General features: G+C 40.9%; 2 protein-coding genes, 1 long non-coding RNA gene and 68 other non-coding genes across 71 annotated transcripts; 68 read left to right on the forward strand and 3 right to left on the reverse strand.

Moving 5' to 3' along the window:
- Positions 1-15625: 15625 nt before the first annotated feature.
- Positions 15626-18057, reverse strand: LOC132092767 (uncharacterized). The gene is made up of 6 exons (XR_009422254.1): positions 17969-18057; positions 17757-17828; positions 17175-17263; positions 16690-16792; positions 15979-16031; positions 15626-15700 (listed from the first exon to the last, which is right to left on the reverse strand). It is a non-coding gene; the product is annotated as an uncharacterized LOC132092767 (long non-coding RNA).
- Positions 18058-25687: 7630 nt separating this feature from the next.
- LOC132092883 (small nucleolar RNA U3) lies at positions 25688-25898 on the forward strand. The gene has a single exon (XR_009422267.1). It is a non-coding gene; the product is annotated as a small nucleolar RNA U3 (small nucleolar RNA).
- Positions 25899-27829: 1931 nt separating this feature from the next.
- LOC132092982 (small nucleolar RNA U3) lies at positions 27830-28040 on the forward strand. Its single transcript, XR_009422353.1, has one exon. It is a non-coding gene; the product is annotated as a small nucleolar RNA U3 (small nucleolar RNA).
- An 11346-nt stretch (positions 28041-39386) lies between these two features.
- LOC132092971 (small nucleolar RNA U3) lies at positions 39387-39597 on the forward strand. The gene has a single exon (XR_009422344.1). It is a non-coding gene; the product is annotated as a small nucleolar RNA U3 (small nucleolar RNA).
- A 1934-nt stretch (positions 39598-41531) lies between these two features.
- Positions 41532-41742, forward strand: LOC132092937 (small nucleolar RNA U3). The gene has a single exon (XR_009422316.1). It is a non-coding gene; the product is annotated as a small nucleolar RNA U3 (small nucleolar RNA).
- A 1930-nt stretch (positions 41743-43672) lies between these two features.
- Positions 43673-43883, forward strand: LOC132092922 (small nucleolar RNA U3). The gene has a single exon (XR_009422302.1). It is a non-coding gene; the product is annotated as a small nucleolar RNA U3 (small nucleolar RNA).
- Positions 43884-45817: 1934 nt separating this feature from the next.
- LOC132092916 (small nucleolar RNA U3) lies at positions 45818-46028 on the forward strand. The gene has a single exon (XR_009422297.1). It is a non-coding gene; the product is annotated as a small nucleolar RNA U3 (small nucleolar RNA).
- Positions 46029-47961: 1933 nt separating this feature from the next.
- Positions 47962-48172, forward strand: LOC132092887 (small nucleolar RNA U3). Its single transcript, XR_009422270.1, has one exon. It is a non-coding gene; the product is annotated as a small nucleolar RNA U3 (small nucleolar RNA).
- Positions 48173-50103: 1931 nt separating this feature from the next.
- LOC132092933 (small nucleolar RNA U3) lies at positions 50104-50314 on the forward strand. The gene has a single exon (XR_009422312.1). It is a non-coding gene; the product is annotated as a small nucleolar RNA U3 (small nucleolar RNA).
- A 1934-nt stretch (positions 50315-52248) lies between these two features.
- Positions 52249-52459, forward strand: LOC132092983 (small nucleolar RNA U3). The gene has a single exon (XR_009422354.1). It is a non-coding gene; the product is annotated as a small nucleolar RNA U3 (small nucleolar RNA).
- A 1935-nt stretch (positions 52460-54394) lies between these two features.
- LOC132092898 (small nucleolar RNA U3) lies at positions 54395-54606 on the forward strand. Its single transcript, XR_009422280.1, has one exon. It is a non-coding gene; the product is annotated as a small nucleolar RNA U3 (small nucleolar RNA).
- Positions 54607-56539: 1933 nt separating this feature from the next.
- LOC132092984 (small nucleolar RNA U3) lies at positions 56540-56750 on the forward strand. The gene has a single exon (XR_009422355.1). It is a non-coding gene; the product is annotated as a small nucleolar RNA U3 (small nucleolar RNA).
- A 1935-nt stretch (positions 56751-58685) lies between these two features.
- LOC132092899 (small nucleolar RNA U3) lies at positions 58686-58897 on the forward strand. Its single transcript, XR_009422281.1, has one exon. It is a non-coding gene; the product is annotated as a small nucleolar RNA U3 (small nucleolar RNA).
- A 1935-nt stretch (positions 58898-60832) lies between these two features.
- LOC132092900 (small nucleolar RNA U3) lies at positions 60833-61044 on the forward strand. Its single transcript, XR_009422282.1, has one exon. It is a non-coding gene; the product is annotated as a small nucleolar RNA U3 (small nucleolar RNA).
- A 1933-nt stretch (positions 61045-62977) lies between these two features.
- LOC132092978 (small nucleolar RNA U3) lies at positions 62978-63188 on the forward strand. Its single transcript, XR_009422349.1, has one exon. It is a non-coding gene; the product is annotated as a small nucleolar RNA U3 (small nucleolar RNA).
- A 2290-nt stretch (positions 63189-65478) lies between these two features.
- LOC132092901 (small nucleolar RNA U3) lies at positions 65479-65690 on the forward strand. The gene has a single exon (XR_009422283.1). It is a non-coding gene; the product is annotated as a small nucleolar RNA U3 (small nucleolar RNA).
- A 1933-nt stretch (positions 65691-67623) lies between these two features.
- On the forward strand, positions 67624-67834 carry LOC132092979 (small nucleolar RNA U3). The gene has a single exon (XR_009422350.1). It is a non-coding gene; the product is annotated as a small nucleolar RNA U3 (small nucleolar RNA).
- Positions 67835-69768: 1934 nt separating this feature from the next.
- Positions 69769-69979, forward strand: LOC132092877 (small nucleolar RNA U3). Its single transcript, XR_009422261.1, has one exon. It is a non-coding gene; the product is annotated as a small nucleolar RNA U3 (small nucleolar RNA).
- A 2291-nt stretch (positions 69980-72270) lies between these two features.
- LOC132092902 (small nucleolar RNA U3) lies at positions 72271-72482 on the forward strand. Its single transcript, XR_009422284.1, has one exon. It is a non-coding gene; the product is annotated as a small nucleolar RNA U3 (small nucleolar RNA).
- Positions 72483-74415: 1933 nt separating this feature from the next.
- Positions 74416-74627, forward strand: LOC132092903 (small nucleolar RNA U3). Its single transcript, XR_009422285.1, has one exon. It is a non-coding gene; the product is annotated as a small nucleolar RNA U3 (small nucleolar RNA).
- A 1933-nt stretch (positions 74628-76560) lies between these two features.
- On the forward strand, positions 76561-76771 carry LOC132092885 (small nucleolar RNA U3). Its single transcript, XR_009422269.1, has one exon. It is a non-coding gene; the product is annotated as a small nucleolar RNA U3 (small nucleolar RNA).
- Positions 76772-78706: 1935 nt separating this feature from the next.
- LOC132092985 (small nucleolar RNA U3) lies at positions 78707-78917 on the forward strand. The gene has a single exon (XR_009422356.1). It is a non-coding gene; the product is annotated as a small nucleolar RNA U3 (small nucleolar RNA).
- Positions 78918-80852: 1935 nt separating this feature from the next.
- LOC132092987 (small nucleolar RNA U3) lies at positions 80853-81063 on the forward strand. Its single transcript, XR_009422357.1, has one exon. It is a non-coding gene; the product is annotated as a small nucleolar RNA U3 (small nucleolar RNA).
- Positions 81064-82998: 1935 nt separating this feature from the next.
- LOC132092904 (small nucleolar RNA U3) lies at positions 82999-83210 on the forward strand. The gene has a single exon (XR_009422286.1). It is a non-coding gene; the product is annotated as a small nucleolar RNA U3 (small nucleolar RNA).
- Positions 83211-85143: 1933 nt separating this feature from the next.
- LOC132092980 (small nucleolar RNA U3) lies at positions 85144-85354 on the forward strand. The gene has a single exon (XR_009422351.1). It is a non-coding gene; the product is annotated as a small nucleolar RNA U3 (small nucleolar RNA).
- A 1934-nt stretch (positions 85355-87288) lies between these two features.
- On the forward strand, positions 87289-87499 carry LOC132092876 (small nucleolar RNA U3). The gene has a single exon (XR_009422260.1). It is a non-coding gene; the product is annotated as a small nucleolar RNA U3 (small nucleolar RNA).
- Positions 87500-89790: 2291 nt separating this feature from the next.
- LOC132092911 (small nucleolar RNA U3) lies at positions 89791-90002 on the forward strand. The gene has a single exon (XR_009422292.1). It is a non-coding gene; the product is annotated as a small nucleolar RNA U3 (small nucleolar RNA).
- Positions 90003-91935: 1933 nt separating this feature from the next.
- Positions 91936-92147, forward strand: LOC132092892 (small nucleolar RNA U3). The gene has a single exon (XR_009422275.1). It is a non-coding gene; the product is annotated as a small nucleolar RNA U3 (small nucleolar RNA).
- Positions 92148-94080: 1933 nt separating this feature from the next.
- On the forward strand, positions 94081-94292 carry LOC132092924 (small nucleolar RNA U3). The gene has a single exon (XR_009422304.1). It is a non-coding gene; the product is annotated as a small nucleolar RNA U3 (small nucleolar RNA).
- Positions 94293-96164: 1872 nt separating this feature from the next.
- LOC132092945 (small nucleolar RNA U3) lies at positions 96165-96380 on the forward strand. The gene has a single exon (XR_009422323.1). It is a non-coding gene; the product is annotated as a small nucleolar RNA U3 (small nucleolar RNA).
- A 1936-nt stretch (positions 96381-98316) lies between these two features.
- Positions 98317-98527, forward strand: LOC132092878 (small nucleolar RNA U3). Its single transcript, XR_009422262.1, has one exon. It is a non-coding gene; the product is annotated as a small nucleolar RNA U3 (small nucleolar RNA).
- A 1869-nt stretch (positions 98528-100396) lies between these two features.
- On the forward strand, positions 100397-100612 carry LOC132092944 (small nucleolar RNA U3). The gene has a single exon (XR_009422322.1). It is a non-coding gene; the product is annotated as a small nucleolar RNA U3 (small nucleolar RNA).
- Positions 100613-102548: 1936 nt separating this feature from the next.
- LOC132092879 (small nucleolar RNA U3) lies at positions 102549-102759 on the forward strand. Its single transcript, XR_009422263.1, has one exon. It is a non-coding gene; the product is annotated as a small nucleolar RNA U3 (small nucleolar RNA).
- Positions 102760-104691: 1932 nt separating this feature from the next.
- On the forward strand, positions 104692-104902 carry LOC132092973 (small nucleolar RNA U3). The gene has a single exon (XR_009422346.1). It is a non-coding gene; the product is annotated as a small nucleolar RNA U3 (small nucleolar RNA).
- A 1930-nt stretch (positions 104903-106832) lies between these two features.
- On the forward strand, positions 106833-107043 carry LOC132092976 (small nucleolar RNA U3). Its single transcript, XR_009422347.1, has one exon. It is a non-coding gene; the product is annotated as a small nucleolar RNA U3 (small nucleolar RNA).
- A 1926-nt stretch (positions 107044-108969) lies between these two features.
- On the forward strand, positions 108970-109180 carry LOC132092990 (small nucleolar RNA U3). Its single transcript, XR_009422360.1, has one exon. It is a non-coding gene; the product is annotated as a small nucleolar RNA U3 (small nucleolar RNA).
- A 1926-nt stretch (positions 109181-111106) lies between these two features.
- Positions 111107-111317, forward strand: LOC132092894 (small nucleolar RNA U3). Its single transcript, XR_009422277.1, has one exon. It is a non-coding gene; the product is annotated as a small nucleolar RNA U3 (small nucleolar RNA).
- A 1927-nt stretch (positions 111318-113244) lies between these two features.
- On the forward strand, positions 113245-113455 carry LOC132092895 (small nucleolar RNA U3). The gene has a single exon (XR_009422278.1). It is a non-coding gene; the product is annotated as a small nucleolar RNA U3 (small nucleolar RNA).
- Positions 113456-115389: 1934 nt separating this feature from the next.
- Positions 115390-115600, forward strand: LOC132092988 (small nucleolar RNA U3). The gene has a single exon (XR_009422358.1). It is a non-coding gene; the product is annotated as a small nucleolar RNA U3 (small nucleolar RNA).
- Positions 115601-117534: 1934 nt separating this feature from the next.
- LOC132092920 (small nucleolar RNA U3) lies at positions 117535-117745 on the forward strand. The gene has a single exon (XR_009422300.1). It is a non-coding gene; the product is annotated as a small nucleolar RNA U3 (small nucleolar RNA).
- A 2164-nt stretch (positions 117746-119909) lies between these two features.
- Positions 119910-120120, forward strand: LOC132092940 (small nucleolar RNA U3). The gene has a single exon (XR_009422319.1). It is a non-coding gene; the product is annotated as a small nucleolar RNA U3 (small nucleolar RNA).
- A 1931-nt stretch (positions 120121-122051) lies between these two features.
- On the forward strand, positions 122052-122262 carry LOC132092890 (small nucleolar RNA U3). The gene has a single exon (XR_009422273.1). It is a non-coding gene; the product is annotated as a small nucleolar RNA U3 (small nucleolar RNA).
- Positions 122263-124191: 1929 nt separating this feature from the next.
- On the forward strand, positions 124192-124402 carry LOC132092928 (small nucleolar RNA U3). The gene has a single exon (XR_009422308.1). It is a non-coding gene; the product is annotated as a small nucleolar RNA U3 (small nucleolar RNA).
- Positions 124403-126330: 1928 nt separating this feature from the next.
- Positions 126331-126542, forward strand: LOC132092906 (small nucleolar RNA U3). The gene has a single exon (XR_009422288.1). It is a non-coding gene; the product is annotated as a small nucleolar RNA U3 (small nucleolar RNA).
- A 3321-nt stretch (positions 126543-129863) lies between these two features.
- On the forward strand, positions 129864-130074 carry LOC132092927 (small nucleolar RNA U3). The gene has a single exon (XR_009422307.1). It is a non-coding gene; the product is annotated as a small nucleolar RNA U3 (small nucleolar RNA).
- Positions 130075-132003: 1929 nt separating this feature from the next.
- Positions 132004-132215, forward strand: LOC132092905 (small nucleolar RNA U3). The gene has a single exon (XR_009422287.1). It is a non-coding gene; the product is annotated as a small nucleolar RNA U3 (small nucleolar RNA).
- Positions 132216-134148: 1933 nt separating this feature from the next.
- LOC132092981 (small nucleolar RNA U3) lies at positions 134149-134359 on the forward strand. The gene has a single exon (XR_009422352.1). It is a non-coding gene; the product is annotated as a small nucleolar RNA U3 (small nucleolar RNA).
- A 1934-nt stretch (positions 134360-136293) lies between these two features.
- On the forward strand, positions 136294-136505 carry LOC132092925 (small nucleolar RNA U3). Its single transcript, XR_009422305.1, has one exon. It is a non-coding gene; the product is annotated as a small nucleolar RNA U3 (small nucleolar RNA).
- Positions 136506-138441: 1936 nt separating this feature from the next.
- On the forward strand, positions 138442-138652 carry LOC132092929 (small nucleolar RNA U3). Its single transcript, XR_009422309.1, has one exon. It is a non-coding gene; the product is annotated as a small nucleolar RNA U3 (small nucleolar RNA).
- Positions 138653-140578: 1926 nt separating this feature from the next.
- Positions 140579-140789, forward strand: LOC132092880 (small nucleolar RNA U3). Its single transcript, XR_009422264.1, has one exon. It is a non-coding gene; the product is annotated as a small nucleolar RNA U3 (small nucleolar RNA).
- A 1935-nt stretch (positions 140790-142724) lies between these two features.
- Positions 142725-142935, forward strand: LOC132092977 (small nucleolar RNA U3). Its single transcript, XR_009422348.1, has one exon. It is a non-coding gene; the product is annotated as a small nucleolar RNA U3 (small nucleolar RNA).
- Positions 142936-144862: 1927 nt separating this feature from the next.
- On the forward strand, positions 144863-145073 carry LOC132092881 (small nucleolar RNA U3). The gene has a single exon (XR_009422265.1). It is a non-coding gene; the product is annotated as a small nucleolar RNA U3 (small nucleolar RNA).
- Positions 145074-147006: 1933 nt separating this feature from the next.
- On the forward strand, positions 147007-147217 carry LOC132092972 (small nucleolar RNA U3). The gene has a single exon (XR_009422345.1). It is a non-coding gene; the product is annotated as a small nucleolar RNA U3 (small nucleolar RNA).
- Positions 147218-149143: 1926 nt separating this feature from the next.
- Positions 149144-149354, forward strand: LOC132092882 (small nucleolar RNA U3). The gene has a single exon (XR_009422266.1). It is a non-coding gene; the product is annotated as a small nucleolar RNA U3 (small nucleolar RNA).
- A 1933-nt stretch (positions 149355-151287) lies between these two features.
- LOC132092921 (small nucleolar RNA U3) lies at positions 151288-151498 on the forward strand. Its single transcript, XR_009422301.1, has one exon. It is a non-coding gene; the product is annotated as a small nucleolar RNA U3 (small nucleolar RNA).
- A 2164-nt stretch (positions 151499-153662) lies between these two features.
- LOC132092942 (small nucleolar RNA U3) lies at positions 153663-153874 on the forward strand. Its single transcript, XR_009422320.1, has one exon. It is a non-coding gene; the product is annotated as a small nucleolar RNA U3 (small nucleolar RNA).
- A 1930-nt stretch (positions 153875-155804) lies between these two features.
- Positions 155805-156015, forward strand: LOC132092891 (small nucleolar RNA U3). Its single transcript, XR_009422274.1, has one exon. It is a non-coding gene; the product is annotated as a small nucleolar RNA U3 (small nucleolar RNA).
- Positions 156016-157944: 1929 nt separating this feature from the next.
- Positions 157945-158156, forward strand: LOC132092907 (small nucleolar RNA U3). Its single transcript, XR_009422289.1, has one exon. It is a non-coding gene; the product is annotated as a small nucleolar RNA U3 (small nucleolar RNA).
- Positions 158157-160085: 1929 nt separating this feature from the next.
- LOC132092934 (small nucleolar RNA U3) lies at positions 160086-160296 on the forward strand. Its single transcript, XR_009422313.1, has one exon. It is a non-coding gene; the product is annotated as a small nucleolar RNA U3 (small nucleolar RNA).
- A 1926-nt stretch (positions 160297-162222) lies between these two features.
- LOC132092915 (small nucleolar RNA U3) lies at positions 162223-162435 on the forward strand. The gene has a single exon (XR_009422296.1). It is a non-coding gene; the product is annotated as a small nucleolar RNA U3 (small nucleolar RNA).
- Positions 162436-170673: 8238 nt separating this feature from the next.
- On the forward strand, positions 170674-170884 carry LOC132092893 (small nucleolar RNA U3). Its single transcript, XR_009422276.1, has one exon. It is a non-coding gene; the product is annotated as a small nucleolar RNA U3 (small nucleolar RNA).
- Positions 170885-181755: 10871 nt separating this feature from the next.
- On the forward strand, positions 181756-181966 carry LOC132092909 (small nucleolar RNA U3). The gene has a single exon (XR_009422290.1). It is a non-coding gene; the product is annotated as a small nucleolar RNA U3 (small nucleolar RNA).
- A 1933-nt stretch (positions 181967-183899) lies between these two features.
- LOC132092896 (small nucleolar RNA U3) lies at positions 183900-184110 on the forward strand. Its single transcript, XR_009422279.1, has one exon. It is a non-coding gene; the product is annotated as a small nucleolar RNA U3 (small nucleolar RNA).
- Positions 184111-186041: 1931 nt separating this feature from the next.
- On the forward strand, positions 186042-186253 carry LOC132092936 (small nucleolar RNA U3). The gene has a single exon (XR_009422315.1). It is a non-coding gene; the product is annotated as a small nucleolar RNA U3 (small nucleolar RNA).
- A 1899-nt stretch (positions 186254-188152) lies between these two features.
- Positions 188153-188363, forward strand: LOC132092912 (small nucleolar RNA U3). The gene has a single exon (XR_009422293.1). It is a non-coding gene; the product is annotated as a small nucleolar RNA U3 (small nucleolar RNA).
- An 8495-nt stretch (positions 188364-196858) lies between these two features.
- LOC132092889 (small nucleolar RNA U3) lies at positions 196859-197069 on the forward strand. Its single transcript, XR_009422272.1, has one exon. It is a non-coding gene; the product is annotated as a small nucleolar RNA U3 (small nucleolar RNA).
- An 8207-nt stretch (positions 197070-205276) lies between these two features.
- On the forward strand, positions 205277-205487 carry LOC132092888 (small nucleolar RNA U3). The gene has a single exon (XR_009422271.1). It is a non-coding gene; the product is annotated as a small nucleolar RNA U3 (small nucleolar RNA).
- Positions 205488-215592: 10105 nt separating this feature from the next.
- Positions 215593-215810, forward strand: LOC132092943 (small nucleolar RNA U3). Its single transcript, XR_009422321.1, has one exon. It is a non-coding gene; the product is annotated as a small nucleolar RNA U3 (small nucleolar RNA).
- Positions 215811-217713: 1903 nt separating this feature from the next.
- On the forward strand, positions 217714-217927 carry LOC132092946 (small nucleolar RNA U3). Its single transcript, XR_009422324.1, has one exon. It is a non-coding gene; the product is annotated as a small nucleolar RNA U3 (small nucleolar RNA).
- A 20606-nt stretch (positions 217928-238533) lies between these two features.
- LOC132092769 (uncharacterized) lies at positions 238534-239809 on the reverse strand. Its single transcript, XM_059499154.1, has 2 exons — positions 238842-239809; positions 238534-238664 (listed from the first exon to the last, which is right to left on the reverse strand). Exons 1-2 carry the CDS (start codon positions 239380-239382, stop codon positions 238549-238551), a joined length of 657 nt encoding a protein of 218 aa, XP_059355137.1. The 5' UTR covers positions 239383-239809; the 3' UTR covers positions 238534-238548.
- Positions 239810-270421: 30612 nt separating this feature from the next.
- On the reverse strand, positions 270422-273570 carry LOC132091989 (uncharacterized). Its single transcript, XM_059498037.1, has 3 exons — positions 273355-273570; positions 272696-273177; positions 270422-270436 (listed from the first exon to the last, which is right to left on the reverse strand). The coding sequence occupies exons 1-3, from the start codon at positions 273560-273562 to the stop codon at positions 270422-270424; spliced, it is 705 nt and encodes a 234-aa protein (XP_059354020.1). The 5' UTR covers positions 273563-273570.
- Between the last annotated feature and the right edge of the window lie 3705 nt (positions 273571-277275).

Consider the following 277275-nt stretch of genomic DNA (forward strand, 5'->3'; position numbering starts at 1 on the left):
TACAATAGGGTGCAGCAGCGAAGAACACAGGTGTGGCGAGTAGGACTTTATTTTACCGGCAACGCCGCACGTCCTGATTTTGCCAAGTGGGAGTTGACCTGAGACCAATACCTTTATGATGACCCTGGGGCAACAACTGCCTCAGCCAATCAACGTTTATGATGTCATCACCGTGTGCCCCCCCGTCGAGTCCGCTGCTGGTGCGACAGTTTGTTAGCGCTCGCACTGGAGCCCCAGAATAGTAACGTTACGTTAACTTATCATTTGCGCGTCGCACTGACCATTCAGTGCGCGATTACCTGCGAGATCCAGGGAGAAACGTTTGAATTAGCTTATTTATTCTGTTAGATTATGTTACATATATGTTGTCCTCAGACCATCATATTAATATGTTGACCTCAAGTCATCACTAATTTATTCTGTTACATGATGTCGTCCTCAGACCATCATATTAATCTGTTGACCTCAAGTCGTCACTGATTTATTCTGTTACATGATGTCGTCCTCAGACCATCATATTAATATGTTGACCTCAAGTCATCACTGATTTATTCTGTTACATGATGTGGTCCTCAGACCATCATATTAATATGTTGACCTCAAGTCGTCACTGATTTATTCTGTTACATGATGTCGTCCTCAGACCATCATATTAATATGTTGACCTCAAGTCATCACTGATTTATTCTGTTACATGATGTCGTCCTCAGACCATCATATTAATATGTTGACCTCAAGTCATCACTGATTTATTCTGTTACATGATGTTGTCCTCAGACCATCATATTAATATGTTGACCCAGACCCTGTTCTACGGGGGTGCTTGAGGGTGCTAAGCACCCTCAAATAAAAGTGAAAGCACCCTCAGATGAAAAATTATTAATAGCACACATAAACGAGATTTTGCCAAAAATAAAACACAGACGGATTTCACACTCTTGCCTATAATAGGATAGCCTACACAAAATAAATAAATTAATAAAATTAAACAAATATATATATATTCAATAAATTATTTCGTTTAGCCCGAACCTCGCGTCATTTTAATGACGTTTCTCTGACATAATGTTCTCCAACATAAATGCTTTCAAGTCTGGATTCGCAAGCCGTTTGAAGGAAGGTTACAGTACTGAATATATTTGGATTAGCTTCTTCCTCCTCCTCCGAATCACAACCTGTAAGTATTATTATTAATAATTGTAGCATGCTCAATAAGTATTTTGTGTAACGTTATGTGTGTTGTGTAACGTTAAGCTAGCGCAGCTTCTTGGTCTTTTGCTGTCAATTGTTTTGAACTGCTTATCGTTGTTATTGGAGTTGTCATAAAGAATATAGCAGCAATAACTTGGTGTAATAACGTTACTGCAGCAGTGCTTTATCAATATGTTTATGCATAACGCTAACAATGAATGACTGATTGGGTGTTGATGTGTTGTCATGGTTGTCATATTGTACAGACCCGGCAGTCAGCGCTAGTGCATTATGGGTAATTGTTTGTTGGGAGTTGATTTATGCGTTATTACAGCAATATGGTTGGGGTTTGTGTTAGTAAAGTTACGTGTGTTTATGTTCAAGTTAGGTTGGATGTTCTTGGTACATTTTCTGCCTTGTTATGTAAAAATGTGTCTCTCACCGTCATGGAGAGAGACGTGTGTAAGGCAGTGACTTTTGGCCATTCTAGGAGTATTCAATCGAAGTTGAAGCCGGTTACAACAAGGGTATCACCACAGGTAGGTAGGCTATGTGTGGCATGTTTTAATGTTTTGCAAAGTGAAGATTGCTGCTTGTTTACATGCTATTCTATATGCATATAGCAATAGCAATAAATGCAATGGTACTAATAATTGGCATAATTTTTTTCAGTGTTTCGGTTTCGGTTTTAGCCTTGGTTTTCTCTTTTTCGGTTTTCGGTTTCGGCCAAGAATTTTCATTTCGGTGCATCCCTACCTCAAGTCGTCACTGATTTATTATGTTACATGATGTCGTCCTCAGACCATCATATTAATATGTTGACCTCAAGTCATCACTGATTTATTCTGTTACATGATGTTGTCCTCAGACCATCATATTAATATGTTGACCTCAAGTCGTCACTGATTTATTCTGTTACATGATGTTGTCCTCAGACCATCATATTAATATGTTGACCTCAAGTCATCACTGATTTATTCTGTTACATGATGTCGTCCTCAGACCATCATATTAATATGTTGACCTCAAGTCATCACTGATTTATTCTGTTACATGATGTTGTCCTCAGACCATCATATTAATATGTTGACCTCAAGTCGTCACTGATTTATTATATTACATGATGTTGTCCTCAGATAATATAGTAAAATGTGTTCCAAAAATGGCTTTCCTGATATTATAAAAAAGTAGCTTACAGTATGCATTGAATTGCTTTCATGAGATTATCGTGGATTTTTAGGTCTTTACATTGATGTTTTTAGCCTAATTTTTGTCTTTTCTTTTTAGGGTTTGTTTATCAAATATGGAGGAATTTATAAAGACATCTGTATACAAAGAGGAGAAATTTAAAGGAAACAAAAAAGAGACAGATATAACAGTCCATGTTTTAGAAAAAGATTTGGATGCTTGTGAATTTATTCAAGAAAGGCTCACTACCATAAACACATCCAAAGATGGCAAATTCAGGAGTGTGAATTCTGCAAGTCTGCAAAATCAGAAAAATGGATATTTCTTGTTCACATGCAAACGTTCTGGAACATGCACACCCCAAAGTCGAAGGGCCAAAGGATGTAAGGCCTGTTTCCTTTAAAAAGAGGACAGACTGGCTCAACAAACTTGTTATAGTTGAAAGGATTTACAGCATTCATTCAGGACATGACCCAACAAGTTCTTCTGAGGGACACTCAGAAAAAATTAATCAAGAGTTAGTCAAGAATATTCAAGATTTAATATCTCTAGGTGTTAAGCCAGATACAATTCTTTTAAAATCACATGAATGGTCAAAGGAACAAGCGCATACTGAACTCAACAACCGAGCATATATTGTTACCCCAAAAGACATTGAAAATATTCGGACATGTATGATGCGAAAAAATCAGCAACACAAAGATGATGCCAATAGTACAACACAACTTCTTGAGGGCGCTTTCAGAGACTCTGTTATTTTTTATTAGCCTTACAGTCCACAAACAGATCTTGTCATAGTTTTACAAACACCATCAATGAGAGACAGTCTTCAGGAATATGGAAGAGATATTGTTTTTATGGATGCAACACATGGCGTCAACCAGTATGGCTTTCCTTTATTTACATTAGTTGTCAGGGACAGTCATGGTCATGGCATACCCATTGCCTATATCATCTTGGGAAATGAAAAGCAGGCCATGCTTCAGCTGGCACTGGAAAAGCTGAAACCAACATTTTCTGTACCTCCAAGGTAATGCAAACATATATAAACAAATTCAGTTGCAATTATTACATAATGTTTTGTTACACAGTTCCTTAAAATTTAACTTTTTATGCATGACTTTATTTCAGGTTCATTATTCAATTTATGAATTCTTTTTTTTCCCCTATGAACCAGAACCAGCTTGCATTTATTTCTAAACAGCATTCATTGACTAGCCTACAGTAGGTGTTATCTCTATGTTAACTAATGAACCTTATTGTAAAGTGTTACCTTATTTTCATTAGGTGCTTTATGGTTGATAAAGACCAGGCTGAAATCAATGCTATCCGTAAGGTGTTCAACGAGTCAGATGATCTCCTTTGTTGGTACCATGTAACCCAAGTAAGTACTAAGTTAAGATTGAATGGAGACTGCTTTGATTTTTGCTCATTTTGCAATATAAATCTATTATTGTTGTGCTGAAATTTCAATCAAAAACAACAGTTAAAATGTTTGGTAACTGGATGACACATAAGGTTTAGTGAGAATATACAGTATGAATGGCCTAAAAATGAAGTTAATTTTGTTGTAAATCTTAAACAGTCATTTGTAACTTAGAATAGAAGAATAGAATAGAATGAGACATTTATATAGCACTTTCATATGTACTACTGTACACCCAAAGCGCTTTACAATCATATCAGGGGATCTCTCCTCAACCACCACCAGTGTGCAGCATCCACTTGGATGATGCGACGGCAGCCACAGTACAATGGTGCCAGTGCGCTCACCACACACCAGCTATAGGTGGAGAGAGGAGAGAGAGTGATAGAGCCAATTCAATGTAAGTGGATTATTAGGAGGCCATGATTGGTAAGGGCCAATGGGTGGAATGGTGCAAGACTTCTTGTTGTTCGCTTCCAGTTATTTGTTGGCCAATTTGCCATCAATTGATCACAATAATACTAGCCAAATGCATTGATTAGATTAATTGAAGGTCTCACCAGTTTAAATAAATAATTTTATATTTCCCCACCATTTATCACACACAGGCAGTAACACGTTGGCTGTCAAGATCTGAATCTGGTGTAAGTGCAACTTGCAGTGCGTTGATCCAAGAAAACAAAAAAATAGGATAAAAGATTTGCCACACTTTATTTGTGACCCCTGGACCATGAAATCCTGTAAGCTTTTTGGCTAGTTTTCGTGCAAGGTGCGCACAACGTTTTCAGATTCAACCCTTCATCAGTGCCTTGTATCCATGCCTATACCTGCAGTCATTTATAAGCTTATTATGTAATCAATGTAATATACTGGAATCTGACTCTAACAACATAAATACACACGTCACATGATTGGACATTGAAGTATAAAGGTTACATGATTCTCATTATGTATCTCGCTGTATAAATTAACAGATAAACATAGATAAAACATCACAATCAGTCAAAATTTATAGAACACAATTAAATAGTTAATTCCTCATTCATGCCCAGAGGATATAGATATTTCCATTTGCACTACCTCTGTAAAAGTTTCCATTCCATATTACCAGCCCTGCGTGACCCTGTTATGTGCACTATAACTACGAAATTTAATTCAGAGATTTAATGGGATATCTTATATAACAAAATAAGATTCTTTATGAATAATAAAAAAATATTTTTTTTATTTTAGTTCTGTCCTGAATAAGATATTTCACATAACAGATATTTGCATATAGTCCTCAACTCAAAATAATAGCTAAATTTATAATCATTTATAATAATAACCCTGTTCAAAAGTTTACATAAGTACCCTTGCATTTTTTATGTTATAATATACAAACATTAATTATTACCTTTCATATAGGCCTAAATGACTTTAGTATAATCAACCACTAACATGACATTCCCAGCACACTAAGTGCACACACTAGGGTTGAGGTCTATGTCGAGGATTACCTTTATGACCTATAAATTCAGTTCTCATAGTGATAACACAAAACAACATGATTTTGCTTGTCCATTTTTACAGGAACATGAATTCAAGAAAAAAGCTGAGATGTTTCATTGCCAGTTTAAGAACTTAAAAGATGTCTGCAAGTACTTTAGGAACCACTGGGAGCCAATTGGTCCTCTGTGGTCTAACTTTGGAAGATGTTATAAGCATTGAGACTCTGAAACAAACAATCTAATAGAACGGTATACATTTTTATGCATGTTCACTTAATGATAATCAACATAACTGAAAGTTAGCATGGTGTTTTGAGTATCTTTTAGTTTGTTAAAGAGTACATTGTAATTGTTCCAACCTGTTGCTGCTCCTCATTCAACAAACTGATCTCTCTGCTTTTATTTCCTTGTAGCTTCTTCCACCGTTTAAAATACCAATTCCTCTGTGGCATCCGGAATCGTAGATTGGATCATTTGATTGATGTGCTATTGAACAAGACTGACAAGTACTTCAACATAATACAGGATTTGCAGTCTGCTGGGAGAGTCTTTAACCCTCTGGAATGTAAAATGGAAGAAATAAAGAAGTCTGCTCAGAGGATGCTAGACAACGGTTGGGCCACAGCAGTTACTGCAGCTTCAACAGAAACATACATATACAATGTGCCATCTGAAAATAATCCACATGTAGTTTACTGTGTATGCCCTGCAGAGCAGTTCTGCAGTTGTCTTGCTGGTACAAGGGGACGTACATGTAAGCATCTCATTTTATTAAGTCTTCTCACTTGTGGTGATGGTGAAACCTTTCCAGATATGGACACACAACTGCAAGCCCATGCCAAGAACTTGATTCAAAATAATAAGTATAGCATTTCTACAGAGCCTAAAAGAACACTAGAGGTTGAAAGCTTATTTGGAAGAGCAGTATCAAAACCATGTATAGTGGCGAATGTATGTGACTGCTGTACTTTCTCATATCATACAAAATGTGCTTGTCTACTACTTGCAAAGGGACTTTTAAATGAGATGAGTGAGACAACATCAAAAAATGCAATTAACATTTCAGTGGAGCCTATACAGGATAAAATTGCAGATGAAGATAGGCGTAGTATAACTATCAGGAAACTGGAAAGCATACTGAAGACTCTACGGACATGGGAGAAAATTCCTGAGGACATTGCCCATAAAGTCAATGAACTAGAAGTGCAAACAAAGGAAGAAAATATAAACTTTAAAAGATTTGTGCGACTTTGTGATGAAGACAAGTCACGGAAAATACTGCCACTATTTGCAAACAGAAAAAGAAAGACTGACAGAAACACTGCCTCAGAGATGAGGACAGATGTCACATCAAGTTTTCCTATTAAATCAAGAAGAAAACGCAGAGCAATCAGTGGTCCAAAAAGATAATATAAATAAGGTTTGAAAAGTTTTTTAATCAAATGCAGTTTTGCCATTTTAACAAACATTGTACTTGTTCTCCACTATAGTCCTTTATACGAGTCCTCCAGTAAAAGTTACTTTAAAACAATTGACTATGAAAATAAAAGCCTTGTCAAATATCAGATAAAGAAATTGAACTTTCCTTTTTTGTTTAGAAATAATCTGATAGCAGCCACGTATGCAGGAACATGGGTACTGTTCATTTCAAGGAGTCCTCTAAAAAGGAAAAGAAAACCTCAGCCGCTGTATGGCCCAAAGCGGTGGGTGGCCAAATCCAGCTCAGATTCAGGACCAAGGTTTTCCACATTACTTTTCATTTGTTCAATGGTCCTCCTGCAAATCAATTAAAATGTTCATGTTACTACCTGGGATTGTTACTTTGTTGCACCATAGCCAAAGATCCACATTGTTAAAATCCCTATATAAATGAAGGAAGGTGACCTAGACTTGATCATATGGAATTGCAATACGCATGACATCATTCTCTTGTTGATTAATTGGCCTCTTGATACAGGGACTAAACAGCACGCTGAAAAAGTTTGTACAATGGTAATATTAGAAATAAAATGCACATTAGGCCAATTAAGTTTAACAAAGGGCAAAAACATTGAATTTTCTGTCAACAGAACAAACAGTTCTAGAACGTCAATGTACCCTACATTTGTACTTTAAGATGAAAATAATATAAAATAAATCTGTCCTGATCCACGCTGCTAACCTATTTTCCTAATATGACCTCAGAGGCAATCCTAGACACTACACTGTGATATAGAGTCAGTGTAGCATAAAATTGCATACAGTCAGAGCAGCAAGTAGTGATTCGGGGGTATAAATAAAAAGGTGTAGACATTAAGATATTCTAAGACAAGACACCACATACAGAGAGGGGGCTTATACAGACACACAGTGTTGCTGGGATGTCCTCTTCAGGTATACCAGCAAGTAGTTTCTCTTTCGGCACATGTTTGGCCAGTGCCATCCCAAACCCGTTTGCTAGGTCTTCCGCCTCTCCCTCGGTTAAAGTGCTGAATATTGTCAGCTTTGACTTTGCCTTTCTAGGCTGCTGCAGCACATTGGGTGAAACATCTTTTTTGCCAACCTATGAACAAGTACAGTGTCACAGATGCAAAGCATGAGAGCAGGGCTTTCTAAATATCAGTCATGTACAGTACCATGCCTATCAATACCCATGAGGGGGAGAGTGGTAAACTCCATATTACTTTCCATCTTCTTTTATACTTAAATGTATGCATACAATAAAAATACAAACCCTTATCAACATTCGGAACATGTTTGTGGACATGTTTTCTCCTTTGACCCTCCTCCTCAACTCATCTTCATCTACCTGGTAGCTCTTTCCTTGCGCTGTTAGCCTTCCTAAAACTTTGTACACTTTCCTTTCTGTTTCCTCTACTCCCTCATCTTCCCTATGTCTTTCTTCATTGTGTTGCTCATGCATCTCTTCCTCCTCGTCCTCCTCGTCCTCCTCCTCCATTTCTTCCTCACTGCAAATGGCCATAGGTTTTCCTATGGCCTCCAACATGGACATAACGGTCTTTTCTGTTCAAAAATATGTCAGAACTCATGTCAACATCACAGGTTTACAATGTGGGACAATCAACAAAAATGTAATTACTAGCTAAACCTTTCTATCAATTAAAGTGGAAGGTCACTCGTTTATAAGAATTGACATGTTTGTTCTTTCTTTGTCCCAGGGCAGAGAAAGTAAACTATACTTGTTTCTAACATATACGTTTGGCTTTGCTTTGACCTGCTTTCTCTTGGCTTTAGAGTGCACTGACCAGTATCATTTATGAATGGAATACTTGGGGGGGGGAATTGTCTGTCCCAGGTGAAGTGACTAGTAGTGTAAATGAGATACAGCCAAAGTTCAGTTAAGTCAGAAAGCATGCAAACATTTGAATTTGTTACCCTGTTGTAGTACAACGCCTTCTGCAGATCTAGAGGGTTGGGCTAACAGGTCTGGGTCAGCTGCGTAAAAAAAAAACAAGATATAAAAGATTAGAGATTATCTAAAAGATATATTTGTATGGCTTGTGCAAGAAATCCAGCCAGTCAATAACAAAACAGTTACCCGAGTGTGGTGCAGTGCCTGGTGCAGGTAAAGAGATTTGGGGCAATGGGTTGCTGTCATCTGTAAAAAAAAATAAAAATAAAAAAATAAAATCACACAATACACAATTCAAAATCTACAAAAAACTGTGAGTTAATGTGTGTGTGTGTGTGTATATAGAGTGATTGATTGAGTGAAAGTGTGAGTATGTGTGTGAGAATGATTGAAAAGTGTGTGTGTGAGTCTAATCATTTATTTATATACCGCTTTTTACAATACAGATTGTAACAGTTATTTACAGTTATTTACTGTACTGTACAGTTACTGTACTGTACAGTACAGTTATTTATATAGTCGCTCTGGAGTAAACGACGAGTGAGCGAGTGAAAGTGTGTGTGTGTGAGAGAGTGAGAGAGCAAGTGTGTGAGAGAGTGAGTGAGTGAGAGTTTGAGCGAGTGAATGAGCGAGTGTTTGAGTGAGTGAGTGAGTGAATGAGTGAGTGTTTGAGTGAGTGAGTTTGAGTGAATGAATGAGTGAGTGTTTTTGTTTGAGTGAGTGGGTGTTTGAGTGAATGAGTGAGTGTTTCAGTAAGTGTTTGAGCGAGTGTTTGAGTGAGTGAGTGTTTGAGCGAGTGTTTGAATGTGAATGTTTGAGTGAGTGAGTGATTGAACGAGTGAGTGTTTGAGCGAGTGAATGAGCGAGTGAATGAGCGAGTGTTTGAGTGAGTGTTTGAGTGAGTGAGTGTTTGAGCGAGTGAATGAGCAAGAGTTTGAGTGAGTGAATGAATGAGTGTTTTTGAGTGAGTGTTTTTGTTTGTTTGAGTGAGTGGGTGAGTGAATAAGTGGGTGTTTGAGTGAATGAGTGAGTGTTTGAGTGAGTGAGTGTTTGAGCGAGTGAGTGAGTGAATGAATGAGTGAGTGTGTTTGTTTGAATGAGTGAGTGAGCGAGTGTTTGAGTGAGTGTTTGAGTGAGTGAATGAATGAGTGAGTGTGTTTGTTTGAATGAGTGAGTGAGCGAGCGTTTGAGTGAGCGAGTGTTTGAGTGAGTGAGTGTTTGAGCGAGTGAATGAGCAAGTGTTTGAGTGAGTGAGTGTTTGAGCGAGTGAGTGTTTGAGTGAGTGAGTGTTTGAGTGAGTGAGGGAATGAGCGAGTGTTTAAGCGAGTGAGTGTTTGAGCGAGTGAGTGTTTGAGCGAGTGAGTGTTTGAGTGAGTGAATGTTTGGGTGAGTGAATGAGCCAGTGTTTGAGTGAGTGTTTGAGTGAGTGAGTGATTGTTTGAGTGAGTGAATGAGCAAGTGTTTGAGTGAGTGAATGAGCGAGTGTTTGAGCGAGTGAGTGTTTAAGCGAGTGTTTGAGTGAGTGAGTGTTTGACCGAGTGAGTGACCAAATGATTCAGTGAGTGAGTGTTTGAGTGAGAGTGTTTGAGCGAGTGATTGAGGGAGTGTTTGAGCGAGTGAGTGTTTGATCGAGTGAGTGTTTGAGCGAGTGAATGATCAAGTGTTCGAGTGAGTGAGTGTTTGAGTGAGTGAGTGTTTGAGTAAGTGAATGAGCAAGTGTTTGAGTGAGTGAGTGTTTGAGCGAGTGAGTGTTTGAGCGAGTGAATGAGCAAGTGTTTGAGTGAGTGAGTGATTGTTTGAGTGAGTGTTTAAGTGAGTGAATGAGCGGGTGTTTGAACGAGCGAGTGTTTGAGTGAGTGAGTGTTTGAGCGAGTGAGTGACCAAATGATTCAGTGAGTGAGTGTTTGAGCGAGTGAGTGACCAAATGATTCAGTGAGTGAGTGTTTGAGTGAGAGTGTTTGAGCGAGTGAATGAGGGAGCGTTTGAGCGAGTGAGTGTTTGAGTGAGTGAGTGAGTGTTTGAGCGAGTGAATGATCAAGTGTTCGAGTGAGTGAGTGTTTAAGCGAGTGAATGAGCAAGTGTTTGAGTGAGTGAGTGTTTGAGCGAGTGAGTGTTTGAGTGAGTGAGTGTTTGAGTGAGTGAATGAGCCAGTGTTTGAGTGAGTGTTTGAGTGAGTGAGTGATTGTTTGAGTGAGTGAATGAGCAAGTGTTTGAGTGAGTGAGTGTTTGAGCGAGTGAGTGTTTGAGTGAGTGAATGTTTGAGTGAGTGAATGAGCCAGTGTTTGAGTGAGTGTTTGAGTGAGTGAGTGATTGTTTGAGTGAGTGAATGAGCAAGTGTTTAAGTGAGTGAATGAGCGAGTGTTTGAGCGAGTGAGTGTTTAAGCGAGTGTTTGAGTGAGTGAGTGTTTGAACGAGTGAGTGACCAAATGATTCAGTGAGTGAGTGTTTGAGTGAGAGTGTTTGAGCGAGTGATTGAGGGAGTGTTTGAGCGAGTGAGTGTTTGATCGAGTGAGTGTTTGAGCGAGTGAATGATCAAGTGTTCGAGTGAGTGAGTGTTTGAGTGAGTGAGTGTTTGAGTAAGTGAATGAGCAAGTGTTTGAGTGAGTGAGTGTTTGAGCGAGTGAGTGTTTGAGCGAGTGAATGAGCAAGTGTTTGAGTGAGTGAGTGATTGTTTGAGTGAGTGTTTAAGTGAGTGAATGAGCGGGTGTTTGAACGAGCGAGTGTTTGAGTGAGTGAGTGTTTGAGCGAGTGAGTGACCAAATGATTCAGTGAGTGAGTGTTTGAGCGAGTGAGTGACCAAATGATTCAGTGAGTGAGTGTTTGAGTGAGAGTGTTTGAGCGAGTGAATGAGGGAGCGTTTGAGCGAGTGAGTGAGTGAGTGAGTGTTTGAGCGAGTGAATGATCAAGTGTTCGAGTGAGTGAGTGTTTAAGCGAGTGAGTGAGTGAGTGTTTGAGCGAGTGAATGAGCAAGTGTTTGAGTGAGTGAGTGTTTGAGTGAGTGAGTGTTTGAGTGAGTGAGGGAATGAGCGAGTGTTTAAGCGAGTGAGTGTTTGAGCGAGTGAGTGTTTGAGCGAGTGAGTGTTTGAGTGAGTGAATGTTTGGGTGAGTGAATGAGCCAGTGTTTGAGTGAGTGTTTGAGTGAGTGAGTGATTGTTTGAGTGAGTGAATGAGCAAGTGTTTGAGTGAGTGAATGAGCGAGTGTTTGAGCGAGTGAGTGTTTAAGCGAGTGTTTGAGTGAGTGAGTGTTTGACCGAGTGAGTGACCAAATGATTCAGTGAGTGAGTGTTTGAGTGAGAGTGTTTGAGCGAGTGATTAAGGGAGTGTTTGAGCGAGTGAGTGTTTGAGCGAGTGAGTGTTTGATCGAGTGAGTGTTTGAGCGAGTGAATGATCAAGTGTTCGAGTGAGTGAGTGTTTGAGTGAGTGAGTGTTTGAGTAAGTGAATGAGCAAGTGTTTGAGTGAGTGTTTGAGCGAGTGAGTGTTTGAGCGAGTGAATGAGCAAGTGTTTGAGTGAGTGAGTGATTGTTTGAGTGAGTGTTTAAGTGAGTGAATGAGCGGGTGTTTGAACGAGCGAGTGTTTGAGTGAGTGAGTGTTTGAGCGAGTGAGTGACCAAATGATTCAGTGAGTGAGTGTTTGAGCGAGTGAGTGACCAAATGATTCAGTGAGTGAGTGTTTGAGTGAGAGTGTTTGAGCGAGTGAATGAGGGAGCGTTTGAGCGAGTGAGTGTTTGAGTGAGTGAGTGAGTGTTTGAGCGAGTGAATGATCAAGTGTTCGAGTGAGTGAGTGTTTAAGCGAGTGAATGAGCAAGTGTTTGAGTGAGTGAGTGTTTGAGCGAGTGAGTGTTTGAGTGAGTGAGTGTTTGAGTGAGTGAATGAGCCAGTGTTTGAGTGAGTGTTTGAGTGAGTGAGTGATTGTTTGAGTGAGTGAATGAGCAAGTGTTTGAGTGAGTGAGTGTTTGAGCGAGTGAGTGTTTGAGTGAGTGAATGTTTGAGTGAGTGAATGAGCCAGTGTTTGAGTGAGTGTTTGAGTGAGTGAGTGATTGTTTGAGTGAGTGAATGAGCAAGTGTTTAAGTGAGTGAATGAGCGAGTGTTTGAGCGAGTGAGTGTTTAAGCGAGTGTTTGAGTGAGTGAGTGTTTGAACGAGTGAGTGACCAAATGATTCAGTGAGTGAGTGTTTGAGTGAGAGTGTTTGAGCGAGTGATTGAGGGAGTGTTTGAGCGAGTGAGTGTTTGATCGAGTGAGTGTTTGAGCGAGTGAATGATCAAGTGTTCGAGTGAGTGAGTGTTTGAGTGAGTGAGTGTTTGAGTAAGTGAATGAGCAAGTGTTTGAGTGAGTGAGTGTTTGAGCGAGTGAGTGTTTGAGCGAGTGAATGAGCAAGTGTTTGAGTGAGTGAGTGATTGTTTGAGTGAGTGTTTAAGTGAGTGAATGAGCGGGTGTTTGAACGAGCGAGTGTTTGAGTGAGTGAGTGTTTGAGCGAGTGAGTGACCAAATGATTCAGTGAGTGAGTGTTTGAGCGAGTGAGTGACCAAATGATTCAGTGAGTGAGTGTTTGAGTGAGAGTGTTTGAGCGAGTGAATGAGGGAGCGTTTGAGCGAGTGAGTGTTTGAGTGAGTGAGTGAGTGTTTGAGCGAGTGAATGATCAAGTGTTCGAGTGAGTGAGTGTTTAAGCGAGTGAATGAGCAAGTGTTTGAGTGAGTGAGTGTTTGAGCGAGTGAGTGTTTGAGTGAGTGAGTGTTTGAGTGAGTGAATGAGCCAGTGTTTGAGTGAGTGTTTGAGTGAGTGAGTGATTGTTTGAGTGAGTGAATGAGCAAGTGTTTGAGTGAGTGAGTGTTTGGGCGAGTGAGTGTTTGAGTGAGTGAATGTTTGAGTGAGTGAATGAGCCAGTGTTTGAGTGAGTGTTTGAGTGAGTGAGTGATTGTTTGAGTGAGTGAATGAGCAAGTGTTTAAGTGAGTGAATGAGCGAGTGTTTGAGCGAGTGAGTGTTTAAGCGAGTGTTTGAGTGAGTGAGTGTTTGAACGAGTGAGTGACCAAATGATTCAGTGAGTGAGTGTTTGAGTGAGAGTGTTTGAGCGAGTGATTGAGGGAGTGTTTGAGCGAGTGAGTGTTTGATCGAGTGAGTGTTTGAGCGAGTGAATGATCAAGTGTTCGAGTGAGTGAGTGTTTGAGTGAGTGAGTGTTTGAGTAAGTGAATGAGCAAGTGTTTGAGTGAGTGAGTGTTTGAGCGAGTGAGTGTTTGAGCGAGTGAATGAGCAAGTGTTTGAGTGAGTGAGTGATTGTTTGAGTGAGTGTTTAAGTGAGTGAATGAGCGGGTGTTTGAACGAGCGAGTGTTTGAGTGAGTGAGTGTTTGAGCGAGTGAGTGACCAAATGATTCAGTGAGTGAGTGTTTGAGCGAGTGAGTGACCAAATGATTCAGTGAGTGAGTGTTTGAGTGAGAGTGTTTGAGCGAGTGAATGAGGGAGCGTTTGAGCGAGTGAGTGTTTGAGTGAGTGAGTGAGTGAGTGTTTGAGCGAGTGAATGATCAAGTGTTCGAGTGAGTGAGTGTTTAAGCGAGTGAGTGAGTGAGTGTTTGAGCGAGTGAGTGTTTGAGCGAGTGAGTGTTTGAGTGAGTGAGTGTTTGAGCGAGTGAGTGACCAAATGATTCAGTGAGTGAGTGTTTGAGCGAGTGAGTGACCAAATGATTCAGTGAGTGAGTGTTTGAGTGAGAGTGTTTGAGCGAGTGAATGAGGGAGCGTTTGAGCGAGTGAGTGTTTGAGTGAGTGAGTGAGTGTTTGAGCGAGTGAATGATCAAGTGTTCGAGTGAGTGAGTGTTTAAGCGAGTGAATGAGCAAGTGTTTGAGTGAGTGAGTGTTTGAGCGAGTGAGTGTTTGAGTGAGTGTTTGAGCGAGTGAGTGTTTGAGCGAGTGAATGTTTGAGTGAGTGAATGAGCGAGTGTTTGAGCGAGTGAGTGTTTGAGCGAGTGAGTGTTTGAGTGAGTGAGTGTTTGAGCGAGTGAGTGTTTGAGCGAGTGAGTGTTTGAGTGAGTGAGTGTTTGAGCGAGTGAGTGTTTGAGGGAGTGTTTGAGCGAGTGTTTGAGCAAGTGAGTGAGTGAGTGAGTGTTTGAGCTAGTGAATGAGCAAGTGAATGAGCAAGTGTTTGAGTGAGTGTTTGAGTGAGTGAGTCTTTGAGCGAGTGAGTCTTTGAGTGAGTGAGTGTTGAGTGAGTGTGTTTGTTTGTTTGTTTGAGTGGAGTGAGTGTTTGACTGGAGTGAGTGAGTGAATGAGTGAGTCTATGTACATTTATGTATACAAGCACTGTATGCATCTATACACACACTCACCAGACAAGGGGACTGGATAGATGAAAAAGCATATATTTTTTTATCTGCTTAAATAATAAATAGCCCTTTTTTCTGTCACATATGGTGCTTTTCCATTGCCAGTACCAGCTCAACTCGACTCGCCTCGGCTCGCTTTTTGCTCCCAGTTTTCCATTGCAGATAGTACCTCCACAATAGTACCCGGTTGTCATAGCGACGCCGCAGGAAACTGCCGTGACTTAATCTTCTACGCGAAACCTTTATTTTACTGTCTATGCGCGAGACATACCCGCTACCCAAACACAAAGGACAATGGAGGAATTCGAGTGTATACTGTTTTTGGATGTTTTTGTTTTTGCTGTTTTTTATTCAGGATACTCCGTCTGGCAAGTGCAATGATGACGCAGTGAATAGTGACGATTCTCTCTGACCAATCAGCAATCTGCTGTGTTTTCACTGCTGTGTTTTAGTATCGCCTCAGCCCGCTTAGAACCTCGCCGGAGGTGGTATGAAAAAAAAGTACCTGAAAGCAGGTACAGGTACAACTTTTACACAGTGGAAAACCAAACAAAGCAGAGTCGAGTCGAGCTGGTACTGTGTAGTGGAAAAGCGCCAATAGACATTTGTACAAAGTCATGCAGTAGAGTCCAATTTGTTATTATATGACTTCTGCGATTTTCTCCTTTACCTTGACAAATGTAGCACATGAGTGTGCCTGCACACTCTAGATGCATCACTGCCCCACAGGTACATGCCTTCTGTTAAAAAAAATCACATACACAATAGGGGTGGGATTGTGAACCATATATACATGACAGGTCGGTAAAGTATTATATGCATGTCAGGTACAGAGATTATGTATACTATATATGAAAAGTTTCCATTCCTAATATGAGTTCACATAGACATGCATGTGAGTGTATGGTCTGTATATGCATTTTATGTGTGTATTGACATTTTATAATGACAAATTATAATGATTATGCTTGAATAAGACATGCAGAATATCACTTTCATATGTGAAAACCGCACTTACTGTCTTTTTGCCTGAAATGTTTTTGGCACAAATTCCACATTTTTTTGTTCGATCTGTAAATACAGGATATATATATTATATTTATAAATATATTCTTGTCTCTTTTTTGTTGTTGCTTATAATATTAGAATTTTTCAATGTCTGCTTTCATGGACTGATGAAAATAAAAAAAATGGTAAAGATTTTTTTCTATGAACAATTAATGCTGTTCTACATCCACATTTCTGACTAACATGATTTGACTTTTCAAGCCTGTACAAAAAGCTAACAAAGGAGACACTGATTATCTCCAGCATCATTCAACAACATTGTTGATGATTAAGAAATATGGCATGGGCCCAAAATATTTAAATTTAAATTTATATTTATACCTATTGATAACATTTCAATCAATAAGCCACATACCTAAAGACTGAAACAAAAGTGAGGCCAGGCGCATTCTCTCTTTTTGTATTGCAGGGCACTGGAAAGAGGTAATGCAGCCACCAGACTTCATAAATTCAGTGGCAAACTTGAAGGAAGGCAAAAGTTTTTTGACAAGAGAGAAAAAATACAGAAAAATAATTACATATGTCACTAAAATAATCAGACAAGTATTGGCGCTTTAATATATCAATGTACAAGGGTAGATTATATATAATAATAGGTTTAAATTAAAATGGTTGACACATGCCTGCAGTGATTTACGCTGGATAACAGAAATTAACTTACTGCAAGTGTGTGGATACCACATGACACGGAATCGGATTGTAAAGTGTGTTTTGTGGTTTTAATGTCCCACTCTCCTTTCACCCCCCTTGAAGCTGCAAATGTACTGTAATCAACAAAATCATAATCATGGCTAACATCCAACTTCAACAGTTAATTTTAAAATAAATATTTTGTCATATCCATGTCCATATCCATGTCAGTCAAAACTGTTGCGTCCTCGTAGCAAATCTAATCTACAGAGAGGGGTACTTATGCTAGTCATGTGAGCATGACTGTGCAAGAGTGGGTCTGTATAATGTAAATAGTGGGAGTTGTGAGGAAGTTGTTAGGAAGTTGGTTAGAAATTGATCAGCTCTAAAATGACTTAGAGGCAACAGTGTTAATGAAGGGCAGGTACTGCCATTTACACAATTTAGCCCTTATAGTAGATTTTAGCCCATTAGATGACGAATATCATTATAGTAAACAAAAAAATAAATACCTACCACCAGTGTTGAGCAACTGCTTGGCACTGCCACTCTGTCTCTCCAAGGGAGTTGAAGTAGGTGATGCACCTTCTGTCAAAATTGCAATGCTAAAACAGAAATATTTGAAGTTATAATAATACCATTAGACACTTATTGCAATATTCACTCTGCCTTCTGGCCCTGACATGTTCCAAGTTCCATGGTCCAACACAGGAAATTGCACCAGAATAAATGATACTGACTCTTTGAAGTTTGGAGTACTTACTAGGCGTTCCAGGAACATGAAACAAACTAATGTGAGATGCAGCTCATCACAGTGTCAATCTTTTTAATTCATAATTTGAGCATGTCATAAAAATATGTTTTTTGTATTTTGCCTTGAAAGTTGTAATATGTTAATCTTAACATACTTAAAATGCTAGCATAACATTTTAGTCAGATTTGTTAACTTTCATGGGTTTTGTGGTGTTTAAGACACATTGTTACATAAAATAGAATCATTTGGAAGAGGTGATTTGGCAGATAACTAAGATTTTTGTATAAAGACAGAAATAGAATCCACATGTGAAAATGATTTATCCTTAAAAAGGCTTGACTCACAAAAAAGCTCCAGTGATTGCCACCCTCGAGATAAGCACCAAACATCTCTGTTGCCTCTTTCAAAATGTTATTCTGTAATTCAGAGAAATAGAATAGAAATCAAAGGAATAAAATATAATCTGAATGCTGTTTAATTAAGTTTCCTGAAACCTAGCAGCAGCTATTCATTAACATAATACCTAACAAAAAAATGCAGGTCAGTGACAAAATACCTTGAGAAAATAGTGGCTCTTTGCCCTTTTTGATCCTTCCAGAATTTTTGTGAGTGCCTGAGAATTTACATGCACAACACCTGGGGGATCCTGATTTAAGGTAGAGGGATACAATATTTTCCTTTTTAATAGAGTTGAAGAAATAAACATGTATCAAATCAATTATATATACTGTATAATAGAATTCAAATTATTGCTGGTAAAATTACACTTACCCTGCTAAGGACAATACATATGGAATCCATGACCTGAAAATATCAAGGAAAATGTGAGGTAAAAGAATTGAACTGCTCTATATTTTAAGTAAAATAGAAATATACAAGTCATTTATCATCAGTCCTGTTCTAGACTGGACCTTTAAGGTACAAAATGCCCAGATGTTGGAGGCATGTTTTGCTGCTAGACAAGAGCCAACACACAAAGCATGTTATTTATTTTTATGCATTCTGGGCTTAATTTCCCAGTTTGTTTGTATTTCAGTGTTTTTCAGCATCTGACTAGCAAAGAAATCTTCGTGAACACCTTGCAGAACTTCAAAATAAATTTGAAGGCTAAATGCTAGTCAGAGGCCATTGTTGTTTGCTTTGGTGGTAGTGTAAGAATTTACATAGCTTACTATAAGGACATTAAGTTACCTCGTCAGAAACCTCGCTGTCCTCCATTAAAGTTTTGAAACTTTTGACTTGTATATTATATGGCCCCACACTTCCTATTGTGAACTTTGGCCTTTTACTTTGGAGACACCTTAATGCCTTAACATCTACAAAGATGAAGAATAATTAATAGATTACAAATTTTGCAAGTACATTGGGTTTTAAAATGGTCAATAAATAAATAAACAAATGTTTTATTTGTTAAATCAATAAAATTTAAAATGCCCATCTGATAACATTGCAAATGTATGTTTATAAAGATATGCTGTGAGTAGTTGCTTCTCTTGTAGCTTACAAATAATCAGCCTCTCCCCCAACCGCCAGTAAGGTGAAGGTATACATTGTGTTAGATTTTAAAACATGTTAAAAATGAAACATGGTTAAATTACATTAAATAAAGTTAAAAAAAAATCATACCTTCCATTGTGTGCTCTTATTGCCACTTGGTGTCCTTTAACCTAAATACAGAAGCAATGATAAATACTTAATATAAATATGATTATTTTACAGATAGGTCTACTGTGAAGTTATACCATCAGGAAAGCCATTTTTGGAACACATTTTACTATATTGTCTGAGGACAACATCATGTAACAGAATAAATCAGTGATGACTTGAGGTCAACATATTAATATGATGGTCTGAGGACGACATCATGTAACAGAATAAATTAGTGATGACTTGAGGTCAACATATTAATATGATGGTCTGAGGACAACATCATGTAACAGAATAAATCAGTGATGACTTGAGGTCAACATATTAATATGATGGTCTGAGGACGACATCATGTAACAGAATAAATCAGTGACGACTTGAGGTCAACATATTAATATGATGGTCTGAGGACGACATCATGTAACAGAATAAATTAGTTATGACTTGAGGTCAACATATTAATATGATGGTCTGAGGACGACATCATGTAACAGAATAAATTAGTTATGACTTGAGGTCAACATATTAATATGATGGTCTGAGGACAACATCATGTAACAGAATAAATTAGTGATGACTTGAGGTCAACATATTAATATGATGGTCTGATAACAACATCATGTAACAGAATAAATCAGTGACGACTTGAGGTCAACATTTTAATATGATGGTCTGAGGACAACATCATGTAACAGAATAAATTAGTGATGACTTGAGGTCAACATATTAATATGATGGTCTGAGGACGACATCATGTAACATAATAAATCAGTGACGACTTGAGGTCAACATTTTAATATGATGGTCTGAGGACAACATCATGTAACAGAATAAATTAGTGATGACTTGAGGTCAACATATTCATATGATGGTCTGAGGACGACATCATGTAACAGAATAAATCAGTGACGACTTGAGGTCAACATATTAATATGATGGTCTGAGGACAACATCATGTAACAGAATAAATCAGTGACGACTTGAGGTCAACATATTAATATGATGGTCTGATAACAACACCATGTAACAGAATAAATCAGTGACGACTTGAGGTCAACATTTTAATATGATGGTCTGAGGACAACATCATGTAACAGAATAAATCAGTGATGACTTGAGGTCAACATATTAATATGATGGTCTGAGGACGACATCATGTAACAGAATAAATCAGTGATGACTTGAGGTCAACATATTAATATGATGGTCTGAGGATGACATCATGTAACAGAATAAATCAGTGACGACTTGAGGTCAACATATTAATATGATGGTCTGAGGACAACATCATGTAACAGAATAAATCAGTGATGACTTGAGGTCAACATATTAATATGATGGTCTGAGGACGACATCATGTAACAGAATAAATCAGTGATGACTTGAGGTCAACATATTAATATGATGGTCTGAGGACGACATCATGTAACAGAATAAATTAGTGATGACTTGAGGTCAACATATTAATATGATGGTCTGAGGACGACATCATGTAACAGAATAAATCAGTGATGACTTGAGGTCAACATATTAATATGATGGTCTGAGGACAACATATATGTAACATAATGTAACAGAATAAATAAGCTAATTCAAACGTTTCTCCCTGGATCTCGCAGGTAATCGCGCACTGAATGGTCAGTGCGACGCGCAAATGATAAGTTAACGTAACGTTACTATTCTGGGGCTCCAGTGGGAGCGCTAACAAACTGTCGCACCAGCAGAAAATGAGCTCTCATACGGTGTAGCTATGCATACTATGTCTATAATAAATATATACATCTAAACAGTATTTTCATCTTTTTCTTTTTTGAGTCAAGCGATGCTGATCAATTTTGGTTGGCAACTGCCAATTAACTTAACTCGCCGATCCAAGCTAATAATTATTCTTCGATGGTGGACAAATCATAATCTAAAAACAAATATGAATTTTAACATCATCAGCCGTAGTAGAAGGCACATGTTAATTAATAGAATGTAAAAAGCTGTTGGCCTTACCTTGAGGTGTGTGATGGCACGGAGGTGTTTTTTTTTTTTTTTTTTTTTTTATTTGGCGGACTTGACGGGGGGGGCACACGGTGATGACATCATAAACGTTGATTGGCTGAGGCAGTTGTTGCCCAATAAAGGTATTGGTCTCAGGTCAACTCCAACTTGGCAAAATCAGGACGTGCAGGCCTAAGCGTCATCTGACCTTAATGCAGTGTTGCGGGCTTTCAGCAGAAGTCGCACCTCCTTGTTCATCCATGGCTTCGGATTAGGGTATGTTGTTATCTGTTTTTCTGTTGTAACACTGTCAATGGTGGTGTTGATGTGATCCAGTACAGAGGAGGAATAGATGTGAATGTCCGTGTGAGAGCCACAGGCAGCCTGAGAAGCAAACATACTCCAGTCAGTGTGTTGAAACCTGTCTTGAAGTAAAGAGTCTGCTCCAGTTGGCCACACTTTGATGGTCCTCACTGATGGTTTCACACGGTTGATGAGGGGTGAATACTTAGTGGTGAGAAACAAAGAAAGGTGATCAGACTGTCGGAGGTGGGGGAGGGGGGTCGCGTTGTAAGCTCCATCAATGTTTGTGTAAACATGATCCAAAGTTTTGTCTCCTCTGGTGTGGCAGGAAACATGCTGGTGGAATTTGGGGAGTACTGTCTTTAATTTGCAGTGATTAAAATCACCCGCGGCAATAAAAGCAGCCTCCGGGTGAGCAGTCTGTTGTTTACTAATGGCTGCATGAAGTTCGTTCAAAGCAAGCTTGGCATTAGCATCCGGTGGAATATAGACTGCGGTTATTATGGTGGAAGTGAACTCCCGCGGCAGATAAAAAGGTCTACATTTAACCATGAGAAACTCTAGGTTAGCTGAGCAGTGTCTCCCAACAATGACAGTGTTCGTACACCAAGCTTTGTTGACATAAATGCACAATCCACCACCTCTTGTCTTACCGGAGTCATCTGCAACTCTATCTGCCCGGAGCGTGTAGCGCCCGGCTAGCTCAATAGCATTATTGAGGAACGTCGCTGTGTAACCATGTTTCTGTGAAAATTTTGGGTCGAGAGTGACAGTAATAATTGATTGTTTTGAAATTTTTATAGAGAGACCTTCAAGTTTGACAGCACGCAGTCTCACTTGGTCTTCATATAAACACCATAACACTATCAAATACCATATAGGCATCACACCTCAGGGATCCATTTCTTTCCTCTCTAAGGCATGGAAAACTCAGGCTTAATCGAGCTACTTAACCCCAGTGATTTCATCTTGGCAGACAGAGGTTTTAATATACAAGAGAGTGTAGGGTTAAAACGTGCAAAAGTTGTAACACCCAGTTATAAACGTTTTTGATTTAACAAAACCCAAAACCAGTAATACAATTTTCTTTATAAAAGGAAACATAATGCAGTAACATAGTCCATTTAACAAAGCATAAACACAAACCAAAGACTTTCATTGAATGCTAAATCTTAGAAGTTTAAACTTAGTAGCAAAAACACACATTCAGGCCAATCAATTCAGTTCAACCTTCCATCACAATTATTCACCCCAAACCACAACACCAAACAATGTATATAAAGTTCAAGGCCAATCAATGTCCATGGATGAAGCAAGTAAGGATAATAAAGAGAATAAAGTCTTATCTGAATTCCTCAAAGTCCCATAATGTCCAGTATATCCTCCAGAAAACGATCACAACATTCTATATTTTATTAACTATTGGACATTTAGCCATTTTATTTTTAAAAGATGTTTTCAAAGTATCCACAGTGTATTTTTTTTATGTATATTTGTTTTTTATTTTTTGTGACTTGGATGAGGGATCATAAAATAAATTATGAATGGAAGTGGATGTTTATATTACTTTTGTGTTTTGTCTCAAAATAAAAAAAAAAACTCTTACAGTGACCCCAAGTAGGCTCTTCTACCTTCTTTACATAGCTGGTAGCCCACGTTGTGATATGTTGTCCCATTTAGAGCACAGGTAATCCGGATTTGGTAATCTTAAAAACTGTGTATCCGGATCAGGGTGATCCAGTCCAATGTTGCTTTGAAAAACCGTCATAAAAGTTAAACGGATTACCTGATCCTGAATAGGAAAAATGGGATTTCCAAATCCGGATCATTTTTAACCAGATTAAACTTTTTGAACAATTGGCACATAAAGATTTTATGTTCTTGATTTTAGGACAAACACAGTGTCTGGAAATTAAATTGAAATAACATGAGTCTAAATTTAACGCATCTTTAGAGTTTTGATTTGGTCCAGAAACAGTATAAATTATATTATAATATATTAACCATTAACGATGTTGAAAATATTTCCACTGACTACTTTTGAACTAGTTTTTAACCTTGTAAGGAGGTTCTGTGAACGTCTAAATCGGACGTAAAGAACACGTAAAAAAAAAGACGTCATAAAAACTTTCATTCTGGCTCCTCAGTGGACGTCTTTTCAACGTCTGCAAAGACATAAAAAACGTCCACTGGACATAACTTTGCCCAGTGGAGAGGGACATCTTCTATCATCGTTGCACTCGCATCTCGCACAACAGAGCCGCATGTTTAGAAAGCCATGTAAAATTAAGGTGACTTCAACTTTTTAAAAACATAGCTCGAGACTTTATGTTGGGTTTATCCCCATCCCACTGCATCTCATGTTTAATTGAAAAAAAAATTACTCTTTGTGATTGGCTTTCCACCCTTTGTATTAAACTTTGCATGCCTACATGATACTGTTTTGTTTATAGTTCTTTAAGCAACTTAATGTTACGAATGCACACACAAAACGAGAGATCCAGTTGCAGTGTTTATTGGAGAATCCAAAAATCAAATCCAAAACAGGCAAAAGGTCAATAACAGAAAAACATTCCAAAACAAAAACCACCAAAAACACTAGGGAACACGAGAAAGCAGGGTGACAGAAAACAAGGACTCCATGAAACAGATAGAAGCAAACCAGTTTATATGGACAGGTGAAAACGATGATAGTGGGGACAGCTGAGTGCAATTAACAGTTGTGCAATTAACAGTGATGAATGGGACAAAGGCTTGTGGGTAATGTAGTGCCTGCAGTGGGGTCACTATGGGGAAGTGAGACCACTAGTGGACACCCAGGGAAACACAGACCAGACACCGTGACGCTTAATTATAATTGGTTTATAAACATTATTTTAAATATTATTTTCACAGTCATATTTTCTTATGCTTTGAATAAACGTGCATTAGTAATATTTTTGCGCCCTCTTGTGAGAAGCCAAGTTTTTCTTCACCCTTACCAAAATTATGCATTTTAAATTTAAATATAATTTGAATTTTAATAATATTTAATTTCACAATTCGAATTTAGTTTATCAGCCTCATTGACAGCCCTGCTTCTACACAATGTTAATCAGCTATCATTTCACACTGATTTTAGGAATACATTTTGAGTAGGGTTAGGGTTTGGGGTAAAGATTGGGTCAAATCTATATTTTTGGAAAGTAATGTTAATCCAGGATCAACAAAAGATGTTGATCCAGGAACATGTCTTGGCAAAATCATGGTGACCTAGTGGTGAAAGGGGAAGAAACTATTTTCAAAACTTTGAATTGACTGACTATGCTCTCAATGTCAAATGCAGAAATGTTAATTCATGCATTCATGACCTCAAAGTTAGATTTTTATTATGCTTTATTGGATGGTTGTTCTACATACTTAATAAACAAAATCCAGCTGGTCCAAAATGCAGCAGCAAAAGTTCTCACTAGAACCAGGATTTATGACCATATCAGCCCGGTTCTGTCAGCACACCACTGGCTCCCTGTTAAACATTGTATAAATTTTAAAATCCTACTAATTACTTATAAAGCTATGAATGGTTTAGCACCTCAGTACATGAGCAAACTCTTATTGTATTATAGTCCTCCACGTCCGCTGCACTCTCCAAACTGTGGCTATTTGATAATATCTAGAATATCAAAATCAACTGCGGGAGGCAGATCCTTTTCCTATTTAGCGCCCAAACTCTGGAAAAATCTATCTAACACTGTTCAGGAGGCAGACACACTCTGTCATTTTAAATCTAGATCAAAGAACCATCTCTTTAAGATGGCTTACACATAACATACTTACTCATTTCTGTCAGTCAAATCCGTGCAGTAAATAGGTAGACCAGAACTGGGAACACTTCCAATAACACACAATGTACTTGTTACATCATAAGAAGAATGGCATCTACGCTAATATTAATATTGATGTGTGCTGGTCAGAGTGGTTTAATTGCAACTAAAAATCAACTCAAACTTGTCTAAAAACACCTTTTGCAAACCAGTGGCGAATGTTTTGTTGGAAGTGTAATCTATTGAATGCAATTAACAAATCGTACAATACCATTAAATATTAAAATGTCTGTATAATATATATTTCTAACCTATACAGAGCTTGATTCATGAGGCCAATAAGAGACTAATAATTACAACTCCTTTTTGATACTTTTGATGTCACTAAAACGCGGACAAAATTAGTCAATTTATCCGAGATCAGGTAAAGCCCATATGGACACTAGTTCATGCGTTTATAGAAATCAACTACGCAAACCATCTGAGTGGAGGCGGTGCTTCAGAATGGAATTCCATTTGAGTTGAGATATGAAGTTAAGACTATATTTTCAGGGATCATTTCTATAGTTTTTTACTTGGAAATGTGTTTTGAAAGTGTTTGTCTCCTAACCCACGATGATGAGCTGTAATACTCTTTTCTGAGAGCGAATTGAGGATAGAACTATGACTTTGATCACAAGTTCTGTCGTTGATGAGCATTCATATTGTTTCTGGCAATGTTGAAGAAAGGAGTATGATCTGAGTGGTGTTGAAGTGATATGATATTGGAGGATTTTTTGAAAGCTGTGTATTTTCTACAGAGTGCATGTTAAATAAATCAGATTTAGCTTTTTTGAGAAAATGTATTAGAGTGTTCTGTTTGAAATATCAAATTTAAAAAAACAGGTCACAAACTGTGTTTTTCCACAATTTGAGGTCGGCCAACACACGTTATGAAAGTGGTGACGAGAGAATGAACTTTTTGTAACTTTGAATTGACTGACTATGTTCTCAATGTCAAATGCAGAAATGTTAATTCATCAGTTCATGACCTAAAGTTAGATTATTGTTATGCTTTATTGGGTGGTTGTTCTACATGCTTAATGACGATGTCCAGCTGCTCCAAAATGCAGCAGCAAGAGTTCTCACTAGAACCAGGATTTATGACCATATCAGCCCGGTTCTGTCAACACAGCACTCGCTCCCTATTAAACAGTGTATAGATTTTAAAATCCTACTAATTACTTATAAAGCTCCGAATGGTTTAGCACCTCAGTAGATGAGCAAACTCTTATTGTACTATAGTCCTCCATGTCCGCTGCACTCTCAAAACTCTGGCTATTTGATCATATCTAGACTATCAAATTCGACTGCGGGAGGCAGATCCTTTTCCTATTTAGCACCCAAACTCTGGAATAATCTACCTAACACTGTTCAGGAGGCAGACACACTCTGTCATTTTAAATCTAGATCAAACAACCATCTCTTTAAGATGGCTTACTCATAACATACTTACACTTTTCTGTCAGTCAAATCCGTGCAGTAAATAGGTAGACCGGAACTGGGAACACTTCCAATAACACACAATGTACTTGTTACATCATAAGAAGAATGGCATCTACGCTAATATTAGTCTGTTTCTTTCTTATTCCCATGTTACCGTAGCCACCAGATCAAGTCCGTATCCAGCTCAGATTGTGGATCATCACCTAGAGATGACCTCTATCACCCTAAATTTTTCAGGGGTGACCAGGACAACTAGATGAGCCCCAGAGACAGATCCCCATTGAAGACCTTGCCTCCTGGATGGCAATTGGGACAAGACCACGGAACCAGATGACAATCTAACTTTGCTGCAGCATGGATCAACCTCCTGGGTCGTCTGGCTGGAGAAGAACTGGCCCCCGAATGAACCTGGTTTCTCCAACAGTTTGGGCTCCATTCTGTCACCGATGGAGTTTTGGTTCCTCGCCGCTGCCGCCTCTCGCTCGCTTAGTTGGGGACACTTCATTTCCAGCGATATCATCGACTTGATTTCTCAGATACTATTTAAACTGAACTGAGCTGAACGATGACATCGCATAATTCAATGATGAACTGCCTTTTAACTGAAAACTGAATGTTTACTATTGTCCTTTTTCATTGACACACTATTTTCCTATTTTGTTACTGAGAAGCTGCTTTGACAAAATCTGTACTGTTAAAAGCGCTATATACAAAGAGGTGACTTGACTGAACCAATTGCCTGGTAAAAGGGTTCGCTGTTTCGCACAGCTCCAAAGGGCCACACTCTGTTGATGTGTGCTGGTCAGAGTGGTTTAATTGCAACTAAAAATCAGCTCAAAGTTGTCTAAAAACACCTTTTGCAAACCAGTGGCGAATGTTTTGTTGGAAGTGTAATCTATTGAATGCAATTAACAAATCGTACAATACCATTAAATATTAAATGTCTGTATAATATATATTTCTAACCTATACAGAGCTTGATTCATTAGGCCTATAAGAGACTAATAATTACAACTCCTTTTTGATAGTTCAAATATGTCACTGAAACGCGGACAAAATTAGTCAATTAATCCGAGATCAGGTAAAGCCCATATGGACACTAGTTCATGCGTTTATAGAAATCAACTACACAAACCATCTGATTGGAGGCGGTGCTTCAGAATGGAATTCCATTTGAGTTGAGATATGAAGTTAAGACTATATTTTCAGGGATCATTTCTACAGTTTTTTACTTGGAAATGTGTTTTGAAAGTGTTTGTCTCCCAACCCACGATGATGAGCTGTAATACTCTTTTCTGAGAGCGAATTGAGGATAGAACTATGACTTTGATCACAAGTTCTGTCGTTGATGAGCGTTCATATTGCTTTTGGCAATGTTGAAGAAAGGAGTATGATCTGAGTGGTGTTGAAGTGATATGATATTGGAGGATTTTTTGAAAGCAGTGTATTTTCTACAGAGTGCATGTTGCATAAATCAGATTTAGCTTTTTTGAGAAAATGTAGTAGAGTGTTCTGTTTGAAAAATCAATGAAAAAAAAACAGGTCACCAACTGTGTTGTTCCACAATTTGAGGTCGTCCAACACATGTTATGAAAGTGGTGACGAGAGAATTAACTTTTTGTAACTTTGAATTGACTGACTATGTTCTCAATGTCAAATGCAGAAATGTTAATTCATCAGCTCATGACCTCAGAGTTAGGTTATTGTTATTGTGGCAGGTGGAATATATATAGCTGGGCTTAGACCCAGACAAATAGCAGACTACGCCACGATGTGACTTACACCCAAAGACTTAATGGTTTTTCGCTAACAAGGCACTCAGGTTCGTGAAGGGATCAGCCAGAGACAGTGGTCAAATACAAAAATATAGTTTTATTATAATTAATTTCTCTTCTTTTACTTTTTATAAAAATGTACAACCAATGGAGCCATACACACCAGAGTCACTCCAAAAATTCAAGATTTCACAACAAACCTATAATACGAATTTCACAGCAAATAGAATGTAATTGACACCAAATCAAATAACACACAATATACTCTAATCACAATGTACACACACACACACACACACACACACACACACACACGAAGTGAAGTTAGGGCTGAAACTTACCAGTGGGAGGTTAGTGGCCCGAGCAATGAACATCCATAACACAACACCCCAATCACACGTGATAAATTTCACACACACGCAACACAAGGGAAATGATCACATTTGGTGAACGCACCGCCACTGCACACACCAAGGGTCCCACCACCACAAGGGGCACTGCTCCCACTGGCGGTCTTCAGCACCTAGACAAAAGACGTGAAAATCAACCAAAACTACACACAACAATTGCAAAACACTGTTAAACCCAAGAGTTAAAGATATGGGTAGCAATTAAATCACAAATCAAAATACAAATTAAACAAACAAAATATCATAGCCCATCCAGCACAATGGGGCAAAAATGCCCTCTGGCTTAACGATCTTTAGTCGGGGTAGACAAAGCAAAACAAATAAATAATCAACCCAAATAAATCAGAATAATGCTCTTGTATATCAGCAGCAGAAAAAAGCCTCCATAAAAGAGTTTAAATAAACAAACAAAACAACACTGAGCCTATAAAATATAGACCAAAATAATTACAGTTAGTGGTGTCAGTCCATCTAACACTCCACACTTAAACCATGAAACTGGCCATATGATGCTGAATGAAACCAATTCACGGTATAACGGGGGGAACAAGATCACCAGGAAGCTGCCGATTAACGTGAGCAAACCACGGTTCCACTTATTCTAGGTCCCGGGTGAAAAGGCAGCCGCAGTTGTTGACATGAGCATATTATATCCGCAAACAAATCGTGACAATAAAAATGTAAGCAAAGCAGCAGGCGTTCGGCGCTGATGTCGCCCACTGGCCGCTACACCCCGGCTATAAAGCCTTCCCTGAAATACAAAAAATTTCTACTTATAAACGCATCTCACCGTAACATTTATCTATTAATTATCGTAGTGACATACCCTTGCTAAACAGCATCCAGTCACGGCCCCATACTCTGATCACCAATAACCGGGCACAACTTTAGCTGCTAACAGGGCTACTACAGCAACGGGGATTCTAAAATTAAAACATTCCCTATAAGCCCCAGTCATAAAGTTAAAAGAGTGGAAACAAAGAACCAGAGCTTTTCCTACCTGTAACGCTAGGATAAAATAGATAACCAAGGCAGACCAAGACAGACATCAGACAGATAGGCCGGCAGGTAGACAGGACAACAGTCGCATGTCAATGACGTAGCTTGTCAAACGAAAGGTCCCGATTTATATAGGGACTCGACCATCGCGGTTGGCTCACTGTTCACTGCCCAGCGCCACTCACAGCACTGCAAATGAATTGCCATTTGGCCAGACAGCTGTAGCCTGCTACAATCTGCCCCCCTTTTCTAAATCGTTGACCCAACGATTAAAAGAAAACCCCATTACAACACTAAACGACGCTAGGTGGTGGATTCAGCATTTAGAGCCGAAAATACACACCGATTCACAGGCCTGGAAGACCTCTGTAGCCGGAACTCGTACATGTTATGGCAAATGATGGATATTAGAGTGTTTTCCAGCCGTGGACCGGTATGTTTTCCGTCTGGTCATCTCACCAGTATCCAAGCACCCCGAAGGAAGAACTGCCAAAGAGGTGGTTAAATCATCCGTCAATTCAGGATGAGGTGGCTGTGCTAAAGAACTAAGTTCTGGCAGGGATATACCTGGAGGTGAATACTGAAGTTCAATTCTGGACTAGCTATGACGACTGGCCTGCTGATGTCTGGCAAGCCAAGCACGGCAGGTTCTTCATATCTCCAAGCCATCAGGTCAGAGTCGCAATAAGAATCATCATCAGTACCCATATAGCAACATTGTGTCGGCCCAGATCCGGCCCACATCTGGCACCCATGGAAAGATGATCTGGCCAGCTTCATTTATTACTAACCAGACTGACTTTATTTCTGTTGGACATCTACAAAAGTTTTATTGAGAATTAAGAAAGGTTTAACTCTAATGTGTGTCACCATAACAGTGATTAGCAATTCCATTAGTTGGACTCCTAACTCTTATTTTATCTTTAGTCTTTTTTGGCTGCTGTGACAGTGTGTTTGTTAAACGCATTTGCGGCATCAAAGAAAGCTAAAGAGAATTGAGGTCAGGTGATGCGGGTTATCTGTTGATGATTTTATAATCCTCATGAAACATGCTGATTTGCAATTTTGTTTTTTAAATATAATAATTGTATCATTAATATATTTACATCACAAACCATGTGTTTCTCCAGCATGAGGTCAAGCAATATTACAACGATCAGTTAGAAGTTTTTAACGATTTTAAAGAATTCAATCTATGATGCCACACACAGACATCAACAATCAGCACATGAATCTCAACAATGGTGACAATCAAATGTATCTTGCTGCAATGCATGCTGGGTATTAGCATAGTACAAAACTCCCAGCATGCATTGCAACATGAATAAATTATGCAGCTGAATTGTCCTATTATTATGTTTAATTCTAAATATTTGCTTATATTTTGCTTTTGTTTTTGTTGTGACAGTAGCTTTTCAGTGAAGTTCTGAATTGATCAGTTTATCTAAATATTTTTGATTGTCACCATTATTGAGATTCATGTGCTGATTGTTTATATCTGTGTGTGTCAGCATAAGTTAAGTTTTTTTAAACTCATGTTTGTTAAAACATTTTAACTGATTGTTATAATACTGCTGGATCTCATGCGGCAGAAACACAGGGTTTGTAATATGAATGTATTACTGGAACAACATAATTGTTCGATTAAAAAAAAAACATCAATGAACCATTATACTTCATGATGATTAAAAAACCATCAACAGATAACAGCCGACACTTGATATCATGTCACTCTAGCTTTCTTTGAAGCTGCAAATGTGTTTAACAAACACACTGTCACAGTGGCCAAAAAAGACAAACTATATAATAAGAGTTAAGAGCCCAACTAATGGAAACACTAATCACTGTTATGGTGAAACACATTAGAGTTAAACCTCTGTTAATTCTCAATAAAAAACTTTTGTAGATGTCTAACATAAATAAAGTCAATCTGGTTAGTAATAAGAGAAGCTGGTAGAGCTGTTTGTGGAGTTGTTTATTCCTCCTCTGCTGAGATCTTGAGAAATTTAATGTCTTCTTTTATCTTCAGTTGATTTCATCTAAGGTTGTGGCTGAAGTCAGTTGTAGTTCTTGTGTTTCTGCTCTTCTGTTTTTCTGTTCTCTTCTTTCCTTCAGTGATTCTGCTTGTTAACAGGCTTATTAAGGCTGAAATTACTTCATATTTAATACACACAGATTTTGTGGCTCAGATAAGGTCCAGTTCTGGTTAATTTCTTTACTCTTGGCTGACATATGGCATTGCTATGGCCTGCTTGTGGCTCAGTTCTGGCAAACAGGAGCGGTCCGCCCAAGTGCCATCATTCCACGCTGCATGTGGGCCAGATCATCTTTCCATGGGTGCCAGATGTGGGCCGGATCTGGGCCGACACAATGTTGCTATCTGGGTAGGCCGGGGCGAAAAAGAGGGATTAGCGGAAATAGGTTCACCTAGGGTGACTGAGGCAGAGGAAGGGTTCTGTACCACAGCCTTCAGGAGAGAGCGGTGCACATGACGAGCCCTATTAAGGTCGACTACGGGTGCCACCGTATAAACCGACCCACCACCCTTAGGTGCCCTCAAGATTTGATGCACCACTGGGCTCCACAGGTCGCAAATCTTATGGCGTCCACGGATGTTAAAGTCACGCAAAAACACCTGCTGACCCTCCACCAGTGGAGCATCTCGAACGTGTGGATCATAGTTCCTTTTCCGGCGTAGGGCCGCTATGTCCAACCGCTCTCTGGCCCCCTGAAATGCAACCTGTAGTCGGGCCTGGTGTTCCTGCACCCACTCATGAACCGTACCACCAACCGGATCCTGAACCCTACCCAAAAGAAAATCAACTGGTAATCTAGGCTCCTGCCCGAACAAGAGGAAGAATGGAGACTCTCCAGTGGACTGGTGGGGGGTAGTGTTATAGCAATAGAGTACCTGTGGTAAACAGAATGGCCAGTCCCTCTTCCTCGAATCAGGCAGGGTCCGTAACAAGTTGTGAAGGGTCCTATTAAATCTCTCGCATTGACCATTACCAGACGGATGATATGGGGTTGTTCGAGTCTTTTTAATGCCGTAAAAACCACATAGCTGGTGTATCAGGGCACTTTCAAAGCTGCGGCCCTGATCAGAATGAATCCGAGAAGGAACCCCGAACTTAGAAAACCATTCGGTCACCAATACATGAGCCACAGTGGGAGCACGCTGGTCATGGGTGGGAACTGCCAAAGTGTACTTACTGAAAACATCAGTCATCACTAAGACGTTTTCCACACCTGTCCTACCAGGCTCCAGGGTGGTGTAATCAATGGCCAGAATCTCATTCGGCTGCGAGGCCAACAAATGCCCCATGAAGCTTTGGGCCACAGGTTGAGAGTTCTTGGCAAGCTGGCATCGCTCACATGCCTGACACCACTGTGCCACTTCCGTGGACATACCCGGCCAAAAACACCGTTGGCGCAGCAACTCCAGTGTTCTCTCCACCCCCTGATGGCCGTGCTCCTGGTGAACTTGAGTCAGCACATCCTGTTTTAATGAGGCGGGCAGCAATAATTGAAGCACTGCCTCTTTTCCATCAGGGCGCAGTACTTGGCGATATAAGACCTCACCAGTTTCCAGTAGCCGATCCCACTGGCGAAGCCAAGCCAACACAGTTGGACACACCTGCTTCCGTTCCTCGGAGTTAGGCCGCTGTTTACGTCGCCAAAACCCCCAGAGTTCTCTAATAGCAGGGTCATCTTGTTGGAGGAGTGAAACCTCAGCTGGCCAACGGCAGGGCAAGGCAGTGATGGTCGCCTGCGCTGCCTCCACATCTCCCAGGGACAATACCTGCTGGAGTGGTTTAGGCAAAGGTGTGCCAGAGAGCATCGCTTGCATTTCCAAAGGGCCTGTGGGATGTTGGCGAGACAAAGCGTCTGCATTCCTATTATTCCTACCAGAACGGTATTTTAACTCGAAGTCAAAAGCAGCAAGCTGGGCTGCCCGACGCTGTTCGGTGGCACCCAGCTTTGCCGATGTTAGATGACTAAGTGGGTTATTGTCAGTGAAGACAATACATTTGTGACCCAACAAATATTCATGAAATTTCTCTGTCATGGCCCACTTAAGGGCCAGAAACTCCAGTTTCATGGAGCTGTAATTTTGCATATTACGCTCTGTAGGCTTCAACCCCCGACTGGCATATGCTATTGGCCGCACCTTGCCTTGTTGCTCTTGGGAGAGCACCGCTCCCAGACCACCATAACTTGCGTCAATCTCAAAATATAAATGGAAGGGAAAAGTCAGCGTACGCCAGCACTGGTGTTGTGGTCAGTTTACGTTTTAGAGCTTCAAAGCTATCCCTACACTCGTCACTCCACCTACCAATATTTTCCCGCTCAGACTTCCGTTTTGACTTGATGTTCCCTTGGGCAGCCACCAAACGATGTAACGGGGCGGCCAACTTTGCGAACCCTTGCACAAAACGGCGATAATAGCTAGCAAACCCCAAAAAAGAACGGAGCTCTGAGATGGTAGTGGGGGCCTGCCAACCAGCGACCACCTCAATCTTTCCTGGGTCAGTGGCTACACCCTGGTCAGAGATCACATGGCCCAAATATTGAACCCGTTGCTGGAAAAAGGCGCATTTGGAGAGCTTCGCCTTCAGCCCCTCTCGCTGCACCCGCCCCAGCACCACTTCCAGCCTCTCCAGATGCTGTTTTACTGTAGAGGAGAAGATCACAATATCGTCAAGATATAGAAGCAACGACTGACATTGTTGATCTCCAAATAAACGCTGCATTAACCTCTGAAAGGTGCTGGGGGCATTGCAGAGCCCGAAGGGCATCCGGTTCCACTCAAACAGCCCAAAGGGCGTACAAAAAGCCGTCTTAGGCTTATCCACTTCTGCCACTGGGACCTGGTTGTACCCACTGGCCAGGTCCAAAGTGGAGAACCAACGAGCACCGGTCAATGCATCGAGCGATTCCTCAATACGAGGAAGAGGGAATGCGTCCTTCCTAGTGTTGTTATTTAGCTGGCGGTAGTCTACGCACATGCGCAGGCTACCATCCTTCTTTTTAACTAGGACAATCGGGGACGCATAAGGCCTACAACTCTCTCGTATGATGTTTGCCTCAAGCAGTTGATTAATGTGTTCTTTCACTACCTCATACTCTGAAGGAGGTATCCGACGATAGCGTTGATGGATCGGAGTATCCTCCACAAGAGGGATATCATGAGCAAGCAAATTGGTGCAGCCCAAATCCATGTCATAGGCCGAAAAGACATCCTTATATCTGTACAACAACTCCCTCACTGGTCCTTGATCATCAGTGGGCAGTGAGGACAAATCTAAGACCTCTATCTGGTCCGGCACAGAGGGGCTAACAAGCTGGGATGACACCGTAGCAGTAACGGGGGGTATTTCAGTGACCCCTGCTGGCAGGATAACAATGCGAGCATGATCAATCGTGCCTACAATAGTACGTGGAAAAAGCAAGACGTCAGTAGAATTTACATTGACTATGGGTATGTAGGCTGTACCCCGATTAACCTGGACTAGAGCAGGAGAGGCCAACAAGCCAACAGGTAGGCCAGAGGCCAAAGGCTCAAAGAGCACCATGGACCCTGAAAACTGTTCGGAACAGGTGGCTGCCACCAACTTTATTACTCCACCTGGAATACGACAAGCCTTCCTACCTCTGACCCTAACCATGCCAGGGGCAGAACTAGGTACCTGGATGCTGCAACTATAACATTGTTGTAGCGCCTGCAACAAGGGTGATGGAGCCTCCAGCACTAAGGGTAAGTCAAGGAAAGCTGTGCCATGCGCCCCAAACAGCTCTTGATAACATTTGCGGATCACATTCATCCCTAACACACCAGGGACCGGATGGGGCTGGCTGTTTGGAGGATCACGAACTACCAATACTCCAAAATTGGGCATTGATTTCCCACAAAGTTCGACATCTAGGTCCAAATAGCCAAGATAAGGGATGGCCAGTCCATTGGCAGCCCTAAGCTGCAACCAATGACAAGAGTGGAGCCGCTCTTGACCCGATGGTTCAAGTCCAATTGACCCGATGGACAGTCCAATTGGCAGAATAAAACAAAACGCCCTCCCCGCCTTACCTGCCTCTTTAGTGATTGACCAAAGAACAGCTGCTGCTTTGCTTATAATGAGAAAGAAGAAAACAAAAAAACAATGCAAACAACAAAAAAACTGGAACACGTCTCTGGCTTTACCAAGCGACCCTGCCGACTATACACCAAATGTGGCAGGTGGAATATAAATAGCTGGGCTTAGACCCAGACAAATAGCAGACTACGCCACGATGGGACTTACACCCAAAGACTTAATGGTTTTTCGCTAACAAGGCACTCAGGTTCGTGAAGGGATCAGCCAGAGACAGTGGTCAAATACAAAAATATAATTTTATTATTATTAATTTCTCTTCTTTTACTTTTTATAAAAATGTACAACCAATGGAGCCATACACACCAGAGTCACTCCAAAAATTCAAGATTTCACAACAAACCTATAATACGAATTTCACAGCAAATAGAATGTAATTGACACCAAATCAAATAACACACAATATACTCTAATCACAATGTACACACACACACACACACACGAAGTGAAGCTAGGGCTGAAACTTACCATTGGGAGGTTAGTGGCCCGAGCAATGAACATCCATAACACAACACCCCACTCACACGTGATAAATTTCACACACACGCACCACAAGGGAAATGATCACATTTGGTGAACGCACTGCCACTGCACACACCAAGGGACCCACCACCACAAGGGGCACTGCTCCCACTGGCGGTCTTCAGCACCTAGACAAAAGACAAACACGTGAAAATCAACCAAAACTACACACAACAATTGCAAAACACTGTTAAACCCAAGATGGTACTAGAGTTAAAGATATGGGTAGCAATTAAATCACAAATCAAAATACAAATGAAACAAACAAAATAGCATAGCCCATCCAGCACAATGGGGCAAAAATGCCCTCTGGCTTAACGATCTTTAGTCGGGGTAGACAAAGCAAAACAAATAAATAATCAACCCAAATAAATCAGAATAATGCTCTTGTATATCAGCAGCAGAAAAAAAGCCTCCATACAAGAGTTTAAATAAACAAACAAAACAACACTGAGCCTATAAAATATAGACCAAAATAATTACAGTTAGTGGTGTCAGTCCATCCAACACTCCACACTTAAACATGAAACTGGCCATATGATGCTGAATGAAACCAATTCACGGTATAACAGGGGGAACAAGATTACCAGGAAGCTGCCGATTAACGTGAGCAAACCACGGTTCCACTTATTCTAGGTCCCGAGTGAAAAGGCAGCCGCAGTTGTTGACATGAGCATATTATATCCGCAAACAAATCATGACAATAAAAACGTAAGCAAAGCAGCAGGCGTTCGGCGCTGATGTCGCCCACTGGCTGCTACACCCCGGCTATAAAGCCTTCCCTGAAATACAAAAAATGTCTACTTATAAACGCATCTCACCGTAACATTTATCTATTAATTATCGTAGTCACATACCCTTGCTAAACAGCATCCAGTCACGGCCCCAGGCTCTGATCACCAATAACCGGGCACAACTTTAGCTGCTAACAGGGCTACTACAGCAACGGGGATTCTAAAATTAAAACATTCCCTATAAGCCCCAGTCATAAAGTTAAAAGAGTGGAAACAAAGAACCAGAGCTTTTCCTACCTGTAACGCTAGGATAAAATAGATAACCAAGGCAGACCAAGACAGACATCAGACGGATAGGCCGGCAGGTAGACAGGACAACAGTCGCATGTCAATGACGTAGCTTGTCAAACGAAAGGTCCCGATTTATATAGGGACTCGACCATCGCGGTTGGCTCACTGTTCACTGCCCAGCGCCACTCACAGCACTGCAAATGAATTGCCATTTGGCCAGACAGCTGTAGCCTGCTACATTATGCTTTATTGGGTGGTTGTTCTACATGCTTAATGACGATGTCCAGCTGCTCCAAAATGCAGCAGCAAGAGTTCTCACTAGAACCAGGATTTATGACCATATCAGCCCGGTTCTGTCAACACAGCACGCGCTCCCTATTAAACAGCGTATAGATTTTAAAATCCTAATAATTACTTATAAAGCTTCGAATGGTTTAGCACCTCAGTAGATGAGCAAACTCTTATTGTACTATAGTCCTCCACGTCCGCTGCACTCTCAAAACTCTGGCTATTTGATAATATCTAGAATATCAAATTCGACTGCGGGAGGCATATCCTTTTCCTATTTAGCACCCAAACTCTGGAATAATCTACCTAACACTGTTCAGGAGGCAGACACACTCTGTCATTTTAAATCTAGATCAAACAACCATCTCTTTAAGATGGCTTACTCATAACATACTTAAACATCTCTGTTAGTCAAATCCGTGCAGTAAAAAGGTAGACCGGAACTGGGAACACTTCCAATAACACACAATGTACTTTTTAAATCATAAGAAGAATGTCATCTACGCTAATATTAGTCTGTTTCTTTCTTATTCCCAGGTTACCGTAGCCACCAGATCAAGTCCGTATCCAGCTCAGATTGTGGATCATCACCTAGAGATGACCTCTATCACCCTAAATTTTTCAGGGGGGACCAGGACAACTAGATGAGCCCCAGAGACAGATCCCCATTGAAGACCTTGCCTCCTGGATGGCAATTGGGACAAGACCACGGAACCAGATGACAATCTAACTTTGCTGCAGCATGGATCAACCTCCTGGGTCGTCTGGCTGGAGAAGAACTGGCCCCCCGAATGAACCTGGTTTCTCCAACAGTTTGGGCTCCATTCTGTCACCGATGGAGTTTTGGTTCCTCGCCGCTGCCGCCTCTCACTCGCTTAGTTGGGGACACTTCATTTCCAGCGATATCATCGACTTGATTTCTCAGATACTATTTAAACTGAACTGAGCTGAACGATGACATCGCATAATTCAATGATGAACTGCCTTTTAACTGAAAACTGAATGTTTACTATTGTCCTTTTTCATTGACACACTATTTTCCTATTTTGTTACTGAGAAGCTGCTTTGACCAAATCTGTACTGTTAAAAGCGCTATATACAAAGAGGTGACTTGACTGAACCAATTGCCTGGTAAAAGGGTTCGCTGTTTCGCACAGCTCCAAAGGGCCACACTCTGTTGATGTGTGCTGGTCAGAGTGGTTTAATTGCAACTAAAAATCAGCTCAAACTTGTCTAAAAACACCTTTTGCAAACCAGTGGCGAATGTTTTGTTGGAAGTGTAATCTATTGAATGCAATTAACAAATCGTACAATACCATTAAATATTAAATGTCTGTATAATATATATTTCTAACCTATACAGAGCTTGATTCATGAGGCCAATAAGAGACTAATAATTACAACTCCTTTTTGATAGTTCAAATATGTCACTGAAATGCGGACAAAATTAGTCAATTTATCCGAGATCAGGTAAAGCCCATATGGACACTAGTTCATGCGTTTATAGAAATCAACTACGCAAACCATCTGAGTGGAGGCGGTGCTTCAGAATGGAATTCCATTTGAGTTGAGATATGAAGTTAAGACTATATTTTCAGGGATCATTTCTACAGTTTTTTACTTGGAAATGTGTTTTGAAAGTGTTTGTCTCCCAACCCACGATGATGAGCTGTAATACTCTTTTCTGAGAGCGAATTGAGGATAGAACTATGACTTTGATCACAAGTTCTGTCATTGATGAGCGTTCATATTGCTTTTGGCAATGTTGAAGAAAGGAGTATGATCTGAGTGGTGTTGAAGTGATATGATATTGGAAGATTTTTTGAAAGAAGTGCATTTTCTACAGAGTGCATGTTAAATAAATCAGATTTAACTTTTTTTGAGAAAATGTAGTAGAGTGTTCTGTTTGAAACATCAAATTTAAAAAAACAGGTCACAAACTGTGTTGTTCCACAATTTGAGGTTGGCCAACACACGTTATGAAAGTGGTGACGAGAGAATGAACTTTTTGTAACTTTGAATTGACTGACTATGTTCTCAATGTCAAATGCAGAAATGTTAATTCATCAGTTCATGACCTCAGAGTTAGATTATTTTTATGCTTTATTGGGTGGTTGTTCTACATGCTTAATGACGATGTCCAGCTGCTCCAAAATGCAGCAGCAAGAGTTCTCACTAGAACCAGGATTTATGACCATATCAGCCCGGTTCTGTAAACACAGCACTCGCTCCCTATTAAACAGTGTATAGATTTTAAAATCCTAATAATTACTTATAAAGCTCCGAATGGTTTAGCACCTCAGTAGATGAGCAAACTCTTATTGTACTATAGCCCTCCACGTCCGCTGCACTCTCAAAACTCTGGCTATTTGATAATATCTAGAATATCAAATTCGACTGCGGGAGGCAGATCCTTTTCCTATTTAGCACCCAAACTCTGGAATAATCTACCTAACACTGTTCAGGAGGCAGACACACTCTGTCATTTTAAATCTAGATCAAACAACCATCTCTTTAAGATGGCTTACTCATAACATACTTAAACATCTCTGTCAGTCAAATCCGTGCAGTAAATAGGTAGACCGGAACTGGGAACACTTCCAATAACACACAATGTACTTGTTACATCATAAGAAGAATGGCATCTATGCTAATATTAGTCTGTTTCTTTCTTATTCCCAGGTTACCGTAGCCACCAGATCAAGTCCGTATCCAGCTCAGATTGTGGATCATCACCTAGAGATGACCTCTATCACGCTAAATTTTTCAGGGGGGACCAGGACAACTAGATGAGCCCCAGAGACAGATCCCCATTGAAGACCTTGCCTCCTGGATGGCAATTGGGACAAGACCATGGAACCAGATGACAATCTAACTTTGCTGCAGCATGGATCAACCTCCTGGGTCATCTGGCTGGAGAAGAACTGGCCCCCCGAATGAACCTGGTTTCTCCAACAGTTTGGGCTCCATTCTGTCACCGATGGAGTTTTGGTTCCTCGCCGCTGACGCCTCTCGCTCGCTTAGTTGGGGACACTTCATTTCCAGCGATATCATCGACTTGATTTCTCAGATACTATTTAAACTGAACTGAGCTGAACGATGACATCGCATAATTCAATGATGAACTGCCTTTTAACTGAAAACTGAATGTTTACTATTGTCCTTTTTCATTGACACACTATTTTCCTATTTTGTTACTGAGAAGCTGCTTTGACCAAATCTGTACTGTTAAAAGCGCTATATACAAAGAGGTCACTTGACTGAACCAATTGCCTGGTAAAAGGGTTCGCTGTTTCGCACAGCTCCAAAGGGCCACACTCTGTTGATGTGTGCTGGTCAGAGTGGTTTAATTGCAACTAAAAATCAGCTCAAACTTGTCTAAAAACACCTTTTGCAAACCAGTGGCGAATGTTTCGTTGGAAGTGTAATCTATTGAATGCAATTAACAAATCGTACAATACCATTAAATATTTAATGTCTGTATAATATATATTTCTAACCTATACAGAGCTTGATTCATGAGGCCAATAAGAGACTAATAATTACAACTCCTTTTTGATAGTTCAAATATGTCACTGAAACGCAGACAAAATTAGTCAATTTATCCGAGATCAGGTAAAGCCCATATGGACACTAGTTCATGCGTTTATAGAAATCAACTACGCAAACCATCTGAGTGGAGGCGGTGCTTCAGAATGGAATTCCCTTTGAGTTGAGATATGAAGTTAAGACTATATTTTCAGGAATCATTTGTACAGTTTTTTACTTGGAAATGTGTTTTGAAAGTGTTTGTCTCCCAACCCACGATGATGAGCTGTAATACTCTTTTCTGAGAGCAAATTGAGGATAGAACTATGACTTTGATCACAAGTTCTGTCGTTGATGAGCGTTCATATTGCTTTTGGCAATGTTGAAGAAAGGAGTATGATCTGAGTGGTGTTGAAGTGATATGATATGGGAAGATTTTTTGGAAGCAGTGCATTTTCTACAGAGTGCATGTTAAATAAATCAGATTTAGCTTTTTTTGAGAAAATGTAGTAGAGTGTTCTGTTTGAAACATCTAATTTAAAAAAACAGGTCACAAACTGTGTTGTTCCACAATTTGAGGTTGGCCAACACACGTTATGAAAGTGGTGACGAGAGAATGAACTTTTTGTAACTTTGAATTGACTATGTTTTCAATGTCAAATGCAGAAATGTTAATTCATAGGTTCATGCCCTCAGAGTAAGATTATTTTTATGCTTTATTGGGTGGTTGTTCTACATGCTTAATGACGATGTCCAGCTGCTCCAAAATGCAGCAGCAAGAGTTCTCACTAGAACCAGGATTTATGACCATATCAGCCCGGTTCTGTCAACACAGCACTCGCTCCCTATTAAACAGTGTATAGATTTTAAAATCCTAATAATTACTTATAAAGCTCCGAATGGTTTAGCACCTCAGTAGATGAGCAAACTCTTATTGTACTATAGTCCTCCACGTCCGCTGCACTCTCAAAACTCTGGCTATTTGATAATATCTAGAATATCAAATTCGACTGCGGGAGGCAGATCCTTTTCCTATTTAGCACCCAAACTCTGGAATAATCTACCTAACAATGTTCAGGAGGCAGACACACTCTGTCATTTTAAATCTAGATCAAACAACCATCTCTTTAAGATGGCTTACTCATAACATACTTAAACATCTCTGTCAGTCAAATCCGTGCAGTAAATAGGTAGACCGGAACTGGGAACACTTCCAATAACACACAATGTACTTGTTACATCATAAGAAGAATGGCATCTACGCTAATATTAGTCTGTTTCTTTCTTATTCCCAGGTTACCGTAGCCACCAGATCAAGTCCGTATCCAGCTCAGATTGTGGATCATCACCTAGAGATGACCTCTATCACCCTAAATTTTTCAGGGGGAACCAGGACAACTAGATGAGCCCCAGAGACAGATCCCCATTGAAGACCTTGCCTCCTGGATGGCAATTGGGACAAGACCACGGAACCAGATGACAATCTAAATTTGCTGCAGCATGGATCAACCTCCTGGGTCATCTGGCTGGAGAAGAACTGGCCCCCCGAATGAACCTGGTTTCTCCAACAGTTTGGGCTCCATTCTGTCACCGATGGAGTTTTGGTTCCTCGCCGCTGCCGCCTCTCGCTCGCTTAGTTGGGGACACTTCATTTCCAGCGATACCATCGACTTGATTTCTCAGATACTATTTAAACTGAACTGAGCTGAACGATGACATCGCATAATTCAATGATGAACTGCCTTTTAACTGAAAACTGAATGTTTACTATTGTCCTTTTTCATTGACACACTATTTTCTTATTTTGTTACTGAGAAGCTGCTTTGACCAAATCTGTACTGTTAAAAGCGCTATATACAAAGAGGTCACTTGACTGAACCAATTGCCTGGTAAAAGGGTTCGCTGTTTCGCACAGCTCCAAAGGGCCACACTCTGTTGATGTGTGCTGGTCAGAGTGGTTTAATTGCAACTAAAAATCAGCTCAAACTTGTCTAAAAACACCTTTTGCAAACCAGTGGCGAATGTTTTGTTGAAAGTGTAATCTATTGAATGCAATTAACAAATCGTACAATACCATTAAATATTAAATGTCTGTATAATATATATTTCTAACCTATACAGAGCTTGATTCATGAGGCCAATAAGAGACTAATAATTACAACTCCTTTTTGATAGTTCAAATATGTCACTGAAACGCGGACAAAATTAGTCAATTTATCCGAGATCAGGTAAAGCCCATATGGACACTAGTTCATGCGTTTATAGAAATCAACTACGCAAACCATCTGAGTGGAGGCGGTGCTTCAGAATGGAATTCCATTTGAGTTGAGATATGAAGTTAAGACTATATTTTCAGGGATCATTTCTACAGTTTTTTACTTGGAAATGTGTTTTGAAAGTGTTTGTCTCCCAATCCACGATGATGAGCTGTAATACTCTTTTCTGAGAGCGAATTGAGGATAGAACTATGACTTTGATCACAAGTTCTGTCGTTGATAAGCGTTCATATTGCTTTTGGCAATGTTGAAGAAAGGAGTATGATCTGAGTGGTGTTGAAGTGATATGATATTGGAAGATTTTTTGAAAGCAGTGCATTTTCTACAGAGTGCATGTTAAATAAATCAGATTTAGCTTTTTTTGAGTAAATGTAATAGAGAGTTCTGTTTGAAACATCAAATTTAAAAAAACAGGTCACAAACTGTGTTGTTCCACAATTTGAGGTCGGCCAACACACGTTATGAAAGTGGTGACGAGAGAATGAACTTTTTGTAACTTTGAATTGACTGACTATGTTCTCAATGTCAAATGCAGAAATGTTAATTCATCAGTTCATGACCTCAGAGTTAGATTATTTTTATGCTTTATTGGGTGGTTGTTCTACATGCTTAATGTCGATGTCCAGCTGCTCCAAAATGCAGCAGCAAGAGTTCTCACTAGAACCAGGATTTATGACCATATCAGCCCGGTTCTGTCAACACAGCACTCGCTCCCTATTAAACAGTGTATAGATTTTAAAATCCTAATAATTACTTATAAAGCTCTGAATGGTTTAGCACCTCAGTAGATGAGCAAAATCTTATTGTACTATAGTCCTCCACGTCCGCTGCACTCTCAAAACTCCGGCTATTTGATAATATCTAGAATATCAAATTCGACTGCGGGAGGCAGATCCTTTTCCTATTTAGCACCCAAACTCTGGAATAATCTACCTAACACTGTTCAGGAGGCAGTCACACTCTGTCATTTTAAATCTAGATCAAACAACCATCTCTTTAAGATGGCTTACTCATAACATACTTAAACATCTCTGTCAGGCAAATCCGTGCAGTAAATAGGTAGACCGGAACTGGGAACACTTCCAATAACACACAATGTACTTGTTACATCATAAGAAGAATGGCATCTACGCTAATATTAGTCTGTTTCTTTCTTATTCCCAGGTTACCGTAGCCACCAGATCAAGTCCGTATCCAGCTCAGATTGTGGATCATCACCTAGAGATGACGTCTATCACCCTACATTTTTCAGGGGGGACCAGGACAACTAGATGAGCCCCAGAGACAGATCCCCATTGAAGACCTTGCCTCCTGGATGGCAATTGGGACAAGACCACGGAACCAGATGACAATCTAACTTTGCTGCAGCATGGATCAACCTCCTGGGTCGTCTGGCTGGAGAAGAACTGGCCCCCCGAATGAACCTGGTTTCTCCAACAGTTTGGGCTCCATTCTGTCACCGATGGAGTTTTGGTTCCTCGCCGCTGCCGCTTCTCGCTCGCTTAGTTGGGGACACTTCATTTCCAGCGATATCATCGACTTGATTTCTCAGATACTATTTAAACTGAACTGAGCTGAACGATGACATCGCATAATTCAATGATGAACTGCCTTTTAACTGAAAACTGAATGTTTACTATTGTCCTTTTTCATTGACACACTATTTTCCTATTTTGTTACTGAGAAGGTGCTTTGACCAAATCTGTACTGTTAAAAGCGCTATATACAAAGAGGTGACTTGACTGAACCAATTGCCTGGTAAAAGGGTTCGCTGTTTCGCACAGCTCCAAAGGGCCACACTCTGTTGATGTGTGCTGTTCAGAGTGGTTTAATTGCAACTAAAAATCAGCTCAAACTTGTCTAAAAACACCTTTTGCAAACCAGTGGCGAATGTTTTGTTGGAAGTGTAATCTATTGAATGCAATTAACAAATCGTACAATACCATTAAATATTAAATGTCTGTATAATATATATTTCTAACCTATACAGAGCTTGATTCATGAGGCCAATAAGAGACTAATAATTACAACTCCTTTTTGATAGTTCAAATTTGTCACTGAAACGCGGACAAAATTAGTCAATTTATCCGAGATCAGGTAAAGCCCATATGGACACTAGTTCATGCGTTTATAGAAATCAACTACGCAAACCATCTGAGTGGAGGCGGTGCTTCAGAATGGAATTCCATTTGAGTTGAGATATGAAGTTAAGACTATATTTTCAGGGATCATTTCTACAGGTTTTTACTTGGAAATGTGTTTTGAAAGTGTTTGTCTCCCAACCCACGATGATGAGCTGTAATACTCTTTTCTGAGAGCGAATTGAGGATAGAACTATGACTTTGATCACAAGTTCTGTCGTTGATGAGCGTTCATATTGCTTTTGGCAATGTTGAAGAAAGGAGTATGATCTGAGTGGTGTTGAAGTGATATAATATTGGAAGATTTTTTTGAAAACAGTGCATTTTCTACAGAGTGCGTGTTAAATAAATCAGATTTAGCTATTTTTGAGAAAATGTAGTAGAGTGTTCTGTTTGAAACATCAAATAAAAAAAAACAGGTCACAAACTGTGTTGTTCCACAATTTGAGGTCGGCCAACACACGTTATGAAAGTGGTGACGAGAGAATGAACTTTTTGTAACTTTGAATTGACTGACTATGTTCTCAATGTCAAATGCAGAAATGTTAATTCATCAGTTCATGACCTCAGAGTTAGATTATTTTTATGCTTTATTGGGTGGTTGTTCTACATGCTTAATGACGATGTCCAGCTGCTCCAAAATGCAGCAGCAAGAGTTCTCACTAGAACCAGGATTTATGACCATATCAGCCCGGTTCTGTCAACACAGCACTCGCTCCCTATTAAACAGTGTATAGATTTTAAAATCCTAATAATTACTTATAAAGCTCCGAATGGTTTAGCACCTCAGTAGATGAGCAAACTCTTATTGTACTATAGTCCTCCACGTCCGCTGCACTCTCAAAACTCTGGCTATTTGATAATATCTAGAATATCAAATTCGACTGCGGGAGGCAGATCCTTTTCCTATTTAGCACCCAAACTCTGGAATAATCTACCTAACACTGTTCAGGAGGCAGACACACTCTGTCATTTTAAATCTAGATCAAACAACCATCTCTTTAAGATGGCTTACTCATAACATACTTAAACATCTCTGTCAGTCAAATCCGTGCAGTAAATAGGTAGACCGGAACTGGGAACACTTCCAATAACACACAATGTACTTGTTACATCATAAGAAGAATGGCATCTACGCTAATATTAGTCTGTTTCTTTCTTATTCCCAGGTTACCGTAGCCACCAGATCAAGTCCGTATCCAGCTCAGATTGTGGATCATCACCTAGAGATGACCTCTATCACCCTAAATTTTTCAGGGGGGACCAGGACAACTAGATGAGCCCCAGAGACAGATCCCCATTGAAGACCTTGCCTCCTGGATGACAATTGGGACAAGACCACGGAACCAGATGACAATCTAACTTTGCTGCAGCATGGATCAACCTCCTGGGTCATCTGGCTGGAGAAGAACTGGCCCCCCGAATGAACCTGGTTTCTCCAACAGTTTGGGCTCCATTCTGTCACCGATGGAGTTTTGGTTCCTCGCCGCTGCCGATTCTCGCTCGCTTAGTTGGGGACACTTCATTTCCAGTGATATCATCGACTTGATTTCTCAGATACTATTTAAACTGAACTGAGCTGAACGATGACATCGCATAATTCAATGATGAACTGCCTTTTAACTGAAAACTGAATGTTTACTATTGTCCTTTTTCATTGACACACTATTTTCCTATTTTGTTACTGAGAAGCTGCTTTGACCAAATCTGTACTGTTAAAAGCGCTATATACAAAGAGGTGACTTGACTGAACCAATTGCCTGGTAAGAGGCTTCGCTGTTTCGCACAGCTCCAAAGGGCCACACTCTGTTGATGTGTGCTGGTCAGAGTGGTTTAATTGCAACTAAAAATCAGCTCAAACTTGTCTAAAAACACCTTTTGCAAACCAGTGGCGAATGTTTTGTTGGAAGTGTAATCTATTGAATGCAATTAACAAATCGTACAATACCATTAAATATTAAATGTCTGTATAATATATATTTCTAACCTATACAGAGCTTGATTCATGAGGCCAATAAGAGACTAATAATTACAACTCCTTTTTGATAGTTCAAATGTCACTGAAACGCGGACAAAATTAGTCAATTTATCCGAGATCAGGTAAAGCCCATATGGACCCTAGTTCATGCGTTTATAGAAATCAACTACACAAACCATCTGAGTGGAGGCGGTGCTTCAGAATGGAATTCCATTTGAGTTGAGATATGAAGTTAAGACTATATTTTCAGGGATCATTTCTATAGTTTTTTACTTGGAAATGTGTTTTAAAAGTGTTTGTCTCCCAACCCACGATGATGAGCTGTAATACTCTTTTCTGAGAGCAAATTGAGGATAGAACTATGACTTTGATCACAAGTTGTGTCATTGATGAGCGTTCATATTGCTTCTGGCAATGTTGAAGAAAGGAGTATGATCTGAGTGGTGTTGAAGTGATATGATATTGGAGGATTTTTGAAAGCAGTGTATTTTCTACAGAGTGCATGTTGAATAAATCAGATTTAGCTTTTTTGAAAAAAATGTAGTAGAGTGTTCTGTTTGAAACATCAAATTTAAAAAAAAACAGGTCACAAACTGTGTTGTTCCTCAATTTGAGGTCGGCCAACACACGTTATGAAAGTGGTGACGAGAGAATGAACTTTTTGTAACTTTGAATTGACTATGTTTTCAATGTCAAATGCAGAAATGTTAATTCATCAGTTCATGACCTCAGAGTTAGATTATTTTTATGCTTTATTGGGTGGTTGTTCTACATGCTTAATGACGATGTCCAGCTGCTCCAAAATGCAGCAGCAAGAGTTCTCACTAGAACCAGGATTTATGACCATATCAGCCCGGTTCTGTCAAAACAGCACTCGCTCCCTATTAAACAGTGTATAGATTTTAAAATCCTAATAATTACTTATAAAGCTCTGAATGGTTTAGCACCTCAGTAGATGAGCAAACTCTTATTGTACTATAGTCCTCCACGTCCGCTGCACTCTCAAAACTCTGGCTATTTGATAATATCTAGAATATCAAATTCGACCGCGAGAGGCAGATCCTTTTCCTATTTAGCACCCAAACTCTGGAATAATCTACCTAACACTGTTCAGGAGGCAGACACACTCTGTCATTTTAAATCTAGATCAAACAACCATCTCTTTAAGATGGCTTACTCATAACATACTTAAACATCTCTGTCAGTCAAATCCGTGCAGTAAATAGGTAGACCGGAACTGGGAACACTTCCAATAACACACAATGTACTTGTTACATCATAAGAAGAATGGCATCTACGCTAATATTAGTCTGTTTCTTTCTTATTCCCAGGTTACCGTAGCAACCAGATCAAGTCCGTATCTAGCTCAGATTGTGGATCATCACCTAGAGATGACCTCTATCACCCTAAATTTTTCAGGGGGAACCAGGACAACTAGATGAGCCCCAGAGACAGATCCCCATTGAAGACCTTGCCTCCTGGATGGCAATTGGGACAAGACCACGGAACCAGATGACAATCTAAATTTGCTGCAGCATGGATCAACCTCCTGGGTCATCTGGCTGGAGAAGAACTGGCCCCCCGAATGAACCTGGTTTCTCCAACAGTTTGGGCTCCATTCTGTCACCGATGGAGTTTTGGTTCCTCGCCGCTGCCGCCTCTCGCTCGCTTAGTTGGGGACACTTCATTTCCAGCGATATCATCGACTTGATTTCTCAGATACTATTTAAACTGAACTGAGCTGAACGATGACATCGCATAATTCAATGATGAACTGCCTTTTAACTGAAAACTGAATGTTTACTATTGTCCTTTTTCATTGACACACTATTTTCTTATTTTGTTACTGAGAAGCTGCTTTGACCAAATCTGTACTGTTAAAAGCGCTATATACAAAGAGGTCACTTGACTGAACCAATTGCCTGGTAAAAGGGTTCGCTGTTTCGCACAGCTCCAAAGGGCCACACTCTGTTGATGTGTGCTGGTCAGAGTGGTTTAATTGCAACTAAAAATCAGCTCAAACTTGTCTAAAAACACCTTTTGCAAACCAGTGGCGAATGTTTTGTTGGAAGTGTAATCTATTGAATGCAATTAACAAATCGTACAATACCATTAAATATTTAATGTCTGTATAATATATATTTCTAACCTATACAGAGCTTGATTCATGAGGCCAATAAGAGACTAATAATTACAACTCCTTTTTGATAGTTCAAATATGTCACTGAAACGCGGACAAAATTAGTCAATTTATCCGAGATCAGGTAAAGCCCATATGGACACTAGTTCATGCGTTTATAGAAATCAACTACGCAAACCATCTGAGTGGAGGCGGTGCTTCAGAATGGAATTCCATTTGAGTTGAGATATGAAGTTAAGACTATATTTTCAGGGATCATTTCTACAGTTTTTTACTTGGAAATGTGTTTTGAAAGTGTTTGTCTCCCAATCCACGATAATGAGCTGTAATACTCTTTTCTGAGAGCGAATTGAGGATAGAACTATGACTTTGATCACAAGTTCTGTCGTTGATAAGCGTTCATATTGCTTTTGGCAATGTTGAAGAAAGGAGTATGATCTGAGTGGTGTTGAAGTGATATGATATTGGAAGATTTTTTGAAAGCAGTGCATTTTCTACAGAGTGCATGTTAAATAAATCAGATTTAGCTTTTTTTGAGTAAATGTAGTAGAGAGTTCTGTTTGAAACATCAAATTTAAAAAAACAGGTCACAAACTGTGTTGTTCCACAATTTGAGGTCGGCCAACACACGTTCTGAAAGTGGTGACGAGAGAATGAACTTTTTGTAACTTTGAATTGACTGACTATGTTCTCAATGTCAAATGCAGAAATGTTAATTCATCAGTTCATGACCTCAGAGTTAGATTATTTTTATGCTTTATTGGGTGGTTGTTCTACATGCTTAATGTCGATGTCCAGCTGCTCCAAAATGCAGCAGCAAGAGTTCTCACTAGAACCAGGATTTATGACCATATCAGCCCGGTTCTGTCAACACAGCACTCGCTCCCTATTAAACAGTGTATAGATTTTAAAATCCTAATAATTACTTATAAAGCTCTGAATGGTTTAGCACCTCAGTAGATGAGCAAAATCTTATTGTACTATAGTCCTCCACGTCCGCTGCACTCTCAAAACTCCGGCTATTTGATAATATCTAGAATATCAAATTCGACTGCGGGAGGCAGATCCTTTTCCTATTTAGCACCCAAACTCTGGAATAATCTACCTAACACTGTTCAGGAGGCAGTCACACTCTGTCATTTTAAATCTAGATCAAACAACCATCTCTTTAAGATGGCTTACTCATAACATACTTAAACATCTCTGTCAGGCAAATCCGTGCAGTAAATAGGTAGACCGGAACTGGGAACACTTCCAATAACACACAATGTACTTGTTACATCATAAGAAGAATGGCATCTACGCTAATATTAGTCTGTTTCTTTCTTATTCCCAGGTTACCGTAGCCACCAGATCAAGTCCGTATCCAGCTCAGATTGTGGATCATCACCTAGAGATGACGTCTATCACCCTACATTTTTCAGGGGGGACCAGGACAACTAGATGAGCCCCAGAGACAGATCCCCATTGAAGACCTTGCCTCCTGGATGGCAATTGGGACAAGACCACGGAACCAGATGACAATCTAACTTTGCTGCAGCATGGATCAACCTCCTGGGTCGTCTGGCTGGAGAAGAACTGGCCCCCCGAATGAACCTGGTTTCTCCAACAGTTTGGGCTCCATTCTGTCACCGATGGAGTTTTGGTTCCTCGCCGCTGCCGCTTCTCGCTCGCTTAGTTGGGGACACTTCATTTCCAGCGATATCATCGACTTGATTTCTCAGATACTATTTAAACTGAACTGAGCTGAACGATGACATCGCATAATTCAATGATGAACTGCCTTTTAACTGAAAACTGAATGTTTACTATTGTCCTTTTTCATTGACACACTATTTTCCTATTTTGTTACTGAGAAGGTGCTTTGACCAAATCTGTACTGTTAAAAGCGCTATATACAAAGAGGTGACTTGACTGAACCAATTGCCTGGTAAAAGGGTTCGCTGTTTCGCACAGCTCCAAAGGGCCACACTCTGTTGATGTGTGCTGTTCAGAGTGGTTTAATTGCAACTAAAAATCAGCTCAAACTTGTCTAAAAACACCTTTTGCAAACCAGTGGCGAATGTTTTGTTGGAAGTGTAATCTATTGAATGCAATTAACAAATCGTACAATACCATTAAATATTAAATGTCTGTATAATATATATTTCTAACCTATACAGAGCTTGATTCATGAGGCCAATAAGAGACTAATAATTACAACTCCTTTTTGATAGTTCAAATATGTCACTGAAACGCGGACAAAATTAGTCAATTTATCCGAGATCAGGTAAAGCCCATATGGACACTAGTTCATGCGTTTATAGAAATCAACTACGCAAACCATCTGAGTGGAGGCGGTGCTTCAGAATGGAATTCCATTTGAGTTGAGATATGAAGTTAAGACTATATTTTCAGGGATCATTTCTACAGTTTTTTACTTGGAAATGTGTTTTGAAAGTGTTTGTCTCCCAACCCACGATGATGAGCTGTAATACTCTTTTCTGAGAGCGAATTGAGGATAGAACTATGACTTTGATCACAAGTTCTGTCGTTGATGAGCGTTCATATTGCTTTTGGCAATGTTGAAGAAAGGAGTATGATCTGAGTGGTGTTGAAGTGATATAATATTGGAAGATTTTTTTGAAAACAGTGCATTTTCTACAGAGTGCGTGTTAAATAAATCAGATTTAGCTATTTTTGAGAAAATGTAGTAGAGTGTTCTGTTTGAAACATCAAATAAAAAAAAACAGGTCACAAACTGTGTTGTTCCACAATTTGAGGTCGGCCAACACACGTTATGAAAGTGGTGACGAGAGAATGAACTTTTTGTAACTTTGAATTGACTGACTATGTTCTCAATGTCAAATGCAGAAATGTTAATTCATCAGTTCATGACCTCAGAGTTAGATTATTTTTATGCTTTATTGGGTGGTTGTTCTACATGCTTAATGACGATGTCCAGCTGCTCCAAAATGCAGCAGCAAGAGTTCTCACTAGAACCAGGATTTATGACCATATCAGCCCGGTTCTGTCAACACAGCACTCGCTCCCTATTAAACAGTTTATAGATTTTAAAATCCTATTAATTACTTATAAAGCTCTGAATGGTTTAGCACCTCAGTAGATGAGCAAACTCTTATTGTACTATAGTCCTCCACGTCCGCTGCACTCTCAAAACTCTGGCTATTTGATAATATCTAGAATATCAAATACGACTGCGGGAGGCAGATCCTTTTCCTATTTAGCACCCAAACTCTGGAATAATCTACCTAACACTGTTCAGGAGGCAGACACACTCTGTCATTTTAAATCTAGATCAAACAACCATCTCTTTAAGATGGCTTACTCATAACATACTTAAATATCTCTGTCAGTCAAATCCGTGCAGTAAATAGGTAGACCGGAACTGGGAACACTTCCAATAACACACAATGTACTTGTTACATCATAAGAAGAATGGCATCTACGCTAATATTAGTCTGTTTCTTTCTTATTCCCAGGTTACCGTAGCCACCAGATCAAGTCCGTATCCAGCTCAGATTGTGGATCATCACCTAGAGATGACGTCTATCACCCTACATTTTTCAGGGGGGACCAGGACAACTAGATGAGCCCCAGAGACAGATCCCCATTGAAGACCTTGCCTCCTGGATGGCAATTGGGACAAGACCACGGAACCAGATGACAATCTAACTTTGCTGCAGCATGGATCAACCTCCTGGGTCGTCTGGCTGGAGAAGAACTGGCCCCCCGAATGAACCTGGTTTCTCCAACAGTTTGGGCTCCATTCTGTCACCGATGGAGTTTTGGTTCCTCGCCGCTGCCGCCTCTCGCTCGCTTAGTTGGGGACACTTCATTTCCAGCGATATCATCGACTTGATTTCTCAGATACTATTTAAACTGAACTGAGCTGAACGATGACATCGCATAATTCAATGATGAACTGCCTTTTAACTGAAAACTGAATGTTTACTATTGTCCTTTTTCATTGACACACTATTTTCCTATTTTGTTACTGAGAAGCTGCTTTGACCAAATCTGTACTGTTAAAATCGCTATATACAAAGAGGTGACTTGACTGAACCAATTGCCTGGTAAAAGGGTTCGCTGTTTCGCACAGCTCCAAAGGGCCACACTCTGTTGATGTGTGCTGGTCAGAGTGGTTTAATTGCAACTAAAAATCAGCTCAAACTTGTCTAAAAACACCTTTTGCAAACCAGTGGCGAATGTTTTGTTGGAAGTGTAATCTATTGAATGCAATTAACAAATCGTACAATACCATTAAATATTAAATGTCTGTATAATATATATTTCTAACCTATACAGAGCTTGATTCATGAGGCCAATAAGAGACTAATAATTACAACTCCTTTTTGATAGTTCAAATATGTCACTGAAATGCGGACAAAATTAGTCAATTTATCCGAGATCAGGTAAAGCCCATATGGACACTAGTTCATGCGTTTATAGAAATCAACTACGCAAACCATCTGAGTGGAGGCGGTGCTTCAGAATGGAATTCCATTTGAGTTGAGATATGAAGTTAAGACTATATTTTCAGGGATCATTTCTACAGTTTTTTTACTTGGAAATGTGTTTTGAAAGTGTTTGTCTCCCAACCCACGATGATGAGCTGTAATACTCTTTTCTGAGAGCGAATTGAGGATAGAACTATGACTTTGATCACAAGTTCTGTCGTTGATGAGCGTTCATATTGCTTTTGGCAATGTTGAAGAAAGGAGTATGATCTGAGTGGTGTTGAAGTGATATGATATTGGAAGATTTTTTGGAAGCAGCGCATTTTCTACAGAGTGCATGTTAAATAAATCAGATTTAGCTTTTTTGAGAAAATATAGTAGAGTGTTCTGTTTGAAACATCAAATTTAAAAAAACAGGTCACAAACTGTGTTGTTCCACAATTTGAGGTCGGCCAACACACGTTATGAAAGTGGTGACGAGAGAATGAACTTTTTGTAACTTTGAATTGACTGACTATGTTCTCAATATCAAATGCAGAAATGTTAATTCATCAGTTCATGACCTCAGAGTTAGATTATTTTTATGCTTTATTGGGTGGTTGTTCTACATGCTTAATGTCGATGTCCAGCTGCTCCAAAATGCAGCAGCAAGAGTTCTCACTAGAACCAGGATTTATGACCATATCAGCCCGGTTCTGTCAACACAGCACTCGCTCCCTATTAAACAGTGTATAGATTTTAAAATCCTAATAATTACTTATAAAGCTCTGAATGGTTTAGCACCTCAGTAGATGAGCAAAATCTTATTGTACTATAGTCCTCCACGTCCGCTGCACTCTCAAAACTCTGGCTATTTGATAATATCTAGAATATCAAATTCGACTGCGGGAGGCAGATCCTTTTCCTATTTAGCACCCAAACTCTGGAATAATCTACCTAACACTGTTCAGGAGGCAGTCACACTCTGTCATTTTAAATCTAGATCAAACAACCATCTCTTTAAGATGGCTTACTCATAACATACTTAAACATCTCTGTCAGTCAAATCCGTGCAGTAAATAGGTAGACCGGAACTGAGAACACTTCCAATAACACACAATGTACTTGTTACATCATAAGAAGAATGGCATCTACGCTAATATTAGTCTGTTTCTTTCTTATTCCCAGGTTACCGTAGCCACCAGATCAAGTCCGTATCCAGCTCAGATTGTGGATCATCACCTAGAGATGACCTCTATCACCCTACATTTTTCAGGGGGGACCAGGACAACTAGATTAGCCCCAGAGACAGATCCCCATTGAAGACCTTGCCTCCTGGATGACAATTGGGACAAGACCACGGAACCAGATGACAATCTAACTTTGCTGCAGCATGGAGCAACCTCCTGGGTCGTCTGGCTGGAGAAGAACTGGCCCCCCGAATGAACCTGGTTTCTCCAACAGTTTGGGCTCCATTCTGTCACCGATGGAGTTTTGGTTCCTCGCCGCTGCCGCTTCTCGCTCGCATAGTTGGGGACACTTCATTTCCAGCGATATCATCGACTTGATTTCTCAGATACTATTTAAACTGAACTGAGCTGAACGATGACATCGCATAATTCAATGATGAACTGCCTTTTAACTGAAAACTGAATGTTTACTATTGTCCTTTTTCATTGACACACTATTTTCCTATTTTGTTACTGAGAAGCTGCTTTGACCAAATCTGTACTGTTAAAAGCGCTATATACAAAGAGGTGACTTGACTGAACCAATTGCCTGGTAAAAGGGTTCGCTGTTTCGCACAGCTCCAAAGGGCCACACTCTGTTGATGTGTGCTGGTCAGAGTGGTTTAATTGCAACTAAAAATCAGCTCAAACTTGTCTAAAAACACCTTTTGCAAACCAGTGGCGAATGTTTTGTTGGAAGTGTAATCTATTGAATGCAATTAACAAATCGTACAATACCATTAAATATTAAATGTCTGTATAATATATATTTCTAACCTATACAGAGCTTGATTCATGAGGCCAATAAGAGACTAATAATTACAACTCCTTTTTGATAGTTCAAATATGTCACTGAAACGCGGACAAAATTAGTCAATTTATCCGAGATCAGGTAAAGCCCATATGGACACTAGTTCATGCGTTTATAGAAATCAACTACGCAAACCATCTGAGTGGAGGCGGTGCTTCAGAATGGAATTCCATTTGAGTTGAGATATGAAGTTAAGACTATATTTTCAGGGATCATTTCTACAGTTTTTTACTTGGAAATGTGTTTTGAAAGTGTTTGTCTCCCAACCCACGATGATGAGCTGTAATACTCTTTTCTGAGAGCGAATTGAGGATAGAACTATGACTTTGATCACAAGTTCTGTCGTTGATGAGCGTTCATATTGCTTTTGGCAATGTTGAAGAAAGGAGTATGATCTGAGTGGTGTTGAAGTGATATAATATTGGAAGATTTTTTTGAAAACAGTGCATTTTCTACAGAGTGCGTGTTAAATAAATCAGATTTAGCTATTTTTGAGAAAATGTAGTAGAGTGTTCTGTTTGAAACATCAAATAAAAAAAAACAGGTCACAAACTGTGTTGTTCCACAATTTGAGGTCGGCCAACACACGTTATGAAAGTGGTGACGAGAGAATGAACTTTTTGTAACTTTGAATTGACTGACTATGTTCTCAATGTCAAATGCAGAAATGTTAATTCATCAGTTCATGACCTCAGAGTTAGATTATTTTTATGCTTTATTGGGTGGTTGTTCTACATGCTTAATGACGATGTCCAGCTGCTCCAAAATGCAGCAGCAAGAGTTCTCACTAGAACCAGGATTTATGACCATATCAGCCCGGTTCTGTCAACACAGCACTCGCTCCCTATTAAACAGTTTATAGATTTTAAAATCCTATTAATTACTTATAAAGCTCTGAATGGTTTAGCACCTCAGTAGATGAGCAAACTCTTATTGTACTATAGTCCTCCACGTCCGCTGCACTCTCAAAACTCTGGCTATTTGATAATATCTAGAATATCAAATACGACTGCGGGAGGCAGATCCTTTTCCTATTTAGCACCCAAACTCTGGAATAATCTACCTAACACTGTTCAGGAGGCAGACACACTCTGTCATTTTAAATCTAGATCAAACAACCATCTCTTTAAGATGGCTTACTCATAACATACTTAAATATCTCTGTCAGTCAAATCCGTGCAGTAAATAGGTAGACCGGAACTGGGAACACTTCCAATAACACACAATGTACTTGTTACATCATAAGAAGAATGGCATCTACGCTAATATTAGTCTGTTTCTTTCTTATTCCCAGGTTACCGTAGCCACCAGATCAAGTCCGTATCCAGCTCAGATTGTGGATCATCACCTAGAGATGACGTCTATCACCCTACATTTTTCAGGGGGGACCAGGACAACTAGATGAGCCCCAGAGACAGATCCCCATTGAAGACCTTGCCTCCTGGATGGCAATTGGGACAAGACCACGGAACCAGATGACAATCTAACTTTGCTGCAGCATGGATCAACCTCCTGGGTCGTCTGGCTGGAGAAGAACTGGCCCCCCGAATGAACCTGGTTTCTCCAACAGTTTGGGCTCCATTCTGTCACCGATGGAGTTTTGGTTCCTCGCCGCTGCCGCCTCTCGCTCGCTTAGTTGGGGACACTTCATTTCCAGCGATATCATCGACTTGATTTCTCAGATACTATTTAAACTGAACTGAGCTGAACGATGACATCGCATAATTCAATGATGAACTGCCTTTTAACTGAAAACTGAATGTTTACTATTGTCCTTTTTCATTGACACACTATTTTCCTATTTTGTTACTGAGAAGCTGCTTTGACCAAATCTGTACTGTTAAAAGCGCTATATACAAAGAGGTGACTTGACTGAACCAATTGCCTGGTAAAAGGGTTCGCTGTTTCGCACAGCTCCAAAGGGCCACACTCTGTTGATGTGTGCTGGTCAGAGTGGTTTAATTGCAACTAAAAATCAGCTCAAACTTGTCTAAAAACACCTTTTGCAAACCAGTGGCGAATGTTTTGTTGGAAGTGTAATCTATTGAATGCAATTAACAAATCGTACAATACCATTAAATATTAAATGTCTGTATAATATATATTTCTAACCTATACAGAGCTTGATTCATGAGGCCAATAAGAGACTAATAATTACAACTCCTTTTTGATAGTTCAAATATGTCACTGAAACGCGGACAAAATTAGTCAATTTATCCGAGATCAGGTAAAGCCCATATGGACACTAGTTCATGCGTTTATAGAAATCAACTACGCAAACCATCTGAGTGGAGGCGGTGCTTCAGAATGGAATTCCATTTGAGTTGAGATATGAAGTTAAGACTATATTTTCAGGGATCATTTCTACAGTTTTTTTACTTGGAAATGTGTTTTGAAAGTGTTTGTCTCCCAACCCACGATGATGAGCTGTAATACTCTTTTCTGAGAGCGAATTGAGGATAGAACTATGACTTTGATCACAAGTTCTGTCGTTGATGAGCGTTCATATTGCTTTTGGCAATGTTGAAGAAAGGAGTATGATCTGAGTGGTGTTGAAGTGATATAATATTGGAAGATTTTTTTGAAAACAGTGCATTTTCTACAGAGTGCGTGTTAAATAAATCAGATTTAGCTATTTTTGAGAAAATGTAGTAGAGTGTTCTGTTTGAAACATCAAATAAAAAAAAACAGGTCACAAACTGTGTTGTTCCACAATTTGAGGTCGGCCAACACACGTTATGAAAGTGGTGACGAGAGAATGAACTTTTTGTAACTTTGAATTGACTGACTATGTTCTCAATGTCAAATGCAGAAATGTTAATTCATCAGTTCATGACCTCAGAGTTAGATTATTTTTATGCTTTATTGGGTGGTTGTTCTACATGCTTAATGACGATGTCCAGCTGCTCCAAAATGCAGCAGCAAGAGTTCTCACTAGAACCAGGATTTATGACCATATCAGCCCGGTTCTGTCAACACAGCACTCGCTCCCTATTAAACAGTTTATAGATTTTAAAATCCTATTAATTACTTATAAAGCTCTGAATGGTTTAGCACCTCAGTAGATGAGCAAACTCTTATTGTACTATAGTCCTCCACGTCCGCTGCACTCTCAAAACTCTGGCTATTTGATAATATCTAGAATATCAAATACGACTGCGGGAGGCAGATCCTTTTCCTATTTAGCACCCAAACTCTGGAATAATCTACCTAACACTGTTCAGGAGGCAGACACACTCTGTCATTTTAAATCTAGATCAAACAACCATCTCTTTAAGATGGCTTACTCATAACATACTTAAATATCTCTGTCAGTCAAATCCGTGCAGTAAATAGGTAGACCGGAACTGGGAACACTTCCAATAACACACAATGTACTTGTTACATCATAAGAAGAATGGCATCTACGCTAATATTAGTCTGTTTCTTTCTTATTCCCAGGTTACCGTAGCCACCAGATCAAGTCCGTATCCAGCTCAGATTGTGGATCATCACCTAGAGATGACGTCTATCACCCTACATTTTTCAGGGGGGACCAGGACAACTAGATGAGCCCCAGAGACAGATCCCCATTGAAGACCTTGCCTCCTGGATGGCAATTGGGACAAGACCACGGAACCAGATGACAATCTAACTTTGCTGCAGCATGGATCAACCTCCTGGGTCGTCTGGCTGGAGAAGAACTGGCCCCCCGAATGAACCTGGTTTCTCCAACAGTTTGGGCTCCATTCTGTCACCGATGGAGTTTTGGTTCCTCGCCGCTGCCGCCTCTCGCTCGCTTAGTTGGGGACACTTCATTTCCAGCGATATCATCGACTTGATTTCTCAGATACTATTTAAACTGAACTGAGCTGAACGATGACATCGCATAATTCAATGATGAACTGCCTTTTAACTGAAAACTGAATGTTTACTATTGTCCTTTTTCATTGACACACTATTTTCCTATTTTGTTACTGAGAAGCTGCTTTGACCAAATCTGTACTGTTAAAAGCGCTATATACAAAGAGGTGACTTGACTGAACCAATTGCCTGGTAAAAGGGTTCGCTGTTTCGCACAGCTCCAAAGGGCCACACTCTGTTGATGTGTGCTGGTCAGAGTGGTTTAATTGCAACTAAAAATCAGCTCAAACTTGTCTAAAAACACCTTTTGCAAACCAGTGGCGAATGTTTTGTTGGAAGTGTAATCTATTGAATGCAATTAACAAATCGTACAATACCATTAAATATTAAATGTCTGTATAATATATATTTCTAACCTATACAGAGCTTGATTCATGAGGCCAATAAGAGACTAATAATTACAACTCCTTTTTGATAGTTCAAATATGTCACTGAAATGCGGACAAAATTAGTCAATTTATCCGAGATCAGGTAAAGCCCATATGGACACTAGTTCATGCGTTTATAGAAATCAACTACGCAAACCATCTGAGTGGAGGCGGTGCTTCAGAATGGAATTCCATTTGAGTTGAGATATGAAGTTAAGACTATATTTTCAGGGATCATTTCTACAGTTTTTTTACTTGGAAATGTGTTTTGAAAGTGTTTGTCTCCCAACCCACGATGATGAGCTGTAATACTCTTTTCTGAGAGCGAATTGAGGATAGAACTATGACTTTGATCACAAGTTCTGTCGTTGATGAGCGTTCATATTGCTTTTGGCAATGTTGAAGAAAGGAGTATGATCTGAGTGGTGTTGAAGTGATATGATATTGGAAGATTTTTTGGAAGCAGCGCATTTTCTACAGAGTGCATGTTAAATAAATCAGATTTAGCTTTTTTGAGAAAATATAGTAGAGTGTTCTGTTTGAAACATCAAATTTAAAAAAACAGGTCACAAACTGTGTTGTTCCACAATTTGAGGTCGGCCAACACACGTTATGAAAGTGGTGACGAGAGAATGAACTTTTTGTAACTTTGAATTGACTGACTATGTTCTCAATATCAAATGCAGAAATGTTAATTCATCAGTTCATGACCTCAGAGTTAGATTATTTTTATGCTTTATTGGGTGGTTGTTCTACATGCTTAATGTCGATGTCCAGCTGCTCCAAAATGCAGCAGCAAGAGTTCTCACTAGAACCAGGATTTATGACCATATCAGCCCGGTTCTGTCAACACAGCACTCGCTCCCTATTAAACAGTGTATAGATTTTAAAATCCTAATAATTACTTATAAAGCTCTGAATGGTTTAGCACCTCAGTAGATGAGCAAAATCTTATTGTACTATAGTCCTCCACGTCCGCTGCACTCTCAAAACTCCGGCTATTTGATAATATCTAGAATATCAAATTCGACTGCGGGAGGCAGATCCTTTTCCTATTTAGCACCCAAACTCTGGAATAATCTACCTAACACTGTTCAGGAGGCAGTCACACTCTGTCATTTTAAATCTAGATCAAACAACCATCTCTTTAAGATGGCTTACTCATAACATACTTAAACATCTCTGTCAGTCAAATCCGTGCAGTAAATAGGTAGACCGGAACTGGGAACACTTCCAATAACACACAATGTACTTGTTACATCATAAGAAGAATGGCATCTACGCTAATATTAGTCTGTTTCTTTCTTATTCCCAGGTTACCGTAGCCACCAGATCAAGTCCGTATCCAGCTCAGATTGTGGATCATCACCTAGAGATGACGTCTATCACCCTACATTTTTCAGGGGGGACCCGGACAACTAGATGAGCCCCAGAGACAGATCCCCATTGAAGACCTTGCCTCCTGGATGGCAATTGGGACAAGACCACGGAACCAGATGACAATCTAACTTTGCTGCAGCATGGAGCAACCTCCTGGGTCGTCTGGCTGGAGAAGAACTGGCCCCCCGAATGAACCTGGTTTCTCCAACAGTTTGGGCTCCATTCTGTCACCGATGGAGTTTTGGTTCCTCGCCGCTGCCGCCTCTCGCTCGCTTAGTTGGGGACACTTCATTTCCAGCGATATCATCGACTTGATTTCTCAGATACTATTTAAACTGAACTGAGCTGAACGATGACATCGCATAATTCAATGATGAACTGCCTTTTAACTGAAAACTGAATGTTTACTATTGTCCTTTTTCATTGACACACTATTTTCCTATTTTGTTACTGAGAAGCTGCTTTGACCAAATCTGTACTGTTAAAAGCGCTATATACAAAGAGGTGACTTGACTGAACCAATTGCCTGGTAAAAGGGTTCGCTGTTTCGCACAGCTCCAAAGGGCCACACTCTGTTGATGTGTGCTGGTCAGAGTGGTTTAATTGCAACTAAAAATCAGCTCAAACTTGTCTAAAAACACCTTTTGCAAACCAGTGGCGAATGTTTTGTTGGAAGTGTAATCTATTGAATGCAATTAACAAATCGTACAATACCATTAAATATTAAATGTCTGTATAATATATATTTCTAACCTATACAGAGCTTGATTCATGAGGCCAATAAGAGACTAATAATTACAACTCCTTTTTGATAGTTCAAATATGTCACTGAAATGCGGACAAAATTAGTCAATTTATCCGAGATCAGGTAAAGCCCATATGGACACTAGTTCATGCGTTTATAGAAATCAACTACGCAAACCATCTGAGTGGAGGCGGTGCTTCAGAATGGAATTCCATTTGAGTTGAGATATGAAGTTAAGACTATATTTTCAGGAATCATTTCTACAGTTTTTTACTTGGAAATGTGTTTTGAAAGTGTTTGTCTCCCAACCCACGATGATGAGCTGTAATACTCTTTTCTGAGAGCGAATTGAGGATAGAACTATGACTTTGATCACAAGTTCTGTCGTTGATGAGCGTTCATATTGCTTTTGGCAATGTTGAAGAAAGGAGTATGATCTGAGTGGTGTTGAAGTGATATGATATTGGACGTTTTTTTGGAAGCAGTGCATTTTCTACAGAGTGCATGTTAAATAAATCAGATTTAGCTTTTTTTGAGAAAATGTAGTAGAGTGTTCTGTTTGAAACATCAAATTTAAAAAAACAGGTCACAAACTGTGTTGTTCCACAATTTGAGGTCGGCCAACACACGTTATGAAAGTGGTGACGAGAGAATGAACTTTTTGTAACTTTGAATTGACTGACTATGTTCTCAATGTCAAATGCAAAAATGTTAATTCATCAGTTCATGACTTCAGAGTTAGATTATTTTTATGCTTTATTGGGTGGTTGTTCTACATGCTTAATGACGATGTCCAGCTGCTCCAAAATGCAGCAGCAAGAGTTCTCACTAGAACCAGGATTTATGACCATATCAGCCCGGTTCTGTCAACACAGCACTCGCTCCCTATTAAACAGTGTATAGATTTTAAAATCCTAATAATTACTTATAAAGCTCCGAATGGTTTAGCACCTCAGTAGATGAGCAAAATCTTATTGTACTATAGTCCTCCACGTCCGCTGCACTCTCAAAACTCTGGCTATTTGATAATATCTAGAATATCAAATTCGACTGCGGGAGGCAGATCCTTTTCCTATTTAGCACCCAAACTCTGGAATAATCTACCTAACACTGTTCAGGAGGCAGACACACTCTGTCATTTTAAATCTAGATCAAACAACCATCTCTTTAAGATGGCTTACTCATAACATACTTAAACATCTCTGTCAGTCAAATCCGTGCAGTAAATAGGTAGACCGGAACTGAGAACACTTCCAATAACACACAATGTACTTGTTACATCATAAGAAGAATGGCATCTACGCTAATATTAGTCTGTTTCTTTCTTATTCCCAGGTTACCGTAGCCACCAGATCAAGTCCGTATCCAGCTCAGATTGTGGATCATCACCTAGAGATGACCTCTATCACCCTACATTTTTCAGGGGGGACCAGGACAACTAGATGAGCCCCAGAGACAGATCCCCATTGAAGACCTTGCCTCCTGGATGACAATTGGGACAAGACCACGGAACCAGATGACAATCTAACTTTGCTGCAGCATGGATCAACCTCCTGGGTCGTCTGGCTGGAGAAGAACTGGCCCCCCGAATGAACCTGGTTTCTCCAACAGTTTGGGCTCCATTCTGTCACCGATGGAGTTTTGGTTCCTCGCCGCTGCCGCTTCTCGCTCGCATAGTTGGGGACACTTCATTTCCAGCGATATCATCGACTTGATTTCTCAGATACTATTTAAACTGAACTGAGCTGAACGATGACATCGCATAATTCAATGATGAACTGCCTTTTAACTGAAAACTGAATGTTTACTATTGTCCTTTTTCATTGAGTGAGTGAGTGAGTGAAGTGACATTCAGCCAAGTATGGTGACCCATACTCAGAATTTGTGCTCTGCATTTAACCCATCCGAAGTGCACACACACAGAGCAGTGAACACACACACACACACACTGTGAGCACACACCCGGAGCAGTGGGCAGCCTTTTATGCTGCGGCGCCCGGGGAGCAGTTGGGGGTTCGATGCCTTGCTCAAGGGCACCTAAGTCGTGGTATTGAGGGTGGAGAGAGAACTGTACATGCACTCCCCCCACCCACCATTCCTGCCGGCCCGGGACTCAAACTCACAACCTTTCGATTGGGAGTCCGACTCTCTAACCATTAGGCCACGACTTCCCTTCCCATTGACACACTATTTTCCTATTTTGTTACTGAGAAGCTGCTTTGACCAAATCTGTACTGTTAAAAGCGCTATATACAAAGAGGTGACTTGACTGAACCAATTGCCTGGTAAAAGGGTTCGCTGTTTCGCACAGCTCCAAAGGGCCACACTCTGTTGATGTGTGCTGGTCAGAGTGGTTTAATTGCAACTAAAAATCAGCTCAAACTTGTCTAAAAACACCTTTTGCAAACCAGTGGCGAATGTTTTGTTGGAAGTGTAATCTATTGAATGCAATTAACAAATCGTACAATACCATTAAATATTAAATGTCTGTATAATATATATTTCTAACCTATACAGAGCTTGATTCATGAGGCCAATAAGAGACTAATAATTACAACTCCTTTTTGATAGTTCAAATATGTCACTGAAATGCGGACAAAATTAGTCAATTTATCCGAGATCAGGTAAAGCCCATATGGACACTAGTTCATGCGTTTATAGAAATCAACTACGCAAACCATCTGAGTGGAGGCGGTGCTTCAGAATGGAATTCCATTTGAGTTGAGATATGAAGTTAAGACTATATTTTCAGGGATCATTTCTACAGTTTTTTTACTTGGAAATGTGTTTTGAAAGTGTTTGTCTCCCAACCCACGATGATGAGCTGTAATACTCTTTTCTGAGAGCGAATTGAGGATAGAACTATGACTTTGATCACAAGTTCTGTCGTTGATGAGCGTTCATATTGCTTTTGGCAATGTTGAAGAAAGGAGTATGATCTGAGTGGTGTTGAAGTGATATGATATTGGAAGATTTTTTGGAAGCAGCGCATTTTCTACAGAGTGCATGTTAAATAAATCAGATTTAGCTTTTTTGAGAAAATATAGTAGAGTGTTCTGTTTGAAACATCAAATTTAAAAAAACAGGTCACAAACTGTGTTGTTCCACAATTTGAGGTCGGCCAACACACGTTATGAAAGTGGTGACGAGAGAATGAACTTTTTGTAACTTTGAATTGACTGACTATGTTCTCAATATCAAATGCAGAAATGTTAATTCATCAGTTCATGACCTCAGAGTTAGATTATTTTTATGCTTTATTGGGTGGTTGTTCTACATGCTTAATGTCGATGTCCAGCTGCTCCAAAATGCAGCAGCAAGAGTTCTCACTAGAACCAGGATTTATGACCATATCAGCCCGGTTCTGTCAACACAGCACTCGCTCCCTATTAAACAGTGTATAGATTTTAAAATCCTAATAATTACTTATAAAGCTCTGAATGGTTTAGCACCTCAGTAGATGAGCAAAATCTTATTGTACTATAGTCCTCCACGTCCGCTGCACTCTCAAAACTCCGGCTATTTGATAATATCTAGAATATCAAATTCGACTGCGGGAGGCAGATCCTTTTCCTATTTAGCACCCAAACTCTGGAATAATCTACCTAACACTGTTCAGGAGGCAGTCACACTCTGTCATTTTAAATCTAGATCAAACAACCATCTCTTTAAGATGGCTTACTCATAACATACTTAAACATCTCTGTCAGTCAAATCCGTGCAGTAAATAGGTAGACCGGAACTGGGAACACTTCCAATAACACACAATGTACTTGTTACATCATAAGAAGAATGGCATCTACGCTAATATTAGTCTGTTTCTTTCTTATTCCCAGGTTACCGTAGCCACCAGATCAAGTCCGTATCCAGCTCAGATTGTGGATCATCACCTAGAGATGACGTCTATCACCCTACATTTTTCAGGGGGGACCCGGACAACTAGATGAGCCCCAGAGACAGATCCCCATTGAATACCTTGCCTCCTGGATGGCAATTGGGACAAGACCACGGAACCAGATGACAATCTAACTTTGCTGCAGCATGGATCAACCTCCTGGGTCGTCTGGCTGGAGAAGAACTGGCCCCCCGAATGAACCTGGTTTCTCCAACAGTTTGGGCTCCATTCTGTCACCGATGGAGTTTTGGTTCCTCGCCGCTGCCGCCTCTCGCTCGCTTAGTTGGGGACACTTCATTTCCAGCGATATCATCGACTTGATTTCTCAGATACTATTTAAACTGAACTGAGCTGAACGATGACATCGCATAATTCAATGATGAACTGCCTTTTAACTGAAAACTGAATGTTTACTATTGTCCTTTTTCATTGACACACTATTTTCCTATTTTGTTACTGAGAAGCTGCTTTGACCAAATCTGTACTGTTAAAAGCGCTATATACAAAGAGGTGACTTGACTGAACCAATTGCCTGGTAAAAGGGTTCGCTGTTTCGCACAGCTCCAAAGGGCCACACTCTGTTGATGTGTGCTGGTCAGAGTGGTTTAATTGCAACTAAAAATCAGCTCAAACTTGTCTAAAAACACCTTTTGCAAACCAGTGGCGAATGTTTTGTTGGAAGTGTAATCTATTGAATGCAATTAACAAATCGTACAATACCATTAAATATTAAATGTCTGTATAATATATATTTCTAACCTATACAGAGCTTGATTCATGAGGCCAATAAGAGACTAATAATTACAACTCCTTTTTGATTGTTCAAATATGTCACTGAAATGCGGACAAAATTAGTCAATTTATCCGAGATCAGGTAAAGCCCATATGGACACTAGTTCATGCGTTTATAGAAATCAACTACGCAAACCATCTGAGTGGAGGCGGTGCTTCAGAATGGAATTCCATTTGAGTTGAGATATGAAGTTAAGACTATATTTTCAGGAATCATTTCTACAGTTTTTTACTTGGAAATGTGTTTTGAAAGTGTTTGTCTCCCAACCCACGATGATGAGCTGTAATACTCTTTTCTGAGAGCGAATTGAGGATAGAACTATGACTTTGATCACAAGTTCTGTCGTTGATGAGCGTTCATATTGCTTTTGGCAATGTTGAAGAAAGGAGTATGATCTGAGTGGTGTTGAAGTGATATGATATTGGACGTTTTTTTGGAAGCAGTGCATTTTCTACAGAGTGCATGTTAAATAAATCAGATTTAGCTTTTTTTGAGAAAATGTAGTAGAGTGTTCTGTTTGAAACATCAAATTTAAAAAAACAGGTCACAAACTGTGTTGTTCCACAATTTGAGGTCGGCCAACACACGTTATGAAAGTGGTGACGAGAGAATGAACTTTTTGTAACTTTGAATTGACTGACTATGTTCTCAATGTCAAATGCAAAAATGTTAATTCATCAGTTCATGACTTCAGAGTTAGATTATTTTTATGCTTTATTGGGTGGTTGTTCTACATGCTTAATGACGATGTCCAGCTGCTCCAAAATGCAGCAGCAAGAGTTCTCACTAGAACCAGGATTTATGACCATATCAGCCCGGTTCTGTCAACACAGCACTCGCTCCCTATTAAACAGTGTATAGATTTTAAAATCCTAATAATTACTTATAAAGCTCCGAATGGTTTAGCACCTCAGTAGATGAGCAAAATCTTATTGTACTATAGTCCTCCACGTCCGCTGCACTCTCAAAACTCTGGCTATTTGATAATATCTAGAATATCAAATTCGACTGCGGGAGGCAGATCCTTTTCCTATTTAGCACCCAAACTCTGGAATAATCTACCTAACACTGTTCAGGAGGCAGACACACTCTGTCATTTTAAATCTAGATCAAACAACCATCTCTTTAAGATGGCTTACTCATAACATACTTAAACATCTCTGTCAGTCAAATCCGTGCAGTAAATAGGTAGACCGGAACTGAGAACACTTCCAATAACACACAATGTACTTGTTACATCATAAGAAGAATGGCATCTACGCTAATATTAGTCTGTTTCTTTCTTATTCCCAGGTTACCGTAGCCACCAGATCAAGTCCGTATCCAGCTCAGATTGTGGATCATCACCTAGAGATGACCTCTATCACCCTACATTTTTCAGGGGGGACCAGGACAACTAGATGAGCCCCAGAGACAGATCCCCATTGAAGACCTTGCCTCCTGGATGACAATTGGGACAAGACCACGGAACCAGATGACAATCTAACTTTGCTGCAGCATGGATCAACCTCCTGGGTCGTCTGGCTGGAGAAGAACTGGCCCCCCGAATGAACCTGGTTTCTCCAACAGTTTGGGCTCCATTCTGTCACCGATGGAGTTTTGGTTCCTCGCCGCTGCCGCTTCTCGCTCGCATAGTTGGGGACACTTCATTTCCAGCGATATCATCGACTTGATTTCTCAGATACTATTTAAACTGAACTGAGCTGAACGATGACATCGCATAATTCAATGATGAACTGCCTTTTAACTGAAAACTGAATGTTTACTATTGTCCTTTTTCATTGACACACTATTTTCCTATTTTGTTACTGAGAAGCTGCTTTGACCAAATCTGTACTGTTAAAAGCGCTATATACAAAGAGGTGACTTGACTGAACCATTTGCCTGGTAAAAGGGTTCGCTGTTTCGCACAGCTCCAAAGGGCCACACTCTGTTGATGTGTGCTGTTCAGAGTGGTTTAATTGCAACTAAAAATCAGCTCAAACTTGTCTAAAAACACCTTTTGCAAACCAGTGGCGAATGTTTTGTTGGAAGTGTAATCTATTGAATGCAATTAACAAATCGTACAATACCATTAAATATTAAATGTCTGTATAATATATATTTCTAACCTATACAGAGCTTGATTCATGAGGCCAATAAGAGACTAATAATTACAACTCCTTTTTGATAGTTCAAATATGTCACTGAAACGCGGACAAAATTAGTCAATTTATCCGAGATCAGGTAAAGCCCATATGGACACTAGTTCATGCGTTTATAGAAATCAACTACGCAAACCATCTGAGTGGAGGCGGTGCTTCAGAATGGAATTCCATTTGAGTTGAGCTATGAAGTTAAGACTATATTTTCAGGGATCATTTCTACAGTTTTTTACTTGGAAATGTGTTTTGAAAGTGTTTGTCTCCCAACCCACGATGATGAGCTGTAGTACTCTTTTCTGAGAGCGAATTGAGGATAGAACTATGACTTTGATCACAAGTTCTGTCGTTGATGAGCGTTCATATTGCTTTTGGCAATGTTGAAGAAAGGAGTATGATCTGAGTGGTGTTGAAGTGATATAATATTGGAAGATTTTTTTGAAAACAGTGCATTTTCTACAGAGTGCGTGTTAAATAAATCAGATTTAGCTATTTTTGAGAAAATGTAGTAGAGTGTTCTGTTTGAAACATCAAATAAAAAAAAACAGGTCACAAACTGTGTTGTTCCACAATTTGAGGTCGGCCAACACACGTTATGAAAGTGGTGACGAGAGAATGAACTTTTTGTAACTTTGAATTGACTGACTATGTTCTCAATGTCAAATGCAGAAATGTTAATTCATCAGTTCATGACCTCAGAGTTAGATTATTTTTATGCTTTATTGGGTGGTTGTTCTACATGCTTAATGACGATGTCCAGCTGCTCCAAAATGCAGCAGCAAGAGTTCTCACTAGAACCAGGATTTATGACCATATCAGCCCGGTTCTGTCAACACAGCACTCGCTCCCTATTAAACAGTTTATAGATTTTAAAATCCTATTAATTACTTATAAAGCTCTGAATGGTTTAGCACCTCAGTAGATGAGCAAACTCTTATTGTACTATAGTCCTCCACGTCCGCTGCACTCTCAAAACTCTGGCTATTTGATAATATCTAGAATATCAAATACGACTGCGGGAGGCAGATCCTTTTCCTATTTAGCACCCAAACTCTGGAATAATCTACCTAACACTGTTCAGGAGGCAGACACACTCTGTCATTTTAAATCTAGATCAAACAACCATCTCTTTAAGATGGCTTACTCATAACATACTTAAACATCTCTGTCAGTCAAATCCGTGCAGTAAATAGGTAGACCGGAACTGGGAACACTTCCAATAACACACAATGTACTTGTTACATCATAAGAAGAATGGCATCTACGCTAATATTAGTCTGTTTCTTTCTTATTCCCAGGTTACCGTAGCCACCAGATCAAGTCCGTATCCAGCTCAGATTGTGGATCATCACCTAGAGATGACGTCTATCACCCTACATTTTTCAGGGGGGACCAGGACAACTAGATGAGCCCCAGAGACAGATCCCCATTGAAGACCTTGCCTCCTGGATGGCAATTGGGACAAGACCACGGAACCAGATGACAATCTAACTTTGCTGCAGCATGGATCAACCTCCTGGGTCGTCTGGCTGGAGAAGAACTGGCCCCCCGAATGAACCTGGTTTCTCCAACAGTTTGGGCTCCATTCTGTCACCGATGGAGTTTTGGTTCCTCGCCGCTGCCGCCTCTCGCTCGCTTAGTTGGGGACACTTCATTTCCAGCGATATCATCGACTTGATTTCTCAGATACTATTTAAACTGAACTGAGCTGAACGATGACATCGCATAATTCAATGATGAACTGCCTTTTAACTGAAAACTGAATGTTTACTATTGTCCTTTTTCATTGAGTGAGTGAGTGAGTGAAGTGACATTCAGCCAAGTATGGTGACCCATACTCAGAATTTGTGCTCTGCATTTAACCCATCCGAAGTGCACACACACAGAGCAGTGAACACACACACACACACACTGTGAGCACACACCCGGAGCAGTGGGCAGCCTTTTATGCTGCGGCGCCCGGGGAGCAGTTGGGGGTTCGATGCCTTGCTCAAGGGCACCTAAGTCGTGGTATTGAGGGTGGAGAGAGAACTGTACATGCACTCCCCCCACCCACCATTCCTGCCGGCCCGGGACTCAAACTCACAACCTTTCGATTGGGAGTCCGACTCTCTAACCATTAGGCCACGACTTCCCTTCCCATTGACACACTATTTTCCTATTTTGTTACTGAGAAGCTGCTTTGACCAAATCTGTACTGTTAAAAGCGCTATATACAAAGAGGTGACTTGACTGAACCAATTGCCTGGTAAAAGGGTTCGCTGTTTCGCACAGCTCCAAAGGGCCACACTCTGTTGATGTGTGCTGGTCAGAGTGGTTTAATTGCAACTAAAAATCAGCTCAAACTTGTCTAAAAACACCTTTTGCAAACCAGTGGCGAATGTTTTGTTGGAAGTGTAATCTATTGAATGCAATTAACAAATCGTACAATACCATTAAATATTAAATGTCTGTATAATATATATTTCTAACCTATACAGAGCTTGATTCATGAGGCCAATAAGAGACTAATAATTACAACTCCTTTTTGATAGTTCAAATATGTCACTGAAATGCGGACAAAATTAGTCAATTTATCCGAGATCAGGTAAAGCCCATATGGACACTAGTTCATGCGTTTATAGAAATCAACTACGCAAACCATCTGAGTGGAGGCGGTGCTTCAGAATGGAATTCCATTTGAGTTGAGATATGAAGTTAAGACTATATTTTCAGGGATCATTTCTACAGTTTTTTTACTTGGAAATGTGTTTTGAAAGTGTTTGTCTCCCAACCCACGATGATGAGCTGTAATACTCTTTTCTGAGAGCGAATTGAGGATAGAACTATGACTTTGATCACAAGTTCTGTCGTTGATGAGCGTTCATATTGCTTTTGGCAATGTTGAAGAAAGGAGTATGATCTGAGTGGTGTTGAAGTGATATGATATTGGAAGATTTTTTGGAAGCAGCGCATTTTCTACAGAGTGCATGTTAAATAAATCAGATTTAGCTTTTTTGAGAAAATATAGTAGAGTGTTCTGTTTGAAACATCAAATTTAAAAAAACAGGTCACAAACTGTGTTGTTCCACAATTTGAGGTCGGCCAACACACGTTATGAAAGTGGTGACGAGAGAATGAACTTTTTGTAACTTTGAATTGACTGACTATGTTCTCAATATCAAATGCAGAAATGTTAATTCATCAGTTCATGACCTCAGAGTTAGATTATTTTTATGCTTTATTGGGTGGTTGTTCTACATGCTTAATGTCGATGTCCAGCTGCTCCAAAATGCAGCAGCAAGAGTTCTCACTAGAACCAGGATTTATGACCATATCAGCCCGGTTCTGTCAACACAGCACTCGCTCCCTATTAAACAGTGTATAGATTTTAAAATCCTAATAATTACTTATAAAGCTCTGAATGGTTTAGCACCTCAGTAGATGAGCAAAATCTTATTGTACTATAGTCCTCCACGTCCGCTGCACTCTCAAAACTCCGGCTATTTGATAATATCTAGAATATCAAATTCGACTGCGGGAGGCAGATCCTTTTCCTATTTAGCACCCAAACTCTGGAATAATCTACCTAACACTGTTCAGGAGGCAGTCACACTCTGTCATTTTAAATCTAGATCAAACAACCATCTCTTTAAGATGGCTTACTCATAACATACTTAAACATCTCTGTCAGTCAAATCCGTGCAGTAAATAGGTAGACCGGAACTGGGAACACTTCCAATAACACACAATGTACTTGTTACATCATAAGAAGAATGGCATCTACGCTAATATTAGTCTGTTTCTTTCTTATTCCCAGGTTACCGTAGCCACCAGATCAAGTCCGTATCCAGCTCAGATTGTGGATCATCACCTAGAGATGACGTCTATCACCCTACATTTTTCAGGGGGGACCCGGACAACTAGATGAGCCCCAGAGACAGATCCCCATTGAATACCTTGCCTCCTGGATGGCAATTGGGACAAGACCACGGAACCAGATGACAATCTAACTTTGCTGCAGCATGGATCAACCTCCTGGGTCGTCTGGCTGGAGAAGAACTGGCCCCCCGAATGAACCTGGTTTCTCCAACAGTTTGGGCTCCATTCTGTCACCGATGGAGTTTTGGTTCCTCGCCGCTGCCGCCTCTCGCTCGCTTAGTTGGGGACACTTCATTTCCAGCGATATCATCGACTTGATTTCTCAGATACTATTTAAACTGAACTGAGCTGAACGATGACATCGCATAATTCAATGATGAACTGCCTTTTAACTGAAAACTGAATGTTTACTATTGTCCTTTTTCATTGACACACTATTTTCCTATTTTGTTACTGAGAAGCTGCTTTGACCAAATCTGTACTGTTAAAAGCGCTATATACAAAGAGGTGACTTGACTGAACCAATTGCCTGGTAAAAGGGTTCGCTGTTTCGCACAGCTCCAAAGGGCCACACTCTGTTGATGTGTGCTGGTCAGAGTGGTTTAATTGCAACTAAAAATCAGCTCAAACTTGTCTAAAAACACCTTTTGCAAACCAGTGGCGAATGTTTTGTTGGAAGTGTAATCTATTGAATGCAATTAACAAATCGTACAATACCATTAAATATTAAATGTCTGTATAATATATATTTCTAACCTATACAGAGCTTGATTCATGAGGCCAATAAGAGACTAATAATTACAACTCCTTTTTGATTGTTCAAATATGTCACTGAAATGCGGACAAAATTAGTCAATTTATCCGAGATCAGGTAAAGCCCATATGGACACTAGTTCATGCGTTTATAGAAATCAACTACGCAAACCATCTGAGTGGAGGCGGTGCTTCAGAATGGAATTCCATTTGAGTTGAGATATGAAGTTAAGACTATATTTTCAGGGATCATTTCTACAGTTTTTTTACTTGGAAATGTGTTTTGAAAGTGTTTGTCTCCCAACCCACGATGATGAGCTGTAATACTCTTTTCTGAGAGCGAATTGAGGATAGAACTATGACTTTGATCACAAGTTCTGTCGTTGATGAGCGTTCATATTGCTTTTGGCAATGTTGAAGAAAGGAGTATGATCTGAGTGGTGTTGAAGTGATATGATATTGGAAGATTTTTTGGAAGCAGCGCATTTTCTACAGAGTGCATGTTAAATAAATCAGATTTAGCTTTTTTGAGAAAATATAGTAGAGTGTTCTGTTTGAAACATCAAATTTAAAAAAACAGGTCACAAACTGTGTTGTTCCACAATTTGAGGTCGGCCAACACACGTTATGAAAGTGGTGACGAGAGAATGAACTTTTTGTAACTTTGAATTGACTGACTATGTTCTCAATATCAAATGCAGAAATGTTAATTCATCAGTTCATGACCTCAGAGTTAGATTATTTTTATGCTTTATTGGGTGGTTGTTCTACATGCTTAATGTCGATGTCCAGCTGCTCCAAAATGCAGCAGCAAGAGTTCTCACTAGAACCAGGATTTATGACCATATCAGCCCGGTTCTGTCAACACAGCACTCGCTCCCTATTAAACAGTGTATAGATTTTAAAATCCAAATAATTACTTATAAAGCTCTGAATGGTTTAGCACCTCAGTAGATGAGCAAAATCTTATTGTACTATAGTCCTCCACGTCCGCTGCACTCTCAAAACTCTGGCTATTTGATAATATCTAGAATATCAAATTCGACTGCGGGAGGCAGATCCTTTTCCTATTTAGCACCCAAACTCTGGAATAATCTACCTAACACTGTTCAGGAGGCAGTCACACTCTGTCATTTTAAATCTAGATCAAACAACCATCTCTTTAAGATGGCTTACTCATAACATACTTAAACATCTCTGTCAGTCAAATCCGTGCAGTAAATAGGTAGACCGGAACTGAGAACACTTCCAATAACACACAATGTACTTGTTACATCATAAGAAGAATGGCATCTACGCTAATATTAGTCTGTTTCTTTCTTATTCCCAGGTTACCGTAGCCACCAGATCAAGTCCGTATCCAGCTCAGATTGTGGATCATCACCTAGAGATGACCTCTATCACCCTACATTTTTCAGGGGGGACCAGGACAACTAGATGAGCCCCAGAGACAGATCCCCATTGAAGACCTTGCCTCCTGGATGACAATTGGGACAAGACCACGGAACCAGATGACAATCTAACTTTGCTGCAGCATGGAGCAACCTCCTGGGTCGTCTGGCTGGAGAAGAACTGGCCCCCCGAATGAACCTGGTTTCTCCAACAGTTTGGGCTCCATTCTGTCACCGATGGAGTTTTGGTTCCTCGCCGCTGCCGCTTCTCGCTCGCATAGTTGGGGACACTTCATTTCCAGCGATATCATCGACTTGATTTCTCAGATACTATTTAAACTGAACTGAGCTGAACGATGACATCGCATAATTCAATGATGAACTGCCTTTTAACTGAAAACTGAATGTTTACTATTGTCCTTTTTCATTGACACACTATTTTCCTATTTTGTTACTGAGAAGCTGCTTTGACCAAATCTGTACTGTTAAAAGCGCTATATACAAAGAGGTGACTTGACTGAACCAATTGCCTGGTAAAAGGGTTCGCTGTTTCGCACAGCTCCAAAGGGCCACACTCTGTTGATGTGTGCTGGTCAGAGTGGTTTAATTGCAACTAAAAATCAGCTCAAACTTGTCTAAAAACACCTTTTGCAAACCAGTGGCGAATGTTTTGTTGGAAGTGTAATATATTGAATGCAATTAACAAATCGTACAATACCATTAAATATTAAATGTCTGTATAATATATATTTCTAACCTATACAGAGCTTGATTCATGAGGCCAATAAGAGACTAATAATTACAACTCCTTTTTGATAGTTCAAATATGTCACTGAAACGCGGACAAAATTAGTCAATTTATCCGAGATCAGGTAAAGCCCATATGGACACTAGTTCATGCGTTTATAGAAATCAACTACGCAAACCATCTGAGTGGAGGCGGTGCTTCAGAATGGAATTCCATTTGAGTTGAGATATGAAGTTAAGACTATATTTTCAGGGATCATTTCTACAGTTTTTTACTTGGAAATGTGTTTTGAAAGTGTTTGTCTCCCAACCCACAATGATGAGCTGTAATACTCTTTTCTGAGAGCGAATTGAGGACAGAACTATGACTTTGATCACAAGTTCTGTCGTTGATGAGCGTTCATATTGCTTTTGGCAATGTTGAAGAAAGGAGTATGATCTGAGTGGTGTTGAAGTGATATAATATTGGAAGATTTTTTTGAAAACAGTGCATTTTCTACAGAGTGCGTGTTAAATAAATCAGATTTAGCTATTTTTGAGAAAATGTAGTAGAGTGTTCTGTTTGAAACATCAAATAAAAAAAAACAGGTCACAAACTGTGTTGTTCCACAATTTGAGGTCGGCCAACACACGTTATGAAAGTGGTGACGAGAGAATGAACTTTTTGTAACTTTGAATTGACTGACTATGTTCTCAATGTCAAATGCAGAAATGTTAATTCATCAGTTCATGACCTCAGAGTTAGATTATTTTTATGCTTTATTGGGTGGTTGTTCTACATGCTTAATGACGATGTCCAGCTGCTCCAAAATGCAGCAGCAAGAGTTCTCACTAGAACCAGGATTTATGACCATATCAGCCCGGTTCTGTCAACACAGCACTCGCTCCCTATTAAACAGTTTATAGATTTTAAAATCCTATTAATTACTTATAAAGCTCTGAATGGTTTAGCACCTCAGTAGATGAGCAAACTCTTATTGTACTATAGTCCTCCACGTCCGCTGCACTCTCAAAACTCTGGCTATTTGATAATATCTAGAATATCAAATACGACTGCGGGAGGCAGATCCTTTTCCTATTTAGCACCCAAACTCTGGAATAATCTACCTAACACTGTTCAGGAGGCAGACACACTCTGTCATTTTAAATCTAGATCAAACAACCATCTCTTTAAGATGGCTTACTCATAACATACTTAAATATCTCTGTCAGTCAAATCCGTGCAGTAAATAGGTAGACCGGAACTGGGAACACTTCCAATAACACACAATGTACTTGTTACATCATAAGAAGAATGGCATCTACGCTAATATTAGTCTGTTTCTTTCTTATTCCCAGGTTACCGTAGCCACCAGATCAAGTCCGTATCCAGCTCAGATTGTGGATCATCACCTAGAGATGACGTCTATCACCCTACATTTTTCAGGGGGGACCAGGACAACTAGATGAGCCCCAGAGACAGATCCCCATTGAAGACCTTGCCTCCTGGATGGCAATTGGGACAAGACCACGGAACCAGATGACAATCTAACTTTGCTGCAGCATGGATCAACCTCCTGGGTCGTCTGGCTGGAGAAGAACTGGCCCCCCGAATGAACCTGGTTTCTCCAACAGTTTGGGCTCCATTCTGTCACCGATGGAGTTTTGGTTCCTCGCCGCTGCCGCCTCTCGCTCGCTTAGTTGGGGACACTTCATTTCCAGCGATATCATCGACTTGATTTCTCAGATACTATTTAAACTGAACTGAGCTGAACGATGACATCGCATAATTCAATGATGAACTGCCTTTTAACTGAAAACTGAATGTTTACTATTGTCCTTTTTCATTGACACACTATTTTCCTATTTTGTTACTGAGAAGCTGCTTTGACCAAATCTGTACTGTTAAAAGCGCTATATACAAAGAGGTGACTTGACTGAACCAATTGCCTGGTAAAAGGGTTCGCTGTTTCGCACAGCTCCAAAGGGCCACACTCTGTTGATGTGTGCTGGTCAGAGTGGTTTAATTGCAACTAAAAATCAGCTCAAACTTGTCTAAAAACACCTTTTGCAAACCAGTGGCGAATGTTTTGTTGGAAGTGTAATCTATTGAATGCAATTAACAAATCGTACAATACCATTAAATATTAAATGTCTGTATAATATATATTTCTAACCTATACAGAGCTTGATTCATGAGGCCAATAAGAGACTAATAATTACAACTCCTTTTTGATAGTTCAAATATGTCACTGAAACGCGGACAAAATTAGTCAATTTATCCGAGATCAGGTAAAGCCCATATGGACACTAGTTCATGCGTTTATAGAAATCAACTACGCAAACCATCTGAGTGGAGGCGGTGCTTCAGAATGGAATTCCATTTGAGTTGAGATATGAAGTTAAGACTATATTTTCAGGGATCATTTCTACAGTTTTTTACTTGGAAATGTGTTTTGAAAGTGTTTGTCTCCCAACCCACGATGATGAGCTGTAATACTCTTTTCTGAGAGCGAATTGAGGATAGAACTATGACTTTGATCACAAGTTCTGTCGTTGATGAGCGTTCATATTGCTTTTGGCAATGTTGAAGAAAGGAGTATGATCTGAGTGGTGTTGAAGTGATATAATATTGGAAGATTTTTTTGAAAACAGTGCATTTTCTACAGAGTGCGTGTTAAATAAATCAGATTTAGCTATTTTTGAGAAAATGTAGTAGAGTGTTCTGTTTGAAACATCAAATAAAAAAAAACAGGTCACAAACTGTGTTGTTCCACAATTTGAGGTCGGCCAACACACGTTATGAAAGTGGTGACGAGAGAATGAACTTTTTGTAACTTTGAATTGACTGACTATGTTCTCAATGTCAAATGCAGAAATGTTAATTCATCAGTTCATGACCTCAGAGTTAGATTATTTTTATGCTTTATTGGGTGGTTGTTCTACATGCTTAATGACGATGTCCAGCTGCTCCAAAATGCAGCAGCAAGAGTTCTCACTAGAACCAGGATTTATGACCATATCAGCCCGGTTCTGTCAACACAGCACTCGCTCCCTATTAAACAGTTTATAGATTTTAAAATCCTATTAATTACTTATAAAGCTCTGAATGGTTTAGCACCTCAGTAGATGAGCAAACTCTTATTGTACTATAGTCCTCCACGTCCGCTGCACTCTCAAAACTCTGGCTATTTGATAATATCTAGAATATCAAATACGACTGCGGGAGGCAGATCCTTTTCCTATTTAGCACCCAAACTCTGGAATAATCTACCTAACACTGTTCAGGAGGCAGACACACTCTGTCATTTTAAATCTAGATCAAACAACCATCTCTTTAAGATGGCTTACTCATAACATACTTAAATATCTCTGTCAGTCAAATCCGTGCAGTAAATAGGTAGACCGGAACTGGGAACACTTCCAATAACACACAATGTACTTGTTACATCATAAGAAGAATGGCATCTACGCTAATATTAGTCTGTTTCTTTCTTATTCCCAGGTTACCGTAGCCACCAGATCAAGTCCGTATCCAGCTCAGATTGTGGATCATCACCTAGAGATGACGTCTATCACCCTACATTTTTCAGGGGGGACCAGGACAACTAGATGAGCCCCAGAGACAGATCCCCATTGAAGACCTTGCCTCCTGGATGGCAATTGGGACAAGACCACGGAACCAGATGACAATCTAACTTTGCTGCAGCATGGATCAACCTCCTGGGTCGTCTGGCTGGAGAAGAACTGGCCCCCCGAATGAACCTGGTTTCTCCAACAGTTTGGGCTCCATTCTGTCACCGATGGAGTTTTGGTTCCTCGCCGCTGCCGCCTCTCGCTCGCTTAGTTGGGGACACTTCATTTCCAGCGATATCATCGACTTGATTTCTCAGATACTATTTAAACTGAACTGAGCTGAACGATGACATCGCATAATTCAATGATGAACTGCCTTTTAACTGAAAACTGAATGTTTACTATTGTCCTTTTTCATTGACACACTATTTTCCTATTTTGTTACTGAGAAGCTGCTTTGACCAAATCTGTACTGTTAAAAGCGCTATATACAAAGAGGTGACTTGACTGAACCAATTGCCTGGTAAAAGGGTTCGCTGTTTCGCACAGCTCCAAAGGGCCACACTCTGTTGATGTGTGCTGGTCAGAGTGGTTTAATTGCAACTAAAAATCAGCTCAAACTTGTCTAAAAACACCTTTTGAAAACCAGTGGCGAATGTTTTGTTGGAAGTGTAATCTATTGAATGCAATTAACAAATCGTACAATACCATTAAATATTAAATGTCTGTATAATATATATTTCTAACCTATACAGAGCTTGATTCATGAGGCCAATAAGAGACTAATAATTACAACTCCTTTTTGATAGTTCAAATATGTCACTGAAACGCGGACAAAATTAGTCAATTTATCCGAGATCAGGTAAAGCCCATATGGACACTAGTTCATGCGTTTATAGAAATCAACTATGCAAACCATCTGAGTGGAGGCGGTGCTTCAGAATGGAATTCCATTTGAGTTGAGATATGAAGTTAAGACTATATTTTCAGGGATCATTTCTACAGTTTTTTACTTGGAAATGTGTTTTGAAAGTGTTTGTCTCCCAACCCACGATGATGAGCTGTAATACTCTTTTCTGAGAGCGAATTGAGGATAGAACTATGACTTTGATCACAAGTTCTGTCGTTGATGAGCGTTCATATTGCTTTTGGCAATGTTGAAGAAAGGAGTATGATCTGAGTGGTGTTGAAGTGATATAATATTGGAAGATTTTTTTGAAAACAGTGCATTTTCTACAGAGTGCGTGTTAAATAAATCAGATTTAGCTATTTTTGAGAAAATGTAGTAGAGTGTTCTGTTTGAAACATCAAATAAAAAAAAACAGGTCACAAACTGTGTTGTTCCACAATTTGAGGTCGGCCAACACACGTTATGAAAGTGGTGACGAGAGAATGAACTTTTTGTAACTTTGAATTGACTGACTATGTTCTCAATGTCAAATGCAGAAATGTTAATTCATCAGTTCATGACCTCAGAGTTAGATTATTTTTATGCTTTATTGGGTGGTTGTTCTACATGCTTAATGACGATGTCCAGCTGCTCCAAAATGCAGCAGCAAGAGTTCTCACTAGAACCAGGATTTATGACCATATCAGCCCGGTTCTGTCAACACAGCACTCGCTCCCTATTAAACAGTTTATAGATTTTAAAATCCTATTAATTACTTATAAAGCTCTGAATGGTTTAGCACCTCAGTAGATGAGCAAACTCTTATTGTACTATAGTCCTCCACGTCCGCTGCACTCTCAAAACTCTGGCTATTTGATAATATCTAGAATATCAAATACGACTGCGGGAGGCAGATCCTTTTCCTATTTAGCACCCAAACTCTGGAATAATCTACCTAACACTGTTCAGGAGGCAGACACACTCTGTCATTTTAAATCTAGATCAAACAACCATCTCTTTAAGATGGCTTACTCATAACATACTTAAATATCTCTGTCAGTCAAATCCGTGCAGTAAATAGGTAGACCGGAACTGGGAACACTTCCAATAACACACAATGTACTTGTTACATCATAAGAAGAATGGCATCTACGCTAATATTAGTCTGTTTCTTTCTTATTCCCAGGTTACCGTAGCCACCAGATCAAGTCCGTATCCAGCTCAGATTGTGGATCATCACCTAGAGATGACGTCTATCACCCTACATTTTTCAGGGGGGACCAGGACAACTAGATGAGCCCCAGAGACAGATCCCCATTGAAGACCTTGCCTCCTGGATGGCAATTGGGACAAGACCACGGAACCAGATGACAATCTAACTTTGCTGCAGCATGGATCAACCTCCTGGGTCGTCTGGCTGGAGAAGAACTGGCCCCCCGAATGAACCTGGTTTCTCCAACAGTTTGGGCTCCATTCTGTCACCGATGGAGTTTTGGTTCCTCGCCGCTGCCGCCTCTCGCTCGCTTAGTTGGGGACACTTCATTTCCAGCGATATCATCGACTTGATTTCTCAGATACTATTTAAACTGAACTGAGCTGAACGATGACATCGCATAATTCAATGATGAACTGCCTTTTAACTGAAAACTGAATGTTTACTATTGTCCTTTTTCATTGACACACTATTTTCCTATTTTGTTACTGAGAAGCTGCTTTGACCAAATCTGTACTGTTAAAAGCGCTATATACAAAGAGGTGACTTGACTGAACCAATTGCCTGGTAAAAGGGTTCGCTGTTTCGCACAGCTCCAAAGGGCCACACTCTGTTGATGTGTGCTGGTCAGAGTGGTTTAATTGCAACTAAAAATCAGCTCAAACTTGTCTAAAAACACCTTTTGCAAACCAGTGGCGAATGTTTTGTTGGAAGTGTAATCTATTGAATGCAATTAACAAATCGTACAATACCATTAAATATTAAATGTCTGTATAATATATATTTCTAACCTATACAGAGCTTGATTCATGAGGCCAATAAGAGACTAATAATTACAACTCCTTTTTGATAGTTCAAATATGTCACTGAAATGCGGACAAAATTAGTCAATTTATCCGAGATCAGGTAAAGCCCATATGGACACTAGTTCATGCGTTTATAGAAATCAACTACGCAAACCATCTGAGTGGAGGCGGTGCTTCAGAATGGAATTCCATTTGAGTTGAGATATGAAGTTAAGACTATATTTTCAGGGATCATTTCTACAGTTTTTTTACTTGGAAATGTGTTTTGAAAGTGTTTGTCTCCCAACCCACGATGATGAGCTGTAATACTCTTTTCTGAGAGCGAATTGAGGATAGAACTATGACTTTGATCACAAGTTCTGTCGTTGATGAGCGTTCATATTGCTTTTGGCAATGTTGAAGAAAGGAGTATGATCTGAGTGGTGTTGAAGTGATATGATATTGGAAGATTTTTTGGAAGCAGCGCATTTTCTACAGAGTGCATGTTAAATAAATCAGATTTAGCTTTTTTGAGAAAATATAGTAGAGTGTTCTGTTTGAAACATCAAATTTAAAAAAACAGGTCACAAACTGTGTTGTTCCACAATTTGAGGTCGGCCAACACACGTTATGAAAGTGGTGACGAGAGAATGAACTTTTTGTAACTTTGAATTGACTGACTATGTTCTCAATATCAAATGCAGAAATGTTAATTCATCAGTTCATGACCTCAGAGTTAGATTATTTTTATGCTTTATTGGGTGGTTGTTCTACATGCTTAATGTCGATGTCCAGCTGCTCCAAAATGCAGCAGCAAGAGTTCTCACTAGAACCAGGATTTATGACCATATCAGCCCGGTTCTGTCAACACAGCACTCGCTCCCTATTAAACAGTGTATAGATTTTAAAATCCTAATAATTACTTATAAAGCTCTGAATGGTTTAGCACCTCAGTAGATGAGCAAAATCTTATTGTACTATAGTCCTCCACGTCCGCTGCACTCTCAAAACTCCGGCTATTTGATAATATCTAGAATATCAAATTCGACTGCGGGAGGCAGATCCTTTTCCTATTTAGCACCCAAACTCTGGAATAATCTACCTAACACTGTTCAGGAGGCAGTCACACTCTGTCATTTTAAATCTAGATCAAACAACCATCTCTTTAAGATGGCTTACTCATAACATACTTAAACATCTCTGTCAGTCAAATCCGTGCAGTAAATAGGTAGACCGGAACTGGGAACACTTCCAATAACACACAATGTACTTGTTACATCATAAGAAGAATGGCATCTACGCTAATATTAGTCTGTTTCTTTCTTATTCCCAGGTTACCGTAGCCACCAGATCAAGTCCGTATCCAGCTCAGATTGTGGATCATCACCTAGAGATGACGTCTATCACCCTACATTTTTCAGGGGGGACCCGGACAACTAGATGAGCCCCAGAGACAGATCCCCATTGAAGACCTTGCCTACTGGATGGCAATTGGGACAAGACCACGGAACCAGATGACAATCTAACTTTGCTGCTGCATGGAGCAACCTCCTGGGGCGTCTGGCTGGAGAAGAACTGGCCCCCCGAATGAACCTGGTTTCTCCAACAGTTTGGGCTCCATTCTGTCACCGATGGAGTTTTGGTTCCTCGCCGCTGCCGCCTCTCGCTCGCTTAGTTGGGGACACTTCATTTCCAGCGATATCATCGACTTGATTTCTCAGATACTATTTAAACTGAACTGAGCTGAACGATGACATCGCATAATTCAATGATGAACTGCCTTTTAACTGAAAACTGAATGTTTACTATTGTCCTTTTTCATTGACACACTATTTTCCTATTTTGTTACTGAGAAGCTGCTTTGACCAAATCTGTACTGTTAAAAGCGCTATATACAAAGAGGTGACTTGACTGAACCAATTGCCTGGTAAAAGGGTTCGCTGTTTCGCACAGCTCCAAAGGGCCACACTCTGTTGATGTGTGCTGGTCAGAGTGGTTTAATTGCAACTAAAAATCAGCTCAAACTTGTCTAAAAACACCTTTTGCAAACCAGTGGCGAATGTTTTGTTGGAAGTGTAATCTATTGAATTCAATTAACAAATCGTACAATACCATTAAATATTAAATGTCTGTATAATATATATTTCTAACCTATACAGAGCTTGATTCATGAGGCCAATAAGAGACTAATAATTACAACTCCTTTTTGATAGTTCAAATATGTCACTGAAATGCGGACAAAATTAGTCAATTTATCCGAGATCAGGTAAAGCCCATATGGAAACTAGTTCATGCGTTTATAGAAATCAACTACGCAAACCATCTGAGTGGAGGCGGTGCTTCAGAATGGAATTCCATTTGAGTTGAGATATGAAGTTAAGACTATATTTTCAGGAATCATTTCTACAGTTTTTTACTTGGAAATGTGTTTTGAAAGTGTTTGTCTCCCAACCCACGATGATGAGCTGTAATACTCTTTTCTGAGAGCGAATTGAGGATAGAACTATGACTTTGATCACAAGTTCTGTCGTTGATGAGCGTTCATATTGCTTTTGGCAATGTTGAAGAAAGGAGTATGATCTGAGTGGTGTTGAAGTGATATGATATTGGACGTTTTTTTGGAAGCAGTGCATTTTCTACAGAGTGCATGTTAAATAAATCAGATTTAGCTTTTTTTGAGAAAATGTAGTAGAGTGTTCTGTTTGAAACATCAAATTTAAAAAAACAGGTCACAAACTGTGTTGTTCCACAATTTGAGGTCGGCCAACACACGTTATGAAAGTGGTGACGAGAGAATGAACTTTTTGTAACTTTGAATTGACTGACTATGTTCTCAATGTCAAATGCAAAAATGTTAATTCATCAGTTCATGACTTCAGAGTTAGATTATTTTTATGCTTTATTGGGTGGTTGTTCTACATGATTAATGACGATGTCCAGCTGCTCCAAAATGCAGCAGCAAGAGTTCTCACTAGAACCAGGATTTATGACCATATCAGCCCGGTTCTGTCAACACAGCACTCGCTCCCTATTAAACAGTGTATAGATTTTAAAATCCTAATAATTACTTATAAAGCTCCGAATGGTTTAGCACCTCAGTAGATGAGCAAAATCTTATTGTACTATAGTCCTCCACGTCCGCTGCACTCTCAAAACTCTGGCTATTTGATAATATCTAGAATATCAAATTCGACTGCGGGAGGCAGATCCTTTTCCTATTTAGCACCCAAACTCTGGAATAATCTACCTAACACTGTTCAGGAGGCAGACACACTCTGTCATTTTAAATCTAGATCAAACAACCATCTCTTTAAGATGGCTTACTCATAACATACTTAAACATCTCTGTCAGTCAAATCCGTGCAGTAAATAGGTAGACCGGAACTGAGAACACTTCCAATAACACACAATGTACTTGTTACATCATAAGAAGAATGGCATCTACGCTAATATTAGTCTGTTTCTTTCTTATTCCCAGGTTACCGTAGCCACCAGATCAAGTCCGTATCCAGCTCAGATTGTGGATCATCACCTAGAGATGACCTCTATCACCCTACATTTTTCAGGGGGGACCAGGACAACTAGATGAGCCCCAGAGACAGATCCCCATTGAAGACCTTGCCTCCTGGATGACAATTGGGACAAGACCACGGAACCAGATGACAATCTAACTTTGCTGCAGCATGGATCAACCTCCTGGGTCGTCTGGCTGGAGAAGAACTGGCCCCCCGAATGAACCTGGTTTCTCCAACATTTTGGGCTCCATTCTGTCACCGATGGAGTTTTGGTTCCTCGCCGCTGCCGCTTCTCGCTCGCATAGTTGGGGACACTTCATTTCCAGCGATATCATCGACTTGATTTCTCAGATACTATTTAAACTGAACTGAGCTGAACGATGACATCGCATAATTCAATGATGAACTGCCTTTTAACTGAAAACTGAATGTTTACTATTGTCCTTTTTCATTGACACACTATTTTCCTATTTTGTTACTGAGAAGCTGCTTTGACCAAATCTGTACTGTTAAAAGCGCTATATACAAAGAGGTGACTTGACTGAACCAATTGCCTGGTAAAAGGGTTCGCTGTTTCGCACAGCTCCAAAGGGCCACACTCTGTTGATGTGTGCTGTTCAGAGTGGTTTAATTGCAACTAAAAATCAGCTCAAACTTGTCTAAAAACACCTTTTGCAAACCAGTGGCGAATGTTTTGTTGGAAGTGTAATCTATTGAATGCAATTAACAAATCGTACAATACCATTAAATATTAAATGTCTGTATAATATATATTTCTAACCTATACAGAGCTTGATTCATGAGGCCAATAAGAGACTAATAATTACAACTCCTTTTTGATAGTTCAAATATGTCACTGAAACGCGGACAAAATTAGTCAATTTATCCGAGATCAGGTAAAGCCCATATGGACACTAGTTCATGCGTTTATAGAAATCAACTACGCAAACCATCTGAGTGGAGGCGGTGCTTCAGAATGGAATTCCATTTGAGTTGAGATATGAAGTTAAGACTATATTTTCAGGGATCATTTCTACAGTTTTTTACTTGGAAATGTGTTTTGAAAGTGTTTGTCTCCCAACCCACGATGATGAGCTGTAATGCTCTTTTCTGAGAGCGAATTGAGGATAGAACTATGACTTTGATCACAAGTTCTGTCGTTGATGAGCGTTCATATTGCTTTTGGCAATGTTGAAGAAAGGAGTATGATCTGAGTGGTGTTGAAGTGATATAATATTGGAAGATTTTTTTGAAAACAGTGCATTTTCTACAGAGTGCGTGTTAAATAAATCAGATTTAGCTATTTTTGAGAAAATGTAGTAGAGTGTTCTGTTTGAAACATCAAATTTAAAAAAACAGGTCACAAACTGTGTTGTTCCACAATTTGAGGTCGGCCAACACACGTTATGAAAGTGGTGACGAGAGAATGAACTTTTTGTAACTTTGAATTGACTGACTATGTTCTCAATGTCAAATGCAGAAATGTTAATTCATCAGTTCATGACCTCAGAGTTAGATTATTTTTATGCTTTATTGGGTGGTTGTTCTACATGCTTAATGACGATGTCCAGCTGCTCCAAAATGCAGCAGCAAGAGTTCTCACTAGAACCAGGATTTATGACCATATCAGCCCGGTTCTGTCAACACAGCACTCGCTCCCTATTAAACAGTTTATAGATTTTAAAATCCTATTAATTACTTATAAAGCTCTGAATGGTTTAGCACCTCAGTAGATGAGCAAACTCTTATTGTACTATAGTCCTCCACGTCCGCTGCACTCTCAAAACTCTGGCTATTTGATAATATCTAGAATATCAAATACGACTGCGGGAGGCAGATCCTTTTCCTATTTAGCACCCAAACTCTGGAATAATCTACCTAACACTGTTCAGGAGGCAGACACACTCTGTCATTTTAAATCTAGATCAAACAACCATCTCTTTAAGATGGCTTACTCATAACATACTTAAACATCTCTGTCAGTCAAATCCGTGCAGTAAATAGGTAGACCGGAACTGGGAACACTTCCAATAACACACAATGTACTTGTTACATCATAAGAAGAATGGCATCTACGCTAATATTAGTCTGTTTCTTTCTTATTCCCAGGTTACCGTAGCCACCAGATCAAGTCCGTATCCAGCTCAGATTGTGGATCATCACCTAGAGATGACGTCTATCACCCTACATTTTTCAGGGGGGACCAGGACAACTAGATGAGCCCCAGAGACAGATCCCCATTGAAGACCTTGCCTCCTGGATGGCAATTGGGACAAGACCACGGAACCAGATGACAATCTAACTTTGCTGCAGCATGGATCAACCTCCTGGGTCGTCTGGCTGGAGAAGAACTGGCCCCCCGAATGAACCTGGTTTCTCCAACAGTTTGGGCTCCATTCTGTCACCGATGGAGTTTTGGTTCCTCGCCGCTGCCGCCTCTCGCTCGCTTAGTTGGGGACACTTCATTTCCAGCGATATCATCGACTTGATTTCTCAGATACTATTTAAACTGAACTGAGCTGAACGATGACATCGCATAATTCAATGATGAACTGCCTTTTAACTGAAAACTGAATGTTTACTATTGTCCTTTTTCATTGAGTGAGTGAGTGAGTGAAGTGACATTCAGCCAAGTATGGTGACCCATACTCAGAATTTGTGCTCTGCATTTAACCCATCCGAAGTGCACACACACAGAGCAGTGAACACACACACACACACACTGTGAGCACACACCCGGAGCAGTGGGCAGCCTTTTATGCTGCGGCGCCCGGGGAGCAGTTGGGGGTTCGATGCCTTGCTCAAGGGCACCTAAGTCGTGGTATTGAGGGTGGAGAGAGAACTGTACATGCACTCCCCCCACCCACCATTCCTGCCGGCCCGGGACTCGAACTCACAACCTTTCGATTGGGAGTCCGACTCTCTAACCATTAGGCCACGACTTCCCTTCCCATTGACACACTATTTTCCTATTTTGTTACTGAGAAGCTGCTTTGACCAAATCTGTACTGTTAAAAGCGCTATATACAAAGAGGTGACTTGACTGAACCAATTGCCTGGTAAAAGGGTTCGCTGTTTCGCACAGCTCCAAAGGGCCACACTCTGTTGATGTGTGCTGGTCAGAGTGGTTTAATTGCAACTAAAAATCAGCTCAAACTTGTCTAAAAACACCTTTTGCAAACCAGTGGCGAATGTTTTGTTGGAAGTGTAATCTATTGAATGCAATTAACAAATCGTACAATACCATTAAATATTAAATGTCTGTATAATATATATTTCTAACCTATACAGAGCTTGATTCATGAGGCCAATAAGAGACTAATAATTACAACTCCTTTTTGATAGTTCAAATATGTCACTGAAATGCGGACAAAATTAGTCAATTTATCCGAGATCAGGTAAAGCCCATATGGACACTAGTTCATGCGTTTATAGAAATCAACTACGCAAACCATCTGAGTGGAGGCGGTGCTTCAGAATGGAATTCCATTTGAGTTGAGATATGAAGTTAAGACTATATTTTCAGGGATCATTTCTACAGTTTTTTTACTTGGAAATGTGTTTTGAAAGTGTTTGTCTCCCAACCCACGATGATGAGCTGTAATACTCTTTTCTGAGAGCGAATTGAGAATAGAACTATGACTTTGATCACAAGTTCTGTCGTTGATGAGCGTTCATATTGCTTTTGGCAATGTTGAAGAAAGGAGTATGATCTGAGTGGTGTTGAAGTGATATGATATTGGAAGATTTTTTGGAAGCAGCGCATTTTCTACAGAGTGCATGTTAAATAAATCAGATTTAGCTTTTTTGAGAAAATATAGTAGAGTGTTCTGTTTGAAACATCAAATTTAAAAAAACAGGTCACAAACTGTGTTGTTCCACAATTTGAGGTCGGCCAACACACGTTATGAAAGTGGTGACGAGAGAATGAACTTTTTGTAACTTTGAATTGACTGACTATGTTCTCAATATCAAATGCAGAAATGTTAATTCATCAGTTCATGACCTCAGAGTTAGATTATTTTTATGCTTTATTGGGTGGTTGTTCTACATGCTTAATGTCGATGTCCAGCTGCTCCAAAATGCAGCAGCAAGAGTTCTCACTAGAACCAGGATTTATGACCATATCAGCCCGGTTCTGTCAACACAGCACTCGCTCCCTATTAAACAGTGTATAGATTTTAAAATCCTAATAATTACTTATAAAGCTCCGAATGGTTTAGCACCTCAGTAGATGAGCAAAATCTTATTGTACTATAGTCCTCCACGTCCGCTGCACTCTCAAAACTCCGGCTATTTGATAATATCTAGAATATCAAATTCGACTGCGGGAGGCAGATCCTTTTCCTATTTAGCACCCAAACTCTGGAATAATCTACCTAACACTGTTCAGGAGGCAGTCACACTCTGTCATTTTAAATCTAGATCAAACAACCATCTCTTTAAGATGGCTTACTCATAACATACTTAAACATCTCTGTCAGTCAAATCCGTGCAGTAAATAGGTAGACCGGAACTGGGAACACTTCCAATAACACACAATGTACTTGTTACATCATAAGAAGAATGGCATCTACGCTAATATTAGTCTGTTTCTTTCTTATTCCCAGGTTACCGTAGCCACCAGATCAAGTCCGTATCCAGCTCAGATTGTGGATCATCACCTAGAGATGACCTCTATCACCCTACATTTTTCAGGGGGGACCAGGACAACTAGATGAGCCCCAGAGACAGATCCCCATTGAAGACCTTGCCTCCTGGATGACAATTGGGACAAGACCACGGAACCAGATGACAATCTAACTTTGCTGCAGCATGGATCAACCTCCTGGGTCGTCTGGCTGGAGAAGAACTGGCCCCCCGAATGAACCTGGTTTCTCCAACAGTTTGGGCTCCATTCTGTCACCGATGGAGTTTTGGTTCCTCGCCGCTGCCGCCTCTCGCTCGCATAGTTGGGGACACTTCATTGCCAGCGATATCATCGACTTGATTTCTCAGATACTATTTAAACTGAACTGAGCTGAACGATGACATCGCATAATTCAATGATGAACTGCCTTTTAACTGAAAACTGAATGTTTACTATTGTCCTTTTTCATTGACACACTATTTTCCTATTTTGTTACTGAGAAGCTGCTTTGACCAAATCTGTACTGTTAAAAGCGCTATATACAAAGAGGTGACTTGACTGAACCAATTGCCTGGTAAAAGGGTTCGCTGTTTCGCACAGCTCCAAAGGGCCACACTCTGTTGATGTGTGCTGGTCAGAGTGGTTTAATTGCAACTAAAAATCAGCTCAAACTTGTCTAAAAACACCTTTTGCAAACCAGTGGCGAATGTTTTGTTGGAAGTGTAATCTATTGAATGCAATTAACAAATCGTACAATACCATTAAATATTAAATGTCTGTATAATATATATTTCTAACCTATACAGAGCTTGATTCATGAGGCCAATAAGAGACTAATAATTACAACTCCTTTTTGATAGTTCAAATATGTCACTGAAATGCGGACAAAATTAGTCAATTTATCCGAGATCAGGTAAAGCCCATATGGACACTAGTTCATGCGTTTATAGAAATCAACTACGCAAACCATCTGAGTGGAGGCGGTGCTTCAGAATGGAATTCCATTTGAGTTGAGATATGAAGTTAAGACTATATTTTCAGGGATCATTTCTACAGTGTTTTTACTTGGAAATGTGTTTTGAAAGCGTTTGTCTCCCAACCCACGATGATGAGCTGTAATACTCTTTTCTGAGAGCGAATTGAGGATAGAACTATGACTTTGATCACAAGTTCTGTCGTTGATGAGCGTTCATATTGCTTTTGGCAATGTTGAAGAAAGGAGTATGATCTGAGTGGTGTTGAAGTGATATGATATTGGAAGATTTTTTGGAAGCAGCGCATTTTCTACAGAGTGCATGTTAAATAAATCAGATTTAGCTTTTTTGAGAAAATATAGTAGAGTGTTCTGTTTGAAACATCAAATTTAAAAAAACAGGTCACAAACTGTGTTGTTCCACAATTTGAGGTCGGCCAACACACGTTATGAAAGTGGTGACGAGAGAATGAACTTTTTGTAACTTTGAATTGACTGACTATGTTCTCAATATCAAATGCAGAAATGTTAATTCATCAGTTCATGACCTCAGAGTTAGATTATTTTTATGCTTTATTGGGTGGTTGTTCTACATGCTTAATGTCGATGTCCAGCTGCTCCAAAATGCAGCAGCAAGAGTTCTCACTAGAACCAGGATTTATGACCATATCAGCCCGGTTCTGTCAACACAGCACTCGCTCCCTATTAAACAGTGTATAGATTTTAAAATCCTAATAATTACTTATAAAGCTCTGAATGGTTTAGCACCTCAGTAGATGAGCAAAATCTTATTGTACTATAGTCCTCCACGTCCGCTGCACTCTCAAAACTCCGGCTATTTGATAATATCTAGAATATCAAATTCGACTGCGGGAGGCAGATCCTTTTCCTATTTAGCACCCAAACTCTGGAATAATCTACCTAACACTGTTCAGGAGGCAGTCACACTCTGTCATTTTAAATCTAGATCAAACAACCATCTCTTTAAGATGGCTTACTCATAACATACTTAAACATCTCTGTCAGTCAAATCCGTGCAGTAAATAGGTAGACCGGAACTGGGAACACTTCCAATAACACACAATGTACTTGTTACATCATAAGAAGAATGGCATCTAAGCTAATATTAGTCTGTTTCTTTCTTATTCCCAGGTTACCGTAGCCACCAGATCAAGTCCGTATCCAGCTCAGATTGTGGATCATCACCTAGAGATGACCTCTATCACCCTAAATTTTTCAGGGGGGACCAGGACAACTAGATGAGCCCCAGAGACAGATCCCCATTGAAGCCCTTGCCTCCTGGATCGCAATTGGGACAAGACCACGGAACCAGATGACAATCTAACTTTGCTGCAGCATGGATCAACCTCCTGGGTCGTCTGGCTGGAGAAGAACTGGCCCCCCGAATGAACCTGGTTTCTCCAACCGTTTGGGCTCCATTCTGTCACCGATGGAGTTTTGGTTCCTCGCCGCTGCCGCCTCTCGCTCGCTTAGTTGGGGACACTTCATTTCCAGCGATATCATCGACTTGATTTCTCAGATACTATTTAAACTGAACTGAGCTGAACGATGACATCGCATAATTCAATGATGAACTGCCTTTTAACTGAAAACTGAATGTTTACTATTGTCCTTTTTCATTGACACACTATTTTCCTATTTTGTTACTGAGAAGCTGCTTTGACCAAATCTGTACTGGTAAAAGCGCTATATACAAAGAGGTGACTTGACTGAACCAATTGCCTGGTAAAAGGGTTCGCTGTTTCGCACAGCTCCAAAGGGCCACACTCTGTTGATGTGTGCTGGTCAGAGTGGTTTAATTGCAACTAAAAATCAGCTCAAACTTGTCTAAAAACACCTTTTGCAAACCAGTGGCGAATGTTTTGTTGGAAGTGTAATCTATTGAATGCAATTAACAAATCGTACAATACCATTAAATATTTAATGTCTGTATAATATATATTTCTAACCTATACAGAGCTTGATTCATGAGGCCAATAAGAGACTAATAATTACAACTCCTTTTTGATAGTTCAAATATGTCACTGAAACGCGGACAAAATTAGTCAATTTATCCGAGATCAGGTAAAGCCCATATGGACACTAGTTCATGCGTTTATAGAAATCAACTACGCAAACCATCTGAGTGGAGGCGGTGCTTCAGAATGGAATTCCATTTGAGTTGAGATATGAAGTTAAGACTATATTTTCAGGGATCATTTCTACAGTTTTTTTATTTGGAAATGTGTTTTGAAAGTGTTTGTCTCCCAACCCATGATGATGAGCTGTAATACTCTTTTCTGAGAGCGAATTGAGGATAGAACTATGACTTTGATCACAAGTTCTGTCGTTGATGAGCGTTCATATTGCTTTTGGCAATGTTGAAGAAAGGAGTATGATCTGAGTGGTGTTGAAGTGATATGATATTGGAAGATTTTTTTGAAAGCAGTGCATTTTCTACAGAGTGCATGTTAAATAAATCAGATTTAGCTTTTTTTGAGAAAATGTAGTAGAGTGTTCTGTTTGAAACATCAAATTTAAAAAAACAGGTCACAAACTGTGTTGTTCCACAATTTGAGGTTCGGCCAACACACGTTATGAAAGTGGTGACGAGAGAATGAACTTTTTGTAACTTTGAATTGACTGACTATGTTCTCAATGTCAAATGCAGAAATGTTAATTCATCAGTTCATGACCTCAGAGTTAGATTATTTTTATGCTTTATTGGGTGGTTGTTCTACATGCTTAATGACGATGTCCAGCTGCTCCAAAATGCAGCAGCAAGAGTTCTCACTAGAACCAGGATTTATGACCATATCAGCCCTGTTCTGTCAACACAGCACTCGCTCCCTATTAAACAGTGTATAGATTTTAAAATCCTAATAATTACTTATAAAGCTCCGAATGGTTTAGCACCTCAGTAGATGAGCAAAATCTTATTGTACTATAGTCCTCCACGTCCGCTGCACTCTCAAAACTCTGGCTATTTGATAATATCTAGAATATCAAATTCGACTGCGGGAGGCAGATCCTTTTCCTATTTAGCACCCAAACTCTGGAATAATCTACCTAACACTGTTCAGGAGGCAGACACACTCTGTCATTTTAAATCTAGATCAAACAACCATCTCTTTAAGATGGCTTACTCATATCATACTTAAACATCTCTGTCAGTCAAATCCGTGCAGTAAATAGGTAGACCGGAACTGGGAACACTTCCAATAACACACAATGTACTTGTTACATCATAAGAAGAATGGCATCTACGCTAATATTAGTCTGTTTCTTTCTTATTCCCAGGTTACCGTAGCCACCAGATCAAGTCCGTATCCAGCTCAGATTGTGGATCATCACCTAGAGATGATCTCTATCACCCTAAATTTTTCAGGGGGGACCAGGACAACTAGATGAGCCCCAGAGACAGATCCCCATTGAAGCCCTTGCCTCCTGGATCGCAATTGGGACAAGACCACGGAACCAGATGACAATCTAACTTTGCTGCAGCATGGATCAACCTCCTGGGTCGTCTGGCTGGAGAAGAACTGGCCCCCCGAATGAACCTGGTTTCTCCAACCGTTTGGGCTCCATTCTGTCACCGATGGAGTTTTGGTTCCTCGCCGCTGCCGCCTCTCGCTCGCTTAGTTGGGGACACTTCATTTCCAGCGATATCATCGACTTGATTTCTCAGATACTATTTAAACTGAACTGAGCTGAACGATGACATCGCATAATTCAATGATGAACTGCCTTTTAACTGAAAACTGAATGTTTACTATTGTCCTTTTTCATTGACACACTATTTTCCTATTTTGTTACTGAGAAGCTGCTTTGACCAAATCTGTACTGGTAAAAGCGCTATATACAAAGAGGTGACTTGACTGAACCAATTGCCTGGTAAAAGGGTTCGCTGTTTCGCACAGCTCCAAAGGGCCACACTCTGTTGATGTGTGCTGTTCAGAGTGGTTTAATTGCAACTAAAAATCAGCTCAAACTTGTCTAAAAACACCTTTTGCAAACCAGTGGCGAATGTTTTGTTGGAAGTGTAATCTATTGAATGCAATTAACAAATCGTACAATACCATTAAATATTTAATGTCTGTATAATATATATTTCTAACCTATACAGAGCTTGATTCATGAGGCCAATAAGAGACTAATAATTACAACTCCTTTTTGATAGTTCAAATATGTCACTGAAACGCGGACAAAATTAGTCAATTTATCCGAGATCAGGTAAAGCCCATATGGACACTAGTTCATGCGTTTATAGAAATCAACTACGCAAACCATCTGAGTGCAGGGATCATTTCTACAGTTTTTTTTATTTGGAAATGTGTTTTGAAAGTGTTTGTCTCCCAACCCATGATGATGAGCTGTAATACTCTTTTCTGAGAGCGAATTGAGGATAGAACTATGAATTTGATCACAAGTTCTGTCGTTGATGAGCGTTCATATTGCTTTTGGCAATGTTGAAGAAAGGAGTATGATCTGAGTGGTGTTGAAGTGATATGATATTGGAAGATTTTTTTGAAAGCAGTGCATTTTCTACAGAGTGCATGTTAAATAAATCAGATTTAGCTTTTTTTGAGAAAATGTAGTAGAGTGTTCTGTTTGAAACATCAAATTTAAAAAAACAGGTCACAAACTGTGTTGTTCCACAATTTGAGGTTCGGCCAACACACGTTATGAAAGTGGTGACGAGAGAATGAACTTTTTGTAACTTTGAATTGACTGACTATGTTCTCAATGTCAAATGCAGAAATGTTAATTCATCAGTTCATGACCTCAGAGTTAGATTATTTTTATGCTTTATTGGGTGGTTGTTCTACATGCTTAATGACGATGTCCAGCTGCTCCAAAATGCAGCAGCAAGAGTTCTCACTAGAACCAGGATTTATGACCATATCAGCCCTGTTCTGTCAACACAGCACTCGCTCCCTATTAAACAGTGTATAGATTTTAAAATCCTAATAATTACTTATAAAGCTCCGAATGGTTTAGCACCTCAGTAGATGAGCAAAATCTTATTGTACTATAGTCCTCCACGTCCGCTGCACTCTCAAAACTCTGGCTATTTGATAATATCTAGAATATCAAATTCGACTGCGGGAGGCAGATCCTTTTCCTATTTAGCACCCAAACTCTGGAATAATCTACCTAACACTGTTCAGGAGGCAGACACACTCTGTCATTTTAAATCTAGATCAAACAACCATCTCTTTAAGATGGCTTACTCATATCATACTTAAACATCTCTGTCAGTCAAATCCGTGCAGTAAATAGGTAGACCGGAACTGGGAACACTTCCAATAACACACAATGTACTTGTTACATCATAAGAAGAATGGCATCTACGCTAATATTAGTCTGTTTCTTTCTTATTCCCAGGTTACCGTAGCCACCAGATCAAGTCCGTATCCAGCTCAGATTGTGGATCATCACCTAGAGATGACCTCTATCACCCTAAATTTTTCAGGGGGGACCAGGACAACTAGATGAGCCCCAGAGACACATCCCCATTGAAGACCTTGCCTCCTGGATGACAATTGGGACAAGACCACGGAACCAGATGACAATCTAACTTTGCTGCAGCATGGATCAACCTCCTGGGTTGTCTGGCTGGAGAAGAACTGGCCCCCCGAATGAACCTGGTTTCTCCAACAGTTTGGGCTCCATTCTGTCACCGATGGAGTTTTGGTTCCTCGCCGCTGCCGCTTCTCGCTCGCTTAGTTGGGGACACTTCATTTCCAGCGATATCATCGACTTGATTTCTCAGATACTAGTTAAACTGAACTGAGCTGAACGATGACATCGCATAATTCAATGATGAACTGCCTTTTAACTGAAAACTGAATGTTTACTATTGTCCTTTTTCATTGACACACTATTTTCCTTTTTTGTTACTGAGAAGCTGCTTTGACCAAATCTGTACTGTTAAAAGCGCTATATACAAAGAGGTGACTTGACTGAACCAATTGCCTGGTAAAAGGGTTCGCTGTTTCGCACAGCTCCAAAGGGCCACACTCTGTTGATGTGTGCTGGTCAGAGTGGTTTAATTGCAACTAAAAATCAGCTCAAACTTGTCTAAAAACACCTTTTGCAAACCAGTGGTGAATGTTTTGTTGGAAGTGTAATCTATTGAATGCAATTAACAAATCGTACAATACCATTAAATATTAAATGTCTGTATAATATATATTTCTAACCTATACAGAGCTTGATTCATGAGGCCAATAAGAGACTAATAATTACAACTCCTTTTTGATAGTTCAAATATGTCACTGAAACGCGGACAAAATTTGTCAATTTATCCGAGATCAGGTAAAGCCCATATGGACACTAGTTCATGCGTTTATAGAAATCAACTACGCAAACCATCTGAGTGGAGGCGGTGCTTCAGAATGGAATTCCATTTGAGTTGAGATATGAAGTTAAGACTATATTTTCAGGGATCATTTCTACAGTTTTTTACTTGGAAATGTGTTTTGAAAGTGTTTGTCTCCCGACCCACGATGATGAGCTGTAATACTCTTTTCTGAGAGCGAATTGAGGATAGAACTATGACTTTGATCACAAGTTCTGTCGTTGATGAGCGTTCATATTGCTTTTGGCAATGTTGAAGAAAGGAGTATGATCTGAGTGGTGTTGAATTGATATAATATTGGAGGATTTTTTGAAAGCAGTGTATTTTCTACAGAGTGCATGTTGAATAAATGAGGTTTAGCTTTTTTGAGAAAATGTAGTAGAGTGTTCTGTTTGAAACATCAAATTTAAAAAAACAGGTCACAAACTGTGTTGTTCCACAATTTCAGGTCGGCCAACACACGTTATGAAAGTGGTGACGAGAGAATGAACTTTTTGTAACTTTGAATTGACTGACTATGTTCTCAATGTCAAATGCAGAAATGTTAATTCATCAGTTCATGACCTCAGAGTTAGATTATTTTTATGCTTTATTGGGTGGTTGTTCTACATGCTTAATGACGATGTCCAGCTGCTCCAAAATGCAGCAGCAAGAGTTCTCACTAGAACCAGGATTTATGACCATATCAGCCCTGTTCTGTCAACACAGCACTCGCTCCCTATTAAACAGTGTATAGATTTTAAAATCCTAATAATTACTTATAAAGCTCCGAATGGTTTAGCACCTCAGTAGATGAGCAAAATCTTATTGTACTATAGTCCTCCACGTCCGCTGCACTCTCAAAACTCTGGCTATTTGATAATATCTAGAATATCAAATTCGACTGCGGGAGGCAGATCCTTTTCCTATTTAGCACCCAAACTCTGGAATAATCTACCTAACACTGTTCAGGAGGCAGACACACTCTGTCATTTTAAATCTAGATCAAACAACCATCTCTTTAAGATGGCTTACTCATATCATACTTAAACATCTCTGTCAGTCAAATCCGTGCAGTAAATAGGTAGACCGGAACTGGGAACACTTCCAATAACACACAATGTACTTGTTACATCATAAGAAGAATGGCATCTACGCTAATATTAGTCTGTTTCTTTCTTATTCCCAGGTTACCGTAGCCACCAGATCAAGTCCGTATCCAGCTCAGATTGTGGATCATCACCTAGAGATGACCTCTATCACCCTAAATTTTTCAGGGGGGACCAGGACAACTAGATGAGCCCCAGAGACAGATCCCCATTGAAGCCCTTGCCTCCTGGATCGCAATTGGGACAAGACCACGGAACCAGATGACAATCTAACTTTGCTGCAGCATGGATCAACCTCCTGGGTCGTCTGGCTGGAGAAGAACTGGCCCCCCGAATGAACCTGGTTTCTCCAACCGTTTGGGCTCCATTCTGTCACCGATGGAGTTTTGGTTCCTCGCCGCTGCCGCCTCTCGCTCGCTTAGTTGGGGACACTTCATTTCCAGCGATATCATCGACTTGATTTCTCAGATACTATTTAAACTGAACTGAGCTGAACGATGACATCGCATAATTCAATGATGAACTGCCTTTTAACTGAAAACTGAATGTTTACTATTGTCCTTTTTCATTGACACACTATTTTCCTATTTTGTTACTGAGAAGCTGCTTTGACCAAATCTGTACTGGTAAAAGCGCTATATACAAAGAGGTGACTTGACTGAACCAATTGCCTGGTAAAAGGGTTCGCTGTTTCGCACAGCTCCAAAGGGCCACACTCTGTTGATGTGTGCTGTTCAGAGTGGTTTAATTGCAACTAAAAATCAGCTCAAACTTGTCTAAAAACACCTTTTGCAAACCAGTGGCGAATGTTTTGTTGGAAGTGTAATCTATTGAATGCAATTAACAAATCGTACAATACCATTAAATATTTAATGTCTGTATAATATATATTTCTAACCTATACAGAGCTTGATTCATGAGGCCAATAAGAGACTAATAATTACAACTCCTTTTTGATAGTTCAAATATGTCACTGAAACGCGGACAAAATTAGTCAATTTATCCGAGATCAGGTAAAGCCCATATGGACACTAGTTCATACGTTTATAGAAATCAACTACGCAAACCATCTGAGTGCAGGGATCATTTCTACAGTTTTTTTTATTTGGAAATGTGTTTTGAAAGTGTTTGTCTCCCAACCCATGATGATGAGCTGTAATACTCTTTTCTGAGAGCGAATTGAGGATAGAACTATGACTTTGATCACAAGTTCTGTCGTTGATGAGCGTTCATATTGCTTTTGGCAATGTTGAAGAAAGGAGTATGATCTGAGTGGTGTTGAAGTGATATGATATTGGAAGATTTTTTTGAAAGCAGTGCATTTTCTACAGAGTGCATGTTAAATAAATCAGATTTAGCTTTTTTTGAGAAAATGTAGTAGAGTGTTCTGTTTGAAACATCAAATTTAAAAAAACAGGTCACAAACTGTGTTGTTCCACAATTTGAGGTTCGGCCAACACACGTTATGAAAGTGGTGACGAGAGAATGAACTTTTTGTAACTTTGAATTGACTGACTATGTTCTCAATGTCAAATGCAGAAATGTTAATTCATCAGTTCATGACCTCAGAGTTAGATTATTTTTATGCTTTATTGGGTGGTTGTTCTACATGCTTAATGACGATGTCCAGCTGCTCCAAAATGCAGCAGCAAGAGTTCTCACTAGAACCAGGATTTATGACCATATCAGCCCTGTTCTGTCAACACAGCACTCGCTCCCTATTAAACAGTGTATAGATTTTAAAATCCTAATAATTACTTATAAAGCTCCGAATGGTTTAGCACCTCAGTAGATGAGCAAAATCTTATTGTACTATAGTCCTCCACGTCCGCTGCACTCTCAAAACTCTGGCTATTTGATAATATCTAGAATATCAAATTCGACTGCGGGAGGCAGATCCTTTTCCTATTTAGCACCCAAACTCTGGAATAATCTACCTAACACTGTTCAGGAGGCAGACACACTCTGTCATTTTAAATCTAGATCAAACAACCATCTCTTTAAGATGGCTTACTCATATCATACTTAAACATCTCTGTCAGTCAAATCCGTGCAGTAAATAGGTAGACCGGAACTGGGAACACTTCCAATAACACACAATGTACTTGTTACATCATAAGAAGAATGGCATCTACGCTAATATTAGTCTGTTTCTTTCTTATTCCCAGGTTACCGTAGCCACCAGATCAAGTCCGTATCCAGCTCAGATTGTGGATCATCACCTAGAGATGACCTCTATCACCCTAAATTTTTCAGGGGGGACCAGGACAACTAGATGAGCCCCAGAGACAGATCCCCATTGAAGACCTTGCCTCCTGGATGACAATTGGGACAAGACCACGGAACCAGATGACAATCTAACTTTGCTGCAGCATGGATCAACCTCCTGGGTCGTCTGGCTGGAGAAGAACTGGCCCCCCGAATGAACCTGGTTTCTCCAACAGTTTGGGCTCCATTCTGTCACCGATGGAGTTTTGGTTCCTCGCCGCTGCCGCTTCTCGCTCGCTTAGTTGGGGACACTTCATTTCCAGCGATATCATCGACTTGATTTCTCAGATACTAGTTAAACTGAACTGAGCTGAACGATGACATCGCATAATTCAATGATGAACTGCCTTTTAACTGAAAACTGAATGTTTACTATTGTCCTTTTTCATTGACACACTATTTTCCTTTTTTGTTACTGAGAAGCTGCTTTGACCAAATCTGTACTGTTAAAAGCGCTATATACAAAGAGGTGACTTGACTGAACCAATTGCCTGGTAAAAGGGTTCGCTGTTTCGCACAGCTCCAAAGGGCCACACTCTGTTGATGTGTGCTGGTCAGAGTGGTTTAATTGCAACTAAAAATCAGCTCAAACTTGTCTAAAAACACCTTTTGCAAACCAGTGGCGAATGTTTTGTTGGAAGTGTAATCTATTGAATGCAATTAACAAATCGTACAATACCATTAAATATTAAATGTCTGTATAATATATATTTCTAACCTATACAGAGCTTGATTCATGAGGCCAATAAGAGACTAATAATTACAACTCCTTTTTGATAGTTCAAATATGTCACTGAAACGCGGACAAAATTAGTCAATTTATCCGAGATCAGGTAAAGCCCATATGGACACTAGTTCATGCGTTTATAGAAATCAACTACGCAAACCATCTGAGTGGAGGCGGTGCTTCAGAATGGAATTCCATTTGAGTTGAGATATGAAGTTAAGACTATATTTTCAGGGATCATTTCTACAGTTTTTTACTTGGAAATGTGTTTTGAAAGTGTTTGTCTCCCGACCCACGATGATGAGCTGTAATACTCTTTTCTGAGAGCGAATTGAGGATAGAACTATGACTTTGATCACAAGTTCTGTCGTTGATGAGCGTTCATATTGCTTTTGGCAATGTTGAAGAAAGGAGTATGATCTGAGTGGTGTTGAATTGATATAATATTGGAGGATTTTTTGAAAGCAGTGTATTTTCTACAGAGTGCATGTTGAATAAATGAGGTTTAGCTTTTTTGAGAAAATGTAGTAGAGTGTTCTGTTTGAAACATCAAATTTAAAAAAACAGGTCAAAAACTGTGTTGTTCCACAATTTCAGGTCGGCCAACACACGTTATGAAAGTGGTGACGAGAGAATGAACTTTTTGTAATTTTGAATTGACTGGCTATGTTCTCAATGTCAAATGCAGAAATGTTAATTCATCAGTTCATGACCTCAAAGTTAGATTATTGTTATGCTTTATTGGGTGGTTGTTCTACATGCTTAATGACAATGTCCCGCTGCTCCAAAATGCAGCAGCAAGAGTTCTCACTAGAACCTGGATTTATGACCATATCAGCCCGGTTCTGTCAACACAGCACTCGCTCCCTATTAAACAGTGTATAGATTTTAAAATACTAATAATTACTTATAAAGCTCCGAATGGTTTAGCACCTCAGTAGATGAGCAAACTCTTATTGTACTATAGTCCTCCACGTCCGCTGCACTCTCAAAACTCTGGCTATTTGATAATATCTAGACTATCAAATTCGACTGCGGGAGGCAGATCCTTTTCCTATTTAGCACCCAAACTCTGGAATAATCTACCTAACACTGTTCAGGAGGCAGACACACTCTTTCATTTTAAATCTAGATCAAACAATCATCTCTTTAAGATGGCTTACTCATAACATACTTAAACATCTCTGTCAGTCAAATCCGTGCAGTAAATAGGTAGACCGGAACTGGGAACACTTCCAATAACACACAATGTACTTGTTACATCATAAGAAGAATGGCATCTACGCTAATATTAGTCTGTTTCTTTCTTATTCCCAGGTTACCGTAGCCACCAGATCAAGTCCGTATCCAGCTCAGATTGTGGATCATCACCTAGAGATGACCTCTATCACCCTAAATTTTTCAGGGGGGACCAGGACAACTAGATGAGCCCCAGAGACAGATCCCCATTGAAGACCTTGCCTCCTGGATGACAATTGGGACAAGACCACGGAACCAGATGACAATCTAACTTTGCTGCAGCATGGATCAACCTCCTGGGTCGTCTGGCTGGAGAAGAACTGGCCCCCCGAATGAACCTGGTTTCTCCAACAGTTTGGGCTCCATTCTGTCACCGATGGAGTTTTGGTTCCTCGCCGCTGCCGCTTCTCGCTCGCTTAGTTGGGGACACTTCATTTCCAGCGATATCATCGACTTGATTTCTCAGATACTATTTAAACTGAACTGAGCTGAACGATGACATCGCATAATTCAATGATGAACTGCCTTTTAACTGAAAACTGAATGTTTACTATTGTCCTTTTTCACTGACACACTATTTTCCTATTTTGTTACTGAGAAGCTGCTTTGACCAAATCTGTACTGTTAAAAGCACTATATACAAAGAGGTGACTTGACTGAACCATTGCCTGGTAAGAGGCTTCGCTGTTTCGCACAGCTCCAAAGGGCCACACTCTGTTGATGTGTGCTGGTCAGAGTGGTTTAATTGCAACTAAAAATCAGCTCAAACTTGTCTAAAAACACCTTTTGCAAACCAGTGGCAAATGTTTTGTTGGAAGTGTAATCTATTGAATGCAATTAACAAATCGTAAAATACCATTAAATATTAAATGTCTGTATAATATATATTTCTAACCTATACAGAGCTTGATTCATGAGGCCAATAAGAGACTAATAATTACAACTCCTTTTTGATAGTTCAAATATGTCACTGAAACGCGGACAAAATTAGTCAATTTATCCGAGATCAGGTAAAGCCCATATGGACCCTAGTTCATGCGTTTATAGAAATCAACTACGCAAACCATCTGAGTGGAGGCGGTGCTTCAGAATGGAATTCCATTTGAGTTGAGATATGAAGTTAAGACTATATTTTCAGGGATCATTTCTATAGTTTTTTACTTGGAAATGTGTTTTAAAAGTGTTTGTCTCCCAACCCACGATGATGAGCTGTAATACTCTTTTCTGAGAGCAAATTGAGGATAGAACTATGACTTTGATCACAAGTTCTGTCATTGATGAGCGTTCATATTGCTTCTGGCAATGTTGAAGAAAGGAGTATGATCTGAGTGGTGTTGAAGTGATATGATATTGGAGGATTTTTGAAAGCAGTGTATTTTCTACAGAGTGCATGTTGAATAAATCAGATTTAGCTTTTTTGAAAAAAATGTAGTAGAGTGTTCTGTTTGAAACATCAAATTTAAAAAAAACAGGTCACAAACTGTGTTGTTCCTCAATTTGAGGTCGGCCAACACACGTTATGAAAGTGGTGACGAGAGAATGAACTTTTTGTAACTTTGAATTGACTATGTTTTCAATGTCAAATGCAGAAATGTTAATTCATAGGTTCATGACCTCAGAGTTAGATTATTTTTATGCTTTATTGGGTGGTTGTTCTACATGCTTAATGACGATGTCCAGCTGCTCCAAAATGCAGCAGCAAGAGTTCTCACTAGAACCAGGATTTATGACCATATCAGCCCGGTTCTGTCAACACAGCACTCGCTCCCTATTAAACAGTGTATAGATTTTAAAATCCTAATAATTACTTATAAAGCTCCGAATGGTTTAGCACCTAAGTAGATGAGCAAACTCTTATTGTACTATAGTCCTCCACGTCCGCTGCACTCTCAAAACTCTGGCTATTTGATAATATCTAGAATATCAAATTCGACTGCGGGAGGCAGATCCTTTTCCTATTTAGCACCCAAACTCTGGAATAATCTACCTAACACTGTTCAGGAGGCAGACACACTCTGTCATTTTAAATCTAGATCAAACAATCATCTCTTTAAGATGGCTTACTCATAACATACTTAAACATCTCTGTCAGTCAAATCCGTGCAGTAAATAGGTAGACCGGAACTGGGAACACTTCCAATAACACACCATGTACTTGTTACATCATAAGAAGAATGGCATCTACGCTAATATTAGTCTGTTTCTTTCTTATTCCCAGGTTACCGTAGCCACCAGATCAAGTCCGTATCCAGCTCAGATTGTGGATCATCACCTAGAGATGACCTCTATCACCCTAAATTTTTCAGGGGGGACCAGGACAACTAGATGAGCCCCAGAGACAGATCCCCATTGAAGACCTTGCCTCCTGGATGACAATTGGGACAAGACCACGGAACCAGATGACAATCTAACTTTGCTGCAGCATGGATCAACCTCCTGGGTCGTCTGGCTGGAGAAGAACTGGCCCCCCGAATGAACCTGGTTTCTCCAACAGTTTGGGCTCCATTCTGTCACCGATGGAGTTTTGGTTCCTCGCCGCTGCCGCTTCTCGCTCGCTTAGTTGGGGACACTTCATTTCCAGCGATATCATCGACTTGATTTCTCAGATACTATTTAAACTGAACTGAGCTGAACGATGACATCGCATAATTCAATGATGAACTGCCTTTTAACTGAAAACTGAATGTTTACTATTGTCCTTTTTCATTGACACACTATTTTCCTATTTTGTTACTGAGAAGCTGCTTTGACCAAATCTGTACTGTTAAAAGCGCTATATACAAAGAGGTGACTTGACTGAACCAATTGCCTGGTAAGAGGCTTCGCTGTTTCGCACAGCTCCAAAGGGCCACACTCTGTTGATGTGTGCTGGTCAGAGTGGTTTAATTGCAACTAAAAATCAGCTCAAACTTGTCTAAAAACACCTTTTGCAAACCAGTGGCGAATGTTTTGTTGGAAGTGTAATCTATTGAATGCAATTAACAAATCGTAAAATACCATTAAATATTAAATGTCTGTATAATATATATTTCTAACCTATACAGAGCTTGATTCATGAGGCCAATAAGAGACTAATAATTACAACTCCTCTTTCATAGTTCAAATATGTCACTGAAACGCGGACAAAATTAGTCAATTTATCCGAGATCAGGTAAAGCCCATATGGACCCTAGTTCATGCGTTTATAGAAATCAACTACGCAAACCATCTGAGTGGAGGCGGTGCTTCAGAATGGAATTCCATTTGAGTTGAGATATGAAGTTAAGACTATATTTTCAGGGATCATTTCTATAGTTTTTTACTTGGAAATGTGTTTTAAAAGTGTTTGTCTCCCAACCCACGATGATGAGCTGTAATACTCTTTTCTGAGAGCAAATTGAGGATAGAACTATGACTTTGATCACAAGTTCTGTCATTGATGAGCGTTCATATTGCTTCTGGCAATGTTGAAGAAAGGAGTATGATCTGAGTGGTGTTGAAGTGATATGATATTGGAGGATTTTTGAAAGCAGTGTATTTTCTACAGAGTGCATGTTGAATAAATCAGATTTAGCTTTTTTGAGAAAATGTAGTAGAGTGTTCTGTTTGAAACATGAAATTTAAAAAAAACAGGTCACAAACTGTGTTGTTCCTCAATTTGAGGTCGGCCAACACACGTTATGAAAGTGGTGACGAGAGAATGAACTTTTTGTAACTTTGAATTGACTATGTTTTCAATGTCAAATGCAGAAATGTTAATTCATAGGTTCATGACCTCAGAGTTAGATTATTTTTATGCTTTATTGGGTGGTTGTTCTACATGCTTAATGACGATGTCCAGCTGCTCCAAAATGCAGCAGCAAGAGTTCTCACTAGAACCAGGATTTATGACCATATCAGCCCGGTTCTGTCAACACAGCACTCGCTCCCTATTAAACAGTGTATAGATTTTAAAATCCTAATAATTACTTATAAAGCTCCGAATGGTTTAGCACCTCAGTAGATGAGCAAACTCTTATTGTACTATAGTCCTCCACGTCCGCTGCACTCTCAAAACTCTGGCTATTTGATAATATCTAGAATATCAAATTCGACTGCGGGAGGCAGATCCTTTTCCTATTTAGCACCCAAACTCTGGAATAATCTACCTAACACTGTTCAGGAGGCAGACACACTCTGTCATTTTAAATCTAGATCAAACAACCATCTCTTTAAGATGGCTTACTCATAACATACTTAAACATCTCTGTCAGTCAAATCCGTGCAGTAAATAGGTAGACCGGAACTGGGAACACTTCCAATAACACACAATGTACTTGTTACATCATAAGAAGAATGGCATCTACGCTAATATTACTCTGTTTCTTTCTTATTCCCAGGTTACCGTAGCCACCAGATCAAGTCCGTATCCAGCTCAGATTGTGGATCATCACCTAGAGATGACCTCTATCACCCTACATTTTTCAGGGGGGACCAGGACAACTAGATGAGCCCCAGAGACAGATCCCCATTGAAGACCTTGCCTCCTGGATGCCAATTGGGACAAGACCACGGAACCAGATGACAATCTAACTTTGCTGCAGCATGGATCAACCTCCTGGGTCGTCTGGCTGGAGAACTGGCCCCCAGAATGAACCTGGTTTCTCCAACAGTTTGGGCTCCATTCTGTCACCGATGGAGTTTTGGTTCCTCGCCGCTGCCGCCTCTCGCTCGCTTAGTTGGGGACACTTCATTTCCAGCGATATCATCGACTTGATTTTTCAGATACTATTTAAACTGAACTGAGCTGAACGATGACATCGCATAATTCAATGATGAACTGCCTTTTAACTGAAAACTGAATGTTTACTATTGTCTTTTTTCATTGACACACTATTTTCCTATTTTGTTACTGAGAAGCTGCTTTGACCAAATCTGTACTGTTAAAAGCGCTATATACAAAGAGGTGACTTGACTGAACCAATTGCCTGGTAAGAGGCTTCGCTGTTTCGCACAGCTCCAAAGGGCCACACTCTGTTGATGTGTGCTGGTCAGAGTGGTTTAATTGCAACTAAAAATCAGCTCAAACTTGTCTAAAAACACCTTTTGCAAACCAGTGGCAAATGTTTTGTTGGATGTGTAATCTATTGAATGCAATTAACAAATCGTAAAATACCATTAAATATTAAATGTCTGTATAATATATATTTCTAACCTATACAGAGCTTGATTCATGAGGCCAATAAGAGACTAATAATTACAACTCCTCTTTCATAGTTCAAATATGTCACTGAAACGCGGACAAAATTAGTCAATTTATCCGAGATCAGGTAAAGCCCATATGGACCCTAGTTCATGCGTTTATAGAAATCAACTACGCAAACCATGTGAGTGGAGGCGGTGCTTCAGAATGGAATTCCATTTGAGTTGAGATATGAAGTTAAGACTATATTTTCAGGGATCATTTCTATAGTTTTTTACTTGGAAATGTGTTTTAAAAGTGTTTGTCTTCCAACCCACGATGATGAGCTGTAATACTCTTTTCTGAGAGCAAATTGAGGATAGAACTATGACTTTGATCACAAGTTCTGTCATTGATGAGCGTTCATATTGCTTCTGGCAATGTTGAAGAAAGGAGTATGATCTGAGTGGTGTTGAAGTGATATGATATTGGAGGATTTTTGAAAGCAGTGTATTTTCTACAGAGTGCATGTTGAATAAATCAGATTTAGCTTTTTTGAGAAAATGTAGTAGAGTGTTCTGTTTGAAACATGAAATTTAAAAAAAACAGGTCACAAACTGTATTGTTCTTCAATTTGAGGTCGGCCAACACACGTTATGAAAGTGGTGACGAGAGAATGAACTTTTTGTAACTTTGAATTGACTATGTTTTCAATGTCAAATGCAGAAATGTTAATTCATAGGTTCATGACCTCAGAGTTAGATTATTTTTATGCTTTATTGGGTGGTTGTTCTACATGCTTAATGACGATGTCCAGCTGCTCCAAAATGCAGCAGCAAGAGTTCTCACTAGAACCAGGATTTATGACCATATCAGCCCGGTTCTGTCAACACAGCACTCGCTCCCTATTAAACAGTGTATAGATTTTAAAATCCTAATAATTACTTATAAAGCTCCGAATGGTTTAGCACCTCAGTAGATGAGCAAACTCTTATTGTACTATAGTCCTCCACGTCCGCTGCACTCTCAAAACTCTGGCTATTTGATAATATCTAGAATATCAAATTCGACTGCGGGAGGCAGATCCTTTTCCTATTTAGCACCCAAACTCTGGAATAATCTACCTAACACTGTTCAGGAGGCAGACACACTCTGTCATTTTAAATTTAGATCAAACAACCATCTCTTTAAGATGGCTTACTCATAACATACTTAAACATCTCTGTCAGTCAAATCCGTGCAGTAAATAGGTAGACCGGAACTGGGAACACTTCCAATAACACACAATGTACTTGTTACATCATAAGAAGAATGGCATCTACGCTAATATTACTCTGTTTCTTTCTTATTCCCAGGTTACCGTAGCCACCAGATCAAGTCCGTATCCAGCTCAGATTGTGGATCATCACCTAGAGATGACCTCTATCACCCTACATTTTTCAGGGGGGACCAGGACAACTAGATGAGCCCCAGAGACAGATCCCCATTGAAGACCTTGCCTCCTGGATGCCAATTGGGACAAGACCACGGAACCAGATGACAATCTAACTTTGCTGCAGCATGGATCAACCTCCTGGGTCGTCTGGCTGGAGAACTGGCCCCCAGAATGAACCTGGTTTCTCCAACAGTTTGGGCTCCATTCTGTCACCGATGGAGTTTTGGTTCCTCGCCGCTGCCGCCTCTCGCTCGCTTAGTTGGGGACACTTCATTTCCAGCGATATCATCGACTTGATTTTTCAGATACTATTTAAACTGAACTGAGCTGAACGATGACATCGCATAATTCAATGATGAACTGCCTTTTAACTGAAAACTGAATGTTTACTATTGTCTTTTTTCATTGACACACTATTTTCCTATTTTGTTACTGAGAAGCTGCTTTGACCAAATCTGTACTGTTAAAAGCGCTATATACAAAGAGGTGACTTGACTGAACCAATTGCCTGGTAAAAGGGTTCGCTGTTTCGCACAGCTCCAAAGGGCCACACTCTGTTGATGTGTGCTGGTCAGAGTGGTTTAATTGCAACTAAAAATCAGCTCAAACTTGTCTAAAAACACCTTTTGCAAACCAGTGGCGAATGTTTTGTTGGAAGTGTACTCTATTGAATGCAATTAACAAATCGTACAATACCATTAAATATTAAATGTCTGTATAATATATATTTCTAACCTATACAGAGCTTGATTCATGAGGCCAATAAGAGACTAATAATTACAACTCCTTTTTGATAGTTCAAATATGTCACTGAAACGCGGACAAAATTAGTCAATTTATCCGAGATCAGGTAAAGCCCATATGGACACTAGTTCATGCGTTTATAGAAATCAACTACGCAAACCATCTGAGTGGAGGCGGTGCTTCAGAATGGAATTCCATTTGAGTTGAGATATGAAGTTAAGACTATATTTTCAGGGATCATTTCTACAGTTTTTTACTTGGAAATGTGTTTTGAAAGTGTTTGTCTCCCGACCCACGATGATGAGCTGTAATATTCTTTTCTGAGAGCGAATTGAGGATAGAACTATGACTTTGATCACAAGTTCTGTCGTTGATGAGCGTTCATATTGCTTTTGGCAATGTTGAAGAAAGGAGTATGATCTGAGTGGTGTTGAAGTGATATAATATTGGAGGATTTTTTGAAAGCAGTGTATTTTCTACAGAGTGCATGTTGAATAAATGAGGTTTAGCTTTTTTGAGAAAATGTAATAGAGTGTTCTGTTTGAAACATGAAATTTAAAAAAAACAGGTCACAAACTGTATTGTTCCTCAATTTGAGGTCGGCCAACACACGTTATGAAAGTGGTGACGAGAGAATGAACTTTTTGTAACTTTGAATTGACTATGTTTTCAATGTCAAATGCAGAAATGTTAATTCATAGGTTCATGACCTCAGAGTTAGATTATTTTTATGCTTTATTGGGTGGTTGTTCTACATGCTTAATGACGATGTCCAGCTGCTCCAAAATGCAGCAACAAGAGTTCTCACTAGAACCAGGATTTATGACCATATCAGCCCGGTTCTGTCAACACAGCACTCGCTCCCTATTAAACAGTGTATAGATTTTAAAATCCTAATAATTACTTATAAAGCTCCGAATGGTTTAGCACCTCAGTAGATGAGCAAACTCTTATTGTACTATAGTCCTCCACGTCCGCTGCACTCTCAAAACTCTGGCTATTTGATAATATCTAGAATATCAAATTCGACTGCGGGAGGCAGATCCTTTTCCTATTTAGCACCCAAACTCTGGAATAATCTACCTAACACTGTTCAGGAGGCAGACACACTCTGTCATTTTAAATCTAGATCAAACAACCATCTCTTTAAGATGGCTTACTCATAACATACTTAAACATCTCTGTCAGTCAAATCCGTGCAGTAAATAGGTAGACCGGAACTGGGAACACTTCCAATAACACACAATGTACTTGTTACATCATAAGAAGAATGGCATCTACGCTAATATTACTCTGTTTCTTTCTTATTCCCAGGTTACCGTAGCCACCAGATCAAGTCCGTATCCAGCTCAGATTGTGGATCATCACCTAGAGATGACCTCTATCACCCTACATTTTTCAGGGGGGACCAGGACAACTAGATGAGCCCCAGAGACAGATCCCCATTGAAGACCTTGCCTCCTGGATGCCAATTGGGACAAGACCACGGAACCAGATGACAATCTAACTTTGCTGCAGCATGGATCAACCTCCTGGGTCGTCTGGCTGGAGAACTGGCCCCCAGAATGAACCTGGTTTCTCCAACAGTTTGGGCTCCATTCTGTCACCGATGGAGTTTTGGTTCCTCGCCGCTGCCGCCTCTCGCTCGCTTAGTTGGGGACACTTCATTTCCAGCGATATCATCGACTTGATTTTTCAGATACTATTTAAACTGAACTGAGCTGAACGATGACATCGCATAATTCAATGATGAACTGCCTTTTAACTGAAAACTGAATGTTTACTATTGTCTTTTTTCATTGACACACTATTTTCCTATTTTGTTACTGAGAAGCTGCTTTGACCAAATCTGTACTGTTAAAAGCGCTATATACAAAGAGGTGACTTGACTGAACCAATTGCCTGGTAAAAGGGTTCGCTGTTTCGCACAGCTCCAAAGGGCCACACTCTGTTGATGTGTGCTGGTCAGAGTGGTTTAATTGCAACTAAAAATCAGCTCAAACTTGTCTAAAAACACCTTTTGCAAACCAGTGGCGAATGTTTTGTTGGAAGTGTAATCTATTGAATGCAATTAACAAATCGTACAATACCATTAAATATTAAATGTCTGTATCATATATATTTCTAACCTATACAGAGCTTGATTCATGAGGCCAATAAGAGACTAATAATTACAACTCCTTTTTGATAGTTCAAATATGTCACTGAAACGCGGACAAAATTAGTCAATTTATCCGAGATCAGGTAAAGCCCATATGGACACTAGTTCATGCGTTTATAGAAATCAACTACGCAAACCATCTGAGTGGAGGCGGTGCTTCAGAATGGAATTCCATTTGAGTTGAGATATGAAGTTAAGACTATATTTTCAGGGATCATTTCTACAGTTTTTTACTTGGAAATGTGTTTTGAAAGTGTTTGTCTCCCGACCCACGATGATGAGCTGTAATACTCTTTTCTGAGAGCGAATTGAGGATAAAACTATGACTTTGATCACAAGTTCTGTCGTTGATGAGCGTTCATATTGCTTTTGGCAATGTTGAAGAAAGGAGTATGATCTGAGTGGTGTTGAAGTGATATAATATTGGAGGATTTTTTGAAAGCAGTGTATTTTCTACAGAGTGCATGTTGAATAAATGAGGTTTAGCTTTTTTGAGAAAATGTAGTAGAGTGTTCTGTTTGAAACATCAAATTTAAAAAAACAGGTCAAAAACTGTGTTGTTCCACAATTTCAGGTCGGCCAACACACGTTATGAAAGTGGTGACGAGAGAATGAACTTTTTGTAATTTTGAATTGACTGGCTATGTTCTCAATGTCAAATGCAGAAATGTTAATTCATCAGTTCATGACCTCAAAGTTAGATTATTGTTATGCTTTATTGGGTGGTTGTTCTACATGCTTAATGACAATGTCCCGCTGCTCCAAAATGCAGCAGCAAGAGTTCTCACTAGAACCTGGATTTATGACCATATCAGCCCGGTTCTGTCAACACAGCACTCGCTCCCTATTAAACAGTGTATAGATTTTAAAATACTAATAATTACTTATAAAGCTCCAAATGGTTTAGCACCTCAGTAGATGAGCAAACTCTTATTGTACTATAGTCCTCGAAGGTCCGCTGCACTCTCAAAACTCTGGCTATTTGATAATATCTAGACTATCAAATTCGACTGCGGGAGGCAGATCCTTTTCCTATTTAGCACCCAAACTCTGGAATAATCTACCTAACACTGTTCAGGAGGCAGACACAATCTTTCATTTTAAATCTAGATCAAACAATCATCTCTTTAAGATGGCTTACTCATAACATACTTAAACATCTCTGTCAGTCAAATCCGTGCAGTAAATAGGTAGACCGGAACTGGGAACACTTCCAATAACACACAATGTACTTGTTACATCATAAGAAGAATGGCATCTACGCTAATATTAGTCTGTTTCTTTCTTATTCCCAGGTTACCGTAGCCACCAGATCAAGTCCGTATCCAGCTCAGATTGTGGATCATCCCCTAGAGATGACCTCTATCACCCTAAATTTTTCAGGGGGGACCAGGACAACTAGATGAGCCCCAGAGACAGATCCCCATTGAAGACCTTGCCTCCTGGATGACAATTGGGACAAGACCACGGAACCAGATGACAATCTAACTTTGCTGCAGCATGGATCAACCTCCTGGGTCGTCTGGCTGGAGAAGAACTGGCCCCCCGAATGAACCTGGTTTCTCCAACAGTTTGGGCTCCATTCTGTCACCGATGGAGTTTTGGTTCCTCGCCGCTGCCGCTTCTCGCTCGCTTAGTTGGGGACACTTCATTTCCAGCGATATCATCGACTTGATTTTTCAGATACTATTTAAACTGAACTGAGCTGAACGATGACATCGCATAATTCAATGATGAACTGCCTTTTAACTGAAAACTGAATGTTTACTATTGTCCTTTTTCATTGACACACTATTTTCCTATTTCGTTAATGAGAAGCTGCTTTGACCAAATCTGTACTGTTAAAAGCGCTATATACAAAGAGGTGACTTGACTGAACCAATTGCCTGGTAAAAGGGTTCGCTGTTTCGCAAAGCTCCAAAGGGCCACACTCTGTTGATGTGTGCTGGTCAGAGTGGTTTAATTGCAACTAAAAATCAGCTCAAACTTGTCTAAAAACACCTTTTGCAAACTAGTGGCGAATGTTTTGTTGGAAGTGTAATCAATTGAATGCAATTAACAAATCGTACAATACCATTAAATATTAAATGTCTGTATAATATATATTTCTAACCTATACAGAGCTTGATTCATGAGGCCAATAAGAGACTAATAATTACAACTCCTTTTTGATAGTTCAAATATGTCACTGAAACGCGGACAAAATTAGTCAATTTATCCGAGATCAGGTAAAGCCCGTATGGACACTAGTTCATGCGTTTATAGAAATCAACTACGCAAACCATATGAGTGGAGGCGGTGCTTCAGAATGGAATTCCATTTGAGTTGAGATATGAAGTTAAGACTATATTTTCAGGGATCATTTCTACAGTTTTTTACTTGGAAATGTGTTTTGAAAGTGTTTGTCTCCCAACCCACGATGATGAGCTGTAATACTCTTTTCTGAGAGCGAATTGAGGATAGAACTATGACTTTGATCACAAGTTCTGTCGTTGATGAGCGTTCATATTGCTTTTGGCAATGTTGAAGAAAGGAGTATGATCTGAGTGGTGTTGAAGTGATATGATATTGGAGGATTTTTTGAAAGCAGTGTGTTTTCTACAGAGTGCATGTTGCATAAATCAGATTTAGCTTTTTTTGAGAAAATGTAGTAGAGTGTTCTGTTTGAAACATCAAATTTAAAAAAACAGGTCACAAACTGTGTTGTTCCACAATTTGAGGTCGGCCAACACACGTTATGAAAGTGGTGACGAGAGAATGAACTTTTTGTAACTTTGAATTGACTGACTATGTTCTCAATGTCAAATGCAGAAATGTTAATTCATCAGTTCATGACCTCAGAGTTAGATTATTTTTATGCTTTATTGGGTGGTTGTTCTACATGCTTAATGACGATGTCCAGCTGCTCCAAAATGCAGCAGCAAGAGTTCTCACTAGAACCAGGATTTATGACCATATCAGCCCGGTTCTGTCAACACAGCACTCGCTCCCTATTAAACAGTGTATAGATTTTAAAACCCTAATAATTACTTATAAAGCTCCGAATGGTTTAGCACCTCAGTAGATGAGCAAACTCTTATTGTACTATAGTCCTCCACATCCGCTGCACTCTCAAAACTCTGGCTATTTGATAATATCTAGACTATCAAATTCGACTGCGGGAGGCAGATCCTTTTCCTATTTAGCACCCAAACTCTGGAATAATCTACCTAACACTGTTCAGGAGGCAGACACACTCTTTCATTTTAAATCTAGATCAAACAATAATCTCTTTAAGATGGCTTACTCATAACATACTTAAACATCTCTGTCAGTCAAATCTGTGCAGTAAATAGGTAGACCGGAACTGGGAACACTTCCAATAACACACAATGTACTTGTTACATCATAAGAAGAATGGCATCTACGCTAATATTAGTCTGTTTCTTTCTTATTCCCAGGTTACCATAGCCACCAGATCAAGTCCGTATCCAGCACAGATTGTGGATCGTCACCTAGAGATGACCTCTATCACCCTAAATTTTTCAGGGGGGACCAGGACAACTAGATGAGCCCAAGAGACAGATCCCCATTGAAGACCTTGCCTCCTGGATGGCAATTGGGACAAGACCACGGAACCAGATGACAATCTAACTTTGCTGCAGCATGGATCAACCTCCTGGGTCGTCTGGCTGGAGAAGAACTGGGCCCCCGAAAAAACCTGGTTTCTCCAACAGTTTGGGCTCCATTCTGTCACCGATGGAGTTTTGGTTCCTCGCTGCTGCCGCCTTTCGCTCGCTTAGTTGGGGACACTTCATTTCCAGCGATATCATCGACTTGATTTCTCAGATACTATTTAAACTGAACTGAGCTGAACGATGACATCGCATAATTCAATGATGAACTGCCTTTTAACTGAAAACTGAATGTTTACTATTGTCTTTTTTCATTGACACACTATTTTCCTATTTTGTTACTGAGAAGCTGCTTTGACCAAATCTGTACTGTTAAAAGCGCTATATACAAAGAGGTGACTTGACTGAACCAATTGCCTGGTAAAAGGGTTCGCTGTTTCGCACAGCTCCAAAGGGCCACACTCTGTTGATGTGTGCTGGTCAGAGTGGTTTAATTGCAACTAAAAATCAGCTCAAACTTGTCTAAAAACACCTTTTGCAAACCAGTGGCGAATGTTTTGTTGGAAGTGTAATCTATTGAATGCAATTAACAAATCGTACAATACCATTAAATATTAAATGTCTGTATCATATATATTTCTAACCTATACAGAGCTTGATTCATGAGGCCAATAAGAGACTAATAATTACAACTCCTTTTTGATAGTTCAAATATGTCACTGAAACGCGGACAAAATTAGTCAATTTATCCGAGATCAGGTAAAGCCCATATGGACACTAGTTCATGCGTTTATAGAAATCAACTACGCAAACTATCTGAGTGGAGGCGGTGCTTCAGAATGGAATTCCATTTGAGTTGAGATATGAAGTTAAGACTATATTTTCAGGGATCATTTCTACAGTTTTTTACTTGGAAATGTGTTTTGAAAGTGTTTGTCTCCCGACCCACGATGATGAGCTGTAATACTCTTTTCTGAGAGCGAATTGAGGATAGAACTATGACTTTGATCACAAGTTCTGTCGTTGATGAGCGTTCATATTGCTTTTGGCAATGTTGAAGAAAGGAGTATGATCTTAGTGGTGTTGAAGTGATATAATATTGGAGGATTTTTTGAAAGCAGTGTATTTTCTACAGAGTGCATGTTGAATAAATGAGGTTTAGCTTTTTTGAGAAAATGTAGTAGAGTGTTCTGTTTGAAACATCAAATTTAAAAAAACAGGTCACAAACTGTGTTGTTCCACAATTTCAGGTCGGCCAACACACGTTATGAAAGTGGTGACGAGAGAATGAACTTTTTGTAATTTTGAATTGACTGACTATGTTCTCAATGTCAAATGCAGAAATGTTAATTCATCAGTTCATGACCTCAAAGTTAGATTATTGTTATGCTTTATTGGGTGGTTGTTCTACATGCTTAATGACAATGTCCCGCTGCTCCAAAATGCAGCAGCAAGAGTTCTCACTAGAACCAGGATTTATGACCATATCAGCCCGGTTCTGTCAACACAGCACTCGCTCCCTATTAAACAGTGTATAGATTTTAAAATACTAATAATTACTTATAAAGCTCCGAATGGTTTAGCACCTCAGTAGATGAGCAAACTCTTATTGTACTATAGTCCTCCACGTCCGCTGCACTCTCAAAACTCTGGCTATTTGATAATATCTAGACTATCAAATTCGACTGCGGGAGGCAGATCCTTTTCCTATTTAGCACCCAAACTCTGGAATAATCTACCTAACACTGTTCAGGAGGCAGACACACTCTTTCATTTTAAATCTAGATTAAACAATCATCTCTTTAAGATGGCTTACTCATAACATACTTACACATCTCTGTCAGTCAAATCCGTGCAGTAAATAGGTAGACCGGAACTGGGAACACTTCCAATAACACACAATGTACTTGTTACATCATAAGAAGAATGGCATCTACGCTAATATTAGTCTGTTTCTTTCTTATTCCCAGGTTACCGGAGCCACCAGATCAAGTCCGTATCCAGCTCAGATTGTGGATCATCACCTAGAGATGACCTCTATCACCCTAAATTTTTCAGTGGGGACCAGGACAACTAGATGAGCCCCAGAGACAGATCCCCATTGAAGACCTTGCCTCCTGGATGGCAATTGAGACAAGACCACGGAACCAGATGACAATCTAACTTTGCTGCAGCATGGATCAACCTCCTGGGTCGTCTGGCTGGAGAAGAACTGGCCCCCCGAATGAACCTGGTTTCTCCAACAGTTTGGGCTCCATTCTGTCACCGATGGAGTTTTGGTTCCTCGCCGCTGCCGCCTCTCGCTCGCTTAGTTGGGGACACTTCATTTCCAGCGATATCATCGACTTGATTTCTCAGATACTATTTAAACTGAACTGAGCTGAACGATGACATCGCATAATTCAATGATGAACTGCCTTTTAACTGAAAACTGAATGTTTACTATTGTCCTTTTTCATTGACACACTATTTTCCTATTTTGTTACTGAGAAGCTGCTTTGACCAAATCTGTACTGTTAAAAGCGCTATATACAAAGAGGTGACTTGACTGAACCAATTGCCTGGTAAAAGGGTTCGCTGTTTCGCACAGCTCCAAAGGGCCACACTCTGTTGATGTGTGCTGGTCAGAGTGGTTTAATTGCAACTAAAAATCAGCTCAAACTTGTCTAAAAACACCTTTTGCAAACCAGTGGCAAATGTTTTGTTGGAAGTGTAATCTATTGAATGCAATTAACAAATCGGACAATACCATTAAATATTAAATGTCTGTATAATATATATTTCTAACCTATACAGAGCTTGATTCATGAGGCCAATAAGAGACTAATAATTACAACTTCTTTTTGATAGTTCAAATATGTCACTGCCCTTATGAAAATTAACCAAGGTTTTACTACAAATAAAACCAAAAAACCATGGTTACTATAGTTAAACCATGGTAACCACAAATTAACCATGGTTTTGCTAAATTAACCATAGTTTAACCATGGTATTTGTAGTAAATCTGTGGTTATACAAATGGTAGTCAACACGCCAAAAAACCATGGGTTACTACAGTTTTACTATAATAAAACCATGGTTATTTTTCGTAAGGGTGAAACGCGGACAAAATTAGTCAATTTATCCGAGATCAGGTAATGCCCATATGGACACTAGTTCATGCGTTTATAGAAATCAACTACGCAAACCATCTGAGTGGAGGCGGTGCTTCAGAATGGAATTCCATTTGAGTTGAGATATGAAGTTAAGGCTATATTTTCAGAGATCATTTCTATAGTTTTTTACTTGGAAATGTGTTTTGAAAGTGTTTGTCTCCTAACCCACGATGATGAGCTGTAACACTCTTTTCTGAGAGCGAATTGAGGATAGAACTATGACTTTGATCACAAGTTCTGTCATTGATAAGTGTTCATATTGCTTTTGGCAATGTTGAAGAAAGGAGTATGATTTGAGTGGTGTTAAAATGATATGATATTGGAGGATTTTTGAAAGCAGTGTATTTTCTACAGAGTGCATGTTGAATAAATCAGGTTTAGCTTTTTTGAGAAAATGTAGTAGAGTGTTCTGTTTGAAACATCAAATTTAAAAAAACAGCTCACAAACTGTGTTGTTCCACAATTTCAGGTCGGCCAACACACTTTATGAAAGTGGTGACGAGAGAATGAACTTTTTGTAATTTTGAATTGACTGACTATGTTCTCAATGTCAAATGCAGAAATGTTAATTCATCAGTTCATGACCTCAAAGTTAGATTATTGTTATGCTTTATTGGGTGGTTGTTCTACATGCTTAATGACAATGTCCCGCTGCTCCAAAATGCAGCAGCAAGAGTTCTCACTAGAACCAGGATTTATGACCATATCAGCCCGGTTCTGTCAACACAGAACTCGCTCCCTATTAAACAGTGTATAGATTTTAAAATCCTAATAATTACTTATAAAGCTCCGAATGGTTTAGCACCTCAGTAGATGAGCAAACTCTTATTGTACTATAGTCCTCCACGTCCGCTGCACTCTCAAAACTCTGGCTATTTGATAATATCTAGAATATCAAATTCGACTGCGGGAGGCAGATCCTTTTCCTATTTAGCACCCAAACTCTGGAATAATCTACCTAACACTGTTCAGGAGGCAGACACACTCTGTCATTTTAAATCTAGATCAAACAACCATCTCTTTAAGATGGCTTACACATAACATACTTACACATTTCTGTCAATCAAATCCGTGCAGTAAATAGGTAGACCGGAACTGGGAACACTTCCAATAACACACAATGTACTTGTTACATCATAAGAAGAATGGCATCTACGCTAATATTAGTCTGTTTCTTTCTTATTCCCAGGTTACCGTTGCCACCAGATCAAGTCCGTATCCAGCTCAGATTGTGGATCATCACCTAGAGATGACCTCTATCACCCTAAATTTTTCAGGGGGACCAGGACAACTAGAGGAGCCCCAGAGACAGATCCCCATTGAAGACCTTGCCTCCTGGATGGCAATTGGGACAAGACCACGGAACCAGATGACAATCTAACTTTGCTGCAGCATGGATCAACCTCCTGGGTCGTCTGGCTGGAGAAGAACTGGCCCCCCGAAAAAACCTGGTTTCTCCAACAGTTTGGGCTCCATTCTGTCACCGATGGAGTTTTGGTTCCTCGCCGCTGCCGCCTCTCGCTCGCTTAGTTGGGGACACTTAATTTCCAGCGATATCATCGACTTGATTTCTCAGATACTATTTAAACTGAACTGAGCTGAACGATGACATCGCATAATTCAATGATGAACTGCCTTTTAACTGAAAACTGAATGTTTACTTTTGTCTTTTTTCATTGACACACTATTTTCCTATTTTGTTACTGAGAAGCTGCTTTGACCAAATCTGTACTGTTAAAAGCGCTATATACAAAGAGGTGACTTGACTGAACCAATTTCCTGGTAAAAGGGTTCGCTGTTTCGCACAGCTCCAAAGGGCCACACTCTGTTGATGTGTGCTGGTCAGAGTGGTTTAATTGCAACTAAAAATCAGCTCAAACTTGTCTAAAAACACCTTTTGCAAACCAGTGGCAAATGTTTTGTTGGAAGTGTAATTTATTGAATGCAATTAACAAATTGGACAATACCATTAAATATTAAATGTCTGTATAATATATATTTCTAACCTATACAGAGCTTGATTCATGAGGCCAATAAGAGACTAATAATTACAACTCCTTTTTGATAGTTCAAATATGTCACTGAAACGCGGACAAAATTAGTCAATTTATCCGAGATCAGGTAAAGCCCATATGGACACTAGTTCATGCGTTTATAGAAATTAACTACGCAAACCATCTGAGTGGAGGCGGTGCTTCAGAATGGAATTCCATTTGAGTGGAGATATGAAGTTAAGACTATATTTTCAGGAATCATTTCTATAGTTTTTTATTTGGAAATGTGTTTTGAAAGTGTTTGTCTCCCAACCCACGATGATGAGCTGTAATACTCTTTTCTGAGAGCGAATTGAGGATAGAACTATGACTTTGATCACAAGTTCTGTTGTTGATGAGCGTTCATATTGCTTTTGGCAATGTTGAAGAAAGGAGTATGATCTGAGTGGTGTTGAAGTGATATGATATTGGAGGATTTTTTGAAAGCAGTGTATTTTCTACAGAGTGCATGTTGAATAAATCAGATTTAGCTTTTTTGAGAAAATATAGTAGAGTGTTCTGTTTGAAACATCAAATTTAAAAAAACAGGTCACAAACTGTGTTGTTCCACAATTTGAGGTCGGCCAACACACGTTATGAAAGTGGTGACGAGAGAATGAACTTTTTGTAACTTTGAATTGACTATGTTTTCAATGTCAAATGCAGAAATGTTAATTCATCAGTTCATGACCTCAGAGTTAGATTATTTTTATGCTTTATTGGGTGGTTGTTCTACATGCTTAATGACGATGTCCAGCTGCTCCAAAATGCAGCAGCAAGAGTTCTCACTAGAACCAGGATTTATGACCATATCAGCCCGGTTCTGTCAACACAGCACTTGCTCCCTTTTAAACAGTGTTTAGATTTTAAAATCCTAATAATTACTTATATAGCTCCGAATGGTTTAGCACCTCAGTAGATGAGCAAACGCTTATTGTACTATAGTCCTCCACGTCCGCTGCACTCTCAAAACTCTGGATATTTGATAATATCTAGAATATCAAATTCGACTGCGGGAGGCAGATCCTTTTCCTATTTAGCACCCAAACTCTGGAATAATCTACCTAACACTGTTCAGGAGGCAGGCACACTCTGTCATTTTAAATCTAGATCAAACAACCATCTCTTTAAGATGGCTTACTCATAACATAATTACACATTTCTGTCAGTCAAATCCGTGCAGTAAATAGGTAGACCGGAACTGGGAACACTTCCAATAGCACACAATGTACTTGTTACATCATAAGAAGAATGGCATCTATGCTAATATTAGTCTGTTTCTTTCTTATTCCCAGGTTACCGTATCCAACAGATCAAGTCCGTATCCAGCTCAGATTGTGGATCATCACCTAGAGATGACCTCTATCACCCTAAATTTTTCAGGGGGGACCAGGACAACTAGAAGAGCCCCAGAGACAGATCCCCATTGAAGACCTTGCCTCCTGGATGGCAATTGGGACAAGACCACGGAACCAGATGACAATCTAACTTTGCTGCAGCATGGATCAACCTCCTGGGTCGTCTGGCTGGAGAAGAACTGGCCCCCCGAAAAAACCTGGTTTCTCCAACAGTTTGGGCTCCATTCTGTCACCGATGGAGTTTTGGTTCCTCGCCGCTGCCGCCTCTCGCTCGCTTAGTTGGGGACACTTCATTTCCAGCGATATCATCGACTTGATTTCTCAGATACTATTTAAACTGAACTGAGCTGAACGATGACATCACATAATTCAATGATGAACTGCCTTTTAACTGAAAACTGAATGTTTACTATTGTCTTTTTTCATTGACACACTATTTTCCTATTTTGTTACTGAGAAGCTGCTTTGACCAAATCTGTACTGTTAAAAGCGCTATATACAAAGAGGTGACTTGACTGAACCAATTTCCTGGTAAAAGGGTTCGCTGTTTCGCACAGCTCCAAAGGGCCACACTCTGTTGATGTGTGCTGGTCAGAGTGGTTTAATTGCAACTAAAAATCAGCTCAAACTTGTCTAAAAACACCTTTTGCAAACCAGTGGCGAATGTTTTGTTGGAAGTGTAATCTATTGAATGCAATTAACAAATCGGACAATACCATTAAATATTAAATTTCTGTATAATATATATTTCTAACCTATACAGAGCTTGATTCATGAGGCCAATAAGAGACTAATAATTACAACTCCTTTTTGATAGTTCAAATATGTCACTGAAACGCGGACAAAATTAGTCAATTTATCCGAGATCAGGTAAAGCCCATATGGACACTAGTTCATGCGTTTATAGAAATCAACTACGCAAACCATCTGAGTGGAGGCGGTGCTTCAGAATGGAATTCCATTTGAGTTGAGATATGAAGTTAAGACTATATTTTCAGGGATCATTTCTATAGTTTTTTATTTGGAAATGTGTTTTGAAAGTGTTTGTCTCCCAACCCACGATGATGAGCTGTAATACTCTTTTCTGAGAGTGAATTGAGGATAGAACTATGACTTTGATCACAAGTTCTGTTGTTGATGAGTGTTCATATTGCTTTTGGCAAGGTTGAGGAAAGGAGTATGATCTGAGTGGTGTTGAAGTGATATGATATTGGAGGATTTTTTGAAAGCAGTGTATTTTCTACAGAGTGCATGTTGAATAAATCAGATTTAGCTTTTTGAGAAAATGTAGTAGAGTGTTCTGTTTGAAACATCAAATTTAAAAAAACAGGTCACAAACTGTGTTGTTCCACAATTTGAGGTCGGCCAACACACGTTATGAAAGTGGTGACGAGAGAATGAACTTTTTGTAACTTTGAATTGACTATGTTTTCAATGTCAAATGCAGAAATGTTAATTCACCAGTTCATGACCTCAGAGTTAGATTATTTTTATGCTTTATTGGGTGGTTGTTCTACATGCTTAATGACGATGTCCAGCTGCTCCAAAATGCAGCAGCAAGAGTTCTCACTAGAACCAGGATTTATGACCATATCAGCCCGGTTCTGTCAACACAGCACTCGCTCCCTTTTAAACAGTGTATAGATTTTAAAATTCTACTAATTACTTATATAGCTCCGAATGGTTTAGCACCTCAGTAGATGAGCAAACTCTTATTGTACTATAGTCCTCCACGTCCGCTGTACTCTCAAAACTCTGGATATTTGATAATATCTAGAATATCAAATTCGACTGCGGGAGGCAGATCCTTTTCCTATTTAGCACCCAAACTCTGGAATAATCTACCTAACACTGTTCAGGAGGCAGACACACTCTGTCATTTTAAATCTAGATCAAACAACCATCTCTTTAAGATGGCTTACTCATAACATACTTACACATTTCTGTCAGTCAAATCCGTGCAGTAAATAGGTAGACCGGAACTGGGAACACTTCCAATAACACACAATGTACTTGTTACATCATAAGAAGAATGGCATCTACGCTAATATTAGTCTGTTTCTTTCTTATTCCCAGGTTACCGTAGCCACCAGATCAAGTCCGTATCCAGCTCAGATTGTGGATCATCACCTAGAGATGACCTCTATCACCCTAAAATTTTCAGGGGGGACCAGGACAACTAGAAGAGCCCCAGAGACAGATCCCCATTGAAGACCTTGCCTCCTGGATGGCAATTGGGACAAGACCACGGAACCAGATGACAATCTAACTTTGCTGCAGCATGGATCAACCTCCTGGGTCGTCTGGCTGGAGAAGAACTGGACCCCCGAAAAAACCTGGTTTCTCCAACAGTTTGGGCTCCATTCTGTCACCGATGGAGTTTTGGTTCCTCGCCGCTGCCGCCTCTCGCTCGCTTAGTTGGGGACACTTCATTTCCAGCGATATCATCGACTTGATTTCTCAGATACTATTTAAACTGAACTGAGCTGAACGATGACATCACATAATTCAATGATGAACTGCCTTTTAACTGAAAACTGAATGTTTACTATTGTCTTTTTTCATTGACACACTATTTTCCTATTTTGTTACTGAGAAGCTGCTTTGACCAAATCTGTACTGTTAAAAGCGCTATATACAAAGAGGTGACTTGACTGAACCAATTTCCTGGTAAAAGGGTTCGCTGTTTCGCACAGCTCCAAAGGGCCACACTCTGTTGATGTGTGCTGGTCAGAGTGGTTTAATTGCAACAAAAAATCAGCTCAAACTTGTCTAAAAACACCTTTTGCAAACCAGTGGCGAATGTTTTGTTGGAAGTGTAATCTATTGAATGCAATTAACAAATCGGACAATACCATTAAATATTAAATTTCTGTATAATATATATTTCTAACCTATACAGAGCTTGATTCATGAGGCCAATAAGAGACTAATAATTACAACTCCTTTTTGATAGTTCAAATATGTCACTGAAACGCGGACAAAATTAGTCAATTTATCCGAGATCAGGTAAAGCCCATATGGACACTAGTTCATGCGTTTATAGAAATCAACTACGCAAACCATCTGAGTGGAGGCGGTGCTTCAGAATGGAATTCCATTTGAGTGGAGATATGAAGTTAAGACTATATTTTCAGGGATCATTTCTATAGTTTTTTTATTTGGAAATGTGTTTTGAAAGTGTTTGTCTCCCAACCCACGATGATGAGCTGTAATACTCTTTTCTGAGAGCGAATTGAGGATAGAACTATGACTTTGATCACAAGTTCTGTTGTTGATGAGCGTTCATATTGCTTTTGGCAATGTTGAAGAAAGGAGTATGATCTGAGTGGTGTTGAAGTGATATGATATTGGAGGATTTTTTGAAAGCAGTGTATTTTCTACAGAGTGCATGTTGAATAAATCAGATTTAGCTTTTATGAGAAAATGTAGTAGAGTGTTCTGTTTGAAACATCAAATTTAAAAAAACAGGTCACAAACTGTGTTGTTCCACAATTTGAGGTCGGCCAACACACGTTATGAAAGTGGTGACGAGAGAATGAACTTTTTGTAACTTTGAATTGACTATGTTTTCAATGTCAAATGCAGAAATGTTAATTCATCAGTTCATGACCTCAGAGTTAGATTATTTTTATGCTTTATTGGGTGGTTGTTCTACATGCTTAATGACGATGTCCAGCTGCTCCAAAATGCAGCAGCAAGAGTTCTCACTAGAACCAGGATTTATGACCATATCAGCCCGGTTCTGTCAACACAGCACTTGCCCCCTTTTAAACAGTGTATAGATTTTAAAATCCTAATAATTACTTATATAGCTCCGAATGGTTTAGCACCTCAGTAGATGAGCAAACTCTTATTGTACTATAGTCCTCCACGTCCGCTGCACTCTCAAAACTCTGGATATTTGATAATATCTAGAATATCAAATTCGACTGTGGGAGGCAGATCCTTTTCCTATTTAACACCCAAACTCTGGAATAATCTACCTAACACTGTTCAGGAGGCAGACACACTCTGTCATTTTAAATCTAGATCAAACAACCATCTCTTTAAGATGGCTTACTCATAACATACTTACACATCTCTGTCAGTCAAACCCGTGCAGTACATAGGTAGACCGGAACTGGGAACACTTCCAATAACACACAATGTACTTGTTACATCATAAGAAGAATGGCATCTACGCTAATATTAGTCTGTTTCTTTCTTATTCCCAGGTTACCGTAGCCACCAGATCAAGTCTGTATCCAGCTCAGATTGTGGATCATCACCTAGAGATGACCTCTATCACCCTAATTTTTTCAGGGGGGACCAGGACAACTAGATGAGCCCCAGAGACAGATCCCCATTGAAGACCTTGCCTCCTGGATGGCAATTGGGACAAGACCACGGAACCAGATGACAATCTAACTTTGCTGCAGCATGGATCAACCTCCTGGGTCGTCTGGCTGGAGAAGAACTGGCCCCCCTAATGAACCTGGTTTCTCCAACAGTTTGGGCTCCATTCTGTCACCGATGGAGTTTTGGTTCCTCGCCGCTGCCGCCTCTCGCTCGCTTAGTTGGGGACACTTCATTTCCAGCGATATCATCGACTTGATTTCTCAGATACTATTTAAACTGAACTGAGCTGAACGATGACATCGCATAATTCAATGATGAACTGCCTTTTAACTGAAAACTGAATGTTTACTATTGTCTTTTTTCATTGACACACTATTTTCCTATTTTGTTACTGAGAAGCTGCTTTGACCAAATCTGTACTGTTAAAAGCGCTATATACAAAGAGGTGACTTGACTGAACCAATTGCCTGGTAAAAGGGTTCGCTGTTTCGCACAGCTCCAAAGGGCCACACTCTGTTGATGTGTGCTGGTCAGAGAATCAGAATCAGAATGAGCTTTATTGCCAGGTATGTTCACACATACGAGGAATTTGTTTTCGTGACAGAGCTCCGCAGTGCAACATAACAGTGACAGAACAAAAACACAATAAAGAATAAAAAATACAAAAAAATACAAATAGGTGGGTAAGGATTGACAATATACAAATTGACAATGTATGGCAGGTATATTAAAATGAGCATTTATGTATGTACATGTATATTATGTGGAAAAATTTTAACTGTACGCTAAGTATGTGTGTTGGATAAATAAGTGTATGTGTATATAAATATAAATATAAGTAGTGTAGTGTGTTCCATGTATGTACATGTATATTATGTGCAAAAAGATTTACGTGTACGCTAAGTATGTGTGTTGGATAAAAAGTGTAGTGTATATAAATATAAATAGTGTAGTGTGTCCCACAGTTATTATCAGCTGTTCATAAGATGGATTGCCTGAGGGAAGAAACTGTTCCTGTGTCTGGTCGTTCTGGTGCTCAGTGCTCTGTAGCGTCGACCAGATGGCAACAGTTCAAAGAGGGAGTGTGCTGGATGTGAGGGGTCCAGAGTGATTTTAACAGCCCTTTTGCTCACTCTGGATAAGTGCAGTTCTTGAATAGATGGGAGGGTTGTACCGATAATTCACTCAGCAGTCCGGACTACCCTCTGTAGTCTTCTGAGGTCAGATTTAGAAGCTGAGCTGAACCAGACAGTTACTGAAGTGCAGAGGATGGATTCGATGATGGTGGAGTAGAACTGTTTCAGCAGATCCTGTGGCAGGTTAAACTTCCTCAGCTGGCAAAGGAAGTACAACCTCTGCTGGGCCTTTTTCACAATGGAGTCAATGTGAATGTCCCACTTCAGGTCCTGAGAGATAGTGGTGCCCAGGAACCTGAATGACTCCACTGCAGTCACAGTGCTGTTCATGATGGTGAGTGGGGGGAGTGCAGGGGGGTTTCTCCTGAAGTCCACGATCATCTTCACTGTTTTGAGCGTGTTAAGCTCCAGGTTGTTGAGACTGCACCAGACAGCCAGCTCTTTAACCTCCTGTCTGTAAGCAGACTCGTCACCGTCCTGAATGAGGCCGATGAGTGTGGTGTCATCTGCAAACTTCAGGAGCTTGACAGAGGGGTCCTTAGATGTGCAATCGTTAGTGTACAGGGAGAAGAACAGTGAGGAGAGAACACAGCCCTGGGGAGCTCCGGTGCTGATTGTACGGGTGCTGGATGTGTATTTTCCTAGTCTCACTAGCTGCTGCCTGTCTGTCAGGAAGCTGTTGTTCCACTGACAGACGGAGGTGGGCATGGAGAGCTGAGTTAGTTTGGGCAAGAGGAGGTTTGGGATGATCGTGTTGAAGGCATAGCTGAAGTCCACAAACAGGATCCAGAGTGGTTTAATTGCAACAAAAAATCAGCACAAAATTGTCTAAAAACACCTTTTGCAAACCAGTGGCGAATGTTTTGTTGGAAGTGTAATCTATTGAATGCAATTAACAAATCGGACAATACCATTAAATATTAAATGTCTGTATAATATATATTTCTAACCTATACAGAGCTTGATTCATGAGGCCAATAAGAGACTAATAATTACAACTCCTTTTTGATAGTTCAAATATGTCACTGAAACGCGGACAAAATTAGTCAATTTATCCGAGATCAGGTAAAGCCCGTATGGACACTACTTCATGCGTTTATGGAAATCAACTACGCAAACCATCTGAGTGGAGGCGGTGCTTCAGAATGGAATTCCATTTGAGTTGAGATATGAAGTTAAGACTATATTTTCAGGGATCATTTCTATAGTTTTTTATTTGGAAATGTGTTTTGAAAGTGTTTGTCTCCCAACCCACGATGATGAGCTGTAATACTCTTTTCTGAGAGCAAATTGAGGATAGAACTATGACTTTGATCACAAGTTCTGTTGTTGATGAGCGTTCATATTGCTTTTGGCAATGTTGAAGAAAGGAGTATGATCTGAGTGGTGTTGAAGTGATATGATATTGGAGGATTTTTTGAAAGCAGTGTATTTTCTACAGAGTGCATGTTGAATAAATCAGATTTAGCTTTTTTGAGAAAATGTAGTAGAGTGTTCTGTTTGAAACATCAAATTTAAAAAAACAGGTCACAAACTGTGTTGTTCCACAATTTGAGGTCGGCCAACACACGTTATGAAAGTGGTGATGAGAAAATGAACTTTTTGTAACTTTGAATTGACTATGTTTTCAATGTCAAATGCAGAAATGTTAATTCATCAGTTCATGACCTCAGAGTTAGATTATTTTTATGCTTTATTGGGTGGTTGTTCTACATGCTTAATGACGATGTCCAGCTGCTCCAAAATGCAGCAGCAAGAGTTCTCACTAGAACCAGGATTTATGACCATATCAGCCCGGTTCTGTCAACACAGCACTCGCTCCCTATTAAACAGTTTATAGATTTTAAAATCCTATTAATTACTTATAAAGCTCTGAATGGTTTAGCACCTCAGTAGATGAGCAAACTCTTATTGTACTATAGTCCTCCACGTCCGCTGCACTCTCAAAACTCTGGCTATTTGATAATATCTAGAATATCAAATACGACTGCGGGAGGCAGATCCTTTTCCTATTTAGCACCCAAACTCTGGAATAATCTACCTAACACTGTTCAGGAGGCAGACACACTCTGTCATTTTAAATCTAGATCAAACAACCATCTCTTTAAGATGGCTTACTCATAACATACTTAAACATCTCTGTCAGTCAAATCCGTGCAGTAAATAGGTAGACCGGAACTGGGAACACTTCCAATAACACACAATGTACTTGTTACATCATAAGAAGAATGGCATCTACGCTAATATTAGTCTGTTTCTTTCTTATTCCCAGGTTACCGTAGCCACCAGATCAAGTCCGTATCCAGCACAGATTGTGGATCATCACCTAGAGATGACGTCTATCACCCTACATTTTTCAGGGGGGACCAGGACAACTAGATGAGCCCCAGAGACAGATCCCCATTGAAGACCTTGCCTCCTGGATGGCAATTGGGACAAGACCACGGAACCAGATGACAATCTAACTTTGCTGCAGCATGGATCAACCTCCTGGGTCGTCTGGCTGGAGAAGAACTGGCCCCCCGAATGAACCTGGTTTCTCCAACAGTTTGGGCTCCATTCTGTCACCGATGGAGTTTTGGTTCCTCGCCGCTGCCGCCTCTCGCTCGCTTAGTTGGGGACACTTCATTTCCAGCGATATCATCGACTTGATTTCTCAGATACTATTTAAACTGAACTGAGCTGAACGATGACATCGCATAATTCAATGATGAACTGCCTTTTAACTGAAAACTGAATGTTTACTATTGTCCTTTTTCATTGACACACTATTTTCCTATTTTGTTACTGAGAAGCTGCTTTGACCAAATCTGTACTGTTAAAAGCGCTATATACAAAGAGGTGACTTGACTGAACCAATTGCCTGGTAAAAGGGTTCGCTGTTTCGCACAGCTCCAAAGGGCCACACTCTGTTGATGTGTGCTGGTCAGAGTGGTTTAATTGCAACTAAAAATCAGCTCAAACTTGTCTAAAAACACCTTTTGCAAACCAGTGGCGAATGTTTTGTTGGAAGTGTAATCTATTGAATGCAATTAACAAATCGTACAATACCATTAAATATTAAATGTCTGTATAATATATATTTCTAACCTATACAGAGCTTGATTCATGAGGCCAATAAGAAACTAATAATTACAACTCCTTTTTGATAGTTCAAATATGTCACTGAAATGCGGACAAAATTAGTCAATTTATCCGAGATCAGGTAAAGCCCATATGGGCACTAGTTCATGCGTTTATAGAAATCAACTACGCAAACCATCTGAGTGGAGGCGGTGCTTCAGAATGGAATTCCATTTGAGTTGAGATATGAAGTTAAGACTATATTTTCAGGGATCATTTCTACAGTTTTTTTACTTGGAAATGTGTTTTGAAAGTGTTTGTCTCCCAACCCACGATGATGAGCTGTAATACTCTTTTCTGAGAGCGAATTGAGGATAGAACTATGACTTTGATCACAAGTTCTGTCGTTGATGAGCGTTCATATTGCTTTTGGCAATGTTGAAGAAAGGAGTATGATCTGAGTGGTGTTGAAGTGATATGATATTGGAAGATTTTTTGGAAGCAGCGCATTTTCTACAGAGTGCATGTTAAATAAATCAGATTTAGCTTTTTTGAGAAAATATAGTAGAGTGTTCTGTTTGAAACATCAAATTTAAAAAAACAGGTCACAAACTGTGTTGTTCCACAATTTGAGGTCGGCCAACACACGTTATGAAAGTGGTGACGAGAGAATGAACTTTTTGTAACTTTGAATTGACTGACTATGTTCTCAATATCAAATGCAGAAATGTTAATTCATCAGTTCATGACCTCAGAGTTAGATTATTTTTATGCTTTATTGGGTGGTTGTTCTACATGCTTAATGTCGATGTCCAGCTGCTCCAAAATGCAGCAGCAAGAGTTCTCACTAGAACCAGGATTTATGACCATATCAGCCCGGTTCTGTCAACACAGCACTCGCTCCCTATTAAACAGTGTATAGATTTTAAAATCCTAATAATTACTTATAAAGCTCTGAATGGTTTAGCACCTCAGTAGATGAGCAAAATCTTATTGTACTATAGTCCTCCACGTCCGCTGCACTCTCAAAACTCCGGCTATTTGATAATATCTAGAATATCAAATTCGACTGCGGGAGGCAGATCCTTTTCCTATTTAGCACCCAAACTCTGGAATAATCTACCTAACACTGTTCAGGAGGCAGTCACACTCTGTCATTTTAAATCTAGATCAAACAACCATCTCTTTAAGATGGCTTACTCATAACATACTTAAACATCTCTGTCAGTCAAATCCGTGCAGTAAATAGGTAGACTGGAACTGGGAACACTTCCAATAACACACAATGTACTTGTTACATCATAAGAAGAATGGCATCTACGCTAATATTAGTCTGTTTCTTTCTTATTCCCAGGTTACCGTAGCCACCAGATCAAGTCCGTATCCAGCTCAGATTGTGGATCATCACCTAGAGATGACGTCTATCACCCTACATTTTTCAGGGGGGACCCGGACAACTAGATGAGCCCCAGAGACAGATCCCCATTGAAGACCTTGCCTCCTGGATGGCAATTGGGACAAGACCACGGAACCAGATGACAATCTAACTTTGCTGCAGCATGGATCAACCTCCTGGGTCGTCTGGCTGGAGAAGAACTGGCCCCCCGAATGAACCTGGTTTCTCCAACAGTTTGGGCTCCATTCTGTCACCGATGGAGTTTTGGTTCCTCGCCGCTGCCGCCTCTCGCTCGCTTAGTTGGGGACACTTCATTTCCAGCGATATCATCGACTTGATTTCTCAGATACTATTTAAACTGAACTGAGCTGAACGATGACATCGCATAATTCAATGATGAACTGCCTTTTAACTGAAAACTGAATGTTTACTATTGTCCTTTTTCATTGACACACTATTTTCCTATTTTGTTACTGAGAAGCTGCTTTGACCAAATCTGTACTGTTAAAAGCGCTATATACAAAGAGGTGACTTGACTGAACCAATTGCCTGGTAAAAGGGTTCGCTGTTTCGCACAGCTCCAAAGGGCCACACTCTGTTGATGTGTGCTGGTCAGAGTGGTTTAATTGCAACTAAAAATCAGCTCAAACTTGTCTAAAAACACCTTTTGCAAACCAGTGGCGAATGTTTTGTTGGAAGTGTAATCTATTGAATGCAATTAACAAATCGTACAATACCATTAAATATTAAATGTCTGTATAATATATATTTCTAACCTATACAGAGCTTGATTCATGAGGCCAATAAGAGACTAATAATTACAACTCCTTTTTGATAGTTCAAATATGTCACTGAAATGCGGACAAAATTAGTCAATTTATCCGAGATCAGGTAAAGCCCATATGGACACTAGTTCATGCGTTTATAGAAATCAACTACGCAAACCATCTGAGTGGAGGCGGTGCTTCAGAATGGAATTCCATTTGAGTTGAGATATGAAGTTAAGACTATATTTTCAGGAATCATTTCTACAGTTTTTTACTTGGAAATGTGTTTTGAAAGTGTTTGTCTCCCAACCCACGATGATGAGCTGTAATACTCTTTTCTGAGAGCGAATTGAGGATAGAACTATGACTTTGATCACAAGTTCTGTCGTTGATGAGCGTTCATATTGCTTTTGGCAATGTTGAAGAAAGGAGTATGATCTGAGTGGTGTTGAAGTGATATGATATTGGAAGTTTTTTTGGAAGCAGTGCATTTTCTACAGAGTGCATGTTAAATAAATCAGATTTAGCTTTTTTTGAGAAAATGTAGTAGAGTGTTCTGTTTGAAACATCAAATTTAAAAAAACAGGTCACAAACTGTGTTGTTCCACAATTTGAGGTCGGCCAACACACGTTATGAAAGTGGTGACGAGAGAATGAACTTTTTGTAACTTTGAATTGACTGACTATGTTCTCAATGTCAAATGCAGAAATGTTAATTCATCAGTTCATGACCTCAGAGTTAGATTATTTTTATGCTTTATTGGGTGGTTGTTCTACATGCTTAATGACGATGTCCAGCTGCTCCAAAATGCAGCAGCAAGAGTTCTCACTAGAACCAGGATTTATGACCATATCAGCCCGGTTCTGTCAACACAGCACTCGCTTCCTATCAAACAGTGTATAGATTTTAAAATCCTAATAATTACTTATAAAGCTCCGAATGGTTTAGCACCTCAGTAGATGAGCAAACTGTTATTGTATTATAGTCCTCCACGTCCGCTGCACTCTCAAAACTCTGGCTATTTGATAATATCTAGAATATCAAATTCGACTGCGGGAGGCAGATCCTTTTCCTATTTAGCACCCAAACTCTGGAATAATCTACCTAACACTGTTCAGGAGGCAGACACACTCTGTCATTTTAAATCTAGATCAAACAACCATCTCTTTAAGATGGCTTACTCATAACATACTTAAACATCTCTGTCAGTCAAATCCGTGCAGTAAATAGGTAGACCGGAACTGGGAACACTTCCAATAACACACAATGTACTTGTTACATCATAAGAAGAATGGCATCTACGCTAATATTAGTCTGTTTCTTTCTTATTCCCAGGTTACTGTAGCCACCAGATCAAGTCCGTATCCAGCTCAGATTGTGGATCATCACCTAGAGATGACCTCTATCACCCTAAATTTTTCAGGGGGGACCAGGACAACTAGATGAGCCCCAGAGACAGATCCCCATTGAAGCCCTTGCCTCCTGGATCGCAATTGGGACAAGACCACGGAACCAGATGACAATCTAACTTTGCTGCAGCATGGATCAACCTCCTGGGTCGTCTGGCTGGAGAAGAACTGGCCCCCCGAATGAACCTGGTTTCTCCAACCGTTTGGGCTCCATTCTGTCACCGATGGAGTTTTGGTTCCTCGCCGCTGCCGCCTCTCGCTCGCTTAGTTGGGGACACTTCATTTCCAGCGATATCATCGACTTGATTTCTCAGATACTATTTAAACTGAACTGAGCTGAACGATGACATCGCATAATTCAATGATGAACTGCCTTTTAACTGAAAACTGAATGTTTACTATTGTCCTTTTTCATTGACACACTATTTTCCTATTTTGTTACTGAGAAGCTGCTTTGACCAAATCTGTACTGGTAAAAGCGCTATATACAAAGAGGTGACTTGACTGAACCAATTGCCTGGTAAAAGGGTTCGCTGTTTCGCACAGCTCCAAAGGGCCACACTCTGTTGATGTGTGCTGGTCAGAGTGGTTTAATTGCAACTAAAAATCAGCTCAAACTTGTCTAAAAACACCTTTTGCAAACCAGTGGCGAATGTTTTGTTGGAAGTGTAATCTATTGAATGCAATTAACAAATCGTACAATACCATTAAATATTTAATGTCTGTATAATATATATTTCTAACCTATACAGAGCTTGATTCATGAGGCCAATAAGAGACTAATAATTACAACTCCTTTTTGATAGTTCAAATATGTCACTGAAACGCGGACAAAATTAGTCAATTTATCCGAGATCAGGTAAAGCCCATATGGACACTAGTTCATGCGTTTATAGAAATCAACTACGCAAACCATCTGAGTGGAGGCGGTGCTTCAGAATGGAATTCCATTTGAGTTGAGATATGAAGTTAAGACTATATTTTCAGGGATCATTTCTACAGTTTTTTTATTTGGAAATGTGTTTTGAAAGTGTTTGTCTCCCAACCCATGATGATGAGCTGTAATACTCTTTTCTGAGAGCGAATTGAGGATAGAACTATGACTTTGATCACAAGTTCTGTCGTTGATGAGCGTTCATATTGCTTTTGGCAATGTTGAAGAAAGGAGTATGATCTGAGTGGTGTTGAAGTGATATGATATTGGAAGATTTTTTTGAAAGCAGTGCATTTTCTACAGAGTGCATGTTAAATAAATCAGATTTAGCTTTTTTTGAGAAAATGTAGTAGAGTGTTCTGTTTGAAACATCAAATTTAAAAAAACAGGTCACAAACTGTGTTGTTCCACAATTTGAGGTTCGGCCAACACACGTTATGAAAGTGGTGACGAGAGAATGAACTTTTTGTAACTTTGAATTGACTGACTATGTTCTCAATGTCAAATGCAGAAATGTTAATTCATCAGTTCATGACCTCAGAGTTAGATTATTTTTATGCTTTATCGGGTGGTTGTTCTACATGCTTAATGACGATGTCCAGCTGCTCCAAAATGCAGCAGCAAGAGTTCTCACTAGAACCAGGATTTATGACCATATCAGCCCTGTTCTGTCAACACAGCACTCGCTCCCTATTAAACAGTGTATAGATTTTAAAATCCTAATAATTACTTATAAAGCTCCGAATGGTTTAGCACCTCAGTAGATGAGCAAAATCTTATTGTACTATAGTCCTCCACGTCCGCTGCACTCTCAAAACTCTGGCTATTTGATAATATCTAGAATATCAAATTCGACTGCGGGAGGCAGATCCTTTTCCTATTTAGCACCCAAACTCTGGAATAATCTACCTAACACTGTTCAGGAGGCAGACACACTCTGTCATTTTAAATCTAGATCAAACAACCATCTCTTTAAGATGGCTTACTCATATCATACTTAAACATCTCTGTCAGTCAAATCCGTGCAGTAAATAGGTAGACCGGAACTGGGAACACTTCCAATAACACACAATGTACTTGTTACATCATAAGAAGAATGGCATCTACGCTAATATTAGTCTGTTTCTTTCTTATTCCCAGGTTACTGTAGCCACCAGATCAAGTCCGTATCCAGCTCAGATTGTGGATCATCACCTAGAGATGACCTCTATCACCCTAAATTTTTCAGGGGGGACCAGGACAACTAGATGAGCCCCAGAGACAGATCCCCATTGAAGCCCTTGCCTCCTGGATCGCAATTGGGACAAGACCACGGAACCAGATGACAATCTAACTTTGCTGCAGCATGGATCAACCTCCTGGGTCGTCTGGCTGGAGAAGAACTGGCCCCCCGAATGAACCTGGTTTCTCCAACCGTTTGGGCTCCATTCTGTCACCGATGGAGTTTTGGTTCCTCGCCGCTGCCGCCTCTCGCTCGCTTAGTTGGGGACACTTCATTTCCAGCGATATCATCGACTTGATTTCTCAGATACTATTTAAACTGAACTGAGCTGAACGATGACATCGCATAATTCAATGATGAACTGCCTTTTAACTGAAAACTGAATGTTTACTATTGTCCTTTTTCATTGACACACTATTTTCCTATTTTGTTACTGAGAAGCTGCTTTGACCAAATCTGTACTGTTAAAAGCGCTATATACAAAGAGGTGACTTGACTGAACCAATTGCCTGGTAAAAGGGTTCGCTGTTTCGCACAGCTCCAAAGGGCCACACTCTGTTGATGTGTGCTGGTCAGAGTGGTTTAATTGCAACTAAAAATCAGCTCAAACTTGTCTAAAAACACCTTTTGCAAACCAGTGGCGAATGTTTTGTTGGAAGTGTAATCTATTGAATGCAATTAACAAATCGTACAATACCATTAAATATTTAATGTCTGTATAATATATATTTCTAACCTATACAGAGCTTGATTCATGAGGCCAATAAGAGACTAATAATTACAACTCCTTTTTGATAGTTCAAATATGTCACTGAAACGCGGACAAAATAAGTCAATTTATCCGAGATCAGGTAAAGCCCATATGGACACTAGTTCATGCGTTTATAGAAATCAACTACGCAAACCATCTGAGTGGAGGCGGTGCTTCAGAATGGAATTCCATTTGAGTTGAGATATGAAGTTACGACTATATTTTCAGGGATCATTTCTACAGTTTTTTACTTGGAAATGTGTTTTGAAAGTGTTTGTTTCCCAACCCACGATGATGAGCTGTAATACTCTTTTCTGAGAGCGAATTGAGGATAGAACTATAACTTTGATCACAAGTTCTGTCGTTGATGAGCGTTCATATTGCTTTTGGCAATGTTGAAGAAAGGAGTATGATCTGAGTGGTGTTGAAGTGATATGATATTGGAAGATTTTTTGAAAGCAGTGCATTTTCTACAGAGTGCATGTTAAATAAATCAGATTTACCTTTTTTGAGAAAATGTAGTAGAGTGTTCTGTTTGAAACATCAAATTTAAAAAAACAAGTCACAAACTGTGTTGTTCCACAATTTGAGGTCGGCCAACACACGTTATGAAAGTGGTGATGAGAGAATGAACTTTTTGTAACTTTGAATTTACTATGTTTTCAATGTCAAATGCAGAAATGTTAATTCATCAGTTCATGACCTCAGAGTTAGATAATTTTTATGCTTTATTGGGTGGTTGTTCTACATGCTTAATGACGATGTCCAGCTGCTCCAAAATGCAGCAGCAAGAGTTCTCACTAGAACCAGGATTTATGACCATATCAGCCCGGTTCTGTCAACACAGCACTCGCTCCCTATTAAACAGTGTATAGATTTTAAAATCCTAATAATTACTTATAAAGCTCCGAATGGTTTAGCACCTCAGTAGATGAGCAAACTCTTATTGTACTATAGTCCTCCACGTCCGCTGCACTCTCAAAACTCTGGCTATTTGATAATATCTAGAATATCAAATTCGACTGCGGGAGGCAGATCCTTTTCCTATTTAGCACCCAAACTCTGGAATAATCTACCTAACACTGTTCAGGAGGCAGACACACTCTGTCATTTTAAATCTAGATCAAACAACCATCTCTTTAAGATGGCTTACTCATAACATACTTAAACATCTCTGTCAGTCAAATCCGTGCAGTAAATAGGTAGACCGGAACTGGGAACACTTCCAATAACACACAATGTACTTGTTACATCATAAGAAGAATGGCATCTACGCTAATATTACTCTGTTTCTTTCTTATTCCCAGGTTACCGTAGCCACCAGATCAAGTCCGTATCCAGCTCAGATTGTGGATCATCACCTAGAGATGACCTCTATCACCCTACATTTTTCAGGGGGGACCAGGACAACTAGATGAGCCCCAGAGACAGATCCCCATTGAAGACCTTGCCTCCTGGATGCCAATTGGGACAAGACCACGGAACCAGATGACAATCTAACTTTGCTGCAGCATGGATCAACCTCCTGGGTCGTCTGGCTGGAGAACTGGCCCCCAGAATGAACCTGGTTTCTCCAACAGTTTGGGCTCCATTCTGTCACCGATGGAGTTTTGGTTCCTCGCCGCTGCCGCCTCTCGCTCGCTTAGTTGGGGACACTTCATTTCCAGCGATATCATCGACTTGATTTTTCAGATACTATTTAAACTGAACTGAGCTGAACGATGACATCGCATAATTCAATGATGAACTGCCTTTTAACTGAAAACTGAATGTTTACTATTGTCTTTTTTCATTGACACACTATTTTCCTTTTTTGTTACTGAGAAGCTGCTTTGACCAAATCTGTACTGTTAAAAGCGCTATATACAAAGAGGTGACTTGACTGAACCAATTGCCTGGTAAAAGGGTTCGCTGTTTCGCACAGCTCCAAAGGGCCACACTCTGTTGATGTGTGCTGGTCAGAGTGGTTTAATTGCAACTAAAAATCAGCTCAAACTTGTCTAAAAACACCTTTTGCAAACCAGTGGCGAATGTTTTGTTGGAAGTGTAATCTATTGAATGCAATTAACAAATCGTACAATACCATTAAATATTAAATGTCTGTATAATATATATTTCTAACCTATACAGAGCTTGATTCATGAGGCCAATAAGAGACTAATAATTACAACTCCTTTTTGATAGTTCAAATATGTCACTGAAACGCGGACAAAATTAGTCAATTTATCCGAGATCAGGTAAAGCCCATATGGACACTAGTTCATGCGTTTATAGAAATCAACTACGCAAACCATCTGAGTGGAGGCGGTGCTTCAGAATGGAATTCCATTTGAGTTGAGATATGAAGTTAAGACTATATTTTCAGGGATCATTTCTACAGTTTTTTACTTGGAAATGTGTTTTGAAAGTGTTTGTCTCCCGACCCACGATGATGAGCTGTAATACTCTTTTCTGAGAGCGAATTGAGGATAGAACTATGACTTTGATCACAAGTTCTGTCGTTGATGAGCGTTCATATTGCTTTTGGCAATGTTGAAGAAAGGAGTATGATCTGAGTGGTGTTGAATTGATATAATATTGGAGGATTTTTTGAAAGCAGTGTATTTTCTACAGAGTGCATGTTGAATAAATGAGGTTTAGCTTTTTTGAGAAAATGTAGTAGAGTGTTCTGTTTGAAACATCAAATTTAAAAAAAAACAGGTCAAAAACTGTGTTGTTCCACAATTTCAGGTCGGCCAACACACGTTATGAAAGTGGTGACGAGAGAATGAACTTTTTGTAATTTTGAATTGACTGGCTATGTTCTCAATGTCAAATGCAGAAATGTTAATTCATCAGTTCATGACCTCAAAGTTAGATTATTGTTATGCTTTATTGGGTGGTTGTTCTACATGCTTAATGACAATGTCCCGCTGCTCCAAAATGCAGCAGCAAGAGTTCTCACTAGAACCTGGATTTATGACCATATCAGCCCGGTTCTGTCAACACAGCACTCGCTCCCTATTAAACAGTGTATAGATTTTAAAATACTAATAATTACTTATAAAGCTCCGAATGGTTTAGCACCTCAGTAGATGAGCAAACTCTTATTGTACTATAGTCCTCCACGTCCGCTGCACTCTCAAAACTCTGGCTATTTGATAATATCTAGACTATCAAATTCGACTGCGGGAGGCAGATCCTTTTCCTATTTAGCACCCAAACTCTGGAATAATCTACCTAACACTGTTCAGGAGGCAGACACACTCTTTCATTTTAAATCTAGATCAAACAATCATCTCTTTAAGATGGCTTACTCATAACATACTTAAACATCTCTGTCAGTCAAATCCGTGCAGTAAATAGGTAGACCGGAACTGGGAACACTTCCAATAACACACAATGTACTTGTTACATCATAAGAAGAATGGCATCTACGCTAATATTAGTCTGTTTCTTTCTTATTCCCAGGTTACCGTAGCCACCAGATCAAGTCCGTATCCAGCTCAGATTGTGGATCATCACCTAGAGATGACCTCTATCACCCTAAATTTTTCAGGGGGGACCAGGACAACTAGATGAGCCCCAGAGACAGATCCCCATTGAAGACCTTGCCTCCTGGATGACAATTGGGACAAGACCACGGAACCAGATGACAATCTAACTTTGCTGCAGCATGGATCAACCTCCTGGGTCGTCTGAATGGAGAAGAACTGGCCCCCCGAATGAACCTGGTTTCTCCAACAGTTTGGGCTCCATTCTGTCACCGATGGAGTTTTGGTTCCTCGCCGCTGCCGCTTCTCGCTCGCTTAGTTGGGGACACTTCATTTCCAGCGATATCATCGACTTGATTTCTCAGATACTATTTAAACTGAACTGAGCTGAACGATGACATCGCATAATTCAATGATGAACTGCCTTTTAACTGAAAACTGAATGTTTACTATTGTCCTTTTTCACTGACACACTATTTTCCTATTTTGTTACTGAGAAGCTGCTTTGACCAAATCTGTACTGTTAAAAGCGCTATATACAAAGAGGTGACTTGACTGAACCAATTGCCTGGTAAGAGGCTTCGCTGTTTCGCACAGCTCCAAAGGGCCACACTCTGTTGATGTGTGCTGGTCAGAGTGGTTTAATTGCAACTAAAAATCAGCTCAAACTTGTCTAAAAACACCTTTTGCAAACCAGTGGCGAATGTTTTGTTGGAAGTGTAATCTATTGAATGCAATTAACAAATCGTACAATACCATTAAATATTAAATGTCTGTATAATATATTTTTCTAACCTATACAGAGCTTGATTCATGAGGCCAATAAGAGACTAATAATTACAACTCCTTTTTGATAGTTCAAATATGTCACTGAAACGCGGACAAAATTAGTCAATTTATCCGAGATCAGGTAAAGCCCATATGGACCCTAGTTCATGCGTTTATAGAAATCAACTACGCAAACCATCTGAGTGGAGGCGGTGCTTCAGAATGGAATTCCATTTGAGTTGAGATATGAAGTTAAGACTATATTTTCAGGGATCATTTCTATAGTTTTTTACTTGGAAATGTGTTTTAAAAGTGTTTGTCTCCCAACCCACGATGATGAGCTGTAATACTCTTTTCTGAGAGCAAATTGAGGATAGAACTATGACTTTGATCACAAGTTCTGTCATTGATGAGCGTTCATATTGCTTCTGGCAATGTTGAAGAAAGGAGTATGATCTGAGTGGTGTTGAAGTGATATGATATTGGAGGATTTTTGAAAGCAGTGTATTTTCTACAGAGTGCATGTTGAATAAATCAGATTTAGCTTTTTTGAAAAAAATGTAGTAGAGTGTTCTGTTTGAAACATCAAATTTAAAAAAAACAGGTCACAAACTGTGTTGTTCCTCAATTTGAGGTCGGCCAACACACGTTATGAAAGTGGTGACGAGAGAATGAACTTTTTGTAACTTTGAATTGACTATGTTTTCAATGTCAAATGCAGAAATGTTAATTCATAGGTTCATGACCTCAGAGTTAGATTATTTTTATGCTTTATTGGGTGGTTGTTCTACATGCTTAATGACGATGTCCAGCTGCTCCAAAATGCAGCAGCAAGAGTTCTCACTAGAACCAGGATTTATGACCATATCAGCCCGTTTCTGTCAACACAGCACTCGCTCCCTATTAAACAGTGTATAGATTTTAAAATCCTAATAATTACTTATAAAGCTCCGAATGGTTTAGCACCTCAGTAGATGAGCAAACTCTTATTGTACTATAGTCCTCCACGTCCGCTGCACTCTCAAAACTCTGGCTATTTGATAATATCTAGAATATCAAATTCGACTGCGGGAGGCAGATCCTTTTCCTATTTAGCACCCAAACTCTGGAATAATCTACCTAACACTGTTCAGGAGGCAGACACACTCTGTCATTTTAAATCTAGATCAAACAACCATCTCTTTAAGATGGCTTACTCATAACATACTTAAACATCTCTGTCAGTCAAATCCGTGCAGTAAATAGGTAGACCGGAACTGGGAACACTTCCAATAACACACAATGTACTTGTTACATCATAAGAAGAATGGCATCTACGCTAATATTACTCTGTTTCTTTCTTATTCCCAGGTTACCGTAGCCACCAGATCAAGTCCGTATCCAGCTCAGATTGTGGATCATCACCTAGAGATGACCTCTATCACCCTACATTTTTCAGGGGGGACCAGGACAACTAGATGAGCCCCAGAGACAGATCCCCATTGAAGACCTTGCCTCCTGGATGCCAATTGGGACAAGACCACGGAACCAGATGACAATCTAACTTTGCTGCAGCATGGATCAACCTCCTGGGTCGTCTGGCTGGAGAACTGGCCCCCAGAATGAACCTGGTTTCTCCAACAGTTTGGGCTCCATTCTGTCACCGATGGAGTTTTGGTTCCTCGCCGCTGCCGCCTCTCGCTCGCTTAGTTGGGGACACTTCATTTCCAGCGATATCATCGACTTGATTTTTCAGATACTATTTAAACTGAACTGAGCTGAACGATGACATCGCATAATTCAATGATGAACTGCCTTTTAACTGAAAACTGAATGTTTACTATTGTCTTTTTTCATTGACACACTATTTTCCTATTTTGTTACTGAGAAGCTGCTTTGACCAAATCTGTACTGTTAAAAGCGCTATATACAAAGAGGTGACTTGACTGAACCAATTGCCTGGTAAAAGGGTTCGCTGTTTCGCACAGCTCCAAAGGGCCACACTCTGTTGATGTGTGCTGGTCAGAGTGGTTTAATTGCAACTAAAAATCAGCTCAAACTTGTCTAAAAACACCTTTTGCAAACCAGTGGCGAATGTTTTGTTGGAAGTGTAATCTATTGAATGCAATTAACAAATCGTACAATACCATTAAATATTAAATGTCTGTATAATATATATTTCTAACCTATACAGAGTTTGATTCATGAGGCCAATAAGAGACTAATAATTACAACTCCTTTTTGATAGTTCAAATATGTCACTGAAACGCGGACAAAATTAGTCAATTTTTCCGAGATCAGGTAAAGCCCATATGGACACTAGTTCATGCGTTTATAGAAATCAACTACGCAAACCATCTGAGTGGAGGCGGTGCTTCAGAATGGAATTCCATTTGAGTTGAGATATGAAGTTAAGACTATATTTTCAGGGATCATTTCTACAGTTTTTTACTTGGAAATGTGTTTTGAAAGTGTTTGTCTCCCGACCCACGATGATGAGCTGTAATACTCTTTTCTGAGAGCGAATTGAGGATAGAACTATGACTTTGATCACAAGTTCTGTCGTTGATGAGCGTTCATATTGCTTTTGGCAATGTTGAAGAAAGGAGTATGATCTGAGTGGTGTTGAAGTGATATATTATTGGAGGATTTTTTGAAAGCAGTGTATTTTCTACAGAGTGCATGTTGAATAAATGAGGTTTAGCTTTTTTGAGAAAATGTAGTAGAGTGTTCTGTTTGAAACATCAAATTTAAAAAAAACAGGTCAAAAACTGTGTTGTTCCACAATTTCAGGTCGGCCAACACACGTTATGAAAGTGGTGACGAGAGAATGAACTTTTTGTAATTTTGAATTGACTGGCTATGTTCTCAATGTCAAATGCAGAAATGTTAATTCATCAGTTCATGACCTCAAAGTTGGATTATTGTTATGCTTTATTGGGTGGTTGTTCTACATGCTTAATGACAATGTCCCGCTGCTCCAAAATGCAGCAGCAAGAGTTCTCACTAGAACCTGGATTTATGACCATATCAGCCCGGTTCTGTCAACACAGCACTCGCTCCCTATTAAGCAGTGTATAGATTTTAAAATACTAATAATTACTTATAAAGCTCCGAATGGTTTAGCACCTCAGTAGATGAGCAAACTCTTATTGTACTATAGTCCTCCACGTCCGCTGCACTCTCAAAACTCTGGCTATTTGATAATATCTAGACTATCAAATTCGACTGCGGGAGGCAGATCCTTTTCCTATTTAGCACCCAAACTCTGGAATAATCTACCTAACACTGTTCAGGAGGCAGACACACTTTTTCATTTTAAATCTAGATCAAACAATCATCTCTTTAAGATGGCTTACTCATAACATACTTAAACATCTCTGTCAGTCAAATCCGTGCAGTAAATAGGTAGACCGGAACTGGGAAGACTTCCAATAACACACAATGTACTTGTTACATCATAAGAAGAATGGCATCTACGCTAATATTAGTCTGTTTCTTTCTTATTCCCAGGTTACCGTAGCCACCAGATCAAGTCCGTATCCAGCTCAGATTGTGGATCATCACCTAGAGATGACCTCTATCACCCTAAATTTTTCAGGGGGGACCAGGACAACTAGATGAGCCCCAGAGACAGATCCCCATTGAAGACCTTGCCTCCTGGATGACAATTGGGACAAGACCACGGAACCAGATGACAATCTAACTTTGCTGCAGCATGGATCAACCTCCTGGGTCGTCTGGCTGGAGAAGAACTGGCCCCCCGAATGAACCTGGTTTCTCCAACAGTTTGGGCTCCATTCTGTCACCGATGGAGTTTTGGTTCCTCGCCGCTGCCGCTTCTCGCTCGCTTAGTTGGGGACACTTCATTTCCAGCGATATCATCGACTTGATTTCTCAGATACTATTTAAACTGAACTGAGCTGAACGATGACATCGCATAATTCAATGATGAACTGCCTTTTAACTGAAAACTGAATGTTTACTATTGTCCTTTTTCACTGACACACTATTTTCCTATTTTGTTACTGAGAAGCTGCTTTGACCAAATCTGTACTGTTAAAAGCGCTATATACAAAGAGGTGACTTGACTGAACCATTGCCTGGTAAGAGGCTTCGCTGTTTCGCACAGCTCCAAAGGGCCACACTCTGTTGATGTGTGCTGGTCAGAGTGGTTTAATTGCAACTAAAAATCAGCTCAAACTTGTCTAAAAACACCTTTTGCAAACCAGTGGCAAATGTTTTGTTGGAAGTGTAATCTATTGAATGCAATTAACAAATCGTAAAATACCATTAAATATTAAATGTCTGTATAATATATATTTCTAACCTATACAGAGCTTGATTCATGAGGCCAATAAGAGACTAATAATTACAACTCCTTTTTGATAGTTCAAATATGTCACTGAAACGCGGACAAAATTAGTCAATTTATCCGAGATCAGGTAAAGCCCATATGGACCCTAGTTCATGCGTTTATAGAAATCAACTACGCAAACCATCTGAGTGGAGGCGGTGCTTCAGAATGGAATTCCATTTGAGTTGAGATATGAAGTTAAGACTATATTTTCAGGGATCATTTCTATAGTTTTTTACTTGGAAATGTGTTTTAAAAGTGTTTGTCACCCAACCCACGATGATGAGCTGTAATACTCTTTTCTGAGAGCAAATTGAGGATAGAACTATGACTTTGATCACAAGTTCTGTCATTGATGAGCGTTCATATTGCTTCTGGCAATGTTGAAGAAAGGAGTATGATCTGAGTGGTGTTGAAGTGATATGATATTGGAGGATTTTTGAAAGCAGTGTATTTTCTACAGAGTGCATGTTGAATAAATCAGATTTAGCTTTTTTGAGAAAATGTAGTAGAGTGTTCTGTTTGAAACATGAAATTTAAAAAAAACAGGTCACAAACTGTATTGTTCCTCAATTTGAGGTCGGCCAACACACGTTATGAAAGTGGTGACGAGAGAATGAACTTTTTGTAACTTTGAATTGACTATGTTTTCAATGTCAAATGCAGAAATGTTAATTCATAGGTTCATGACCTCAGAGTTAGATTATTTTTATGCTTTATTGGGTGGTTGTTCTACATGCTTAATGACGATGTCCAGCTGCTCCAAAATGCAGCAGCAAGAGTTCTCACTAGAACCAGGATTTATGACCATATCAGCCCGGTTCTGTCAACACAGCACTCGCTCCCTATTAAACAGTGTATAGATTTTAAAATCCTAATAATTACTTATAAAGCTCCGAATGGTTTAGCACCTCAGTAGATGAGCAAACTCTTATTGTACTATAGTCCTCCACGTCCGCTGCACTCTCAAAACTCTGGCTATTTGATAATATCTAGAATATCAAATTCGACTGCGGGAGGCAGATCCTTTTCCTATTTAGCACCCAAACTCTGGAATAATCTACCTAACACTGTTCAGGAGGCAGACACACTCTGTCATTTTAAATCTAGATCAAACAACCATCTCTTTAAGATGGCTTACTCATAACATACTTAAACATCTCTGTCAGTCAAATCCGTGCAGTAAATAGGTAGACCGGAACTGGGAACACTTCCAATAACACACAATGTACTTGTTACATCATAAGAAGAATGGCATCTACGCTAATATTACTCTGTTTCTTTCTTATTCCCAGGTTACCGTAGCCACCAGATCAAGTCCGTATCCAGCTCAGATTGTGGATCATCACCTAGAGATGACCTCTATCACCCTACATTTTTCAGGGGGGACCAGGACAACTAGATGAGCCCCAGAGACAGATCCCCATTGAAGACCTTGCCTCCTGGATGCCAATTGGGACAAGACCACGGAACCAGATGACAATCTAACTTTGCTGCAGCATGGATCAACCTCCTGGGTCGTCTGGCTGGAGAACTGGCCCCCAGAATGAACCTGGTTTCTCCAACAGTTTGGGCTCCATTCTGTCACCGATGGAGTTTTGGTTCCTCGCCGCTGCCGCCTCTCGCTCGCTTAGTTGGGGACACTTCATTTCCAGCGATATCATCGACTTGATTTTTCAGATACTATTTAAACTGAACTGAGCTGAACGATGACATCGCATAATTCAATGATGAACTGCCTTTTAACTGAAAACTGAATGTTTACTATTGTCTTTTTTCATTGACACACTATTTTCCTATTTTGTTACTGAGAAGCTGCTTTGACCAAATCTGTACTGTTAAAAGCGCTATATACAAAGAGGTGACTTGACTGAACCAATTGCCTGGTAAAAGGGTTCGCTGTTTCGCACAGCTCCAAAGGGCCACACTCTGTTGATGTGTGCTGGTCAGAGTGGTTTAATTGCAACTAAAAATCAGCTCAAACTTGTCTAAAAACACCTTTTGCAAACCAGTGGCGAATGTTTTGTTGGAAGTGTAATCTATTGAATGCAATTAACAAATCGTACAATACCATTAAATATTAAATGTCTGTATAATATATATTTCTAACCTATACAGAGCTTGATTCATGAGGCCAATAAGAGACTAATAATTACAACTCCTTTTTGATAGTTCAAATATGTCACTGAAACGCGGACAAAATTAGTCAATTTATCCGAGATCAGGTAAAGCCCATATGGACACTAGTTCATGCGTTTATAGAAATCAACTACGCAAACCATCTGAGTGGAGGCGGTGCTTCAGAATGGAATTCCATTTGAGTTGAGATATGAAGTTAAGACTATATTTTCAGGGATCATTTCTACAGTTTTTTACTTGGAAATGTGTTTTGAAAGTGTTTGTCTCCCGACCCACGATGATGAGCTGTAATACTCTTTTCTGAGAGCGAATTGAGGATAGAACTATGACTTTGATCACAAGTTCTGTCGTTGATGAGCGTTCATATTGCTTTTGGCAATGTTGAAGAAAGGAGTATGATCTGAGTGGTGTTGAAGTGATATAATATTGGAGGATTTTTTGAAAGCAGTGTATTTTCTACAGAGTGCATGTTGAATAAATGAGGTTTAGCTTTTTTGAGAAAATGTAGTAGAGTGTTCTGTTTGAAACATCAAATTTAAAAAAACAGGTCAAAAACTGTGTTGTTCCACAATTTCAGGTCGGCCAACACACGTTATGAAAGTGGTGACGAGAGAATGAACTTTTTGTAATTTTGAATTGACTGGCTATGTTCTCAATGTCAAATGCAGAAATGTTAATTCATCAGTTCATGACCTCAAAGTTAGATTATTGTTATGCTTTATTGGGTGGTTGTTCTACATGCTTAATGACAATGTCCCGCTGCTCCAAAATGCAGCAGCAAGAGTTCTCACTAGAACCTGGATTTATGACCATATCAGCCCGGTTCTGTCAACACAGCACTCGCTCCCTATTAAACAGTGTATAGATTTTAAAATACTAATAATTACTTATAAAGCTCCAAATGGTTTAGCACCTCAGTAGATGAGCAAACTCTTATTGTACTATAGTCCTCCACGTCCGCTGCACTCTCAAAACTCTGGCTATTTGATAATATCTAGACTATCAAATTCGACTGCGGGAGGCAGATCCTTTTCCTATTTAGCACCCAAACTCTGGAATAATCTACCTAACACTGTTCAGGAGGCAGACACACTCTTTCATTTTAAATCTAGATCAAACAATCATCTCTTTAAGATGGCTTACTCATAACATACTTAAACATCTCTGTCAGTCAAATCCGTGCAGTAAATAGGTAGACCGGAACTGGGAACACTTCCAATAACACACAATGTACTTGTTACATCATAAGAAGAATGGCATCTACGCTAATATTAGTCTGTTTCTTTCTTATTCCCAGGTTACCATAGCCACCAGATCAAGTCCGTATCCAGCACAGATTGTGGATCGTCACCTAGAGATGACCTCTATCACCCTAAATTTTTCAGGGGGGACCAGGACAACTAGATGAGCCCAAGAGACAGATCCCCATTGAAGACCTTGCCTCCTGGATGGCAATTGGGACAAGACCACGGAACCAGATGACAATCTAACTTTGCTGCAGCATGGATCAACCTCCTGGGTCGTCTGGCTGGAGAAGAACTGGGCCCCCGAAAAAACCTGGTTTCTCCAACAGTTTGGGCTCCATTCTGTCACCGATGGAGTTTTGGTTCCTCGCTGCTGCCGCCTTTCGCTCGCTTAGTTGGGGACACTTCATTTCCAGCGATATCATCGACTTGATTTCTCAGATACTATTTAAACTGAACTGAGCTGAACGATGACATCGCATAATTCAATGATGAACTGCCTTTTAACTGAAAACTGAATGTTTACTATTGTCTTTTTTCATTGACACACTATTTTCCTATTTTGTTACTGAGAAGCTGCTTTGACCAAATCTGTACTGTTAAAAGCGCTATATACAAAGAGGTGACTTGACTGAACCAATTGCCTGGTAAAAGGGTTCGCTGTTTCGCACAGCTCCAAAGGGCCACACTCTGTTGATGTGTGCTGGTCAGAGTGGTTTAATTGCAACTAAAAATCAGCTCAAACTTGTCTAAAAACACCTTTTGCAAACCAGTGGCGAATGTTTTGTTGAAAGTGTAATCTATTGAATGCAATTAACAAATCGTACAATACCATTAAATATTAAATGTCTGTATAATATATATTTCTAACCTATACAGAGCATGATTCATGAGGCCAATAAGAGACTAATAATTACAACTCCTTTTTGATAGTTCAAATATGTCACTGAAACGCGGACAAAATTAGTCAATTTATCCGAGATCAGGTAAAGCCCATATGGACACTAGTTCATGCGTTTATAGAAATCAACTACGCAAACTATCTGAGTGGAGGCGGTGCTTCAGAATGGAATTCCATTTGAGTTGAGATATGAAGTTAAGACTATATTTTCAGGGATCATTTCTACAGTTTTTTACTTGGAAATGTGTTTTGAAAGTGTTTGTCTCCCGACCCACGATGATGAGCTGTAATACTCTTTTCTGAGAGCGAATTGAGGATAGAACTATGACTTTGATCACAAGTTCTGTCGTTGATGAGCGTTCATATTGCTTTTGGCAATGTTGAAGAAAGGAGTATGATCTTAGTGGTGTTGAAGTGATATAATATTGGAGGATTTTTTGAAAGCAGTGTATTTTCTACAGAGTGCATGTTGAATAAATGAGGTTTAGCTTTTTTGAGAAAATGTAGTAGAGTGTTCTGTTTGAAACATCAAATTTAAAAAAACAGGTCACAAACTGTGTTGTTCCACAATTTCAGGTCGGCCAACACACGTTATGAAAGTGGTGACGAGAGAATGAACTTTTTGTAATTTTGAATTGACTGACTATGTTCTCAATGTCAAATGCAGAAATGTTAATTCATCAGTTCATGACCTCAAAGTTAGATTATTGTTATGCTTTATTGGGTGGTTGTTCTACATGCTTAATGACAATGTCCCGCTGCTCCAAAATGCAGCAGCAAGAGTTCTCACTAGAACCTGGATTTATGACCATATCAGCCCGGTTCTGTCAACACAGCACTCGCTCCCTATTAAACAGTGTATAGATTTTAAAATACTAATAATTACTTATAAAGCTCCGAATGGTTTAGCACCTCAGTAGATGAGCAAACTCTTATTGTACTATAGTCCTCCACGTCCGCTGCACTCTCAAAACTCTGGCTATTTGATAATATCTAGACTATCAAATTCGACTGCGGGAGGCAGATCCTTTTCCTATTTAGCACCCAAACTCTGGAATAATCTACCTAACACTGTTCAGGAGGCAGACACACTCTTTCATTTTAAATCTAGATCAAACAATCATCTCTTTAAGATGGCTTACTCATAACATACTTACACATCTCTGTCAGTCAAATCCGTGCAGTAAATAGGTAGACCGGAACTGGGAACACTTCCAATAACACACAATGTACTTGTTACATCATAAGAAGAATGGCATCTACGCTAATATTAGTCTGTTTCTTTCTTATTCCCAGGTTACCAGAGCCACCAGATCAAGTCCGTATCCAGCTCAGATTGTGGATCATCACCTAGAGATGACCTCTATCACCCTAAATTTTTCAGGGGGGACCAGGACAACTAGATGAGCCCCAGAGACAGATCCCCATTGAAGACCTTGCCTCCTGGATGGCAATTGAGACAAGACCACGGAACCAGATGACAATCTAACTTTGCTGCAGCATGGATCAACCTCCTGGGTCGTCTGGCTGGAGAAGAACTGGCCCCCCGAATGAACCTGGTTTCTCCAACAGTTTGGGCTCCATTCTGTCACCGATGGAGTTTTGGTTCCTCGCCGCTGCCGCCTCTCGCTCGCTTAGTTGGGGACACTTCATTTCCAGCGATATCATCGACTTGATTTCTCAGATACTATTTAAACTGAACTGAGCTGAACGATGACATCGCATAATTCAATGATGAACTGCCTTTTAACTGAAAACTGAATGTTTACTATTGTCCTTTTTCATTGACACACTATTTTCCTATTTTGTTACTGAGAAGCTGCTTTGACCAAATCTGTACTGTTAAAAGCGCTATATACAAAGAGGTGACTTGACTGAACCAATTGCCTGGTAAAAGGGTTCGCTGTTTCGCACAGCTCCAAAGGGCCACACTCTGTTGATGTGTGCTGGTCAGAGTGGTTTAATTGCAACTAAAAATCAGCTCAAACTTGTCTAAAAACACCTTTTGCAAACCAGTGGCAAATGTTTTGTTGGAAGTGTAATCTATTGAATGCAATTAACAAATCGGACAATACCATTAAATATTAAATGTCTGTATAATATATATTTCTAACCTATACAGAGCTTGATTCATGAGGCCAATAAGAGACTAATAATTACAACTTCTTTTTGATAGTTCAAATATGTCACTGCCCTTATGAAAATTAACCAAGGTTTTACTACAAATAAAACCAAAAAACCATGGTTACTATAGTTAAACCATGGTAACCACAAATTAACCATGGTTTTGCTAAATTAACCATAGTTTAACCATGGTATTTGTAGTAAATCTGTGGTTATACAAATGGTAGTCAACACGCCAAAAAACCATGGGTTACTACAGTTTTACTATAATAAAACCATGGTTATTTTTCGTAAGGGTGAAACGCGGACAAAATTAGTCAATTTATCCGAGATCAGGTAAAGCCCATATGGACACTAGTTCATGCGTTTATAGAAATCAACTACGCAAACCATCTGAGTGGAGGCGGTGCTTCAGAATGGAATTCCATTTGAGTTGAGATATGAAGTTAAGGCTATATTTTCAGAGATCATTTCTATAGTTTTTTTACTTGGAAATGTGTTTTGAAAGTGTTTGTCTCCTAACCCACGATGATGAGCTGTAACACTCTTTTCTGAGAGCGAATTGAGGATAGAACTATGACTTTGATCACAAGTTCTGTCATTGATAAGTGTTCATATTGCTTTTGGCAATGTTGAAGAAAGGAGTATGATTTGAGTGGTGTTAAAATGATATGATATTGGAGGATTTTTGAAAGCAGTGTATTTTCTACAGAGTGCATGTTGAATAAATCAGGTTTAGCTTTTTTGAGAAAATGTAGTAGAGTGTTCTGTTTGAAACATCAAATTTAAAAAAACAGCTCACAAACTGTGTTGTTCCACAATTTCAGGTCGGCCACACACTTTATGAAAGTGGTGACGAGAGAATGAACTTTTTGTAATTTTGAATTGACTGACTATGTTCTCAATGTCAAATGCAGAAATGTTAATTCATCAGTTCATGACCTCAAAGTTAGATTATTGTTATGCTTTATTGGGTGGTTGTTCTACATGCTTAATGACAATGTCCCGCTGCTCCAAAATGCAGCAGCAAGAGTTCTCACTAGAACCAGGATTTATGACCATATCAGCCCGGTTCTGTCAACACAGAACTCGCTCCCTATTAAACAGTGTATAGATTTTAAAATCCTAATAATTACTTATAAAGCTCCGAATGGTTTAGCACCTCAGTAGATGAGCAAACTCTTATTGTACTATAGTCCTCCACGTCCGCTGCACTCTCAAAACTCTGGCTATTTGATAATATCTAGAATATCAAATTCGACTGCGGGAGGCAGATCCTTTTCCTATTTAGCACCCAAACTCTGGAATAATCTACCTAACACTGTTCAGGAGGCAGACACACTCTGTCATTTTAAATCTAGATCAAACAACCATCTCTTTAAGATGGCTTACACATAACATACTTACACATTTCTGTCAATCAAATCCGTGCAGTAAATAGGTAGACCGGAACTGGGAACACTTCCAATAACACACAATGTACTTGTTACATCATAAGAAGAATGGCATCTACGCTAATATTAGTCTGTTTCTTTCTTATTCCCAGGTTACCGTAGCCACCAGATCAAGTCCGTATCCAGCTCAGATTGTGGATCATCACCTAGAGATGACCTCTATCACCCTAAATTTTTCAGGGGGACCAGGACAACTAGAGGAGCCCCAGAGACAGATCCCCATTGAAGACCTTGCCTCCTGGATGGCAATTGGGACAAGACCACGGAACCAGATGACAATCTAACTTTGCTGCAGCATGGATCAACCTCCTGGGTCGTCTGGCTGGAGAAGAACTGGCCCCCCGAAAAAACCTGGTTTCTCCAACAGTTTGGGCTCCATTCTGTCACCGATGGAGTTTTGGTTCCTCGCCGCTGCCGCCTCTCGCTCGCTTAGTTGGGGACACTTCATTTCCAGCGATATCATCGACTTGATTTCTCAGATACTATTTAAACTGAACTGAGCTGAACGATGACATCGCATAATTCAATGATGAACTGCCTTTTAACTGAAAACTGAATGTTTACTTTTGTCTTTTTTCATTGACACACTATTTTCCTATTTTGTTACTGAGAAGCTGCTTTGACCAAATCTGTACTGTTAAAAGCGCTATATACAAAGAGGTGACTTGACTGAACCAATTTCCTGGTAAAAGGGTTCGCTGTTTCGCACAGCTCCAAAGGGCCACACTCTGTTGATGTGTGCTGGTCAGAGTGGTTTAATTGCAACTAAAAATCAGCTCAAACTTGTCTAAAAACACCTTTTGCAAACCAGTGGCAAATGTTTTGTTGGAAGTGTAATTTATTGAATGCAATTAACAAATTGGACAATACCATTAAATATTAAATGACTGTATAATATATATTTCTAACCTATACAGAGCTTGATTCATGAGGCCAATAAGAGACTAATAATTACAACTCCTTTTTGATAGTTCAAATATGTCACTGAAACGCGGACAAAATTAGTCAATTTATCCGAGATCAGGTAAAGCCCATATGGACACTAGTTCATGCGTTTATAGAAATTAACTACGCAAACCATCTGAGTGGAGGCGGTGCTTCAGAATGGAATTCCATTTGAGAGGAGATATGAAGTTAAGACTATATTTTCAGGAATCATTTCTATAGTTTTTTATTTGGAAATGTGTTTTGAAAGTGTTTGTCTCCCAACCCACGATGATGAGCTGTAATACTCTTTTCTGAGAGCGAATTGAGGATAGAACTATGACTTTGATCACAAGTTCTGTTGTTGATGAGCGTTCATATTGCTTTTGGCAATGTTGAAGAAAGGAGTATGATCTGAGTGGTGTTGAAGTGATATGATATTGGAGGATTTTTTGAAAGCAGTGTATTTTCTACAGAGTGCATGTTGAATAAATCAGATTTAGCTTTTTTGAGAAAATATAGTAGAGTGTTCTGTTTGAAACATCAAATTTAAAAAAACAGGTCACAAACTGTGTTGTTCCACAATTTGAGGTCGGCCAACACACGTTATGAAAGTGGTGACGAGAGAATGAACTTTTTGTAACTTTGAATTGACTATGTTTTCAATGTCAAATGCAGAAATGTTAATTCATCAGTTCATGACCTCAGAGTTAGATTATTTTTATGCTTTATTGGGTGGTTGTTCTACATGCTTAATGACGATGTCCAGCTGCTCCAAAATGCAGCAGCAAGAGTTCTCACTAGAACCAGGATTTATGACCATATCAGCCCGGTTCTGTCAACACAGCACTTGCTCCCTTTTAAACAGTGTTTAGATTTTAAAATCCTAATAATTACTTATATAGCTCCGAATGGTTTAGCACCTCAGTAGATGAGCAAACTCTTATTGTACTATAGTCCTCCACGTCCGCTGCACTCTCAAAACTCTGGATATTTGATAATATCTAGAATATCAAATTCGACTGCGGGAGGCAGATCCTTTTCCTATTTAGCACCCAAACTCTGGAATAATCTACCTAACACTGTTCAGGAGGCAGGCACACTCTGTCATTTTAAATCTAGATCAAACAACCATCTCTTTAAGATGGCTTACTCATAACATACTTACACATTTCTGTCAGTCAAATCCGTGCAGTAAATAGGTAGACCGGAACTGGGAACACTTCCAATAACACACAATGTACTTGTTACATCATAAGAAGAATGGCATCTACGCTAATATTAGTCTGTTTCTTTCTTATTCCCAGGTTACCGTAGCCACCAGATCAAGTCCGTATCCAGCTCAGATTGTGGATCATCACCTAGAGATGACCTCTATCACCCTAAAATTTTCAGGGGGGACCAGGACAACTAGAAGAGCCCCAGAGACAGATCCCCATTGAAGACCTTGCCTCCTGGATGGCAATTGGGACAAGACCACGGAACCAGATGACAATCTAACTTTGCTGCAGCATGGATCAACCTCCTGGGTCGTCTGGCTGGAGAAGAACTGGCCCCCCGAAAAAACCTGGTTTCTCCAACAGTTTGGGCTCCATTCTGTCACCGATGGAGTTTTGGTTCCTCGCCGCTGCCGCCTCTCGCTCGCTTAGTTGGGGACACTTCATTTCCAGCGATATCATCGACTTGATTTCTCAGATACTATTTAAACTGAACTGAGCTGAACGATGACATCACATAATTCAATGATGAACTGCCTTTTAACTGAAAACTGAATGTTTACTATTGTCTTTTTTCATTGACACACTATTTTCCTATTTTGTTACTGAGAAGCTGCTTTGACCAAATCTGTACTGTTAAAAGCGCTATATACAAAGAGGTGACTTGACTGAACCAATTTCCTGGTAAAAGGGTTCGCTGTTTCGCACAGCTCCAAAGGGCCACACTCTGTTGATGTGTGCTGGTCAGAGTGGTTTAATTGCAACTAAAAATCAGCTCAAACTTGTCTAAAAACACCTTTTGCAAACCAGTGGCGAATGTTTTGTTGGAAGTGTAATCTATTGAATGCAATTAACAAATCGGACAATACCATTAAATATTAAATTTCTGTATAATATATATTTCTAACCTATACAGAGCTTGATTCATGAGGCCAATAAGAGACTAATAATTACAACTCCTTTTTGATAGTTCAAATATGTCACTGAAACGCGGACAAAATTAGTCAATTTATCCGAGATCAGGTAAAGCCCATATGGACACTAGTTCATGCGTTTATAGAAATCAACTACGCAAACCATCTGAGTGGAGGCGGTGCTTCAGAATGGAATTCCATTTGAGTGAAGATATGAAGTTAAGACTATATTTTCAGGGATCATTTCTATAGTTTTTTTATTTGGAAATGTGTTTTGAAAGTGTTTGTCTCCCAACCCACGATGATGAGCTGTAATACTCTTTTCTGAGAGCGAATTGAGGATAGAACTATGACTTTGATCACAAGTTCTGTTGTTGATGAGCGTTCATATTGCTTTTGGCAATGTTGAAGAAAGGAGTATGATCTGAGTGGTGTTGAAGTGATATGATATTGGAGGATTTTTTGAAAGCAGTGTATTTTCTACAGAGTGCATGTTGAATAAATCAGATTTAGCTTTTTTGAGAAAATGTAGTAGAGTGTTCTGTTTGAAACATCAAATTTAAAAAAACAGGTCACAAACTGTGTTGTTCCACAATTTGAGGTCGGCCAACACACGTTATGAAAGTGGTGACGAGAGAATGAACTTTTTGTAACTTTGAATTGACTATGTTTTCAATGTCAAATGCAGAAATGTTAATTCATCAGTTCATGACCTCAGAGTTAGATTATTTTTATGCTTTATTGGGTGGTTGTTCTACATGCTTAATGACGATGTCCAGCTGCTCCAAAATGCAGCAGCAAGAGTTCTCACTAGAACCAGGATTTATGACCATATCAGCCCGGTTCTGTCAACACAGCACTTGCCCCCTTTTAAACAGTGTATAGATTTTAAAATCCTAATAATTACTTATATAGCTCCGAATGGTTTAGCACCTCAGTAGATGAGCAAACTCTTATTGTACTATAGTCCTCCACGTCCGCTGCACTCTCAAAACTCTGGATATTTGATAATATCTAGAATATCAAATTCGACTGCGGGAGGCAGATCCTTTTCCTATTTAGCACCCAAACTCTGGAATAATCTACCTAACACTGTTCAGGAGGCAGACACACTCTGTCATTTTAAATCTAGATCAAACAACCATCTCTTTAAGATGGCTTGCTCATAACATACTTACACATCTCTGTCAGTCAAATCCGTGCAGTAAATAGGTAGACCGGAACTGGGAACACTTCCAATAACACACAATGTACTTGTTACATCATAAGAAGAATGGCATCTATGCTAATATTAGTCTGTTTCTTTCTTATTCCCAGGTTACCGTAGCCACCAGATCAAGTCCGTATCCAGCTCAGATTGTGGATCATCACCTAGAGATGACCTCTATCACCCTAAATTTTTCAGGGGGGACCAGGACAACTAGAAGAGCCCCAGAGACAGATCCCCATTGAAGACCTTGCCTCCTGGATGGCAATTGGGACAAGACCACGGAACCAGATGACAATCTAACTTTGCTGCAGCATGGATCAACCTCCTGGGTCGTCTGGCTGGAGAAGAACTGGCCCCCCGAAAAAACCTGGTTTCTCCAACAGTTTGGGCTCCATTCTGTCACCGATGGAGTTTTGGTTCCTCGCCGCTGCCGCCTCTCGCTCGCTTAGTTGGGGACACTTCATTTCCAGCGATATCATCGACTTGATTTCTCAGATACTATTTAAACTGAACTGAGCTGAACGATGACATCACATAATTCAATGATGAACTGCCTTTTAACTGAAAACTGAATGTTTACTATTGTCTTTTTTCATTGACACACTATTTTCCTATTTTGTTACTGAGAAGCTGCTTTGACCAAATCTGTACTGTTAAAAGCGCTATATACAAAGAGGTGACTTGACTGAACCAATTTCCTGGTAAAAGGGTTCGCTGTTTCGCACAGCTCCAAAGGGCCACACTCTGTTGATGTGTGCTGGTCAGAGTGGTTTAATTGCAACTAAAAATCAGCTCAAACTTGTCTAAAAACACCTTTTGCAAACCAGTGGCGAATGTTTTGTTGGAAGTCTAATCTATTGAATGCAATTAACAAATCGGACAATACCATTAAATATTAAATTTCTGTATAATATATATTTCTAACCTATACAGAGCTTGATTCATGAGGCCAATAAGAGACTAATAATTACAACTCCTTTTTGATAGTTCAAATATGTCACTGAAACGCGGACAAAATTAGTCAATTTATCCGAGATCAGGTAAAGCCCATATGGACACTAGTTCATGCGTTTATAGAAATCAACTACGCAAACCATCTGAGTGGAGGCGGTGCTTCAGAATGGAATTCCATTTGAGTTGAGATATGAAGTTAAGACTATATTTTCAGGGATCATTTCTATAGTTTTTTATTTGGAAATGTGTTTTGAAAGTGTTTGTCTCCCAACCCACGATGATGAGCTGTAATACTCTTTTCTAAGAGTGAATTGAGGATAGAACTATGACTTTGATCACAAGTTCTGTTGTTGATGAGTGTTCATATTGCTTTTGGCAAGGTTGAGGAAAGGAGTATGATCTGAGTGGTGTTGAAGTGATATGATATTGGAGGATTTTTTGAAAGCAGTGTATTTTCTACAGAGTGCATGTTGAATAAATCAGATTTAGCTTTTTGAGAAAATGTAGTAGAGTGTTCTGTTTGAAACATCAAATTTAAAAAAACAGGTCACAAACTGTGTTGTTCCACAATTTGAGGTCGGCCAACACACGTTATGAAAGTGGTGACGAGAGAATGAACTTTTTGTAACTTTGAATTGACTATGTTTTCAATGTCAAATGCAGAAATGTTAATTCACCAGTTCATGACCTCAGAGTTAGATTATTTTTATGCTTTATTGGGTGGTTGTTCTACATGCTTAATGACGATGTCCAGCTGCTCCAAAATGCAGCAGCAAGAGTTCTCACTAGAACCAGGATTTATGACCATATCAGCCCGGTTCTGTCAACAGCACTCGCTCCCTTTTAAACAGTGTATAGATTTTAAAATTCTACTAATTACTTATATAGCTCTGAATGGTTTAGCACCTCAGTAGATGAGCAAACTCTTATTGTACTATAGTCCTCCACGTCCGCTGTACTCTCAAAACTCTGGATATTTGATAATATCTAGAATATCAAATTCGACTGCGGGAGGCAGATCCTTTTCCTATTTAGCACCCAAACTCTGGAATAATCTACCTAACACTGTTCAGGAGGCAGACACACTCTGTCATTTTAAATCTAGATCAAACAACCATCTCTTTAAGATGGCTTACTCATAACATACTTACACATTTCTGTCAGTCAAATCCGTGCAGTAAATAGGTAGACCGGAACTGGGAACACTTCCAATAACACACAATGTACTTGTTACATCATAAGAAGAATGGCATCTACGCTAATATTAGTCTGTTTCTTTCTTATTCCCAGGTTACCGTAGCCACCAGATCAAGTCCGTATCCAGCTCAGATTGTGGATCATCACCTAGAGATGACCTCTATCACCCTAAAATTTTCAGGGGGGACCAGGACAACTAGAAGAGCCCCAGAGACAGATCCCCATTGAAGACCTTGCCTCCTGGATGGCAATTGGGACAAGACCACGGAACCAGATGACAATCTAACTTTGCTGCAGCATGGATCAACCTCCTGGGTCGTCTGGCTGGAGAAGAACTGGCCCCCCGAAAAAACCTGGTTTCTCCAACAGTTTGGGCTCCATTCTGTCACCGATGGAGTTTTGGTTCCTCGCCGCTGCCGCCTCTCGCTCGCTTAGTTGGGGACACTTCATTTCCAGCGATATCATCGACTTGATTTCTCAGATACTATTTAAACTGAACTGAGCTGAACGATGACATCACATAATTCAATGATGAACTGCCTTTTAACTGAAAACTGAATGTTTACTATTGTCTTTTTTCATTGACACACTATTTTCCTATTTTGTTACTGAGAAGCTGCTTTGACCAAATCTGTACTGTTAAAAGCGCTATATACAAAGAGGTGACTTGACTGAACCAATTTCCTGGTAAAAGGGTTCGCTGTTTCGCACAGCTCCAAAGGGCCACACTCTGTTGATGTGTGCTGGTCAGAGTGGTTTAATTGCAACAAAAAATCAGCTCAAACTTGTCTAAAAACACCTTTTGCAAACCAGTGGCGAATGTTTTGTTGGAAGTGTAATCTATTGAATGCAATTAACAAATCGGACAATACCATTAAATATTAAATTTCTGTATAATATATATTTCTAACCTATACAGAGCTTGATTCATGAGGCCAATAAGAGACTAATAATTACAACTCCTTTTTGATAGTTCAAATATGTCACTGAAACGCGGACAAAATTAGTCAATTTATCCGAGATCAGGTAAAGCCCATATGGACACTAGTTCATGCGTTTATAGAAATCAACTACGCAAACCATCTGAGTGGAGGCGGTGCTTCAGAATGGAATTCCATTTGAGTGGAGATATGAAGTTAAGACTATATTTTCAGGGATCATTTCTATAGTTTTTTTTATTTGGAAATGTGTTTTGAAAGTGTTTGTCTCCCAACCCACGATGATGAGCTGTAATACTCTTTTCTGAGAGCGAATTGAGGATAGAACTATGACTTTGATCACAAGTTCTGTTGTTGATGAGCGTTCATATTGCTTTTGGCAATGTTGAAGAAAGGAGTATGATCTGAGTGGTGTTGATGTGATATGATATTGGAGGATTTTTTGAAAGCAGTGTATTTTCTACAGAGTGCATGTTGAATAAATCAGATTTAGCTTTTTGAGAAAATGTAGTAGAGTGTTCTGTTTGAAACATCAAATTTAAAAAAACAGGTCACAAACTGTGTTGTTCCACAATTTGAGGTCGGCCAACACACGTTATGAAAGTGGTGACGAGAGAATTAACTTTTTGTAACTTTGAATTGACTATGTTTTCAATGTCAAATGCAGAAACTTTATTTCATCAGTTCATGTCCTCAGAGTTAGATTATTTTTATGCTTTATTGGGTGGTTGTTCTACATGCTTAATGACGATGTCCAGCTGCTCCAAAATGCAGCAGCAAGAGTTCTCACTAGAACCAGGATTTATGACCATATCAGCCCGGTTCTGTCAACACAGCACTCGCTCCCCTTTAAACAGTGTATAGATTTTAAAATTCTACTAATTACTTATATAGCTCCGAATGGTTTAGCACCTCAGTAGATGAGCAAACTCTTATTGTAATATAGTCCTCCACGTCCGCTGCACTCTCAAAACTCTGGATATTTGATAATATCTAGAATATCAAATTCGACTGTGGGAGGCAGATCCTTTTCCTATTTAACACCCAAACTCTGGAATAATCTACCTAACACTGTTCAGGAGGCAGACACACTCTGTCATTTTAAATCTAGATCAAACAACCATCTCTTTAAGATGGCTTACTCATAACATACTTACACATCTCTGTCAGTCAAACCCGTGCAGTACATAGGTAGACCGGAACTGGGAACACTTCCAATAACACACAATGTACTTGTTACATCATAAGAAGAATGGCATCTACGCTAATATTAGTCTGTTTCTTTCTTATTCCCAGGTTACCGTAGCCACCAGATCAAGTCTGTATCCAGCTCAGATTGTGGATCATCACCTAGAGATGACCTCTATCACCCTAAATTTTTCAGGGGGGACCAGGACAACTAGATGAGCCCCAGAGACAGATCCCCATTGAAGACCTTGCCTCCTGGATGGCAATTGGGACAAGACCACGGAACCAGATGACAATCTAACTTTGCTGCAGCATAGATCAACCTCCTGGGTCGTCTGGCTGGAGAAGAACTGGCCCCCCGAATGAACCTGGTTTCTCCAACAGTTTGGGCTCCATTCTGTCACCGATGGAGTTTTGGTTCCTCGCCGCTGCCGCCTCTCGCTCGCTTAGTTGGGGACGCTTCGTTTCCAGCGATATCATCGACTTGATTTCTCAGATACTATTTAAACTGAACTGAGCTGAACGATGACATCGCATAATTCAATGATGAACTGCCTTTTAACTGAAAACTGAATGTTTACTATTGTCCTTTTTCATTGACACACTATTTTCCTATTTTGTTACTGAGAAGCTGCTTTGACCAAATCTGTACTGTTAAAAGCGCTATATACAAAGAGGTGACTTGACTGAACCAATTGCCTGGTAAAAGGGTTCGCTGTTTCGCACAGCTCCAAAGGGCCACACTCTGTTGATGTGTGCTGGTCAGAGAATCAGAATCAGAATGAGCTTTATTGCCAGGTATGTTCACACATACGAGGAATTTGTTTTCGTGACAGAGCTCCGCAGTGCAACATAACAGTGACAGAACAAAAAACACAATAAGGAATAAAAAATACAAAAAAATACAAATAGGTGGGTAAGGATTGACAATATACAAATTGACAATGTATGGCAGGTATATTAAAATGAGCATTTATGTATGTACATGTATATTATGTGGAAAAATTTTAACTGTACGCTAAGTATGTGTGTTGGATAAATAAGTGTATGTGTATATAAATATAAATATAAGTAGTGTAGTGTGTTCCATGCATGTACATGTATATTATGTGCAAAAGATTTACGTGTACGCTAAGTATGTGTGTTGGATAAAAAGTGTAGTGTATATAAATATAAATAGTGTAGTGTGTCCCACAGTTATTATCAGCTGTTCATAAGATGGATTGCCTGAGGGAAGAAACTGTTCCTGTGTCTGGTCGTTCTGGTGCTCAGTGCTCTGTAGCGTCGACCAGATGGCAACAGTTCAAAGAGGGAGTGTGCTGGATGTGAGGGGTCCAGAGTGATTTTAACAGCCCTTTTGCTCACTCTGGATAAGTACAGTTCTTGAATAGATGGGAGGGTTGTACCGATAATTCACTCAGCAGTCCGGACTACCCTCTGTAGTCTTCTGAGGTCAGATTTAGAAGCTGAGCTGAACCAGACAGTTACTGAAGTGCAGAGGATGGATTCGATGATGGTGGAGTAGAACTGTTTCAGCAGATCCTGTGGCAGGTTAAACTTCCTCAGCTGGCGAAGGAAGTACAACCTCTGCTGGGCCTTTTTCACAATGGAGTCAATGTGAATGTCCCACTTCAGGTCCTGAGAGATAGTGGTGCCCAGGAACCTGAATGACTCCACTGTTGAAGTGATATGATATTGGAGGATTTTTTGAAAGCAGTGTATTTTCTACAGAGTGCATGTTGAATAAATCAGATTTAGCTTTTTTGAGAAAATGTAGTAGAGTGTTCTGTTTGAAACATCAAATTTAAAAAAACAGGTCACAAACTGTGTTGTTCCACAATTTGAGGTCGGCCAACACACGTTATGAAAGTTGTGATGAGAAAATGAACTTTTTGTAACTTTGAATTGACTATGTTTTCAATGTCAAATGCAGAAATGTTAATTCATCAGTTCATGACCTCAGAGTTAGATTATTTTTATGCTTTATTGGGTGGTTGTTCTACATACTTAATGACGATGTCCAGCTGCTCAAAAATGCAGCAGCAAGAGTTCTCACTAGAACCAGGATTTATGACCATATCAGCCCGGTTCTGTCAACACAGCACTCACTCCCTTTTAAACAGTGTATAGATTTTAAAATCCTAATAATTACTTATATAGCTCCGAATGGTTTAGCACCTCAGTAGATGAGCAAACTCTTATTGTACTATACTCCTCCACGTCCGCTGCACTCTCAAAACTCTGGATATTTGATAATATCTAGAATATCAAATTCGACTGCGGGAGGCAGATCCTTTTCCTATTTAGCACCCAAACTCTGGAATAATCTACCTAACACTGTTCAGGAGGCAGACACACTCTGTCATTTTAAATCTAGATCAAACAACCATCTCTTTAAGATGGCTTACTCATAACATACTTACACATCTCTGTCAGTCAAATCCGTGCAGTAAATAGGTAGACCGGAACTGGGAACACTTCCAATAACACACAATGTACTTGTTACATCATAAGAAGAATGGCATCTACGCTAATATTAGTCTGTTTCTTTCTTATTCCCAGGTTACCGTAGCCACCAGATCAAGTCCGTATCCAGCTCAGATTGTGGATCATCACCTAGAGATGACCTCTATCACCCTAATTTTTCAGGGGGGACCAGGACAACTAGATGAGCCCCAGAGACAGATCCCCATTGAAGACCTTGCCTCCTGGATGGCAATTGGGACAAGACCACGGAACCAGATGACAATCTAACTTTGCTGCAGCATGGATCAACCTCCTGGGTCGTCTGGCTGGAGAAGAACTGGCCCCCCGAATGAACCTGGTTTCTCCAACTGTTTGGGCTCCATTCTGTCAACGATGGAGTTTTGGTTCCTCGCCGCTGCCGCCTCTCGCTCGCTTAGTTGGGGACACTTCGTTTCCAGCGATATCATCGACTTGATTTCTCACATATTATTTAAACTGAACTGAACTGAGCTGAACGATGACATCGCATAATTCAATGATGAACTGCCTTTTAACTGAAAACTGAATGTTTACTATTGTCCTTTTTCATTGACACACTATTTTCCTATTTTGTTACTGAGAAGCTGCTTTGACCAAATCTGTACTGTTAAAAGCGCTATATACAAAGAGGTGACTTGACTGAACCAATTGCCTGGTAAAAGGGTTCGCTGTTTCGCACAGCTCCAAAGGGCCACACTCTGTTGATGTGTGCTGGTCAGAGAATCAGAATCAGAATGAGCTTTATTGCCAGGTATGTTCACACATACGAGGAATTTGTTTTCGTGACAGAGCTCCGCAGTGCAACATAACAGTGACAGAACAAAAAACACAATAAGGAATAAAAAATAGAAAAAAATACAAATAGGTGGGTAAGGATTGACAATATACAAATTGACAATGTATGGCAGGTATATTAAAATGAGCATTTATGTATGTACATGTATATTATGTGGAAAAATTTTAACTGTACGCTAAGTATGTGTGTTGGATAAATAAGTGTATGTGTATATAAATATAAATATAAGTAGTGTAGTGTGTTCCATGTATGTACATGTATATTATGTGCAAAAGATTTACGTGTACGCTAAGTATGTGTGTTGGATAAAAAGTGTAGTGTATATAAATATAAATAGTGTAGTGTGTCCCACAGTTATTATCAGCTGTTCATAAGATGGATTGCCTGAGGGAAGAAACTGTTCCTGTGTCTGGTCGTTCTGGTGCTCAGTGCTCTGTAGCGTCGACCAGATGGCAACAGTTCAAAGAGGGAGTGTGCTGGATGTGAGGGGTCCAGAGTGATTTTGACAGCCCTATTGCTCCCTCTGGATAAGTACAGTTCTTGAATAGATGGGAGGGTTGTACCGATAATTCACTCAGCAGTCCGGACTACCCTCTGTAGTCTTCTGAGGTCAGATTTAGAAGCTGAGCTGAACCAGACAGTTACTGAAGTGCAGAGGATGGATTCGATGATGGTGGAGTAGAACTGTTTCAGCAGATCCTGTGGCAGGTTAAACTTCCTCAGCTGGCGAAGGAAGTACAACCTCTGCTGGGCCTTTTTCACAATGGAGTCAATGTGAATGTCCCACTTCAGGTCCTGAGAGATAGTGGTGCCCAGGAACCTGAATGACTCCACTGTTGAAGTGATATGATATTGGAGGATTTTTTGAAAGCAGTGTATTTTCTACAGAGTGCATGTTGAATAAATCAGATTTAGCTTTTTTGAGAAAATGTAGTAGAGTGTTCTGTTTGAAACATCAAATTTAAAAAAACAGGTCACAAACTGTGTTGTTCCACAATTTGAGGTCGGCCAACACACGTTATGAAAGTGGTGATGAGAAAATGAACTTTTTGTAACTTTGAATTGACTATGTTTTCAATGTCAAATGCAGAAATGTTAATTCATCAGTTCATGACCTCAGAGTTAGATTATTTTTATGCTTTATTGGGTGGTTGTTCTACATGTTTAATGACGATGTCCAGCTGCTCCAAAATGCAGCAGCAAGAGTTCTCACTAGAACCAGGATTTATGACCATATCAGCCCGGTTCTGTCAACACAGCACTCGCTCCCTTTTAAACAGTGTATAGATTTTAAAATCCTAATAATTACTTATATAGCTCCGAATGGTTTAGCACCTCAGTAGATGAGCAAACTCTTATTGTACTATACTCCTCCACGTCCGCTGCACTCTCAAAACTCTGGATATTTGATAATATCTAGAATATCAAATTCGACTGCGGGAGGCAGATCCTTTTCCTATTTAGCACCCAAACTCTGGAATAATCTACCTAACACTGTTCAGGAGGCAGACACACTCTGTCATTTTAAATCTAGATCAAACAACCATCTCTTTAAGATGGCTTACTCATAACATACTTACACATCTCTGTCAGTCAAATCCGTGCAGTAAATAGGTAGACCGGAACTGGGAACACTTCCAATAACATACAATGTACTTGTTACATCATAAGAAGAATGGCATCTACGCTAATATTAGTCTGTTTCTTTCTTATTCCCAGGTTACCGTAGCCACCAGATCAAGTCCGTATCCAGCTCAGATTGTGGATCATCACCTAGAGATGACCTCTATCACCCTAATTTTTTCAGGGGGGACCAGGACGACTAGATGAGCCCCAGAGACAGATCCCCATTGAAGACCTTGCCTCCTGGATGGCAATTGGGACAAGACCACGGAACCAGATGACAATCTAACTTTGCTGCAGCATGGATCAACCTCCTGGGTCGTCTGGCTGGAGAAGAACTGGCCTCCCGAATGAACCTTGTTTCTCCAACAGTTTGGGCTCCATTCTGTCACCGATGGAGTTTTGGTTCCTCGCCGCTGCCGCCTCTCGCTTGCTTAGTTGGGGACACTTCGTTTCCAGCGATATCATCGACTTGATTTCTCACATATTATTTAAACTGAACTGAACTGAGCTGAACGATGACATCGCATAATTCAATGATGAACTGCCTTTTAACTGAAAACTGAATGTTTACTATTGTCCTTTTTCATTGACACACTATTTTCCTATTTTGTTACTGAGAAGCTGCTTTGACCAAATCTGTACTGTTAAAAGCGCTATATACAAAGAGGTGACTTGACTGAACCAATTGCCTGGTAAAAGGGTTCGCTGTTTCGCACAGCTCCAAAGGGCCACACTCTGTTGATGTGTGCTGGTCAGAGAATCAGAATCAGAATGAGCTTTATTGCCAGGTATGTTCACACATACGAGGAATTTGTTTTCGTGACAGAGCTCCGCAGTGCAACATAACAGTGACAGAACAAAAAACACAATAAGGAATAAAAAATACAAAAAAATACAAATAGGTGGGTAAGGATTGACAATATACAAATTGACAATGTATGGCAGGTATATTAAAATGAGCATTTATGTATGTACATGTATATTATGTGGAAAAAATGTTAACTGTACGCTAAGTATGTGTGTTGGATAAATAAGTGTATGTGTATATAAATATAAATATAAGTAGTGTAGTGTGTTCCATGTATGTACATGTATATTATGTGCAAAAGATTTACGTGTACGCTAAGTATGTGTGTTGGATAAAAAGTGTAGTGTATATAAATATAAATAGTGTAGTGTGTCCCACAGTTATTATCAGCTGTTCATAAGATGGATTGCCTGAGGGAAGAAACTGTTCCTGTGTCTGGTCGTTCTGGTGCTCAGTGCTCTGTAGCGTCGACCAGATGGCAACAGTTCAAAGAGGGAGTGTGCTGGATGTGAGGGGTCCAGAGTGATTTTAACAGCCCTTTTGCTCACTCTGGATAAGTACAGTTCTTGAATAGATGGGAGGGTTGTACCGATAATTCACTCAGCAGTCCGGACTACCCTCTGTAGTCTTCTGAGGTCAGATTTAGAAGCTGAGCTGAACCAGACAGTTACTGAAGTGCAGAGGATGGATTCGATGATGGTGGAGTAGAACTGTTTCAGCAGATCCTGTGGCAGGTTAAACTTCCTCAGCTGGCGAAGGAAGTACAACCTCTGCTGGGCCTTTTTCACAATGGAGTCAATGTGAATGTCCCACTTCAGGTCCTGAGAGATAGTGGTGCCCAGGAATCTGAATGACTCCACTGCAGTCACAGTGCTGTTCATGATGGTGAGTGGGGGGAGTGCAGGGGGGTTTCTCCTGAAGTCCACGATCATCTTCACTGTTTTGAGCGTGTTAAGCTCCAGGTTGTTGAGACTGCACCAGACAGCCAGCTCTTTAACCTCCTGTCTGTAAGCAGACTCGTCACCGTCCTGAATGAGGCCGATGAGTGTGGTGTCATCTGCAAACTTCAGGAGCTTGACAGAGGGGTCCTTAGATGTGCAATCGTTAGTGTACAGGGAGAAGAACAGTGAGGAGAGAACACAGCCCTGGGGAGCTCCGGTGCTGATTGTACGGGTGCTGGATGTGTATTTTCCTAGTCTCACTAGCTGCTGCCTGTCTGTCAGGAAGCTGTTGTTCCACTGACAGACGGAGGTGGGCACGGAGAGCTGAGTTAGTTTGGGCAAGAGGAGGTTTGGGATGATCGTGTTGAAGGCATAGCTGAAGTCCACAAACAGGATCCAGAGTGGTTTAATTGCAACTAAAAATCAGCTCAAAATTGTCTAAAAACACCTTTTGCAAACCAGTGGCGAATGTTTTGTTGGAAGTGTAATCTATTGAATGCAATTAACAAATCGGACAATACCATTAAATATTAAATGTCTGTATAATATATATTTCTAACCTATACAGAGCTTGATTCATGAGGCCAATAAGAGACTAATAATTACAACTCCTTTTTGATAGTTCAAATATGTCACTGAAACGCGGACAAAATTAGTCAATTTATCCGAGATCAGGTAAAGCCCATATGGACACTACTTCATGCGTTTATAGAAATCAACTACACAAACCATCTGAGTGGAGGCGGTGCTTCAGAATGGAATTCCATTTGAGTTGAGATATGAAGTTAAGACTATATTTTCAGGGATCATTTCTATAGTTTTTTATTTGGAAATGTGTTTTGAAAGTGTTTGTCTCCCAACCCACGATGATGAGCTGTAATACTCTTTTCTGAGAGCGAATTGAGGATAGAACTATGACTTTGATCACAAGTTCTGTTGTTGATGAGCGTTCATATTGCTTTTGGCAATGTTGAAGAAAGGAGTATGATCTGAGTGGTGTTGAAGTGATATGATATTGGAGGATTTTTTGAAAGCAGTGTATTTTCTACAGAGTGCATGTTGAATAAATCAGATTTAGCTTTTTTGAGAAAATGTAGTAGAGTGTTCTGTTTGAAACATCAAATTAAAAAAAAACGGGTCACAAACTGTGTTGTTCCACAATTTGAGGTCGGCCAACACACGTTATGAAAGTGGTGATGAGAAAATGAACTTTTTGTAACTTTGAATTGACTATGTTTTCAATGTCAAATGCAGAAATGTTAATTCATCAGTTCATGACCTCAGAGTTAGATTATTTTTATGCTTTATTGGGTGGTTGTTCTACATGCTTAATGACGATGTCCAGCTGCTCCAAAATGCAGCAGCAAGAGTTCTCACTAGAACCAGGATTTATGACCATATCAGCCCGGTTCTGTCAACACAGCACTCGCTCCCTTTTAAACAGTGTATAGATTTTAAAATCCTAATAATTACTTATATAGCTCCGAATGGTTTAGCACCTCAGTAGATGAGCAAACTCTTATTGTACTATACTCCTCCACGTCCGCTGCACTCTCAAAACTCTGGATATTTGATAATATCTAGAATATCAAATTCGACTGCGGGAGGCAGATCCTCTTCCTATTTAGCACCCAAACTCTGGAATAATCTACCTAACACTGTTCAGGAGGCAGACACACTCTGTCATTTTAAATCTAGATCAAACAACCATCTCTTTAAGATGGCTTACTCATAACATACTTACACATCTCTGTCGGTCAAATCCGTGCAGTAAATAGGTAGACCGGAACTGGGAACACTTCCAATAACACTCAATGTACTTGTTACATCATAAGAAGAATGGCATCTACGCTAATATTAGTCTGTTTCTTTCTTATTCCCAGGTTACCGTAGCCACCAGATCAAGTCTGTATCCAGCTCAGATTGTGGATCATCACCTAGAGATGACCTCTATCACCCTAATTTTTTCAGGGGGGACCAGGAAAACTAGATGAGCCCCAGAGACAGATCTCCATTGAAGACCTTGCCTCCTGGATGGCAATTGGGACAAGACCACGGAACCAGATGACAATCTAACTTTGCTGCAGCATGGATCAACCTCCTGGGTCGTCTGGCTGGAGAAGAACTGGCCCCCTGAATGAACATGGTTTCTCCAACAGTTTGGGCTCCATTCTGTCACCGATGTAGTTTTGGTTCCTCGCCGCTGCCGCCTCTCGCTCGCTTAGTTGGGGACACTTCGTTTCCAGCGATATCATCGACTTGATTTCTCAGATACTATTTAAACTGAACTGAGCTGAACGATGACATCGCATAATTCAATGATGAACTGCCTTTTAACTGAAAACTGAATGTTTACTATTGTCCTTTTTCATTGACACACTATTTTCCTATTTTGTTACTGAGAAGCTGCTTTGACCAAATCTGTACTGTTAAAAGCGCTATATACAAAGAGGTGACTTGACTGAACCAATTGCCTGGTAAAAGGGTTCGCTGTTTCGCACAGCTCCAAAGGGCCACACTCTGTTGATGTGTGCTGGTCAGAGAATCAGAATCAGAATGAGCTTTATTGCCAGGTATGTTCACACATACGAGGAATTTGTTTTCGTCACAGAGCTCCGCAGTGCAACATAACAGTGACAGAACAAAAAACACAATAAGGAATAAAAAATACAAAAAAATACAAATAGGTGGGTAAGGATTGACAATATACAAATTGACAATGTATGGCAGGTATATTAAAATGAGCATTTATGTATGTACATGTATATTATGTGGAAAAATTTTAACTGTACGCTAAGTATGTGTGTTGGATAAATAAGTGTATGTGTATATAAATATAAATATAAGTAGTGTAGTGTGTTCCATGTATGTACATGTATATTATGTGCAAAAGATTTACGTGTACGCTAAGTATGTGTGTTGGATAAAAAGTGTAGTGTAAATAAATATAAATAGTGTAGTGTGTCCCACAGTTATTATCAGCTGTTCATAAGATGGATTGCCTGAGGGAAGAAACTGTTCCTGTGTCTGGTCGTTCTGGTGCTCAGTGCTCTGTAGCGTCGACCAGATGGCAACAGTTCAAAGAGGGAGTGTGCTGGATGTGAGGGGTCCAGAGTGATTTTAACAGCCCTTTTGCTCACTCTGGATAAGTACAGTTCTTGAATAGATGGGAGGGTTGTACCGATAATTCACTCAGCAGTCCGGACTACCCTCTGTAGTCTTCTGAGGTCAGATTTAGAAGCTAATCTGTACTGTTAAAAGCTCTATATACAAAGAGGTGAATTGACTGAACCAATTGCCTGGTAAAAGGATTCGCTGTTTTGCGAATGTAGCGTGGCCACAGAGGAGTAAATGGCACAATGAATAATAAACAAGAATTAATTTAATGCTGACTACGCCACCCCTTTCAAGTAAGGGGAACTAAACACGGACACACAGGTTCGTTACCATGGAGGGCAGAGACATGGGCATCATAATACAAAATGTTTATTAAATTCACAATAATCAGATAAGACACTTTAAAACGACCAGAATAAGATATAACTATGGGTTAAACAACTACAACTCAGTACACCACATACATAACTAAAATGACTAAGGCTTAACTGTAGCAGGGTAGGCCAGCCGTAGAGTGATTATTCTTGACCCACGCACACACACAGTGAGATAAGTGATCACACACACGGCAATCCACACTTTGTGCTCCAAACACCACCACCAGGGTACTAGAACTAGCCTCCCTGCTCAGAAGCCTAAAACACAAGAGAAAACAATTAATCAAAATGCAAGCAAAGTTATACCAAAGTTATACCAAAGCCTGATTGGAGACATATGGCATTTTTAAATTACAAATGAACAAGATTCAGCTGAAAATCAATTGTCACTTAATAAAAAGATACACAAACAGAGGGTTTATAAAAGTAAATTACAAAATAAGCCAAATCAAATTAAGCAAGAAACAAATCAATAAAGAAACCAATACAATAAACAAAACAAACAGTATAAAGGGAACAAACAAACTCCAAAACCAAAGAAACCATACAAACACGCTTATACAAAGCTGGTAATTCTAGGATGGGAGGGCAGGCCGAAGCACCCAGCCCAACACATACAATGTGGAGTTAGTTGGAGCAGCTACAGCCAAGAATGGGAAGGACAAATAAACAAACACACAGCAAAACAGCAACGTCGTCGTAATCCTGTTTTATGAAGGAAGTGATTGCCCCAACAGGACGGAATGCTCCCAAAGATAGTCCTGCTAAAAACAGTGATTCATTAACTTGTCAAATTCACTCATTAAGAAAGAGTGAAACTATACATACCAGATTTTGGTCATCAGGAGACACAAGTTAAACAGTTGCTCACAGCACAATTCTCAACAGTTTATTTGAAGATGAATGAACTCAAACCCAGCCGGGAATAATGGCAGCCTTACACACCACCGCAAAGCAGATGGAATTCCAGCTACAATAAATGAATTTAGTTAATTGATATGCCATAGCTCTTACAATATTAGCCAAACGGCTAACAACATACCTTTAAGCAGAACCCACACACACCAAGGGCAGAGCTAGCAAATGACGCATCCCAGGTAGCCTAATTGCAGCCTTTATATCAGCAGTACCATGTTCTGATAGGCTGTCGTTCTAATTACAGGGGAGGGAACTTATCCAGTCTGCCACAATCTGCCCCTAGCTATTGAATCGTCGTCCCGATGATAGAGTAATGCCAACCAGACCATACAACTCAATTCCAGGGCCTAAACAGGGCTGAAACAGAATTCAGTATAGAAGTCTCTGTCCTTAATCCCACTACTTCACCTGCTGCCCGTGGAAGATGGTAACGGTTAGAATGCTGACCGGCATTAACTCTCCCTGTATGTCGCGCAGAAACTTCACTAGAAGTGGACTGATCCACTGACAAAGGCTCTACCACAAGTGGAGTGGCTAGCCTTTCCCCAGGTGGTCCCAGATCCCCTCGGGCGACTAGTCCAATAGCCTCGGCTGAATCCTGCGGTGCAGCACGACCCAAAGATGCAGGGTCCTGCATTACTGCCCTACCACCCAAGTGGGGAGTTTCAGATACCAATACCCACAAATCCACTTCATCCAACGATGGGGACTCCTCCAGTGGTGGTGCCTGAACTACTTCAGACACATCTGTAGGGCCAGGAACAGGGGAATCCTTTTGTACCCTGGTCTTTAACAGAGAGCGATGGACATGCTTTACCCTCCTCAAGTCATCTACCGGTGCTATAGTATAAACAGAACCTCCTGTCTTAGGTGCCCTCATCACCTGATACACCACTGGGCTCCAGATGTCCTGGATCTTATGGCGCCCTCTCATGCCATAGTTGCGGAGATAAACTAGCTGGCCCTCTCCCAGTGGTGCATCCCGAACATGCAAGTCATGCTTCTCCTTACGACGATTTGCAGCTGCCTTCAAATGCTCTCGAGCTCCCTCAAATGCCACTTGCAATCTTGTTTGATGCTCTAAAATCCACTCATTTATACTACTGGACCCACGCTCCTGCCCCCTACCTAACAAAAAATCAACAGGGAGCCGAGGCTCTAGGCCAAACATTAAGAAATAAGGAGATTCGCCAGTAGTTTGATGAGGGGTAGTGTTGTAACAGAAGAGTAATTGAGGGAGCGCAGAAGGCCAATCTACCTTTCGGGAATTTGGTAGGGTACGCAAAAGACTATGCAGGGTTCTGTTAAATCGCTCACACTGCCTGTTACCCGCTGGATGATAAGGGGTAGTATGGGACTTTTCAATTTGATAGAGACTGCAAAGCTGTTGGATGAGGGAGGACTCAAAATTGCGTCCCTGATCGGAGTGAATACGAGCAGGGATACCAAACTTATAGAACCACTCGATCACTAAAACCTGTGCCACCGTCTCTGCTCTTTGATCCGGAGTGGGAACTGCAACTGTGTACTTGGTGAAGACATCAGTCATCACCAAGACATTCTCCAGCCCCAAACGGGAAGGCTCAAGAAGGGTGAAATCAATGGCCAAGATTTCATTCGGTCTAGATGCTAACAAATGGCCCATAAAGCTCTGATATACTGGCTGAGAGTCCTTGGCAGCCTGACATCTCTCGCAGTCTCGACACCACTGAACTACATCTGATGTCAGGCCTGGCCAGTAACAACGTTGCTGCACCAACTCAGTGGTACGGTCAATACCTTGGTGCCCATGTCCCTGATGCATTTGTGTCAGGACCTTTCCCCGCAGGACAGATGGAAGAACCAACTGGAAGATCTCTTCACCCCCATCTGGACGGAATATTCGACGATGCAAAATCCCTTCCCTTTCCAACAACCGACCCCACTGACGAAGTAGGACCAAAGCAGTCATAGACAGCAGTTTACGGTCCTCAAACGTAGGGCGTATTCCCCGCCTCCAAAAACCCAAAATCTCCCCAATCACCGGGTCTGCCTCCTGCAAGGCCCTCATGTCACCTGAAAAACTAGGCAAGGCCGAAATCACAGTTTGAGTCGCTGATGCAAATTTATCTGCCCCCAGTGCTTGCTTTACATCAGCTGGGACCTCAGTCCCAGGCAACAATTCCCTTACCTCCAGCAAGCCAGGGGGATCTCGTCTCGACAATGCATCAGCATTTTTGTTATTTTTACCTGACCGATACCTGAGGTCAAAATCGAAGACTGCAAGCTCGGCAACCTAACGTTGCTCCGTAGCTCCAAGCTTAGCCGTAGTCAAATGGCTGAGGGGGTTATTGTCTGTAAAAACAATACACTTTTGCCCTAACAGATATTCCCTAAATTTCTCGGTCATGGCCCACTTGAGCGCCAAAAACTCCAACTTCATGGAGCTGTAGTTGGACATGTTGCGCTCAGTGTGCCGTAGACTACGGCTAGCATACGCAATGGGTCGCACTTTACCATCTTGCTCCTGAGACAAAACTGCCCCTAAACCCCCGTGGCTAGCGTCTACCTCCAAGATAAAGGGCTGTGAGAAATTGGCATAAGCAAGCACTGGAGCGGTAGTAAGTCTACCCTTCAACTCAACAAAACTCTGCTGGCACCGCTCAGACCAGGCATTAGAGAAAGTCTGACTTGTTTGAGTCCTAGGCTTAACAGCCGTCCATTCTGCCACCAACTTATGCAGGGGGGCTGCCAGCTTTGCAAACCCCTCCACAAAGCGGCGGTAGTAGCTGGCAAAACCCAAGAATGAGCGTAATTCTGACACACTTGTTGGGTGTTGCCATTCAGCTACAGCCTCAATCTTCCGAGGATCAGTAGAAACTCCCTGTGCAGAGATCACATGTCCCAAATATCTCACTTCACGTTGAAAGAATGCACACTTTCCCAATTTGGCTTTTAGCCCCTCACGTTCCAGTCGGCTTAAGACAACTTCTAATCGCTCTAGATGCTGTGCCACTGAGGAAGAAAACACTATGATATCGTCAAGATAAAGTAGTAATGATCTGCACTGCTGATCCCCAAACACCCGTTCCATTAAACGCTGGAAGGTACTCGGGGCATTACAAAGCCCAAAGGGCATTCGATACCACTCGAACAACCCAAAAGGGGTGCAAAAAGCAGTCTTAGGCCTATCTTTCTCAGTGACGGGGACCTGATTGTATCCACTAGCCAAGTCCATAGTAGAAAACCAACAGGCCCCCGTCAAGGAGTCCAATGATTCCTCAATGCGTGGCAAAGGGAAGGCATCTTTCCTTGTCTTTGCATTTAACCGACGGTAGTCCACGCACATACGCAAACAACCGTCTTTCTTTTTAACAAGAACAATAGGGGAAGCATAGGGGCTACAACTTTCCCTTATAATGCTGGCTTCCAACAACTGATTAATATGAGACTTTACCATCTCATATTCTGATGGTGGAATCCGCCGGTAGCGCTGCCGAACAGGAACAGAATCCAGCAGAGGGATGTCATGGGAAATCAAATGGGTACATCCTAAATCAGTCTCATGGGATGAAAACACAGACTGGAACTTGTATAAAAGGGCTCTCACCTGGCCCTGTTCCAGTTCTGGCAAAACAGACAAATCTACTGCATCAATCTGTTCCTGTACACCAGGGGCCACCGTCATGGCTTGGGAACTCTCTGTAGCTGCAACAGGCTTAACTTCGGTTATCCCAGCAGGCAGACTAACTACACAGACACTATTTAGCATTCCCAAGACAGTGTTAGAATGCAACATAACATCAGCAGTTCCCACATTTACCACCGGTACATAGGCAGTGCCTCTTATAACCTGCACCAGCGCCGGAGAAGCCAACAAGCCAGCGGGTAACCCAGACTCTGGGGGCTCAAACAGCACCACCCCCTCTGCATACTTCTCAGAACAGGTTGCTGCTACAAACTTCATCATGCCACCTGGGATGCGACATGACTTACAACCTCGCAACCTAACAAGATCAGAATGCCTTACTGAACCCCTATCTTCCATTCGGTGACAATGTTGAAATGCCTGCATGACAAAACTAGGGGCATCAACAGTTACTGCCAAATCAAAAAGAGCAGGGCCATGTCTTCCAAATAGCTCCCGGTAGCAACGACTTAGTACATTCATCCCCAGTACCCCTGGGACTTGGGTACAGATGCCACCAGGAGGATCCCGGACGACAAGCACTCCACACTTTGAAATGACCTGTCCACACAATTCAACGTCCAATTCCATATAACCAAGATATGGAATTGAAAGACCATTAGCAGCCCGAAGCTGCAACCACTGGCACGACTTGAGTTGATCCTGACCCCATGGTTCAAAATGGTCACGAAAACAACTCTCAGTAATTGTAGACACCATGGAGCCAGTATCACCCAAACATGGAACCTGAACTCCTCCAATTTGAACCGCAAGATGTGGGCATGAAGACATTAAATGAGACATACTTAAACTTGAGCCGGTCACTGCCCCAACCACGCCTTGGCCCTGCGACACGGTGGGAACTAGTTTCCCGATAACTCAGTTGGGCCAGGCTTTCTACCTCCAGTTGACGAAGCGGGCATAGGGAATTGAGGGCGAGAGAGTACACGTTACCCATTACACTCTCTAGCAAAATGGCCAGGTCTTTGGCACCTCCTACATATAACAGGGCCACGATGAGGGGACTGACTACGTGGCTGAGAGACCTGCAAGCGAGCAAAGTTTTGAGTCAACTTATTTAACTGCTCTTGCTGTGATCTCATCATTTCCCTCAGCTCACCCAATTCAGATTGATGGGAAAATCTATCAACACATGACTCGCCTTGCACACCATACTGAATCCCATAGGCAGAATCCCATAGGCAGATGGAACTGAATGACTTCGTCCCCTTGTACTCCCCAACATACCCTCCTTTTCCCATCTAAGAGCTTCACTCCAAACCTCTAACAACGTTAATGTGGGCTGATGACGTATTAACTGTTTTAACTCTCGGCAAAGGGCAAGGTCACAAACATGTTCAATAAACTGATCACGTAACAAGACTTGAGAATTTGGCATAGCATAAGGTGATTGCTGCTTCACCCGTTCCAGGAGGCCCATCAGGGCGAGCGAAAACTCCAGCAAAGTCTCACCCTCCTGTGAGCAACCATACAACTCCCGCAACACAGCAATTATTTTATCTGGATCATTCCGCTCAATCTCTGAACGATACCTAATCTCTTCCCTTGCCTCCCCCTCCAAATGGTCAACCAAAAAGAAAGCCCTATCAGAAACCGACAGGTGGCGAGTCTGCATACAAGCTCGGGCTTCTTCAACCCACTCGTCAATACTCAGACCAACCCTGCCATTAAATTTTGGACATTTCCTGTCTCGAGGAACAAAGACAAATCTTTGCAACAGAAGGACCAGGAACAATAGGGGAGTCACTAGGGCCAGGTAGTGCAGGTAGACGTTCCTGACGCAACCACTCATTCTCTGCCCGCAACTGAGCTACTACTTCCCTCAATTCCTGCAATTCTTCCTCCATAATTTTGACTGCAATAACAAGATTAAGTAGACCCACAACAAAAATCAGAATTCACCAGACGTACGCTGCTGTTTTGCTAGACTACCAAAAAAAAAATATGAATAACGACAAACCACCACCGATACCCGCGCCCCTGCCGAACACAGAATCCTGCCGACTACGCCAGAATGTAGAGTGGCCACAGAGGAGTAAATGGCACAATGAATAATAAACAAGAATTAATTTAATGCTGACTACGCCACCCCTTTCAAGTAAGGGGAACTAAACACGGACACACAGGTTCGTTACCATGGAGGGCAGAGACATGGGCATCATAATACAAAATGTTTATTAAATTCACAATAATCAGATAAGACACTTTAAAACGACCAGAATAAGATATAACTATGGGTTAAACAACTACAACTCAGTACACCACATACATAACTAAAATGACTAAGGCTTAACTGTAGCAGGGTAGGCCAGCCGTAGAGTGATTATTCTTGACCCACGCACACACACAGTGAGATAAGTGATCACACACACGGCAATCCACACTTTGTGTTCCAAACACCACCACCAGGGTACTAGAACTAGCCTCCCTGCTCAGAAGCCTAAAACACAAGAGAAAACAATTAATCAAAATGCAAGCAAAGTTATACCAAAGCCTGATTGGAGACATATGGCATTCTTAAATTACAAATGAACAAGATTCAGCTGAAAATCAATTGTCACTTAATAAAAAGATACACAAACAGAGGGTTTATAAAAGTAAATTACAAAATAAGCCAAATCAATAAAGAAACCAATACAATAAACAAAACAAACAGTATAAAGGGAACAAACAAACTCCAAAACCAAAGAAACCATACAAACACGCTTATACAAAGCTGGTAATTCTAGGATGGGAGGGCAGGCCGAAGCACCCAGCCCAACACATACAATGTGGAGTTAGTTGGAGCAGCTACAGCCAAGAATGGGAATGACAAATAAACAAACACACAGCAAAACAGCAACGTCGTCGTAATCCTGTTTTATGAAGGAAGTGATTGCCCCAACAGGACGGAATGCTCCCAAAGATAGTCCTGCTAAAAACAGTGATTCATTAACTTGTCAAATTCACTCATTAAGAAAGAGTGAAACTATACATACCAGATTTTGGTCATCAGGAGACACAAGTTAAACAGTTGCTCACAGCACAATTCTCAACAGTTTATTTGAAGATGAATGAACTCAAACCCAGCCAGGAATAATGGCAGCCTTACACACCACCGCAAAGCAGATGGAATTCCAGCTACAATAAATGAATTTAGTTAATTGATATGCCATAGCTCTTACAATATTAGCCAAACGGCTAACAACATACCTTTAAGCAGAACCCACACACACCAAGGGCAGAGCTAGCAAATGACGCATCCCAGGTAGCCTAATTGCAGCCTTTATATCAGCAGTACCATGTTCTGATAGGCTGTCGTTCTAATTACAGGGGAGGGAACTTATCCAGTCGGCCACACACAGCTCCAAAGGGCCACACTCTGTTGATGTGTGCTGGTCAGAGTGGTTTAATTGCAACTAAAAATCAGCTCAAACTTGTCTAAAAACACCTTTTGCAAACCAGTGGCGAATGTTTTGTTGGAAGTCTAATCTATTGAATGCAATTAACAAATCGGACAATACCATTAAATATTAAATGTCTGTATAATATATATTTCTAACCTATACAGAGCTTGATTCATGAGGCCAATAAGAGACTAATAATTACAACTCCTTTTTGATAGTTCAAATATGTCACTGAAACGCGAACAAAATTAGTCAATTTATCCGAGATCAGATAAAGCCCATATGGACACTAGTTCATGCGTTTATAGAAATCAACTACGCAAACCATCTGAGTGGAGGCGGTGCTTCAGAATGGAATTCCATTTGAGTTGAGATATGAAGTTAAGACTATATTTTCAGGGATCATTTCTATAGTTTTTTACTTGGAAATGTGTTTTGAAAGTGTTTGTCTCCCAACCCACGATGATGAGCTGTAATACTCTTTTCTGAGAGCGAATTAAGGATAGAACTATGACTTTTATCACAAGTTCTGTCGTTGATGAGTGTTAATATTGCTTTTGGCAATGTTGAAGAAAGGAGTATGATCTGAGTGGTGTTGAAGTGATAAGATATTGGAGGATTTTTTTTTAAAAAGCAGTGTATTTTCTACAGAGTGCATGTTGAATAAATCAGAATTAGCTTTTTTGAGAATATGTAGTAGAGTGTTCTGTTTGAAACATCAAATTTAAAAAAAACAGGTCACAAACTGTGTTGACCCACAATTTGAGGTCGGCCAACACACGTTATGAAAGTGGTGACGAGAGAATGAACTTTTTGTAACTTTGAATTGACTATGTTTTCAATGTCAAATGCAGAAATGTTAATTCATCAGTTCATGACCTCAGAGTTAGATTATTTTTATGCTTTATTGGGTGGTTGTTCTACATGCTTAATGACGATGTCCAGCTGCTCCAAAATGCAGTAGCAAGAGTTCTCACTAGAACCAGGATTTATGACCATATCAGTCCGGTTCTGTCAACACAGCCCTCGCTCCCTATTAAACAGTGTATAGATTTTAAAATCCTAATAATTACTTATAAAGCTCCGAATGGTTTAGCACCTCAGTAGATGAGCAAACTCTTATTGTACTATAGTCCTCCACTTCCGCTGCACTCTCAAAACTCTGGCTATTTGATAATATCTAGAATATCAAATTCGACTGCGGGAGGCAGATCCTTTTCCTATTTAGCACTCAAACTCTGGAATAATCTACCTAACACTGTTCAGGAGGCAGACACACTCTGTCGTTTTAAATCTAGATCAAACGACCATCTCTTTAAGATGGCTTACACATAACATACTTACACATTTCTGTCAGTCAAATCCGTGCCGTAAATAGGTAGACCAGAACTGGGAACACTTCCAATAACATAAATGTACTTGTTACATCATAAGAAGAATGGCATCTACGCTAATATTAGTCTGTTTCTTTCTTATTCCCAGGTTACCGTAGCCACCAGATCAAGTCCGTATCCAGCTCAGATTGTGGATCATCACCTAGAGATGACCTCTATCACCCTAAATTTTTCAGGGGGGACCAGGACAACTAGATGAGCCCCAGAGACAGATCCCCATTGAAGACCTTGCCTCCTGGATGGCAATTGGGACAAGACCACGGAACCAGATGACAATCTAACTTTGCTGCAGCATGGATTAACCTCCTGGGTCGTCTGGCTGGAGAAGATCTGGCCCCCCGAATGAACCTGGTTTCTCCAACAGTTTGGGCTCCATTCTGTCACCGATGGAGTTTTGGTTCCTCGCCGCTGCCGCCTCTCGCTCGCTTAGTTGGGGACACTTCATTTCCAGCGATATCATCGACTTGATTTCTCAGATACTATTTAAACTGAACTGAGCTGAACGATGACATCGCATAATTCAATGATGAACTGCCTTTTAACTGAAAACGTAATGTTTACTATTGTCCTTTTTCATTGACACACTATTTTCCTATTTTGTTACTGAGAAGCTGCTTTGACCAAATCTGTACTGTTAAAAGCGCTATATACAAAGAGGTGACTTGACTGAACCAATTGCCTGGTAAAAGGGTTCGCTGTTTTGCACAGCTCCAAAGGGCCACACTCTGTTGATGTGTGCTGCTCAGAGTGGTTTAATTGCAACTAAAAATCAGCTCAAACTTGTCTAAAAACACCTTTTGCAAACCAGTGGCGAATGTGTTGTTGGAAGTGTAATCTATTGAATGCAATTAACAAATCGGACAATACCATTAAATATTAAATGTCTGTATAATATATATTTCTAACCTATACAGAGCTTGATTCATGAGGCCAATAAGAGACTAATAATTACAACTCCTTTTTGATAGTTCAAATATGTCACTGAAACGCAGACAAAATTAGTCAATTTATCCGAGATCAGGTAAAGCCGATATGGACACTAGTTCATGCGTTTATAGAAATCAACTACGCAAACCATCTGAGTGGAGGCGGTGCTTCAGAATGGAATTCCATTTGAGTTGAGATATGAAGTTAAGACTATATTTTCAGGGATCAATTCTATAGTTTTTTACTTGGAAATGTGTTTTGAAAGTGTTTGTCTCCCAACCCACGATGATGAGCTGTAATACTCTTTTCTGAGAGCAAATTGAGGATAGAACTATGACTTTGATCACAAGTTCTGTCATTGATGAGCGTTCATATTGCTTTTGGCAATGTTGAAGAAAGGAGTATGATCTGAGTGGTGTTGAAATGATATGATATTGGAGGATTTTTTGAAAGCTGTGTGTTTTCTAAAGAGTGCATGTTGAATAAATCAGATTTAGCTTTTTTGAGAAAACGTAGTAGAATGTTCTGTTTGAAAGATCAAATTTAAAAAAACAGGTCACAAACTGTGTTGTTCCACAATTTGAGGTCGGCCAACACACGTTATGAAAGTGGTGACGAGAGAATGAACTTTTTGGAAATTTGAATTGACTGACTATGTTCTCAATGTCAAATGAAGAAATGTTAATTCATCAGTTCATGACCTCAGAGTTAGATTATTGTTATGCTTTATTGGTGGTTGTTCTACATGCTTAATGACGATGTCCAGCTGCTCCAAAATGCAGCAGCAAGAGTTCTCACTAGAACCAGGATTTATGACCATATCAGCCCGGTTCTGTCAACACAGCACTCGCTCCCTATTAAACAGTGTATAGATTTTAAAATCCTATTAATTACTTATAAAGCTCTGAATGGTTTAGCACCTCAGTAGATAAGCAAACTCTTATTGTACTATAGTCCTCCACGTCCGCTGCACTCTCAAAACTCTGGCTATTTGATCATATCTAGAATATCAAATTCGACTGCGGGAGGAAGATCCTTTTCCTATTTACCGCCCAAACTCTGGGATAATCTACCTAACACTGTTCAGGAGGCAGACACACTCTTTAATTTTAAATCTAGATCAAAGAACCATCTCTTTAAGATGGATTACACATAACATACTTACACATTTCTGTCAGTCAAATCCGTGTAGTAAATAGGTAGACCGGAACTGGGAACACTTCCAATAACACACAATGTACTTGTTACATCATAAGAAGAATGGCATCTACGCTAATATTAGTCTGTTTCTTTCTTATTCCCAGGTTACCGTAGCCACCAGATTAAGTCCGTATCCAGCTCAGATTGTGGATCATCACCTAGAGATGACCTCTATCACCCTAAAGTTTTCAGGTGGGACCAGGACAACTAGATGAGCCCCAGAGACAGATCCCCATTCAAGACCTTGCCTCCTGGATGGCAATTGGGACAAGACCACGGAACCAGATGACAATCTAACTTTGCTGCAGCATGGATCAACCTCCTGGGTCGTCTGGCTGGAGAAGATCTGGCCCCCCGAATGAACCTGGTTTCTCCAACAGTTTGGGCTCCATTCTGTCACTGATGGAGTTTTGGTTCCTCGCCGCTGCCGCCTCTCGCTCGCTTAGTTGGGGACACTTCATTTCCAGCGATATCATCGACTTGATTTCTCAGATACTATTTAAACTGAACTGAGCTGAACGATGACATCGCATAATTCAATGATGAACTGCCTTTTAACTGAAAACTGAATGTTTACTATTGTCCTTTTTCATTGACACACTATTTTCCTATTTTGTTACTGAGAAGCTGCTTTGACCAAATCTGTACTGTTAAAAGCGCTATATACAAAGAGGTGACTTGACTGAACCAATTGCCTGGTAAAATTGTTCGCTGTTTTGCACAGCTCCAAAGGGCCACACTCTGTTGATGTGTGCTGGTCAGAGTGGTTTAATTGCAACTAAAAATCAGCTCAAACTTGTCTAAAAACCCTTTTGCAAACCAGTGGCGAATGTTTTGTTGGAAGTGTAATCTATTGAATGCAATTAACAAATCGGACAATACCATTAAATATTAAATGTCTGTATAATATATATTTCTAACCTATACAGAGCTTGATTCATGAGGCCAATAAGAGACTAATAATTATAACTCCTTTTTGATAGTTCAAATATGTCACTGAAACGCGGACAAAATTAGTCAATTTATCCGAGATCAGGTGAAGCCCATATGGACACTAGTTCATGCGTTTATAGAAATCAACTACGCAAACCATCTGAGTGGAGGCGGTGCTTCAGAATGGAATTCCATTTGAGTTAAGATATGAAGTTAAGACTTTATTTTCAGGGATCAATTCTATAGTTTTTTTATTTGGAAATGTGTTTTGAAAGTGTTTGTCTCCCAACCCACGATGATGAGCTGTAATACTCTTTTCTGAGAGCGAATTGAGGATAGAACTATGACTTTGATCACAAGTTCTGTCATTGATGAGCGTTCATATAGCTTTTGGCAATGTTGAAGAAAGGAGTATGACCTGAGTGGTGTTGAAGTGATATGATATTGGACGATTTTTTGAAAGCAGTGTATTTTCTAAAGAGTGCATGTTGAATAAATCAGATTTAGCTTTTTTGAGAAAATGTAGTAGTGTTCTGTTTGAAACATCAAATTTAAAAAAACAGGTCACAAACTGTGTTGTTCCACAATTTGAGGTCGGCCAACACATGTTATGAAAGTGGTGACGAGAGAATTAACTTTTTGGAATTTTGAATTGACTGACTATGTTCTCCATGTCAAATGCAGAAATGTTAATTCATCAGTTCATGACCTCAAGAGTTAGATTATTTTTATGCTTTATTGGTGGTTGTTCTACATGCTTAATGACGATGTCCAGCTGCTCCAAAATGCAGCAGCAAGAGTTCTCACTAGAACCAGGATTTATGACCATATCATCCCAGTTCTGTCAACACAGCACTCGCTCCCTATTAAACAGTGTATAGATTTTAAAATCCTATTAATTACTTATAAAGCTCTGAATGGTTTAGCACCTCAGTAGATGAGCAAACTCTTATTGTACTATAGTCCTCCACGTCCGCTGCACTCTCAAAACTTTGGCTATTTGATGATATCTAGAATATCAAATTCGACTGCGGGAGGCAGATCCTTTTCCTATTTACCGCCCAAACTCTGGAATAATCTACCTAACACTGTTCAGGAGGCAGACACACTCTTTAATTTTAAATCTAGATCAAAGAACCATCTCTTTAAGGTGGCTTACACATAACATACTTACACATTTCTGTCAGTCAAATCCGTGCAGTAAATAGGTAGACCGGAACTGGGAACACTTCCAATAACACACAATGTACTTGTTACATCATAAGAAGAATGGAATCTACGCTAATATTAGTCTGTTTCTTTCTTATTCCCAGGTTACTGTAGCCACCAGATCCAGTCTGTATCCAGCTCAGATTGTGGATCATCACCTAGAGATGACCTCTATCGCCCTGAATTTCAAGGGGGACCAGGACAACTAGATGAGCCCCAGAGACAGATCCCCATTGAAGACCTTGCCTCCTGGATGGCAATTGGGACAAGACCACGGAACCAGATGACAATCTAACTTTGCTGCAGCATGGATCAACCTCCTGGGTCGTCTGGCTGGAGAAGAACTGGCCCCCCGAATGAACCTGGCTTCTCCCACAGCTTGGGCTCCATTCTGTCACCGATGGAGTTTTGGTTCCTCGCCGCTGCCGCCTCTCGCTCGCTTAGTTGGGGACACTTCATTTCCAGCGATATCATCGACTTGATTTCTCAGATACTATTTAAACTGAACTGAGCTGAACGATGACATCGCCTAATTCAATGATGAACTGCCTTTTAACTGAAAACTGAATGTTTACTATTGTCCTTTTTCATTGACACACTATTTTCCTATTTTGTTACTGAGAAGCGCTATATACAAAGAGGTGACTTGACTGAACCAATTGCCTGGTAAAAGGATTCGCTGTTTCGCACAGCTCCAAAGGGCCACACTCTGTTGATGTGTGCTGGTCAGAGTGGTTTAATTGCAACTAAAAATCAACTCAAACTTGTCTAAAAACACCTTTTGCAAACAAGTGGCGAATGTTTTGTTGGAAGTGTAATCTATTGAATGCAATTAACAAATCGTACAATACCATTAAATATTAAATGTCTGTATAATATATATTTCTAACCTATACAGAGCTTGATTCATGAGGCCAATAAGAGACTAATAATTACAACTCCTTTTTGATAGTTCAAATATGTCACTGAAACGTGGACAAAATTAGTCAATTTATCCGAGATCAGGTAAAGCCCATATGGACACTAGTTCATGCGTTTATAGAAATCAACTACGCAAACCATCTGAGTGGAGGCGGTGCTTCAGAATGGAATTCCATTTGAGTTGAGATATGAAGTTAAGACTATATTTTCAGGGATCAATTCTATAGTTTTTTACTTGGAAATGTGTTTTGAAAGTGTTTGTCTCCCAACCCACGATGATGAGCTGTAATACACTTTTCTGAGAGCGAATTGAGGATAGAACTATGACTTTGATCACAAGTTCTGTCGTTGATGAGCGTTCATATTGCTATTGGCAATGTTGAAGAAAGGAGTATGATCTGAGTGGTGTTGAAGTGATATGATATTGGAGGATTTTTGAAAGCAGTGTATTTTCTACAGAGTGCATGTTGAATAAATCAGATTTAGCTTTTTTGAGAAAATGTAGTAGAGTGTTCTGTTTGAAACATCAAATTTAAAAAAACAGGTCACAAACTGTGTTGTTACACAATTTCAGGTTGGCCAACACAGGTTATGAAAGTGGTGACGAGAGAATTAACTTTTTGTAATTTTGAATTGACTGACTATGCTCTCAATGTCAAATGCAGAAATGTTAATTCATCAGTTCATGGCCTCAAAGTTAGATTATTGTTATGCTTTATTGGGTGGTTGTTCTACATGCTTAATGACGATGTCCAGCTGCACCAAAATGCAGCAGCAAGAGTTCTCACTAGAACCAGGATTTATGACCATATCAGTCCGGTTCTGTCAACACAGCCCTCGCTCCCTATTAAACAGTGTATAGATTTTAAAATCCTAATAATTACTTATAAAGCTCCGAATGGTTTAGCACCTCAGTAGATGAGCAAACTCTTATTGTACTTGGTCCTCCACTTCCGCTGCACTCTCAAAACTCTGGCTATTTGATAATATCTAGAATATCAAATTCGACTGCGGGAGGCAGATCCTTTTCCTATTTAGCACCCAAACTCTGGAATAATCTACCTAACACTGTTCAGGAGGCAGACACACTCTGTCGTTTTAAATCTAGATCAAACAACCATCTCTTTAAGATGGCTTACACATAACATACTTACACATTTCTGTCAGTCAAATCCGTGCAGTAAATAGGTAGAGCGTAACTGGAAACATTTCCAATAACACACAATGTAATTGTTACATCATAAGAAGAATGGCATCTACGCTAATATTAGTCTGTTTCTGTCTTATTCCCAGGTTACCGTAGCCACCAGATCAAGTCCGTATCCAGCTCAGATTGTGGATCATCACCTAGAGATGACCTCTATCACCCTAAATTTTTCAGGGGGGACCAGGACAACTAGATGAGCCCCAGAGACAGATCCCCATTGAAGACCTTGCCTCCTGGATGGCAATTGGGACAAGACCATGGAACCAGATGACAATCTAACTTTGTTGCAGCATGGATCAACCTCCTGGATCGTCTGGCTGGAGAAGAACTGGCCCCCCGAATGAACCTGGTTTCTCCAACCGTTTGGGCTCCATTCTGTCACCGATGGAGTTTTGGTTCCTCGCCGCTGCCGCCTCTCGCTTGCTTAGTTGGGGACACTTCATTTCCAGCGATATCATCGACTTGATTTCTCAGATACTATTTAAACTGAACTGAGCTGAACGATGACATCGCATAATTCAATGATGAACTGCCTTTTAACTGAAAACGTACTCGGTTACTAAACGTAACCTCGGTTCTCTCTAGAAGAGTGAACGAGTACTGCGTCTTAGCTAAGACGCTACGGGAAAAGTCTCTTTTCACAAAATACTGAAGCAAAAAATTATCCTTAATTTTGTATTTTTGTAAAGCGCATTTGCAGCAGTACACAGCCATAGGCGAGACGGCTCGTTCGCTCATTGGCTTGTTCTGCGGCAACTGCACAGCCTATTGAGCGCAGGCTGATGCAACATGGCGAAACGGGTGTGGCCCAACCTATAAAAGGAGCTCGAAAAGGCTGACTCACCTGATTTATTTCATCGCCGAAGCGAACCAGAGTGAATCATGCGCACGGCAGAGAACGCAGTACTCGTTCGCTCTTCTAGAGAGAACCGAGGTTACGTTTAGTAACTGAGTACGTTCTCTTACGAGAGCTCTCTCGTACTGCGTCTTAGCTAAGACGCTACGGGAACCCAATGTAAAACGCCGTGCGCACAGGGATCACACACCAATAAACCTGAAGCAACGCCCAGGATTTACAGTGCACAGTCACCTGAGGGACTCACAGAGAGTCCAGGACAGAAAAGGAGGAAAGCCCTCCGTCCCATATCTAGCAGCATCCGTAGATGCAGGGGAAGTCGTGGCTTAATGGTTAGAGAGTCGGACTCCCAATCGAAAGGTTGTGAGTTCGAGTCCCGGGCCGGCAGGAACTGTGGGTGGGGGGAGTGCATGTACAGTTCTCTCTCCACCCTCAATACCATGACTTAGGTGCCCTTGAGCAAGGCATCGAACCCCCAACTGCTCCCCGGGCGCTGCAGCATAAATGGCTGCCCACTGCTCCGGGTGTATGCTCACAGTGTGTGTGTGTGTGTTCACTGCTCTGTGTGTGTGCATTTCGGATGGGTTAAATGCAGAGCACAAATTCTGAGTATGGGTCACCATACTTGGCTGATTGTCACTTCACTCACTTCAGATGCGGCAATATGACATATATCACACAGCCGAGGCAAAGCCTGACCAATGTGCCAATGCGGGTCTTACGCAATACTGCCCATATAACAGTCGGCAGCGCATAGCGCTCATGAACTCAGAATTCCCCTTAGGGCCCTGATTCGACTATACCGACAGCAGCCTTGCTTGCAAGGCGGGAACCTCCAGGTTATAGAACCTGATAAATGTAGACGGCGAGGCCCAACCTGCCGCCATACATATATCCTGCAAGGAGATCCCAGTAGACCACGTCCACGATGAGGCGACGCCTCTTGTAGAGTGTGCTCTGATGCCCAATGGGCACTGAAGGCCCCTGGAAGCGTAAGCTAACGCTATGGCGTCAACTATCCATCTGGATAGAGTCTGTCTCGAAACAGCCATTCCCTTGGAACGTCCACCGAACGAGACAAACAGCTGCTCCGTCTGCCGAAAGGCAGCAGAGCGAGACACATAAGCTCTTAAAACCCTGACAGGGCAAAGAAGACTCGAGTCTCTATCCTCTCCTTACACCGGCAGGGCAAACAGGGCAATAACCTGAGCCCGAAACGGCGTGTTGAGGGATTTCGGTACATAACCGTGCCTAGGTTTGAGTATGACCCTTGAGTCATTAGGCCCAAACTCCAAGCACGACTGGCTCACCGAGAGCGCGTGCAAATCACCCACACGCTTCACCGAAGCGAGAGCCAACAAGAATACCGTCTTGAACGACAGATGTTGAAGGCTAACCAATTGGATAGGCTCAAAAGGGCGACCCTTCATGGCCTCCAAAACCACCGAGAGGTCCCACATAGGGACATAGGGACCAAATCATTCCTTCCTATTGACTGACCGAGCGCTGTTTCAGAAAACGCTGCGATGGCCGCCACATAAACTTTGAGCGTGGATGGGGCTCTGCCCTTATCCAACAGCTCCTGTAGGAAGGAGAGAACCTCCGTCACCTCATAACTAAGGGGTGAATATCCTCGAGCTGTGCACCAGCTGGAGAACACTGACCACTTCGAGGCATACAGACGTCGTGTCGACGGAGCTCTAGCCTGAGTGATGGTATTCAGCACTCCCACTGCGAGATCAGTGGGTAACCGTTGAGCGCCCACACATGGAGGGACCACAACTCCGGTTGAGGGTGCCAAATCGAGCCCCTGGCCTGTGAGAGGAGGTCCCTCCTCAACGGTACTGGCCATGGGGCGACATCTGCTAACTGCATCAAATCTGTGAACCATGGTTGGTTCTTCCAAAGAGGTGCTACAAGCAGTATTGAACATCTCGTTTCTCTCACCCGTTCTATCACCTGCGGAAAGAGGGAGACGGGAGGGAAAGCATAAAGCGGGCAGCACGGCCATTCCCGTGACAGCGCGCTTTCGTTCTTGGAAAAGACCGCAGGGCAGTGAGCGTTTTCGTGGGACGCGAAGAGGTCCACCTCCGCCCTGCCAAATCTCTCCCACAACAGCCGGACTGTTTGCGAGGGTAGAGACCATTCGCCCGTAGGAACATTCCCTCTGGACAGCCTGTCTGGATCCAGATTCTGTAGCCCAGGCACATGCACTGCCCTCAGCGAACGCACGTTGCGCTGAGCCCAAACCAGGAGGCGTTCCGCTAGCCTGCACAGGTTTCAGGACCCGAGACCGCCCTGGCGATTTATGTAGGACACCACAGACATGTTGTCCGAACGGACTAAGACGTGGTGATCCTTGATTTGGGGACAAAAGCGCATCAGCGCGTTCTCCACTGCCAGTATTTCCAGACAGTTGATATGATGGAGCTTTTCCCGTTCTGACCATAGGCCTAAGGACGGTCTGCCCTCGAGCAGCGCTCCCCATCCCGAAGTGGAGGCGTCCGTCGACACCATCTTCACATTCGGGGAAGTCCCCAGGCTTACACCTGATCGGTACCAGCCGTTCGCTGTCCAAGGTGCCAGAGCTGTGACACAGCTCTGATTGACCTTGAGATGCAGCCGGCCAGACGCCCACGCTCAGCGCGGCACCCGCGTCTTCAGCCAGAACTGCAGGGGGCGCATGCGGAGCAAGCCCAGCTGCAGAGCCGGAGATGCTGAGGCCATGAGGCCCAGCATCCTCTGACAGTGTTTGAGCGACACGGTCGCGCCGCAGCGGAAAGAACTCACTGCACGCTGAATGCCCATCACGCGCTGTGGTGACAGCCATGCCGTCATGGAACACGAGTTCAGAACTATACCCAGAAACAGAATCGTCTGACTGGGGTTCAGCGAACTCTTCGCCCAATTGACACTGAGGTCGAGCTTCTCGAGGTGATCGAGTAAAACGGCCCTGTGGTCCACGAGCTCCCCTCGTGATCGTGCCAGAACCAGCCAGTCGTCCAAATAATTCAGCACTCGCATGCCTCTGAGTCTGAGAGGAGCGAGCGCTGCATCCATGCACCTCGTAAACGTACGAGGAGCCACGGACAAGCCGAACGGCAGGACTGTAAACTGGTATACCTGGCCCTCGAAGGCGAATCTCAAATATCGCCTGTGGTTTGACGCTATCTGTATTTGAAAATACGCGTCCTTCAGATCTATTGACATGAACCAGTCACCTCTGCGAATCTGCGCGAGGAGCTTCCTGGTCGTAAGCATTTTGAAACTGCATTTCATCAATGCCTTGTTCAGCTGTCTAAGATCCAGTATGGGCCTGAGACCCCCGTCTCTCTTGGGCACCAGAAAGCATCTGCTGTACAGCCCCCCCTCGCTTTGAGCTTGAGACACAGGCTCTACAGCCCCTCTGCTCAACTGTTTTGATATTTCGGCCCGAAGTATGTGTGCTACTTCTGTTTTGACCGTAGTTTCGACGCGCGCTGAAAAGCGTGGAGGGCGTCGAAAAAACTGTAGCGAGTAGCCTCCCTTATAATGCCTAGCACCCAATCCGAAACCCCTGGAAGCGCTGACCATGCATCTGCATGAATGGCTAAGGGCTGGATGCGAAGCGCGCTCTGTTGACTGGGCAACGGCGGCGCTCGGGTGTGCTGCGCATTTGAGGCGGGGAGCGCGCTGATCACAGCGGGCAGATCGCTCCTCCTCGACCCCGTCCCGGTGCTTAACCGACTGGGGGAAGGCTGAGCAGGTCCCGTGGGACTCGATATGTCTGCGAGTAACTGTGGGCTGCATATGTGCACATTTACCACTTTCAACTCGCTGTCTGCCTGTGCAGAGCGTACGTGCACGGGCCTCGTTTTTACAGAAGCCACGCGCCGTATGTGACATAGTGTATGTGGGCACTGGGGAGTGGGCACGTTTACTATGCGGCGTGCTTGACCGATCTGTGTCGATCTTATGTGTGCGAGCCCTGTGTGCAGGGCTGTGCTTACATGTGGAGATGGGCACTGAGGAGTGGGCATCGTCACTGCATTTATAGCACCATCGGTGGTGGCCGGACGAGCGTGCACGGGTTTCGTTTTTACAGAAACAATGTGACGCGTGTGACATAGTAATTGTGGGCACTGAGGGGTGGGCACGCTTACTATGCAGTGTGCGCGATCGACTTGAGTCGCTTTTATGGGCGCAGGCCCTGTGTGCAGGTCTGTGCTTACATGTGAAGATGGGCACTGAGGAGTGGGCATCGTCAATACATTTATAGCACCATCGGCGTGGCCGGATGACCGTGCACGGGTTTCCTTTTTACAGAAACCACATGACGCATGTGACATAGTGATTGTGGGCACTGAGGAGTGGGCACGTTTACTATGTAGTGCGCGTGATCGACTTGAGTCGCTTTTATGGACGCGAGCCCTGTGTGAAGGGCTGTGCTTATATGTGGAGATGGGCACTGAGCAGTGGGCATCGTCACTACATTTATAGCACCATCGGCCGTGTCCGGGACACCAGAAATTACACCTTTTTCGGGAAATATCTGGGTAGCCGTGATAACGGTTTTTGTGTGCAGGCAAGCGGGCAAACGTACAGGCTTGCGCATTGCAAAAGACGCTGAAACAGTCACAATCTCTGGAACTGAAACAGCAGCGCGCTTAGGTGAGAGCCCGGCCACAGCGGAACTCGTACACCGGCGCTTCGATGAAGCAGCCATCGTGTGTAGTGCAGACGCAGCGTCATGCAGCAGGCATAGATGGCTTTCCTAGGATGGCTTCGGGGCTCCCGGCCTCACCGTAATCCTCTGCCGCGGTCCCCGCGGCGCGGGGCGACGGCCGGTAGAGCGAGAACGGGGGTCTCGAGCTGTGTTGCTGAAGCTGTTGTGATAACGGCTTTTGTGTGCAGGCAAGCGGGCAACTGTGGAGGCTTGCGCGTTGCAGAAAACGCTGAGACAGTCACAATTCCTGGAACTGAAACAGCGGCGCGCTTGGGTGAGAGCTCGGCCACAGCGGAACTCGTACACCTGCGCTTCGATGAAGCAGCCATCACGAGTAGTGCAGCCGCAGCGTCACACAGCAGGCTTTAGATGGCAACACCGCTTTTGCCGCTGTCCAGCAGAGGGCAGACAAACATGCGTCGCTATCGGCTGTTCCACCGGCGGAAGTGACTGGTAGTTCCTGTTTTTAGCATCATCAGAGTGGAGAATGCTAGTGAGACAGACGAACGAGTTTGCGCTGAATATGGAGAGTTCCAAGCCTTCGCCACCTCTTCGTGAAGCTCAGGAAGAAATGAGGTGGGGTTTGAGAAGTACGCTCATCCGAAAGGAAAATACCATCCAGCCGGGAACGAGAGGGGGGGCGCTGGTGCAGACCACTCGCGGCCGAGACTCGTCGCGGCCAACGCGAGCACTCGCCCCGGCTCCTTCTCGGTGTCAGCTCGTCTGCTGGGCTTCTGAGCAGAAGGCACGAGATCCTCGGAGCTCGCCCAGCCCTCACTGCCCGAAGCTAGCAGAGAGCGCGTGTCCTCTTCCCCCGACGCGGCCCTGAGATCGACTTCCTTGGACGACGCGCCGGCAAACAGCGGGAGTCACCATGGCAACAGCTCGCAGTGAGGGCATCCGCCGTCAGCGAGCGCTGCATGATCTTCACCCAGGCAGGAGACACAGATGACGTACCGGTCTCCCTCGCTGAGTGGGGCTCTGACGAGCCGCAGGAAGGCATCTTAAAAAAGACGCGAGCTCTTTTACGAGTGTGTGTCGCAGGGCGAACACACACACACACATAAAGAACAGTTGAAAATAACAGAATTGAAAGGATATAGGCGCCGGACAGCACAGCAGGATCGGCAGTGGAAGGCGGCGAAGGCCAGCAGCTTCAGAATGGCTCGTCCCGCTGATATGCCTCTCAGACGGCGCTTGCTTCCACCGTGATCCAGCGATGCGTGAGCTTCGCTGAAGAGATGAAAAATCAGGTGAGTCAGCCTTTTCGAGCTCCTTTTATAGGTTGGGCCACACCCGTATCGGCGGGAAGTGGCAAGAAGGGCGCGAATTGGTCTGATGTTGCATCAGCCTGCACTCGATAGGCTATGCAGTTGCCGCAGAACAAGCCAATGAGCGAACGAGCCGTCTCGCCTATGGCTGTGTACTGCTGCAAATGCGCTTTACAAAAATACAAAATTAAGGATAATTTTTTGCTTCAGTATTTCGTGAAAAGAGACTTTTCCCGTAGCGTCTTAGCTAAGACGCAGTACGAGAGAGCTCTCGTAAGAGAACTGAATGTTTACTATTGTCCTTTTTCATTGACACACTATTTTCCTATTTTGTTACTGAGAAGCTGCTTTGACCAAATCTGTACTGTTAAAAGCGCTATATACAAAGAGGTGACTTGACTGAACCAATTGCCTGGTAAAAGGGTTCGCTGTTTCGCACAGCTCCAAAGGGCCACACTCTGTTGATGTGTGCTGGTCAGAGTGGTTTAATTGCAACTAAAAATCAGCTCTAACTTGTCTAAAAACACCTTTTGCAAACCAGTGGCGAATGTTTTGTTGGAAGTGTAATCTATTGAATGCAATTAACAAATCGGACAATACCATTAAATATTAAATGTCTGTATAATATATATTTCTAACCTATACAGAGCTTGATTCATGAGGCCAATAAGAGACTAATAATTACAACTTTTTGATAGTTAAAATATGTCACTGAAACGCGGACAAAATTAGTCAATTTATCCGAGATCAGGTAAAGCCCATATGGACACTAGTTAATGCATTTATAGAAATCAAGTACGCAAACCATCTGAGTGGAGGCGGTGCTTCAGAATGGAATTCCATTTGAGTTGAGATATGAAGTTAAGACTATATTTTCAGGGATCATTTCTATAGTTTTTTACTTGGAAATGTGTTTTGAAAGTGTTTGTCTCACAACCCACGATGATGAGCTGTAATACACTTTTCTGAGAGCGAATTGAGGATAGAACTATGACTTTGATCACAAGTTCTGTCGTTGATGAGCGTTCATATTGCTATTGGCAATGTTGAAGAAAGGAGTATGATCTGAGTGGTGTTGAAGTGATATGATATTGGAGGATTTTTGAAAGCAGTGTATTTTCTACAGAGTGCATGTTGAATAAATCAGATTTAGCTTTTTTGAGAAAATGTAGTAGAGTGTTCTGTTTGAAACATCAAATTTAAAAAAATAGGTCACAAACTGTGTTGTTACACAATTTCAGGTCGGCCAACACAGGTTATGAAAGTGGTGACGAGAGAATTAACTTTTTGTAATTTTGAATTGACTGACTATGCTCTCAATGTCAAATGCAGAAATGTTAATTCATCAGTTCATGGCCTCAAAGTTAGATTATTGTTATGCTTTATTGGGTGGTTGTTCTACATGCTTAATGACGATGTCCAGCTGCACCAAAATGCAGCAGCAAGAGTTCTCACTAGAACCAGGATTTATGACCATATCAGTCCGGTTCTGTCAACACAGCCCTCGCTCCCTATTAAACAGTGTATAGATTTAAAATCCTAATAATTACTTATAAAGCTCCGAATGGTTTAGCACCTCAGTAGATGAGCAAACTCTTATTGTACTTGGTCCTCCACTTCCGCTGCACTCTCAAAACTCTGGCTATTTGATAATATCTAGAATATCAAATTCGACTGCGGGAGGCAGATCCTTTTCCTATTTAGCACCCAAACTCTGGAATAATCTACCTAACACTGTTCAGGAGGCAGACACACTCTGTCGTTTTAAATCTAGATCAAACAACCATCTCTTTAAGATGGCTTACACATAACATACTTACACATTTCTGTCAGTCAAATCCGTGCAGTAAATAGGTAGACCGGAACTGGAAACATTTCCAATAACACACAATGTAATTGTTACATCATAAGAAGAATGGCATCTACGCTAATATTAGTCTGTTTCTGTCTTATTCCCAGGTTACCGTAGCCACCAGATCAAGTCCGTATCCAGCTCAGATTGTGGATCATCACCTAGAGATGACCTCTATCACCCTAAATTTTTCAGGGGGGACCAGGACAACTAGATGAGCCCCAGAGACAGATCCCCATTGAAGACCTTGCCTCCTGGATGGCAATTGGGACAAGACCATGGAACCAGATGACAATCTAACTTTGTTGCAGCATGGATCAACCTCCTGGATCGTCTGGCTGGAGAAGAACTGGCCCCCCGAATGAACCTGGTTTCTCCAACAGTTTGGGCTCCATTCTGTCACCGATGGAGTTTTGGTTCCTCGCCGCTGCCGCCTCTCGCTTGCTTAGTTGGGGACACTTCATTTCCAGCGATATCATCGACTTGATTTCTCAGATACTATTTAAACTGAACTGAGCTGAACGATGACATCGCATAATTCAATGATGAACTGCCTTTTAACTGAAAACGTACTCGGTTACTAAACGTAACCTCGGTTCTCTCTAGAAGAGTGAACGAGTACTGCGTCTTAGCTAAGACGCTACGGGAAAAGTCTCTTTTCACAAAATACTGAAACAAAAAATTATCCTTAATTTTGTATTTTTGTAAAGCGCATTTGCAGCAGTACACAGCCATAGGCGAGACGGCTCGTTCGCTCATTGGCTTGTTCTGCGGCAACTGCACAGCCTATTGAGCGCAGGCTGATGCAACATCAGACCAATAGCGCTTCGCGCCCTTCTTGCCACTTTCCCGGCGAAACGGGTGTGGCCCAACCTATAAAAGGAGCTCGAAAAGGCTGACTCACCTGATTTATTTCATCGCCGAAGCGAACCAGAGTGAATCATGCGCACGGCAGAGAACGCAGTACTCGTTCGCTCTTCTAGAGAGAACCGAGGTTACGTTTAGTAACTGAGTACGTTCTCTTACGAGAGCTCTCTCGTACTGCGTCTTAGCTGAGACGCTACGGGAACCCAATGTAAAACGCCGTGCGCACAGGGATCACACACCAATAAACCTGAAGCAACGCCCAGGATTTACAGTGCACAGTCACCTGAGGGACTCACAGAGAGTCCAGGACAGAAAAGGAGGAAAGCCCTCCGTCCCATATCTAGCAGCATCCGTAGATGCGGCAATATGACATATATCACACAGCCGAGGCAAAGCCTGACCAATGTGCCAATGCGGGTCTTACGCAATACTGCCCATATAACAGTCGGCAGCGCATAGCGCTCATGAACTCAGAATTCCCCTTAGGGCATTCCCCAACCTGCCGCCATACATATATCCTGCAAGGAGATCCCAGTAGACCACGTCCACGATGAGGCGACGCCTCTTGTAGAGTGTGCTCTGATGCCCAATGGGCACTGAAGGCCCCTGGAAGCGTAAGCTAACGCTATGGCGTCACCTATCCATCTGGATAGAGTCTGTCTCGAAACAGCCATTCCCTTGGAACGTCCACCGAACGAGACAAACAGCTGCTCCGTCTGCCGAAAGGCAGCAGAGCGAGACACATAAGCTCTTAAAACCCTGACAGGGCAAAGAAGACTCGAGTCTCTATCCTCTCCTTACACCGGCAGGGCAAACAGGGCAATAACCTGAGCCCGAAACGGCGTGTTGAGGGATTTCGGTACATAACCGTGCCTAGGTTTGAGTATGACCCTTGAGTCATTAGGCCCAAACTCCAAGCACGACTGGCTCACCGAGAGCGCGTGCAAATCACCCACACGCTTCACAGAAGCGAGAGCCAACAAGAATACCGTCTTGAACGACAGATGTTGAAGGCTAACCAATTGGATAGGCTCAAAAGGGGGACCCTTCATGGCCTCCAAAACCGCCGAGAGGTCCCACATAGGGACTGACGGAGGTCTGGGAGGATTCAGCCTCCTAGCTCCTCTGAGGAACCGGATGACCAAATCATTCCTTCCTATTGACTGACCGAGCGCTGTTTCAGAAAACGCTGCGATGGCCGCCACATAAACTTTGAGCGTGGATGGGGCTCTGCCCTTATCCAACAGCTCCTGTAGGAAGGAGAGAACCTCCGTCACCTCATAACTAAGGGGTGAATATCCTCGAGCTGTGCACCAGCTGGAGAACACTGACCACTTCGAGGCATACAGACGTCGTGTCGACGGAGCTCTAGCCTGAGTGATGGTATTCAGCACTCCCACTGCGAGATCAGTGGGTAACCGTTGAGCGCCCACACATGGAGGGACCACAACTCCGGTTGAGGGTGCCAAATCGAGCCCCTGGCCTGTGAGAGGAGGTCCCTCCTCAACGGTACTGGCCATGGGGCGACATCTGCTAACTGCATCAAATCTGTGAACCATGGTTGGTTCTTCCAAAGAGGTGCTACAAGCAGTATTGAACATCTCGTTTCTCTCACCCGTTCTATCACCTGCGGAAAGAGGGAGACGGGAGGGAAAGCATAAAGCGGGCAGCACGGCCATTCCCGTGACAGTGCGCTTTCGTTCTTGGAAAAGACCGCAGGGCAGTGAGCGTTTTCGTGGGACGCGAAGAGGTCCACCTCCGCCCTGCCAAATCTCTCCCACAACAGCCGGACTGTTTGCGAGGGTAGAGACCATTCGCCCGTAGGAACATTCCCTCTGGACAGCCTGTCTGGATCCAGATTCTGTAGCCCAGGCACATGCACTGCCCTCAGCGAACGCACGTTGCGCTGAGCCCAAACCAGGAGGCGTTCCGCTAGCCTGCACAGGTTTCAGGACCCGAGACCGCCCTGGCGATTTATGTAGGACACCACAGACATGTTGTCCGAACGGACTAAGACGTGGTGATCCTTGATTTGGGGACAAAAGCGCATCAGCGCGTTCTCCACTGCCAGTATTTCCAGACAGTTGATATGATGGAGCTTTTCCCGTTCTGACCATAGGCCTAAGGACGGTCTGCCCTCGAGCAGCGCTCCCCATCCCGAAGTGGAGGCGTCCGTCGACACCATCTTCACATTCGGGGAAGTCCCCAGGCTTACACCTGATCGGTACCAGCCGTTCACTCTAGCCCAGCTGCAGAGCCGGAGATGCTGAGGCCATGAGGCCCAGCATCCTCTGACAGTGTTTGAGCGACACGGTCGCGCCGCAGCGGAAAGAACTCGCTGCACGCTGAATGCCCATCACGCGCTGTGGTGACAGCCGTGCCGTCATGGAACACGAGTTCAGAACTATACCCAGAAACAGAATCGTCTGACTGGGGTTCAGCGAACTCTTCGCCCAATTGACACTGAGGTCGAGCTTCTCGAGGTGATCGAGTAAAACGGCCCTGTGGTCCACGAGCTCCCCTCGTGATCGTGCCAGAACCAGCCAGTCGTCCAAATAATTCAGCACTCGCATGCCTCTGAGTCTGAGAGGAGCGAGCGCTGCATCCATGCACCTCGTAAACGTACGAGGAGCCACGGACAAGCCGAACGGCAGGACTGTAAACTGGTATACCTGGCCCTCGAAGGCGAATCTCAAATATCGCCTGTGGTTTGACGCTATCTGTATTTGAAAATTCGCGTCCTTCAGATCTATTGACATGAACCAGTCACCTCTGCGAATCTGCGCGAGGAGCTTCCTGGTCGTATGCATTTTGAAACTGCATTTCATCAATGCCTTGTTCAGCTGTCTAAGATCCAGTATGGGCCTGAGACCCCCGTCTCTCTTGGGCACCAGAAAGCATCTGCTGTACAGCCCCCCCTCGCTTTGAGCTTGAGACACAGGCTCTACAGCCCCTCTGCTCAACTGTTTTGATATTTCGGCCAGAAGTATGTGTGCTACTTCTGTTTTGACCGTAGTTTCGACGCGCGCTGAAAAGCGCGGAGGGCGTCGAAAAAACTGTAGCAAGTAGCCTCCCTTATAATGCCTAGCACCCAATCCGAAACCCCTGGAAGCGCTGACCATGCATCTGCATGAATGGCTAAGGGCTGGATGCGAAGCGCGCTCTGTTGACTGGGCAACGGCGGCGCTCGGGTGTGCTGCGCATTTGAGGCGGGGAGCGCGCTGATCACAGCGGGCAGATGGCTCCTCCTCGACCCCGTCCCGGTGCTTAACCGACTGGGGGAAGGCTGAGCAGGTCCCGTGGGACTCGATATGTCTGCGAGTAACTGTGGGCTGCATATGTGCACATTTACCACTTTCAACTCGCTGTCTGCCTGTGCAGAGCGTACGTGCACGGGCCTCGTTTTTACAGAAGCCACGCGCCGTATGTGACATAGTGTATGTGGGCACTGGGGAGTGGGCACGTTTACTATGCGGCGTGCTTGACCGATCTGTGTCGATCTTATGTGTGCGAGCCCTGTGTGCAGGGCTGTGCTTACATGTGGAGATGGGCACTGAGGAGTGGGCATCGTCACTGCATTTATAGCACCATCGGTGGTGGCCGGACGAGCGTGCACGGGTTTCGTTTTTACAGAAACAATGTGACGCGTGTGACATAGTAATTGTGGGCACTGAGGGGTGGGCACGCTTACTATGCAGTGTGCGCGATCGACTTGAGTCGCTTTTATGGGCGCAGGCCCTGTGTGCAGGTCTGTGCTTACATGTGGAGATGGGCACTGAGGAGTGGGCATCGGCACTGCATGTATAGCACCATCGGCCGTGGCCGGACGAACGTGTACGGGTTTCGTTTTTACAGAAACCACATGACGTGTGTGACATAGTGATTGTGGGCACTGAGGAGTGGGCACTTTTACTATGTAGTGCGCGTGATCGACTTGAGTCGCTTTTATGGGCGCGGGCCCTGTGTGCAGGGCTGTGCTTACATGTGAAGATGGGCACTGAGGAGTGGGCATCGTCAATACATTTATAGCACCATCGGCGTGGCCGGATGACCGTGCACGGGTTTCCTTTTTACAGAAACCACATGACGCGTGTGACATAGTGATTGTGGGCACTGAGGAGTGGGCACGTTTACTATGTAGTGCGCGTGATCGACTTGAGTCGCTTTTATGGACGCGAGCCCTGTGTGAAGGGCTGTGCTTATATGTGGAGATGGGCACTGAGCAGTGGGCATCGTCACTACATTTATAGCACCATCGGCCGTGTCCGGGACACCAGAAATTACACCTTTTTCGGGAAATATCTGGGTAGCCGTGATAACGGTTTTTGTGTGCAGGCAAGCGGGCAAACGTACAGGCTTGCGCATTGCAAAAGACACTGAAACAGTCACAATCTCTGGAACTGAAACAGCAGCGCGCTTAGGTGAGAGCCCGGCCACAGCGGAACTCGTACACCGGCACTTCGATGAAGCAGCCATCGTGTGTAGTGCAGACGCAGCGTCATGCAGCAGGCATAGATGGCTTTCCTAGGATGGCTTCGGGGCTCCCGGCCTCACCGTAATCCTCTGCCGCGGTCCCCGCGGCGCGGGGCGACGGCCGGTAGAGCGAGAACGGGGGTCTCGAGCTGTGTTGCTGAAGCTGTTGTGATAACGGCTTTTGTGTGCAGGCAAGCGGGCAACTGTGGAGGCTTGCGCGTTGCAGAAAACGCTGAGACAGTCACAATTCCTGGAACTGAAACAGCGGCGCGCTTGGGTGAGAGCTCGGCCACAGCGGAACTCGTACACCTGCGCTTCGATGAAGCAGCCATCACGAGTAGTGCAGCCGCAGCGTCACACAGCAGGCTTTAGATGGCAACACCGCTTTTGCCGCTGTCCAGCAGAGGGCAGACAAACATGCGTCGCTATCGGCTGTTCCACCGGCGGAAGTGACTGGTAGTTCCTGTTTTTAGCATCATCAGAGTGGAGAATGCTAGTGAGACAGACGAACGAGTTTGCGCTGAATATGGAGAGTTCCAAGCCTTCGCCACCTCTTCGTGAAGCTCAGGAAGAAATGAGGTGGGCTTTGAGAAGTACGCTCATCCGAAAGGAAAATACCATCCAGCCGGGAACGAGAGGGGGGGCGCTGGTGCAGACCACTCGCGGCCGAGACTCGTCGCGGCCAACGCGAGCACTCGCCCCAGCTCCTTCTCGGTGTCAGCTCGTCTGCCTCACTGCCCGAAGCTAGCAGAGAGCGCGTGTCCTCTTCCCCCGACGCGGCCCTGAGATCGACTTCCTTGGACGACGCGCCGGCAAACAGCGGGAGTCACCATGGCAACAGCTCGCAGTGAGGGCATCCGCCGTCAGCGAGCGCTGCATGATCTTCACCCAGGCAGGAGACACAGATGACGTACCGGTCTCCCTCGCTGAGTGGGGCTCTGACGAGCCGCAGGAAGGCATCTTAAAAAAGACGCGAGCTCTTTTACGAGTGTGTGTCGCAGGGCGAACACACACACACATAAAGAACAGTTGAATATAACAGAATTGAAAGGATATAGGCGCCGGACAGCGCAGCAGGATCGGCAGTGGAAGGCGGCGAAGGCCAGCAGCTTCAGAATGGCTCGTCCCGCTGATATGCCTCTCAGACGGCGCTTGCTTCCACCGTGATCCAGCGATGCGTGAGCTTCGCTGAAGAGATGAAAAATCAGGTGAGTCAGCCTTTTCGAGCTCCTTTTATAGATTGGGCCACACCCGTATCGGCGGGAAGTGGCAAGAAGGGCGCGAATTGGTCTGATGTTGCATCAGCCTGCACTCGATAGGCTATGCAGTTGCCGCAGAACAAGCCAATGAGCGAACGAGCCGTCTCGCCTATGGCTGTGTACTGCTGCAAATGCGCTTTACAAAAATACAAAATTAAGGATAATTTTTTGCTTCAGTATTTCGTGAAAAGAGACTTTTCCCGTAGCGTCTTAGCTAAGACGCAGTACGAGAGAGCTCTCGTAAGAGAACTGAATGTTTACTATTGTCCTTTTTCATTGACACACTATTTTCCTATTTTGTTACTGAGAAGCTGCTTTGACCAAATCTGTACTGTTAAAAGCGCTATATACAAAGAGGTGACTTGACTGAACCAATTGCCTGGTAAAAGGGTTCGCTGTTTCGCACAGCTCCAAAGGGCCACACTCTGTTGATGTGTGCTGGTCAGAGTGGTTTAATTGCAACTAAAAATCAGCTCTAACTTGTCTAAAAACACCTTTTGCAAACCAGTGGCGAATGTTTTGTTGGAAGTGTAATCTATTGAATGCAATTAACAAATCGGACAATACCATTAAATATTAAATGTCTGTATAATATATATTTCTAACCTATACAGAGCTTGATTCATGAGGCCAATAAGAGACTAATAATTACAACTTTTTGATAGTTAAAATATGTCACTGAAACGCGGACAAAATTAGTCAATTTATCCGAGATCAGGTAAAGCCCATATGGACACTAGTTCATGCGTTTATAGAAATCAAGTACGCAAACCATCTGAGTGGAGGCGGTGCTTCAGAATGGAATTCCATTTGAGTTGAGATATGAAGTTAAGACTATATTTTCAGGGATCGTTTCTATAGTTTTTTACTTGGAAATGTGTTTTGAAAGTGTTTGTCTCCCAACCCACGATGATGAGCTGTAATACTCTTTTCTGAGAGCGAATTGAGGATAGAACTATGACTTTGATCACAAGTTCTGTCGTTGATGAGCATTCATATTGCTTTTGGCAATGTTGAAGAAAGGAGTATGATCTGAGTGGTGTTGAAGTGATATGATATTGGAGGATTTTTTGAAAGCAGTGTATTTTCTACAGAGTGCATGTTGATTAAATCAGATTTAGCTTTTTTGAGAAAATGTAGTAGAGTGTTCTGTTTGAAATATCAAATTTTAAAAAACAGGTCACAAACTGTGTTGTTCCACAATTTGAGGTCGGCCAACACACGTTATGAAAGTGGTGACGAGAGAATGAACTTTTTGTAACTTTGAATTGACTGACTATGTTCTCAATGTCAAATGCAGAAATGTTAATTCATCAGTTCATGACCTCAAAGTTAGATTATTGTTATGCTTTATTGGGTGGTTGTTCTACATGCTTAATGACGATGTCCAGCTGCTCCAAAATGCAGCAGCAAGAGTTCTCACTAGAACCAGGATTTATGACCATATCAGCCCGGTTCTGTCAACACAGCACTCGCTCCCTATTAAACAGTGTATAGATTTTTAAATCCTAATAATTACTCATAAAGCTCCGAATGGTTTAGCTCCTCAGTAGATGAGCAAACTCTTATTGTACTATAGTCCTCCACGTCCGCTGCACTCTCAAAACTCTGGCTATTTGATAATATCTAGAATATCAAATTCGACTGCGGGAGGCAGATCCTTTTCCTAATTAGCACCCAAACTCTGGAATAATCTACCTAACACTGTTCAGAAGGCAGACACACTCTGTCATTTTAAATCTAGATCAAACAATCATCTCTTTAAGATGGCTTACACAAAACATACTTACACATTTCTGTCAGTCAAATCCGTGCAGTAAATAGGTAGACCGGAACTGGGAACACTTCCAATAACACACAATGTACTTGTTACATCATAAGAAGAATGGCATCTACGCTAATATTAGTCTGTTTCTTTCTTATTCCCAGGTTACCGTAGCCACCAGATCAAGTCCGTATCCAGCTCAGATTGTGGATCATCACCTAGAGATGACCTCTATCACCCTGAATTTCAGGGGGGACCAGGACAACTAGATGAGCCCCAGAGACAGATCCCCATTGAAGACCTTGCCTCCTGGATGGCCATTGGGACAAGACCACGGAACCAGATGACAATCTAACTTTGCTGCAGCATGGATCAACCTCCTGGGTCGTCTGGCTGGAGAAGAACTGGCCCCCCGAATGAACCTGGTTTCGCCCACAGCTTGGGCTCCATTCTGTCACCGATGGAGTTTTGGTTCCTCGCCGCTGCTGCCTCTCGCTCGCTTAGTTGGGGACACTTCATTTCCAGCAATATAATCGACATGATTTCTCAGATACTATTTAAACTGAACTGGCACATCTGGCACCCGTGGAAAGATGATCTGGCCCACATGTAGCGTGGAATGATGGCACTTGGGCGGACCGCTCCTGTTTGCCAGATTTGAGCCACAAGCAGGCCATAGCAATGCCACATGTCAGCCAAGAGTAAAGAAATTAACCAGAACTGGACCTTATCTGAGCCACAAAATCTGTTTATATATTAAATATGAATTTCAGCCTTAATAAGCCTGTTAACAAGCAGAATCACTGAAGTAAAGAAAATAACAGAGAAAGAGATAAGCAGAAACACAAGAACTACAAATGACTTCAGCCACAACCTTAGATGAAATCAGCTGAAGATAAAAGAAGACATTAAATCTCTGGAGATCTCACCAGAGGAGGATTAAACAACTCCACAAACTGCATTAACAGCTTCCCTTATTACTAACCAGACTGACTTTATTTCTGTTGGACATCTACAAAAGTTTTTTTGAGAATTAAGAAAGGTTTAACTCTAATGTGTGTCACCATAACAGTGATTAGCGTTTCCATTAGTTGCACTCTTAACTCTTATTTTATCTTTAGTCTTTTTTAGTGTTTGCCATGGTGTGTTTGTTAAAAGCATTTGCGGCATCAAAGAAAGCTAAAGAGAATTGAGGTCAGGTGATGGCGGTTATCTGTTGATGGTTTTATAATCCTCATGAAACATGCTGATTTGCTTTTTTTTTTTTTTAAATCTAACAATTGTTTCATTAATATATTCACATCACAAACCATGAGTTTCTCCAGCATGGTCAAGCAATATTACAACAATCAGTTAGAAGTTTTTAACTATTATAAAGAATTCAATCTATGATGCCACACACAGAGATCAACAATCAGCACATGAATCTCAACAATGGTGACAATCAAATGTACCTTGCTGCAATGCATGCTGGGTATTAGCATAGTACAAAACTCCCAGCATGCATTGCAACATGAATAAATTATGCAGCTGAATTGTCCTATTATTTTGTTTAATTCTAAATATTTGCTTATATTTTGCTGTTGTTTTTGTTGTGACAGTAGCTTTTCAGTGAAGTTCTGAATTGATCAGTTTATCTAAATATTTTTGACTGTAACCATTATTGAGATTCATGTGTTGATTGTTTATATCTGTGTGTGTCAGCATAGGTTAAGTTTTTTAAACTCGTGTTCGTTAAAAGATTTTAACTGATTGTTATAATACTGCTGGATCTCATGCGGCAGAAACACAGGGTTTGTAATATGAATGTATTACTGGAACAACATAATTGTTCGATTAAAAAAAAAACATCAATGAACCAGTGTACTTCATGACGATTAAAAAACCATCAACAGATAACAGACACTTGATATCATGTCACTCTAGCTTTCTTTGAAGCTGCAAATGTGTTTAACAAACACACTGTCACAGTGGCCAAAAAAGACAAACTATATAATAAGAGTTAAGAGCCCAACTAATGGAAACACTAATCACTGTTATGGTGAAACACATTAGAGTTAAACCTCTGTTAATTCTCAATAAAAAACTTTTGTAGATGTCTAACATAAATAAAGTCAATCTGGTTAGTAATAAGAGAAGCTGGTAAAGCTGTTTGTGGAGTAGTTTAATCCTCCTATGCTGAGATCTTGAGAGATTTCATGTCTTCTTTTATCTTCAGTTGATTTCATCTAAGGTTGTGGCTGAAGTCAGTTGTAGTTCTTGTGTTTCTGCTCTTCTATTTTTCTGTTCTCTTCTTTCCTTCAGTGATTCTGCTTGTTAACAGGCTTATTAAGGCTGAAATTACTTCATATTTAATACACACAAATTTTGTGGCTCAGATAAGGTCCAGTTCTGGTTAATTTCTTTACTCTTGGCTGACATATGGCATTGCTATGGCCTGCTTGTGGCTCAGTTCTGGCAAACAGGAGCGGTCCGCCCAAGTGCCATCATTCCACGCTACATGTGGGCCAGATCATCTTTCCATGGGTGCCAGATGTGGGCCGGATCTGGGCCGACACAATGTTGCTATCTGGGTTCCAGCGGATTCCGGAACCGTCTTCAGCTCAACCGAGCTCGCCAGTTCGCCCTGCTTCACCGGCACCCCCTGCATCGCTTCCCGGTGGGCAGCGCCCACTGTTTGCCGGCGCGTCGTCCGAGGAAGTCGATCTCAGGGCCGCGTCGGGGGAAGAGGACACGCGCTCTCTGCTAGCTTCGGGCAGTGAGGGCTGGGCGAGCTCCAAGGATCTCGCGCCTTCTGCTCAGAAGCCCAGCAGACGAGCTGACATCGAGAAGGAGCTGGGGCGAATGCTCGTGTTGGCCGCGATGAGTCTCAGCCGCGAGTGGTTTGCACCAGCGCCCCCCCTCTCATTCCCGGCTGGATGGTATTTCCCTCTCGGATGAGCGTACTTCTCAAAGCCCGCCTCTTTTCTTCCTGAGCTTCACGAAGAGGTGGCGAAGGCTTGGAATGCTCCATATTCGGCACGAACTCGTTCGTCTGTCTCACTAGCATTCTCCACACTGATGATGCTAAAAACAGGAACTACCACTCACTTCCGCCGGTGGAACAGGCGATAGCGACGCACCTTTGTCCGCCCTCTGCTGGACGGCGGCAAAAGCGGTGTTGCCATCTAAAGCCTGCTGTGTGACGCTGCGTCGGCACTACTAACGATGGCTGCTTCATCGAAGCGCAGGTGTACGAGTTCCGCTGTGGCCGAGCTCTCACCCAAGCGCGCCGCTGTTTCAGTTCCAGGAATTGTGACTGTCTCAGCGTTTTCTGCAATGCGCAAGCCTGCACAGTTGCCCGCTTGCCTGCACACAAAAGCCGTTATCACAACAGCTTCAGCAACGCAGCTCGAGACCCCCGTTCTCGCTCTACTGGCCATCGCCCTGCGCCGCGGGGACCGCGGCAGAGGATTACAGTGAGGCCGGGAGCCCCGAAGCCATCCTAGGAAAGCCATCTACGCATGCTGCATGACGCTGCGTCTGCACTACACACGATGGCTGCTTCATCGAAGCGCCGGTGTACGAGTTCCGCTGTGGCCGGGCTCTCACCTAAGCGCGCCGCTGTTTCAGTTTCCAGAGATTGTGACTGTTTCAGCGTTTTTTGCAATGCGCAAGCCTGTACGGTTGCCCGCTTGCCTGCACACGAAAACCGTTATCACGGCTACCCAGATATTTCCCGTCAAATGTGTAATTTCTGGTGTCCCGGCCACGGCCGATGGTGCTATAAATGTAGTGACGATGCCCACTGCTCAGTGCCCATCTCCACATATAAGCACAGCCCTGCACACAGGGCTCGCGCCCATAAAAGCGACTCAAGTCGATCACGCGCACTACATAGTAGACGTGCCCACTCCTCAGTGCCCGCAATCACTATGTCACACGCGTCATGTGGTTTCTGTAAAAACGAAACCCGTGCACGTTCGTCCGGCCACGGCCGATGGTGCTATAAATGTAGTGACGATGCCCACTCCTCAGTGCCCATCTCCACATGTAAGCACAGCCCTGCACACAGGGCCTGCGCCCATAATGTCGACTCAAGTCGGTCGCGCACACTGCATAGTAAACGTGCCCACCCCTCAGTGCCCACAATTACTATGTCACACGCGTCATGTGGTTTCTGTAAAAACGAAACCCGTGCATGCTCGTCCGGCCACGGCCGATGGTGCTATAAATGCAGTGACGATGCCCACTACCCAGTGCCCATCTCCACATGTAAGCACAGCCCTGCACACAGGGCTAGCGCACATAAGATCGACACAGATCGGTCTAGCGCGCCGCATAGTAAACGTGCCCACTTCCCAGTGCCCACATACACTATGTCACATGCGGCGGGGCTTCTGTAAAAACGAGGCCCGTGCACGTACATTCTGCACAGGCAGACAGCGAGTTGAAAGTGGTAAAAGTGCACACATGCAGCCCACGGTTACTCGCAGATATATCGAGTCCCACGGGACCCGCTCAGCCTCCCTCCAGTCGGTTAAGTGCCGGAACGGGGTCGAGGAAGAGTGATCTGCCCGCTGTGATCAGCGCGCTCCCCGCCTCAGATGCGCAGCACACTCGAGCGCCGCCGTTGCCCAGTCAACAGAGCGCGTTTCGCATCCAGCCCTTAGCCATTCATGCAGATGCATGGTCAGTGCTTCCAGGGGTTTCGGATTGGGTGCTAGGCATTATAAAGAGAGGCTACTCGCTACAGTTTTCTCGACGCCCACTGCGCTTTTCAGCGCGCATCGAAACTACGGTCAAAACAGAAGTAGCACACATACTTCGGGCCGAAATATCAAAACTGTTGAGCAAAGGGGCCGTAGAGCCTGTGTCTCAAAGCGAGGGGGGGCGGTACAGCAGATACTTTCTGGTGCCCAAGAGAGACGGGGGTCTCAGGCCCATACTGGATCTAAGACAGCTGAACAAGGCATTGATGAAACGCAGTTTCAAAATGCTCACGACCAGGAAGCTCCTCGCGCAGATTCGCAGAGGGGACTGGTTCATGTCAATAGATCTGAAGGGCGCGTATTTTCAAATACAGATAGCGTCAAACCACAGGCGATATTTGAGATTCGCCTTCGAGGGCCAGGCATACCAGTTTGCAGTCCTGCCATTCGGCTTGTCCGTAGCTCCTCGTACGTTTACGAGGTGCATGGATGCAGCGCTCGCTCCTCTCAGACTCAGAGGCATGCGAGTGCTGAATTATTTGGACGACTGGCTGGTTCTGGCCCGATCATGAGCGGAGCTCGTGGACCACAGAGCCGTTTTACTCGATCACCTCGAGAAGCTCGGCCTCAGTGTCAATTGGGCGAAGAGTTCGCTGAACCCCAGTCAGACGATCCTGTTTCTGGGTATAGTTCTGAACTCGTGTTCCATGACGGCGCGGCTGTCACCACAGCGCGCGATGGGCATTCAGCGTGCAGCGAGTTCTTTCCGCTGTGGCGCGACTGTGTCGCTCAAACACTGTCAAAAGATGCTGGGTCTCATGGCCTCAGCATCTCCGGTTCTGCGGCTGGGCCTGCTCCGCATGCGCCCCCTGCAGTTCTGGCTGAAGGCTCAGGTGCCGCGCAGAGTGTGGGCGTCTGGCCGGCTGCATTTCAAGGTCGATCAGAGCTGTGTTGCGGCTCTAGCACCTTGGACAGCGAACGGCTGGTACCGATCAGGTGTAAGCCTGGGGACTTCCCCGAGTGTGAAAGTGGTGTCGACGGACGCCTCCACTTCGGGATGGGGAGCGCTGCTCGAAGGCAGACCGTCCTTTGGCCTATGGTCAGAACGGGAAAAGCTCCATCATATCAACTGCCTGGAAATGCTGGCAGTGGAGAACGCGCTGACGCGCTTTTGTCCCCATATCAAGGATCACCACGTCGTAGTCCGTTAGGACAACATGTCCGTGGTGTCCTACATAAATCGCCAAGGCGGTCTCGGGTCCCGAAACCTGTGCAGGCTGACGGAACGCCTCCTGATTTGGGCTCAGCGCAACGTGCGCTCGCTGAGAGCAGTGCATGTGCCTGGACTGCAGAATCTGGGTCCAGACAGGCTGTCCAGAGGCAATGTTCCTACGGGCGAATGGTCTCTACACCCGCAAACAGTCCGGCTGTTGTGGGAGAGATCTGGCATGGCGGAGGTGGACCTCTTTGCGTCCCACGAAAACGCTCACTGCCCCGCGTTCTTTCCAAGAACGAAAGCGCGCTGTCACGGAGATGGCCGTGCTGCCCGCTTTATGCGTTCCCTCCCGTCTCCCTCCTTCCGCAGGTGATAGAACGGGTGAGAGAAACGAGATGTTCAATACTGCTTGTAGCACCTCTTTGGAAGAACCAACCATGGTTCCCAGATCTGATGCAGTTAGCAGATGTCGCCCCGTGGCCGGTACCGTTGAGGAGAGACCTCCTCTCGCAGGCCAGGGGCTCGATTTGGCACCCTCAACCGGAGTTGTGGTCCCTCTATGTATGGGCACTCAACGGTTACCCGCTGATCTCGCAGTGGGAGTGCTAAATACCATCACTCAGGCTAGAGCTCCGTCGACACGACGTCTGTATGCCTCGAAGTGGTCGGTGTTCTCCAGCTGGTGCACAGCTCGAGGTTATTCACCCCTTAGTTGTGAGGTGACGGAGGTCTTCTCCTTCCTTCAGGAGCTGTTGGATAAGGGCAGAGCCCCATCCACGCTCAAAGTTTATGTGGCTGCCATCGCGGCGTTTTCTGAAACGGCGTCCGGTCAGTCAATAGGAAGGAATGATTTAGTCATCCGGTTCCTCAGAGGAGCTAGGAGGCTGAATCCTCCCAGACCTCCGTCAGTCCCTATGTGGGACCTCGCGGCGGTTTTGGAGGCCTTGAAGGGTCCCCCTTTCAAGCCTATCCAATCGATTAGCCTTCAGCATCTGTCGTTCAAGACAGTATTCTTGTTGGCTCTCGCTTCTGTGAAGCGTGTGGGTGATTTGCACGCGCTCTCGGTGAGCCAGTCGTGCTTGGAGATTGGGCCCAATGACTCAAGAGTCATACTCAAACCTAGGCACGGTTATGTGCCGAAATCCCTCAACACACCGTTTCGGGCTCAGGTTATTGCCCTGTCTGCCCTGCTGGTGTCAGGGGAGGATGGAGACTCGAGTCTTCTTTGCCCTGTCAGGGTTTTAAGAGCTTATGTGTCTCGCTCTGCTGCCTTTCGGCAGACGGAGCAGCTATTTGTCTCGTTCGGTGGGCGTTCCAAGGGAATGGCTGTTTCGAGACAGACGCTATCCAGATGGACATCAGAGCACACTCCACAAGAGGCGTCGCCTCGTCGTGGGCGTGGTCTACTGGGATCTCCTTGCAGGATATATGTATGATGGCAGGTTGGGCCTCGCCGTCTACATTTATCAGGTTCTATAACCTGGAGGTTCCCGCCTTGCAAGCAAGGCTGCTGTCGGTATAGGCGAATCAGGGCCCTGAGGGGAATTCTGAGTTCACGAGCGCTATGCGCTGCCGACTGTTATATGGGCAGTATTGCGTAAGACCCGCATTGCCACATTGGTCAGGACTTGCCTCGGCTGTGTGATGTCATATTGCCGCATCTACGGATGCTGCTAGATATGGGACGGAGGGCTTTTTCCCTTTTCTGTCCTGGACTCTCTGTGAGAGTCCTGGGCGTTGCTTCAGGTTTATTGGTGTGTGATCCCTGCGCGCACGGCGTTTTACATTGGGTTCCCGTAGCGTCTTAGCTAAGACGCAGTACGAGAGAGCTCTCGTAAGAGAACGTACTCGGTTACTAAACGTAACCTTGGTTCTCTCTAGAAGAGCGAACGAGTACTGCATTCTCTGCCGTGCGCACGATTCACTCTGGTTCGCTTCGGCGATGAAATAAATCAGGTGAGTCAGCCTTTTCGAGCTCCTTTTATAGGTTGGGCCACACCCGTTTCGGCGGGAAGTGGCAAGAAGGGCGCGAAGCGCCCTTATTGGTCTGATGTTGCATCAGCCCGCGCTCGATAGGCTGTGCAGTTGCCGCAGAACAAGCCAATGAGCGAACGAGCCGTCTCGCCTATGGCTGTGTACTGCTGCACATGAGCTTTACAAAAATACAAAATTAAGGATAATTTTTTGCTTCAGTATTTCGTGAAAAGAGACTTTTCCCCGTAGCGTCTTAGCTAAGACGCAGTACTCGTTCGCTCTTCTAGAGAGAACCGAGGTTACGTTTAGTAACCGAGTACGTTTTTGGAATCAGCTTCCAGAAGAGATCAGATGTGCTAAAACACTAGTCACATTTAAATCTAGACTCAAAACCAACCTGTTTAGCTGTGCATTTATTGAATGAGCACTGTGCAATGTCCGAACTGATTGCACTATATTTTCACAGTTTTTCTTATATTTTTTTTTTTATGTAAAATCATTTTCTAACTGTTTTTAAATGTTTTATGACCATATCAGCCCGGTTCTGTCAACACAGCACTGGCCCCCTATTAAACAGTTTATAGATTGTAAAATCCTACTAATTACTTATAAAGCACTGAATGGTTTAGCACCTCAGTAGATGAGCAAAATCTTATTGTATTATAGCCCTCCACCTCCGCTGCACTCTCAAAACTCTGGCTATTTGATAATATCTAGAATATCCAAATCGACTGCGGGAGGCAGATCCTTTTCCTATTTAGCGCCCAAACTCTGGAATAATCTACCTAACACTGTTCAGGAGAACAGTGTTAGGTAGATTATTTATATTTTCACAGTTTTTTTTATTCTTTTTTTATGTAAAATCATTTTCTAACTGTTTTTAAATGTTTTAATCATTTTAAAAGTTTTAAAATTGGCTGTTTTATTTTTGTTATAATTTTTCTTCATGATTATTTTACTTTCTTTTATGTAAAACACTTTGAATTACCATTGTGTACGAAATGTGCTAAATAAATAAACTTGCCTTGCCTTGCCTTGAACCAATTGCCTGGTAAAAGGGTTCCCTTTTTCGCAGAGCTCCAAAGGGCCACACTCTGTTGATGTGTACTGGTCAGAGTGGTTTAATTGCAACTAAAAATCAGCTAAAACTTGTCTAAAAACACCTTTTGCAAACCAGTGGTGAATGTTTTGTTGGAAGTGTAATCTATTGAATGCACTTAACAAATCGTACAATACCATTAAATATTAAGTGTCTGTACAATATATATTTCTAACCTATACAGAGCTTGGTTTATGAGGCCAGTAAGAGACTAATAATAATCACAACTCCTTTTTGATAGTTCAAATATGTCATTGAAACGCAGACAAAATTAGTCAATTTATCCGAGATCAGGTAAAGCCCATATGGACACTAGTTCATGCCTTTATAGAAATCAACTACGCAAACCATCTGAGAGGAGGCGGTGCTTCAGAATGGAATTCCATTTGAGTTGAGATATGAAGTTAAGACTATTTTTTTTTAGGGATCATTTCTGTAGTTTTTTATTTGGAAAAGTGTTTTGAAAGTGTTTGTCTCCCAACCCACGATGATGAGCTGTAATACTCTTTTCTGAGAGCGAATTGAGGATAGAAATATGACTTTAATCACAAGTTCTGTAATTGATGAGTGTTCATATTGCTTTTGGCAATGTTGAAGAAAGGAGTATGATCTGAGTGGTTTTGAGGTGATATGATATTGGACGATTTTTGAAAGCAGTGTATTTTCTAAAGAGTGCATGTTGGATATTCAGATTTAGCTTTTTTGGGAAGATGTAGTAGAGTGTTCTGTTTGAAACATCACATTTAAAAAAAACAGGTCACGAATGGTGTTGTTCCACAATTTGAGGTTGGCCAACACACATTATGAAAGTGGTGATGAGAGAATGAACTTTTTTTTGGAATTTTGAATTGACTGACTATGTTATCAATGTCAAATGCAGAAATGTTAATTCATCAGTTCATGACCTCAAAGTTAGATTATTGTTATGCTTTATTGGGTGGTTGTTCTACATGCTTAATGATGATGTCCAGCTGGTCCAAAATGCAGCAGTAAAAGTTCTCACTAGAACCAGGATTTATGACCATATCAGCCCGGTTCTGTCAACACAGCACTGGCTCCCTATTAAACAGTGTATAGATTTTAAAATCATACTAATTACTTATAAAGCTCTGAATGGTTTAGCACCTCAGTAGATGAGCAAACTCTTATTGTATTATAGTCTTCCATGTCCGCTGCACTCTCAAAACTCTGGCTATTTGATAATACCTAGAATGTCAAAATCGACTGCGGGAGGCAGATCCTTTTCCTATTTAGCACCCAAACTCTGGAATAATCTACCTAACACTGTTCAGGAGGCAGACACACTCTGTCATTTTAAATATAGATCAAAGAACCATCTCTTTAAGATGGCTTACACATAACATACTTACACATTTCTGTCAGTCAAATCTGTTAAATTACTGTTAGGCTGCAGTAAATAGGTAGAGCGTAACTGGGAACACTTCCAATATCACACAATGTACTTGTTACATCATAAGAAGAATGGCATCTACGCTAATATTAGTCTGTTTCTTTCTTATTCCCAGGTTACCGTAGCCACCAGATCCAGTCCATATTCAGCTCAGATTGTGGATCAGCTCCTAGAGATGACCTCTACAGTCCTGAATTTCAGGGGGGACCAGGACAACTAGATGAGCCCCAGAGACAGATCACCAGTGAAGACCTTGTCTCCTAGATGGCCATTGGGGCAAGACCACGAAACCAGATGACAATCTAACTTTGCTGGAGCCTGGTTTCTCCCACAGCTTGGTCTCCATTCTGTCACCGATGGAGTTTTGGTTCCTTGCCGCTGCCGCCTCTCACTCGCTTAGTTGGGGAAACTTAATTTCCAGCTATATCATTGACTTGATTTCACAGATACTATTTAAACCGAACTGAGCTGAACGATGACATCGTGTAATTCAATGATGAACTGCCTTTAAATTGAAAACTGAATGTTTACTATTGGCCTTTTTCACTGACACACTATTTTCCTATTTTGATACTGAGAAGCTGCTTTGACCAAATCTGTACTGTTAAAAGTGCTATATACAGTACAAAGAGGTGACTTGAATGAACCAATTGCCTGGTAAAAGGGTTTGATGTTTTGCAGAGCTCCAAAGGGCCACACTCTGTTGATGTGTGCTGGTCAGAGTGGTTTAATTGCAACTAAAAATCAGCTCAAACTTGTCTAAAAACACCTTTTGCAAACCAGTGGTGAATGTTTTGTTGGAAGTGTAATCTATTGAATGCAATTAACAAATCGTACAATACCATTAAATATTAAATGTCTGTATAATATATATTTCTAACCTATACAGAGCTTGATTCATGAGGCCAATAAGAGACTATTAACTACAACTCCTTTTTGATAGTTCAAATATGTCATTGAAACGTGGACAAAATTAGTCAATTTATCCGTGATCAGGTAAAGCCCATATGTACACTGGTTCATGTGTTTTTTATGGAAATCAACTACGCAAACCTTCTGAGAGGAGGCGGTGCTTCAGAATGGAATTCCATTTGAGTGGAGTTATAAAGTAAAGACTGAATTTTCAGGAATCATTTCTATGGTTTTTGTTATTTGGAAATGTGATTTAAGAGTGTTTCTCTCCCAACTTACAATGATGAGCTGTAATACTTTTTTTCTGAGAGTGAATTGACGATGGAACAATGACTTCGATCACAAGTTCTTTCATTGATGAGTGTTCATTTTGCCTTTGGCAATGTTAAAGTGAGGAGTATGATCTGAGTGGTGTTGATGTAATGCAGTTTTGGAGTGTTTTTGAAAGTGGTTTGTGTTCACAATCTCAAAGTTAGATTATCATTGTGCTTACTGGGTGGTTGTTCTGCATGCTTGATAGCCAAAGTCAAGATGGTCCAAAATGAAGCAGCAAGAGTTCTCACTAGAACCAGGATTATGACCATATCAGCCTGGTTCTGTCAATAAAGCACAGGCTCTCTATTAAACATTGTATAGATTTTAAAATCCTACTAATTACTTATAAAGCTCTGAACGGTTTAGCACTACATTAGCAAACTCTTATTGCATTATAGTCCTCCACGTCCGTTGCACTCTCAAAACTCTGTCTATTTGATAATACCTAGAATATCAAAATCAACTGCGGGAGGCAGATCCTTTTCCAATTTAGTGTCCAAACTCTGGAATAATCGACCTAAATCTGTTCAGGACGCAGACACACTCTGTCATTTTAAATCTAGTGTACTGTTCTTCTCGCATGTGCGAATGCAATTTAACAGTCAGCCACACTCCATCCATAAAGTACAGAAGAGTCAGGATTCATCTTAGTCTTTGTCATTTTAATAAGATGCCATTGAGGTGTACATTATGAATTAGGAGTAAAACTGTAAAAACAGTAAACAAACAATAATCAGAATTATTATACAACAACCAAAGAATATGCATACAAGCAGCTCTGACTTATATCTGAAAAAAGGCTCAAATGTTATCAATGTACTCATTTTACTTAATGAGACTACCAGATAACCAAAAATAGCAGCAAATACAAATATTAACTGGTACTGCGAACTTATTTTAAAGTAGAATGAAATCAACACAATCAACACAACACATTTACACTATAGAGACTGTGTCTGTTCCCCGAACTAGAAAATACAAAAAATGTCCAAACCAAGTTGAGATTAACAATTTAATTGAGGTTCAACAAATAAAAAACAGATGCAATATGGATAAACAAATGATAAAACTTGGCTTATTGAATATCAGATCCATTTCTACGAAAACACTTTTTGTAAATAATATGATCACTGATCATAATATAGATGTACTCTGTGTACTGTCCTCAACATGGTTTAAACGTTTGACAGTCAGATAAACTCCCTTCCCTCACACGACTCTGAAGACAAGAAGTTCGTTTGCCCACAGGTTTAATGTTCTTGGGTACGGAGTGAAACTACGAATAAACAAATAAACATATTTCAATAATAACGTCCTGGAATTAACAATAATTACAGCAATACCAACATCCACATTAATATAGTATTCTGTGATACGAAGCTAAAGCACAATGTGGCTAATGCAATAGCCTGATAGAAAATTATTAATACTATCTTTACATGTAACAGTTCACATTTATATTCAAGTATTATGAACATCAATGTAAAACTATAAATACTTACAAGCGATGCTGTTGCAAGGTTAAAGATTACCGATATATATGGCGATTAAAGAGAGCCATCTTTAGCTGCTGCATGGAGCACTCACTAGCTACTGATTCCGGAAAATTACAGAATTAAAGTAACGTCAAACTTGCCACTAGGTGGAGCTCTAAACCATAAATAAAGTGAATAGGAATATTAAAGCCATGAATGACATTAAAGAATTTCAGACATCAAACAATTAAATCTTTTATCAAATTAAACTAAATATGAAATATTTTGTTGAAAATATGAAAACATTGTTCCAGCACACTCCCCGTCTGGCATGGAACACGGCACTAACCAAAAGTCATTTGGATTAACCTAATCAAGTTTCTCAGGAGCGAGGAGAAGGATTGTCTTAGTGATAGGCCGTATGAAGACCTTTGGGCCTTCCTTTTTGAAGACCTTGACTTCCATCTTACGGACTTTGTTGTCTTTACTTGGGAAGACTTGAGTAACAAGCCCCATAGGCCATTCGTTCCTTTTTTGTTGTTCATCCTTCAAGAGCACAATGCTTCCTAGTTCAAGGTCAGGCTTACTAGCGTGCCACTTTCTCTTTGGTTGCAAAAGAGTCAGGTACTGCTTTTTCCATTTATCCCAAAAAGTCTGTGCCAAGTGCTGAACCCACCCATATGAGACGCATGAGGCGGGTTAAACTGCCAGATACAGCCCTGGTCCACGAGAAATTTTGTAACAGAGGAATTGTCAACATTAGAGGAAATGTTAAGCTCCTTGCAAGCACCTACAAAATTTGTTCCTCTGTCTGAGCGGATGTGCTTCACAGGCCCTCAAATAGCAAGAAAACGCCGTAGGGCATTAATGAAGCTAGATGTATCTAAAGACTCAATAAGCTCAATATGCACAGCTCTCACACTCATGCAGGTGAATATCACTGCCCACCTCTTGCTTTGCACATGACCACCTCTGGTCCGTCGTGCCGCCACACTCCATGGGCCGAAAACATCTAGTCCCACATTCGTAAATGGAGGGTCAGTGGATACACGATCTGCTGGAAGATCCGCCATTTTTTGAGTCTGTGGTTCTCTTCTAAGTCTTCGGCATGCAACACATTCATGAATGACGCTGCAAACGCGTCTCTTTCCACCAACTATCCAATAGCCAGCAGCACGCACTGCACCCTCTGTGTAATGTCGTCCCTGGTGTTGCACTTTTTCATGATGATGTTTGACTAAAAGTGTTGCAATGTGATGTTTCCCAGGGATAATAAGGGGCTTTTTTACACCAAGCTCAATCTGTGCTTCTGTTAATCGTCCTCCTACTCTTAGCAGGCCGTCTGCATCTATGAACGGGTCTAAGGCTTTAAGCGGGCTTTTTCTCGAGAGCTTCTCCCCGGTTCCCAAGCTCTTATATTCTTGGTCATATGTCTCCTGTTGGACTGCTTTGATTATTATTTTTTCAGCACATACGAGTTCTTCAACTGTTGGAGTATTTGTACAGTAATGCCAGCCCTTGCAACCTGATGTTTCTGTTGTTGAGCCTTTATGAAATTGACAAGATATATGAAGGAGACGTGCAATAGCTTGAGTGATGGACTTCCAAGTGGAAAATCTGGAAAAGCGTTGTGCTCCAAGACTCTTACCCATCATTGAGGTCTTCAATGTGGAGACTTGAGGACGTACTTCTGCATCTGAAGAAGGATTCACAAGCTCATGCGTTTTATCTTCAGGTAGAATCTGAGGGTTGTTTATCAGAAACTTTGGTCCCTGAAGCCAACTGGTGTCTTGGAGATGAGCAGCAGTGACAGACCTTGTTGCTATGTCTGCTGAGTTTACATCTGTGCGCACATACCTCCACTGATTTGGATGTGAAGACTTGCGTATTCTGAGGACTCGATTGCTGACATACACATAGAAGCGTCGCGTCTCATTATATATGTAGCCCAGCACAACTTTACTATCCGTAAAGTAAGTAGTGTCATCCAAGGGTATGTAAATTTCTGAAGTGATGAACTCTTCCAGTTCTACTGCCAGAACCGCAGCACACAACTCGAGACGGGGCAGTGTTTGCTCAGGGCTGAGTTTTGCTTTACCCATGATGAAGCCAACATGGTTGATTCCACATGAATCTGTCAATCTAAGGTAGGCCACTGCAGCTATTGCTTTTGTTGATGCATCACAGAAGACAAATAACTCCTTTCGTGTAGCTGTAGAAGGTGATATGTTTGTGTAGCATCTTGGAATGTGGAGTTTACTTAATTCCTTAAGTGAAAGTCGCCACATGTCCCATTTTTCCTCCATTTCTTTGGGAAGAGGGGAGTCCCAGTCATGATTCTGGTTATTAAGTTCTCTCATGATTGATTTTCCCTTAATTGTAACTGGAGCAACAAAGCCAAGGGGGTCAAAGATGCTATTAATGGTTGATAAGACACCTCAACGAGTAAAAGGTTTTGCTTCAGTAGCTATCTCGAAAGTAAAGGTGTCAGACTTCAGACTCCAACTCAGTCCCAGACTGCGCTGCGTAGGAAGCATGTCAGATCCAAGATCCAAGTCTTTGAGATCACTGGCATGATCCTCAGGTGGGAAGGCCTTTAAAACCTCTTTGTTGTTTGAAGCGATCTTGTGAAGCCGTAAGTTGGAACCAGCAAGAGTGCTCTGTGTGTTTTTGAGCAGGTCCACTGCCGCCTTAACTGTAGGAAGAGACTTCAGACCATCGTCAACATAGAAGTCACGGTTCACAAAGTTCTTCACCTCAGGATCGCCATCTTTGACCGACTGCCGGAGACAATAGATGGCTACAGCCAGAGATGGACTGTTGCCAAAAACATGGACCCGCATGCGGTACTCAAGGATGTTTTCAGATGGGTCATTATTTCGGAACCTTAGGAAATTGCGGTCTTCCTCTCTCACTAAGAAACAGTAGAACATTTGTTCAATGTCCGCTGTTATGGCCACAGCTTCCTTGCGAAATCGCATTAGCACCCCAAGAAGGGTGTTGTTCAGGTCTGGTCCAGATAAAAGAACATCATTCAGCGCGACATCCTCATGACGGGCACTGGAATCAAAGATGACTCTTATTTTCCCAGGTTTTTTAGGGTGATATACCCCAAAGAGAGGCAAATACCAGCACTCTTCTCCTTCCATGAGAGGGGGAGCTTCTTCAGCATGGTTGTTACTAAAAATTTTGCTCATAAAGGTAAAGAAGTGCTGTTTCATCTCTGGATTTCTCTCTAGATTACGTCTCAGGGCTGACAACCTTTTCATGGCTTGACATCTGTTGTTAGGGAGTCTGCACCTTGGAGCTTTGAAAAGCAATGGCGCTACCCAGCTGCTTCTTTCGTCTTTTCCCAGCTCTTGCTCCATAATGTGAAGGAATGACAGGTCATTGATAGATGGGGCCACTTTGTTGTCATCACAGGTTACCTTAAACACTTCTTGACCAAACTGATCACCCTTGTGATTGTAAACAAGTTGCTCTACAGAACACATCCCATTGTAATTTCTCCAATCACTACTGTTTCTCTCTTTCACATGAAAAACATTTGGACATGGATCAAAGATGGATGGGCGTTGTTCTTTTGTGTTAGTGAAGAATGTACTCACAGTGGTAGACTTGTGAATGCCGTTCAGACAAACATTGCCAACTATCACCCATCCCAGGTCAAACTTCTGTGCATAAGGAGCATCATGAGGACCATTTACCTGTCTGCGAACCTTATGGACTCTGATAATGTCACGACCCAGAAGAATCATGATAGGAACATCTTGTTCTAACTCTGGTATGAATGGAGCTATAGGCTTCAAGTGAGAGTGATAGAGAGCAGCACTGGGTGTGGGAATCTCTGCCCTATTGTCCGGAATGTTGTTGCACTCTAGCAAACTTGGTAGGGTGAGGATTACATTTCCATCTACAGACTCGATTTGGTAGCCAGATGCTTTACGGCCGACGGTCTCTGTCACTCCAGAACAAGTTCTAAGGGTATACGGAGAAGCTGGGCCATCTTCTTTGAAGGCATCAAAGAATACAGAACGAGCTAATGACCTATTACTCTGTTCATCAAGGATCACATAGACTTTCAGTGCTTTCTCAGGCTGGCCTTTGGGATAGACTTTCACCAAGCTGATCTTTGAACATGACTTATTAATAAGGTCACCTCTGCAAACTTCAGTGCAATGCGCTTCCACTTCTGTCGGTGGCGTGGAAACTTCCTCCCCGCCATGCTGGGATGAGGAGGCTGCTTCTTGAGCTTTTGGAGCTTGGCCTGGGTGTAGTGCAGAAATGTGTCTCTCACTTCCACACTCAGAACATTTGGTTACAAATTTGCAGTTCTTAGCTGTGTGTGTTGTGGCTAAGCAATACTTGAAACAGATTCTCTTTTCTTTCAAAAATGCAAAACGTTCCTCCAAAGGTTTCTCACGGAAGGAACGACATTTTCTTAGTAAGTGAGGTCTTTTGTGAATGGGACAAAGTCTCTCTGCATCTTCAGTTTTCCATTCATCTTTATCTGTGTCAAAATGAACAGGGGAAGACACATTTATCTTGTTAACTGAGACTTCTCTTGATTTGCTTGGCTTCCAGCTAGCTTTGTCTGCTTTATGAAGTGAATCCGTTTGAGTAGTAAGATTGAACCCAGGGTCACTCCTTATTCTAGCTTGCTGACTTATGAAGTCAACCAAGACCTCAAAGGGAGGAAATGAAACACCATACCTCTCTTTGTAACCAGATCCATGTGACAGCCACTTTTCTTGTAGATTAAATGGCAACTTCTGAACTATGGGATTGATGCCCCTAGCTGTGTCCAGGTATGACAGGCCTGGAAGGTATCCATCAGCTTTAGCTGACTCTATTTCCATAAGAAGATCGCTTAATTCGTGAAGCTTTGAGTAATCTCTGCTTGAAATTCTCGGAAAATTTTCAACACGCTTGAAAAGTGCTCTTTCGATTACCTCTGGAGCACCATAACACTCTTCCAGTCTAGTCCATATTCTGTCAAGACCCTCCATTGGCTGATTAATGTGTACTGACCTCATGCGTTTAGCGTGTTCAGCTGATTCTTTTCCCAACCATTTGACTAACAAGTCCTTTTCTTCACTAGGTGTCAAGTTCAAACCACTTACGGCATTTCGAAAGGACCGCTGCCAGGCTCTGAAACTTTCTGGTTGATCATTGAACTGTATTAAACCTGTGTTAACAAGTTCACGGCGAGCAAAATATCTGACAAAATCTGAAATGTCTGTCTTTTCTTGTTGGAAAGATTGAGGTGTGCTACTTTGGGCAAAACGTGTGTATTTTCTGCGCTGGTTATTTTCTGCTGTGTTACCAGAAGGATGATATGTGCCTTTAGTGAATCGTGATGGTTGAGCAGAATCTTTTCTTGATTGCATGTGATCAAGTTCAGCGTCGTCTGAGCAACTCTCTGCCTTTAAACGTGTAGCAGAAACAGAATTTCTTACCGATAACTCTGTGTGGGGCTGTATTGTCTCATCTGGAGAGAGTGGCTCTGCTTTTAATGCTGATTCTGTGACTGCATGTAGATTCATCTGTTCAACGTACTCACATGTCCGCTGCATAACATCAACAGGAGCTGTTTCCAGTGGAGGATCATGTCTACTATGGACGCTGGTGTCAACAGCTGCTTCTAGAGCCTCTGCTTCGGCTACGGCTGCAGCTGTTTCTCGCTCTAACACCATTTTATCCATTTTTGCCTCCAATTTGGCTTTCTCTACCTTTATTCTTTCTTCCTCATCTGCATACATTAAACGTGCCTTGGCTGCTTCAGCTTTTGCTCTGGCCATTGCAGCTGCAGCATTTGTAGAGGAGCTTCCCGATCGTGAACATGACACATGGGATCTGGTTTTGAGTGAGGATGTGGACTCCATTGCGCACACAATACTCGTTCAATCTACTTGAATCTTCACAAACTACTGCTGTAACTTTTCTTGCAGCCGCTTTTTCACTGTACTGTCCTCAACATGGTTTAAACGTTTGACAGTCAGATAAACTCCCTTCCCTCACACGACTCTGAAGACAAGAAGTTCGTTTGCCCACAGGTTTAATGTTCTTGGGTACGGAGTGTAACTACAAATAAACAAATAAACATATTTCAATAATAACGTCCTGGAATTAACAATAATTACAGCAATACCAACATCCACATTAATATAGTATTCTGTGATACGAAGCTAAAGCACAATGTGGCTAATGCAATAGCCTGATAGAAAATTATTAATACTATCTTTACATGTAACAGTTCACATTTATATGCAAGTATTATGAACATCAATGTAAAACTATAAATACTTACAAGCGATGCTGTTGCAAGGTTAAAGATTACCGATATATATGGCGATTAAAGAGAGCCATCTTTAGCTCCTGCATGGAGCACTCACTAGCTACTGATTCCGGAAAATTACAGAATTAAAGCAACGTCAAACTTGCCACTAGGTGGAGCTCTAAACCATAAATAAAGTTTATAGGAATATTAAAGTCATGAATGACATTAAAGAATTACAGACATCAAACAATTAAATCTTTTATCAAATTAAACTAAATATGAAATATTTTGTTGAAAATATGAAAACATTGTTCCAGCACACTCTGTTTGACAGAAACCTGGCTAAAACCTGATGATTACATTATTTTAAATGAGTCCACCCCCCAAGATTACTGTTGTAAACATGAGCCGCGTCTAAAAGGCAAAGGGGGAGGGGTTGCTTCAATTTATAACAACGTTTTCAGGATTTCTCAGAGTGCAGGCTTCAAGTATAACTCGTTTGAAGTAATGGTGCTTCATATAACATTATCCAGAGAAACAAATGTTAATGATAAATCCCCTGTTATGTTTGTACTGGCTACTGTATACAGGCCACCAGGGCACCACACAGACTTTATTAAAGAGTTTGGTAATTTTACATCCGAGTTAGTTCTGGCTGCAGACAAAGTTTTAATAGTTGGTGATTTTAATATCCATGTTGATGTAAGGGAAACAGGTCAATTTAGCTCAAAGGGAATCATTTAAGATTTTAAAGGGAATTTGAACAGAATCACTGTTTCACGGCTGATCACTGAGACGCCCTGTGATTCAGTGAACGAGCCGTTTAACATCAAATCTGCACTGGATATTAATATCCAAAGTATAGTGAAAACACTATCAGTTAGCACAGTAACAAGATCGGCAGTTTAAGACATTAACTTGTAAGCACAAAACACAAGATACTTCTCTTTTCAATATGAATAAGGCTTTATTAGATAAATCTAAGACATATAAACTAATCTAACACATAAACGCACGCATGCACAAATTCACACAAGTTGCAGGAAGATCGAAAGTTAGGGAAAGATGAGTTTAAGAGAATGGAAATGTGGAATCCCCCGGAGATTCGACGTTACAAAACTTAACTCAGAACACGAAACTCTCAAACGGAAAAGAAAATAAGTAAAGTTTGATGAGACTATGTGGTGTTTCTTCTCATCGTGGCTAAGTAGCAGTAGGCGTGCAGGCTAAAGCACGCTGGAACCGTGCTGGCATGACTGATAGCAAAAGCAAGGCTAGAACTAAAAGCAGACATGACTAATAGCAGAAGCATAGCTAGAGACTAAAAGCAAGATTTTATGGTGTCCTGGGTATTTAAACTGGCTTGTTGGCCACACCTCAAAAGTTGTCTTGACCAATCAGATATAGTCTTGGCTCCGGGGTATCATAAATCATATGTTTATCTTACCAAGCATGTGGTCCGAATTTTCCCGCTCTTGCAGGGTCTAATTTTGGACATGATTCCTATGACACAAAAATGATACATTTGACAAATTTTTGATTGTCTGGACTAATTCAAGCAAGCAGATTCGATTACATAGATACTGTACATGACTATGTATCCTTAAGCTATCCCATAGTTATTAAAAGACATACACAGTAAGTGATTATAACATGATAGTCAAATGTGTGGGTTACACATAAATGAATATGGAGTGAAGCGATGGACTGATTCATTTATAAGTCTTTTTGAGTTCATTCTGGTCCATATATATGTACAAAAGACAGTTTATTTTTCCATTCTCTTGACAAAGACTTCTGTGGAGAACAGAGGTTCAAAGCCCCTTTCCCCTTAGGAATTTCAGTCTGGTTCTGTTAGGTGGGGGGAAGTCAATGGAAGTGTTTTAACTCTCATGGGTTTACATGTGATGTCCAGCGTTGCATTTCAATTATGAACAACAAATTTGACAAATCTCTTCTCCGAATTGAAATTGTCAATAATTGTTCTAGTGGTGTTAATGTTGAAAGCTGTTCTGTGAAAGCTTTGGTTGGTTGGTTATCTTGCTTGGGACTTGTGGCACAGAATGTTTTATGACTTCCTGTTGCCTTACTGAGGAATTCAGCTCATGTTTCAGCCACAGTCCTGATCGCCTCTTTAATTTGTCTGGTTCGAGTCATTTCTGCTACATATCCCCCTTTCGATCGGCGAGGTGTTTAGCTGAAGACATCGTCGATCGCTGGAGAAACAAAGGCAGAAGAAGCAGACAAACACAGCAAACAACAAGACAACACCTCCATGACAGTTACTGTACTGGTGCAGGCATCAGGTTATTTAGGTACACGTGGTTAAGTTCAATTAGTCAATGTAGTTTAGCACATTGAGGATAGTTTAGATAGTTTTGGAAATTGTTGTTTTATTTTGATTCATCAATCAAATTTCTGGTTAACTTTGTTTGGTTCTTCTAGGTTGTGTCTTACTTTACACGTTTACCGTTAGTTTTCTAGTAACCTCATTTTCAATTAAATGAATTGACCTATCATGCATGGAGCTCTCTGGCTTCCATACCGTTTAGAGTGGCTGGTGGATATTAGGTGTTCAGGGTCAATCCTAATATCAGACCTTTGACCCTTGCAGGGTGTCTAGGTGTTTCACCTACTCAGGAAAGAGGGGAAGGAGAAGGATAGGTAAAAGAAGAACAAAACAAAACAAAGCTGCTGTGGGCTTTCCTAGCATGGCTTACAACTACTATTGAGCTAGGATGTGCAGCTAGTGTGTCATGAACCTTAACTTAGTGTCAGGTGTTCTACCTATTGTGAGGGTGGCTGCACGTTTCTTCATGGTGGGTATGTGTAACTTTGTTACGCTAAAAGTTGGATATTTTACCTGTGGGAAGAATATGTTTGTTGAATGTGTTATCAGTAGATGTTGTTACCGAGATACTCACGCGCAGAGGGACGAGCAGGGTCGATGAGGATCAGGAGAGCAGCGCGTAAGAGAAGAGAGAGAGCTGGACCTTCCGGGGTCAGCACTTATGGCTTGAAATGGTTCACGCCTCTGTTCGCGTGAACAACCAATGAACGTCCGCGATCTGAAGCGGGAAAAAGTTCCTTTGTCTCTGTGGAAACACCCACCCTAATAACTTCTCAGCAGTGATATTCTTGCAAGTTCGTAATTCAAGATTAAATACATTTTTCATTAATTTGCTTTAGATAAATGAGTTCGTCAAAGCATGACGATAAACAGACACCAAAAGTGACATATATAAATGATCAAAACATAAAGTTACATTCAAATGCAGAATTACACACATTTAACGATTAACACACGCTAATAAATTGCAGATAGTCCCAATTTATATGGGAAAACATCTAAGCACAAAAAGAGATACATTCTATACCTTTAAAAGTTGCTTTTCTCTTTCCTTACAAAAGATCCCAGCGAGAGCTGGCTTCCCTGTTTCTCCCAGATGAGGTCATAAAACATCTGGTGTAGGTAAACATCTGGTTAATGGTGTAGTGCATGTGTGGTCAGATCTGTTCAAGTCTGTGTTGTCTCCCCCCTTTTTCTAGTATGTCACTGAAGACTGGCTCTCTGCATCCTTGGCTTGGATAAGGGCGTGTCCATGGTCTAATGAGGGTCAGTCCAGCAAGGCAGGAAGTTCTTTAGCAGACAGTCGGAGGCAGTTTGGCATGGTTGGGTGAAGCTGGTTTGCAAAACTTTGTCTCCTATGTTGCATTCTTCTTGTGGTGCCTTCTGGCTGTAGCAGACTTTCTGGCCTTCTGTGCTCTGGTGGTTGCTGTTGCACAGACAGGGAATGTGGTTCTTGGAGTTGGAGCTCATTTGACAGTTTGTTATTGACTGAGGTGATGTCCTTTAGTACCTTAGATTTTTCATCAACGGTTGGCCGTGAAAGACTTGTTCGTTCCGGGTCGTTGTTGAACAGGTGCTTGTCATCTCTGATGTGGTGCACCAGGTGATCACCGGCCTTCCGTTCTGTCGCTGGTCACAGCGAGCATGACTCAACTTCAGAATCAGAATCAGAATCAGAATCAGAATGAGCTTTTATTGCCAGGTATGTTTACACATACGAGGAATTTGTTTTCGTGACAGAAGCTCCGCAGTACAACAGAATGACAGCGACAGAACATAAAACACATAATAAAAGAATATAAAAATACAAAAAATACAAATAAGTAGACAAGGAATGACAATATACAAATTGACAATTGTAGGCAGGTATATTACAAAAATGCAGTTATGTATGTACATGTATATTATGTGCAAAATTTAAGTGTATACTAAGTATGTGTGTTAGATAAATTAAGTGTATGTGTATATAAATATAAAGTGTAGTGTGTTCAGTGTGTTCAGTGTGTATCAGCTGTTCATAAGATGGATTGCCTGAGGGAAGAAACTGTTCCTGTGTCTGGTCGTTCTGGCGCTCAGTGCTCTGTAGCGTCGACCAGATGGCAACAGTTCAGAGGGAGTGTGCTGGATGTGAGGAGTCCAGAGTGATTTTAACAGCCCTTTTGCTCACTCTGGATAAGTACAGTTCTTGAATAGAAGGGAGGGTTGAACCGATGATTCGCTCAGCAGTCCGGACTACCCTCTGTAGTCTTCTGAGGTCCGATTTAGAAGCTGAGCTGAACCAGACAGTTACTGAAGTGCAGAGGATGGATTCGATGATGGTGGAATAGAACTGTTTCAGCAGCTCCTGTGGCAGGTTAAACTTCCTCAGCTGGCGAAGGAAGTACAACCTCTGCTGGGCCTTTTTCACAATGGAGTCAATGTGAATGTCCCACTTCAGGTCCTGAGAGATAGTGGTGCCCAGGAACCTGAATGACTCCACTGCAGTCACAGTGCTGTTCATGATGGTGAGTGCGGGGAGTGCAGGGGGGTTTCTCCTGAAGTCCACAGTCATCTCCACTGTTTTGAGCGTGTTAAGCTCCAGGTTGTTGAGAGTGCACCAGACAGCCAGCTCTTTAACCTCCTGTCTGTAAGCAGACTCGTCACCGTCCTGAATGAGGCCGATGAGTGTGGTGTCATCTGCAAACTTCAGGAGCTTGACAGAGGGGTCCTTAGATGTGCAGTCATTAGTGTACAGGGAGAAGAGCAGTGGGGATAGAACACAGCCCTGGGGAGCGCCGGTGCTGATTGTACGGGTGCTGGATGTGTATTTTCCCAGCCTCACTAGCTGCTGCCTGTCTGTCAGGAAGCTGTTGATCCACTGACAGACGGAGGTGGGCACGGAGAGCTGAGTTAGTTTGGGCAGGAGGAGGTTTGGCATGATCGTATTAAAAGCCGAGCTGAAGTCCACAAACAGGATCCTCACATAGGTCCCCGGTCTGTCGAGGTGTTGCAGAACATAATGCAGTCCAATGTTTACTGCATCGTCCACAGACCTGTTTGCTCTGTAGGCAAACTGAAGAGGATCTAGCAAGGGTCCAGTGATGTCCTTCAGGTGGGCCAGCACCAGTTTTTCAAATGACTTCATGACTACAGACGTTAGAGCCACAGGCCTGTAGTCATTTAGTCCTGTAATTTTGGATTTCTTTGGGATGGGGATGATGGTGGAGCGTTTGAAGCATGAAGGGACTTCGCACAGCTCCAGCGATCTGTTGAAGATCTTTGTGAAGATGGGGGCCAGCTGGTCAGCACAGGATTTCAGACAGGCTTAGTGGTCATATGCATGTAAATTGTCTTGAAGGAACTCTCTCAGTTGTTTCATGTCTTCTGACTGTAAGCTGTCATGTTCTTTTGAGTACTCAGCACTGTGCGTGTCTGAGTGGTGCTGAGGTGGGTTTTGTTGTCGCTTACCCACACGAGTTGTTCTTGGATGAGTCAGCTGATTACCTTTGGATGTCTGGTTAGGTTTCCAGATGTTCTTATCCTTTTGGTTTCTTGAGAGGCGTGGCTGGTCCCATGGATTTTTCCAGCAGTTGGGCTGAAAACGGTCGTGGATATGGGCGTCATGCTCTCTGTGCTCTTGATGGAAGCCTCTGGCGTTGTGATGCCACTGGGTGTCGTCCAGTGCAAGGCTTGAGTCTTTGTTGACAGAGTTCAAGAGTGTGGAGGTTCTGTTACCTTTCTTCGAGGCCATTTTCTGCTTGTTATAGGCCTTCTGCGTTAGGTCACGCAACTGTTGGATGGTCATGGAGTTTGGACAGGCCATACCACCTAGATGGTGACTGACTCCAGGGTGCAGATTCAAGATCACATCCTCTTCAAGGTCAGGGTTGTTGTGTGCACCAATGTAGGCTTGTCGGAGTCGGTTGTAGTAAGCTTGTGGAGTCTCTTGTCGACCTTGTTTGGTTTCCAAGGCGGTCAACAGTCCATGTTCAGACTCTGGGTCTGTAAACTCTTTAATCAGGACCTCACGAAGTCGCTGGTAGTTTGACTTTGTTTGACTGGGCTGTCGATCTAGAAAGTTTAGTACCTCGGGACTGGACGTGGCTCTAAGGAGGTATAACCAGTCTCTGTCAGTCACATGAGGTCTCACTTCCAGATGAAATTCGATATCTCGCAGGTAAGCCTGGATGTCGGGGCTCTCTGTGGAGTCCGGATTGAACCTGCTGATGTTTTCAGACAGCTTGTTGAGGTCTTTGATGGTCATCCCGTGTGCAGCTCCAAGGTCTTGGACGGGAGGTTTTCTTTCGTTGGCAGGAAAGGGTTGTGTGGCGAAATCAGGTGAGGTTTTGGGTTGTGGCCCTTCGCTCCTTTCATCATATGCCAGTTCTTGGACGTGGGACTCTGTTCAGCTCAGCAGTGATGAGACTAAGAGAGGTTTCTCTTTCCTTGGCTCTTGTTTGTGCTTGTAAGCACATTGGAGTTCTTTTCTGACCATGTAGAGCTCATCGTTGGTATCGTCTAGTTGTTGGGTCAGATTGTCCGTTTCAGTTCTGTACATTTCAAGGTGGTCTTTCAAAGCACTGATTTCAGAATTCTTGTTTCTGATGTCTAGCTTGGCTTTCTCCAGTAGCTGTTCGGCATACTGGAGTCTGATGGTTGAGGGTCGGACTTGTAACCCAAAGGTTCCAGGTTTCAGTTTACTAGGTCTTTCTGAGCAGCCGTTGCATGTTGCAGGTCGAGCTGAGCTGCTGCCAGGGCAGCTTGGAGCTTAACATGTTCCGTTGTTTCCTGCTCCCTCTCGCTGGGTGCTTTGAGTTGATCTTGAACTTTCACTTCAAGCTTGTCTATGCGACGTTAAGCACGTGTCAGCTCCTCTTGAAGGTGGGTGATGTGATTGTCGCTCAGTTTCAGCTGGGTTGTGAAGGCATAGCTTAGTGAACCTGTGATCTTGACTAGCTCCTCGTGGTTGTTGTTCTGGCTTGAATCTTTTGTCAGGAATCTTTTTAGGATTAGGATTATTATTAAAAATAATAACAGTTCAAATGTCTTTGGAGTGAGGCTGTCTGTCATGCCTCTCAGCCAAGTTTTCACATCATCCCCATGGGCAACGGGGTCTGCAGTCTGCGGCATGTTGGCACGCTAGGGAGAAGAGAGACTGACACAGATCTGTGTGGAGTAAAAGCCTATGTGTGGTGGGACAACTGCTGCTACGTGCTGAGAGGGACGGCGATAGGAGATCGGCCCAAGGCCGCGCAGAGGGACGAGCAGGGTCGATGAGGATCAGGAGAGCAGCGCGTAAGAGAAGAGAGAGAGCTGGACCTTCCGGGGTCAGCACTTATGGCTTGAAATGGTTCACGCCTCTGTTCGCGTGAACAACCAATGAACGTCCGCGATCTGAAGCGGGAAAAAGTTCCTTTGTCTCTGTGGAAACACCCACCCTAATAACTTCTCAGCAGTGATATTCTTGCAAGTTCGTAATTCAAGATTAAATACATTTTTCATTAATTTGCTTTAGATAAATGAGTTCGTCAAAGCATGACGATAAACAGACACCAAAAGTGACATATATAAATGATCAAAACATAAAGTTACATTCAAATGCAGAATTACACACATTTAAAGATTAACACACGCTAATAAATTGCAGATAGTCCCAATTTATATGGGAAAACATCTAAGCACAAAAAGAGATACATTCTATACCTTTAAAAGTTGCTTTTCTCTTTCCTTACAAAAGATCCCAGTGAGAGCTGGCTTCCCTGTTTCTCCCAGATGAGGTCATAAAGTTTTTTATGACTTGGGGGAAGGGAAGGGTTACCAACAGGGCTCTATTTGGGAACATTAATTAGGATGAACATTTCCAAATCAGAAGTTAGCACGTATACTCTTCACATAACAAGGATTAACCATTTATGCAATGCACAAACATACTCAAAATTCATATTATTAAGGACTTACATGATGAGTGTAAGATAAAACATTTGTGGGTGTGTGTGCGTGTGTGTGTGTAAGTTGTAAGGAGACTTCGTCTCTCCTTTGAGGCTGCTCACGTGACTTTGGAATGTCTCATCCTGTGTCGTAAATCATTTAAATCCAGCCAGGCTGGCGCCCAGCCAGGCACTTAGTGTAAAAAGGTTTCATTTTATATGCCTGAAATCAAAATCTAAAAGTGTTAGGTTTGCATTGTTTTAGATTCAACGAACCGTGATTCATTAGTTCAGAACCCATGAATCGATGACCTGCATATACGTTACATCTCCCCCTTTTCGTCGGATGAAGTCCCTGTGTGGACATCATCGGACGGCAATCATCAGAATGGGCAGATGACAGGTGAATCACGATGGTCGTGTAGCAGGTGGATCATGATGTCAGGTGGTTCATGATGGCAGGTGGTTCCTGTAGCTGAGGATTAAGCTTGATGAGGTTCGGTGGTGTCTTTGACTTGGCAGCCCCTTTCCGGGGATTCTATCGGAGATCCTGTATAGGATGAAGGACACGCCAAGGGTCAGGGCGGGACCAATGACAGTGGAGATGCACCGTGCAGTGTCGGCAGCAGTCCAGGTTCAGACCGCAGATGACGGGTTCAGAACGGGCTGTCGAAAAAAAGCAAAGTCATTATGGAGGTTTCAGAAGCCCGCATGTCCGCTATGTTGGTCTCTGTAGACAGCGGAGCCAGCGCAAGCGGTTCTGAGGTAGGCAGTTTAGCTAGCAAAGTACTCATGCTGTGTGTAATCACTTCAACCCTGAATGTGGGTGGGTGGGTTGGGAGTGACCACAGCCTGTTGTTTAGTGTGCCAGTTTTGGCAAGAGTGTCAGTTTGATCTTTTAAGTCCTTGTCTAGACTTGGTAGCTTCGAGTGTCCTTTTACCTTCCAGTACCCAGTCACATTGTGTGTTTTTGTGATGTTATCACATTGCTGGAACAGGTGTTGGTGTTTGACTGGCTTGTTGTTTGCAGTTTTGAAACCATTCTGTTTACAGCCTGGAAGATGGCACACGAAACTGAGTCTAGCATAGTTAGTGTCTGTACAGGCTTTGTTCAAACAGATGTTGAATTCAGCTGGTGAGTTGGCATAGTCGAACAGACAACTGTTGAAGGTGAACTGTCCGTTTCCAAGTGTGAATGCCAGTTTGTGTTGGTTTTCCGGGTGCACCGGAATGGTCCAGAATCCAGAGGCCACATCAAGTGTAGGGAGGATTGTGGCTCCTCTGATTCGGGGCATTTCTTGTTCCAGCTGTGTCTTGTGCCATTGTGACAGCGGCACCTGTTGATTCAGTTTCCTGTAAACTGTAAAACCCGACAAGTTAACTTAACTCAAACCGTTTGAGTAAACCGATTGCCTTGATTGTAATACCTGACAAGTAAACTTAACTCAAAGGGTTTGAGTAAACAGATATCCTTAAGTTATGTTAACTCAAACCATTTGAGGAAACCGATTGCCTCAAACCGTTTAAGTTGAAAAAACTAACAGTTATAAGTACTCTGAACTTAATTCAGTTGAGTTCACTGAAAGAAGATATACATTGCAATTAAGTAATTAAGTGATTAATTGAGTGATAATTGAGCTTTAGTGATGAACAGCTGCTGTTAACAAACAGAATCACTGAAGAAAAGAGAAACACAAGAACTACTACAACTGACTTCAGACACAGCCTTAGATGAAATCAACTGAAATAAAATACATTAAATCTCTCAAGATCTGATTAGACAACCCCACAAACAGCATCACCAGCTGCACTTATTAATAACCAGACTGACTTTATTTCTGTCAGACGTCTACAGAAAATCTTATTGAGAATGAAGGTTTAGATGTTGATTTATTGTTTCATTTGAAGTAAACATGTTAGAAATCAGTGTTTGCTTTAGTTGGGCTCTTGACCCTTGACTTCTGTCTTAGTCTTTTCTCTGGCTGTTATAACCGTGTGTTTCTAAAACACATTTGTTATAAACCAAAAGCCCAGAAGAAATGCCATCAGGTGTTAACCTGTACCTAGGTGTAGGTTGTTATACTTTATATTGGTGATGGTAATCATCAATTATTGAACTGTACGGAGTCTAATCTCTGATGAAATAGGTGTTGTGTAATTTGATTCATTATAGTAAAAGTGATTCTAAGAGGAAGTGGTTCTGTGATAATCAGTTAATATGTTTTTTTATGGTCACCATTGTTGAGGTTCATATTCTGATTATTGATGTCTGTGTGTGACTAATTGACACCATAGAAGTCCAAACTGTTTAGAAAGTCTTTGTATTAACTGATTATCACAGAACCACTTCCTCTTAGAATCACTTTTACTATAATGAATCAAATTACACAACACCTATTTCATCAGAGATTAGACTCAGTACAGTTCAATAATTGATGATTACCATCACCAATATAAAGTATAACAACCTGCGCCTAGGTACAGTTTAACACCTGATGGCATTTCTTCTGGGCTTTTGAATTACAACAAATGTGTTTTAGAAACACACGGTTATAACAGCCAGAGAAAACACAAAGACTGAAGACAAGGGTCAAGAGCCCAACTAAAGCAAACACTGATCTCTAACATGGTTACTTCAAATGAAACAATAAATCAACATCTAAACCTTAGTTCATTCTCAATAAGATCTTCTGTAGACGTCTGACAGAAATAAAGTCAGTCTGGTTATTAATAAGTGGAGCTGGTGATGCTGTTTGTGGGGTTGTTTAATCAGATCTTGAGTGATTTCATGTATTTTATTTCAGTTGATTTCATCTAAGGCTGTGTCTGAAGTCAGTTGTAGTAGTTCTTGTGTTTCTCTTTTCTTCAGTGATTCAGTTTGTTAAAAGCAGCTGTTCATACTAATTCTCAATCAGCACTTAGTTAATCACTTAATTACTTGAATGCAAAGTTTTCAAACTTACATGGTTTAAATCAAGGCAATCTGTTTACTCAAATGGTTTGAGTTAAGTTTACTTGTCGGGTTTTACAGTGTAGTCAATGGTGGGTCGCCCCTCCAAGTTAGTTTTGAGGGCGGGCCAGATGAGGGTTGAGTAGGTGCTGTTGCATGGATTCTCCAGCATAGATTCGATGATCTCCTGCACTGGTTTGTGTAAAGCGATGGGAATCTTGTACTGTTTGACAGAAGTGGGAGGAGCATCAGGGAGTGTAGGTATGCGCACCATGTGTAGGTTGGTAAGACCACAGTCTAAAAAGTCTTTGGCACAGGATTCTTTTAGCTTATAAAGAACTTGTCTGAGACTTTGGCGATCTGTATCGCTCTGAAGTGCATTAGCGTCTTGTAGAGTTTGCTGCACTTGAGATTGTAAACCTGTGTAAAGCTCCTCCGTCAGTGTGTCATCAGTCAGTTTGGTATTGCGAGGTGTAGCAGCTTCATCAGTCTCACTGACGTTTTGGTGGGAGACTGTGTATACTGCGAGCTGTTGGTCATCTGTCAGATCCATTCTGCACACCTGGTCTTTGCTCACCGACATGACAGATGTGATGGCAACGAATTTGAAGGGTGCAGTGAACAATGTGTTGTTTGAACTCCCTTCGGGTATCAGTGCAGGTGGAATGGGCTCAATGACAGGTAGTACAAGTTCAAAGTTATTAAAGTTATGGCTCACTAGCCATCCCAGCCGGTAGGCCTTGGGAATGTTAATGTCAGTTGCCGTGCAGTTGTTGCACAGGATGTAGACTATACAAGATGTCACTTCAGTGAGGGGTGTGGCTTCAAGTGTGAGTCCGAGTTCCACACATTCAGGTGAGGATTGGAAGAAACCCAGCGTGTGGTTTAAGGTTTGACCACATTGCAGGTTGAGCTGAACAGCGACCCCTTTGGTGTAAGCTGCTACACTAAGGTGCAGAGGCTTGAATTTGAACTTGAGCCACGGCTGGGTGCTGGGGTTCCCGTGACCTCTGTGACCTGACAGTCTGGCTCTGTGGGAGTTCCCGTGACCTCTGTGACCTGGCAGTCTGGCTCTGGCAACCTGTGTGGCTGGAGGGAAAGAGGTTCTCGCACTTGAGCAAAGTCTTTTAGTTGTTTGAAGTTCAGTAAAGGGTCAAAGTGGTCTAGCAGGTCTTTGTCGATGAGAAATGCATGAGTGTTCATTGGTGAGACATACATGGGATGTACTAGACTCATCAGACCGATTGTCAGGTGAATGGAAACAACCTGTTCAAACTGGATGTCATTCTGGCTGTACAACTTTACATTCAGTTCACAAGTTTGAGGTGTGAGAGTTTGATCTCGTCTCTTAGCTTCAAATTGGAGTCTTTTGAAAAGGCGAGATGAGATCATCGTCAGGTTTGATCCTGTGTCGATCAGGTCTTCCATGCTGACTCCTTTTCAGCTCACCCCCTTTTCGACAAGGCTGCCCAGGAATGTTGGCATCGGGGCAGGTGTGACGATCGATGGGTGGTGAGGACCGGTCTTGTGTAGCTCGCAGCGAAGGCAGGTAGTCAAAACAGCATTTTCTGGTACCTTGTGTTTGTGGTACCTGGTGTGAGGACCTGTGCTGTCTCGTTCAGGGTGTGCAGTTGTCAGCTGTGGAGCTTGGGTGATGATGTCACCTTGTGATGTGACAGTTAGCTCTGTGGTCTGTGGATGACGAGCAGTGTTCTGGGTGCTTGGCTCATACAGATGGCAGTTAGACAGGGTGTTGGTTTAAGTTCTTATGCTTAGACATAAGATGTCTGGTTCATCTTCCTTGTCTTCCTTGCAAGGTTTCATGTAAAGAAGCTCTTTCAGCACCCTCAGGATCTCTGCTGTCTCAGACGTGGCTGCCCTGTGTTTTTCTGATGTGGGCTCAGGATTGAGCTTACCAGTGTCATGTCGAGAGTGGTTCCACTGCCGGCTGTCGGGGCTTTGTGTCCTGGACGGTGGGGATAGGCTCTTTTTGGGTCGCCGGTCCCAGAATCTTTCAGAGCGTTAGCTCTGGTGCTTTGGACGAGCACCACCACGATTGTGTTGCCCTCTGCTGGCTTGGGATGGTATTGACTCTCTGTAAAAATGTCTGTGACTGTGGTGTTGTAGGGTGCCATCTAGGGTAAACTCCAAGCAGTGCTCAGAGACAGAGACTTTGGGGTTTTTCACAGTCTTTTCACAAATAGTCTTTTGCTTGGTGCAAGCTTTGTGGGCTAAGTTCCGTAACTCTTGTGTAGTTCTGTTACGTGGACACGCTGGGACTCTGAGATGAAAACTCAAACTGGCATGTAGGTTTCGGAGGAACAGAGTTTTTAAGTTGACATCTTGTTCCATACCTGGTTCGTTGCATGCTCCGAAGTAGGCTTTTCTTAGCCGACTATAGAAAGTCTGTGGGTTTTCAAGTCGGCCCTGTTTGCGGTCCATAGCAAAAAGGGGCCCATGGTCTGAGTCTGGATCAGAGAATTCAAGAATCAAAATTTGTAGCAGTTGCTGGTAGTACGCTTTGAAAGTCTCTGGTTGACGATCCAGAAAACAATGCACATCATGGCTGGATGTGATTTTTAACAGGTACATTGTGTTCACATCTGTCACGTTGATGACAGTTTGCAAGTGAAAGTCAATGTCTTGTAAAGAAGCATGAACGTCATGTCCTCCTGCAGGATCTGGCTTGAATGTAGGGATGCTTCTGGCTAGCTTGTCAAGTTCTCTGTGAGCCGTGCAGGGTTTAGTGGCATGCGTTCTCTGGAAGGGTTCTCTCCCCTCCGTTGTTGACAGGTGTTCTTGTAAGCTGGCTGGTGATTTCTTGAGCTGTGAGCTTAGATCCCCTTTTTCAGCTCTGGGTTCTTGGCTGAAAGGGTTGGAGTGGCGGGCCGGGAGAAACTTTGTGGTGTGCGTTTCTCCGATCCAGCCACTCTGTAATCTGTGAGATTGTCTCAGTTCTGTGTGAACAGTGTCAAGTTCATCTTGGAGCTCGTCTCTCTGCAGAGTAAGCTCGTTGATTTTAGCTCAGGCGGCTTGCAAGTGTGTTTTGCAGGACCAGGTTTTATAGTCTCTTTCTTTTAGTTCAGTCTCTGCTCTTTTTAGGAGAGCGTCACCTTGCTGGAGTTTTTTGTTGAGTTCTTTTCTGGATTCTCCCTCCAGCTGTTCTCTTTGATCTGTGTTGAGGCGAAGATCTTGCAGGGCATTGTGAAGTCTTTCCACTTCTTTCTGTAGCTCTGGATCTGTGTCGTCCTCTTTCTCGCACTGGTTCTGGGTCTCGAGGAGGAGCTGATCAAGACGACTCTGGGTTCGGGCCTGGTAAAATATTTTATTGCAACGTTGCATTGACCTAAAATCGTTTTTTCAACGTGTACCACTTGCATAAACACTGCATCCGTAGGCAGTATTATCCGTAGGGGCTGTCATCATTGTTTCACGTGCTGTGTGACCTCGGAACTCGGAGTACATCGATCTAGTACGAGACACGAGTTCACGGGTGGGAAATCACAGGTTTGATTGCCGTTCCATTGCACTTTCACGGGATTAAGGTTGGAAAAACACGCGTTACGGGTTGCCTGGAACGCGGCATCATACTAGACTGAGGCTACCTTTCCTCGACTTCTCCCCAACGTGACGTCATCACCATGTTGGGTAAAAAAAACGTTAATACCAAAAACTTAAAAAAAATAGGTCTTTAAGGCCATTTTTGAGACATTTTAAAAATGATATACATATCTTGAGTGATTTATGTACCCATTAATCGAAAGTGGTGGTTAACCTGCAACATGGCCTTTAACCTGGTGAGCAGAAAACTTAATTCAAATTAAAAATTCAAAACTGGTTTAAATCAAAATTTAAAATAAGCATGTAAGAATTAAATTAAAATGAAAATCTGAATAATATCCTACAATAACCAATGATAACAGTAAGGTATCATTAATAATTATGAAATTAATCAAAAAAAAAAAAGTAGACAAATGCAATTCAGAACAGAATTGAAAAGAGAGAGAGCAGAGAGCTGCAAGCTGTGAACTGACTTAACAGGAGACTGCCACTAGATGACTTACCTTCTAAGTGGGTCAATCAGTTTCCACTATTACACAATTACATTTTAATTCAAATCATGTTTGAACCAAGCTCAAAGTAAATGTAAACAGTCTGAAATTGTCTAACCTGGAATAATATTCGCATGAGCAAGGCTGTAAATGCAAATAATTATTGAGAATTTAGACATCTAATTCAATAAATCACAAGGGGAAATAGAGATTAGCAATTAGAGCGCATTATCTGAAACGGCCACGGGATGGCGCCTACTTGCACTCATGCAAGCTGGAATCAGAAGGCGGGGCGTAATTTTGAACTTCTAAACAAAAGACCCCCTCTGGTGTTTAGTAAGCGGAATTACAGCTGACTTCAATGTGATCTAACTTGATCATTTGTCAGGCTGATTCTCTGCATCAAAATCCCAACTAACCAACAGACAAAGGTTTTACCTCTGCTGTGCTATATTAAACAGAGCGTGAAGGAAGGATCCGTTCACTGCCAAACACACAACTATTAACAACAGGAATTTTCCATCTGTTGAACTCCCATAAACATTTATCAAAATAGCACTTATGATTTAAATGTTTTAGGTTTAGAAATCGGGTAGCTACGCCAATTTTAGACCAGGAGTTTTTATCGTTTATTTTTGAATATCACTGTGGTTCACCACGAATTCAATAGCGATATTTAATAAGCAAGGCCTTTTTAACTGAATCAGAGGAACATTGCTCATGTTCAGATTAACATGTTGCAACTAATAAAAGATTTCTTCATCTTTTAATTATTCATATTAAAATGTTCTCACTGCAGAGAGATCTTGGTCTTTCTTAACAGGAGACTTTTTAACATTTTACTGCAGTTTACCTTCATTAAAATAACAGTGACTATACTGTTAAGTTTCTATAAATACCTAATGTGCTGACTGATCAGTTAGGAGAGAGTTCGCGTCTTGCGACTTCTCACAAGTACAAATTTCATAGCGCGCGTGCAGAAATTATTAATAACCATATACACAGATTGAACTGGATTGCTCACAAAACGAAGTTTGAAATGGCCGGGTTCCTCCACCATAATGTAGCCGCACTGGGTTGTACATAATAATTAACTCAAATGATATATAGGGAATTTGGGTAATTAATCAGGAATATTATTAATATATATATCATATTACAGTTGCATTAAAATTATTGAAGATGAAAAATAGGTCAATTGTATATATTAATAACTCATCACAAGGCACTGTAATTTACTCATTAATATTTCAATATTCTATTCTTCATATCAATTATTGTGATATCTTTTACTAGAAATTAATGTAAATCAAACGTGGTTCGTCCAGCAAACGGCCGTAAGATTTGTTTCATTAATTCTCAGTAACGCTATCACTTCTTATAATTCCAGGACAAATAGTCTCTGGCCATGAAACCATTCTCCTGTCCTTATAAAATGTATATTACTTTAAAGTAACAAATGAGCTTTGTAGCTAAGATCGACATTTCATTGACTTCGTAACATGAGCAACTTAGACAGACAATCTGGAGTATATGGAATTTAATAATTGAACTAATGATACATCAAACTACGATTTATACAGAGTAAATACGCGTACGACAATATAGAGAGTAAACTTTGTACAAGACATAACGGAATCCAAATGTGGGAGAGAGAGAGTGAGAGAGTGAGAGAGGATGAATGAGAGAATAGGCGTGATATGCAAAATCACGCGCTCAGTTATGTAAACTCACAGACAGTAACCCTTGAAAGGCAACATAGAAATCAAATCATAGACAACTTTAAGCAGCATTTAAATCTCCATAGAGAATGATACTTGCAAGTGTCTCTTTGTCTGCTTGAGCAGCGTGAGCGTGGTCCCGTAGCTAGGCATGTTCTTTCTGTCTTCTGAGCTGCTGCGGAATCGCGCGATATTTGAAAGGTCCAACAAAGCAATGTTTCAGAGTTCGTCTTCCTCGTGTGGAGAGGCGAATAAACTTAGTAAAGAAAAGAAATGAAAACAAAAGAAATAAACGCTCCCGGAGGAGTCATGAAAAGGCTGTCCTCTCAGCCGCCGTGCTGAGAGGGACGGCGATAGGAGAGCGGCCCAAGGCCGCGCAGAGGGACGAGCAGGGTCGACGAGGATCAGGAGACCAGCGCGTAAGAGAAGAGAGAGAGCTGGACCTTCCGGGGTCAGCTCTTATGGCTTGAAATGGTTCACGCCTCTGTTCGCGTGAACAACAAATGAACGTCCGCGATCTGAAGCGGGAAAAATTTCCTTTGTCTCTGTGGAAACACCCACCCTAATTACTTAGGCTTGTCAGATCTCAGCAGTGATATTCTTGCAAGTTCGTAATTCAAGATTAAATAAATTTTTCATTCATTTGCTTTAGATAAATGAGTTCGTCAAAGCATGACGATTAAACAGACACCAAAAGTGACATATATATAAATGATCAAAACATGAAGTTACATTCAAATGCAGAATTACACACATTTAAATATTAACACACGCTAATAAATTGCAGATAGTCCCAATTTATATGGGAAAACATCTAAGCACAAAAAGAGATACATTCTATACCTTTAAAAGTTGCTTTTCTCTTTCCTTACAAAAGACCCCAGTGAGAGCTGGCTTCCCTGTTTCTCCCAGATGAGGTCATAAAGTTTTTTATGACTTGGGGAAAGGGAAGGGTTACCAACAGGGCTCTATTTGGGAACATTAATTAGGATGAACATTTCCAAATCAGAAGTTAGCACGTATACTCTTCACATAACAAGGATTAATCATTTATGCAACGCACAAACATACTCAAAATACATATTATTAAGGACTTACATGATGAGTGTAAGATAAAACATTTGTCGGTGTGTGTGTGTGTGTGTGTGCGTGTGTAAGTTGTAAGGAGACTTCGTCTCTCCTTTGAGGCTGCTCACGTGACTTTGGAATGTCTCATCCTGTGTCGTAAATAATTTAAATCCAGCCAGGCTGGTGCCCGGCCAGGCACTTAGTGTAAAAAGGTTTCATTTTATATGCCTGAAATCAAAATCTAAAAGTGTTAGGTTTGCATTGTTTTAGATTCAACGAACCGTGATTCATTAGTTCAGAACCCATGAATCGATGACCTGCATATCCGTTACATAGGGTAAAGAAATGGTAAGAAAAAGTCAAATTTAAAAAAAATAATAAGTGGGCAAAATATGCAAAAATTAAATTAAATAGAGGAAATCAATAAGTAAAACAATAGTGGTTAAGTGTATAACCAAAACAGGAAGAGGGGTTAAACGCAATCAAATAAGTAAAGGTCTGAATAGCTTATATTCAGATGGGTAATAAATAGATTAGGTAGAATAAGTTTACTTAAACTTTCAAAGTTCAAGGCTTATTCATTCCTAAAATAATTAGGCCCAAAAGAGAATACTAGAAGTAAATATCATATGAAATGATCTGAGTGGGAAATTTTAATTATTCAAAATAAATTTAATGTTTCAATTAAATTTCAATTTGACAATTAATAATTGTGAGTCAGTATTTCCCTTTTTAGTAAAATGAAAATAAGTGGTATAGTGAGAAAAGAGCAATAAAAGAGAAAGAGACTAACAAGTGTTAGTTAAGATGTTTAAAGGGTTAAATCACGTCAGCGTTGCCCAAACACACACTATTCATCCACTGGATGGTCATGCTAACCTTTGAGGCTAGTGGCTTTAGAATAGACTTCAATGTAAATGCAACAGTTTCGTTAGCTTAGCAACACTGTGGAGTTTGTTTACACTAGCGTCTGCGCTGCGCATGCACAGTTTAAAGTTGCTCTGCAAGTGCGCTAAGACGTCCGTGTCACGGTAACTGTGGCAACCAAAACACACTCGAGTGAATTAACGTTAGCACATGAATCGTTGCATTGGACGTACAGTTAAACATCTAACATGAAATGTCGGCTCATTTCAACATTGTACAAATAACAACACCGCTTTTAGTTGGTTTTGCGATGTGGCACTTAAACTCTCAGTTCGTATGGAGTTAAACTTATCTTATTTCAAATAGCAGCTTCCTGCTGTAGTTAAGGGAACACAGTGATGGCGATCTGAATCTCCGTGCCAGTTTTTCTGGACACAAACACACAAGGTTCCCTTCGCTGTTGGTACACAGTTAAAATTTACTTGATCAAGCTTTTAAAACACTCCCATTCAAATTACTCTCGGACACACGCAGTGTTCCGCTAGATTGCATTCACTTTGTGACCGCATACAAACAGGCAAACATTATTCTCTAATGTTTAACGTGAACTTAGGGGAGTCAAATATCAATTGTATATTATATTGATTCGGCAGTGATACATTTGATACATAGATTGAGGAACACGCTCAAAACTATTTTTTTTTTCACCGATTTATTTCCCTTTGAATCACAGCAGTGTAGCTCCGTTCAGCGAACGGTGACTGAGATAGCTTTTGAGAGGCACTGGAACACGCAGTGAAATCAAATCAAGCTATAAGCAAGGCATTACAAAAATGAGGAACACGCTCAATTTCTACCTTATTGTACGAACTCAGATGTTTACTTTTAAGTTCACTTACTGCTGTTAACAATGGAGAGGTGGACTTGAGTTACATTCCCATCTGCTTTTATTCATTCAAGCGGGCGCGCGCTGCTTATGTCACGGGCAGTGTTGCCAGACGTACGATAATTATCGTATTTGTACGATAATCTTTACCTCTGTACGATGTACGATCAATAATGAAAAAAATCCCGTAATGTACGATAATTTCAGAATTTTATGAAAAGTTAAATGATGACAGTTGCAGTCATAGGGCTTCTTTACTCATACACTTAATCGGCTCATTACAGACACTAAATGCGTTCGTGTGCACCTCAGGGAGGGTGGTGCCCTGCTTTAAGGCCAACGAGCACTATGTTGCGGTCCATGACAGCAAGAAATCCTTCAACATCTGGCAACACGCAGTCTTCCAATGAAAGCGGCTCAGATGTGTAGTTATGAGTTAACTGCGCCACACTGCAACAGCTAAATTCCGCGTCCAAATACACTGGACGCGACAAAGCAAATGTTAAAATCATTTTAATATGTTTTAATATGCGCCGCGACGCAGACAGTCACTGAAAATAATGGGATAGTATTTTGTTGTACTGCTTCCATCCAACCATACTTTGCAGGCCGTGTTAAAATGTAGTTGGTTTAGAATAGATAACTCTTTTGACTCGTGTACGATAATTTTCTTCCAAATACGATAATTTTGAACTTCTGGTACGATACTTGGACATTTACAATCTGGCAACACTGGTCACGGGTCTCACACACACACACGTCTCGCTAGCTTCTCATCTTTCATCCGCAGCAAAATAAAAGATTAAATAACTTGGTTTATGCTCACAATTTAGATTAAACTGCCTGCATTCTCAGCCATAAATATGTAAGGGAAACAGGTCAATTTAGCTCAAAGGGAATCATTTAAGATTTTAAAGGGAATTTGAACAGAATCACTGTTTCACGGCTGATCACTGAGACGCCCTGCGATTCAGTGAACGAGCCGTTTAACATCAAATCTGCGCTGGATATTAATATCCAAAGTATAGTGAAAACACTATCAGTTAGCACAGTAACAAGATCGGCAGTTCAGGCATTAACTTGTAAGCACAAAACACAAGATACTTCTCTTTTCAATATGAATAAGGCTTTATTAGATAAATCTAAGACATATAAACTAATCTAACACATAAACGCACGCACACATTCACACAAGTTGCAGGAAGATCGAACGTTAGGGAAAGATGAGTTTAAGAGAATGGAAATGTGGAATCCCAAGTTTACAGCAATACGTTAAATTGCATAGACATGAACAAGCATCAATCACTTAATTAACCCTCGCATTGAGTTCCTCAATGAGGTTAAAATTATATTAGATACACCAGCACAAATGTCTGAAGGTACATTGCCTGTGTAAAGTTGTCGCTGATTGGCTACTAAGTAGCAGTAGGCGTGCAGGCTAAAGCACGCTGGAACCGTGCTCAAAGAACAGTGATGACAAACAGCATGGCTAAAAGCTAAAGCTAAGAAGCAAAGCTAAAAGCTGGCATGACTGATAGCAAAAGCAAGGCTAGAACTAAAAGCAGACATGACTAATAGCAGAAGCATAGCTAGAGACTAAAAGCAAGATTTTATGGTGTCCTGGGTATTTAAACTGGCCTGTTGGCCACACCTCAAAAGTTGTCTTGACCATTCAGATATAGTCTTGGCTCGGGGGTATCATAAATCATATGTTTATCATACCAAGCATGTGGTCCGAATTTTCCCGCTCTTGCACGGTCTAATTTTGGACATGATTCCTATGACACAAAAATTATACATTTGACAAATTTTTGATTGTCTGGACTAATTCAAGCAAGCAGATTCGATTACATAGATACTAGACATGACTATGTATCCTTAAGCTATCCCATAGTTATTAAAAACATACACAATAAGTGATTATAACATGATAGTCAAATGTGTGGGTTACACATAAATGAATATGGAGTGAAGCGATGGTTTGATTCATTTATAAGTCTTTTTGAGTTCATTCTGGTCCATATATATGTACAAAAGACAGTTTATTTGCCATTCTCTTGACAAAGACTTCTGTGGAGACCAGAGGTTCAAAGCCCCTTCCCCCTTAGGAATTTCAGTCTGGTTCTGTTAGGTGGGGAGAAGTCAATGGAAGTGTTTTAACTCTCATGGGTTTACATGTGATGTCCAGCGTTGCATTTCAATTACGAACAACAAATTTGACAAATCTCTTCTCCGAATTGAAATTGTCAATAATTGTTCTAGTGGTGTTAATGTTGAAAGCTGTTCTGTGAAAGCTTTGGTTGGTTGGTTATCTTGCTTGGGACTTGTGGCACAGAATGTTTTATGACTTCCTGTTGCCTTACTGAGGAATTCAGCTCATGTTTCAGCCACAGTCCTGATCGCCTCTTTAATTTGTCTGGTTCGAGTCATTTCTGCTACATTGATAATGAAAAAGATGCATTGGGATCAGCATTTATAGACATTCTGAACTCTATTGGGGTTAGACAACACGTTTCAGGACCTACTCATTGTCGAAATCATACTCTAGATTTAATACTGTAACATGGAATTGATGTTGATAGTGTTGAAATTATTCAGCCAAGTGATGATATCTCAGATCATTATTTAGTTCTGTGCAAACTTCATATAGCCAAAATTGTAAATTCTACTTCTTGTTACAAGTATGGAAGAACCATCATTTCTACCACAAAAGACTGCTTTTTAAGTTATCTTCCTGATGTATCCAAATTCCTTACCCAGATAGCAACATTGTGTCGGCCCAGATCCGGCCCACATCTGGCACCCATGGAAAGATGATCTGGCCCACATGTAGCGTGGAATGATGGCACTTGGGCGGACCGCTCCTGTTTGCCAGAACTGAGCCACAAGCAGGCCATAGCAATGCCATATGTCAGCCAAGAGTAAAGAAATTAACCAGAACTGGACCTTATCTGAGCCACAAAATTTGTGTGTATTAAATATGAAGTAATTTCAGCCTTAATAAGCCTGTTAACAAGCAGAATCACTGAAGGAAAGAAGAGAACAGAAAAACAGAAGAGCAGAAACACAAGAACTACAACTGACTTCAGCCACAACCTTAGATGAAATCAACTGAAGATAAAAGAAGACATGAAATCTCTCAAGATCTCAGCATAGGAGTATTAACCTACTCCACAAACAGCTTTACCAGCTTCTCTTATTACTAACCAGATTGACTTTATTTATGTTAGACATCTACAAAAGTTTTTTATTGAGAATTAACAGAGGTTTTACTCTAATGTGTTTCACCATAACAGTGATTAGTGTTTCCATTAGTTGGGCTCTTAACTCTTATTATATAGTTTGTCTTTTTTGGCCACTGTCACAGTGTGTTTGTTAAACAAATTTGCAGCTTCAAAGAAAGCTAGAGTGACATGATATCAAGTGTCTGTTATCAAGTGGCTGTTATCTGTTGATGGTTTTTTAATCGTCATGAAGTACACTGGTTCATTGATGTTTTTTTTTTAATCGAACAATTATGTTGTTCCAGTAATACATTCATATTACAAACCCTGTGTTTCTGCCGCAAGAGATCCAGCAGTATTATAACAATCAGTTAAAATCTTTTAACAAACATGAGTTTAAAAAACTTAACCTATGCTGACACACACAGATATAAACAATCAACACATGAATCTCAATAATGGTTACAGTCAAAAATATTTAGATAAACTGATCAATTCAGAACTTCACTGAAAAGCTACTGTCACAACAAAGACAACAGCAAAATATAAGCAAATATTTAGAATTAAACAAAATAATAGGACAATTCAGCTGCTTAATTTATTCATGTTGCAATGCATGCTGGGAGTTTTGTACTATGCTAATACCCAGCATGCATTGCAGCAAGGTACATTTGATTGTCACCATTGTTGAGATTCATGTGCTGATTGTTCATCTCTGTGTGTGGCATCATAGATTGAATTCTTTATAATCGTTAAAAACTTCTAACTGATTGTTGTAATATTGCTTGACCTCATGCTGGAGAAACTCATGGTTTGTGATGTGAATATATTAATGAAATAATTGTTAGATTTAAAAACAAATTAGCAAATCAGCATGTTTCATGAGGATTATAAAATCATCAACAGATAACCGCCATCACCTGACCTCAATTCTCTTTAGCTTTCTTTGATGCCGCAAATGCGTTTAACAAACACACCATCGCAAAAACTAAAAAAGACTAAAGATAAAAAAGAGTTAAGAGTGCAACTAATGGAAACGCTAATCACTGTTATGGTGACACACATTAGAGTTAAACCTTTCTTAATTCTCAATAAAACTTTTGTAGATGTCCAACAGAAATAAAGTCAGTCTGGTTAGTAATAAGTGAAGCTGTTAATGCAGTTTGTGGAGTTGTTTAATCCTCCTCTGGTGATATCTCCAGAGATTTAATGTCTTCTTTTATCTTCAGTTGATTTCATCTAAGGTTGTGGCTGAAGTCAGTTGTAGTTCTTGTGTTTCTGCTTATCTCTTTCTCTGTTATTTTCTTTACTTCAGTGATTCTGCTTGTTAACAGGCTTATTAAAGCTAAAATTCATATTTAATATATAAACAGATTTTGTGGCTCAGATAAGGTCCAGTTCTGGTTAATTTCTTTACTCTTGGCTGACATGTGGCATTGCTATGGCCTGCTTGTGGCTCAAATCTGGCAAACAGGAGCGGTCCGCCCAAGTGCCATCATTCCATGCTGCATGTGGGCCAGATCATCTTTCCATGGGTGCCAGATGTGGGCCGGATCTGGGCCGACACAATGTTGCTATGTGGGTAGCATATCCAAAACCTCAGAACAACTTGATGTAACAGAAACTATGGACTCTCTCTTTTCTAGCACTTTAAATACAATTGCTCCTTTACGCTTAAGGAAGGTTAAGGAAAACAGTTTGACACCATGGTATAATGAGCATACTCGCACCCTAAAGAGAGCAGCCCGAAAAATGGAGCGCAGCTGGAGGAAAACAAAACTAGAGGTATTTCGTATTGCTTGGCGGGAAAGTAACCTATCCTACAGAAAAGCATTAAAAACTGCTAGATCCGATTACTTTTCTTCTCTTTTAGAAGAAAACAAACATAACCCCAGGTATTTATTCAATACAATGGCTAAATTAACGAAAAATAAAGCCTCAACAAGTGTTGACATTTCCCAACACCACAGCAGTAATGACTTTATGAACTACTTTACTTCTAAAATCGATACTATTAGAGATAAAATTGCAACCATTTTGTCAATTAGGGTGTCAAATATCATGCGACCTCCCCTGCACCATATGGCAGACATGTAATACTTCATCTCTGACTCAAAAAAACGTCATGCTTCTATACAAAATCTTCGAGCTAGAGCGCATTGAATCAGTGCGAACAAAAGCGGAGCTAGTGTGAGAGCCATTTTATCAGAGCAATATTGTCAATGTCAGCGAGTATTGGCATTAGATTATTATTATTATCATTATTATTATTATCTAATGGCATCAATAAAGCTTCAATAAATCCGCAATGAAGTGTTGGGACTTCTATTCGTGGACACTGCTTCTGAAGGGGAATATCTGCATTCAGAAGCTGACGGTGATACTGAAAGTGAAAGTATAGCCCTACACCAAGCACAAACGGTGAATCCTTTGCCCAATGTAGATGGTCCTTTGCCAAAGATCAGAGGTGTGAACAATGTTTGCCGGGGTCAGAGTGTTCATCACGAAATTAGCAGGCGTGTTATTGTCGCGGGGACGAGGCGGGAGATTTTTACCACTCTAGACATGTATATTTGTCTTCTGACCGCGCCTCTCCGCAATTGCGGCGACTGTATTGTAGTGGAGACTTTGTCTAATGCCACTGGGTATGTTAGACGAGGTCGAAGTATTCATAGGACAGTTAAAAGGCAAGGTGGGGAGTCGCAATGACACTGACAGTAGTCCGAGCTGTGCACTCTCGGAGCACGCGCGAGGCAGATCTGGCCGCGCAGCTCATTGCAGGAGCAGAGGCGATGTGACACAGGGCATAGCTTTTGAACTAAACAAGTCTTGTCTACTTGTGTTTGTGTGTCATATGAATAATATATATGTGCCCCATAGATGGAATCAGAGTGCCTGCTGTATGTAGTAAATTGAAAACGCCAACCGCTACATGCATTCGGTTTGTTTCTACCATTTCTACCATTCAGTATTGTGCAATATAGCACACAGAAGGTGAGGGACATTTTGGGGGGAAAGAAGTGCTGCATTTTATCATTTAAACGTAACTTTTCATGAAAATTCTATAATTCAAGATGGCCACCCCCATATGACGTCATAATATGCAAATTAGATGGGAAAATGTAATCCCTACAGAAACATTGGGTCATCCTAGGGCTGGGCGATATATCTAAAGATATGATCATGCGCATCTAATCAGTAAAGCTGCTTCCGTGATCACCGCTAAAATCTCCATCACCTGCTTATAATTGGAGTGGCATTTAATAGACAGAGCCGTAGATCGCTGACAAGCCACGCCATATCGCGTTCATTATCGCAGATGAATCGCCTTCGATAATGAACGCGATATGGCGTGGCTTGTCAGCGATCTACGGCTCTGTCTTTTAGAGGTGGGACTTTCAAGTCACAAGCAAGTCTTCAAGTCATATACAAGTCCTCAAAGGGTTAAAGCTAAAAAGATAATCAAGTGACTAATTAAATGATGATTGTGCATTAGTGATGAACATCTGCTGTTAACAATCAACATCACTGAAGTAAAGAGAAACAAAAGAACTACAACTGAATTTAGCCACAGCCTTCAACTGAAAAAAGTAAAAGAAAAAAAACACTATGCCACCATAATTGTGGTCAAGGTTTGTTTTAAGTAGTGTCTTGACCCTTTTTGACCAATTTGATTCAAAACAATTTCAATATTGTTTTCGCAACAAACATATATGCATTGCTGAATCAAACCTTGCAGTAACAGATGATCTTATACTTTTTCTGCTTATTACTCATGATGACTGAACATCATGAAATTGTGTTTATCTTTGAATAGTAGACTGAAACTCAGCTATTTCTGAACTGAAGTAAAAAAAAAAATCACAATGCTTCAATGTTGAAAGACACAAAAGGAGACAATCAGTTCAGGTTTTTAGACAAACACACTTATCACACGATCCTCAACAGTGGTGACAATTTCTCATTCTGCAGTGCATGACGGGAGTTTTTACTAAGGTTTACCCAGCATGCAACATTTTGTTGATTGTCACCACTGTTGAGAGTCATATGCTGTTTCTTGATGTCTGTGTGTGTCTACAGAGTATAGTTTTTCAAATTTTGTATGCACTTAGTGGATTTCAAAATTCACTTACTTAAATTTGTTTCCATAGTGTAGTTTTACTGGGTTGATTATGCTAAACTTAAATAGAGCTAATGTTAATTTGATTGTAATCTGACCACCTATTACATACACATTAATTTCTTCTCTCTGCTTTACAGCACCTCATGCAATGCTACATAAACAGATCTAACATGACAGTCAAGGGTCAAGAGTCCCACTAAAGCAAACACTGATCTCCATTATGGTTGCATCACTTTAACCAATAAAACATCAACATCTGATCCTCTGTAACTCTCAACAACAGCAGGTGTTCATCATTAATGCACAATCATCATTTACTTAGTCACTTAATTATCTCATTAACTTTAACCCTTTGAGGACTTGGGATATGACTTGAAGACTTGCTTGTGACTTGAAAGTCCCAAATCTGGTAAAGCTGAATGTCAGTCAACAATCCAAAGAAGACTATCTCATGATGTCCAAGTCAACATGAGTTATAAACAAAAAAAGCATAAGACCATCTGTCACTACAAGGTTTGATTCAGCAATGCATACATGTTTGTTGCAAAACAATATTGAAATTGTTTTGAATCAAATTGCTTTGAATTAGTAAAAGGGTCAAGAGACTACCTAAAGCAAACCCTGACCACAATTATGGTGGCATAGTGTTTTTTTTTTTTTGGCTAAATTCAGTTGTAGTTCTTGTGTTTCGCTTTACTTCAGTGATGTTGATTGTTAACAGCAGAAGGTCATCACTAATGTACAATCATCATTTAATTAGTCACTTAGTTATCTCATTAACTTTAACCCTTTGAAGACTTGGATATGACTTGAAGACTTGCTTGTGACTTGAAAGTCCCACCTCTGCTGTCTATGAAATGCCACTCCAACTATGTGATGGCGATTTTAGCGGTGATCACGGAAGCAGCTTTACTGATTAGATGCGCATGATCATATCGTTAGATATATCGCCCAGCCCTAGGTCATCCTTAATATTTTTATAATTGACAGAAAGTCTCTATCTTTTATCAATTTTAAGATATAGCCTTTTGAAATTAAGATGTCAAAATCGAACGTTTTAGGAAAAAACCTCTGGCGCCTAAAGGGTTAAATCATCTAAACCAACAACATGTATGTTAGACCCTATACCATCTAAGCTCCTAAAAGAGGTGCTTCCAGAAGTCATAGATCCTCCTCTGACTATTATTAATTCCTCATTGTCATTAGGATTTGTCCCAAAACCTTCAAACTGGCTGTTATTAAGCCTCTCATCAAAAAACCACAACTTGACCCCAAAGAACTAGTTAATTATAGACCAATCTCGAATCTCCCTTTTCTGTCCAAGATACTAGAAAAGGTGGTATCCTCACAATCATATTCCTTCTTAGAGAAAAATGGTATATGTGAGGATTTCCAGTCAGGATTAGGACCATATCATAGTACTGAGACTGCTCTCCTTAGAGTTACAAATGATCTGCTCTTATCATCTGATCGTGGGTGTATCTCTCTATAAGTTTTATTGGATCTTAGTGCTGCGTTTGACACAATTGACCACAACATTCTTTTGCATAGACTAGAACACTTTGTTGGCATCAATGGAAGTGCATTAGCATAGTTTAAATCGTACTTATATGACCACCATTTAATTTTCACCCAAAATATGACGTAGCAAGTATACAAAGTGTTCTAGTAGTATACTTGTAAGTGTACTGTTTCTATACTCCTTGGGACTAAATCGGGTACTTTTAGATATACTTTAAGTATAACAGTAGCAAACTTTGAGTACACAACTAGTTTACCTCTATGTTTGTAGTTTGTACTGCAATTATAATAAAAGTAAACTTGATTTACTGATAGTTTACTAATTAAATACTTTGTACACTTATACTGCAAGTATACTCATAAGTTATCTTTAAGTGAAATTTATATCATACTTTAAGACTACTATGTCCCTATTTAGGTTTGAATTTGTATAAATTTTGTTACAAGAATATCTGAGCATGCAAAACATACAAAGAAAGAGCAGTGCATCTGCTTGTAAACAAAAACATTTCATTCTAGCTTCATACATTCTTTTTTTAAACACTTTAATGTGGGTAAGTTACAAAAAAAAAGTTGATAGATGCAGGCTATGCACACTTTAACTACACAGAAATCCTTGCAAAATTCCAATCAGACAACGGATGAGGAGATTTCGCTCAAGAGCAATTGATGACATGGCTGAGAAGAAAATATTTAAGTGTACACTGTAAAATCCAATAGTTTACCTTACTTAGATTTAATTAGTTATATTTACTTAGTCGTTATACTTACTAGGTTTTATTAAGTTTCAGCTACTTTCAAGGCAAATAAAACAATTTACTTACTGTTTTGAGTGACACTTACTTAAAATATTCAAGTAGCCACAAAGGAACCAATGACATTAATAAACCAGTGAGAGGCAGCAGTGCACTAATATGTTGCTAATTGCCTTTTTTTTTTAGCTCACTAAAAAATATACTAATATCACTATACTAAGTCATGAGTAAACCTAAATGAAAGGATCAAGTACCCCCTACAGTTCTTTTTTAGTTACTAGAACTCTTGTGTAAGTTAACTATACTAAGCATTTGTCAGTACAACATACTATTCCTATTTCACTTAGTTTTTTCAAGGCAATCAGTTTGCATGCTTTTTTTAAGTAAGCCCAACTTATTAGATTTTACAGTGTAGGTATTATTATGGTTTATATGACCTAGATGTACATTTTACCAGTTGTTACCTACAGTTTATACAAACATTATGGTCATCGACCAGTGATTGATATAACATAATAATAGCAGTTAGACGTTGGATTTTGGTTGAAAATGAAAATCGGCATGACGTCTTAATCCAACGACTGTTTGACGTCAAGCTCCAATGTTGGGCAGATGCTGAATTTTGGCTGGATTAACCCCCCCCCCCCAAAAAACATAAAAAAACTGTGAAATGCATGGCAGTACACGTGTTACCAGCTTCACTTATTACTAACCAGTTTGACTTTATTTCTGTCAGACGTCTACAGAAGTACTTTTTTGAGAATTAACAGAGGTTTAGATGTTGGTTTTATTAGAAAATGTTTGGTTACCATTATTGTGATCAGTGTTTGCTTTAGTTGGGTAGTTTGACTCTTGGCTTAGTAAGTTTGTGGTTCCTGCGCAATAGTGTTTACTAAAACACATAATTTGTTATAAAAGGAGCCATAAACAAAGATAAAGTGATATAGTTTTCATCATCATGAAGAAAAATTGTTAAGAAAAATTATTTTTATTGTCATTGGCCGAAAGTGGTTATTTATTATTAATGAACAATATTCAAGAGACAATACTTTCTTCCCTCAGATCAGACATTCAGAATTTTTATTTTTAAATACATTTTGGGAGAAAAAGCTTTCAAGAAACATAGACATCAATAATCACTATATGAATCTCAACAATGGTGACATGCTTCACGCAGCAATGCATGCTGGGAGCCACCATAGTATATAACGCATGGCTCCCAGAATGCATTGCTGCATGAAGCATGTCACAATTGTTTTTGAGCTCTTGTTTGTTAAAAGATTTTAACTGATGGTTATAATACCGCTGGATCTCATGTGGCAGAAACACAGGGCTTGTAATATGAATGTACTAATGGAACAACATAATTGTTAGATTAAAAAACATCAGCAAATCAGGTTATTTCATGATGATTATAAAACCATTAACAGGTAACAGCCATCACCTGATCTCATGTCACTTTAGCTTTCTTGGATGCTGCAAATGTGCTCGACAAACAAACTGTCACAGCAGCCACAATAGACAAAACATATCATAAGTGTTGAGAGCCCAACTAATGGAAACACTTATCACTGTTATGGTGTTTAACTGTTATGCTGTTATGGAAATTAAACACATTAGAGTTAAACCCCTGTTAATTTTCAATAAAAGCTTTTGTAGACGTCTGACAGAAATAAAGTCAGTCTGGTTAGTAATAAGTGAAGCTGGTAATGCTGTTTGTGGATTTGTTTAATCCTCCTCTGCTGAGATCTTGAGATATTTAATGTGCTGCCATGCATTTCACCCATTGTTGCAGTGTGGTGCTTATTCCAACCAAAATTCAACGTCTGTCTGATGTCGGAGTTTGACGTCAAACAAAGTTGGGTTTAGACGTCAACCTGACTTTAATTTTCAACCAAAATATGACGTCTGACTGACGTTGGATTAGTTGGAGTCCAACGTCTTCCTGACGTCACATTGGTGTACTGTGCCTGCTGGGTGGTGTTTCTTTTTCTTCTTCACTTGTGTATTTTTGAAAATTTTGTACAGAAGATGCATACTAGCACCGTCTACCATAAAACAATGAAAACACAGATTCTAGGATTATAGCTCAAATATATTTAGACTTTTTGTAAGTATAAGTCAAGTATACTTAACCCTCTTGGCGCCATGGTCGAGTTTATTTGACAAGATGCGACACTGAATAAAACGGCCGATTGTCAAATAGGGTGTCAAATTTCATGCAACCTCCCCTGCACCAGATAGCAGACATGTAATACTTCATCTCTCAAAAAAACTCAAAAAAACGTCATGCTCCTATACAAAATCTTCGAGCTAGAGCGCATTGAATCAGTGCGGAAAAAAGCGGAGCTAGTGTGAGAGTGAGCCATTTTATCTGACCAATATTGTCAACGTCAGCGAGTATTGGCATTAGATTATTATTTTTATCATTATTATTATTATCTAATGGCGTCAATAAAGCTTTAATAAAGCCGCGATGAAGTGTTGGGACTTCTATTCGCGGACACTGATTCTGAAGGAGAATAGCTGCATTCAGAAGCTGACGGTGATACTGAAAGTGAAAGTAGCCCTTCACCAAGCACAAACGGTGGATCCTTTGCCTAATGTAAATGGTCCTTTGCCAAATGTCAGAGGTGTGAACAATGTTTGCCGGGGTCAGAGAGTTCATCGCGAAATTAGCAGGCGTCTTATTGTTGCGGGGACGAGGCCGGAGATTTTTACCTATCATAGGACAGTTAGGAGGCAAGGGGGGGAGTCGCAATGACACTGACAGTAGTCCGAGCTGTGCACACTCGGCGCGTGAGCGAGGCAGATCTGGCCGAGCTGCTCATTGCAGGAGCGGAGGCGATGTGACACGGGGCATAGCTTTTGAACTAAACAGGTCTTGTCTACTTGTGTTTGAGTGTCATATGAATAATATGTATGTGCCCCATACATGGAATCAGAGTGCCTGCTGCATGTAGTAAATTGAAAATCCCAACTGCTACATGCATTCGGTTTGTTTCTACCATTTATTAGTAATGATTTACACAGTTTGTTTACTACTTACTATTTACCTGAGCATTCAGTATCGTGCAATATAGCACACAGAAGGTGAGGGACATTTTTTTGGGGAAAGAAGTGCTGCATTTTATTATTTAAACGTGACTTTTCATGAAAATTCTATAATTCAAGATGGCCACCCCCATATGACGTCATAATATGCAAATTAGATGGGAAAATAAAATCCCTACATAAACATTGGGTCATCCTTAATATTTGTATAATTGACAGAAAGTCTCTATCTTTTATACATTTTAAGATATAGCCTTCTGAAATTAAAATGTAAAAATCGAACGTTTTAGGAAAAAACCTCTGGCGCCTAAAGGGTTAAACGTAATTTTAAGTATATTTCTGAGAAGTACATAAAGAGCATTTCTGAGAAGTACATAAAAAGTAAACTAAAAGTATACTTACCTATTTTTAGTTTAAAAGAAGTATAGTAATAGCACACTTGAATAAACTTCTTTTTCGTAAGGGAACAGCTAGAGGCTACCACTAAAATCACATCAAATCAAAGCTCCGAAAGCATTCCACCACAAACATGCGCAAATATATATAATCAAGCATTATATAAAGAATAATTAACTTACAGATGATGCTTTTACGAACACAAATCAAAGGAAGGCATCCAAAGATTGAGGAGAAACTGACTGTATGAGAAATTTGATGTACTCTGAACTCACTTTGCATAGAACTACCACTAGGTGGCATCAAACCTATTAAAGTGACAAACTTGGAGCAGAACACTCCCCGCCAGACATCCTAAGGATGTCTCATTTAATTCAACTCTCCTTAGACACCAGAAGAATGACCTCTGTAATTGGTCTGAGATATGTTATATCTTTTCCAGATCCACTTTTAGAAACTTTCAATTGAACCTTGCGCACTCTCCCATCAACATTTGGAAAGACTTTGGACACAAGAGCCATAGGCCACTTATTACGAGGGCTCTGGTTGTCCTTAAGAAGTATGAGATCTCCTTCTTGGATGTCAGGTTGAGAACTATTCCACTTCCGACGATTTTGAAGTGTTGGGAGATATTCACGTCAAGATTTTGCACCTGCTTCCACTGTTGTCTGAACATTCCATCACCTAAGAAGTTCCCCGGAGATGGAGGAACACCGACCTTTTGGGTCAAAAGCATGGCAGGGGTCAGCATAAGAGGGGAGTCAGGGTCTGAGGAGATTGGAACTAAGGGCCTTGCATTAATTATTGCAGAAATTTCTGCCATGAATGTGCTTAGTACCTCATGTGAGAGATGATGAGAACCATGCTGCATCAACATTGAATCCAGGATCCTCCTTACTACTCCTATCAAACGCTCCCAAGCTCCCCCCATGTGTGAAGCATGAGGTGGATTGAATTCCCATGAGCAAGAGCAGCTCGTGAGGTATTCTTGCATTTTTGGGTCTTTCCCCACTTTGGAGAATCCCAGTTCTTTGCTTGCAGCTACAAAGTTAGTTCCACAGTCCGATCGGAATTGTTTAACGGGCCCTCTAATGGCAAAAAATCTCCGAATTGCGTTTATACAGCTGGAAGTGTCGAGAGATTCAATTAGCTCTATGTGAACAGCACGTGTTGACATACAAGTGAAGAGAATTCCCCAACGTTTGCTCTCTGCATAACCTCCTCTTGTGCGTCGAGCCGAGACTGAAAAAGGACCAAACACATCCAGACCAACATAAGTGAAAGGTGTAGATGAACTGAGACGCTCCTCTGGAAGATCAGCCATTTTTTGATTTTCTGTATTCCCACGCAGCTTCCTACATACAACACACTTATGTATGACACTGCTTATGGATCTTTTTCCATTGATTAGCCAGAATCCCCCAGTGTGTAGGGCCCCTTCTGTGAACAGACTGCCCTGATGCTTCACTTGTTCATGGAAGTAACAAATTAGTAAGGTGGAGATATGATGTCGTCCAGGTAAAACAATGGGATTCCTCTCATCACTAGTCACGGGTGCGTGTGTTAGACCGCCTCCAACTCTGATTAGTCCATCTTCGCCCAGAACAGGATTCAACTTTATTAATGGACTGCTCTGAGAGATTTCGACATGTCTTTTGAGTGCACTATACTCCTCAGGAAAACACACTCTTGGACTGAAAGAAGGATGACCTTTTTGGCTTGGACCAACTTAGGGATGGGACGATAACCGGTTTTATTGATAACCGTGATAAAATGTGCTGAAGGTTAGTAATATCGTTTAAAAATGAATTATCATTAAAACCGTGTTTGATTATCGCGGTTTTAATAACTCACTATTAAATCATGTCCAGCCAGCAACAGTCTGACGCAAGCGCAGCGCACAATGTTTTTTTTGTTTTTTTTTCGAGAAGGAATGGCGAAAGTCAGTGACTTTTCTATGCTTTTCTATGCTTCTACACTTTTCATTGTAAGGAAGGAAATGCCACAGAATTTAATCTTTCTTTAAATTAATTGCATAGAGTTGCTTGTTTTATTAGTTGTTTGTTGATTATTAAATATAAAACTTGCTGAAATGTTTTCAGTGTGAGCATCAACTATTTTTGAACACTTTCATCTCGTTCATCTCAGCAGCCAAAAAAGACTAAAGATAAAATAACAGTTAGGAGTCCAACTAATGGAAACGCTAATCACTGTTATGGTGACACACATTAGAGTTAAACCTTTCTTAATTCTCAATAAAACTTCTGTAGTTGTCCAGTAATAATTGAAGCTGTTAATGCAGTTTGTGGAGTTGTTTAATCCTCCTCTGGTGAGATCTCCAGAGATTTAATGTCTTCTTTTATCTTCAATTGATTTCATCTAAGGTTGTGGCTGAAGTCAGTTGTAGTTCTTGTGTTTCTGCTTATCTCTTTCTCTGTTATTTTCTTTATTTCAGTGATTCTGCTTGTTAACAGGCTTTTTTAAGGCTGAAATTCATATTTAATATATAAACAGATTTTGTGGCTCATTTAAGGTCCAGTTCTGGTTAATTTCTTTACTCTTGGCTGACATGTGGCATTGCTATGGCCTGCTTGTGGCTCAGTTCTGGCAAACAGGAGCGGTCCGCCCAAGTGCCATCATTCCACGCTACATGTGGGCCAGATCATCTTTCCATGGGTGCCAGATGTGGGCCGGATCTGGGCCGACACAATGTTGCTATGTGGGTCTCCTTTAGGAAAAGTAGCAATTGAGAAGCTTGGATCATTTCTGGCTTTTGCCTCGTAACAGACAAAGCTAACAAAATACCAGAATGGAGGAAAAGAGGCATTGTACATTTCTTTGTATTTCATGCCGTGTGAAAGACATTTCTCTTGAAGAAAGTGTGGTAGCTTTTCAACTATGGGATTTACTCCTCTAGCGGTGTCCAGATATGTTAGGCCAGGGAGATAGCCATCTTGTTTAGCCACCTGTAGTTCTGTAAAAAGATTGCCTAACTCTCTTAATTTGACATAATCGTTGCTAAGAATCTTAGGAAAATTTTCTAGCCTTTGCAGGAGTGCATTTTCAATTAACTCAGGAGCACCATAACATTCTTAATCTCTCCCAGGTCACGTTTAGACCTGCCTCAGGATCACTGACATGGGCTAATCGTAATCTTTTCACATGGTCAGATGATTCTTTGCCTAGCCACCTAATAAGCAGGTCCAACTTTTCACCAGCAGTCAGGCCTAGGTCCTCTGTGCCTCCAACAAAGGCTGATTTCCATGCTCTAAAACTCTCAGGTCAGTCATCAAACTTAACTAGACTTGTATTTACAAGCTCACGACGTGCTAGAAATTTAGCAAAATCCAACATACCCGAGGCTGCATTCTGGTAAATTGGTGTTGACTGTGGACATACCATGACAGGTTCCCTCTGAGAGAAACATGAAGTACATGGGTCATATATTTCCTGCTTAACCTCATTTTTGACTGACTGATCAAGTGGCTGAGATGGCAGTTCGGTGAACACATGCTGTATACAATTCATCTTAGAGAGATGGTGAGCAGTACTGATAATGTCCGAGTCTTCAGGATACAAATTGTTACTGAAATTTGAATTCTGCATGTCTTTTTCTTTTGGCTTATCTAAGTCCACTCGAGTTTGAGTCTCAACATAGTCTTTGGTGCGCTCCACTCTGGTATGTGAAGACACAGAGAAGCTAGCACTGGAAATACAATCATCAATCGCTTCCACAGCTGCTTCCAGTCCTTCTGCCTGGGCCAGCGCAGCAGCTTGTTCCTTTTCATGTTGGAGCACTTCCAAATCTGCCTCCATTTTAGCTTTGTCCAGTTTATGGGTCATTTCTAATTTAATTTTGTCCAGTTTAATTGCATTCTCTTTCTTTACAAACTGTACACGAGTTCATGCTGCTTCTGTATGAGCCCGTGCAGTGGCCGCAGCAATGCTAGCTGAAATCGTTCACAACCGCGATGATCTAGAGGACTGTGATGTTCGTGATGAAGGGGAGCATTTTGAGCCTGCTTCAGAAACTCGGTCTACGATACTCATGGTTTCCTTTGCATTTCCCTCCGCAGAGGCTGTAAGCTTCTCATCGTGGTTCATAGTGCAAATGTGACTGCAATCTTTTGCCATGTAACTTGATTTGCTTGTAGGATTCTCATCTTTTTACTGTACTGTTCTTCTCGCATGTGCGAATGCAATTTAACAGTCAGCCAAACTCCATCCATAAAGTACAGAAGAGTCAGGATTCATCTTAGTCTTTGTCATTTTAATAAGATGCCATTGAGGTGTACATTATGAATTAGGAGTAAAACTGTAAAAACAGTAAACAAACTATAATCAGAATTATTATACAACTACCAAAGAATATGCATACAAGCAGCTCTGACTTATATCTGAAAAAAGGCTCAAATGTTATCAATGTACTCATTTTACTTAATGAGATTACCAGATAAACAAAAATAGCAGCAAATACAAATATTAACTGGTATTGCGAACTTATTTTAACAAAGTAGAATGAAATCAACACATTGAGTGGCATATCAAATAAAGGCTAGGCTAACAGCTAGAGGCTACCACTAAAATCACATCAAATCAAAGCTCCGAAAGCATTCCACCACAAACATGCACAAATATTTATAATCAAGCATTATATAAAGAATAATTAACTTACAGATGATGCTTTTAAAAACACAAATCAAAGGAGGGCATCCAAAGATTGAGGGGAAACTGACTGTATGAGAAATGTGCTGTACTCTGAACTCACTTTGCATAGAACTACCACTAGGTGGCAGAACATCTAGATTAAAGATCAATTTCTTTAAGATGGCTTAAACACTTACACATTTCTTTCACTCAAATTCATGAAATGATTGTTAGACTGCAGTAAATACACTGTAAAAAATTGTGCCGTTAAATAACAGTAATTTACTGGCACCCCTGCTGTCAGTAAATTACTGTTATTTAACTGTTATTTTAATTTACTGTCAGTAAATTACTGTTATTTTAATTTACAACTTTCAACCATTAATTTACCACTCTTATTTTTTTACAGTATTTTACCGTAAATTCTACCATGGAAATTAACTCCACTCCCACTGCTTCAAACAGTTTGAGTTTAAAAGCTAGCATTCCTACGATGTTAGTACTATTAACTTATTTATTTTGAGTCCACTGAGAAGGAATATTTCATAATATAAAAATGCAAACACTTAATGCGTCGTAGTAAAGTAACTAAATACATGACTTTTACTCAAATCACTGCAGCTATAGCACACATGTATGTGCTAAAGTACTTAACACAGAGATCACCACTGCATTAGTGGCTCCACATTTACTGTCTTTATATAAAGCAGCAAAAGATCAGTGTTTGTGTCTCATCATTGACTGAAGCACAGGCTCTACTCTCCAGCATAATGGTGAACCACAAAACTACATTAACAGATCTCTCTTGTGCAAACACACATTAATACAGTTGAGTTCAGTATTTACTCTCTTTATTAGTGTATGACTTTGCATAACTTTTTTTCTATGGATGTTCACAAATATTTTAGTTAAATAAATAAAAAATTTCATTTGGTAAATCTGACATTTACATTTTACAGTATATTACTGTTTTTCCTTGACTTAACGTCAACAAACTGTAGAAAAACACTTTTTTTGCTGGCAACCATTAATTTACGGCAACAAACTGTAGAAAAACAGTTATTTACTGGCAGCAGGGGTGCCAGTAAATAACTGTTTTTCTACAGTTTGTTTCCTGTGAATTAATTACAGTTTATTACTGTTAAATTATGTTTCATGCTGTTTTTTCTTCATCTTAAATCTTTAACCCTTTAGACCCCACAACAAAATCCTCAGTTTTAAATGAGCATTTATAAAATGTGCACACTACAGAGTGTTTGAGTAACACTGAATCAGTGAAGTTAATGAGATAATTCTGTGATTAATTGATGATTGAGCATTAGTGATGAACACCTGCTATTAACAAACAGAATTACTAAAGGAAAGAGAAACACAAGAACGTCAACTGACTTGAGCCACTGCCTTAGATGAAATCAACTGAAATGAAATAATTCATCAAATCTCTCAAGATCTGATTAAACAACTCCTAAAACAGCTTCACCAGATTCACATTACTAACCAGACTGACTTTATTTCTGTCAGATGTCTACAAAAGATCTTATTGAGAGTTAAATAGGTTTAGGTGTTTTTTTCACTACCATGATGGAGATCAGTGTTTACTTTAGTTGGGCTCTTGAACGTGACTTTTCAAATACTAAGTTATTTTTTTTTTACATGCTGTAGCAATGCATCGTTGGAACTTAAAAAAAGTAAACAGAAGAAAATAATCTGGTATTGTTGTTTATAGATTGACAAGAACAAACACTATTATTTCTATTTTTTTAATATTGATACTACAGCAAAATGAGAAACACTGCGGAGCCATAAGTTATGAAAGACTGTTAAGAAAATTTCACTCATAAAAAAACATTTGCATAGACAGAAACATCAATAATCAGCGTATGAATCACAACAATGGTGACAATCCACAAAATAATAAACGGATAATTTCTGAACATCACAAAACATGCTACTAAAACTTAAGACAAAATTATAAGCACATAAGAATTCAAGAAAATAAGTGAACCATTCAGCGCCATAATTTATTCATGCCGAAATGCATGCTGGGAGTCATGGATGAGTTTTATCCTGTGCTGGTACCCAGCATGCATTGCATCATGAACCTTTTGATTGTCACCATTGTTGAGATTCATATGCTGATTGTTGCTGTCTCTCTTTGAGTGTTGTGGACACTGCTGCCCAAAATATTTAAAACTCAAATGGTCATTAAATCCATATGTTCTAGTATCACATTACTGTATCTTACAAAATTGAAGAATCAAAAAAAAATTGTGTAATTCACTCACATATTTTTACATTTAATATTTGATTACTTATTGCAACACTTTAAGTCAGTCAAATAGATCATGCCTGACAGAAACAGCCATAATTACTTGACTATCAAAATTAATATTGCTGTAACAGATGTATCATACAGATACAAATATAGCAATGAAACAAAATTTAAAGTACAAAATTCAAGGGTCAGGAGCACAAATAAAGCAAACACTGATCTCCACAATGGTGACGTCAAACCAAACAGTAACATTATCATCTAAATCTCTGTAATTCTCAATAAGATCTTTTGATCTCTGATCTCTGATCTGATAAAAATGAAGTCAGTCTGGTTAGTAATGAGTGAAGTTGGTAAAGCTGTTTGTTGATTGTTTAAATCTTCAGTTGATTTCATCTAAGGATGTGGCTAGTTGTAGTTCTTGTGTTTGTCTTATTTCTCTTTTCTTCAGTGATACTGCTTGATAACAGCAGCTGTTCATCAGTGTCTGAGTTCACTTTAGTGTTCATTCTCTCTGTCAGTAGGACTATATTAGTAAACTCGTGTAGGGAATAGTGAATGAGGGAGTAGGGTGTGATTTGAAACTCAGCCGCTGAGTGTCGACTTTGAATGTTGTTAATTTACGATAAAACTCAGGCAATTTGATAATACCTAGAATATCAAAATCAACTGCGGGCGGCAGATCCTTTTCCTATTTAGCGCCTAAACTCTGGAATAACCTACCTAACATTGTTCGGGAGGCAGACACACTCTTGCAGTTTAAATCTAGATTAAAGACCCATCTCTTTAACCTGGCATACACATAACATACTAATATGCTTTTAATATCCAAATCCGTTAAAGGATTTTTAGGCTGCATTAATTAGGTCTTTTAACAACGCAGAATCACTGAAGTAAAGAAAATAACAGAGAAAGAGATAAGCAGAAACACAAGAACTACAACTGACTTCAGCCACAACCTTAGATGAAATCAACTGAAGATTAGAAGACATTAAATCTCTGGAGATATCACCAGAGGAGGATTAAACAACTCCACAAACTGCATTACCAGCTTCACTTATTACTAACCAGACTGACTTTATTTCTGTTGGACATCTACAAAAGTTTTATTGAGAATTAAGAAATGTTTAACTCTAATGTGTGTCACCATAACAGTGATTAGCGTTTCCATTAGTTGCACTCTTAACTCTTATTTTATCTTTAGTCTTTTTTAGCTGCTCTGATGGTGTGTTTGTTAAACGCATTTGCGGGATCAAAGTAAGCTAAAGAGAATTGAGATCAGGTGATGGCGGTTATCTGTTGATGATTTTATAATCCTCATGAAACAGGCTGATTTGCTAATTTTTTTTTAAATCTAACAATTGTTTCATTAATATATTCACATCACAAACCATGTGTTTCTCCAGCATGAGGTCAAACAATATCAGAATCAGTTAGAAGTTTTTAACGATTATAAAGAATTCTATCTATGATGCCACACACCCACATCAACAATCAGCACATGAATCTCAACAATGGTGACAATCAAATGTACCTTGCTGCAATGCATGCTGGGTATTAGCATGGTACAAAACTCCCAGCATGCATTGCAACATGAATAAATTATCCAGCTGAATTGTCCTATTATTTTGTTTAATTCTAAATATTTGCTTATATTTTGCTGTTGGTTGTGTTGTGACAGTAGCTTTTCAGTGAAGTTCTGAATTGATCAGTTTATCTAAATATTTTTGACTGTAACCATTATTGAGATTCATGTGTTGATTGTTTATATCTGTGTGTGTCAGCATAGGTTAATTTTTTTTAAACATGTTTGTTAAAAGATTTTAACTGATTGTTATAATACTGCTGGATCTCATGCGGCAGAAACACAAGGTTTGTAATATGAATGTATTACTGGAACAACATAATTGTTCAATTAAAAAAAAACATCAATGAACCAGTGTACTTCATGACGATTAAAAAACCATCAACAGATAACAGCCGACACTTGATATCATGTCACTCTAGCTTTCTTTGAAGCTGCAAATGTGTTTAACAAACACACTGTCACAGCAGCCAAAAAAGACAAACTATATAATAAGAGTTAAGAGACCAACTAATGGAAACACTAATCACTGTTATGGTGAAACACATTAGAGTTAAACCTCTGTTAATTCTCAATAAAAAACTTTTGTAGATATCTAACATAAATAAAGTCAATCTGGTTAGTAATAAGAGAAGCTGGTAAAGCTGTTTGTGGAGTAGTTTAATCCTCCTATGCTGAGATCTTGAGAGATTTCATGTCTTCTTTTATCTTCAGTTGATTTCATCTAAGGTTGTGGCTGAAGTCAGTTGTAGTTCTTGTGTTTCTGCTCTTCTGTTCTCTTCTTTCCTTCAGTGATTCTGCTTGTTAACAGGCTTATTAAGGCTGAAATTACTTCATATTTAATACACACAAATTTTGTGGCTCAGATAAGGTCCAGTTCTGGTTAATTTCTTTACTCTTGGCTGACATATGGCATTGCTATGGCCTGCTTGTGGCTCAGTTCTGGCAAACAGGAGCGGTCTGCCCAAGTGCCATCATTCCACGCTACATGTGGGCCAGATCATCTTTCCATGGGTGCCAGATGTGGGCCGGATCTGGGCCGACACAATGTTGCTATCTGGGCGTGGCCACCAGATCCAGTCTGTGTACAGATCAGAGCGTCACTGCAGTCACCCGGATCCAGTACGTATCCAGACCAGATGGTGGATCAGCACCTAGAAAGGACCTCTACATCCCTGAAAGACAGCAGAGACCAGGACAACTAGAGCCCCAGATACAGATCCCCTGTAAAGACCTTGTCTCAGAGGAGCACCAGGACAAGACCACAGGAAACAGATGATTATTCTGCACAATCTGACTTTGCTGCAGCCTGGAATTGAACTACTGGTTTCGTCTGGTCAGAGGAGAACTGGCCCCCCAACTGAGCCTGGTTTCTCCCAAAGTTTTTGTTCTCCATTCTGTCACCGATGGAGTTACGGTTCCTTGCCGCTGTCGCCTCTGGCTTGCTTAGTTGGGGTCACTTCATCTACAGCGATATCGTTGACTTGATTGCAAATAAATGCACAGACACTATTTAACTGAACAGAGATGACATAACTGAATTCAATGATGAACTGCCTTTAACTGTCATTTTGCATTATTGACACTGTTTTCCTAATGAATGTTGTCCAGTTGCTTTGACACAATGTATTTTGTTTAAAGCGCTATATAAATAAAGATGACTTTGACTATATATAACAGCAGGCTACCTTCTCGAAAATGATGAATATTACCCAGAATGCACTGTTTTAATGAAAAAAAGTGTAGCCGCACTGGGTTGTACATTATAATTAACTCAAATGATATATAGGGAATTTTAATAATTAATCAGCAATATGATTAATATATCTCATATGACAGTTACATTAAAATTATTGAAGATGAAAAATAGGTCAATTGTATATATCAATAACTCATTACAAGGCACTGTAATTTACTCATTAATATATCAATATCTTCATATCAATTTTAGTGATATCTCTTACTGTAAATTACCGCAAATCAAACAGTGGTTTGTCCAGCAAACGGCCGTAAGATTAACTTATCAACTTTTTAATAAAGTTATCACTACTTATAATTCAAGGAAAAATATTCTCTGGCCATGAAAACATTATCCTATCATTATGAAATTTCGGTTACTAAAAAGTAAAGAGCCTGTAGCTAAAGATCAGACATTTCATTGACTCGTGATGTGAGCGCTTAGACAGAGGCAATCATGAATATATATTGGTTTTTAATAATTGAACTAATAATACATCAAACTACAAATCACACAGAGTAAATACGCGTACGACAATACAGACAGTAAACTTTGTACAAGACATAACGGAATCCAAATGAGGGGGAGAGAGAGAGAGAGAATGAGTGAGAGAGGATGAGAGAGAGAGGTGAGAGAATTAGGCGCAGTCACAGAATTACGCTCAGTTATGCAAACTCACAGACAGTAACCCTTGAAAGACAACAACGAATCAAATCACCTTGAAAAGGTAATAGACAAACTTTAAGCAGCATTTAAATCTCCATAGAGAATGGTACTTGCATGTGGTCTCTTTATGACTCGCCAGACCAGCATGCGTGTGAGCGTGGTCCTTTGTAGCTAAGCATTTTCTTCCATGTCTTCCGGGGCTGCAGCGGAATCGCGCGATATTTGAAAGGTCCAACAAACGTAATGATTCCAGAATTCGTCTTCCTCGTGTAGAGAGGAACTTAGTAAGTAAAAGAAATGAAAACAACGGAGATGAAAGCTCCCGAAGGAGCCATGAGAACGGCTGTTTTCTCAGCCGCCGTGCTGAGAGGAAACAGACAGGGACAAGAGAGCGAAGAAAGAGCAAGAACAACAGAAGACCGGGAGGAACTTCCTGGGTCAGTTCTTATGGCTTGACTGGTTCACGCCTCTGTTTGCATGAACAACCAATGAACATCCGCGATCTGAAGCGGGAAAAACGTTCCTTTGTCTCTGGGGAACCACCCACTCTAATAAGTTATGGCTTATCAGAATTCAGAAGTGATATTCTAGCAAGTTCGTAATTCCAGATTAATACATTTTTCATTAATTTCCTTTAGGTGGATAGTTTGGTCACAACATGACGATTCCACAGACACCCAAAAAGGAAATATATAACTGATAGAAACACAACGTTACATTCATATGCAGAATTACACACATTTAAAGTTTGATTAACACACGATAAAATTGTAGATACTCCAATTTTTGATTATGGAAAACATCTAATGCACCAAAAAGAAATACTCAATACATTTAGAATACATTGAGAAAAGTTACCAGTTTAGAATACATTGAGATATAACAGGGAGAGAGAGAGAGAGAGAGAGAGAGAAAGGGGAGGAAGAAACAAGCGAGGGCTGTCTTTGGTTGGACAGGGCAGTCTCTTTGCTTCGTGGGCGGCGACTGGGTTTAGCTCGCCCTGGCCCATGTTTTGCCACATCTTGCTTCTGGCATGACGCTTGTTTCAGTGTCTTGTCAGTGGCTCTGGTGCTGCGTGGTGCAGCACATGATGCGTCATGGAAATATATTGGCATTTTCCCCCTTTTGCTCCGTGGCATTACAAGCCCTGGCATTGTGATGTCAGACGGTGCACAACCCACAATGTTGTTCTGTGCACGCAGCATGTCCTTTGTATCATGCAGTGGTCTGGGGCGTTGGTTGTCAGTGACTGTAGACTGGTTGCCAGGGTGGATGGAGGGGTCTGAGAGGTGGTTAAGCAAAGTCATTATGGAGGTTTCAGAAGCCCGCATGTCCACTATGTTGGTCTTTGTAGACAACGGAGTCATTGTAAGTGTTTGTGAGGTAGGCAGTTTAGCTAGTTAAGTTCTTATGCTGTGTGTAATCACTTCAACCTTGAATGTGGGTGGGTGGGTAGGGAGTGACCACAGCCTGTTGTTTAGTGCGCCAGTTTTGGCAAGGGTGTCAGTTTGATCTTTTAAGTCCTTGTCTAGACCTGGTAGCTTCGAGTGTCCTTTTACCTTCCAGTACACAGTCACATTGTGTGTTTTTGTGATGTTATCACATTGCTGGAAAAGGTGTTGGTGTTTGACTGGCTTGTTGTTTGCAGTTTTGAAACCATTCTGTTTACAGCACGGAAGATGGCACACGAAACTGAGTCAAGCATAGTTAGAGTCTGTACAGGCTTTGTTCAAACAGATGTTGAATTCAGCCGGTGAGTTGGCATAGTCGAATGGACAATTGTTGAAGGTGAACTGTCGGTTGCCGAATGTGAATGCCAGCTTGTGTTGTTTTTCCGGGTGCACCGGAATGGTCCAGAATCCAGAGGCCACATCAAGTGTAGGGAAGATTGTGGCTCCTCTGGTTCGGGGCATTTCTTGTTCCAGCTGGGTCTTGTGCCATCGTGACAGCGGCACCTGTTGATTCAGTTTCCTGTAGTCAATGGTGGATCGCCCCTCGCAGTTAGTTTTGAGGGCGGGCCAGATGAGGGCTGAGTAGGTGCTGTTGCATGGATGGATGACACCTTTCTCCAGCATAGATTCGATGATCTCCTGCACTAGTTCGTGTGAGGCGATGGGAATCTTGTCCTGTTTGACAGAAGTGGGAGGAGCATCAGGGTGTGTAGGTATGCGCACCGTGTGTAGGTTGGTAAGACCACAGTCTAAAAAGTCTTTGGCACAGGATTCTTTGAGCTTATAAAGAACTTGTCTGAGTCTTTGGCGATCTGTATCGCTCTGAAGTGCATGAGCATCTTGTAGAATTTGTTGCACTTGAGATTGAAACCTGTGTAAGGCTCCTCCGTCGGTGTGTCATCAGTCAGTTTGTTATTGAGAGGTGTAGCAGCTTCATCAGTCTCACTGACGTTCTGATGGGAGACTGTGTATACTGCAAGGTGTTGGTCATCTGTCAGATCCATTCTGCACACCTGGTCTTTGCTCACCGACATGACAGATGTGATGGCGACGAATTTGAAGGGTGCAGTGAACAATGTGTTGTTTGTACTCCAGGTGTCAGTGCAGGTGGAATGGGCTCAATAAAAGGTAGTACAAGTTCAAAGTCATTAAAGTCATGGCTCACTAGCCATCCCAGCCGGTAGGCCTTGGGAATGTTGATGTCAGTTGCCGTGCAGTTGTTGCACAGGATGTAGACTATACAAAATGACACTTCAGTGAGGGGTGTGGCTTCAAGTTTGAGTCCGATTTCCACACATTCAGGTGAGGATTGGAAGAAACCCAGCGCTTTCTTTAAGGTTTGACCACATTACATGTTGAGCCGAACAGCGACCCCTTTGGTGTAAGCTGGTACCACTGTACCCTGTTCGTTGACTAAGGTGCAGAGGAGTGAACTTGAGCCTTGGTCTGCCGTCTGGGCTGTGTACCCATGGCTGGCTGCTGGGGTTCCCGTGACTTCTGTGACCTGGCAGTCTGGCTCTGTGGGAGTTCCCGTGACCTTTGTGACCTGACAGTCTGGCTCTGGCAACCTGTGTGGCTGGAGGGCAAGAGGTTCTCGCACTTGAGCAAAGTCTTTTAGCTGTTTGAAGTTCAGTAAAGGGTCAAAGTGGTCTAGCAGGTCTTTGCCAATGAGAAATGCATGAGTGTTCATTGGTGAGACATAAATAGGATGTACTAGACTCATCTGACCGATTGTCAGGTGAATGGAAGCAACCTGTTCAAACCGGATGTCATTCTGGCTGTACGACTGTACATTCAGTTCACAAGTTTGAGGTGTAAGAGTTTGATCTTGTCTCTTAGCATTAAATTGGAGTCTTTTGAAAAGGTGAGATGAGACCACCGTAAGGTTTGATCCTTTGTCGATCAGGTCTTCCATGCTTACTCCTTTTCGGCCCACCCCCTTTTCGAAAAGGCTGCCCAGGAATGTTGGCATCAGGGCAGGTGTGACGATCGATGGGTGGTTAGGACCGGTCTTGTGTAGCTCGCTGCGAAGGCAGGTAGTCAAAACAGCATTTTCTGGTACCTTGTGTTTGTGGTACCTGGTGTGAGGACCTGTGCTGTCTCGTTCAGGGTGTGCAGCTGTCAGCTGTGGAGCTTGGGTGATGCTGTCACCTTGTGATGTGACAGTTAGCTCTGTGGTCTGTGGATGACGAGCAGTGTTCTGGGTACTTGGCTCATACAAATGGCAGTTAGAAAGGGTGTTGGTTTCAGTTCTTATGCTTAGACATAAGATGTCTGGGTCATCTTCCTTGTCTTCCTTGTGAGTTTTCATGTAAAGAAGCTCTTTTAGCACCCTCAGGATTTCTGCTGTCTCAGACGTGGCTGCCCTGTGTTTTTCTGACGTGGGCTCAGGATTGAGCTTACCAGTGTCATGTCGAGAGTGGTTCCATTGCTGGCTGTCGGGGCTTTGTGTCCTGGAAGGTGGGGATCGGCTCTTTTTGGGTCGCCGGTCCCAGAATCTTTCAGAGCACTCGCTCTGGTGCTTTGGACGAGCACAACCACGATTGTGTTGCCCTCTGCTGGCTTGGAATGGTATTGACTCTCTGTAAAAAAGTCTGTGACTGTGGTGTTGTGGGGCGCCCTCTAGGGTTAACTCCGAGCAGTGCTCAGAGACAGAGATTGTGGGGTTTTTCACCATCTTTTCATAAATAGTCTTTTGCTTGGTGCAAGCTTTGTGGGCTAAGTTCCTTAACTCTTGTGTAGTCATGTTACGCAGACACGCTGGGACTCTGAGATGAAAACTCCAACTGGCATGTAGGTCTCGGAGGAACAGAGTTTTTAAGTCGACGTCCTGTTCCATACCTGGTTCGTTGCATGCTCCGAAGTAGGCTTTTCATAGCAGACTATAGAAAAAGTGTAGTAGTGTTAAGGAGCCCATGATCTGAGTCTGGATCAGAGAAATTAAGAATCAAGGTTTTTAGCAGTTGCTGGTAGTCCGCTTTGACAGTCTCTGGTTGACGATCCGTTGTTGACTGGTGTTCTTGTAAGCTGGCTGGTGATTTCTTGAGCCGTGGGCTTACACCCCCTTTTTCAGCTCTGGGTTCTTGGCTGAAAGGGTTGGAGTGGCGGGCCGGGAGAAACTCTGTGGTGTGCGTTTCTCCAATCCAGCCACTCTGTAATCTGTGAGAATGTTTCAGTTCTGTGTGAACAGTGTCAAGTTCATCTTGGAGCTCGTCTCTCTGCAGAGTAAGCTCGTTGATTTTAGCTCGGGCCGCTTGCAAGTGTGTTTTGCAGGCCCAAGTTTTAGAGTCTCTTTCTTTCAGTTCAGTCTCTGCTCTTTTTAGGAGAGCGTCACCTTGCTGGAGTTTTTTGTTGAGTTCTCTTCTGGCTTCTCTCTCCAGCGCCTGTGTCGAGGCGAAGATTTTGCAGGGCATTGTGAAGTCTTTCTACTTCTTTCTGTAGCTCTGGATCTGTGTCGTCCTCTTTCTCGCGCTGGTTTTGGGTCTCCAGGAGGAGCTGATCAAGGCGACTCTGGGTTCTGGCCTGGTCCATCCAGGCCTCCTCCGCTTGAAGCTTAAGCGTTGCTGCTTGTTGTCCAAGGTCGATGTTGCTCCGTTCGCTGAGCCGTGCCTGGGCGACGAGAATGTGAACTAGGCTTCCGAGGATCCTGGCAAGTTCTTTGTAGTAGTTGCTTTGGGTTGGATCGTGTGCCATCAGTTCATCTAGCTCGGTGTCTAGTTGCTCTGGGCGCTGCAGGTTACTAGTATCCTTGGACAGGAAGGGGGTCATCACTGCTTTCAACCATGTCAATAGGTGGCCCACGTGGACTGCTGGACTGGATGACTGGAACATCCTGACTCACTGTCGGTGAGAGAAGCACAGCACACACACAAAAAGACCAATGCAATTCGTTCATAAACGGCTGTGCCGTTTATGAGAATTTTGTGGCTAACTGATGCAAACACTCAGACAGTTCAGTAGCCAATTAACTTGGGTCAACGAAGGACCTGAAATGAAGATTTGACAGGCAGTAGCCTAGCGGGTCGCGTGATGACACCGGCTGCTGGTTGTCGCTCTACTATTTAGCTTCTTTGGTGGCTCTCACAGGTTACTGTCTCTATGTGAAATGAAAGAAACAAATCACAACAGAACAGAGGATAGAAAAAGCTCAAAGTGAAACACAACACTTGAAATGACATAAAAACAATAGTAACACAATGTGTTAGTGAGAATAAGGAGGCCTAAGCCTACTGCTAGATTTTAAGATAGGGCCAACAGGTGAGTGGGCTATCTGAGTAGGAAACCTAGAAAGATGGTGTGGCTTGAAGAAGCAATGGGTCAAACACTTAACCCTTGTGCGTTGTTGGGGACATTTTCGTCCAGTAGGGGGTAAAGTTGAGTCTTATTTTGGCCACAACTTTCTCTGTGTTTGAGCTAATGAAATGATCTTTGGTGACAAATCTTATTTTGACCCATATTTTGGGAAAATGCTTAGAAATTTTTCAAAAACTCAACGGTACACTGTGGGCAAATTCACTACCCTTTCGGGATGTTCGTGGATGAAAACATCCACTAAATTAAACTGCTGTAAAAATGTATCAGATAAATATTTTTTTTCAATTTTTTTGCATAAATCTATTAATCAACCTCAGTCCTGATCAAAACTACCAAATTTTTTAAAAAATTCCAAGATTTTAACTTTTTAATTACCAAGTTCATAAATGATGTCACTGATTTGGGAAAAAAAAACACACAAAATTACATATTTTCAATATAAAAAGTGATTGTGGATTTTTTTTTACCTTTTATCACAGTCTTGGGCATGTCAAAGATTAGTAACAAGATTGGCTTTCTGTTTTGGCCCCATTGACTTCCATTATAAGGACATTTTTTGATTGCAAAGCCATGACACCATATAATCATGCATTCTTGATTGTTTGTGGTTTTCACTTTTGGGAAGAGGTAAAAAAAAATATTTTTACAGTTGGGACCATTAACCCTTTAAATAGGCCTGTGCAAAAAAAGGCTTGGTTTCTGGCTTGTATATGGAGTTATATGGAGTATAACAGCAAATTATAGTGTTTGTGTGTGTGTGTGTGTGTGAAATTCTTGATTGTTGGTGGTTTTCCCTGTTGGGAAGAGGTAACATTTCTTATTTTTTACAGTTGAACACTAGGTGGGACCTTTAACCCTTTAGATAGGCCTGTGCAAAAAAAAGGCTTTGTTTCTGGCTTGTATGGAGTTATATGGAGTATAATAGCAAATTATAGTGTGTGTGTGTGTTTGTGATAGAGAGAGAGAGAGAAAGAGAGGGTGTGAGAGAGACCTTTGTGCACTTACCTTGATGTACAGTATCTGAAAAAAGCAAAATATGCACCTCATGCTCTCAGAACTACATGGAGTAAACAATAAAAAAGAAGTGTGTTTATGCACCTGCTGCCTTTTGATGGTGAAAAGTACAGATGGCCTATATGTGAAATGATCCTCTTTTCTTGATGGTAAAGCCAGTTTAAAACACTGCAGTAAAGAGAAACAAAATTAAGAGAGCTCAGGTGGTATCAGTTCTTTGTTGATGATGAAATGTTCATCACATATTACCTGAGGTTATGAAGTTAGTTTTGTTTATTTTTTTTTTTTTTCATTTATCACCCCCAAGCCTTTTAAATCTACAGTACAGAAACCAAGAGCAAAATACTTGCTTATTTTGAAGATGGACAAAATGTATGCAATTCAAATATTTTGAGAAAGCATCACATACTCAAACACAGACATCAAGATTCCGGCTATGCATCACAACAATGGTGACAATCAAAACCGCTTCATAACACAAAATTATCCTTATTTTTCAGACCTTTTTGTTTTGATTGTCACCATTGATGTGATGCATATCCAAAATGATACATTTTGTAAAAAAAAATATGAAAAAAAAATTTCTACAAGATTTCGATCCAAGAAAATAAATATAGTTGCAACAAAACACCAATATCTTATTTTGCTATAATTTTGTCACCATTAACAGCAAGAAGCTAGCACTTGAGCTCAACACTCTCAGCCACAACATGAGTGCTTTATAACACACAGATACAACAGCCAGAGAAAAGCTAACACAAGAAGTATGAGGACCAAGATCCCAACTAAACCAAACACTGATCACCACAATGGTGACTTCAAATGAATCAAATATCAACATTTAAACCTCTGTCAATTCTCAATAAGAGCTTATCTATATGTCTGACAGAAATAAAGTCAATCTAATGAGTGAAGCTGATGAAGCTGTTTGTGGAGATGTTTGATCCTCCTCTGCTGAGATCTTCAGAGATTTAATGTCTTTGATTTGCAGTTGAGTGATGATTTGGTCCAGAAACAGTATTAATTGTGCCTAAATGAACCATAAATGATGTTGAAAATATGTCCACTGACCACTTTTGAACTAGTTTTTAACCTTGAAAGGAGGTTCTGTGAAAGTCTAAATCAGACATT

Source organism: Carassius carassius, chromosome 18, assembly GCF_963082965.1.
Source record: "Carassius carassius chromosome 18, fCarCar2.1, whole genome shotgun sequence".
NCBI lineage: Eukaryota > Metazoa > Chordata > Actinopteri > Cypriniformes > Cyprinidae > Carassius > Carassius carassius.

Coding starts and splice junctions, on each gene's coding strand:
- LOC132092769 (XM_059499154.1), bottom strand. CDS start 239,382: ATGTACCTGTTAAAAATCACATCCAGCCATGATGTGCATTGTTTTCTG. Junction 238,665..238,841: donor CAGAGGGCAACACAATCGTG/GTGGTGCTCGTC, acceptor AACACAGGGCAG/CCACGTCTGAGACAGCAGAG.
- LOC132091989 (XM_059498037.1), bottom strand. CDS start 273,562: ATGACTACACAAGAGTTAAGGAACTTAGCCCACAAAGCTTGCACCAAG. Junction 273,178..273,354: donor CAGAGGGCAACACAATCGTG/GTTGTGCTCGTC, acceptor AACACAGGGCAG/CCACGTCTGAGACAGCAGAA.